A 239,409-nucleotide genomic window follows, 5' to 3' on the forward strand; every position below is an offset into this window, starting at 1 on the left:
GGATGGGCAGTCTAATATCAGATAAAGAATGAATTTCTGTAAATGAAGAGCTTTTACAAAGCATTCAGAAAAAGATCAGCAATACTTATAAGAAAAAAAGTAAGTGAAAAAGATGAACAAGCAGTCCATAGGAAAGCAAATACACGTGGCTTTGTATTTGACATGTGAAAAGAGGCTCAATTTAGTAGTAATAAGATACATATAAGTTAAAACTATACCATATACCATTTTTTTCACCTATAAAATTTTCAAGGCCTGTCTGGCACACTTCATTTACAAAAGTATGGGGAAACAAGCATGTTTATACATTGCCTGTGGAAGTATAAATTTTCTCAATACGAAATTTACAAATACACACACCTATTGGCCTAACAGTTCCAATGCTAGAAATTTATTCTACAGATATACTGATATATGTGTTAAAAGGGTTTATATACGAGGCTATTCATTGCAGCATTTTTTGTAATAGCAAAATATTAGAAACAAAGTGTATATCAGTAGGTGACTGGCTATATAAATGATGGTAAATCCACGCAACCGAATACTATGCAAGCATAAAAAAAAAGAATCAGGAAGTACTGAGGAATGGGGAAAATGGTAGAATTTTCATACATTTTGAATTTACACCATGTGATGTGTGATCTATACAAAAAGTCTGATTTTTAAAATGTGCATTTATTTCTTAATTGTTCCTTGATGGTGGGTACTTGAGTGTTTGTATTGTCATTCCTTATACCTGTGCTGTATATTTATTTTCTATCTATTCAGTACTTAATAAAATTTATTAAAAATAAATGTCTATTTTGAAGGCTAAGGTGGTTAATTAATGGAACACTGTAGGCTACTGGTCATAAATGTGAACATAAAAAAATGTTGACTGAGTATGGCGCTTTGCAAAGAAAACCAAGGTTCTGGAAATATAAACAGATTTCAATTTAGTCACTGGCACTGATGGTAGTGAATATAGGCAAAACCTTCTCACTTATAGTGAATCACTAATTTTGACAATAGAAGTATAAATAGGACCATAAATAGAATTTCTAATTATTCTATGCCAAATACATGAGATAGGGTTTAGTCATGACACATATTTATAACAAGTGATGCATTTCCTTGTTTTCCTACACCCTATTCTGTGCAGCCTAGTGTTGGTCAGGAGGGAATGAAGGGCTCTGCCTTCCCTCACATGGATTTTGGTTTGTCATCTCTTTCCAGACAACCTTTCCCCACAAATGTCAAACAAATGGGGATCATGAATGGCTACTTCATAAGTTAACCAAACTAGAAAAATCTTTTATTCCCTAATGTATTATATTTTAGAGATGAGCTTTGGTTTGAAGCATATATAGAGCAATGTAGAATTCATTGTTGTAATAGTAATTAATTTTACTTAACACTAGCTACTAGGTCTGAATTTCTACAAGGTCCATTGTCAATCTCCACTATCTAAATAATATGCCGCACGATTTTAAAATTCTAGGACACTTTCCAATAATGCTAACAATACTACACTCAATTGTGTTATTGCTTATTTGCTGGTCTGTCTCCTGTGAAAGCTTGTGAGCTTATAAGACCAGGAATGATGTATTTTTCATCTTTTTAGCTTCATCCTCTAGGTTCCCATAACCATTAGCATAGAACAGATACTCAGTATGTCATTGTTGAATGAATGAATGGATGAATAACCTCTTTCTCTCGTTTTTTGTGGTTGTTTTTGACACATTTTTAAAAAGCCTTCTAGTAGCAGGCGGTTTGGGATGTTTTACTGTGTAGTTTTGGGGTAGAAGAAACAGGCAGAGGACAAGCAAGACTCACCCAGCAGTGCTTTACTATCTCTATGAACCACTGATCAACCACGCCTCAATTCATATGGTCTACAACTACTGGTATGCATAATGAATCAAGTACAGAAACTCCAAAGAATAATAAGCACTAAGTTTGAACCACAGCATTCTTAGTCTTCAAACTAATTTGTGGCTTGTTAATTTTGGTTCAGTATTTGCTGCTTGATTGATTTACCAACATGGATAAAACAGATTCAGACAACAGCCAATAGAAAAGCTGATAATTCAGGTGGATTTGTCTATGGCTTAAACCTCTGCCTATTAGTTTAATGTAAAACAAATGCTTAAAATTAATCTGAGTACCTATTCCTAACTAGATTCACTGTTTTCCTTGGTTTTTGTCCCTAAGCGTCTTGCCACTGTATAAACTGCATTGGTAAACTGCAGTCCATGAGCCGACCACCTTTTCTTTCTTTTTTGTAAGCAGGCAGAAAATTTATTAGATACACATATAAGAGTTCATGCAGGCACTCTTGTAAAGACAGAGGTGAGAGAGGTGAGGGGCCTTTCTACCTACTTTTTTTTATTGCGAAAAATAACATATCTACAAAATTGTACTAAATTTCAAAGCACATCTCAGCAATTAGTTATAGAACAGATTTCAGAGTTTGGTATGGGTTATAGTTGCACAATTTTAGGTTTTTTCTCCAATACACTGGAGACTAAAAGAAATATTGATATAATGATTAAGCAGTCATATTCATTTGTTAAATCTTATCTTCTCTGTATAACCCCACCTTCTCCTTTGATCTTTTTCCCACTCGTTAGGGATATTTGGGCTATGACCATTCTAACTTTTTCATGTTGGAAAAAAGTGTTGATAATATGGGATAGTGGGATGGAACTAACTGATGTTCTCAGAGAAGCTGGCCCCTCTGGATTTCAGGATTTATTTGGCCTAGGAGCCCATCTGGAGGTTGTAGGTTTCTGGAAATTAATCATAGTGCATTGTATTAGTTTGTTAAGCTGCTTCCATGCAATATACTAGAAATGGAAACAGCGCTTATAAAGGGAATTTTAAATACTACAAGTTTACAGTTCTAAGGCTATAAAAATGTCCAAACTCAGGGATCCAGGAAAAGATACCTTGGCTCAAGGAAGGGTGATCCGGAAAGGCATGTAGCTGGCATCTGCTGATCCTTGTTCCCAGTTTTGTTGCTTCCAGTTTCTGATGCCAGTGGATTCCTCTCTAAGTGTCTATGGGCCTTCATTTAGCTCCTCTGGAACACAGCTCTGAGTTTCATCTCTTAGCTTGGCATCTGCCCGGGCCAGAGAATTCTTCTCTTCAGGTTCTGGCTATTTCTGTGTATCCTTGCTTAGCACCCAGGCTGCCTTGATCTTCAAATGTCTACATGTGCTCTGCTCTTTCTTCAAAATGTTTCCTCTATTAAAGACTCCAGTAAATTAATCAAGATCCACCTTGAATGGGCAGAGTCACATCTACATGTAATCAAAAGGTCACACCCACAATTGGGCACATCACATCTCTGTGGAGGTAATCTAATCAGAAGTTTCTACCCTACAATGTTGAGTCAGGATTAAAAGAAATGGTTGCCCCCACAAGATAGGATCAGGATTAAAACATGGCTTTTCTGGGGTACATAATAGCTTCAAACTGGCACGTGCCTGGAACTTTTGTAGAATCTCAGAGCCCTAGGTGTTCTTTAGGGTTGGCAGGAATGGTTTTGGTTCCAGTTTGGCAAACTATGGTAAATCGCTGGCCATCTATTTTTGTATATAAAATTTTATCATAAATAAAGTTTGATGGGGACACAGTTACATCCATTTGCTTGTGTATTGTCTATGGCTGCTTTCACAGCAGAATTGAGTCATTGTGACAGTGACCATCTGACACATAGTCTAAAATATTTCCTATTTGGCCCTTTACAGAAAAAGTTGTCTGACTCTTGTACCTCTGCATGATTATACGAGAAAGGATTTAAGGGAGGGTACGTTCACTCAACAAATAACTATTTAACTGAATTCTAATATGTGCCAGCCATTAGAGAGTAAAAGATGACAAAGACCCTGAATAACGTTTCTACAAAATATACCTCCAGCATCATGAAAAAATACAGAGAAAGGAAACAAGGCCACATTGGAAATCTAAATGTGACAGTGCAAATCCAGTAGACACATGATGGAAAACTGAGACAGACTAACTAATATGCTCGGCCTTTCACAGAAGCAATTGTACACTTTCTAGAAACCAGTAAGATGAGATTAGTTCCAGCTAAGAAATACCTAACTCAACCAACCAATGTACTGAGAAGCATCTTGGAGTGAAACTGAAGGAGACTCCACTTCTAGTCCTAATTGCAACTAAGAAAAAAATAATAATAACAGCTAACATATATAGTATTTATTTTATACCAGTCACATATATTAACTTGCTTAATGCTCATGAAATCTTTATGAATTAGTGGCTATTATCATCATGCCCTCTTTACACTTGAGAAATGTGAGGTACAGAGAGGTGAAATAACTTGCCCAAGTCACACAGCTAATAAGTAGGAAAATAGGGATCCGAGAGTGGCTTTGTAGTCTGACTTTGTACAACTCACTCAATGTCGATTTTCTCCTCTATAAAATCAAAATGTTGACCTTGATCTGTCAGGTAATTCCAGCTAAATATTCCAGGATTCTTGGTTTTAATAGACACCTGCATGTACAAAAGACAATGCAAGACACATATAATTCACTCATTCGAGAAATACTTAATGATGAGTCTACTCAGTGCTAGACTGTGCTCCAGGCACTGGGGATATGACAGTGAACAAAACAGACAAAGATCGCTGTCCCCGTAGTTTTTGCATTCCAGTAGAGTGCAGTAATAATGACAAACACTTGCAGAACACTTACTTCATGCCACACGTTTACTATGTAATTTACATCGTTACTTCTTTTAATCTTTACAATTGTAGGAGATTGTACAGATGATAAAACTGAGACTTAGAGAGGTTAGGTGCTTACTCAGAGTCACAGGTAGTAAGTGGCAGAGCCTGGTCCTGTCTACTTGCAAAGCCTAGGTGCTAGCCATATATTTGTACTGCTTCTCTTATAAGGACTTTAGAACCGAGCATCTGGCTAACATACAATTATAGGAAACTGACTGTTCTTTATACAACCTCTCAGTACTTTGAAGTTTTGTCTTCTTTTTAGCGAAGCAAAGGTAGGAACCTTATCTGCAACATTACATCAGAAACTCAGGGCTGGCAGGCCCGGCCACAAGAATTCCTATCCATATAATGGACTCGAGGCCTTTGTAAAAGAATAGGAAAATCAATTTAGAGATTGATAATCTCCCAGGATACTAGGATTAAAATTCTGGAAATGTAGTGGCATGTTCCAGGATGACAAAGGATTCATCAGAAGGCAGAAGAGGACCAAAAAACGTGCTTGTGCCTTGGGTCTTGAATCCAAAGCCATCAAATAATGCATTTGTGACCCAGGGTGATCTCATCTAATGCTCTCCAACCCAGATCTTGGAGGAAATTATTCCTCCACAGATATGGTGGAAAGCAGAAAATTGGGAGTCCTGCAGCTTCAGTAATCAGCTGTGCAAGAATTCAGAACCAAATTCTTTGTGATTATCACCCAAGTTTGTTAATGTCCTAAAGATGGGTAGAACCTTAGGAAACAATGTTTAAAAAACCTGAATGGACTTGACCATACCCCAGTTGGACTTGACCATACCCCAGTCTACTCTCAGTAGACTTTAGTGGACATTTATATTTTTAGGACTTGTGTTTATGTAGCTAAAGTAAAGCCACAGGCTGTATAATTACCCAATGGATTTAGAATACTCCATTATATCAACCACTGTACAAATGTTTTAACAATCAATTTCTGCACAATGAATCCAATTGGCTCGATAGATTGTAAGATTCGGCTCTGTCAATGAAGTGCGCATGAGGAAGGTCATTCAGGTTTGAATCTAAGCTAACATTCAGAGATACCTAAATTCTTTGACCTCGTTGAGACCTCCAATCCACTGACCCCACCAGTTTCTCTCAACACTTTTGCCCCCTCCTGTCCTCACATCCTTCCTTTTCCAGCTTAGATTCAAGGAACCATTATTATAACCACTTCTTTGCAACTCCCTGCATTTTTTTTCTCTCTCTCTCTATAGTATTCATCTGTCAAAAATCCAACTCTAATTGAACCCAGCATCTTGAGTCACTAAATGCTAGTGGATATATCACAGAGCTTGGATGCCTACCTTCACTTTAAACTCATGACCACAAATATCATTTAATACTGCCGGACAAGCCTGGTACATTTCTCTGGTAAGTTCTTTTTCTCAAATTCCAAAAATAGTGATTTTGTACCATCTCCTCTCTCCTCAAACCTCCTGCAATCCTAATTCTCAGTTGATGACCTCATTTCATATTTCATTGAGATAATAGAAGCCACAAAAATGAGATTGCTTCTTTACTGTGGTTATCTGTCATCCTTCCATTCACTCCCAGTCATTCATGGAAGATTTCCATACTTTGCCTATCATCTTCTCAGCCCAAACTCTTAATATTTGTTCGGACTTCAGCATCCAAGTGGATATTCCACCCGACACTCTGGCCACTCAGATCCATGACTTTATCACTTTTAACAATTTTTGCATCTGTCCCACTTCAGCCATTTCCTCCCTAAGTTATACTTTAAACTTCATCATGATCAAAAAATGCACCACCTGCAAAATTTTGACTTCAAGCATCCTACTCTCTGACTACTACCTCCAATCTTTTCATCTCACTTCTTTTAATTCCCCCTCTACAATCATTCTTCAGCTTTCCCCTGGACCTCCAGTCCATTGGCCCTACCATTTTTTCACTGTCTATAGAAACCTTCAGGCCTTCACTTCCTTCCTTACTCAGCTCATACTCCATAATCCAACAGTATGATCACTTCTTTGCATATATCCTCAAATGACTCTCTCCCCTCATGATACTTGCCTGGCAAAGTCTCAGTGGTGGTTAGACCCAATCTCTTCACCAACTATGCACCAGCCCCTGAGCAGCTCAACCTCTCTGAAGGAAAGCACACAACCATGCTGACTGGTCTCAACGTTTTAATCAAAACCTCAAATGGGCCCTCAGCATTAGTTGGCTAGTCTGTTATGTGCATTTTCCTAGTTAAGCTTACACTTTTTCAGTTATTTCAACCTTCTCCTCTCAAACCCCAAACACCCTCCCTGCTTCTCTCTCACAAAAGAGGACTTTTCTTCATATTTCACTGGAAAATAGAAACAATTAAGAGAAAATTCTTGATCTGGTGTTGCTTCCCCCACTAAATATACCAATGCTTTAGTTTCCTAGGCTTTTCAAGCAAATACCATGAAATGGATCAGGTTAAATAATGGGAATTTATTCGCTCACAGCTTGAGGCTGGGAAAAAGTCCAAATCAAGGCGTCGTCAAGGCAATGCTTTCTTTCCAGAGACTGAGGTTCTGGGACTGGCTGCCAGCAATCCTTGGCTCCTCTATCATATGGCAAGACTAATGGCAGCATCTCCTGATCTCTCCCTTCTCTTCTGGATTCCCCTAACATTCAGCTTCTGGCTGCTCCCTCTGTGGCTTTCTCTCTCTCTCTCTTTAAGTTTCACTCCACTTGTAAAGGACTCCAGTAATAGGATTAAATCCCATCCTGATTCAGGTATGCCACACCTTCTTAACTGAAGTAAACTCATTATCACAAGGCCCTACCTACAATAGGTTCACACCCACAGGAATGAATTAAATTTAAGAACATGTTTTTCTGGGTTACATACAGCTTCAAATCACCAACTTACCTGCATTGATCGCTATCCATATGATCTACTTTTCCTATGGTTACACATGGATCCCTTCCTCTATTGTCTCCAATGAATTTGTCCCACTTTCTTCTGCTTCATCAAATTGATTGATTGTTATTATCTGTCCCAGTTGATTATTATTATCAGCATACAAAAACAAGTTATATCACTCATCAAAGAAAATCTCTTCCTTGAAACCAAATATGCTCCACATGCCACCTTTTTTTCTTCTTTTCTCCTTCACATTAAAATTCCTGAAGTTATATAATTTCACTGTCTTCAGTTACCTTTCTCCTGTTCTGCCTTGAACTCACTTGAATCATTCTGTCATCACTACCAGTCCACCAAAATTGTTCTTACTAATGTCACCAATGATCTCTGTGTGCCAAACCCCAAAACTCAGTTTTCAGCTCTCATCTTACTCAACTTCATGGTAGCATTTGACACAGTGGATCTCTCCCTCCTTTCTTGAAATGCTTAATTTGACTTTTGGGAAACCTTAGCCTCCTTCTTTCTTGCTGACCATTCTCTCCTCAGCCTTTCTTGCTAGCTCCTCCACCTTTCCCCAACTTCTAAAATGTGAAGTGTTCTACACCCCAGTTCTTAGACCACTTCTCTTCTCTTCTATCTACAGTCAGATGCCCATTGATGAGGCTCAAATTTATGTCTCCAGTCCTGGCCTTTCCCATGTGCAGCAGACTCGTTTATACAGTTGCTATCTCTCCATCTCCACTTGGTTGTCTAAGAAAGAGCTTACGTTTAAATGTTGAAAACAAAACTCTGGATTTTCCCACAGAAATCAGAACGTCCCCTGGTCATTTCCATCTCAGATAATAGCATCGCCATTTACCAATTTGTTTAGGCCCAAAGCCTCAGCATCATCCTGGGTTACTCTCTTGCTTTCACAACTCTCCACCAATCCATCAGCAAGATTAATCAACTTCCAAAATCAAGGCCAATACATCTTCTCACTCTCCACCGGAGCACCCTAGTCCAGTCCACAATCACCTTTCGCCTGGACCACTGCAATAACCTTCTACATGATCTTCCTGCTTCTATTCTTGCTATTCTAAAATCCATTCTCAATAAAAAGACGAGAATGATAATTTTAAAGAATAAACCACATCATGTCACCCGTCTCCTTAAAATCGCCCAATAACTTCCCATTGCTCTTGAAATGCAATCCAAAGTCTTTGTCATGGGCTACAGGGATGTTCATAAACTTCACATGCCCGCCTCTCCAACCCTGATTGCTACTCATCTTCTTTGCTAGGGTCCAATTGCACTTGCCACCTTCCAAAGGTACTTCAAGCATGTTTCTTCCATGAGTTTTTTTTTTTCCTTCTTCTTCTTCTCACTGTTCCCTCTCCTTGCAACCCTTTCCCTTCATATACTTTTAGGTGTCTGCTCCTCAGAGGGCCCTTCCTTGGCTACTCTTTCTAAACTAAGCACTCCACCACCTGCCCCATCTACAATCACTCACTGATGCCTTAGCTTATTTCATGCTCCTTCATAACAATTTTTTTAATCCCTGAATCTTTATTATATATTATGTGTTTTTGATTTTTCATTATGTGTCTTCTCCCTTAGAATGAAAACTCTCTGGCATGAGAGCAAGGTCTTTGTCTATTTCAGAGCATCCTCAGATAAATCCTAGAATAGTGCCTGCTATGTAGAAGGCACTCAAATATTTGTTAAATAAACGAATCTTTTCACCACCAACTTCACGATGCTACCTTAATATGCACCTGTCTTCTTTTCCCTCTTTTTTTTTTCCAGATTGCTACTAAGTTTACTGTGGTTTCCAAAATATAGTGCTTCCGGACTTTTTAATATAAACAAGCATTCTTGATTTACTAGTTTTCAGAGTAGTAAAAAAACAACATTTTCCTAGGAATGGAAAACTTTCTGTTTAGTTATTTCATTCTTTTTCTATTTTTCAAAAATGCATCTTATGACACAATCTGCTTTTCTCTGAAGGAACGCTTGTTTTTTGACCGGACATTCTGGCTATACCGCATCATCATAAATTTCTTCTGTTTTTTCTTCTCCTTCTTTGTGGAACTGGAAAATGGATTCATTTGGGTTTTCTTCTTAACAAAGTCTTTCTGATCTCTTTCCAGCCATTTCAGTTACTAGTCTTGTCTCCTTGAAATACTTTGGCTTTTTATGAAGGTGCTCGATGCCCCAAAGTGAAAGTAACTTTCCTCTGGACTCCTCATCACTGTCTATTTCAATATATTTCCTCTTTTCTGCTTTCCCAGGAGCAGTATTGAGTTCGTTCCTCATTTGAGCCATGTGGATTTCCTGGAAGTCTTCCTGAGTTAAAACCTGACTAGTGCTGATGGCTGCAGCTTTGGCTTTCCACTCCTCCATGGGCATGCTGCTCAGCTTTTTGGCGATTTCTTGCTGTTCATCATTGAAAGAGTGGTGCACGTCCACCCAGTCGCTGTCAGCATCCTCCTCCTTGCTGGTACTTGCACTTTCCCACCCATCTTCATCATTTTCAGCATTCTCTTCCTCTTTCTCAACTTCTAGAATTTCTGCTTCTGGAATGCATTCTTTTTAAAAAAATATTTTATTGACAAATCTTCACATACATACAGTCCATACATGGTGTACAATCAATGGCTCATGATATCATCACACAGTTGTGTTTTCATCACCATAATCATTTTTTTTGAACATTTACATCTCTCCAGAAAAAGAACCAGAATGTAATTTTAGCATGTAGTTCTCCATATTCTTGCACTCTTGCTTCAACTGAGGCTTCTGAAAATTTTCTTTCAGAAATTTACCTGGAATTTCTTCTGCAACATCTAAGGATTTAGTATTTGGAAGTGCTGAATCAAAAATTCTAGCAGACATCATCACATTCTTATCTTTGTGTGTTTTACACTTGACTGGGTCTTGGAGAAGTTCTTCATTCATGTCTAGAAGACAATAGCACTGATTCCTACTGTCATGACTTCGCCAGAGTTCTTGTCAGTAACAAAATTGTTGGCCAGAGTCATGAGCAATGACTGAATTGATCTCTGGGGTACCAGGTAATGAGATGCTTGTGCAGCAAAGAGAAGGATCTTTGTTATTTCTCTTTGGTAGGACTGCAGAAATCTTTCTACAAAGGGATAGAAGTCAAAGAGGAAAAAGCTCTTGTAAGCGACCCAAGGTGATCACTAAAAATGGTTCGCTAATCACTTTACCCAGAAAACCCTACAAAATCATACAAATCAAGAGGTTCAGACCTTGTGTTCACTTTAAGAACACCCGAGAAACTGCTCAGGCCATCAAGGGTATGCATATTTGAAAAGCCACCAAGTATCTGAAAGATGTCACTTTACAGAAGCAATGTGTTCCATTCTGTTGTTACAATGGTGGTGTTGGCAGGTGTGCCCAGGCCAAAGAGTAGGGCTGGACACAGGGTCGGTGGCCCAAAAAGAGTGCTGAATTTTTATTGCACATGCTTAAAAATGCAGAGAGTAATGCTGAACTTCAGGGTTTAGATGTAGATTCTCTAGTCATTGAGCTCATCCAGATGAACAAAACCCCTAAGATGCACTGCAGGACTTACAGAGCTCATGGTCGGATTAACCCATACATAAGTTCCCCTTGCCACATTGAGCTAATCCTTCCTGAAAAAGAACAAATTGTTCCTAAACCAGAAGAGGAGGTTGACCAGAAGAAAAAGATATTCCAGAAGAAATTAAAGATACAAAAACGTATGGCTCAGAAATAAATTCAGTTTAAAATAAATGCAAATTAAAGTTTAAAAAAGAAAGAGAGAGAGAGAGAGAGAAAGCTCATGAATTCCCACTAATCTACAGATAAGGGTCATGAGCATAACCTTCACTTAAAACCTCTCCTTAAGATGGAAACAGCCAAAATGTCCATCAACAGATGAGTAGCTAAACAAACTGTGGTATATACATACGATGGAATACTATGCAGCTTTAAGACAGAATAAATTTATGAAGTATGTAATAACATGGATGGACCTTGAGAACATTGTGCTGAGTGAGACTAGCCAAAAACTAAAGGACAAATACTGTATGGTCTCATTGATATGAACTGGCATTAGTGAATAAACTTGGAATATTTTGTTCATAACAGAGACCATCAGGAGACAGAAATAGGGTAAGATATTGGGTAATTGGAGCTGAAGGGATACAGACTGTGCAACAGGACTGGATACAAAAACTCAGAAATGGACAGCACAATACTACCTAACTGTAATGTAATTACGTTAAAACACTGAATGAAGCTGCATGTGAGAATGATAGAGGGAGGAGGGCTGGGGGCATAAATGAAATCAGAAAGAAAGATAGATGTTAAAGATCGAGATGGTATAATCTAGGAATGCCTAGAGTGTATAATAATAGTGAAATGTACAATGTACAAATTTTAAAAATGTTTTTGCATGAGGAAGAACAAAGGAATGTCATTATTGCAGGGTGCTGAAAATAGATGATAATTAATACTTTAAAATGTCACCTTCTGTGTGAGACTAAAGCAAAAAATGTTTATTAGTTACAAAATTTATATTTTGACTAGTGCATTTCCTAATATAACTCATGTAGATAGTTTGATTGAATGTCATAAGTACTTGGAATCTCAGGTAGGACATGAGATTTTGCTGGTTTGTCCAGAGTGATGCCCCGATGAATCCCAGAGTGATTCGACCAGTGAGTGGAAAAGTATCTGCAAAGCCCCCTTCGGGGAGTGGTGAGAACGGGGAGAAATTCAACTTCCCCAAGTTGAATTCTTGATATTCTCACAAGCAGCGTGGACAACAAAAGCTATAAGCAGAGCCCCCAGTCTTGGGGTTTGTTCATATGAAACTTAACCCCGCAAAGGGTAGGTCCAGTCTACTTAAAATTTAGGGCTAAGAGTCACCCCTAAGAGAGCTTCTTTTGTTGCTCAGATGTGGCCCCTCTCTCCAGCCAACACAACGAGCAGTCTCACCACCCTCCCCCTCTCTATGTGGGACATGACTCCAAGGGGTGTGGACCTTCTTGGCAACGTGGGACAGAGATCTTGGAATGAATGGAGACTCAGCATCAAGGGATTGAGAAAAACCCTAGAATGAGCTGAGACTTAGCATCAAGGGATTGAGAAAACCTTCTCAACCAAAAGGGGCAAGAGGGAAATGAGACAAAGTGTCAATGGCTGAGAGATTCCAAACAGAGTCGAGAGGTTATCCTGGAGGTTATTCTTATGCATCAAGTAGATATCATCTTGTTATTCAAGATGTAATGGAGAGGCTGGAGGGAACTGCCTGAAAATGTAGAGCTGTGTTCCAGTAGCCATGTTTCTTGAGGATGATTGAATAATGATACAGCTGTCACAATGTGACTGTGTGATTGTAAAAACCTTGTGTCTGATGCTCCTTTTATCTACCTTGTCAACAAAGGAGTAGAACATATGGAATAAAAATAAATAATAAGGGGAACAAATGCTAAAATAAATTTAGTTTGAAATGCTAGTGATCAATGAAAGCAAGGGATAAGGGGTATGGTAGGTACAATCTTTTTTTTTTTTCTTTCCTGTGTTCGTTTTATTTCTTTTTCTATTGTCTTTTTATTTCTTTTTCTGAATTAATGCAAATGTTCTAAGAAATGATGAATATGCAACTAAGTGAAGATATTGTGAATTACTGATTATGTATTTTGTTTTATTTTGTTTCTTTATTTTTAAATAAATAAATAAATTAAAAAAAAAAACCTTTCCTTAGAGCTCTCTAGTTGTATTAGTCATTTTTCTTCAAAATCTTGGGGATTATGAATCAAGTGAATAGCTGAAAAGTTAAACATTCCTGGCTTTTTCTTCTTCTTTTGTTTCTTGAGCACTTTCATCACCTTTTCCAACCTTTTCTCGTGCTTGGAAATTTTCTTTCTTGTGGCATGCTGCACTAACAGGTCTCTTGCTGTTGGTCCTTCATCTTCGGATTCTGAGTCACCATCCTTTTTCTCTTCTTCATCTTTCCCTTAGAAGAATGTCATGGCAGCAACTAAAATCTTGGTGACTTTGCAGAAACATGCAGTTTTGGCATTCCAGATGCTTCTTTTCTAGAGTTCACTCATCACATCCAAAGATATCTTGGCTGCAGTTGCATTGCTGTTTCTTAACATGATGTACATGAAATTTGGCAATACTGTATTCACATTGTTATTCTTGTGTTTTACATTTATATTTGTGATATCAGTCACTATGTGTGTATCAAGTCTTTTGCAGAAGTTTATCATGGCAATGCAGAAGTTCAAAGAAGAGCTCTAACAAAGTTGTTGGATTGATGAGATTCTTATTTCTCAGCAAGATCAATGCTTTGCAAAATGTCATTCAAAGATCTGGATCCAAGATAGTGTGATTGTAGGAGAGCAGATCTTTCATATCTTGAGGAAAGTTACATAGATGTTCTGGGTAGTAGTGACCAATCTGTGTCATAAACATTACTAGCTCTGCCAGTTCCTTGCTGAGTTTATTTGGTTGTAATTTTAAAATCTTCACATTGGATTTGTAGTGATTGTACTGCTGTAGAAACTCCCCAATGTAGGCTGGTGGGTCCCACTTGATCAGAGTCTGCAACTGCGGCAGGCTGTTGGGCAGCTTGTTGTTCCTGCTGGACATGTTGACTGCAGACTGCCTCAGTAGCGAGTAGTTCTCAGAAAACTCACACTACTGACCTTCTTTTCCCTCTTGATAAATGAAGCATATCTCCATCATCTTAACAAAGACCAAGCACCACCACTTATGCCCTGGATCCCAATTCCTCTCACCCACTAGAGGTTTTGGTTTCCTTGTTAATTCCCTTCTTTCCTAAATCTTCAATCACTCCACCTCTATTAGAACATTCCCATCAGCATTTGAACATACTCTATTATCTCCTATCTTAAAAAAAAAATCCTCAACTTACTTGTCCCATTAGCAGTATTAGAGATCACTGACTACCTGTTCTTGAAATTCTCTCCATTCTTGACATCTACGAAGTGACATGCTCTGATTTTCCCCCTACTTCACTGGTCATTCCTTATTAGTGCCCTTTGTAGGCTCCTCCTCTTCTACCTGGTCTCTAAATGCTGCAATTCCTCAAGGATTGGATTTAGACACTTTTTAGCTATCTATGCTCTTACTAGGCATTCTTACCTGGTCCCAGGGCTTTAAGGACCATCTAGACGTAAATGAAATCCTCTGGAAGGCATTGAGGCACAAGAGGCTCTCCTAAAGTTCCTCTCTGATAAGATTGCAACGTAAAAGCCAAAGGGAAGCAAGAACTCTTTTCCCATCGGGAGGCAGAATACTGTATAACTTCAGTGCTCAGATGCAGTGGGAGGTGGCAATGACTATTAGGTACCCAGTAGATGCCCAGAAGGAAATGGAATTATTTGAGTACATGTGAGGAATCCCCTAAGACATCCCAAGGTCCTACGAGAGCTAGGTAAACCCACTTTATTATTGGTAATGTGAGTACATTCATACTGGTAAGACTGGAGAAACATAGGCTGTTGTTCAAGTCATCATTTTATATCTGGTATTTTTCAGGATGCTGACATGAGTCATGTGGAAAAATCTGTGCCTGACTCTGCTGCAAAAGTATCCCTCACACCCTGCCCAATGCTACTAACAAATAGAGGAGAATGCCAATTGCTTTACAGTAAACATTTATCTCAGGAAACATGAAAAGGGTATGGGAAGTTGGTAAAAAAGAAAAAGATTATGGGTCAGTACATTTGGTCCATTAGTTTGAAAGTCTTTCTAAATAATCCAGATATAACTAAATAACCAAGCTAAGTAAGTACAGCCTTCTACTTTGCTCCATTAGCACTGGCTTGGGATTTTGAAAATGGATTTTGGTCAATGTGGGAGGGTACTATAATTTTATCAAAGGACTGATTACCTGGGCCAGACAAATTGTCTTTCCTAGGGCAGCAGAAATCCTGTCTGGCTCAAGTTAGTTCCAGCACTTTTAGATGACAATATACTTGCTAAAGTATTAACTCTTTGGGCAGGAACCCAAGGAAGTAGAGACAGTTCCCTTGAAACTACAAGACCTTAAAAGATTATTTCAGTAACTCTGGCCAATGAAACACCTCAACAACACTTCATGCTGTTGGGGATAGTATCAGAGAAATTAATGGGAACTTTATGATCCATGACTCTTCTCTAAATGGTTTCAGTTACAGCACTGAACTTCTAAGCAGGGGCAACCGTTATACTTCAGCCTGTGAGATTTCTGAAACATTTTGTCCTCAGCCTCCCTAATACTAGTCACGTTGAGGATACTGGAAGGACAGTATTTTAAGAAGGTCATTGGGAATAAAGGTATCAGAAGAGACATGATAATTATGAAGGTAACAAAACCGATAATGAGCACTTATTGAATATTTTAGTATGTATTAAGCATTGTGATGAATGCCTTGTACGTATTATCTTACTCAATCACAGTATTCCAATAAGGTAAGTACTACGTATTATCCCCATTTTATAGAAGAGGAAATTAAGTTTTGGGAAGATTTAGTGACTTGATCAAGATCACATAACTAATTCAAACCCAGATTTGATCTAACTTACCCAAACTCACACTATGGATTTTTCTCCTATGCTAATGTAGAAGAATGGGGGAAAAGTGATGGAAAAAGATAATTGAGTAAAATGTAGCCTATTAAACTAAAATGCCCAAAGATATCACATGATGTGCCCCTAACTTTTCTCTACCTCCCATATACCCAAAAAGCTCAGGAAAAATAATATACCCAAAATGCTCAGGAATAAAGACTCAATCAGCCCATCTTTATTCCCTTAAATCATTCACATTTTCATATTTTCTTTTCCAAGAAGCAACTAATGCCATGCTGTTAGATTATGCCTTATGATTAGAATCTTGAGGATTTGAAACTCAATTTTTAAAATATATCAAATTTGTTCAATTCTTATTCTGTCTCTTGGGTGATCTTCAGTACAAAAGTGTTTTCAGCCTCTCGCTACAGTGAAAAACTGGTAATGGTTCAACAATTCCATGCCACTGGGAGTAATACTGTCTGAACTTATTGCTCCCTGCCCCCTCCTTGGGAGTGCAGGGCAAGTTGGAGATGGAGGCAGAGAATTAGCCAGGATACCAGCAAACAGGAGTTGGAATTGGATCCTGTTCTGGTTTGCTAAAGCTGCTGGAATGCAATACACCAGAAATGAAACAGCTTTTAAAAAGGAAATTTATTAAGTTTCAAGTTTACAATTCTAAAGCCGTAAAAATCCAAACTAAGACTCCAGAGAAAGATACCTTGACTCAGGAAAGGCCGATGGGTCCAGAACACCTCTGTCAGCTAGGAAGGCATGTGGCTGGGGTCCGCTGGGATCTTTGGTTTCTGGTTTAAAACAGCTTCCTTGGGGCATTTTCTTTTTGCATTTCCAAACATCTGGGTCTCGTGTTGGCTTTGTCGCATCTATCAGCTCTAAGCTGTCTCCAAAATGTTTCCTCTTTTAAAGGATTCCAGTAAACTAATCAAGACCCACCTGGAATGGGCAGAATCACATTTCCATCTAACCAAAAGGTCCCACCCACAGCTGGGCCCACCACATCTCCATGGAGATAATCTAATCAAAAGGGTTTCCACTCTACATTATTGAATCAGGATTAAAGGACCTGGCTTTTCTGGGGTACACAACACTTTCAAACCAGCACAGATCCCAAGGGCTGGAGGCTAATATGAGGAATCCTAACCAAGTCAGCCAGGAGCAGAAAGAGCCAGAAGTACAAGTCCTGAATGACTGAATAAGAATTAAGCCAGGGAAACCAGTCCATTTCCCATATTTCATCAGTAGAAGAGGGCTGAAAAATGGCAGACAACAGAACAGAACGGAAAGAAGATTGAGAACAATTGAGAAGGTCCCTGAGTACTGAGTGATCTTTACAAATACCTTAGCTTATCATTATAAGTGTTCTTTGATCTGGTCCCCAATTTCTGTTCCAGCCTTCTCTCCTACATCCACCCACCTCACCTAACCGCATGAACACAGCAAGCACTTCCATGCCTCTGAGACTTGTCTCATGCTCTTCCCTCAAGCCTGGAATACCTTCCTTCCATACCTTGGCCCAGAGAGGTCAACTCATCTTTCAAATATTAGCTTAAAAGCCACCTCCTCTTTGAAGCCTTCCTTATACTTCCCAAATTAGAACAGTCACTAAATCTTCTGTGTTGTCATAAACTTTACTTTTATCTTTCATAATACCTAAACTATACGTTATACTGCAGTTGTTTGTGAGCAAGTTTGTGTCTCTTACTAAGCTCTTTGAGGACTGTTTTGTATTTCCATTATACTCAGCTCCTTGAGGACAAGGACTTTTATCTTTGTTTTATTTATCTTTGTGTCTCCTGGCCTGGCACAAAAGTGAGGCTCTTGATAATATAGAGAGAGAATGAGTGAGTGAGTATATGCTGATGGAGAACACCGTGACATGTAAAACACTACAACAGCAGGCAAGGCCAAAAAAAAAAAAAAAAAAAAAAAAAACTTGTTTTATTTACACACCATTTTTTCCCAAAAAAATGTTTGACATGGCTTTAAAGTAACATATATTTGGATTGGAGAGGTGTTTGAAGAGGAAAGCAAGTGAGTGATTTTGCTGTAGCAACTAATCTTTTGGCTCAGAGCAGAAATAAATAAAATACATCTTCGAGAGCCAATTTTCTGCCTTTTCGCTCTTAGCAGAATCACAGAACCCTCAGCAAAACCATGATGCTCAGAAGGGCTCAAATACAGCGGACACTAACAAACAAGTTGCCCTTTCTCATTAATTTTTTGCTATTCCTTTCTCAGAGCTAACTGGTAAAGTACATAAGCGAGAAAAAAAATATCAAGTAGAAACCATGAAGAGAAGTGTCAAAAAGAAATAAAGATTCAAAGTAAAAGATGAAGTAACTTATGCCCACTGAGATATGCTATTAAGTGAGTCAGCTGTCCTTATATCTTATAGCTCCCAACTTCAAATGAAGATTTGAGGGATGAGAGAGGGAGAGAGAGAGAGAGAGAGAGAGAGAGAGAGAGAGAGAGAGAGAGAGAGAGAGAATAAATGTCCAGATCAGTTGAAGGAAAGATAAGAAAGACAAGTCAACTCCACAAGGGAAGGGAGGAACATGAACGGACTGGAAACTGAAGATAAAGATGTTACTGCAATTGAGGGCTGAATTTCTGGCAATCTAGAAAATAAAGAATTCATGTGGACTACAGACTTCTCCTTGTCTCAGGAAAGCATGGCACTGAGGGCACGTCATCAACTCCAAGGTATTCCTCCCAGAGTGAGCATGGCTCTGTTTGAAAGCCTTCCCACCCTCTTGGCCAGTGCCATTTGTGAGCCACGACACACACTGGCAGGGTTGACTGTGACCATGAGTCGGAGGGAGGCTGAAAGGCCTTCAGGGGACAGAACATACAGCCCAGCCACAGACTTTGGCAAGTGATAGAACAAAACCTCTCCCCAAAGAATCATATTTTTCAAGCAAAAATGAGCACTTAAAATACAAACATTTAGATTATTAGTCTGGGATTCTTTCTCATTAAGAAAACTCTTGAAAATTACAGTGATGGTTTATTTCACTTGTCACATTAGAAAACATTTTCAGAATACAGAGAAGCAATAACTAAAATCTTCTATTTGTTAATTAACTTTCCCCATTGCCAAAAGCTTAAACCTAACCCCTCCTACCCAGAAAGACGAGTTACAGCTGACACTTAAACATGCATCTTCCCTTCTAATTGCTGTGTAGGAGTAATTCTGTGATTTTGGAAGGAAACTTCAGTGAATAAATGAACGACTCTCTCATTTGCTATTTGGAAGTTATAAAATTACAAGACATCATTCCATTATATTCTCTCATTTCCTTGTCATTGGGAAAGGTTCCAACCTTTCATCATATTAAAAAGCAATTATCAAAATGTTTTATTCCATAATAAGTTTGACTGCTAGGAGAGAAAGTATTCAGAAAGCAAAATAAGGGGGTTCTTTTTTAGCGTATAAACAGGTGAGTCAACCACCCAAAACTGGCAAAAAAAAAATTTTTTTCAGTGAAAGAATACCCCTGAAACCATCCATTCGGAATTTGATGTCTTTAGTTAGGTGCCTCTATGTTGCCAACTCCAGTTAAACCATTGTGATTGCTTGAAAGATGCTATTTTCTTGCTGACTATGTAAACTGATGATGGAGCTGGGTTATAGTTCCCACAAAAATTTGGTATGCACTGTTATTCATCGAAATAAGCTGGACTTTGATACAAATAATTCAGAAGGCACCCTCTCCTGTTCAAAGGTCGACCAGTGGTAAGTTCTGAAGCTACCGTGTGCAGGGCACTGCCCTACTGTACAGTGAGGAATCACACAGTGATTTGAAGATATGCCACCTAACCCCTTCATAGTAATTCTTAACATTTGTACAGAATCTTAGAATTTACAAAGGGCTTTCCCCTAGGTTATCACTTTTGATCTTCACAATAACCCACTAAAGTAGGTATTACCAATTCTCATTTCATAAATGAAGAAACCGAGGTTCAGAGGGTTTATATGCTGTGCCTGAAGCCATGATACTTGTGAAAAAGCAGCCAGGGCTAGAACCCAAGTCGTTTGATGTAGAATAGAATGGTTTTTACATCCTGCTGCTTCGCACATATCAACAAATGCAGGGGCATGAATTAAAGTGACTGGGCAAAATCAAATCATATACAGAATCATTAACCCGAGTGGTCACTCAGAAAGGAGTAAACGATAAGTGATAGGGTGCTCTGGATGTCACCTATTACCAAAGCTCCTAGACCGTATGGCACCTTTGTGTAAATTAAAAACCAAAAAGTTACCTCTGTCTGATGGATGCAGTCCGGGGGTGCATGTGGCTTACGGAAACTATGGGAAGTACAGAAAAAAGGGAAGAAGGTGCTCTTTTCTCCAACAGCTGAGGCCAGTTCCTGGGTGCAGGTCTTGGTGAGCATGGTTTAGAATTGAGCCATCACCAAAACTACAGTTGGGTGCCTTGGTACCAGGCATTGCTATGTCACCATACATGGTGGTTCAACTTAAGTGACTAGAAGACCTGAAAATAGGGAACTCTACTCAGAGTCTTCGCTACTCAAAGTGTGGTTCTTGTATCTGCAGCCTTGACATTACCAAACCTCCTGACTCAGAATCTGCATTTAAAAGCCATTCCCAGGTGATTGGTGCTTGGAACTCAGGTTAGCATTAACTTTTACTCCTCTTGAGTAGCTTCATTGAGAGATGTAATTTGAGCCATTTCTAACGCACTAAGCCCTACATGTATAAAGCTCAGTATGTCACAGCCTGTTATTAAGGAAGTCACTGTCTAGGTAATACTCAATGCAACACAACATGCATGTCAATGAAGATGCATGCCAAGCACTAGAGGAGCATAGAGGAACAGCGAACAACTCTTGCCTGTGATTTTGAGTTCGATGTGGAAAATGAGGAATGGGACACACAGACAAGAGAAGAAAGGGTCTGTCTCCCCACGGAATTGTGAACCTTCTTTCCAAGATCTGGTTTATGTTCACATCTCCCTTCCCTTCCCTTGCTGCAGGGCCCAGCAAGATAGCCAGGTCATAGCAGTTGCTCAGTTAATGCTCGTTAACTGACTAATGGGCTGACTGACTGAATAACTGAGTGGATGGCTTTGGAAAGAGGAGTCATATGGGTGGGCCAGACTGACATGGGAGGTGGGGAGACCTCATAAACACCCAGAAATGATGTAGTAAAGATTTGCATTTAGGCTATGACTGTAAAAATGTGGCATAGATCTAAGAAATACTATACTACGGTTTCTCGTCTGAAAAAAAAAGTAGCAATGAGACAGAGACATTTTTGAAAATACACCTTTGTGAAAACTGAATAATCTCTAACAATGAGCTCCATGAACCACAATCAGATCCATTCTCTCCAAATGGGCTGAGTGGAGGAAGGCACTTGGGAAAGGCTGTGACCAGAAATTAGGCCTGCTTTTTCCCACTCACTGTGGGGCTCCATTTTGCTTGAGGCCAGAGAAAGGGCATTTTCCTTTTACAGATCTCTATTGCGCAGAACAAAGCGGGAGTCCCCTGAATGAAATCCAGTCATTAGTTTATCTTTTATAATCTGCATAATACTTCTAGAGAGGGACAGGGGGAGGGGGCCACAGGCCAGCGAGCCAGGGACTCAAAGGGACTCATCTGGGCCCTGTTAGCGCCACAAAGCACAGTGCAGCCAGTCAGAACCAGAGCCTCCTTGCATTGAATACTCAGTATGTAGCATAATTGGCTTGGAGCTTACGTATACTGTAAGTTGAATACAGATGGTATTTTCTACAATGTAAGAGAAACACTTGAGAAATGTGAGTTAGAGTGCTCCTTAGTGTAAACGTTATTGGGCATGCAGAGAAGGCCGAGTGGTTTGGTGTAAGTGAAGTCCGTACACCTGGCAGGCTCTGGGAGGGAAAGGAGAGATATCAGGTAAATGATGCAAAGGCTTGCTGTGGTATGTACATCAGAAAAGAGGAGGAAGGACTTTGGAGACATTTTAGACCTGGGAAATAAATTGAATCTGTGTGGCCTGTGATTGGGGAGAGTTGAAAATGATTCCCAGTTTTCTCGCGTGGGTAATGGTGTCAGTTGGGGTAGAAGGGGATGAAGGTAATGCGTTTGAGTGTGAACATGCCAAGTTTGAGGTGCTTGGGAGTCATTGAGATGTTGATATCGTGTAGGAGTTGGAAATAGGGGGCTGGAGTTCAACAGAGGTTTGGGCTGGAAATACAAGCGTGGAAGTTATTAGCATATGGTTGATAACAGAAGCCCTAGAAGTGAATTATCTCTCTCAGGGAGCACACAGAGCAAGAGAAGACTGAGAAGAAAACTTCCAGAAAAATCTGTAATAGACAGGACAGAATTGTGTCAAGGAAGATGAGGGAGGACAAAGTTTCAGGTTGGAGAGGGTTTTCAAGAATATGGCATGTACAAGAGGTTGAAGAGGATAAGGGCTGAGAGGAAATCATGAGACTGTCAATCGGTCCTTGGTGGTTATTGTCAGAGCAGGCTCAATGGTGCAAAGAGGAAAGAGCTAGGTTGCAGGGGGGTGAGGAATGACTGAGAGATGAGAAAGTGGAGACTATCCCTTCAAGAGGTTTGGTGATGAAAGAAAGAAGAATAGGGTGGTGGCTTGAGGAGGAGACAGCTTCCAGGTACGGAATTTTAGAGGGACAGAGGCGTAAGAGTACTGAGCAGAAAGGGACAGATTTGGGTAATGGGAGAAAGGGTATTGATTGGGGGTAGGTCTGTGAGGAGGTATGGAAGGATGAATCCTAGAAAGAAAGAACACTTTTCCTTTGAAGCAGGAAGGAATTAACAAAGAAACAAACAATAAAATGTGCTGGTTTGGTAAAACATCTTCATTTTTTATAGAGATAGTAACGCCTTGGAGAATTAACAAAGAAGAAAGATACAATTGAGCTTGGCACTATAAAAGAATAACCTGAACCATTCATGCCAACTACTCCCCAGGTACGCCTCATTAACATATGGCACCACAACAATTACGGATACCAATAAATACTTGTCAGGTTAACTTTGTTTTTTTTTTAAATTTTATTTCACAGTTAAACTCTCTTCAGGTTTGTTGAGGCTTTACAACCTGCAGCTTATGTAATGCTGTTTATTCACAATCTTAAAACAATTTTAAAAGGAGCATTGGTTTGGACAGAAGAAACTTCTCAGATGTCAGCTTACTTCTTTGACATTTAACTTGGCAATTAGAGGATGAGAGAGGAAAAAAATATGTACACACAGAAGAAGGGGAGCAACTTAATGGCGTTGTCATATTCAAGAGACATGCTTGCTAATGGAGATGCTTGTCCCATTTTTAGAGAAGATTGTGTTTTTGCAAGAAGCTTTTTTCCCTAGGACTCTGGTAGTTACATATAATTACTACATCCCAGGGAACACAAATGCTATGAAAACTCAGATGTGTTCTCTGGAGGTCATCTTCCGAGATGTGGTTTGATGTGCACTATAGCGAGACTTATTCAGAGATTACTTTGCTCCCCCACGCAATGACTCATCTGCCGGTCTGAGACATTAAAAACTGTATGATATTAAAACATACAAGGATATACTTTTAATTCTAGTGCACACATCAAAAAATAATAACCACTCATTCATTGAGTGCCTACCCTTTACAAATATTAACTCTGCACTCAAAAGCTTAGACCGACTGGCAATACGATCAAAGGGACATTGTTGGGACATATGAAAAAAATGGGATGTACACTGAAAGCTTTATACCAATGGTAAATTTCACGAACTTAATAACTGTACTTAAGGTTTCTTCAGTGACTATCCTTGTTCTTAGGAAATGCAGATAGAAGTATTGTGTGTGCAAGGAGAATTGTGTATATAACCTACACTCAAAAGTTTAGAGAATAGATAGATAGACAGACAGACAGACTGATACAGCAAATGAGGCAAAAAGTTAAAATTGGTGTATCTGGATATCTGTAATGGAGAATACGTTAGAGTACCCTCTGTGGGTTTTAAATTATTATTTTTTAATGTCCTGTAAGTCTGAGATTATTTCAGCATAAAAAGTTGCAAGAAACAAAATAAATGGTAAAGTGAAGGGCAGCTTAGATGATTTGCACACACTCCTGCTGCTCTGATTCTATGTGAGACTGTTATTCTGGGTTGAAAATAAAGGCAACGTTTGAAAAAAGTCCACAAGAGATTAGGAAAGCATTCTAAGTCATTCATTTTTCTCTGTATATTTAGTTAGTGCCTTAGGTGCAGAGGGTTGAGTTCATCAAACTGAGCTCATGGCACATTATCATCATTGCTATCTTGTTTAATTTTATTTATTCTCTGCCATCCCTTTATCGCACTTGCATTCTTCTCCCTCCCTTATTGGCAATCAATGCGTTCTGTTTAATTATTACATTTTTGCTTGTATGTGTTCTTACAAAAATTTTCATTTTGCTTGTCCTCCTAATTTCTGTAAATGGTATTATGTTTTGCATATATATGGATATGTATGTAGGAATACATATATGTGTGTATATGTGTGTGTGTGTGTATAAATCCTGTTTCTTGTTGTTTTTTAACCTAGCACGATGTTTTAAAAATGTATACATGTTGCTCTGTGTACATCTAATCCCTTGCTTCTTACTGCAGCAGACTACTCCGGATTTGTACCCACCACTTTTGTCTCTCCATTCTCTCGGTGATGGATGCCAGATTGCCTCCACCTCTCCATCACTATAAATAATGCTGCAATGAGAAACAGTCCAATTTAGAAAAGAATTGTAGGTGAGGGTGCAAATAGGAAAAGGAGCTGTTTCTGGGCTTTGACTGAAATAATGACGTAGTACTGCTTTTAGGGTCTCCTTTTATCTGACATGCTTTAGCACCTCTGATGATGGAATTAAATCCAAATGCATCCGTTGGGGCAGTAAAAAGGATTTGAGCTCTGGTGGTGGCAAGTAATTGTGTTAGAGGTTTTTCTTCACTGAATTGATTAGCTGTTTGAATCAATTAACATTGACATTATGTAGACCCTCCACGTCTCCTGTCACTCACTATCAAGAGATGACCTCCCACAATCCCCCCAACTGATTCAGATCTTAAAGGAGTACTTTAAAATCTTCTCTTTCCCTCGTAGGCACTTCCTCCCGTTCTCCATAGCAGCTATTTTAAACCTTCACAATCTTACCACTTCGCCCCTCACTCTCAGCAGGTTATCTCACTTCCTACTTCATAGAGAAAATAGAAGCCATCAGATGAGAGTGCCCTTAAATTCCTATTATCAAATCTGTAAATTTACCAGCATCCACACCCACTCTTTCCTCCTTCCTGTTATATGGAGTGTCCAACTTTCTGTCTAAGAGCAATCCTTCCACCTAGACTGTGTATTCCATCCCCTCCCTCCTTGCTCTGTTGCCTAAATCATACCACCCACAATATTTCAATCTCCATAACTCAACTAGCTATTTTTCATCACCATGTAAAGTTGTTAAAACCTTTCTAATCTTAATGCTAAATTTTTTGAAAACTATTTCAACCTCAGCCCCCTCCGGTGACCTGTCTCCACCACTGACCGCTGCAACTTAGCAGCTAAGATTCTTGAAAGAATTACTCTTTTTTAACTTTTTATTTTGAAATACATTCAAAATTAGAGGATAATTGCAAAAACAATACAAATCCCATACAGGGAACTCTAATATACCCCTACCCCCTAACATACCCAGTTCCACCAATTTTAACTTTTTGCCACATTTGCTATATCATGCTATGTCTCCTTTCTGTCCTATCTATCTATCTATCCATCCATCTATCTACGCATTTTCTGAACACCTGAGTTGTATACATCATGCTCCTTGAACACTTAACTTCTGTCATGTACATTTCCTAAAGAACAAGGATATTCACTTATGTAACCACCTTAAGTGCAGTTATTAAGTTTGAGAAATTTAGCATTGATAAAAAGCTTTCAGTCTACTTTCTAACTTTTTCATATGTCCCAATAATGTTCCTTTGAGATTTTTCTGCTCCCTTGGTAGATCTCATTCAGGATCATGTATTGCATTTAATTATCGCTTTAATCATTCCTTTTTTTAAAAATTGTGGGAACATAAACACAATATAAACTTTCCCATCTCGACCGCTTCTAATCTTACCATTCAATGGAATTAATCGCATTCACAATGTTGCAGTACCCTCATCACATTCCATTACTAAAACTGTCCCATCCTTTCAAACAGAAACCCTACAACCATTATGAATTAACTTCCTATTCCCCTTGCCTCCTGCCCCTGGCAACCGGTATTCCAACTTCAGTCTCTAAGAGCTTACATTTTCTGCTCTAATTTAACATCTTAAATCTATAGCAATCTTGTTTGCTTTGAACCAGCTCAACATCAGTAGCATATATAACTATGTTCTTATACCACCATCCCATTACCTTTGAGTAGTTCTTGTCACAGTGACATGTCTATATATTATAAATCCATTTACAGTTGCCTTTTAGAACCTGGGAGCAAAAAAGGTGAAGTTACAAACAAAAATACAATAGGAGTGGCATTTATGTCACGCCTATGTCATCAGCCTCCTCAGAGATCTTCATTTCTTCATTTGGCCTCCATCTATTGTCTATTGTCCTTTTCTTTAAACCTGCAGAACCCTCTTTAGCATCTCTTGCAAAGGCAGGTCTAGTAGGTATTGAATTCCCTCAGTTTTCTTTATCTGGGGATGCCTTTGAACTCTCCCGCATTTTTTAAAGACAGCTTACCAGATATAGAATTCTTGGGTGGCAGATTTTTGCTTTTAGCACTTTAAATATGTCTTCCTACTGCCTCCTTGCCTCCTTGATTTCTGATGAGAAATTGACACTTAAACTTATGGAAGCTCCTTTGTATGTGACACATTGCTTCTCTCTTTATCTTTGATATTTGACAGTCTGATTAAAATATGCCATGGAATGAGTCTATTTGGGTTTATCATGTTTCGAGTTCATTGAACTTCTTAGCTGTGTATATTCATGTCTTTCATCAGATTTGGGAAGTTTTAAGCCATTATTTCTTTGAGTTTTCTTTCTGTCCCTTCCTTCATTCCTCCCTCCCTCCATCCCTTCCTTCCTCCCTCCATCCCTTCCTCCCTCCCTCCATCCCTTCCTTCCTCCCTCCCTCTCTCCCTCCCTTCCTTCCTTCTCTTTCTGGGATTCCCATGATGCATATATTGATGTTGTCTCAGGATCCTCAAGCTCTGTTCACTTTTCTTCATTCTTTCTTCTTTCTGCTCCTCAGACTGGATAATTTTAATTGTCTTATCTTCAAGTTCTCTGATTCTCTCTTCTGCCAGCTCCAATCTGCTCCTGAACCCTTTAGGGAATATTTAATTTCTGTTGCTGTGGACTTCAGCTCTATTTTGCTCCTTTTTGTGATTTCCATCTCTCTATTGATATTCTGTCTGCCTTCATCTATCATTTTCTGATTTCCTGTGTTCTTTGTCCATGTTTTCCTTTAACTCTTTGAATGCATTTAGGACCATTCCTTTAAAGGCTATGTCCCAGGTCTGGTCCTCCTCAATGATGGAATCTAAGTCTTTAATATTCTTCTTTTCCTAGACCATTGCTGCTTATTGTTTGTTTTGTAACTTTTTGTTAAAGTTTGTACATTTTGATATTTTAATGTGCCGTCCCTGAAATTTGGCTGATCTGTTCCTTAAATTTGTATCCAACTAATGGTATGATCAATAGTTATACATTCCTCTATCCTTCTCCAACCCTACATAACCATTAAACCAATTGTCTATAAATGTATTTATATTTATCATTTTGTATAAGTGGGATCATACAGTATGTAGTACTTTTCTGATTTTAGTTAGCATAATGTTTTTCAAATTACTGTGAATTTTTTAAATTAGAGAAATTGTAGGTTTACAGAAAAGTCATGCAAAAAAACACAAAGCTCCCGAATACCCTACAATTGTTCACACTTTGCATCAATATGGTACCTTTGTTATGATTGATTAAAATATGCTAAAATATTATTGTTAACTATAGCCCATGGAATACTTTAGGAGTATTTTTCATATACACTACCCTATTATTAACACTTTGTAATAGTGTTATATATTTATTATAATTCATATTATAGCATAATTATATATAATTTAAGTTATAATCCATATAATTTCCTTCTAGTAATATACATGACCCAAAACTTCCCCTTTCAACCACATTCACAAACATAATTCAGCACTGTTAATTACACTCACAATAAGTGCTACCATCACCACAATATATTTCCAAACATTTAAAATCAACCTAAAGAGAAATTCTGTGCAAATTAAGCATCAGTTCCCCATTCTCTACCTTCATTCTGTCCCCGAGATATCTATATTCTAGATTTGAATTCTGAGTTTGCTTATTAAAATTAGTTCATGTCAGTGAGCTCATACAGCATTTCTCCTTTTATGTTTGTTTTATTCCACTCAGCATATGGTTCTCAAGCTTCATCCACGTTGTGGCAAAGCATCAGGACTTCATTTCTTCTTGCAGTTGAATAATATATATATATTCTATGTTTTGTTTATCCATTCATTGGCGGATGAACACTTGAGTTACTTCCATCTTTTGACAATTGTGAATATTGCTTGTTCATATGTCAGTGTGAAAAATGTCTATTCAAGGCCCTGCTTTCAGTTTTTCTGAGTATATACCGAGTAGTGGGATTGATTGATCTTATGACAATTTTATACTTAGCTTCCTGAGGAATTGCCAAACTGTCTTCCGCAGTGGCTGAACCATTTTACATTCCCACTAGCAATGAATGAATGTTCCTTTTTCTCCACATCCTCTCCAACACTTGCTGTTTTTTTTTTAAATAGTGGTCATCCTAGTAGATGCAAAATTATATCTCATTGTGGTTTTAATTTGCATTTCCTTGATAGTGATGTTGAATGTCTTTTCATGTGTTTTTTAGCCATTTGTATTTCCTCCTTCGAAAAGTGTCTATCCAAGACTTTTGCCCATTTTTAAATTGGATTGTCTGTCTTTTTATTGTTGTATTGTAGGATTTCTTTTATATTTTGGAATTTTTTAATGTTTTTTTAATTGTGAAATATATACAAAAAGGCAATAAATTTCAACGTACATTTTAACAAGTAGTTATGGAACAGATTTCACAGTTTGGTATGGGTTTCGCTTCCACAATTTCAGGTTTTTCCTTCTAGCACCTCCAAGACACTGGAGACTGACAGAAATGTCAAGAAATTGATTCAGCAGTCATACTCATTTGTTAGATCCTACTTTCTCTGTTATATTCCTTCTCTTTAATTAACATATATACCTAAAAGCAATACATTTCAAAGTACATCGCAACAAATAGTTGTAGAACAGTTGTAGAAACTCATAATTTGGTATGAGTTACAATTCCTCAATATTAGGTTTTTATTTCTAGCTGCTCAAAGGTACTGGAAACTAAAAGAAATTTCAGTAAAATGATTCAGCACTCGTTTGTTAAACCCAACTTTCTCTATGTATTTCCACCACACCTCTGATCTTTCTCACACTCTGTAGGGTATTTGGGTTATGACCATTCTAACTTTTTTTATTGTATAGTATAACATATATATAAAGCAAAGAAATAAAAAAGCAATAATTTTCAAAGCACTCTTCAAAAAGTGGTTACAGGATAGATCCCAGAGTTTGTCATGGGCTAGCATACTATCCTTTCATATTTTTCCTTCTAGCTGCTCCAGAATATAGGCGGCTAGAGGGCTTAAGTATTTTTTTATCATCACAATTGACTTTTTTCCCTTCTTTTATTGTGAAAAATAACATATATACAAAAAAGCTATAAATTTCAAAGCACAGCACCACAATTAGTTGTAGAACATATTTCAGACTTTGACATGGGTTCCAATTTCACAATCTTAGGTTTTTCCTTCTAGCTGCTCTAAAATACTGGAGACTAAAAGAGATATCAATTTAATGATTCAGCATTCATATTCATTTGTTAAATCCTATCTCCTCTGTATAACTCCATCATCACCTTTGATATTTCCATCTCTCTCTTTAGGGTTGTTTGGACTGTGGCAATTCTAAATTCTTGATATTGGAAGGGTCTGTCACTAATATGGCATAGGGAGATGAAACTATCTGATGTTCTGGAGAGGCTGGGCTAGGTTTCAGGACTTATCTGGACCAGGGACCCATCTGGAGGTTGTAGGTTTCTGGAAAGTTACTCTAGTGCCTGGAACCCTTGTGGAATCTTTTAAATTGCCCTAGATGTTCTCTAGAATTGACTGGAATGGTCCTGATTGGGGGTTGGCAGGTTATGATAGGTAACAAGTTCTACCTGAAGCTTGCATAAGAGTGACCTCCAGAGTAGCCTCTCGACTCTATTTGAACTCTCTCTGCCACTGATACTTTATTAATTATACTTCTTCTCTCCCTTTTGGTCAGGATGGAATTGTTGATCTCACGGTGCCAAGTCTGGATTCATCCTTGGGAGTCCTCTCCTACATCACCAGGGAGACTTTCACCCTTGGATGTCATGTCCCACGTAGGGGGGAGGGCAATGATTTCACTTGCAGAGTTGAGTTTAGAGAGACTGAGGCCACATCTGAGCAACAACACAGGTCCTCCAGACGTAACTCTTAGGCATGCCTATAGGTAGGTTAAGCTTCTCCATTACTTGCATACGCTTCACAAGAGTAAGCCTCATGATCAAGGGCATGGCCTATTGATTTGGGTATCCCTAAAGTTTGACACAGTATCAGGGGATTCCCTGATGGTAAGGTTTAATAGCTCCATAGTCTTTCTCCCCTCCCTCAGGGGACTTTGCCATTACTTTTTGATTATTTGCTTAATATACTCTAGGATGTTTCCAGGCCTTACAATAATCTATACAGGATTAAAGGACCTTTCTTATTCTGTGCTTCCTGTGTTTCACTTGTTCAAATGAGCTATAGAGATAGGTTGAATTAGATCATGCACCACAGAAAATTTCAGTTCCAGACCAAATAAACCTTTCTACCACTGGTCTCAAAGACTGTGTGTGGTCCTAAAATATAGACATGGTCTTCCTTAGCCGTATGTTTTGAACTACTTTAACCCCAACCTGTTTGGCTTCGTTCTTATCTCTAACTATCAGGTTATATATATAAAACAGCCTTTCAAAATCCAGAAATAATAATCACCACTCCGGACTTCATGTGTCTGCTCTAAAAGCTTACAATCTAAGCCTGTGTTTTCTTATAAGCATTTTCTGAATGTGACCCTACCATTGTTGTTTTTTGGTTTCTGGCTTGTTTTGTCTCACTAAATGTCCCACATGTTCTCATTGCTGCATGCCTCACGACATTGTTCATTTTTGTAGCAGCACAACCTTTGTCTCTTATGATATATTTACACTTAAAAGTCTATTTAGTCTGATATTAGTATAGCGACTCTTGCTTTCTTTTGGTTACAACTTGAGTGGAAGATCTTTTTCTATCCTTTCACTTTCAATCTATTTGTATTCTTGTGTCTAAGATGAGTCTCTTGCAAGCAGCATATAGCTGGATTATGTTTCTTAATCTATTCTGCCAATCTATATCTTTTAATTAGTAAGTTTAATCTGCTAACATTCAAAGTTATTAGTGAAAAGGCATTTCTTGAATCCACCATCTTATCTTTTTTATAATATTTGTCAGATCTGTATATTCCTTTCCTTCTTTCTCCTTGTATTCTTTAAATTACCTTTAGTGCTACTCTTCAATTCTGTGCCCTCCTCCAGACCTCCCTCTCCTGTCTTTTTTTTTTCAGCCAGTGGAACTCCTTTTAGTATTTCTTGTAGGGCCAGTCTTTTGTTGACAAATTTGTTCAGGACTTCTTTGTCTGTGAAAACTTTAATCTCTCCCTAAATTTTGAAGGACAGTTTGGATGGGTACAAAATTCTTGGCTGGAAGTCCTTCTCTTTCAGGGTCTTCAATATATCATACCACTGCCTTCTCACCTCCAGGGTGCTAGTTGAGTAGTCTGAACTCAGTCTTATCTGATTTCCCTTGTATGTAGTAGATTGTTTTTCTCTTGCTGCTTTCAGGATTTTCTGCTTCCCTTTAATATTTGACAGACTGATTAGTATGTGCCTTGGGAAGGCCTATTTGGATTTATTCTGCTTGAAGTTTGTTTAGCTTCTTCAACTTGTATATTTATGTCCTTTATGAGGGTTGGGAAGTTTCCCCCATTATATCCTCAACTACTCTTCCTAGCCCTTTACTCCTCTCTTCTCCTGGGACACCAATTTTTGTGTGCTTTGTTTTGTCTATCATTTCTTTTAGTTCCCAATCATTTTTTTCCATCTTTTTTGCTGTTTGCTGTTTTAAGTCTTCGAAGTCAATTATCCTGTCCTTTATATCACTTATTCTTTCTTCTGTTTCTTCATGTCTGGTGTTGTGTGCCTCTAGTATGATTTTAATTTGGTCAACAGAGTCTTAAATCTCTGTGATTTCTGCTATTTTTCTATTTGTTTTTTCAAATTCCTTTTTGTGCTCTTCTACTGTCTTCTTGATTTCCTTTATGTCATTTGCTATCCCACTTATTTTATTAAGTAGAATTGTATGAACATCTTTGATTAGTTGTTCCAATGTCTGTGTCTCCTCTGGTGTTTTAATTTGGTCATTGGGCAGGGCTATATCTGTCTGCATTGTGATATGCTCACTGGTCTTCTGCTGTCTTCTTTGCTGGAAATATCTTAATTGATTTACCTTGGGAGTTGATTTCTTTCAGTAGTCTAAGGCCTTGTGTTTGTGGGATGGTGGTACAGCAGGGAGCAGGGCACGGGGTGGAGCACTCAGTACAGTGATTTGTTTCAGGCAAGGTATGGGCGCAGGTTGAGCATGTTACACTGATGCTTGTGAATGTGGCACCCAGCAGCCAGGGATGATGTAGCTATGCGGGTACACCGGTCTGGGGGGGTCTAACCCTGGCATGCACTGGTCTAAGGCACGGGGCCCTTTGTGCACATGTGTAGAGATTGGCAGCAGGTTGGCATTTCGCCTTCATGGGTTGGGGACAGATGTGACCAGGCTGCTCGGGTTGGCACTTTCTCAGGGCTGGGAAGTGGAGCTGAGGGCTGTGCACATGCGTGGTTCTAGGACTGCTGTAAAGTGTGGTTCCCACAGCTGAATGATGTGACTTGGGGCCTGTGCACATGTGTGGGCCTGGGAGTGCCATAAATGGATGTGCTGAACTCAGGGAGGGCAGAGTGAAGCTGTGCAACACTATGGGCAGGGGGCGGGTGTAGCCTAGGTATGGAGGTTAGTGCCCGCAACCTTTATGTGCTCGCAACAGCCTGTAGGGAACAGCGGCAGGGAAGTAGTGGTCAGGAGGGGTGCAAGAGAGGTGGGTTGGGCTGCACTTGGGGTGGGGGGGTGGGGCAGGTACGTGCACTGGGGGCTGCCGGAGTGGGGGTGCCTGGAATGCAGGGAATGTGAACAGGTGATGGGGTTCGGGTGCATGGGATTTGGGGTGAGTCGCTGGTCATGGGGTTGTGCTGGTGAGGGTAGAGTGCTCAAGGAATGCAGCCTGGCTTACTTCCTAGTCCCGTATTCCCATCTATGCACTCCCATGGGCTCTGCGGCTCCGTGCCTCCGTGCCAGGCTCCAGCTTTCTGCCTCTCAGTTCCTCGGCCTCTGCAACCAGGGCTGCCATATGTGGTGCAGAAAGCTATCTCAAGTCAGCTGCACTCCCGAATTGCCACCTCTGTCACCCTCCTCTCCCTTCTTCTATTTTGGATTTTAAATCATTATTAGATATTTTCTCCCTTTGCATAGGCTGCTTTTCACTTTCTTGACAAACTCCTTTGAAGCAGAGTAGTTTTTTATTTTGAGGAGGTCCCACTTATCTGAGTTTTCTTCCATTGTTTGTGCTTTGAGTGTAGAGATTAAAACCATTGCCTACCACGAGATCTTGAAGATTCTTCCCTGCATTTCCTTCAAGGAGTTTTATGGTTCTAATTCTTATATTTAGTTTTCTGCTCCATTTGAGTAAATTTTTGTATAAGGTGTGAGATAGTGGTGCTTCTTCATTTTTTTGCAAATGGATATCCAGTTCTTCCAGCACCATTTGAAGAGGCTATTCTTTCCCAGATTTGTGGACCTGGCAGGTTGTCAAATATCAACTGGTTATAGATGTGAGGGTCTGTTTCTGAGCTCTCAATTCTACTCCACTGGTCAATAGATCTATCTTTTTGCTGCTTTGACTGCTGTAGCTTTGTAATAAGCTTTAAGGTCAGGAAGTGTGAATCCTCCAAATTCTTTCTTCTTTTCAAGATATTTTTGGCTATTCATGGCCTCTTATCCTTCATCCCAGAGCTTGATAGTTGGCTTTTCCACTTCTGCAAAGTAGTCTGTTGAGCTTTTTATTGGGATTGCGCTGAATCTGCAAATCAATTTAGGTTGAATTGACATCTTAACAATATTTAGTCTTCCAATCCACAAACACAGAATGTCCTTCCATTTCTTTAGGTTTTCTTTGATTTCTTTTAGCAATGTTTTGTAGTTTTCTCTGTAGAAGCCCTTTACATGCTTGGTTAAGTTTATTCCTAGATATTTGATTGTCTCGTTTGCTATTATAAATTGATTTTTTCTTGATTACCTCCTCAAACTGCTCATTACTAGTATATAGAAACACCACTGACTTTTTTTTCATCTTTATCTTACATCCTGCCACTTTTTTAAAATTTTTTTATTAATCAAAAAAAAAAAAGAAATTAACACAACATTTAGAAATCATTCCATTCTACACATGCACTCAGTAATTCTTAGTATCATCACATAGATGTATGATCATCATTTCTTAGTACATTTGCATCGATTTAGGAAAAGAACTAGCAAAACAGCAGAAAAAGATATAGAATGTTAATATAGAGAAGAGAATTAAAATAATAATACTAATAAAAAAATATATATATAAAAAGGAAAAAGAAAAAAACAAAAACAAAAGATACAAACACACAAACAAACAAACAAAAAACCATATTTCAGGTACAGCTTCATTCAGTGTTCCAACCTAGTTACATTACACTTAGGTATTATTGTGCTGTCCATTTTTGAGTTTTTGTATCTAGTCCTGTTGCACAGTTTGTATCCCTTCAGCTCCAATTACCCATTATCTTACCCTGTTTCTAACTCCTGCTGGTCTCTGTTACCAATGATATATTCCAAGCTGATTCTCGAATGTCGGTTCACATCAGTGGGACCATACAGTATTTGTCCTTTAGTTTTTGGCTAGACTCACTCAGCATAATGTTCTCTAGGTCCATCCATGTTATTACATGCTTCATAAGTTTAGTCTGTCTTAAAGCTGCATAATATTCCATCGTAGGTATACGCCACAGTTTGTTTAGCCACTCGTCTGTTGATGGGCATTTTGGCTGTTTCCATCTCTTTGAAGTTGTAGATAATGCTGCTATAAACACTGGTGTGCAAATGTCCGTCTGTGTCTTTGCCCTTAAGTCCTTTGAGTAGATACCTAGCAGTGGTATTGCTGGGTCGTAATCCATTCTGCCATTCTATGTCTTTTGATTGGGAAATTCAGTCCATTAACTTTTAGTGTTATTACTATTTGGATAATATTTTCCTCTACCATTTTGGCTTTTGTATTATATATATCATATCTGATTTTCCTTCTTTCTACACTTTACTCCATACCTCTCTCTTCTGTCTTTTCGTATCTGACTCTAGTGCTCCCTTTAGTATTTCTTGCAGAGCTGGTCTCTTGGTCACAAATTCTCTCAGTGACTTTTTGTCTATAAATGTTTTAATTTCTCCTTCATTTTTGAAGGACAATTTTGCTGGATATAGGAGTCTTGGTTGGCAGTTTTTCTCTTTTAGTAATTTAAATATATCATCCCACTGTCTTCTAGCTTCCATGGTTTCTGCTGAGAAATCTACACATAGTCTTATTGGGTTTCCCTTGTATGTGACAGATTGTTTTTCTCTTGCTGCTTTCAAGATCCTCTCTTTCTCTTTGACCTCTGACATTCTAACTAGTAAGTGTCTTGGAGAATGCCTATTTGGGTCTAATCTCTTTGGGGTGTGCTGCACTTCTTGGATCTGTAAATTTAGGTCTTTCATAAGAGTTGGGAAATTTTCAGTGATAATTTCTTCCATTAGTTTTTCTCCTCCTTTTCCCTTCTCTTCTCCTTCTGGGACCCCCACAACACGTATATTTGTGCGCTTCATATTGTCATTCATTTCCCTGATCCCCTGCTCAAGTTTTTCCATTCTTTTCCCTATAGTTTCTGTTTTCTTTTTGGAATTCAGATGTTCCATCCTCCAGTTCACTAATTGTAGCTTCTGTCTCTTTAGATCTACCATTGTAGGTATCCATTGTTTTTTCCATTTTTTCTTCTTTGTCCTTCATTCCCACAAGTTCTGTGATTTGTTTTTTCAGATTTTCTATTTCTTCTTTTTGTTCAGCCCATGTCTTCTTCATGTCCTCCCTCAATTTATTGATTTGGTTTTTGAAGAGTTTTTCCATTTCTGTTCGTATATTCAGCATTAGTTGTCTCAGCTCCTGTATCTCATTTGAACTATTGGTTTGTTCCTTTGACTGGGCCATATCTTCAATTTTCTGGGTGTCATCCATTATTTTCTGCTGGTGTCTGGGCATTTGATCAGATTTCCCTGGGTGTGGGACCCAGCTGGTTGAAAGGTTTTTCTGTGAAATCTCTGGGCTCTGTTTTTCTTTTCCTGCCCAGTAGGTGGCGCTCGAGGCGCTCGTCTGTCTGCGGGGCCCACCAGTAAAAGCTGCTGTGGCTCTTTTAACTCGCCAATCCGAATCTCGCAGTCGGCCTGGGAAACTGCGCGTGGGGGGGGTTGCTGGCCGCTGCGGCTTGGGGGAGTGCCGGTCCAAATTGCCCAGCTGGCCCTAGACGCCAAGCGTGACGGGAGGGCCCCACTATCCAACGTTCCCAGTCAGACCGGGGAGCCACGTGTGTGGAGGGGACCCCAGTCGCCAGCCTACCCGGCCGGGAAAACGCACACCCCTCGGGTATCTCACCGCAGCGGATTCTCCCTGCCCGTTCAGCCGTTCCAGAATGGGGTACGCTGTCTTTTTGGTCTCTGTCGTGACTCCGGGAGCTGTTTTGTATTGTTTCTGTTTCTTTAGTTGCTTTTCTGGAGGAGGAACTAAGACCCGCGCGTCTTACTAAGCCGCCATCTTCTCCGGAAGTCCTGCCACTTTTTAAAACTTGTTTATTAGCTCCAGAACCTTTGTGGTAGATTTTTGGGAATATATGTATATATATAGAATCATGTCATCTGCAAATAGTGAAAGTTCTAATTCTTCTTTTCCAATTTGGAGGTCTTTTATTTTTTTTCTTGCCTAACTGCTCTAGCTAGAACTTCCAGCACAGTGTTGAATAACTGGTGACAACAGGTATCCTTGTCATCCCTGATCTAAGAGAGAGAGCTTTCAGTCTTTCACCATTGAGTATGACGTTAGCTGTGGCTTTTTCATACATGCCTTTAATCATGTGGAGGAATCTTCCTTCTATTCCTATTTTTTGAAGTGCTTTTTATCAATAAAAGATGCTGGATTTTATCAAATACCTTTTCTGCATCAATCAAGATGATCATCTGGTTTGCCTCCTTCAATTTGTTAATGTGCTGTATTAATTGATTTTCTTGCGTGGAAACACCCTTGCATACTTTGAATAAAACCCACTTTATCATGGTGTTCAAGTTTTTAAATGTGCTGTTGGATTTGATTTACAAGTATTTTATTGAGAATTTTTGCATCTATGTTCACTAGAGAAATTGATGTGATTTTCTTTTCTTGTAGTATCATTATCTGGCTTTGATATTAGGGTGATGTTAGCTTCATAGAATGAGTTAAGTAGTGCTCCCATCTCTTCAATTTTCTGGAATAATTTGAGCAAGATTGGGGTTAATTCTTCTTTGAATGATTGATAGAATTCACTTGTGAGGCCATCTGGTCCAGGGTTTTTCTTTATTGGCAGGTTTTTGATGACTGATTCAATCTTTTTACCTATGTTTTGTCTTTTGAGGTTTTCTATTTCTTTTAAGAGTCCGTTTAGGTTGTTCGTGTGTTTTGGGGAAACTATCCATTTCATCTATGTTGTCTAATTTGTTGACATACGGTAGTTCATGGTATCCTTTTATGACACTTTTAATTGTTGTGGGGTCAGTATTAATGTCACCCTTCTCATTTATGACTTCATTTATTGGCATCTTCTCTCTTTTTTTCTTTCTTTCTAGGTATAATAAGGGTTTGTCGATTTTACTGATTTCAAAGAAACAACTTTGGGTTTTTAAAATTTTTCCTATTGTTTTTCTATTCAAAATTTCATTTATTTCCATTCTAATCTTCATTACTTCTTTCCTTCTGCTTACTTTTGGATTAGTTTTCTGTCCTATTTCTAGTTCCTCCAGGTGTGCAATTAGGTCTTTAATTTTAGCCCATTTTTCTTTTTTATGTATAATGTAGAGGCTCAGGGCTATAGATTTCCTTCTCATCACTTCCTTCACTACATCCCATGAGTTTTGATATGCTGTGTTCTTGTTTTCATTCATCTCAAGATATTTACTGATTTTTCTGGCATTTTCTTTGTTGACCCACTGATTGTTTAAAAGCATATTATTTAACATCCAGATATTTGTGAATTTTCCAGTTCCCTGACTGTTATTGATTTCCAGGCTCATTCCATTATGGTCAGAGAAAGTGGTTTATATAATTTCAATCTTCTAAAATGTACTGAGACCTGTTTTGTGACCCAGTATGCAGTTTATCTTAGAGAATAATCCATGAGCATTTGAGAAGAATGCATTTCCTGCTGTTTTAGGGTGCAATGTTCTGTATATGTCTAATTTATTTATCAAATTATTCAAGTTCTTGGTTTCCTTATTTATTCCCTGTCTAGATGTTATGTGTATCGATGAAAGTGGTGTATTGAAGTCTCTAACTGTTTCAGTTTGCTAAAGCTGTCAGAATGCAATATACCAGAAATGAGTTAGCTTTTACGATGGGGATTTATTAGCTTACAAATTCACAGTTCTAAGTCCATGAAAATGTCCAAATTAAGGCAACGAGAGGATGATACTTTCTCTGTAGAAAGGCTGTTGGCATCTGGGATTCCTCTCTTACATGAAAAGGCAAATTACCAGTGTCTGCTGGTTTTTGTTGCTTTCAGCTTCTGGCTCAGCTCCTCCAGGGACATTTTCTCTAAACTATCTAGTTTTCATCTCTCTGAACTCTCTGAGCTTTTCTGTCTTTTATCCCCCACCAAGCGCTCTAGTAAAAGGATCAAGACCCACTTTGATTGGGATAGGTCACATCTCAGTTGAAATAAACTAAAGAAAATGTCCCACCTGCAATAGATATGCACCTACAGCAATGGATTAAAATAACATGGCCTTTTCTGGGGTACATAACAGCTTCAGACCACCACACCAAGTATTATTGTAGACATCCATTTCTCCCTTCAGTTTTGCCAATGTTTGCCTCATATATTTTGGCACACCACGGTTAGGTGCATAAATATTTATTGATTGTTATTTCTTCTTGGTAGATTGCCCCTTTTATTAATATACAGTGTTCTTTTTTGTCTCTAATAACAGTTTGTCTTTAAAGTCTCTCTTATCCAATATTAGTATAGCTATTCCAGCTGAAAGTGCTACTCTTGGTTCCCCACTTCTGCACTACTCAACCTCCTGGATTTCATAGAAGTTTCCTTGTTGCTGAATCCACATATGTACTGCTGAGCTCTTTCTCCATTGTCAACCTCTTTTTCCTTGGCTTGCATGAAACCACGTACATCTGGTTTTCTTCCTAACTCTCTAGTCATTTACTCAAGGTGCCCTTTGCAGGCTGATTCACCTCTGCCTGTCCCTTCTCAGTTCTGGAACTACTTCCTACCTTTCTCCTCTACATACTCCCCCTCAGCAATCTCCTTCATTCCTGTGGTGACTTCAGTTGCCAACCAAATACTGATGACTTCCAAAATCTAGACATTTCCACCTGGCTGTCCTAAAGGCATCTCAAACTCAGAATGTCCAAAACTGAATTTATTATCTTTCTGAAAAAAATGCCTTTCATTATTTTCCATTTCTACTATCTCAGTGAGTGAATTGCATTTCTATCCATTCAGTTATCTGTGCCAGAGAAACTCATCACACTGCATATATTCTTAACATTACCAATTTTTTAAATTACAAAAGTTATAAAGTTACAGATTCTTTTTATAAAAATTAAAATCATACATAAGTGTATAAAATAAAAAGTGAAGGCCCCCACCAATCCTCTCCCTAAAGGCAAACCACTGTTAACAATGCTGTTTGCATCCTTGCAGGCTTTTTTCAGCACATGCATATGGATATGTATATGCAAAGAAATTGCTGTTTTCACACAAATATTATCTTACTATATGTAGTGTTTATCAATTTGCTGTTTAGCAGAAAACAGTATTGTGGATATCTTTAGATATAAATCATATTGATACAACTCATTCTTTTTGTTAGCTCCATATTATTCCATATTATGCAGAGCCTACATTTATTTAACCAGACTGATATTGATGAGCCTATAGCTTATTTCTGGTTTTCACTGTTTCGGTGTTTCAGTGAATGGACATGTCTGTAAACCTTTGTATCCCTGTGCTAGGGTACTAACATAGAATTCTAGAAGTGGAATTTCTGGGAAAAGTTCATGCACATTTAAGTTTGGATAGATATTGCTAAAACCCTAACCCTACCCCAATTCCATGGCCTGGTTTCTTAAGTTTACTAAGGACCCAGATCACACAGGCTGGAGAAGTCTGATACACTGTTAGTATGCCCCTATGCCTCTACCCCTTAAAGGGCCACCGTCAGAAAATTTGATGTAACCTGCTACGCTAGGTCTTTAATCTTCTCCTATAACTACCTCTATAGTTTTCTATTCCTCTGAGAATATGTGGGCCGAGGATTAAAGAAAAAAAAAAAGCCTTTCTAGCATGAACTAGGCTTTCATCAAAATTCACTGCAACTCAGATTCATTTCCATTTCTAGTCCCATGCTGCCCACAAACAAATGAGCATGATGGATGAGATGGCTAACATTTTGAAGGTAAAAACCATCTATATATCCGTCTAACTGCTAGTATGTCCCCTGATTTCAGCACTTTCATTCTATCAATGGAGCATATAATCCTTCAGTCTTACCTGGCCTCATGTCTAAGTGATACAGGGTGTAAGCAAAATCCTCAATCTTTTTTTTCCTGTGATGACTACTATGTTAACATAAGTAAATCTTGGAAACTTGGGAATTTGCCAGTTCCAACTTTTTCTTTAATTTACATAATCATTTGCATAGGACTGCCTATGTTACGGAAACATCTGTACTTTTCTTATGCATTTAGATGAGATTTCTCATTATTTCAAGTCACTATTTATTATTGATTTCTTGCGTTTCTTTTTATATGTCCACACCAAAGCCCTCCAACGTAGGGCCCTGAATGCCATATGCCGCGCCCTTTTCTGTGAATCTGAGGCTTTTCTAATCAGAACTGTAGGGTCCTAGAAATTGGAATCAAAATGCATTTTCAGTTATTTAGGGGAACTCTTCTTATGCATCGGGAATGAGAAGCAGGCACCTTTTAAGAACGCCAAAGAAAGCTGTATGGTAAAGCACCTTCGGAAAAAGATGCATAATCAGTTTTGAACTTCTTTGGAGACATGCGGCAGCACTCTAGATAAAAGTGAATTTCATTCTCATATATATATTAGTTTTCCTTAGAATGAGGCCACCTTGTGTACTCAGGAGCTCGAAAGATTACCTTTACTAACCACACATTTCTCTATCATTCTAGGATGCTTATCTTGAGTTCTGTATCCCTCCCAACACATCCTGATAACCTTAGCCTTTAAAAAACAAGAGAATACATGAATGATGCATGGAGGGTGGACGAGTGACCTCCTCTTTTAAGCACTATTGCATCCCCACTGAAAAATTTACTGAATTAGCCATTCATTCAAATGAAATGTATTCAGTCTTATGTTATGTATAGTGAACATATATATATATTTTTTTCCTCACTTGCTCATCCATTTCTAACAGCACCCTGATTTCCTTTACAGAATGATCTCTCCCCCAGTGTGAGTCCTTCTAGTGGGATGGTAAATTCAAGTTTATGTCTTACCACTATCACAACCTAAGGATTCCCTGAAGGTTCCTTCTGCCTCATCTCTCCTCTTGCTGCTCAGTACAACACAAAACCTAATCTCAGCCAATCAGAAGCAGTCTCTTGGGACTTTGAATCTTAAACTAGCATTGTTGGGATGGAAGAAATTGCTGTTTATTTCACCCAGTAGTGGTTCTCCTAGGAGAAGTTTTCCCGCTAGAAGACAATCCCTATGGCTCTTACTTTATAAACCTCTGTCCTTTTTCAAGACCTGTTTTCTTACCTCTCTATAAATTATTTGAATTCCCCAAACTCTTTTTAACACATTCCCTTTTCTAGTTAAATGGAATTTAATGAGAAATCCGTTTATGCTGCTGGCAACCAGAGAAATTTGATTCAAATGTTATGATAGGCACGAAGAGTACAACAGTAAACAGGACAGACAGGGTCCCTGTCCTCATGGAGAACGCAGGTCTCGAATCTAAGAAAAGAAATCCTAGATTAGGAGACATCTGTCATTGGTTTTATATATTCATGTATTTTAGACCATTCATTCATTTATGCATACCACAAATATTTATGGAGGCGGCCTAAGAGGTGCCAGTTATTCTAAGCAGAAATTTAATCCATTTCATTTCTTTTGTCCAATCAACAGAGTTATAACTCTAGGTCCTTCATGCTTTGATCCTAACTCCTTGCGTCCTGTAAGTAAATGTCTAAAGACCAGGACCAGAAACGCACTGATTAACCAGAGGCCTGAGCTTCCACTCCCAACCTTCCCATATCCAGGGGTGCAGGGGAGGTGGGCCATCACACATGTTCACCATCTTTGGGACTTCAGACAAAGCAGTCAGGAAGAAGGTCCTGGGCAGGAGCTTCCTCAGACTTGTCCCAGAGAGAGTTTAGTATTATCAGTGTTTGCCAGCCCAGCTTGTCTGTGGGGTCCCCAGGGCACAACAGAGAGTGGAAAATGAGAGCCTATGCATAAAGTGCTTTCGAAATTTGTTGATCTGTGCTTAATAATCTGTGCTATCCAGAAAAGGAGTTCAGCCTTATCCAAATTGTCCCCACCCCACTTGAGTACTCCACTCTCAGTGTGTCTAAATCTTGTGTCATTTCCTGCTCATGTGACACTTATCTTCCACCCTAGCCTTGTTTTAATCATTGATTATTCCACTGTGTATATCTAGTCCCCCAGGTAAACAATAAGCTGTTGGAGGTGGTGGCCTAAATTTGACATGCCTACTTCTTTACCTCTTCATCAGGGCTCAGTGAAGGCTTGGGGCTTGACTGTTGATTGAAAGTTGTCCAAAGACCTAGGGTCTCTTTTCCATAATCATTGGGCCTGTCTTCACACAAGTGTCAGCCATTTCTTGGGCCCAGAAAAAACAAACCAAAGGATGCCTGAAAGAGGTTTAATCAGTGTTTTCTCTGCAATTTCCAACTGTCGTCTAATTTGAAGAAAACTCATTTTTTTACTAATTAGCAGGAGGAATCATGACAGGAATCATGAACTTTTCTATAAAATAATGCTTCTCTTCTTGACAGCATGTCAGGTCATTAGATATAAGCTGTACATTCATCACTCCAGCAGCAGCTGAACAATCGGGATCTTATTACTTGCTGAAAATAAATACAATCATGGACAGTTTACAGCCAAAATGATCCCCCAAATCAAATAATTTGTAGAATGTATATATTTATAGATTTGCTAATTACACTCAAATCTTGCCCTGAAATCTGTTTTTGACTGAAGGTGACTTAAAACTACTGTCACTTTAAGGACATTTTGTAACCTTCAAGATACTTTGTTCATCATTTGTTTTAGTTCCTTCACAAACTCTCTCACACTCTCTGTCATCTTCATCTGCAGAAAAAAAAAGAAAGAAAGAAAAAAGGATTTATGAAATTGTACTGGGGACAATGGATATGGGATTTCCCCAGGACAAAATTTCATGGAAAAAGGAACTGACCCTGAAGGCATATATCCAGGGGTCTAAGGGCATACTTGCACTTTTTTTCATGATATGTGAGATGAGAGAGGGGACAGAGGGGATCTAAGAGCTTTTTACCAGTGCGTGGCACCAGGGCTCCAGTGTATTTAGCAGCTAGTATTAAAAGTGACTTAAGAAGATCCCTCTTTAATGGGGCAGACATAGTGGGTGAGGCCACATGCGGGTGAGAGGTAAGTGGGTGGGGGTTAGAAAGACAAAGGAGTTAAGAGGTGCTGTGTTTCACTGTGCTAGAAGACTTACAGACCTTTTCTCACTTAAGCCGTACTTCAACAATAAAAGGAGTATACTATTATTATTATATTATTACTGCCTCCCAAGGTCACACATCAAGGAAGTGACAGAGCTGAAATTTGAACCCAGCTCTGCTCTCTCCACAGCCCACTGCGCCATACATATTCACAAGGGTAAGGAGGAACTTGATTTATGGTATTAAAACCCAGGAGTATTATCTTTCATTTTCATTGAAAGGGTCTGGTTGTCTTTATTTATTTATGTATTCATTTATTTATTACTTGAAGAGGTAATATATTCTCTCAGTTCGAGATTCAAAAACACAGAGGTATAGGATGAAAAGTAAAATTCCTTTGCAACTTTGTCCCCGGACACACGGTTCTCTTTCCCAAAGGCAATCCACTCATACAATTGTTTGTGTTCATCTTGCAGAATGTTCATCTCATTAGGTGTTTCTACCCAAGGCCAAATGTGAGCAGTCTGCCTGGCCAGGAAGCCTCAGTGGCAGTGTTTTGGATGGCATTATGATGATCTCCCACCATGCTTAGCTACAGAGTTTAAACGAGAATTCATCTTCAACGTTCACTTTGCAGGCTTTGGGGGACACATCTTGCTTCCATCTCCCCGCTGTTCCCCTCACCCTGACCTGTCCTTTCCTCCATAGGAAGACCCATCAGCTTCAGACGTTTCCTGATTTGTTGCATTCCTTAGGCCCCTGCTTGCTGTTCCCTGAGGGACTGGCTTGGCTGAGAAAATTAATCCCACTAAAGAATTTATGGGTGTCTGTGGATTGATGGGCCACCCTTTTTCACAAAACGTGTTTACATTTTAATAAGGGGCTTCAGTCAAAGGAGTGACTTGAATAATGTGAATTTCAGGTACTTTGTCAAAACAAGTTAACAGGGCAGAGTTTTGTGGGGTTTTTCCCCAAAAGGTATAGATTTGTGGCTCTTCCTATCTATTTCTTCTGTGGGTATGCAGCCCACTGGGTGTTCTGCTACTCTGGCCATGTGAAACTGCTTGGCTCCCAGCACAATAAGGAACCTTGGTCTTCTTTTTTTTTACTCTTAGGATATGAGCACTTCCAGTTTTGGAAAAGCAAAGTCTCCAGTGCTGCAGCTATTTCTCTCCGAATAAACCACAATCTCACTAAAATCTTATCTAAAAAAAGAAAGAAAAAACCTTTAACGACGAATAGGAGGATTATCCTGAGTTTAATATTCACTAAGTATTATCTCATTCTGTCCGTTACAAAACAATACTTAGAATACAAAGTCGGGGCAGGCCGCTTCACAAATTCAAAATTTCCCCCACAGTGGGGAGGGGAGTGTCTCTGCCAGGCTTCATTGAAGAAATCTTTGTTGATGAGTGGGATTCATTTTGATTCCCGCGGGTAACATTCTTCTTACGTAGTCAGGCACAACGTCACAACCCAAGTTAGAGAAGCAGTAGGGATCTTCGTCAAACTCATCTGCATCAAAGAAAAGAAGGGCATCGGGGACTTGGCACGTAGTAGGAGAATAGGACATTTTTTTTTCAAATTAGTAATGAATAAAGGAACTAGAAAGCAAGTGAAAAGGCAAGTGGTGCCTTCCTTAGATAGTTGAATACAAATTCATGGTGAATTAATTCAACCTGACAGCACTGTTGAGGCCGTTACAGGCGCATAGGCTTTTTTTTTTCCCTGCAAAGTGAATAACAGACAGGGAACTGTAAAGATCTGAACTTAAGGGAAGATATTCATGTTCAAACCTTGGAGGCCTTCAGGAAGAGACAACATAAAACGAGAACATATACACACATCTACATCTAAGAATTTGGTATTTGTGCTCTGAAGGTTTGGCTGGTTCTCAAGTTGGAAAGTGCCTAGCAGCACAGGCAGTGATATTTTTTCCCTCTGGGCTAATATAATTGAGCTTCTGACAGCGATAAGTTTGATGGCAGCCAGCAGATTGCAGCTTTAGAACCCACAGAACAAGAGACTTGATTAATTACTGGCTACCCTCACTGGCTAAGTTACTGTCACAATGGACAAGTCCCTTGATGCAGTTCCCAGGTCCCTTGGCTCTCCAGGTCTATTGCTTGCTATAGCATCAAAATCCTGGACGTGGTATTTGCTTCTGCTCTTCCAGAGAACAACATGTACACATTTGAGTTGGATATTTGCTAATGAAACAATATACCCTGAGGGCAGCAGAGGAATCAATACTAACTAATCATTTTTCAAAAATGTTATTTCCCAAACACCCCCAACTGTCACCTACTTAGGAGCTTCCACCACCCATACCCTGGCTCCCCGGTACCTCTACCAGAACGTATCTGTGGGTTAGCTGGCTGGAGTGTAATGGACTCTTGTGGCCAGGGAAAGTTTTCATGTGCAACTCTAAGATTTTCATACAGAGATGGAGACTGAGACTCCGTGCACCAGGCAACCAGCCTAAATTGGAAAAATGTTGCCTCACACAGATCTGAAGCTGGTAGGTACTTTCAAGGTCAGGCATTATAGCTCCTTCATATTGAAAGTGACGAGATATAGCTCTGAGCAGGGGAGTGATGTACCCAAGGTTGCAGAGTTAGTGACAGAGTTGGATTTGTGCCAAAGCCTTCTGACTTTATGTTTGTTGCTTTTCTTGCCTGCCACACTGCTTCCAGGTTGGCTGCAGCTCTTGGAACATAGAGCTGTTTCTTTGAGCCAATGCAGTGAAAAATACAAGTGGATGAGGCAGACCTACCACCACCAATGAGAAGGTGGGAGAATGACTGCAGCCAGGCCACCAAAGGATGTGTGTGTGTGTATGCGTTTGTGTGTGTGTGTGAACTGGAGCCACCTTGGCCTTTAAGAGAGGCAACCAAAAGCCACAGCACCAACAGCCAATGGAAGCACACAACAAAATCATCACAGCATTGACTCAAAGTTTTTGCTCATTTTGCCTCACTCTTTACTTTGGGGCTTTAGAGCAATCCTTTCTCTACACTTTCCCTCCCAACACTCCAACCCGACCTCAAAATCTCTCTCTGTACCTGGAAATATATCTTCCTATGGAAGAAGGTGAACATCTAAGTATGATGTGTACTCCAGACCGTATTCTGGAGAGCCAGGAGACCTGAATTCTGGCACCAATTCTGCTGTTGATGTGCTGAGTGATTGCCCGTAGTCATTTTCCTTTTGCCATCTAAGGTTCCCCATCTGTAAAATTAAGGGACTGGACAAGATAAGGTCTAAATTCTTTCTAGTTTTAACAGCCCATGACAATAATTTTTAATTACTCATGAATATTTTTAACTACTAGTCTCTTCTCCATTGTTACTAATAATCCATCGAGTTTATACATACTATGTTTACTAGTTGCTTCCATACATACCTCAGCTAAGAATGAGCCCAGGTATATGCATGCACAAAGCTGAATTTAGTTTTGAAAGGAAAATATTATTCAAAACCAAGTACACGGCCTCAGGTTAATTCAATATCTCTGGAATAAAAGTGTTGGCAACATAGCCTTTTTCTTACCATTTGGGAAGCTTATGTCTGAAGGAGTGCTTTGTGCTGAGCCTAAAGATTTGAAAGTGGAACTAGTAGCAGTTGACTGGAGGGACGGTGTCAACAATTTGTGTCCAAAGGTTTTATTCAGTCTCTCTTGCTTATACCCAACATTTAGTCCACACCTGCTGCTCCCATCTGGAATGACACCAAAAAAGTTTAAAACTCAAAAACTCATTAAACTGTACTTTAAAATGAATTTTGGGAGGATGTAAATTATATCTCAATAACTCTGTTAAAAATATATAAAGCTCAATGCACAGTGTTCTTTCTGACTCAAGGGGTCAGTTTTTCTATGAATTTATGAGAAGTAAATTTATTCTCTAATGTGTGGTACCGAGACATCCAACTCACCAAGGATGCCCATTTTCCCTAGAGCATGGCACAAAGATCAGCAAGTTACTAGCATGCCTAGTGTAAAGGACAGGGATCTCCATGTTACTTATAGAACCATAGATTTCAGGCACTGCCTTTCCTAGAGGAAATAAACTGGGTTTTGTATTGGGACTGAGAAGCTGATTAAACTGGATGGAAGAGTCTTCTGATATATAGAAAATCAGTTTGTGGGGACTGGACATGCTATCCAGGGAAGCACCAGTTTTAAAAAGCAACATCAGAGGCCACTACAACTCCAACTCTGCAAGAAGGGCCATCAGTGGTTCCCAGCATTCCACCCCACCAGGTATCTTAGGAATGCTAAGTTCTCTTCACTTCCACTGCCACTCCTGGCTTCCCACATCCACTCAACATACTGATGACTATGGGCCAGAAAGACCCGAAACCCAGTGCCTGGCACATGGTAGGCACTCAATCAATGTTGTTTTAATTGAATCGAGCCTCAAGTTACAGCCAGGACAAACAATCCAAGGAACCTGGAATAAAAAGAAGCTTCACTAGGTTGAAATATGGCCCAAGTCACACTCTTCATCTGTCTTCATTCACCTCAGCACAAAAGTACAAATTATTTTCATGACACGGAATCAGCCTTAATGTTGATGTAGGAAATAAGTTAATCTGATCAGTTTTGTAAAAATTGTGAAATTCAAAACATTACCCAAACTGCAGTCTTACCAGAAGAATTATCCAGTTGCAACCACCCACAGCAGAGGTGTACCTGCCACTGCTCCCGCACACTCTCCTTCATCACACAGTGAAACACAAAAATGAAGAATCCTAGGCCAGGAGAAGAAATTCAGTCTTTTTCAGCTTCTGTCACCAGCTGTCAACAATGTAAGACTCAAGCCTGCCATTGCCACCATAGATACTACCCTCCCTCCAGGACTATTACTGACTTTCTGATTTCATAAGAAGCCTCCCTCCCAAAGGCAGTGATGGCAAGGTTTGCATCAAGACTTCATATCAACCACAGTTTTCTTGCTGAGCTTCTGTCCATTGTAGAGCATGAGCGATCAGGCCTGCTATGGTAACCAGCTTCAGAGATGGCTCCCACATATCCCACATTCACACCCTTGTTAGCCCTCTCCCACACTGTACCAATAGAATACGGCAGAAGTGATGGTATGTCACTTCCAAGATTAGGTTGAAAAAGACATTGCAAATTTCATCTTAGTCTCTGCCTCTGTCTCTTTTTGATCATTCACTCTGAGGGAAGCCAAGCCTTCTGCCTTGATGACACATGGTGAGGAACTGAGGTCTCTACTCCACGGGCATGAGAGTGAGAGTGTGCCATCTTGCAAGCAGATCTTCCAGCCCCAGTCAAGCCTTAGATGACTGCAGCCCTGATCAACAGCTTGACTGCAACTTAATGAGAGAACCTGAATCAGGACCACTCAGACAATTTGCTCCTGAATTCCTGACCCTAAGAAACTATATGAGATAATAAATGTTGTTTTAAGATAACATTTCGGGGGTGATTTGTTAAACAGCAACATAATATCAAATACACCTACCCTTTGGCACAATTCCACTGTTGGGAAACTATACAATTGCTGCCCAAAATTTCCACTGCTTGCCCTGATTTGGCTCTATAAGTGGGAGGGAGGTGCTGAGGGTATCTATCAGCAATACTGGCTGTTTCTCATCACCACCTCTAAAATATCTCCTTGGAAGATAAAAGTAGGAGTCAAGATGACACTGATTGCAAATGCCCTGGAGATCCAGTTGGATTTCTTAGGGTTGGGGATAGAAGTAACTCCTGTTAATTTCCTGATTTCTACTTAGGGCTCATGCCAAAAGTCATTTTACCCACAAATTCTTTCCTGATGCCTCAAACTGAAATTCACCTTGCCTGCTTTGAACTCCCATATACTTTGTTTCTTACTATGTTTGCCACATTTAGCAATTATTATTGCTAAACATAAATATACAAATATTTGTCACATATTGTCCATTTCTCCACTTTGCAGTCATGTCTTTGAGGGCTGAGGTATGCTTTCTTTTTATCTTCATATCACGTCTCCCTTTGCCTCCCAGTACTGTTTGGCAGTTCAATAATGTTTGTTGACTTGAACTCCAAGGTACTTGATGCACAGGCTCTCACAGCCTTCTGCAACTTTAGCAATAATTACTTGGGACTCAAAATATTTATTTTGACCCAAGTGCATTTGGTAACCTTTGTTCTCTATACAGAATTCAGCTTGGCCTCTACCTTGGCCAGTTATGTTAAAGGTTAATGATTAGTGATGGATCAGAGTGGTCTTAACTCATTGCAAGCTGAGCACAAGTCAATAGTGGATGCTCTCAAAGCTAATTTTAAATAGGGCATTACTGACAGCAAAGAATCTTGATTGAGGCAAAGAAGATAGTCTCTGCCATTTTGATCTGGTTTGACCATATCTCCACCAGCATTGAGTTCAGTTGAGGAAGCGCCATTTCAAAAGTATGGTGACACCTGAGACTCAGAGTTAGAGCCCTGAAGCTATTAAAGTCAGCACTACCCCATACAGGAACTGTTTAAAAAGTTGAAAAAGGGATCAGACTTCGACTAGAGATATGAATGAAACTGATCTGGATAGGACTAAGGTAAATCAGAATACAGGGTAAAGGATGATATTGTCCGTATTTTAAAAGTTCAACTTCTGTGTGAGACCAAAGGGAGAGATGTATATTTGATGAAAAATTTGTATTTTGGGTAGTGCATTACCTTATTTAACTCATATGGTCAATTTAGTTGAACACCATAAGTACCTGGAATCTTGAACAGGGCATGAGATGTTGTTGGTTTGTCCAGGTTCCTGTGATGCTTCAATATATCCCAGAGTAATTTGGGCAGTGAATAAAAAGTATTTGCAAAGTCCCCTTGGGGGACTAGGGAGAAAGGAAATATTCAACTTCCCCACATTGAGAATTCCTGATATTCTCACAAGCAGTGGGGGCAACCAAATCAGTAGACTGACCTCTCGATCTTGGGGTTTGCCCCTATGAAATTTATTCCTGCAAAGGAGAACCTAAGCCTACTTATAATTATGCCAAAGAGTCACCTCCAGAAAAACCTCTTTTGTTGCTCAGGTGTGTCCTTTCTCTCTAAGCCAATTCAGCAGGTGAACTCGCTGCCCTCTCCCCTAAGAGAGCACATGACTCTCAGGGGTGTAAATCTCCCTGGCAACATGAGACAGAGCTCACAGGATGAGCTGGGACCTGGCATCATGGGATTGAGAAAGCCTTCCTAACCAAAAGGTGGAAGAGAGAAATGAGATAAAGTAATGTTTCAGTGGCTGAGAGATTCAAAACACAGTCGACAGGTTATCCTGGAGATTATTCTTATGCATTATAGAGACATCCTTTTTTAGTTTATGGTGTATTCCAGTAGCTGGACGGAAAAACCTGAAACTCTTGAGCTGTGTTCCAGCAGCCTTGATTCTTGAAGATTATTGTGTAACTACATAGCTTTTACAATGTAACTGTGTGATTGTGAAAGCCTTGTGTCTAATGCTCCTTTTATCCAGGGTATGGACAGATGAGTAAAAAAAGTATGAATAAAAAAATAAAAATAAATACATAATAGGGGGGATAAGGGGTAAAATAAATTGGGTAGATTGAAATACTAGTTATCAATAAGAGGGAGGGGTATATGCAAATATTCTAAAAATGATCATGATGATGAATACACAACGAGCCATTGATTGTACACCATGGACAGACCGTATATGTGTGAAGATTTGTCAATTAAAAAATATTTTTAGAAACAACAACAACAAAAAGTATGGTGACAAACTGAAGTATTCCAGAATAGGGTGAATAAGAATAGTGACAGGCTTGAGGAAAAGCTAAAGGAGCTCGGCTGTTTTACCTGAATAAGAGAAAACTTGGAGAGGGGAATATAGCGTGAGGAGAGATGGTAGTTATAGTCACAGATCTGAAAGGACTGCCATGAAAAGGACAAATTGGGCTTGTTCTGCGTGGTTTCCAGGTTAGAACTAGAGGTAATGGGAAGAAGCTACAGAGCAACCATGTACAAATCCCAGCTAGTGTTCACTAACTATTTAATGGGCATTGCTCCCTTAGTCTCATTTGCACAATTTACAGACCAAGGTTAAGAGTCCACTCAATCTAGTAATCTTGGTCAAGTTCCTACAGCTAACACTGAGCTGGCAGCATCAGGACTGAATGCAGGTCAGTCTGACAGCCGAGCCCAAATCCTAACCCTGAATTATGACCAGTATAAAAATGAGAACTGATTAGAAGTTTAGTGCTCTCTTTTATGGGAAGGTGAATTCTCTGTCCCTGGAAAGTTTCAGGTAGAGATCAGTAACTTCCTAGCACGGATGGGAAGTTAAATTGAAGGTCCTCTCAGGTCCCTGGCCCCAAGCTCTGAGATTCTCTGATTCCAGGTGGGAAGCAGCAAGTCTGGAGGCTAAACGGAATGACGCAGCTCACTAACTCCCCCAAGGGATTTATCTCCATTTGTAACCAAACAACTGTGGTGACGAATTCAGCTGCCATCATTCTTTTTCTGAGCAGCAGTCACCTGCAAGGCAATGTAGTAACCCCATGAGTGCATGAGTGCAAAATCCAATCTCAGAGCAAACAAAACTCCGCCAGCTTCAGCAAAAGTAAGGGGCAACAGTGACATTGAGCACCTATTATTGCTCAGATTTTCTGCATGGAGTTTAGTTAGTTCTTCAACTTAAAGGTTATTCTGTGAATTCCAATAAGCTGCCTGCCAGTTCTCCCTCTCTGCCTGACAGTCCTCCTTTTCTTTCCAATAACAGATTGATCTGCTTACTCACTAGAACACAGGCATGAGGGAAGATGTCAGGTTTTTGTCACCTGCCTCTTATTTGTGCATTCCTCCTTCACAAATGGCTATTATGAGCATATTTTTTTTCCACACCTGGCCACAGGGCAGACCTCTCCCACCAGAATTGTGAGCTTGTCCTTTCTTTTAAATGGCTAATTTTTTCACGTGTTTCATTGTATTCTTGTTTGGAGGTCATTTGGAATGTGTGTGTGTGTGTGTGTGTGTGTGTGTGTGTGTGTGTGTGTGTGTGTAATGAGTCTAAAGCTCAGGGTTCTGAAAAAAAGGTCCCCAGCATGGATGGGAACAAGATGGCACATTCTGTCTGGCAGGTAGGACTATGTGCACTTGGTATTTGATTGACATAAAGCATACCTGACAGACAGATCTGTCTGTCTGGCAATGGGATCTAGGGGCCTTTGGTTTTAGTTCTCAAGAGATCTCCAGCTGGTTTCTGCTTGCTTCTCCCCATGTAGGCTACTTAGGAACTATTTTCCCTTTCCACTGTAGAATTGGAGGACATTTTCTATGTTCTTCTTTAAGCTGTAAACTGCTTTACTTTCTTGTTCTATTGTCAGTTTCTCTTTCAGCCCTCTTTTCACAGGATGAACATGTTTCTCCTCAGAATTAATGAGCCAAAGAGAAGACGAGTAATTGCTGAGGAAAAAATCTGTGCAGGCGCCTAGTTCCTGATCCAAATGCTGGTAGCTTCAAAGAGAAATAAGTGAGAGTGGTATAGAGTGCTCCTGAAAATTCCAGCCCTATTACCAGAGGGATAATAAAAACGGCACATGGAAGAATAGCTAATTTTCTGTCTTTTTATATTCCAATCAGAGTATGATTGTATAAGGTTGGCAGAATCTGATGGGACTGAAGGTTTCAGTTGGTCGACATCATTGGTCTAAAATGAGATGGTTTCTAGAGTCATAAAACATGAGGGCAAAATCTATGCCTCATATTATATTGCACACCCCTTTCCAACACTTTTTCAAGTGCCTGGCATATAATAAATGCACACCAATTCACATTTTCTATGGTTCCTCAGGTGAGCAAGCCTAATGACATACGGTTCTAAGGTTTTAAAAATGCTGGGTTAAAACAAATTTTTAGATTTTTTTCCAGGAGAATTTCACGTGAATTTTTCTATGCTAATGTACACTGTGCCATTCCCAAAATGAGAAATATAGTTTGCAACATTTCCCAAACTTATTTGACCATAAAACTCCTTTATTCCTGGAGTATATCAAGGAGTATAACCAGTGGACTGCAGTTTGGTATAAGAGTTTGTTGGATGAATTAACTGTGGAGAGGAGTAAGGGAGAACCTGACTCCATGGGCTGCCAAGTTAACCCAAGCTGCCCCATAGCCCAAAAGGACTGGGCCAAACTTGGGGATAAGAAGATGGGGTAGAGTATAAAACTCCTTGGAAATCATTCTGCATACCTTTCCCCAAGATTTTTAATAGGCAAAATCAGTTTAAAATGAATATCAACAATTATTCAGTAGTGTATTAACCAGGCTCCTAGCTTTTACAACTCATGCCATCTTTGGCATTTATTCACTTCATTGGTCATTTGCTACTTTAACCAGAAACTAGGAAGGAAATTAAAGAGCTCTAGAGCCCTTAGACAGCTCAAGGTCATCGAATTCAACTAATTGTGGTGACTCCCAAGGTCGGTTTATGGCAAGACAATGACTAGAAGAGCTCATTGCTCTTCGCCTTCATTCCTCTACATTCCTGTCCTGGCTCTTCCTCACAATATCAGGATGTCTGATGGAGTCAGAGTCTGTGGGGTCATAACTTTAATGATTTTATTGTCTTGTAACTGCTGTGTTTAACTGCAAAATGTTGAAATTGTTCAACCAGTTGTGCACGTTAAAATGTCAACACAAACGTTAACCTGTACATTTACAAACACCATGTGTTGATGCAATGAATGTTGTAAGAAGTTTTGCGAATCAGGGTTTGATACAGAAATTCCCAACTGGTTGAAGTTGGGTTATCAATTTAGTTTCTCCCTACAACCCTGGGTAAAAGACAGTGGACTGTGTATTCATTTAACAAAGACCTAACCTCTTGCTAATGTTTCCAATAGCTGTCTGTCAACCCATTGAGAACAGAAGCCTCTTAAAGTATTTCTTTTCCTCTTCTGAGTCTCCAAGAGGTGAGAATTTTCCAAAGCGAAAACAGCTTTGGTGGAGGTCTAGCTAGCCATGGAAAAGTTAAAGAAGCAGAATTTACCTTGCAAAGTATTTGAAATGGCAAAAAGATACAAGAACAGGATCCTCACAGGTCCCCAGGCAAAAAAGGCAAAGCCCCAAGTGAGGCCAAGTAAGAATGTCAAGCTTGTGGTGCTTTTGAGGTCGTGCAGGATCATCTTCCTACGAGTCTTTTGGCTTTGGGATTTCATGGAATTCAGCTGAGCAAGAACAGTGCAGAACATGGAGAAATTAATGAGAAATATGAGGCAAAAATAGGCCACAACTGAGATGTAAAAGATAGAATCGTCTTTAATCCAGCAACTGTAAGACACAAAGAAAAGAAGTCCATCGTGAGGTAGAGAAACATAAATTCCTCTTTTTCGGTGACACTTTGAAGATCATCTACTCAGTTTCATTTCACCTGAGGATACAGAGACCCAGAAAGATGAGTTCGCTTGAGTTCACTCACACCCACTAGGGTACAGAGCTGGGACTACAGCCTGAGTGTCCTGAGCCCGAGTCCAGGGCTGTTTTTCTTGCCAAGTCAGAAATCTTCAAGGATGTTTCTGCCCTACATATGCAGTGACTTCCCAGTCCAGTTCCCTAAGAACCTATTCTCTTCCTCAACAGCAGAAAAACAAATTATGCATTTCCTCCAAAAGTAGTGTCCCCCCCCACCTCACTTTACACCTGAGCTTTTATTTGCAGAATGAATTCTGCTTTGCATGATAAATTTCACAATAGAAGGACATGAGCAATGAATGGCTTTTGTGAATGCTATATCAAACAACGATGAGATTATCAGAATTAATGAAAATGCAGCAGAAAGAGGACAGCTCTAGTTGTACTGCTTTAAATATGATGTATATTTTAAACCTCCCAGCACAGTTACAGATATAGACTACAAAAGGTAACACTGGTCCCTGGATTGAATAATGGCTCTACCGTTTTCTATTAATAAGAAATATGCAGTGGTTCATATGAATAGAATATTTCATTTAACAACATTTCAAATAACTGAAGACACCACCTTTGATTTTTTAACACAGACATAGAAGACTAATTTAACTATGTGTCGACTTAGCTGAGATCTCTTTTCTGTAGCCAAGAAATAAATCCCTTTGGACCATGTTGTTCATGTTGGTGTGGATGCTTTCCTGTATGTATGAGTTTGTGTGTGAGTGTTGGGAGAAAGTGAAAAATAAGCATTTAATTTCCCTAATAGAGTCTAATACTCAGAGTTCCCTGACTCTCATCTTCAGCCCTGAATGAGGATAGAGAATATACAATAGCTCTACAAGTTTGAATAGAGAATCCTCTCCAAGATATATTGTTAAGCGAAAAGAACAAGGTGCCAGTGTAGAGCTACCATTTGGGTAACACAGTGAGCAAAAAAATCCTACAAGAATTTCATTGTATAGTCATAGACCATTGCTGGAAGGATACTCAAGAATTTGGTAACAGGAGTTGCCTCCAGGGATAGAAAGTGGCAGTTAGAGATTGGGGGTGGGGCTCTACCATCCTCTACTCTTTTGTCCTTTTGAGTTTTTTACCATGTGCATGAATTACCTCTTCAAAAAGAATTAATTTTTAAAAACCTCATAGAGCTGTTTGCCTCTTATTAACCCATTCATATATGAAAGTGTTTTTAAAGGGAGGAGGTGATTTTGTTCTGCTTTTGCTTTTTCTTTTTGAAGGGGACTTTTCATTAGACACTGGGGACTCTTTAAATCACAAACCAGGCAACGAAGGAGGACAGAGCGGGAGATGAGAAGGAAGGAAGGGAGAGAAGAGAGAAAGAAAGGATAGCAAGGAATTTTAACAAGAAGACATCTGCTGGAAAGGGCAACATAATTTTTTTTATGGGGGTACATGGTCCGGGAATCGAACCCGGGTCTCCTGCATGGAAGACAACATTCTACCACTGAACCACCCACGTACCCTAGGGGCAATATAATTTTTAACTCTCTGGAATCTTTCATCTCAATATGAAAGAAAAGGGAATCTTGAGAGCAGGACCTCTCACTTTAATTCTAGTTTACCGGGAGAAAACATCTACAGGGGAAGAGAACTTGAAGGGCAATGATAAAGAGAATGGATATGGGTAACGAAAAAAATCAAACGTGTGAAATGATATTGTGCAGCCTAAAGAGCCACAGAGTAACTACCTAAAAGAAGGTTCTGGAGAGGTGGAAGGGAGTAAATTGCTACTGTCGAGAGCACCAAAGAGTTGGGCTTATATATCAACAACAACAACAAAACAACAACAACAACAAAAAAAGAGGGAAATAAAGCTGATACAGTTTAGAAGGGAAAGCTGTGGAGTCTTCTCTGTTCTTTTTTGTTGAAAGTTAGAAAATGTTTCCCAACCTATCTCAGTATTTCCAAATAATGACCCCCCTAATTCCTTCCAAAGTTCCATAAGCTTGTAATCTTAGTAACTGTTAGTTATGTAGCACTTACCATGGACCAGGAACCACGCTAAGCACTTTATACACATAATCTCATTTTAATTTGGACCAAACTTAAAGAGCAAACATCCCCATTTTCAGAGGAGGAAGTGGAAATAAGAAGTAAAATAACTTGCCCAAGGTCATACAGAGCCCAGGCACTTAACCATTGTATGAGTGCAACTGTGATCACGTTTGCACCAGAAATGCTGAGGCAGTGTTCTTCTTGATACCAATGACAACACCAAGTCCCAAGTCCCAGGTCAGGAACACCCCATGACAACCTGACCTGAGAAGCAGAGATGCTGGTACTTACAATGGAGTGGATGGGTTCAGAGTTCCATACAGATCTCTTTTCACACTGAGTAGGATTGCCACCATAATTGCTGGGATTCCTAGAGTGGGAAAGCAAGCCAAAGGCGTACCATTAGGAAGTAGCGCAGGAACCCTGATCAATGACTGGGGATACTGATACATTGAGACACTGTTTAAATGAGCCACAGAAGTACGGGCATCAAAATACCATTGTTTGCAAAATGTTTGTTAATTATTCCAAGTTAAACATTCCTAGGAGTTTTCCAATCTGCTAAACTAAACAGTATGCCCAGGGCTCCAATACAATGCCCACTTCTAATTAAAATTAGTTCAAGTGCTAAAAAAAAAATTCAACTTGGCAATAGAAGTGTATAGTTCATTAGAATGCAAGTTTGGATCAAGCATTTCTTCTTAGATGATGGCCCGCCAATTTTTTCTCCCTTTTGACACTGCCCCCTAATTCTCACTATCTTTTTCTGTCATCTAGGTGGCAGGGCATAGGCAATCAGCTGCAGCCTTCACTGCTTTTTTGAAAGAGATGCTGTTCTGATACTCATTACTAGGTTGACATTTTGACTAGATCGTCCAGTAATCGACCAGTCAACTCAGCCAGACTATAATAAAGCAATCAGTCCAGTCAAAATGGTCAAATGTGGTGTGACTATAGACACAAAGTTTAAAAACCCAATTTCATGTACATATGCAAAATTTAAATTATTTTTTTATTCTAAAACTGAGTTTCTCCTAAACCAGGTTTGTACACCCATGCACATTTTAGAAGTTTTGTAAGATACTTTCCAGAGCTGTTCCAACCCTCAGAGTGCCAAGCTTCTTGAACAACCTCCCACTGTCCTATTCCATGATAAACAGGACAATCCCTTTATATCGGTATAGACTATACCAAGCACAGTGCCTGACATGCTATATTTTTAAAAATATCTATTGATGAAATGGAAATTAAAAAGAAATCACATTTACAATTTCCCCCAAAAGAATACACTATAAAGAAAGTGAAAATAAAACATATAAAATGGGAGAAAATAATTGCAAACAATACATCTGATAAGGGTTTAATAATCAGAATATATAAAGAACTCCTGCAACTTACAACCCAACAACAACAACAAGACAAATAACCCAATTAAATAATGGGCAAAGGACTTGAACAGACATTTCTCCAAAGAAGATATACAAATGGCCAATAAGCATATGAGAAGATGCTTAATATCATTGGCCATCAAAAATCACAATAAGATACACTTCATACCCACTAGGATTGCTATAATTAAAAAAACAACAGGAAATAATAAATTTTGGTGAGGATGTGAAGAAATAGGAATTGCTGATGATGGAGCAGCCACTATTGAAGTCAGTTAAAATAGAATTATCATATGATCCAGCAAGCACATTTTTTGGTATAGACCCAAAAGAATTGAAAGCAGGGACTTAAACAGATATTTGTACACTAATATTTATAGCAGCATTATTCCCAATAACCCAAAGGTGGAAGTAACCCAAGTGTCCATTAACAGATGAATGAATAAACAAAATGTGATATATTCACACAACAGAATATTATTCAGCCATAAAAAAGAATGAAGTTCTGCTGCATGCTGCAAGATGGATGAATCTTCAAGACATCATGTTGAGCAAAATAAGCCAGACACAAAAGGATAAATGTTGTATGACTTCTCTTGTATGAAATATCTAGAAGAACCAAACTTCATAGAGACAGATGGTGGTTTACAGGTTACCAGGGATGTATTGGGGTTAGGCAGGAAGAGGAAATTATAGCTTTATGGATGAGAAGTTTATTTTTGAGGTGATTAAAAAGTAGGGGTAATAGATGTCAGTGATGATAACATAATATTATTACTATAACTAATATGATTGAATTATACACTTGAATGTGGTTAAAACAGGAAATTTTGTGCTCTATATTGGTTATTGCAATACAATTTTAAAGTAAGTTTCTGAAGGTCTGAAAGAAAAATATATATTTTAAGGTAGGAAGGTGGGGATGGAGGGAATCCTCACGTTTAAGATGGGAGTTGTATGAAGGTTCTCAAGCTCTGTTTACACTTTGGATAATTTTAAAAAGTAACCCCTACTGGTTGTTTGTCATAAGGCGGACAAATCTACTCCCTCTATTTAAATAAAGGGGGGAAAACCCTTTTCAACAGGTTACTCTGGCGTTAGGGAGATACCGCTTCAAACATAAACAGATGCTAATATTCATTTTCCTTACAGTTGATTGCATTTGTCTAGTTTTTAAATGTATTGAAGTTGTCTGTGGGGTGCCATTCCTCACGGTGCCCTGGAGAACTTGTGTGCTTCCTTACAAGCAGGCAAAGCTTGAATTGCAGCTTCTCTGAGTTGTTGGCAGAATGCATTGAGATCCTCTATGAACATGAGGACAGGAGCCCTGGAAGAATGTGCTCCAAGGCCATCCCCCATTTGCCTCCTAGTCTCTCTTGGGAAGCCATCATAAGACAGTTTCTCATCACTTTCCAGCTTCTGATGGGGTCCGGGGCTTTTGGCCCTGTCTCCTCAGAATAGTACTGTAGAATATGAAAATCTGCATAACTGCAGTCTAGAACTGACCTCTCAGCAATGGGGCACCCCACAACTCGTGTTACTGTCATTTGGCCCCTTTGGTTTGGATGTCTTCCTTTTTAGTGTTTAGGACAAAGACTTGGGAGCTGGCAGCTGTAACTACTCTTCCTTTTGCTGTCTATGAATCTAAAGTGGCTCATTATATTTTTACAGGTCAAACCAGTCAAGCCTTGGCTGTCTTGGTTGGCCTTCTTTGCCTTGGGTGTCTACTTGACACACCTCAGGTTTTTCCTACCTCTAAGTACTGAGCCATAACTTTCCTGCTTCTCCCTACATCCCAGGAAGTGTGTGTGGAGTGAGACAATGAAAGGGATAAGACATAAGGAGCAAACCCAGTGGAATGCCAGCATTTAAAGAGCAAGAGACGGAGGAAGGGTCTGAAAGGAAGGCTGAGAATGAGTAGTGATGAAGGAAAAGGAAAGCCGGGATCGGGCAATATTTACAGCTCTTTCACAATTAGCCCTTTGTGAGGTGTCCACTTTTTGTATTGTTCATGAAGCCTCTTCCACAACATTTTTCAATCCTCCAGTTCAGTCAAGATGAGGGATGCCAGGTATAAAGGGGGAAGTGTTTTGCTTCTGTGTTTCTGATAGCATTCCAAAGTGTACTAAAACAATGTTTTGGATTATTCGTTATTTAGTAGTTGTCTTCTCTGCCCCTCCCCCCATATTAGTATAAATAATAGCACTAACTGTGTACCCAACAAAAGCAATGCACTATGCTAATAAACTCATTAAAAGGATGAGTAACTAATTGGGAAGCTATTGCCTTTGTAAAGGTAGTAGAAGATAAAATCTATCTTCCTAAGCATCCTATGTACCTCACACATTTTCTGAACCCAGGGTCTGCTTTGAATAGGCAGTGGAGTTAAAAAGGAGCGGAGTTGACCATGTCAGTTAGAAATACAGGGAAGCATACTAATGAAGTGTCATTTACATTGGAAATTTTCATGCTCAGTTTCATTCCTGGTTTCCTCCACAGGACAGAAGCAATAACCACAGTCATAAATGGTGCGACTCAGGTCATGTCTGACCCAGCACCCTTTCACACATTGCAAGTCAGCTCATTATTCCTTAAGCAATATAGTTATATCACAGGTTAAAAGTACACACTATGGAGACAGGATCCCTGGTTTCAAATCTCGGTTCTGTCACTTACAAGCTGTGGGGTTTTTGGCAAATTATCTCATCTCTCTGCGCCTCATCTATTAAATGAGAAAAATGATGGCGCCTATCCTATAGATGTGGTGAGTATTAAATGAGTGTATAAAGCACTTAGAACACAGCCTGGCACATGTAAATGCTATGTAAGTGCTAGCTGTTATAATATCAGTAAATATTTGTTAAGAGTATTACATCTGGGAAGGGAGGGATCAATATGATAGGTTCACTACTGTCAGTTCAACATTTAGCACGGTATACAAGCAGCTGCTCAATAAATATTCATGGTTCTACTCCCCACCAGAAAGTTTAAAAGTTGACTTTACAGAGTAATGTAGGCAGAAAAAATAGATGCACATCCAAACAACAGTAAGCCAATCCTTAATTCCTTACCCATGATAATAATAGAATTTGGTTTTGAGTGATGTGTCTAATTGAGCTAGAATTAGAAAGACACAGATTCAAAAAAGAGACATCAAGGACAATGGCAGAGTTACTTACCCCAACCAAGTAGACAAAATTTAAGGATATAATTTCGAATGTATATATTGAAGACTTTGACTAGAGCAAAATACATATGAACCGCCTCCAGTGCCATCCAAGTGAAAGAAACAAGTAGGAAGTAATGAAGAGCCATTGCTGCTGTGATACAGAGTCCCGCTTTCTGAAATGCTGATGACCAGGAATTGACCAGAAACACGAGATTTAGCATCAGTAGTGCTGTGCACAGGTTGATCAGGATTTTGGAAGGAGAATCTTTTCGAAGTTTGCTAAAAGAAAAGGTAGAAGATTAAGTTAGTAGCGTTTCTGTTTTTAATACATTACCACATCTTATCAGAGTAATAAGTGAAAGAGTGAAAGAACTCCTTATTAAAATTAAATTACTCATATTACTTTATATGTACTGAATTTTAGAATCTCCCACCCTCTCCCCAGATAGAATCAAAGTATCCCAATATAGTGAACTACACTAACAAGAATAATAAAAGCATCTCAGCTTGGCAGCCCTCTTGTTTTCTTTTTCCTTTTCTCTTTTGGTGAGAAGAAGGGAAGAGTTTCCTGGATACTATGATTCTATCATCACTGCTTCAGTAGACCCAAGTACTGATCTACATATTACCAAATAGACAATAGTTATGAAACCATTTCAAGTAATTACCTAGATATTTCTAAAGATCCGGACATTTGGCATCATGCAAATACGACCTTACATCTCAATAACTGAACACTTATTTCATCTTGTAGAATCTGATTTAGTATTTTCTAAATAAAAAAAAATACCCATTTGAGGGGTGCAAGGGTAGTTCAGTGGTAGAATTCTCATCTGCCATGCGGGAGACCTGGGTTCGATTCCCGGCCCATGCACTTCCCAAAACAAACAAAACAAACAAACAAAAAATTCAACAAATGGTGCTGCAATAACAGGATACTTACATAGAAAAAGAATGAAACGTGACTCTGCCACACAGCATACAAAAAGAAATGTCCCTTTGAGTTCCAGCAAATATTTATTGATTTAACTTTTGCAAGTTTTATTTTGTGTATATGTGTTTTCATACATTGAAGTAAATAATAAAGTGCACAAATCTTAAGAATACAGCTGGATGAATCTTTATATATGTACACATCTGTGGAACCTCCATCCAGATCAAGAGACAGAATATTTTCAACATCTCAGAATGCTTTTTCATGCCCTCTCCCACTCAATATCCCCCACCACAGGTAAGTAATATTCTAACTCCTATCCCCATAGATTTAGTTTTACTTGTACTTGGAACTTCATAAAAAACGGAATAATACAATATATTCCCTTATTTTTCTGGCTTCTTTTGCCCAACTCTGTCTATGAGATTTAGCAATGCTGTATTGTGTGGTAGTAGTTCATTCTTTTTCACTGCTATGTGGTATTCCACTTTATGAACATACCACAATTTATTCATGCAAACAACTGTTGATGGACATTTGGGTTGTGTCCAACTTCCTGCTATTATGAGCTACTATGAATACTCTTGTACACGTATTTTGGTGGATATACACACTCATTTAAAATATATATATACCTAATAGTGGAATTGTTGGATCAATAGCTGGATGTACATTTATCTTTAGTAGGTACTGCCAGAGTTTTCCCAAGTGTCTGTGCCATTTTGTTTTTCCACCAGCAATATATAAACGTTCCATTTGTTCCACATCCTTGTTGACACTTTGTATTGTCAGTAATTTTTATTTTAACCATTATAGTGGACATATAGAAGCATAAAATTGTGCTTTTAATTTCCATTTCTATGATGAGAAATGTTGAGAACCTGGTCATATGCTTATTGGCCATTTGGTAAAGGTTAGGTTTAGGCATAGATATCCTCTTTTGTTAAGTGTCTTTTCAACCATTTTGCGCATTTAAAAATTTCATTGTCAGTCTTTTGTTTTTCTATTTGTAGGTTTCTTTATATATTCTGCATACAAGTTCTTTGTCAGATGTATGCAATTGTGAGTATCTTCTCCAAATCTATGGTTTGCCTTTTCACTACCTTAATGGTACGTTTTGATGAAAGAACTTTTTCTTTTTAATAAAGCCTCATTTATCAACCTTTTTCTTTTATGGTTATTGTTTCTGTATTCTATTAGAGGAATAGCTTACTATTCCTCTTGCTTTTTTAAAGTCCAAGCATAATCTTTTCCTTAAAGAGGAGCCTAGGTTTTTGATTTTTGAATTTATCCACTCCATAATCTAATAGATCTGACCTCTTCCTATTCATGAAATTAACAAGCTTACAATGAAAACAACATCCATTCAATCAAATGAAACTTACTTAGGGGAGTTACATCAACTTACTGAAAAGCTATATATGTCACTATGGCAATTCCCAGGAAAATGGAGGAGATTCCACATCCGGAATATGTTATAAGCACTAATACCCGCTCATTCACTGCATCCACTGCAGACCTGGATAAATCCTAAGGAACACAACGAATTGTATTTCAGAGTTTCGCCTGATGCAAATGCATTTCAGACCTTTGCCAGAGCAAGTGTAGGGCAAAATGTTTCCAGTGCTCTTTAACAAGCAGTTCACAAGACATATAGCATCTTTGCTATAGCTCTTTGAAGATCACAGGTTGAGGACGGATATATGACAATACTCTATATTGTGGTTTGCTGAGTATGCTTAGTGCAAATTTCTGTGTACAGGCATGAAGAGCTATCAACAGCATTGGAAGAACATTCAGTCTTTGGTTTTATTGTCATTTTCAATGTCCCACATTTAAAATATGACCAAGTTAATAGATGTGAATTTGGGATGCAAAGTGAATCATTATCTGTACTGAGCATCGCAAAACACTACGGAGAACTTTGAAAAAAAGTTTCTTTCTCTTAGACCTTAAATAAAATAATTTTATAAAGTCAAGAGTAAAAAATGGACCTTAGAAATCACATAGTCTAGTAATTACTTAACTTGGGGCCCATAAAAGACCTGAAAAGGTATGCAGAATTATTTGAGTTCATATATTCATTGATCTGGGAAGAAAGTCCATAACTTTAATCGGATTGTTATGGAAATTCGTGACTCATAAAAGGTTAAAAAATAATGGTCTACTCCAATAGTTCTGATCTGGGAGTGATTCCCCCAGGCAATGTCTAGGGACACTTGTGGTTGTTATAACTGGGGGAGGGTGTTACTGTCACCTACAACATACAGAACAGCACCTACAACAGAATTTTCTGACCCCAAATATCAACAGTGCCAAGGTTGAGAAACACTGGTCTATTAAAAGCTTTCACATGTCCAAAGAAAATTCTAAGGTCCAAACAAGTTAAACAATCTGACTGAGATCACATGGCTAGTTAGTGACAGAGCTGGAACGTGAATCCTGGTCTTTTGACTCCTATTGTAACATTCTAGCCAATTTTAAGGGAGCTAAACAAAATTCTTACAATTCAACAAGTATCGATTGAATACCTCTTAAAATTTCTTGAATAGATATAGTAGGAAAAAAGCATTATATAACAGACTTTCGAGGAGCTTACGATTCGTTGGAGAAACAGCTCACACACATGGCACTTTCAGACAACAGTATATAATAAAATAACTTAAGAGAATAAGAAAGTACTCGGATGTGGTTACAGAATAAGGGCTACTTTTGAGAGTCCACTTTAAAGAAATATTTAGCAAGTCATTCCATAGGGAGTGAAGGAGATAGGAGAGTTAATGATGCCTCTGAGGCCTTAAGCTCAGGTGTATGAATTGATCAGCTAACTCGTTAGGTTAAGTACCACATGTATTAAGAAATACACTTCTCATACACTGCAATTTGACAATAACTCTTAAATTTTTAACCCATCAATTCCACTTGCTTGACTTATCTTACAGAAGTACTTACACCAATGTTCAAAGATAAATGGATAAAAATATGTTCCACAACATTGTTCAAAATGAGAAAAACAGTAACAACTAAAATGTTCATCTACAGGAGATTGGTTAAATTCATTGTGTTAAATCCACACACTGGATTACTGTAAAGCTATTTTTAAAAATTGAAGTAGGTGAATAATATTTGCCTGAATGGTGTCCACTATATATTGTTAGGCTAAAAAAAAATGGTAAAATCAGTATCAATTATTTGATCCTATTTTCATAAAACAAAAATGTATATTGATATACACATAAGAAAAGAATCTGGAAGAATATATATACCAGAAAGTTAAAGGTGGTGATCTCTTGGGCTGGGAGATTTCAGGGATCTTTTCTGTACTGTTTGAATTTTGAGGAGCAGGTGTTAATTTTATAAGGATAAAAAAATATTTGCTTCAATCTGATCTACTTTGGATGAAAAAGGGGGGGCTTGTTTACCCTTGCATACAAACTTTCCATAACTTGGTTCACACATACATTCTGGTCTGTAATCTAATAAAAGTTGTCGAATTCTGTAGAGAAGTGACTAAGGGAAAACTCACCATTAAGACTCCAAAATGGGTGAGGTGGTCACACTGACAGATCGTGTAATTTATGTTGGTTTCCTTTACTTTACAGCCAGATGAATTCCATCCACCTAGCCCATCTGTAGGAGACAGAAGGGAATGTGAAAGCAATTTTGTTTTTCTCAGAAATGTTTAACTTTTCATTATATGTACCAATAGAATGTGTGTTTTAATTAGTTTTGTTTGCTAAGACAGTAAGATAGAGATATAACCGAGTCCTGAAATCAAATTAAGTCTAATAGGCTAAATTGACCTTTTGGGGGACTTTATAAATGTCGCAACTTCTTAGGTTCACTTTTCCTGTTCTTGTATCATACTTCTACAGATTCAGTCAGACTCTAATCATGAACACAGTTTTGTCACAATACTGGAGTGACAGAATGAGGACTGTTTTTGAAGTAGCCAGTAAACGGGAAACAAGCAGATCTAGAACTTTTTGAAGGACATGGAGCTGTGGTGTATAGACCGACACTAGTTTACTCTGTGAGACTAGAATAGACACCTGAAATGAGCAGTTCAATCCAGAAGTCAGATGATGTCAAGGGTTTCGCTCCCAAGGCAGCTTCCAGTCTAGTGGTCCTTGAGGCCATCTAGAGCCTCTGGTCCACTTGACACTTGTTTAGGCCTAGTTTCTCACTCCTGAGCATAATCAGGATTCGAGAAGCAACTCTAATGTCTCCATAACCTGTAGATCTCAAGTTCGAGAATAGATTCAGAATAGAACTTCCAGTGTGGGACTAAACCTGAGGGGTTATCCTAAGGCAGGCAGGTAAGTGTGGTCAAACTGTGTCATTCCAGGATAACTTCATAGATTCAGAGGTTCTGGATTCACGGGGGGTGGGGGTGGGGGGAGGAAAGGAAGCAAATGGTGACCTACGAGGAGCCAGCAATTGGCATTAATGAACACACAGATCAACTTATTGAACCTGTGAGGGACTAAGCTCATTACTTTACGGGTCTCTTATCCTGGGAGACTTGCAGGGGGCTAGGACAGGACAATACTATTTCAGCTGTAGGAAAGGAGTAGTATTCCTATATCCCAGGAGTAAGATAGGAAAAGAATTCCCCTTTCTCCCAAGCTTCCAAGGATATTGAAAAAAGGTCAAGTCCACAGTCAGAGCTTCCACAGGTGGAAAGACTTCTAGCCATCCTGGCATTCCAGGGTAATTGATTCTACGTGAGAATTCTCTGACATTTAGCAATATCTCTAATGATTCCCATGGAGACAGCAAGTCAAAGAGGAATCCATTCAGCAAGCAACCACCCCCTGTCTCTTCTCTTGCCGTCATCAAAGACTCACACATTTATTCAAGCAGGAAGGTCCCTTAGAAACCAATCAGGAAGGCTTATCCCCTCAATGAAGAGATAAAGAGATTGGAACTCACAGAGGGAAAATGACCCATCCAAATTCACATCATTAGTCCCAAAGAGGTGAAGAAAAAAGAAGGAAATACATAGTACAGATTGCAAGTCCCTGTGGGAAAGCACAGATTAAAAGCGAGATGTTCAGTCCTCGATTTTCTTCAAATAACTTGAAGCTACACTGTGCTAGGCCTTTCAATTTTCTCTTTTCTAACGTTGTTTATCCCTGAGTTATGTGAATTTTCTGGTCTCCAAATAAGTACCTCATCAAAAAGGAAGACTTTTTAAAAATTCCTGTGCCCTCATTAGATATAAAGCTCTTATTATGTATCTTGGTCAATCAAGGGCTCTGTAAGATCTAATAAGCAGTAGCTTTGGTACAACTCACTCCCATCTAAGTGTAAAATAGGAAAATGGTCCAACTCTCATCCACAGAAAAGTCACATAGGAAAACGGTCAGGAGCAAAGTCTCATTGAGAGCTAAAGACAAGGCTTACTAAGAAAAACACTTACTGTTCTTTTCAAAGTCCCAAAAGGCACAGTGAACTTGATCATAATTCTGGGAAAAGAGAAATCAGGGGTAAACACCTTTCCTTGCGACAGTTACCACACAGTGACAAACACAGACAAGTGCTTTCCTCACAATGTTTTCCCAAACAGCATGCACAAGTACATGCACACACACACATACACACAAATACATGAACCATTTGTTAGCTGGTTTTAAGACTAACTCAAACTAACTCAGGGTTTATGAGTGAGAAACCAGCACGTTATTGCAGATTGATCTGGTATGTATCCTTTAAAATATCTGGCAACAATGTGCTCAGATATGGCCTCTCTCTCTCTCTAAGCCCAACTTTGCAAGTGAAATAATTGCCCTTCCCCCTACGTGGGACTTGGCGATGGGCTCATGGGATCTCATGGGATAAACACCATGGAATCAACAATGCCATCTGACCAAAAGGGGGGAAAGCAGTGTAACAAATAAGGTATCAGTGGCTGAGAGAGTTCAAATAGAGTCAAGAGGCTACACTGGAGACCACTCTTACACAAGCTTCAGTTAGACATTGCTACCTATCATAGTTTGCCAACCCCCAACCAAGACCATTCTTGCCAATCCTAAAGAACACCTAGGGAAATATATATGATTCTACAAAGGTTCCATGGACTAGGGTAATTTTCCAAAACCTACAACCTCCAGATGGGTCCCTGGACCAGAAAAGTCCTGAAATGCAGAGGTGCCAGCCTTTCCAGAATATGAATTAGCTCTATTCCCCATCTCATAATATCGACAGCCCCTTCCAAAATGAAGAGTTAGAATGGCCATAGCCCAAATATCCCTAAAGGATGGGATAGAAAGATCAAAGGTGATGGTGGAGTTATGAAGAGAAGTTAGGGTGTAACAAATGAGTATGATTGCTTCATCATTATATTGATATTTCTGTTAGTCTCCAGTGTTTTAGAACAGCTAGAAGCAAAAACTTAAAATTGTGCGATTGTAACTCATACCAAACTCTGAAATCTGTTCTACAATTAATTGTTGCAATGTGCTTTGAAATTTATTGCTTTTTTTGTATATGTTATTTTCCACAAAAAAGGAAGAAAAAAGTCGATTGTGGTTATAAATATACAGCTATATGATGATATTGTGAACCATTGATTGTATACTTTGGATGATTACAAGGTGTACAAATATGTATCAGTAAATTTTTTTTTTAATCTGGCAACATTGGAATTTGCCATGTCCTCCTGGTGTACAGCTAGGAGAGGGGTGTGGATGGTCAATGCAGGACTGATGCATGGTACATGTTCCTGGTGGAGGCTTGATATTTGGGCTCACAGCTGAGATCAAACCTTATGGACACTAGGTTGAGCCACCTCCTCATTAGGCCTTATGAAGACTCCCAAGACCTCACCATCTCGTACAATCTCCAGGGAAATGGAGACAAGTAGCAGTTGATTACTGGGTATCACTGGAGAGCTGTGGCCTCAGCCCAGAATGTGAGATCTTAGCCATCCAACACATTTCATTTGATATAAGTTCTTTAATTTCCCTCTCCCACTCTTCCTTCTCTTTTTCCTTTCTATAGTCAAGACCAGTGAAAAATATGCTGTGCTGTATGGTCTTTTAGATTAATAAGAAGCCATTTACTTCATAATGGACATACATTAATGTCAAAGAATGGAATAGCAGTTCATTCTTATACTAAGGATAAATTTGAAAATTTAGTAACATATACCTTATGTTATGACTATGGTTTTTGTCCTTTGGTGATAATTAATAAACATTTTAATGTTCTTATGGAAATTAAAAAAATACAAATGTTCGATTATTTTGAATGAGGTTGCTTGCTTCAGTCAAACCTAAATAGATTTAAATATAGCGTAACATGATGGGATAGTCAAAAGATCCACATGCCCCCCAATCTCTCCCCTGCCAATCTGTCACAGTGTTAGAATGTCCACCATTAGTTGTCCCTTTAGGATAAGGCATTATTTTCAGAAGAACACAGTTACAACACACTTCTGCTACCTGGAATAGGCCAATCTTCATTAAGTTTTAGAATCACATCTGTTAAGTAGCCAATTATTTTTATTTATTTATTTATTTTGCGTGGGCAGGCAGCAAGAATCAAACCCGGGTCTCTGGCACAGCAGGCGAGGATTCACCATCGCACCGCCCAAGCAGCCAATTATTTTTAACAAGAAAATTCTTGAAGATTTTTGAAGCCTTTTTATTCTACATGAAAATGGATATGTTACCTGGTTCCCTTCAATATGCTGCAGAATGATAACCACTGGGTCAACCAAGTTTTGAATTGATATATTTGAAATGCTGGCACTGACAACATATGTGGTTAATGCTTTAGTGACGTTTTGCGTCTGTAAATGAAACACATAAAGAGAGGAGTTCAGGTCCTGTATTTCTAATTTCTTACATGTTACTAACTCAATTTAGAATTTTGAAGTCATACACACAGCATTAGGTACAGGGAAGAAGAAAATAAAATCGCAAGCAAAGAATGAATTATAAGAAGTCATTTAGCCCCTCTTCCACTTTTCACACAAGTTCTCAATTACACTAATCTAGAAAAATTCAATAAATCTTTATATACCTCCAAGTATCTATTCACACAAACATTGATTTTGCACCTGCTGCTCAGTCTTGCACTACAACAAAATGAAACTAAACTCTACTTTGATAACTCTCCAGACCTGGACGTTTCACAATTTATCTCAGTTCTAATCCACAACCATCCTTACCTGCCTTTATGGACCACCTCCTTATAAAGCACCTAAACACATAACATGTTAATTATAAACCACTTCTTGTTCTACTGTTACTGGAGATGGAAACTCATTGATCAGCATCCAGATTGGAACATGTCTCTGAGAGTAGTCATCCCCTCCTAGGGGGCAGTGAGCTCTGAGACCACAGTACAGGTTTTGTGTGTCTTGGGTGGCCCCCACATGGTCAAACACTTGGCAGATATTTTTTAAAAACTGGTGCCTATTGGGAGCCAGGTACTTTGCTTTCCTTATATACACTACAATCAATCCTCACTGAAAACATGCAACCATTTTTCAAATAAACTGAGGCTTGGAGAGGTTCACAAACTTGGACAAAGATTTGTAATGTCAGGGCAAGGATGTTTAACAAATGTTGTTTTAGAGGAAGTGAACTGGAGTGTACTTGTTGAGATGTGGAGCTTGCTAATCATTGGAACCAAAGTGTCATAGATCAAGGCTCCAGGAGGAAAGTCAGTTGGGAGAGTGCCTCATCTGGGGCTCACATGAAGAGAACAGAAATGGGGCAGGTGCCAGACAAGAGGACAGAAGGCAAATCATCTGAGGACTTGTCAAGAAAACTCAGAGGAGGTGAATCTGACTAGTGTCCTGTGCGGAGCCTGCAGGGACATTTCTAGAAGATACCAAGCCCTCACATTTCTGAAGAAACAGAGCCTAGGTCCCCATTGTCTAACCCACCTGAGCCATGCAGCCAGTGAGGACTGGGCAATTGTGAATGCAGCCTGGGGCTCGGCTAGGAAGTGACTCACTTCCTGTTCCTGACCCACTTTTTTCATCTAATGTTAGCCTGATGGTTCAGTCCTCCTTTCCCAGTGGGATTCCTCTGGGATAACTTAATGTAGAGTTGGATCAACAGCAAGAGGTTCTGGAAAAGGGCTCTGGCTAGAAGAGGCCAAGTGTTAGTTCAAGCCCTTTTGTTTGTCGATGGACCCTTTCTCCCTCTGGGCTATTGGTGGCATGAGAAAGGAAAGTGGATCAGATGATATCATGGATTCTTCCAACTTAGTCTAAGAGATACAGTTTTCTGGTGGAAAGTTTAAAGGAGGAGAAACATAGAATGAACCAGGACCTAATCAACCCATTTCATGGCTTTATTTCACTTACCTACCAAATGGTGGCCATGCAAGGAAAGGAACTAAATCATTTCTCACCCTATACCTCTTTCACTCTATGCTCAAGCCATTTCTTATCTATTTCCCCTCTGCATCATTAAACAAGCTGTTACCTCTCCCTGAAACATTCTTCCCTCCTCCCTCCTTCCTACCCCTTTCATCTGCTAACTCCTACTCAACCTTCAGGTATCACCTGAGACCTCTCTTACATTAAGCCTTTCCCAATCTCCCAGATGAGGGCAGAGGCCCTCTCTGTGTTCCCAGGGCATCTGTGCCTCTATTTAACTTGCTTATTGTTTTGTCCCTCTCCCTGAGAACTGAAGCTAGTAGAGGAAGGGGAGGAAGAGGGACATGTTTTCCAAGAGTGATGTCTTACCAACAATTTTTAAGGTAATATGTTAGGATGACATCAAAAGCTGTTAGAGAAAACAGTGTGAAAGCCAGGCTGTGAGACTTGGAGGAAGGGAAGGTAGTTAAAGGGTGGTATCCTTTTTAAGTGCTCACTCCACAACAATCAGGGGCACAGGTCCCAACCTTGTTCCACGACCACCCGCAATTTTAGAACCTTTAGGTTTCTGTTTTCTCCCATCAGACTGTAGGTTCCTCGAGGGCAGGCACTACATTTCTCTAGTTCACTGTTGCATCCCCAGCACCTAGCACCATTGGGACCATACTAGGAATTTGATAAATATTTGCTGAATGAATGAATGAGTGAGTGAATAAATGAACAAATTGTGTCACTTCAGGCAAGCCCCTTCCCCTTTTTGGGTCTCAGTTTCCTTATTGATAAAATCAGGAGACGGACACAATTAGTTCCAGGGGCCCTTCTAGCTCTGAATTTGATGGCAGGCTAGTTCTAATCCTTCTTCATCTAGCACTATGATGTCTGTTGGTTGATTTTGGCAAAGCTCTTTAATCCCTTTCACTGGAAGGTGCTGGTGAATAAAAATTACTTATTAAGTATGAAATTGATGCAAAACGAGTTTAGCTCTTATTCTACAAGACAAACACTGCCCTCCGAAGAAAGGACAGAAATTCAGACCCAAATAATGGTATCTGAGGTCAGAGTGCTATAGGCCACATTTTCAGATTTTACTAAAATTTTATTCACTAACTAGATTGTTCTGTGTCATCTACATTTTTTCTGTTAAAAAAATCCTCTCTCAACATATATTTATTGAAAACATGCTGGGTATCTAAATTTATGCTGGGTTCATGAAGAATAAATATGTCTGAGCCACGAAATATGTCATGACCTACTTGGGGAAACCAACTTAGCAACTAGGCAGAAATGTAAGGCAAGCAGAAGGTGCAGAGTTGGGCAGAGGGCTCACAAACCCCAGGAAGGCCTTCCTGCGAAAGATTTGAGCTGGACCTACAGGAATAAATAGAATTAAGATACACAGGGGTGGACGTGGGGGCGACTAGATAATTCCAAGAGAAGGGAACATCCTACAGACACAGCTGGAGGTGATTACCAATGGGATATATTTGAGTTGGCCCGGTACAACTTTCCCAAAATAACTGTGAATATTTAACTATCAGAAATCCATTCTTCTGAATATTCTCTTTGGAAATGCAAACACACCTGTGCTAGTTAATACACTGACCTCTTAATTACATGAGCTTTGGAGTCTGGCAGCCTGGCTTTGGTTCCTAGCTGTACCACCTCCTAGCTACATGAACTTTGGAAAAATTACTCAACCTCCCTGAGTTTTGTGTTCTTATGAGAAGTAAATGAGATAATAAGTGTAAATATTAACCATTAATACCAATTTGAATCATCACCTTCACCCAAACTCTGATCACTCTCTTCCCAACAGCTAGAAGAGATAGGGTAGGAGTAGGAATGGGTCTTTGTTGGGCAGAGGCCAAGACAGGGTAATAATAATAGCAATGCAAACCCTTACATGTTACTTATTATGTGCCACACAATATTCTACACACTTCATATGTATTAACTACTTTAATCCTCCAACAGCCCTGTGAGGTTCTATTATTACTTTACTTTACAGAGATGTACACTAAGGCACATAGAGGTTAACTTGCCAAGGTCACACAGGTAGAAAATGGTGAGATAAATTTAAACTCAGCTAGCCTGGCCAAGTGACCATGTTCTTACCACCACGCCATATTACCTCTTTGGTTTAATAGTGGATGAGGACTGGAGCCCTCAAAGAAGGTTCTGTGGAGGCAGTAAGAAGGAGCAAACAAAAGCCATCCAGCTTCTAGTAAGGGTGGCCAGAGAGTGGGCACATTGGCTTTGAGGGGCCAGGGGAGATTTGGAAAGAAAGCACTGACAAGCTGAAACAGCATTTCATCAGAACTTGCTGCTCATTTCCAGCTTTGAAACAACTTGAGGCCTCAACTTGGTCATCAGATGATCTTTAAGGTCCCTCCCAAGGCAGAAAAGCTGTGAAAATTAAGAACTGTGGAACATCATTAAAGCAGACATTGATTCACTTTGAGGGTCAGGGGTTCAGCTGAGAGATTTGTGGAATAAATCAGAGAGCATATTCTAAAATAAATAGAACATCATGAAAACAGCAAGAGTTCATAATTACAATGAGTCATCGTATGCCAGTCCATGAGTTACCAGAGACAAGAACTTACCTTAAAGAGTGAAGTCTGGCCAAAGAAATTAAATAAGATGGTCTGTAAGTTGTTAAGAGGAATTCTCTCCTTCAGTGATTTAGGCAAATATATGGAAGCCAAAACTTTTTCCAAAGGGACATCACCTAGATAAATCTGCCAGGGAAAGGCAGGGAATAAAAATTGGGGAATTCACTGATCAGAATGAAGTTGTCCCCATTTCCCACTTTCACTGTAGCCCCAGTCCCACCATAAGCTATGCTACACATTCCTTCCTCTCTCTCAGAATCACAGGACAAAACATGACCCTGAAGCATACAGGCATAAATACGCAACTCAACTTTTCCTTTCCAAGTCTATCCCTGAAGTTCTCTCCCTTTAACTAGCTTCTCCCTGGGTAATGATAGAGGTGGGGAGGGGAATGAAAAGCTAGGCTGATTTGCCCTGATTCTCAGACATGAAGGCCAGTTGCCAAAATTGGGCTACCTTCCCTGACATGGATCTTGGAGGAAATAAACAAACAAACAACAACAACAAAAATAAAACAGGAAAAAAAAAACAATGGCGTTAGGCCCCTGCCCCATAGTTTATAGAGAAATGCATATATTAAAAAGTGGGGTGTGCTGGCGGCATGGGAGATGACTCCCAGGGATGAGCCTGGCCCTGAACCATGGGATCAACCATGCCTTCCTAACAAAAAGGGGGAAAAGAAGTTTAACAAATAAGGTATCAGTGGCCAAGAGAATTCAAACAGAGTCAAGAGGCTACTCTGGAGACTTCTCTTACACAAGCTTCAGTAATTGCTACCTATCATAGCTTGCCAAACCCCAACCAAAACCATTTCTGCCAATCTTAAAGAACACCTAGGGCCCTATATAAGATTCTACAAAAGTTCCATGTACTAAGGTAACTTTCCAGAAACCTACAACCTCCAGATGTTGGATGGGTCCCTGGGCCCAGATGGGTCCCTGGACTAGATAAGTTCTGAATTGCAGAAGGCCCAGCCTCTCCAGAACATCAGACAGTTCCATCTCCTCACCCCTTATTAGTGACAGCCCTTCCAACATGAAAAATTTAAAATGGGCATAGCCCAAATACTCCTAAAGAGTGGGTTAGAAAGATCAAAGGCGATGGTAGAGCTATACAGAGAAGGTAGGGTTTAACAAATGAGTATGATTGCTGAATCAGTATATTGATATCTCTTTTAGTCTCCAGTATCTTAGAGCAGCTAGAAGTAAAAACCTAAAATTGTGGAATTGTAACCCATGCCAAACTTTGTAATCTGTTCTACAACTAATTGTTGCGATGTGCTTTGAAATGTATTGCTTTCTTGTATATATGTTATTTTTCACAAAGAAGGAACAAAAAGTGGGGTGTGAAAGTAAGACACCCTTTTTACTTCGTATTTGTGTAAAAAAAAAAAAGAAATAATATGTTCACAATACTAAGAATTATATACCAAGAATGGAATGATCATATGGTAAGAATGTTCGTGTTTGTAGGTTATGTTGAAAGAAATAATATTTTCACAATACTAGGAATTAAACCAAGTATTAAAATGGGAAGGGGCAGAATTTATTTAAAAAAAGAAGAAATGCTGAGTGAAGTTCCTGAGGTAACAGGGATGATATCAGGTGGAACTCTGATCTTCAGGAAGGAATGATGAGAATCAAAAATTATAAATACCTAGGTAAACATAAAACACTATTTTTTCTTGCAGTTTTTAAGATACATAGGACTTACTAAAGTACTAGCTGACAACTTTGTCTTGTGGAGTTATGGTACACTTAGATACAATATATATGACGATATAGCCTAAATGATGGGAGTGTATATGGCCATTTAAGGTTTGAAGTTTCTATGTCTTAGATGAAATGGTACAGTATTAACTCTAAGCAGACTGTGAAAAAATAAGGATGTATATTGTAATCGCTAGAGCAAACACTAAGAAAAGAATACAGAGATAAACTGAAAAGACAGCAAGAATTACAATCCAATTCTGAGAAATATTAAATAAATCAAAAGATAACTGGAAAGGAGGAACAGATGAACGAAAAATAGAGGGGACATACAGAAAAGCAAACAATAAAACGATATTTGTAAATCCAACAATAGTAATAATTACTTTAAATGTTAAAGAACTACATAAGCCAATTAAAAGGCAAAGATTTTCAGGATGGAGCGAAAAAGCAAGACCCAAAGTTTATGCTATCTACAAGAAGTGCAGTTTAAATATGAAGTCAGAGATATCTAGAAAGTAAATGGTTGTAAGCTATTGCTTAATGGGTGCAGAGCTTCTTTTTGAGGTGATGAAAAAGTTACAGTAATGGATGGCGGTGAGGGGAGCACAACATTGTGAATAGAATTAATATCACTGAATTATACACTTGAAAGCGGTTAAAATCTGAAAGCAAATGTATACATGCTACCAGGCACAAAAAATCTTTTAACTGTACAACAGATGTTCTTCCAAAGTGTTTTGCTCAGAAATTGGCAGCCTACCGTTAGCCAAAGGCTGAGGTAATGTGGTATGGTAGAAAGGTTCTGGACTTTAAAGCCAGCCAGAGATAGACTTAAACCCTGGCTCAGCTATTGGGCTGTGTGACCTTGGGCAAATTACCTAACCTCTCTGTTTCTTGTACAAGGGAGACAGCAGAATAATGCTTGGCAAATAATAGGTGCTCCATAATGTAGCTAAGAATCAAGTGACACTTGAGATGATGCGGGGTCCCAGGGCCAGAGGTTTTGCACATCTCACAGACACCATTCCAACCATAATAACAGCATATTAGGGGTTATATGTGACTCTGCCCAAGGATATTTTTGTTTTCATAAGAACCCTTGAAAATTAAAAACTTTCAAAAGAAAAAAAGACGTGTCCCCTCTCTCCCCCAAGGAGTAAATGAATGATGACATGGAATGGTGCTCGTGGAAGTGAATCTTGATGGGCACTCAGTTTCCTGTACCCCACTCACCTCAGGGGCTGAGCCTAGTTCATAGGAGCCAATGCTGAAGGCCATGCCTTCAAACTTGTGGTCAATCCGTAGCACAGCCAAGGCCAGCTTGGCCACCGTCATATTCGCTGTCCTCCCAACAAATTCCATCTTGTGACCAGCACGCTTGATTATCCTCAGAATTCTGCAAGGAACCACATTCAGGGAAGAGCATCACTACCTTTTTAAGGCAGAACCTATTCTCCTTACAAAATTTCCTCAGTGTAAGACTTTTCTCCAAATACTAAATCCCTCTCTTTGACATTGTTCATGAATCATTAGATAAGAGCACTGGGTTTCAAGTCAGACAGGCCTAAGTCTCACTCATAGCTCCTCTAACTTCTAGCTATGTGTGCAAATAATATATTCTCACAGGCATTCTATTTCCTTACCTAAAACACTGGAGGTAAAACTAGCACTGATCTCAAAAGATTGCTTTGGTGAGCAAATGAAATTGCTGTATGTAAAGCTACATCCTGCAGGACTTCGTAGGCCCTGGTGAGAAGTTTGGATTTTATTCTAGCTGTAATGGAAATCCACTACGTGGGTTTAAAATCAAGACCATGACAGGATCTGATATATGCTTTAAAAGACCACTCTGGTTGATATGTAGAAGATGGACCATTGAGGGGAAAGAGTGGAGGCAGGGAGATCAGTTAGGAGGTTATTCTAAAAGACTAGGTGAGGGATATGGGGCTAAGACTAGGGTGATGATGGTGGTGGCAATGGAGAGAAGTAGATGGATTCCAGTAATATTTAAGGGATTTTTTAAAATGTATGCATAGCACATCATATGAGATTTTGTTATTGATTGACTATGATAGAGAGGGAGGTATTAGCTTCAAGTTTGGTGCTCGAGCATTGCGTGGAGGCATTCTACAGAAATGGGGAATACTGGGGAAGCAACAGGGCTGGAGAAATAAATAGATTTTGGTCATCGTGGGGTGACCACCGATTTGGAAAATCACTATCATTAAGATTCATTTAGAATTTGCAAGCATTCTTTCACAATTGGGATTTGACTAAAATGACCCCATTTCATTGTACTAATAGCTTTCAATGCATAACTACCTGATATTTAAAATGGGTGATGATTGTACACTAAGGAATTAATATTTACTTTAAATTTTATGAAATAATTTATTTTATCAAAGTACCAGTACTTACTCATTGCTCACTTCATGCAGGTCAGATGCTGAATCATTTTGCTTTTCCAAAATAGCACTGATAATTTGTAATATAGTCTGGGTTAAGTTCATACTTATCTCATCACATTGTGAAATATCAGACACTTTAGAAACAAGAATCTTTGTTTCTTCTTTATCCAGAGGTGGGGATTCATTGATCAAATTTAAAATGTGTTCTGCAACATCATCTGCATTCTCTGGGGCAGGGGGAGATTGAAACATAAAATTTCATTACTTGATTTTGGGCCATGCTGGTCTGCTTCTTTCCTTTTAAAAACTAAAGGCAGTGAAAGGCACACCAAGGGAACCAACTATAGGAGGAAAATGGGAGACCTCAATTGCTACAAGAGGTGTAGCGCCAGTAAGTAAAACACCTAGGTCAAGTTTTTATTCATTATATCTGTTCTAAATGCACCAGGGAAGACTTCTTGTCACTGAATAATCACTTTGCAATTACATTTTAATTAACTTAAGACTTCTGAGTATTAGATTACTGTTAAGTAGATCCCATCTGTACTCAAAGCACGGCAAACATCTGATCTATGTTTTCATGATCAAGGGCAGAGAATGTTTGCCTATGAAGAACAAGCCACCCACAGGGAAAATAAAAAGTAAATATGGACCACATAACAAGAAAAAGAAAGTCAATTTAGATTTCCTACAGAGTGAGAACAGTGGATATTAACTTGGCCACTTTTTTCCTTCACTTTTTATTACGGACTATTCAAACACACAAAAGCAAAAAGAAGAGTATAATGAATCCCCATGTAATCACCACCAGCTTCAACAAATGTTAATGCACGGCTAATCTTATTTTATATACACCTCTACCCACGTTCCTCCCACTTACAGATTATTTTAAAGCAAATCCCAGACATCATATCATTTCATCCACAAATACTTCAGTATATATCTCTAAAATATAAGGAATATCATTTATCATAATCACATTGGTATCATATTTTTAAAAAAAAGAGCTATAATACTCAAAATCATCAAATATCCAGTCAATGCTCAAATTTCCCTAATTGGCTCACAAATACTTTTTTTGTTTTGTTTTGTTTCTCACTGCCTCTTTGATCTGAATCTGGTCTTTATTCAAATAATGTGCCCAAGAAGAGTAAAAAATATGGATTAAAAATAAATAGACTTCCAGGAAGATGGCCAAATAGAGTAGCTCAAGATTACTCCTGCTCCACAGAAAAGTTAGAGAATGGACAGGAGGGTGACTGAGGCAGTGATTCAGGAGTGCAGCTGACCTGGGAGAGCCTACTGCATCACAAGGGGCAGCCCTGGTTGCAGAGGCCGAGGAAATGAGAGCCAGAAAGCTGGAGCCTGGCACGGAAGCATGGAGCCCAAGGGAGTGCACGGATGGGAGCGTAGGACTAGGAAGTAAGCCAGGCCACATTCCTTGGGCATACTACCCTCACCAGTACAGTCCCATGGTTGGTGACTCACCCCACACACCATGGACCTAAACCCCATTAACCGCTCCCATTCTCCGTGCTCCAGGCGCCCCTACCCTACCAGCCCTCAGTGCACATACCTACCCCATACCCCCACCCCAAGTGCAGCCCAACCCACCTCTCCTGAACCCCTCCTGAGCACTACCGCCCCCTCCCTGTTCCCTCAAGGCTGTTGCCAGCACATAAAGGCTGCGTGCACTAACCTCCATACATAGGATACCCCTGCCCCTGCCCACAGTGTCACACAACCTTACTCTGCCCCCTCTGAACTCTGCACATCCATATTCATTTACAGCACTCCCAGGCCCACACATGCGCACAGGCCCCCAGTCACGTCATTCAGCTCTGGGAACTGTACTTTACAGCAGTCCTAGAACCACACATGTGCACAGCCCTCAGCTCCACTTCTCAGCCCTGAGAAAGTGCCAACCGGCGCAGCCGGGTCACATCTGTCCCCCAACCCACTAAGACGAAATGCCGAACTGCTGCCAAACTCTACGCATGTCCACAAAGGGCCCCATGCCTTAGACCAGTGCATGCCAGGGTTAGCCCCCCAGACGGTGCACCCACATAGCTACATCATCCCTGGCTGCTGGGTGCCCACATTCACAAGCATCAGTGTAACATGCCCAACCTGCCCCCATACCTGCCCTGAAACAAGTCACTGTACTGAGTGCTCCACCCCGTGCCCTGCTCCCTGCTGTACAATCATCCTGCAAACACAAGGCCTTAGACTACTGAAAGAAATCAACTCCTAAGGTAAATCAATCGAGATATTTACATGCGAAGAAGACAGCAGAAGATCACTAAGCATATCACAATGCAGACAGATATGGCCCTGCCTAGTGACCAAATTAAAACACCAGAGGAGACACAGACGTTGGAAGCACTAATCAAAGATGTTCATACAACTCTACTTAATAAAATAAGTGGGATAGCAAATGACATAAAGGAAATCAAGAAGACAGTAGAAGAGAACAAAAGGAATTTGAAAGAATAAATAGAAAATAGTGGAAATCACAGAAATTAAAGACTCTGTTGACCAAATTAAAATCATACTAGAGGCACACAACACCAGACTTGAAGAGACAGAAGAAAGAATAAATGATACAGAGGACAGGATAATTGACTTTGAAAACTCAAAGCAGCAAACGGCAAAATAGATGGAAAAAATTGAATTGGATCTCAGGGAAATATGATAGACAAAACAAAGTGCACAAATATAAGAATCACTGGTGTCCCAGAAGGAGAAGAGGGGAGTAAAGGTCTAGGAAGAGTAGTTGAGGATATAATGGGGGAAAACTTCCCAATCCTTATAAAGGACATAAATATACAAGTCAAAAAACCACAATGAACAAAAAAACAGAATAAATTCAAATAGGCCTTCCCCAAGGCACATACCAATCAGTCTGTCAAATATTGAAGAGAAGAAGAAAATCCAAAGCGGCTAGAGTAAAACAGTCTACTACATACAAGGGAAACCAAATAAGACTGAGTTCAGACTACTCAACTAGCACCCTGGAGGCAAGAAGGCAGCGGTATGATATATTGAAGATCCTGAAGGACAAAAAGTTCCAGTCAAGAATTCTGTACCCAGCAAAATTTTCCTTCAAGATTGAGGGAGAGATTAAAGTTTTCACAGACAAAGAAGTCCTGAAAAAATTTCTCAGCAAGAGACCAGCTCTGCAAGAAATACTAAAAGGTGTTCTGACGGCTGAAAAAAAAACACAGACAAGGGTGGTCTGGAGGAGTGCACAGAATTGAAGACTACCACTAAGGGTAATTTAAAGAATACAAAGAGAAAGAGGGAAAAGAATATATAGACCTGACAAATAAAATTAAAAAGATAAGATGATGGAATCAAGAAACATCTTTCTAGTAATAACTTTGAATGTTAATGGACTAAACTTACCAATTAAAAGATATATATTGGCACAATGGATTAAGACACATAATCCAGCTATATGCTGTTTACAAGAGACTCATCTTAGACACAAGGATACAAATAGATTGAAAGTGAAAGGATGGAAAAAGATTTTCCACACAAATTACAAAAAAAGTAGGAGTAGCTATACTAATATTGGACAAAATAGACTTTAAATGTAAAGCCATCATAAGAGACAAAGAAGGACAGTATATAGTAATTAATGGGTCAATTCATCAAGAAGATATAACATCATAAATGTTTATGCTTCCAATCAAGGAGCTCTAAAGTACATGAGACAGACATTGGCAAAATTGAAGGGAGTGATAGATGTTTCAACAATAATAGTAGGAGACCTCAATAGACAGAACTCTCCTCTATAGATAGAGCAACCAGAGAAAAGATCAACAAGGAAATAGAGGGGCAGGCCACAGTGGCTCAGCAGGCAAGGACGCTTGCCTGCCATGCCAGAGGACCCGGGTTCGATTTCCGGTGCCTGCCCATGGAAAAAAAAGTTAAAAAAAAAAAACAAGGAAATAGAGAAGTTAAATAACTTGATAAATGAATTAGACCTAACAGACATATATAGGTCATTGAAGCACATTCTTCTCTAGTGCTCATGGAACATTCTCCAGGATAGATCATATGCTGGGGCACAAAACAGGTCTTTATAAACTTAAAAACACAGAAATTATTCAAAGTACTTTCTCTGGTCACAGTGGGATGAAGCTGGATCTCAATAAACACCAAAGAATGAGAACTTCACAAATATATGATGATTAAATAACACACTTTTTAAACAATCAGTGGGTCAAAGAAGAGATTGCCAGAGAAATCAGTAGCTATCTGGAGATGAATGAAAATGAGAATACAACATATCAGAACTTATGGGATGCAGCAAAAGCTGTGCTGAGAGGGACATTTATTGCCCTAAATATCTATATTAAAAAACAAGAAAGAGGAAAAACAGAGGACTTTATAGCACATCTGGAGGAACTTGAGAAAGAACAGCAAACGAACCCCACAGCAAATAGAAGAAGAGAAATAATGATTAAAGCAGAGATAAATGAATGGGAGAACAAAATAACAATAGAAAGAATCAATAAAACCAAAAGTTGGTTCTTTGAGAAAATCAATAAAATTAATGGGCCATTAGCAAGACTGACAAAGAAAAAAAGAGAGAGGATGCAAATAAACAAAACAAAAAATGAGAAAGGTTGCATTACCACAGACCCTGAGGAAATAAAATAAATTCTAAAAGAATACTATAAACAACTATACGCCAACAAACTAGGCAACTTAGATAAAATGGACAAATTCCTGGAGACACACAAACAAGCTGCAGTGACTCAGGAAGAAATAGAAAATCTCAACAAACCAATCACAGGTAAAGAGATTCAATCAGTCATCAAAAATCCTCCTACAAAGAAAAGCCCAGGGTCAGATGGCTTCACAGGGGAATTTTATCAAGCATTTCATAAAGAACTAACACCAACCCTGCCCGAACTTTTCCCAAAAATTAAGGAAAATGGAACTCTACCAACTCATTTTATGAAGCTAAAATAATTTTAATACCCAAATTGGATAAAGGTGCTATAAGAAAGGAAAACTACAGACCAATCTCCCTAATGAACATACATGTAAAAATTCTCGATAAAATATTAGCAAATCGAATCCAACAGCACATTTAAAGAATTATACACCAGGACCAAGTGGGGTTTATACCAGGAATGCAAAGATGGTTCGACGCAAGAAAATAAATTTATGTAATACAGCACATTAACAAAAAACAGGGAAAATCAGATGATTATCTAGATTGATGCTGAAAAAGCATTCAACAAAATTCAGCATCCTTTTCTGAAAACAACACTCCAAAAGATAGGAATCAAAGGTAACTACCTCAATACGATAAAAGGAATATATGAAAAACTGACAGCCAGCATCGTACTCAATGGGGAGAGACTTAAAGCTTTCTCCCTAAGATCAGGTACAAGACAAGGATGACCACTGTCACCACTATTATTCAACATTGTGCTGGAAATTCTAGCTAGAGCAATCAGGCAAGCCAAAGAAATAAAGGGTATCCAAATTGGAAAGGAAGAAGTAAAACTCTCATTATTTGTAGATGATATAAAACTATACTTGGAAGATCCTGAGAAATCTACAGCAAAGTTACTTGAACTAATAAACAAGTTCAGCAAAGTGGCAGGATATAAAATTAATGTGCAAAAGTCAGTAACATTTCTATACACAAGCACTGACCTAGCTGAGGAGTCAGTTAAGGAAAAAATTCCATTCAAAATAGCAGCTAAATGAATCAAGCACTTAGGAATGAACTTAAGTAGGGGTGTAAAGGACTTGTACACGGAAAACTGCATAACACTGCTAAAACAAATCAAAGGAGATCTAAATAGATGGAAAAGCATTCCCTATTCCTGGACAGGAAGGCTAAATATAGTTAAGACATCAATTCTCCCCAAATTGATCTATAGATTGAACACAGTACCAATCAAAATTCCAACAACCTACTTTGAAGATTTGGAAAAGCTAATTACCAAATTCATCTGGAAGGGAAAGATACCCTGAATGGCTAAAAGCATTCTACAAAAGAAGAACGAAGTGGGAAGATTAACACACCCTGACTTTAAAACCTATCATAAAGGCAGAGTGGTCAAAACAGCATAGTACTGGCACAAAGATAGAAGCATTGACCAATGGAATCAAATCGAGAGTGCAGAAATAGACCACCAAATCTATGGCCAACTGATTTTTGACAAGGCCCCCAAATCCTCTGAACTGGGACAAAATAGTCTTTTCAATAATTGGGCATGGAAGAATTGGATATCAATAGCGTAAAGAGTGAAAGAGGACCCCTATCTTACACCCTACACAAAAATAAACTCAAAGTGGATCAAACACCTAAATATAAAAACTAGCACCATAAAGCCTCTAGAAGGAAATGTAGGGAAACACCTTCAAGACCTAGTAATAGGAGGTAGCTTCCTAAACTTTACACCCAAAGCACATGCAACAAAAGAAAAAATAGATAAATGGGAACTTCTCAAAATCAAATGTTTCTGCACTTCTAAAGATTTTGTCAAAAAGTTGAAAAGGCAGCCAACTCAATGGGAGAAAATATTTGGAAATCACATATCAAACAAAGGTTTGATTTCCTGTATATACAAAGAGATGATACAACTCAACAACAAAAGAACAAACAAACCAATTATTAAATGGGCTAAAGATTTGAATAAGCATTTTTCTGAAGAGCAAATACAGAAGGTTCAAAAGCACATGAAGAGATGCTCATTTTCATTAGCTATAAAGGAAATGCAGATCAAGACTACAATGAGATACCACCTCACACCTGTAAGAATGGCTACTATTAAACGAAGAGGAAACTATAAATGTTGGAGAGGATGTGGAGAAACTGGGACACTTACGCACTGCTGGTGGGACTGTATAATGGTGAGCCACTATGGAAGACTGTCTGGCGGTTCCTTAGGAAACTAAATATCGAGTTGCCCTATGAACCAGCAATAGCACTACTTGGTATATAGCCAGAAGAGCTGAAAGCAATGACACAAACAGACATTTGCACACTGATGTTCACAGCAGCATTATTCACAATCGCCAAAAGATAGAAATAAGCCAAATACCCATCAAAAGATGAGTGGATCAACAAAATGTGGTACATATATACGATGGGATATTATGCAGCAGTAAGACAGAATGACGTCCTGAAGCACATGACAAGATGGATGAGCCTTGAGGACATGATGCTGAGTGAAGTTAGCCAGACACAAAAGGATGGATACTTTATGATTCCACTTTTATGCCCAACATAAAGGTATAATCAGAGGCTTATAATACAGAATACAGGGGACTTACAGATACATAGAAGCTAGAGATGGGTGAACCATTAGCTAATGAGGTTGAACTCTAATGTAAGGGAATGGATAGGAGTGAAGGTGATTCTCTATTGGGTCTGTAAGTAATATTACCATATTGAAGATGAACATGATTGAAAGGGGTTGTATAGACCTACGTGTCCCACTGATTAACACTAGAAATATGAATTAGTTCTCGCAAGAATTATTTCAAAAATATGATTCTTGTACAAAGAGTGTTTAAGTCCAGGGCACAGGGGAAAAACTGCTATTGCATGCTATGAGCCATGTTCAAAAGGAAGCCAGCAGCATTACCACAGCAACAGCAGAAGTAAATAATGGGGGGAGGGACAATAGTTAAGAGGAGGTCTAGATTTCCTATTTGGCAAGGGTGTGTTTATTGGTTTTCTTTGTCTTGTGAACAATGAAATTATCTAAAATTGAGAATGTTAATGAACTGTGGACTTTGGGCACTCTACATGATGCTGGATAAATGCAGGTGGCTGAAGGATGCACTGACAAAGAAGTAGATTGGCGAATGATGGTGTATATTTATGAACGAAATTTGTGCTGCTACAAAAAGGAACAAAATTGTGAGGCATGCAACGATGTGAATGAACATGTGGGACATCTGGTGAGATAAAATAAGCCAGAAACAAAAGAAAAAAATGGTATCTTCACCTTTAGAAAATGCTTATAAGAAAACAGGGGCTTAGATTGTTAGCTTTTAGAGCAGACCCATTAAGTCTGAAGTGGTAGATTTTGAGATGCTATTTTATATATATAACCTGATATTTAGAGACAGGAATGAAGCCAAACAGGTTAGGGTTAAAGTAGTTCAAAACATAAGGCGAAGGAAGACCGTGTCTATATTTTAGAACCACACACAGTCTTTGAGGCCAGTGGAGGAAAGGTTTATTTGGTCTGGAACTGAAATTTTCCATAGTGCATAATCTAATTTAAACTATCTGTATAGCTCATTTGAACAATTGAAACACAGGGAGCACAGGATAAGAAAGAAATCCTTTAAACCTTTGTAGATTATTGTAAGGCCTGGAAACATCCTAGAGTATATTAACCAGATAATCAAAAAGTTTGGCAAAGTCCCCTGAGGGAGGGGAGAAAGACTATGGAACTATTAAACCTTACCATCAGGGAATCTCCTGATACTGTGTCAAACTTTATGGATACCCAAATCAATAGGCCATGCCCTCGATCATGAGGCTTACTCTTGTGAAGCTTATGTAAGTAATGGAGAAGCTTAGACTACTTATAGGCATGCCTAAGAGTTACTTCTGGAGGACCTCTGCTGTTGCTCAGATGTGGCCTCAGTCTAAGCCCAACTCTGGAAGTGAAATCATTGCCTTCCCCCCTAAGTGGGACATGATATCCAGGGGTGAAAGTCTCCCTGGTGACGTGGGAGAGGACTTTCAGGGATGAATCCCGACTTGGCACCATGGGATCAACAATTCCATCCTGACCAAAAAGGGGAAAAGAAGTGTAATTAATAAAGTATCAGTGGCAGAGAGAGTTCAAATTGAGTCGAGAGGCTACTCTAGAGGTTGCTTTTACACCAGCTTCAGGTAGAACTTGCTACCTATCATAACCTGCCAACCCCCAATCAGGACCATTCCAGCCAATTCTAGAGAACATCTAGGGCAATTTATAAGATTCCACAAGGGTTCCAGGCACTAGAGTAACTTTCCAGAAACTTACAACCTCTAGTTGGGTCTCTGGTCCAGATAAGTCCTGAAACCTAGCCCAGCCTCTCCAGAACATCAGATAGTTCCATCTCCCTACCCCATATTAGTGACAGACCCTTCCAATATCAAAAATTTTAAATTGCCATAGCCCAAATACCCCTAAAGAGAGGTATAGAAAGATCAAAGGTGATAGTGGAGTTACACAGAGAAGACAGGATTTAACAAATGAATATGAATGCTGAATCATTAAATTGATATCTCTTTTAGTCTCCAGTATTTCAGAGCAGGTAGAAGTAAAAACCTAAGATTGTGAAATTGGAACCCATATCAAAGTCTGAAATATGTTCTACAACTAATTGTGGTGCTGTGCTTTGAAATTTATAGCTTTTTTGTATATATGTTATTTTTCACAAAAAAGGACAAAGTCGATTGTGATGATAAAAAAATATTTAAGCCCTCTAGCCTCCTATATTCTGGAGGAGCTAGAATGAAAATATGAAAGGATCATATGGTAGCCCATGACAAACTCTAGGATGTGTCCTGTAAGTATTTGTTGGGAAGAGTACTTTGAAAACTATTGCTTTTTTATTTCTTTGTTTTGTATATATGTTATACTATACAATAAAAATAAATAAATAAATAAATAAATAATAGGGTGCTGTAGTTTGCTAGCTGATGGAATGCAATATACCAGGAATGGAATAGCTCTTAAAAAGGGGGATTTAATAAGTTGCTAGTTTATAGTTCTAAGGCCGAGAAAATGTCCTAATTAAAGCAAGTCTATAGATATGTCCAATCAAAGGCATCCAGGGAAAGATACCTTGGTTCAAGAAGGCCAGTGAAGTTCAGGGTTTCTCTCTCAAGTAGAAGGGCACATGGTGAACACAATCAGAGTTTCTCTCTCATCTGGAAAGGCACATGGTGAACACGGTCAGCGTTCCTTTCTCATCTGGAAGGGCACATGGCAAACACGACCATGGTTTCTCCCTCAGCTGGAAGGGCACATGGCCAGCACAGCATCATCTGCTAGCTTTTTCTCATAGCTTCCTGTTTCATTAAGGTCCCGAGGAGGTGTCTTCCTTCTTCATCTCTAAAGCGCTGGCTAATGGACTCTCTGCTTAATGGTGCTGCAGCATTCTCTGCTCTCTCCTGAATCTCCTTCATTCGCCAAAATGTTTCCTCTTTTATAGGACTCCAGAAGCTTATCAAGATCCACCCAAATGGGTGGAGACATGTCATCACCTAATCCAGTTTAACAACCACTCTTGATTAAATCGCATCTCCAGGGAGATGATCTGATTACAGTTTCAAACATACAGTATTGAATAGGGATTATTCTGCCTTTATGAAATGGGATTTAGATTAAAATACGGCTTTTCTAGGGGACATACATCCTTTCAAACCTGCACATAGGGGGGATCAAATGTTAAAATAAATTGCATAGATTGAAATATTAGTGATCAATGAAAGGGAGTGGTAAGGGGTATAGGAAAAAAATAGGGGGAACAAAGATTAAAATATGTCGGGTAGATGGAAATGCTAGTGGTCAATGAGAAGGAAAGGTAAGGGGTATGGGATGTATGAGTTTTTTCTTTTTTCTTTTTATTTCTTTTTCTGGAGTGATACAAATATTCTAAGAAATGATCATGGTGATGAATATACTACTATGTGATGATATTGTGAGCCATTGATTGTACACCATGTATGGAATGCTTGTATGTTAACAATGTTCGTGTTTGCAAGTTATTTTTGCTTGTCAATTGAAAATAATAATAATGTGTCCAAAATGATTTTGAGTTTTATGGAATAAGCAATTTAGACAGCAGGCTTCTTTCTTCTGGGGCAGATTCCTTTTCTGCTGGCTACTTGGTAGCTGCAGCCTTTTTTCCCAATAGCTTCCATTTCTTTTTAACAACAACAACCTTCTTTCCTTTCTTCCCCACAACAGGCTTCTTGCCTGGAACCTCCTTCTCTTCTGATTTGGCCTCTAGTGCTGCTGCAGCTTTATCCACCCTGAGTTTGTGATTCCTGGCCTGGTGAAGATGGTGTTTGAGCACATAGTCTTTGCATATGGGTTTAGTTTAAACATGACTCTCAGGTTTTTCAGTGGATTCTTCTTTAGGACACTGCGATGAATCTTCCTACGTGGTGCTCAGAGGGTTCTTTGAATCTCTAGGCCTTTCAAGATTCTGCTAAGGTCTGTATTATCATCTTGAGCATGTGAAGGTTGTAGTCACTCTTGAGGGAAGCAGCTTTACACCAAATGCCACATAGGCCATTTAACTTGCGGAAAGCACTTTCAGTCCAAATGCAGAAATGTCCCACGTGCCCAACAGGAGCAAGTTTCGGCTTGCTTACATTCAGCAGAGTAATTCCAGGGATGTTTCTGAAGGCCTTGATGTTAACACTGTCCTCGTCCTAGATGATGCATTGCCCCCTGTGCTGTATGCCACCACGGTTTCTCAATTAGCTCTTGCCAGCTCTCATTCACTGAGAAGCATACACCTTTTTTATATCATTTCAGGCCTTAAGTTTCTTAAAGAGCAAACTTGGTCTTCCTGTAGCCTTCAACTTTATCTTCAACCACCAAAGGAAGTTCAGGAACTTCTTCAGTACGAGGATCTTTAGACATGACCATTGCTGGTAAGGCTGAAGCAGCCAGGGCAGAGCAGATGGCATATTGTTTCTGTGTTGTGTTTACTCTATGGTGTCATTGATACGATGTTTTGGTTGGTGCAAACATGCAGCCTCCACAACACATATTTCCAAAAGCACCCTGGACAGATGGGTGAGTCCCACCATCTCGAACTCTCTGCCAGCGCCCCAGGACTCAGCACTAGTTTGATGACCTGCTAACTCACTTCCAGCACAGGGTTGTCTGTGATTTTTGAGCAAGATGATGTGAACAAAGTTCACAATATCCGGTCTAATGGGAGCCTTGAATACAGCAGGCAAAGTAACATTTTTGCCTGGCTATTCCCCCTTTTCAGAGCACACTGATATCAATGGACAAACGCATGACATGGCAGGAAAAGGAGAAGCTCCTCGCTCATAAATGCTTTTGTAATAGTTGGTTTGTTTGACTCATTCCTCACTTTCACAGTTATGAGCTTTGTTAAATACAACACATACCAGATGAATTTAGTTCTACAAAACCCATATAAAGCTGAGCTTCCTTGCTGCCTTCCTAGCTTAAAGTATTCATGCCCAAGCCCAGTAACCAAAATACAGTGGGAAGTAATTGAAAATACAATCTGTCGAGAAAATTCCAGAGCAAGAGATTACATTTGTAACAAACTTAATCCAGGATATATAACAACTGTCCAACCCAATTTGGGGAAAACAAAACTATTCAGTATCTGACCTAAAATTCAATCTTACCCTTTCTCCTTCCCTCCTTGCTTCTCTCTCCCACTCCACAATTGGAGGTACCTCTTCAAATCTCTCTGTCCTACTCCAAGCCCCTCCCACCAAACTTAACCCCTAACAGCATGTTTTTTTCTTTCTTCTTTTCCCTCTTCTTTTCCCCCCATAAAAACTGAGCTCATCAATGTAAATTAAGCAATCTTAACTGAGGTCCTTTCAATTTCCTCCCTTAACTATTACCCCAATCTGCCCAACAATGGCTTACATAGGAACTGAGTTTGCAAAGAGAGTTCTCCCTGAGGAGATGGGAGGACAGGAAGAGATTAAACAAGATTGTAATTACTCTTACATGAAATTTTTGTCCCTGTTATATTTACCTTATGGTCAGTTTAAGAAATTGGGATACCCGTAAAAATAGGGATGGAAGAAGATAGCGAGCTCATTCACACATCTTTTTACTACTCTTATGAAATTGCTCAGGCTTGGTTGCAAATGGGATCATCAGAGCTTCCTAGTTGTATCATTATTTTGGGCTTCAGTGGTGTGACTTCATGTAGTCCCATCATGGCAGAATGAAAGTATACACAAGCTAATGGTAGACTAACTATATTGTGGAAAGTAATTACAGGTGTTTCATCTGGAGTTGCATAGTTGCTAAGTACAAGTCAGGATAAATTACACTCATTGTCTAAACGATCTAGGTCCCCCAGCAAAAGCAATAGAAAGAATCCTCCTTTATTAATTGCAGCATAAATAGATCTCCATTACTTGAAATACAGCTACAATTAATCTGCCAGTAATTGCAACAATAAAAATAACCTAATATCTATTATCTATTAATCAATTTTTATAAGCCAGTGTTCTGGTTATCTACTGCTACATAATAAACCACTCAAAAACTTAATGGCTTCAATAAACTTTATTATTAATTCTCATGGTTCTCTGGGTTGACTAGGCTCAGCCCAGCAGTTCTCACTCGGGGTTTCTCATGCAGTTGTAGCCAATGGCAGGTGAGGCTGGGATAATCTGAAGGTTAGATTGGGCTGTACATTCAAGAGGGCTCACTCACATGGCTGGCTGTGGATGCTGACCATGGGCTGGGAGCTCAGTTGGGGCTGTAGACATCAATCCCTACACATGGTGTCTCCCTGTGGATCTGCTGGATTTAGCTTGTGGTGTACTGGAGCTAACTTGTCCCAGGTTGTGAGAACCAATTGTTAAATTTTTAGGAATTTTGTGAGCTGGTTGTTGTTAAACACAGCCATTACTTCAAAATAAATTGTATAAAATTACAATTTAATAAGTTATATTAAAATCAATGGTGAAACCCAAAACCTATCACTTCTTAATTATTCTGCTACATTTTACTAATTTATGCTTTTGTAATTATTTATGCCTATTTTATCTGTCCCTGAACTTTGTATTCAGGAACAACATGTTGTAGTTCATATTCAGCGTTGCTGGAAGTATCTACATCTTTGGAAATCAGTAGATGCTACAAATCAGTGCTTTCATTTGTTGGAGTGGTTAATAAACATTTTCCAACACACCACTGTCTGATACTCTTAGCGCAGTGTCTGGGTTCTGAGTGGAAGCATCCCAAAGGTGAGTGTTCCAAGAAGAAGGAAGCAGAAACTTTCAGTCCTCTTAAAAGTTAGATCCAGAAATGTCACAGTGACTCTTCTACCAATTCAGTTGGTCTAAGTGGTCACAAGCCAGCCTGATTCATGCTCATACAGGGAAGGAAGGACTTAGTAGACGCTCTGGATACAAGATACCACAATGAAACATTGTACATACCTTTTCTCATTTAATCCTCATATTAGCTTTATGGGAGGGTTACTAATATTATCTACTTTTTACAGATTAGGAAACTGAGAGGTTCTAACTCATATTCTAAGCCAGGCCTGCTTTCATTCAGAAGCTTGCATTCTTTAGTATCACTTTCTATTACGCATCTGTGCCTTTGTCTCTTTCCTCCATGTGGTTGGAAGGTTGGAGCAGGTGTACTTTGCAGTCCTTCTTCCTTACATCCTGGAAATTGAATTGTTCTCTCTTAATCACCTATATTTTGTCTGGACAGTGGGATGGACACAGACAGGAGACAGTTTTGGGAAAAGTTACAGCCAACTTCATTGGAGCCTGATACACGTTCATTACCACGGAGGTAACAAAAAATGATCATAGCAGAGAACCCACAGAACATTGAAATAAAGATGCCTTTTCTAACTCTGTAATACTGAAGAGTTATGAAAATGAGCAATTAAGTGGAGAACAGGATATGTAGTGTTTGTCAGCAAGATTGAAAGCTAAAGAAAATCAAATCGTTTCAAAGTGAATAAATTTTTCCTGTCTCTACATTGTACTCATTGCTCATTAAACTCTTGACATAAAGAGAAGAAAAGGATTCCTCCAGAGCTAATAAACTTGATAGCTTAGTTTTCAGTTATACACATTACAATCATCATGCAGCTGTTCGCTTCCTCCGCAGAAGAATATTTTTTGTGTGGTGATTTCTGACAGTTAATTTTCTAAAAATCCCAACCGAATGCAATGCTTTCATTGCTGTTACAGGTATTTGTTAACTTTTTCTTTCACAAGAGAAAATTCTATTAGCCTGTCTAAAGAAAATGTGTTACTCAGAAGGAGGGAGGTCAGCATGAAATATAGATTTTCTATCTTGCTGCCCACTCATTTCAACTGCAACACTCCCTATTGCCCTGAATCATGACTTTGGATCTAGGGACCGTCAGAGCTGCACTTTTTTTATTGATTATTCTAGATCTTCCTCAGCAAGAATCTCAAATTTACATCTTCTGAAGAGAAGGAAAGTTTGAAATGTTCACTGCCTCAAGACCAATTCTCTGTTCCTTTTGCAAGGCACTGGAATGCCTGTGCCTCAATTTCCAACAATTCACTATGGGAGTTACCATACTTTATGCAGTTTAGCCATGCCTAACCAGGTGTGCATAAACTGAAATTTTATGTGGAAAACCTTTATACAGTTACAAGAACTGTATGGGACATCTTTGTAAAAACACTGATAAGGAGGGGCAGTACTTTCAGAATGGTGGAATGAGAAGCAGTTTGAGAAAACTCTCCTTCAGTCATCTATTAAACTGGTCAAAATTTTCCAAGTCTCCGGATGCTAATTAATACAACATATCAAGAAGCATTTATTGAGCATTTATTTATTTATTGGAAGATCCATACTTTGCAGTGGCAGGAGGAGGGTAGCAGCAACCATTCCTTCCCCATCCCCCAACATACACACACCTCCCATTCCATAAGGAGTATCCTGGTGGGGCATCTGATGAAGTGCACATTCCCCACCCCACCCCCAGCTCTTGCCCTGTATGACAGAAGTTCTGCCCAGAGGCAGGTAATAGAAAGCTTCTAACCCTGGCAACATTCAGCCCCTGACAAGGGAATGAAATTTAATTGGATCAGACTATAGGGTAATTTATGCCCAAGGCTTTGTGAAAATAATAGAACAATCACCTATTAATTAGGAGGCTAAAAACTGGGTGTGATGCCAATAAAAGTAGTCCAGCTAGAAGTTTAATGGGGAGATCAGAGAAAGAGACATAAAGATCCCAGCTAAAACTAGAGTCATCCTTGGAGGTAAAGGAAAATGTATGCATGCACACGGCTGTTTCTTCTAAGGAATGACATCAGCAGATGTACACATCAGGGGAAATAGATTTCACTGAACTAAACCAGCCAAGTCGCTACACAAGTAATAAGCAAACAATGACAACAATTAGGAGCTTCATGGGGTTCTCATAATGCAGAGTTGCTATAATATGTTATCTAAAATGTCCACTTTTTAACAACAACAAAAATTAACATGTGAAGAAAACAAGAAAGTGTGACCTATACGCAGTTTAAAAAGCAGGCAACAGAAACTGCCTTTGCAGAGACCTAGGTGTTATATTTTTCGTAAAAAAAGACCTATTATAAATATGTTCAAAGAACTAAAGGAAACTATACTTTAAAAATTTAAGGAAGGTATGATGACGATGTCCTATCAAATATAGAATATCAATAAAGTAATGAAAATTATATTAAAAAATGAAAATTCTGGGTTTGAAAAATACAATAATCAAATTGAAAAATTCATTAACAGGATAAACAAACTTGAGGTGGCAGGAAAAAAGATCAGCAAATTTGAAGATGGATCAGTACAGATTGAGCACTCTGAAGAACAGAGAGCAAAAGAACAATGAAGAAAAATAAATAGAAGCTTAGTGAACTGTGGGATGCCATTAAGCACAGCAAATATGTACCAGAAGGAGATGAGAGAGAGAGAAAGGAGCAGAAAGGTTATTCAAAGCAACAATAGCTGAAAATTTCCCAAATTTGATGAAAAATATTAATCTGCACAACCAAGAAGTTCTAGGAACTTCAAGCTAAAATAAATAGAAATAGAGACACATCATAGTCAAAATGCTAAAAGTCAGACACCTATTCCTCAACTGAAAAGTAAAAGGATGGACTGGGAGTCTGAGAGGGGGGCCAAAATGGCGGCTTAGCGAGGTGTGGGATTTAGTTCATCCTCCAGAGCAGATAATAAATAGCCAGGAACAGCACAGAACAACTTCTGGGGCCACGTCAGTGACTGGACACACAGCGTATACCAGTCTGAACCAGCTGGACTGGCTGCAAGCCCACCCAGAGCCATGAGTTCCCCAAGCCGTGGTGGCCAGTGCCCCTCCCCCACAGGCTGCTTCCCAGAGGGGAAAGAAAAGAGAGTTTACCAGCAGCAGGAGCTGAGCACAATAAAACTCCAATTGAGGAATTAATTTACAAATTTTGACTACTAAAAATAGGCCCCCAACTCAGCTGAACCTCGAGTAAAAGCAGAGGTTGCTGGTTTTGGCACTGGCACAGAGGGGGCAGGGCTGACAGAAAAAGAAAAAAAACAGAGGTTTTTGTGGATTTGGAAAGTTCTGAGACCTGAAGGAAAGGAGGGGGCACATAGGACCTAGACATACACAGAGCAACATACCAACTTAAGCTCTTGATTGGCAAACCTGAGGAATGGGGGTCCTGCTCTGAAAAGGATTTTTCTCTATCGTTTTGGTGGCTGTGTTTCTAAGGCTTGAATGCTCTTTGGATACAGCTGCAAGGCTTCTCGTCTCCACTACCCCAGGCATACGCAGAATTAAACTTGTTTGAGTGTTTGTCTGGATCCTGCACCTTCCTCAGGAGAGGGGTAGGGCCCAGCTCAGGAGGAATCCCTCCTTCAAGGAGTTCAGACCCCAGAGATCTGGAAAAATGAAGCAATTAAAACCAGACTACAACCTCTCCTGTCTCCACCATGCCCCCAGCAGGGAAAGTCGGCTGAAGTTAAAGGTAATGCATCATCTTATGCTGGTGGGTCCTGCAGGCAGACAAGCACCACATACTGGGCAGGATAGGAAAAACGGGACCCCAGAGGATTCATAGGAAATTCTGTTAACTTGCTGGGTCTCACTCTCAGGGAAAACTGATGCAGGTGACTCTTTCTTTCTGAAACTTTCCTTCTGACAGGAGGCCAGTTTGGTCTGGGAAAATCTGGCTGGGGTCTATAATACCTAAGTAGACCCTCCTAAGGAGAGGGAGGAAAGCACCATACAGGCAGGGCACAAAACTAGAAAAAAAGATGGAAAAATTCTGATCTGTTAAACAAAACCTAAGCTAGAGGTCCAGAATTAGCTGAACTGAATGTCAAAGAACAGATAGACAAAAGTCATCCAGCAAGAAAATCCTAGATAAAAAAAGTAAAACAATCTCCAGAATAAACTAATTAAGGTAATTAAATGCCTAGGCACTAGCAAAAAATAATGAATCATACAAGGAAAATCGAAGATATGGCCCAGTCAAAGCAACAAACCAACAATTCAAATGAGATACAGGAGTTGAAACAATTAATTCAGAATGTTCAAATGGGCATGGAAAACCTCATCAAAAATCAAATCAGTGAATTGAGAGAGGATATAAAGAAGGCAAGGAATGAACAGAAAGAAGAAATCAAAAGTCTGAAAAAACAAATCACAGAACTTATGGGAATGAAAGGCTCAGTAGAAGAGATGAGAAAACAATGGAAATCTACAATGTCAAATTTCAAGAGGCAGAAGATAGCATTAGTGAATGGAGGATGGGATATCTGAAATCTGACAAGCAAAAGAAAATATAGGGAAAAGAATGGAAAAAATATGAGCAGGGATTCAGGGAATTGAATAACAACATGAAGTGCGTGAATATATGTATTGTGGGTGTTCCTGAAGGAGAAGAGAAGGGAAAAGGAGGAGAAAAACTAATGGAGGAAATTATCACTGAAAATTTCCCAACTCTTATGAAAGACTTAAAATTACAGATCCAAGAAGTGCAGTGTACCTAAAACAGTACAGATCCAAATAGATATACTTCAAGATGCTTACTAATCAGAATGTCAGATGTCAAAGAAAAGAGAGAATCCTGAAAGCAGCAAGAGACAAGTAATCCATCACATACAAGGGAAGCCAAATAAGATTGTGTGTAGATTTCTCAGCAGAAACCATGAAAGTGAGAAGACAGTGGGATGATATATTTAAATTACTAAAAGAGAAAAACTGGAAACCAAGAATTCTAAATCCAGCAAAACTATCCATCAAAAATGAGGGAGAAATTAAAACATTTTCAGACGAAAAATCACTGAGAGAATTTGTGACCAAGAGACTGGTTCTACAAGAAATACTAAAGGGAGCACTAGAGACAGATATGAAAAAACAGGAGATAGATTGTGGAGAAGAGAGTAGAAATGAAGACTATCAGTAAAGATAAAAAGAAGGAAAATTAGACATGATATATAAAATCCAAAAGTCAAAATGGTAGAAGAAAGTACTGCTCATACAGTAATAACACTAAATGTTAATGGATTAAACTCCCCAATCAAAAGACATAGACTGGCAGAATGGATTAAAGAACAGGACCCATCTATATGCTGTCTATAGGAAACAAATCTTAGACCCAAGGATAAACATAGGATGAAAGTGAAAGTTTGGGAAGATATTTCATGCAAATAACAATCAGAAAAGAGCAGGAAGAGCTATACTAACATCCAACAAATTAGGCTTAAATGTAAAATAGTTAAAAGAGACGAAGAAGGACACTATATATTAATAAAAGGAACAATTCAACAAGAAGACATAACAATGATAAATATTTATGCACTGAGCCAGAATGCTTCAAAATACATGAGTCAAACTCTGGAAACACTGAAAAGAGAAATAGACACATCTACCATACTTATTGGAGACTTCAATTCCCCACTCTCATCAATGGACAGAACATCTAGACAGAAGAAAAATAAAGAAACAGAGAATTTGAATAATACAATAAATGAGCTACACTTAACAGACATTTATAGAACACTACACCCGACAATAGCAGGATATACCTTTTTCACAAGTGCTCATGGATCATTCTCAAGGATAGACATTATACTGGGTCACAAGCAAAATAAATTTGAAAAGATTGAAGTTATACAAAGCACTTTATCAGATCATAGAGGAATGAAGTTAAACATCAATGATAGGCATAGTGCCAGAAAATTCACAAATATATGGAAGCTCAACAAAACACTCTTAAATAATCAGTGGGTCAAGGAAGAAATTATAAGAGAAATCAGTAAATATCTCGAGGCAAATGAAAATGAAAACACAACATATCAAAAATTATGGGACACAGCAAGGGTAGTATTAAGAGAGAAATTTATTGCCCTAAATGAATATATCAAAATAGAAGAAAGAGTAAAAATTGAGGAATTAACTGCCCATTTGGAAGAACTAGAGAAAGAACAGCAAACTAACTCCAAAGCAAGTAAAAGGAAAAAAATAATGAAGATTAGAGCAGAAATAAATGAAATTGAGAACATGAAAACAATTGAGAAAATCAACAAAACCAGAAATTGGTTCCCTGAGAAAATCAATAAGATTGATGGACCCTTAGTGAGATTGACAAAAAAAAACGAAGAGAGAGGATGCAAATAAATAAAATCAGAAATGGAAGAGGAGACATAAACACTGACTCCACAGAAATAAAGGAAGTAATGACAGGATACTATGAACAACTTTATGCTAATAAACTCGACAATGTGGATGCGACGGACAACATCCTAGAAAGGCATGGACAACAAATATTGACACGAGAAGAATAAAACAACCTCAACAAACCAATCAGAAGTAAAGAAATTGAATCAGTCATTAAGAAGCTCCCCCAAAAGAAAAGTCTAGGACCATGTGGCTTCACACGTGAATTCTGCCAAATATTCAAGAAAGAATTAGTACCAATCCTGCTCAAAATCTTCAAATAAATTGAAGAGGAAGGAAAGCTACCTAACTCATTCTACAAAGCCAACATCACCATCATACCAAAGCCAGACATAGATATTACAAGAAAAAGAAAATTACAGGTCAATCTCTCTTATGAATACTGATGCAAAAATCCTCAGTAAATTCTTGCAAATCGAATCCAACAGCACATTACAAGAATTATACATCATGACCAAGATTCATCCCAGGTATGCAAGGATGGTTCAACATAAGAAAATCAATTAATGTAATACACCATATCAACAAATCAAAGTAGAAAAACCACATAATCATCTTGATTGATGCAGAAAAGGCATTTGACAAAATTCAACATCCTTTCCTGTTGAAAACACTTCAGAGGATAGGAATAGAAGGGAACATCGTCAACATGATAAAAGGAAATTATGAAAAACCCACAGCTAGGACTTCCTGGAAGATGGCGGCTTAGTAAGACGCGCGGATCTTAGTTTCTTCTCCAGGACACCTACTAGGGGAGTAGAAACGATACAGAAAGCGCCCAAAGCCACAACAGAGATAAAAAAGACAGCGTACCCCATCCTGGAACGGCTGGCTGGCTGAGAGAAGCAGCTCGGGTGAGATCGCCGAGGCGCGCGGGCCTTACCGGGCGGGGTGGCAAGCGGCCGGAGTTACTCCCTTCCCCCTTCCCGGGCCGGCTGGGAGAATTGGAGAGGTGGTCCCCTGAAACCAAGGCGACTGGCGCCCACACCACGCGCAGCCCCCGGACCAACTGAGAGAATTGGATCGGAAACCCCCAGGCCGCGGAGAACGGTGACGGGTGGGGGAGGCCCCTTCCAAACCCGTGACTCCCGGGGAACGTGCACTCTCTCAGGCGGGCCGCTGCCGCTGGCGCCCTCCCGCCACGCTTGTTGCCCAGGGCCAACTAGGAAATTCGGACGGGCTCTTTCCCTGGCTGCGGCGACCAGCAACCCTCCCTGCGTTCGGACCGAGGGCCGGCTCAAGCCGCTTCGGCTAGCGAATCCCCAGGACGGCGAGAGTTTTCCAAAGTTTAAGGTCCCACAGCACCTTTTACTGGTGGGACCCGCAGACAAACGTGTGCCACGAGCGCCACCTACTGGGCAGGATAAGAAAAACAGAACCCAGAGATTTCACAGAAAAATATTACAACCTTGCTGGGTCCAACACCAAGAGAAATCTGAATAAATGCCCAGACGCCAGCAGCAGAAGATAACTGTCCACGCTCAAAAGATTGAGAATATGGCTCAGTCAAAGGAACAAACCAATAGCTCAAATGAGACACAAGAGCTGAGACAACTAATCCTGAATATACGAACAGAAATGGAAAACCTCTTCAAAAATGAAATCGATAAATTGAGGGAGGACATGAAGAGGACATGGGCTGAACATAAAGAAGAAATAGAAAAACTGAAAAAACAAATCGCAGAACTTATGGAAGTGAAGGATAAAGTAGCAAACATAGAAAAAATAATGGATAGCTACAATGATAGATTTAAAGAGACAGAAGATAGAATTAGTGATTTGGAGGATGGAACATCTGAATCCCAAAAAGAAACAGAAACTATCGGGAAAAGAATGGAAAAATTTGAACAGGGTATCAGGGAACTCAAGGACAATATGAACCGCACAAATATACGTGTTGTGGGTGTCCCAGAAGGAGAAGAGAAGGGAAAAGGAGGAGAAAAAATAATGGAAGAAATTTTCACTGAAAATTTCCCAACTCTTATGAAAGACCTAAAATTACAGATCCAAGAAGTGCAGCGCACCCCAAAGAGATTAGACCCAAATAGGCGTTCTCCAAGACACTTACTAGTTAGAATGTCAGAGGTCAAAGAGAAAGAGAAGATCTTGAAAGCAGCAAGAGAAAAACAATCCATTACATACAAGGGAAACCCAATAAGACTTTGTGTAGATTTCTCAGCAGAAACCATGGAAGCTAGAAGACAGTGGGATGATATATTTAAAATACTAAAAGAGAAAAACTGCCAACCAAGACTCCTATATCCAGCAAAATTATCCTTCAAAAATGAGGGAGAAATTAAAACATTCTCAGACAAAAAGTCACTGAAAGAATTTGTGACCAAGAGACCAGCTCTGCAAGAAATACTAAAGGGAGCACTAGAGTCAGATACAAAAAGACAGAAGAGAGAGATATGGAAAAGAGTGTAGAAAGAAGGAAAATCAGATATGATATATATAATACAAAAGGCAAAATGTTAGAGGAAAATATTATCCAAACAGTAATAACACTAAATGTCAATGGACTGAATTCCCCAATCAAAAGACATAGATTGGCAGAATGGATTAAAAAACAGGATCCTTCTATATGCTGTCTACAGGAAACACATCTTAGACCCAAAGATAAACATAGGTTGAAAGTGAAAGGTTGGGAAAAGATATTTCATGCAAATAACAACCAGAAAAGAGCAGGAGTGGCTATACTAATATCCAACAAATTAGACTTCAAATGTAAAACAGTTAAAAGAGACAAAGAAGGACACTATATACTAATAAAAGGAACAATTAAACAAGAAGACATAACAATCATAAATATTTACGCACCGAATCAGAATGCCCCAAAATACGTGAGGAATATACTGCAAACACTGAAAAGGGAAATAGACTCATATACCATAATAGTTGGAGACTTCAACTCACCACTCTCATCAAGGGACAGAACATCTAGACAGAGGATCAACAAAGAAATAGAGAATCTGAATATTACTATAAATGAACTAGACTTAATAGACATTTATAGGACATTACATCCCACAACAGCAGGATACACCTTTTTCTCAAGTGCTCATGGATCATTCTCAAAGATAGACCATATGCTGGGTCACAAAGCAAGTCTTAACAAATTTAAAAAGATTGAAATCTTACACAACACTTTCTCAGATCATAAAGGAATGATGTTGGAAATCAATAATAGGCAGAGTGCCAGAAAATTCACAAATACGTGGAGGCTCAACAACACACTCCTAAACAACGACTGGGTCAAAGAAGAAATTGCAAGAGAAATTAGCAAATACCTCGAGGCGAATGAAAATGAAAACACAACATATCAAAACTTATGGGACGCAGCAAAGGCAGTGCTAAGAGGGAAATTTATTGCTCTAAATGCCTATATCAGAAAAGAAGAAAAGGCAAAAATTCAGGAATTAACTATCCATTTGGAAGAACTGGAGAAAGAACAGCAAGCTAACCCCAAAGCAAGCAAAAGGAAAGAAATAACAAAGATTAGAGCACAAATAAATGAAATTGAAAACATGAAAACAATAGAGAAAATCAATAAGGCCAGAAGTTGGTTCTATGAGAAAATCAATAAGATTGATGGGCCCTTAGCAAGATTGACAAAAAGAAGAAGAGAGAGGATGCAAATAAATAAGATCAGAAATGGAAGAGGAGACATAACTACTGACCTCACAGAAATAAAGGAGGTAATAACAGGATACTATGAACAACTTTACGCCAATAAATACAACAATTTAGATGAAATGGACGGGTTCCTGGAAAGACATGAACAACCAACTTTGACTCAAGAAGACATAGATGACCTCAACAAACCAATCACAAGTAAAGAAATTGAATTAGTCATTCAAAAGCTTCCTAAAAAGAAAAGTCCAGGACCAGATGGCTTCACATGTGAATTCTACCAAACGTTCCAGAAAGAATTAGTACCAATTCTCTTCAAACTCTTCAAAAAAATCGAAGTGGAGGGAAAACTACCTAATTCATTCTATGAAGCCAACATCACCCTCATACCAAAACCAGGCAAAGATATTACAAAAAAAGAAAACTACAGACCAATCTCTCTAATGAATACAGATGCAAAAATCCTCAATAAAATTCTAGCAAATCGTATCCAACAACACATTAAAAGAATTATACATCATGACCAAGTAGGATTCATCCCAGGTATGCAAGGATGGTTCAACATAAGAAAATCAATTAATGTAATACACCATATCAACAAATCAAAGCAGAAAAATCACATGATCATCTCAATTGATGCAGAGAAGGCATTCGACAAGATTCAACATCCTTTCCTGTTGAAAACACTTCAAAAGATAGGAATACAAGGGAACTTCCTTAAAATGATAGAGGGAATATATGAAAAACCCACAGCTAATATCATCCTCAATGGGGAAAAATTGAAAACTTTCCCCCTAAGATCAGGAACAAGACAAGGATGTCCACTATCACCACTATTATTCAACATTGTGTTGGAGGTTCTAGCCAGAGCAATTAGACAAGAAAAAGAAATACAAGGCATCAAAATTGGAAAGGAAGAAGTAAAACTATCACTGTTTGCAGACGATATGATACTATACGTCGAAAACCCGGAAAAATCCACAACAAAACTACTAGAGCTAATAAATGAGTACAGCAAAGTAGCAGGTTACAAGATCAACATTCAAAAATCTGTAGCATTTCTATACACTAGTAAGGAACAAGCTGAGGGGGAAATCAAGAAGCGAATCCCATTCACAATTGCAACTAAAAGAATAAAATACCTAGGAATAAATTTAACTAAAGAGACAAAAAACCTATATAAAGAAAACTACAAAAAACTGCTAAAAGAAATCACAGAAGACCTAAATAGATGGAAGGGCATACCGTGTTCATGGATTGGAAGACTAAATATAGTTAAGATGTCAATCCTACCTAAATTGATTTACAGATTCAATGCAATACCAATCAAAATCCCAACAATTTATTTTTCAGAAATAGAAAAACCAATAAGCAAATTTATCTGGAAGGGCAGGGTGCCCCGAATTGCTAAAAACATCTTGAGGAAAAAAAACGAAGCTGGAGGTCTCGCGCTGCCTGACTTTAAGGCATATTATGAAGCCACAGTGGTCAAAACAGCATGGTATTGGCATAAAGATAGATATATCGACCAATGGAATCGAATAGAGTGCTCAGATATAGACCCTCTCATCTATGGACATTTGATCTTTGATAAGGCAGTCAAGCCAACTCACCTGGGACAGAGCAGTCTCTTCAATAAATGGTGCCTAGAGAACTGGATATCCATATGCAAAAGAATGAAAGAAGACCCATCTCTCACACCCTATACAAAAGTTAACTCAAAATGGATCAAAGATCTAAACATTAGGTCTAAGACCATAAAACAGTTAGAGGAAAATGTAGGGAGATATCTTATGGATCTTACAACTGGAGGCGGTTTTATGGACCTTAAACCTAAAGCAAGAGCACTGAAGAAGGAAATAAATAAATGGGAACTCCTCAAAATTAAACACTTTTGTGCATCAAAGAACTTCATCAAGAAAGTAGAAAGACAGCCTTCACAATGGGAGACAATATTTGGAAATGATATATCAGATAAAGGTCTAGTATCCAGAATTTATAAAGAGATTGTTCATCTCAACAACAAAAAGACAGCCAACCCAATTACAAAATGGGAAAAAGACTTGAACAGACACCTCTCAGAAGAGGAAATACGGATGGCCAAGAGGCACATGAAGAGATGCTCAATGTCCCTGGCCATTAGAGAAATGCAAATCAAAACCACAATGAGATATCATCTCACACCCACCAGAATGGCCATTATCAACAAAACAGAAAATGACAAGTGCTGGAGAGGATGCGGAGAAAGAGGCACACTTATCCACTGTTGGTGGGAATGTCAAAGGGTGCAACCACTGTGGAAGGCAGTTTGGCGGTTCCTCAAAAAGCTGAATATAGAATTGCCATACGACCCAGCAATACCATTGCTAGGTATCTACTCAAAGGACTTAAGGGCAAAGACACAAACGGACATTTGCACACCAATGTTTATAGCAGCATTATTTACAATTGCAAAGAGATGGAAACAGCCAAAATCTCCATCAACAGAAGAGTGGCTAAACAAACTGTGGTATATACATACGATGGAATATTATGCAGCTTTAAGACAAGATAAACTTATGAACCATGTAATAACATGGATGGACCTAGAGAATATTATGCTGAGTGAATCCAGCCAAAAACTAAAGGACAAATACTGTATGGTCCCACTGATGTGAACGGACATTCGAGAATAAACTTGAAATAGGTCATTGGTAACAGAGTTCAGCAGGAGTTAGAAACAGGGTAAGACAATGGGTAATTGAAGCTGAAGGGATACAGACTGTGCAACAGGACTAGATACAAAAACTCAAAAATGGACAGCACAATAATACCTAATTGTAAAGTAATCATGTTAAAACACTGAATGAAGCTGCATCTGAGCTATAGGTTTTTGTTTTGTTTTGTGTTGTTTTGTTTTGATTTTACTATTATTACTTTTATTTTTTTCTCTATATTAACATTCTATATCTTTTTCGGTTATGTTGCTAGTTCTTCTAAACCAATGCAAATGTACTAAGAAATGATGATCATGCAGCTATGAGATGATGTTAAGAATTAATGATTGCATGTGTAGAATGGTATGATCTCTAAATGTTGGGTTAATTTCTTTTTTTCTGTTAATTAAAAAAAAAAAAAAGAGAAGGGATAATTGGAGATGAAGGGATACAGACTGTACAACGGGACTGGATATAAAAACTCAGAAATGGACAGCACAATACTACCCAATTGTAATGCAATTATGTTAAAACACTGAATGAAGCTGCATGTGAGGTATAGGTTTTTTTGTTTTTGTTTTTTTTGTTTTTTTTTTCTTTCTATTATTGTTTTAATTCTTATTCTGTTGTCTTTTTATTTCTTTTTCTAAATCGATGCAAATGTACTAAGAAATGATGAATATGCAACTATGTGATGTTATTAAGAATTACTGATTGTACATGTAGATTGAAATGATTTCTAATTGTTTTGTTAATTCTTTTTTTAATTAATAAAAAAAAAAAAAGTTAAAAAAAAAAAAAAAAAAAAAAACCCACAGCTAACATCATCCTCAAAGGGGAAAAACTGAAAACTTTTCCCCTAAATCAGGAACAAGACAAGGATGTCCACTATCATCACTGTTATTCAACATTGTGTAGGAAGTTCTAGCCAGAGCAATTAGACAAGAAAAAGAAATACAAGGTATCAAAATTGGAAAAGAAGAAGTAAAACTCACTGTTTGCAGATGATATGATACTGTATGTCAAAAACCCCAAAAAATCCACAGCAAAACTAGTAGAGCTAATAAATGAGCACAGCAAAGTGGCAGGTTACAAGAACAACACTAAAAAATCTGTAGTGTTTCTATACACTAGTAATGAACAATCTGAGGGGGAAATCAGGAAATGAATTCCATTTACAACTGCAACTAAAAGAATAAAATATTTAGGAATAAATTTAACTAAAGAGACAAAATACTTATACAAAGAAAACTACGAGAAATTGTTAAAAGAAATCACAGAAGACCTAAATAGATGGAAGGGCATACTGTGTTCATGGATTGGAAGACTAAATATAGTTAAGGTGTCAATTGTACCTAAATCGATTTACAGATTCAATGCAATACCAATTAAAATCCCAAAAACTTACTTTTCAGAAATAGAAAAACCAGTAACCAAATTATCTGAGAGGTCAAGGTGCCCTGGATACCTAAAAGTATTCTGAGAAAGAAAAATGAAGTCGGATGTCTCATGCTACATGACTTTAAGGTATATTACGAAGCTATAGTGATCAAAACAGCATGGTACTGGCATAAGATAGATATACTGACCAATGGATTCTAATAGAGTGTTCAGACATAGACCTCTCATCTATGGACAATTGATCTTTGATAAGGTAGTCAAGGCAATTCACCTGGGACAGAACACTCTGTTAATAAATGGTGCCTAGTGAACTGGATATCCACATACAAAAGAATGAAAGACCATATCTCACACCCTATGCAAAAATTAACTCAAAATGGATCAAAGACCTAAACACTAGATCTACAACCATAAAACTTTTAGAACAAAATTTAGGGAAATATCTCATAAATCTTATAATAGGAGGTGGCTTTCAAGACCTTACACCAACAGCACGAGCATTAAAGAAAGAAAGAAAGAAATAGGAACTCCTGAAAGTTGAACACTTTTGTGCATCAAAGAACTTTGTCAAGAAAATAAAAAGAATAATTGGAGGCGGTTTTATCGACCTTACACCTAAAGCAAGAGCACTGAAGAAAGAAAGAAATGGGAACTCCTCAAAATTAAACAGCAAAGAACTTCATCAAGAAAGCAAAAAGACATCCTACACAATGGGAGACAATATTTGGAAACGACATATCAGATAAAAGTCTAGTATCCAGAATTTATAAAGAGATTGTTCAACTCAACAACAAAAAGACAGCCAATCCAATTACAAAATGGGAAAAAGACTTGAACAGACACTTCTCAGAGGAGGAAATACAAATGGCCAAAAGGCACATGAAGAGATGCTCAATGTCCTTGGCCATTAGAGAAATGCAAATCAAAACCACAATGAGATACATCTCACACCCACCAGAATGGCCATTATCAACAAAACAGAAAATGACAAGTGCTGGAGAGGATGTGGAGAAAGAGGCACATTTATTCACTGTTGGTGGGAATGTCAAATGGTGCAACCACTGTGGAAGGCAGTTTGGCGGTTCCTCAAAAAGCTGAATATAGAATGGCCTATGACCCAGCCATACCATTGCTAGGTATCTACTCAGAGGACACAAGGGCAAAGACACAAACGGACATTTGCACACCAATGTTTCTGGCAGCATTATTTACAATTGCAAGGAGATGGAAACAGCCAAAATGTCCATCAATAGATGAGTGGCTAAACAAACTGTGGTATATACATACGATGGAATATTATGCAGTTTTAAGACAGAATAAACTTATGAAGCATGTAATAACATGGATGGACCTAGAGAACATTATGCTGAGTGAGACTAGCCAAAAAACAAAAGGACAAATACTGTATGGTCTCATTGATATGAACTGACATTAGTGAATAAACTTGGAATATTTTGTTCATAATAGAGACCATCAGGAGATAGAAATAGGGTAAGATATTTGTAATTGGAGCTGAAGGGATACAGACTGTGTAACAGGACTGGATAAAAAAAAATCAGAAATGGACAGCACAATACTACTTAACTGTCATATAATCATGTTAAAACACTGAATGAAGCTGCATGTGAGAATGATAGAGGGAGGAGGGCTGGGGACATAAATGAAATCAGAAAGAAAGATAGATGGTAAAGATCGAGATGGTATAATCTAGGAATGCCTAGAGTGTATAATAATAGTGAAATGTACAATGTACAAATTTTAAAAATGTTTTTGCATGAGGAAGAACAAAAGAATGTCATTATTGCAGGGTGCTGAAAATAGATGATAATTAATACTTTAAAATGTCACCTTATGTGTGAGACTAAAGCACAAAATGTTTATTTGTTACAAAATTTAGATTTTGACTAGAGCATTTCCTAATATAACTCATGTAGATAGTTTGATTGAATGTCATAAGTACTTGGAATCTCAGGTAGCACATGAGTTTTTGTTGGTTTGTCCAGAGTGATCCCCCGATGAATCCCAGAATGATTTGATCAGTGACTGGAAAAGTATTTGCAAGCCCCCTTCGGGGAATGGTGAGAGTGGGGAGAAATTCAACTTCCCCAAGTTGAATTCTTGATATTCTCACAAGCAGTGTGGACAACCAAAGCTATAGGCTGAGCCCCCAGTCTTGGGGTTTGTTCACATGAAACTTAACCCCACAAAGGATAGGTCAAGTCTACTTAAAATTTAGGCCTAAGAGACACCCCCAAGAGAGCCTCTTTTTTGCTCAGATGTGTCCCCTCTCTCCAACCAACATGACAAGTAGTCTCACCACCCTCCCCCTCTCTGCGTGGGACATGACTCCCAGGGGTGTGGACCGTCCTGGCAACATGGGACAGAGATCCTGGAATGAGCTGAGACTCAGCATCAAGGGACTGAGAAAAACCCTAGAATGAGCTGAGAATTAACATCAAGGGATTGAGAGAACCTTCTCGACCAAAAGGGGGAAAAGTAAAATGAGACAAAGTGTCAATGGCTGAGAGATTCCAAACAGAGTCAAGAGGTTATGCTGGAGGTTGTTCTTATGCATTAAGTAGATATCACCTTGTTGTTCAAGATGTAGTGGAGAGGCTGGAGGGAATTGCCTGAAAATGTAGCGCTGTGTTCCAGTAGCCATGTTTCCTGATAATGATTGAACAATGATATAGCTTTCACAATGAGACTCTGTGAATGTGAAAACCTTATGTCTGATGCTTCTTTTAGCTACTATATCAACAGAAGAGTAGAACATATGGAATAAAAATAAATAATAGGGGGAACAAATGTTAAAATAAATTCAGTTTGAAATGCTAGTGGTAAATGAAAGCGAGGGGTAAGGGGTATGGTATGTATAGTCTATTTTTTCTCTATTATCATTTTATTTCTTTTTCTGTTGTCTTTTTATTTCTTTTTCTAAATCGATGCAAATGTACTAAGAAATGATGAATATGCAACTATGTGAGGATATTAAGAATTACTGATTGTATATATAGAATGGAATGATATCTAAATGTTTTGTTTGTTAATTTTTTTAATTAATAAAAAAAGTTTTAAAAAAAGATTGAGATGGTATAATGTAGGAATGTCTAGAGGGTATAATAATAGTGAAATGTACAATGTACAATTTTAAAAATGCTTTTGCATGAGGACAAACAAAGGAATGTCATTATTGCAGGGTGCTGAAAATAGATGGTAATTAATATTTTAAAATGTCACCTTCTGTGTGAGACTAAAGCAAAAAATTTTTATTTGTTACAAAATTTGTATTTTGACTAGAGCATTTCCTAATATAACTTATGTAGATAGTTTGACTGAATGCCATAAGTACTTGGAATCTCAGGTAGGACATGACATTTTGGTGGTTTGTCCAGAGTGACGACCTGATGAATCCCAGAGTGATTCGACCAGTGAGTGGAAAAGTATCTGCAAAGCTCCCTTCGGGGAGTGGTGAGAACAGGGAGAAATTCAACTTCCCCAAGTTGAATTCTTGATATTCTTACAAGCAGTGTGGACAACCAAAGCTATAGGCAGAGCCCTCAGTCTTGGGGTTTGTTCATATGAAACTTAACCTGCAACGGATAGGTCAAGTCTACTTAAAATTTAGGCCTAAGAGTCACCCCCAAGAGAGCCTCTTTTGTTGCTCAGATGTGGCCTCTCTCTCCAGCCAACACAATGAGCAGTCTCACCACCCTACCCCTCTCTACATGGGACATGACTCCCAGGGGGGTGGACCTTCCTGGCAACGTGGTACAGAGATCTTGGAATGAACAGAGACTCAGCATCAAAGGATTGAGAAAAACCCTAGAATGAACTGAGACTTAGCATCAAGGGATTGAGAAAAACTTCTCGACCAAAAGAAGGAAGAAGGAAATGAGACAAAGTGTCAATGGCTGAGAGATTCCAAACAGAGTCGAGAGGTTATCCTGGAGGTTATTCTTATGCATCAAGTAGATATCATCTTGTTATTCAAGATGTAATGGAGAGGCTGGAGGGAATTGCCTGAAAATGTAGAGCTGTGTTCCAGTAGCCATGTTTCTTGAGGATGATTGAATAATGATACAGCTGTCACAATGTGACTGTGTGATTGTGAAAACCTTGTGTCTGATGCTCCTTTTACCTACCTTGTCAAGAAAGGAGTAGAACATATGGAATAAAAATAAATAATAAGGGGAACAAATGCTAAAATAAATTTAGTTTGAAATGCTAGTGATCAATGAGAGCAAAGGGTAAGGGGCATGGTAGGTACAATCTTTTTTTTTTCTTTCCTGTGTTTTATTTCTTTTTCTATTGTCTTTTTATTTCTTTTCTGAATTAATGCAAATGTTCTAAGAAATGATGAATATGCAACTAAGTGAAGATATTGTGAATTACTGATTATGTATTTTGTTTCTTTATTTTTTTAATAAATAAATAAATAAATAAAATCGTATTATGGCAATGAAAAAAAAAGAAAAGAAAAGAAAAAGACACCAACACAATGGGAGACAATATTGGAAAGGATATATCAGATAAGGGTCTAGTCTTCAGAATATGCAAAGAGATTGCTCAACTCAACAACAAAAAGAAAGCCAACTCAGTTACAAAATGGACAAAAGATGTGAACAGACACTTCTCAGAAGAAGCAATACAAATGGCCAAAAGGCTCATGAAAAGATGCTCAATTTCCCTGGCTTAGGGAAATGCAAATCAGAACCACAACGAGATATCATCTCACACCCACCAGAATGGCCATTATCAATAAAATAGAAAATGACAAGTGCTGGAGAGGATGTGGAGAAAGAGGCATAGTTATCCACTGTTGGGGGGAATGTCAAATGGTACAATCGCTGTCGAAGGCAGTTTGGCGGTTCCTCAGGAAGCTAAGTATTGCCAAATAACCCGGCAATACCATTGCTAAGTATCTACTCAGAGGACACAAGGGCAAAGACACATACGGACATTTGCACACCAATGTTTATAGTAGCATTATTTACAATTGCCAAGAGATGGAAACAGCTTAAATGTCCATCAACAGACGAGTGGCTAAACAAGCTGTGGTATATACCTACAATTGAATATTTTGCAGCTATAAGAGAGAATAAAGTTATGAAATATGTAACAACGTGGATGGACCTTAAGAGAATTGTGCTGAGTGAGATTATCCATAATCAAAAGGACAAATACTGTATGGTCTCACTGATATGAACTAACATTAATGAACGAACTTGGATTATTTCAGTTAAGAACACAGATCATCAGGAGATAGAGATAGGGTAGATATCGGGTAATTGGAACTGAAGGGATACAGATTGTACAATGGGACTGATTGTAAAAATTCAGCAATGGATAGCACAATACAATAATACCTAACTGTAGTACAATAATGTTACAACACTGGATGAAGCCATATGTGAGAATGATAGAAGGAGGAGGCCTGGGGGCAGAAATGAAATCAGAAGGAAAGATATTCGATAAAGACTGAGATGGCATAATCTAGGAATGCATAGCATGTATAATGATAGTGAATAAATGTACAAATTTAAAAATGTTTTGCATCAGGAAGAACAAAGGAATGTCAATAATACAGGGTGTTGAAAATAGATGGTAATTAATATTTTAAAACTTTAACTTATGTGTGAGACTAAAGCAAAAATTGTTTATTTGGTACAAAATTTATATTTTAACTAATGCATTTCCTAATATAACGTATGTGGACAGCTTAATTGAACACCATAGTACATGGAACCTTGAGTAGGGCATGAGATTTTGAAGGTTTGTCCAGACTGATGCCTCAACAAATCCTAGAAGGATTTGAACAGGGAATAAAAATAATATTTGCATAGTCCCCTTGGGGGAATGGTGAGAAACAGAGAAAATTCAACTTCTCCAAGTGGAGAATTCTTGATATTCTCACAAGCAGTGGGAACAACCAAAGCAATAGGCTGAGCCCCCAATCTTGGGGTTTGTTCATATGAAACTTAACCCCCAAAGGATATGCTAAGCCTACTTAAAATTAGGCCAAAGAGTCACCCCCAAGAGAACCTCTTTTATTGCTCAGATGTGGCCTCTCTCTCTCAGCCAACACAACAAGCAAACTCACTGCCCTTCCCCTCCACACTCCCAAGGGTGTGGACCTTCCTGGCAACATGGGACAGAAATCCTAGAATAGCTGGGACTTAGCATCAAGGGATTGAGAAAACCTTCTTGACTGAAAGGGGGAAGAGAGAAGTGAGACAAAATAAAGTGTCAATGGCTGAGAGATTCCAAACAGAGTCGAGATCTTATCCTGGAGGTTATTCGTACACATTAAATAGATATCACCTTTTTAGTTAAGGCATAACAGAGAGGCTGGAGGGAACTGCCTGAAAATATAGAGCTGTGTTCCAGTAGCCATTTTTCTTGAAGATGATTGTATAATGATATAGCTTTCACAATGTAAATGGGTGATTGTGAAAACCTTGTGTCTGATGCTTCTTTTATCTACCTTATGGACAGATGAGTAGAACATAAGGATTAAAAATAAATAAATAATAAGGGGAACAAATGTTAAAATAAATTTAGTAGACTGAAATGCTAGTGATCAATGAAAGGGAGGGGTAAGGGGTATAATATGTATGAATTTTTTTCTGTTTTCTTTTCATTCTTCTGAATTGATGCAAATTTTCTAAGAAATAATCATGATGATGAATATTCAACTACATTATGGGAAAAATGTTCATATTGTATATTGATTGGTTTTATTAATAAAAATTTAAAAAATGAAAGGATGGAAAAAGAAATCCCATGCAAGCATAAGAGAGCTATAGTGACTATACAAATATCAGACAAAATATAGTTTAAGGTAAATTATTACTAGAGGCAAAGAAGAATATTTTATATTGATAAAAGGGTCAATCCAGCGGGGGGGGGGGATATAACAATTATAGACCTATATACACCTAACAACACCTTAATATATAAATAAAAAGCTGACCGATGATTGAAAAGAGAAACAGAAAATTCAACAACAATAGTTAGAGAAATCAATACCCCACACTCAATAATAGAACATTTAGATGGAAACAACAAGGAATTAGAAGACTATAAACCAATTAGACCTAACACTTATCTATCAAACATTCCACCCAAGAACAAGTCAAAACACATTCTTCTCAAGTAGACATTGTACTTGATAGAACACATTGTAGGCCGTGAAACAAGTTTCAATGAATTTAAAAGGACTGAACACATATGAAATATATATTCCAACAAAAATGGAATTAAATTAGAAATCAACAGCAGAAGGAAATTTGGGAAATTCACACATATGTGGAAATTGAATAACACACTACTATAAAACCAATGGATTAAAGAAGAAAGCATAAGGGAACATAGAAAATAACCTGGGATGAAGGAAAATGAAAACACAACACAGCATAACATTAGGGATGTAGATAAAGCAGTCCTTAGGGGGAAATTTATACTTGTAAGCATTTATTTAAAAAAAAGAAGAAAGTTCTTAAACCAAAAACCTAAACTTTCAGTTCAAGAAATTAGAAAAAGAAAAGAAAACTAAACTCAAAGCAAGCAGAAAGAAGGAATTAACAAAGATTACAGTGAAAACAATGAAATACAAAATAAAAGAAAACAATAAAGAAAATAACAAAACCTAAAGTTGGTCCTGTGAAGAGATCAATGAAATTCAAAAACTTTTGCATAAAATGACCAAGATAAACTGAGAGAAGACTCAAATAACTAAAGTCATGAATCAAAGAATGGACAAATAGTAGAAATCTTTTAGCAACAAAAAGGATTATAAGGGAACACTATGAATAATTGCATGTCAATAAAATAGATAACCTAAAGGAAATAAGCAAATTACTAAAAAGATACAAACTACCAAAAGTGACTCAGGGAAGAAATAGAAGCAGGGCACATTAGCAAGATGGTAGAATGGATTTTGAAGTATAACTAATAGTATCAGTGTCAGAGAAAGTTCAAATAGAGTTGAGAGGCTACTCTGGAGTTTGCTGTTACACAAGCTTCAGGTAGACCTTGCCACCTATCACAACCTGCCAACCCCCAACCAGGACCATTCCAGCCAATCCTAAAGAACACCTAGGGCAATATATAAGATTTCACAAGGCACTAGAGTAACTTTCCAGAAACCTACAGCCTCCAGATGTGTTCCTGATCCAGAAAAGTCCTGAAACCTAGAGGGCCCAGCCTCTCCAGAACATCGCATAGTTCCATCTCCCTACCCCATATTAGTGGCAGACCCTTCCAATATCAAAAATTTAGAATTGCCATAGCCCAAACAACCCCAAAGAGAGGTACGGAAAGATCAAAGGTGCTGGTGGAATTATACATAGAAGATAGGACTTAACAAATGACTATGAATGCTGAATCATTAAATTAATATCTTTTTTAGTCTCCAGTGTTTTAGAGTAGCTAGAAGTAAAAACCTAAAATTGTGGAATTGTAACCCATGTCAAAGTCTGAAATATGTTCTGCAACCAACTGCGGTGCTGTGCTTTGAAATTTATAGTTTTTTGTATGGATGTTATTATTCACAAGAAAAACAGGGGAAAAAGTTGATTGTGATGATAAAAAAAGTATTTAAGCCCTCTAGTCTATATTCTGGAGCAGCGAGAAGGAAAAATATGAGAAGATTGCATAGTAGCCCATGACAAACTCTGGGATCTATCCTGTAACCACTTTTTGAAGGATGCTTTGAAAACTATTTATTTGCTTTGTATATATGTTATACTATGCAATAAAAAAGTTAAAAGAATAAAAAGAATGAAAGTGTTTATTCTTAAAAAAAAAAAAAAGTAGGAAAGGTCCTGGTAGTAAGATGGCGCCAATGAAAAATTATGCCAAGAAAAATTACAATGAAGCTTATAACTATTATACAAAAGCCATAGATATGTGTCCTAAAAATGCTAGCTATTACAGTAATCGTGCAGCCACCTTGATGATGCTCGGAAGGTTCCAGGAAGGTCTTGGAGATGCACAACACTCAGTGAGGTTGGATGACAGTTTTGTGCGGGGACACCTGCAAGAGGGCAAGTGTCACCTTTCTCTAGGGAATGCCATGGCAGCATGTCTCAGTTTTCAGAGAGCCCTAGAGCTGTATCACATAAGTGCTTTTAATGAGGTCATAGAATATGAGAAAATAGCAGAAACAGATTTGAGCAGCGGGATTTTCGGAAGGTTGTTTTCTGCATGGATCATGCTCTAGAATTTGTTCCTGCCTGCCATCGCTTCAAATTCCTCAAAGCAGACTAGCTATGCAGAAGCACAGTATGTGGCCAGTGACATTTTATGAATGTATTCCACTAAAGTGGATGCTCTGTATGTATGAGGTCTTAGTCTTTATTATGAAAATTGTATTGAAAAGGTGGTTCAGTTTTTTGTACAGGCTCTCAGAATGGTTCCTGACCATGAGAAGGCTTGTGTTATTTGCAGAAATGCCAGAGCACTTAAAGCAGAGAAAGACGATGGGAATAAAAGTATGAAGCATTTAAAGAAAGAAATTATTAAATAGCATATGAATTGTACACAGAAGCCCTGGGGATAGAACCCAACAACATAAAAACAAATGCTAACCTCTCCTGTATTCGGGGTATGGTTAATTTCAAGCTTAGGAAACTAGATGTTGCAATAGCAGACTGCACAAATGCAGTGAAGCTTGATGAGATTTGTATAAAAGCCTAGTTGAGGAAGAGCTCAGGGTTAGGTGGATACAGAACAGTGTGGAGAAGCCGTGTGGGACTGTGAAAAGTGCATCAGTTGGAGAAAACAAAAGAACACAGATAACTCCTAAAAAATGCACAGCTGGAGATAAAGAAGAGTATGAGAAAAGAGTACTGCAAGATTCTGGGAGTGGACAAGTCCTCATCTCTGAGGATGAGATCTAGAATGCTTATCGGAAACTGGCCTTGGTGCACCATCCGGATAAGTATAGTGGAGCCAGTGCTGAAGTTCAGAAGGAGAAGGAGAAAAAGTTCAAGAAAGTTGGAGAAGCCTTCGCCATCCTCTCTGATCCCAGAAAAAGACTCGCTATGACAGTGGACAAGACCTAGATGAAGAGGGCATGACTGTGGGTGATTTTGATGTAAACAATATATTCTTCAGTGGTCCAGGGAGCCTCAGCTTTGAAGCATCTGGTCCAGGGAATTTCTTTCTTCAGTTTGGCTAATGAACAGGAAACCAAGCACCCACAACCCAGAAAATGCAGACTCACTCAGTTTAACCCTGAATACGGACACAATTCAACTCCTCCCTTCAGCATGTCTCTGTGTACTTAGAGCAGTTCCGTTCTCTAGGTTGGACACCTCAGCGTCTGTGTGACTGGGGTAAAGGAAAGGGAGCCAGCACCAAAGAGCGCGGGTTGGAGAGGAAGGTGGGGAGTGGATGGGGAGGCAGCTTGTGAATTTTTGTTTTACTGTTTAACTTTATTAAAAAAGAAAAAAATGAAGAGAATAAAATGTTTTGACCCTCATAAAAAAAAAAAAACAGTAGAAAAGCTGCAGGATAATTTCACTTGCGCCGGCCCCTCCCCCTCCCCAAGCTTCCTGTGGCAGGTAATGAGAATGAGGCCGTCTCAATGGCCCACACTCCCAGTATGGCAGTCTTATTGCTAGTGTGTGTCCTGGGGGTTTGGTTATTGGCACACTTAATGTGCAGATTCGGTGTATTTGTGTGTCCACTCTGACACACTCCCTGAGGGGATGATTTGGGAATCATTTCATTTGTCTGACCCAGAACTCACCTGGAGTGGAGAAGTGGTGCAGAAAGGTAGAGCTGAGGAAATCACAGCCATGTGGGCAAAGTTCAGAGGTGGAGATATAAAGCTATAAAAGATCAACTATATACAAAAGAAAGCAGCAATGAAGGAAATAAAAGAAGAAAAAAGTATAAGTACAAAAACTAAGTGGCAAAATGGCTGAAGTTAGTCCTACCTTATCAGTAATTATTCTGAGGGTAAATGGATTAAACTGTCCAATAAAAAGGCAGATATTCAGAGAATGGATAAAAAGCCGTGATCTAACTAAATGCCCTTTTCAAGAGACTCACCAAAGATGCAAAGATACAAATAGTTTGAAAGTGAAAAGATGGAAAAAATATTCCATGCAAACAGTAATTAAAAAAAAGCTGGGATGGCTATATTAATAACAGACAAAATTATTTTTATATGGCTATATTAATAACAGACAAAATAGAGTTTAAGTAAAAAATTGTTACAAAAGAAAAATAACAATTAATAAAATTGTCGATATATTAATAGTTATAAAATGGCTAATATATCTAGAAGACATTGCAATTATAAACATATATGCACTTAATAACAAGCCACAAATTACAATCATTTGCAGAACTGAAGGGAATATAGATGGTTCTACAATAATAGTTGGAAAATTCAATAAACCACTTTTAATAATGGATAGAACACCTAGAGAGAAGATCAACAAGGAAACAAAAGGCTTCAACAATACAATAAGCCAATTATATCCGACAGACATATGTAAGACACTCCACCCAACAACAGAAATGTACATGATCATTCTCCAAGTTAGACAATATATTAGGTTATTAAAGAAGTTTCAATAAAATTTTAAAAGATTAAAATTATATAAAGCATCTTCTCCACATACAGTAGGATGAAGTTAGAAGTCAATAACAGAAGGAAAACCGGGAATTTCACATATATGTGGATATTAAACAATACACTCCTAAACGACCAATTGGTCAAGGGAGAAATCACAATGAAAATTCTTAGAGATGAATGCAAATGAAAACACAACATACCAAAATTTATAGAATTAGGCAAAGGCAGTGCATAGAAGGAAAGGTATAGCTATTAATACCTACATTAAGAAAGAACAAAGACCTCAAATCAATAACCTAAATTCACTTTTTGAAGAACTAGAAAAGAAGAAGAAACTAAACCTTGAGTTAGTAGAGAGAAGGAAATAATAAAGATTAAACTGAGATAAATGTAATAGAGAATTGAGAAGCAACTAAGAGAATCAACAAAAGCAAAAGTTGGTTCTTAGGAAAGATAATTAAAATTGACAAACCTTTAGTTAGATTGACAAAGGGAAAAAAGAGAAAAGACACAAATAACCAAAACAAGAAATGAAAGTGGGGACATTACTGCTGATATTTAAGAAATTAAAAGGGTCTAAGGCAATACATGAATAAATGTACATCAACAAATCGGATAATCTAGATGCAATGGACAAATTCTCAGAAACACAAAATTTACCTAGACTGACTGAAAAAGAAATAGAAGGTCTCAAAATAACTATAACAAGTAAAGTGATTGAATCAACAATCAAAAACCTCTCAGCAAAGAAAGGTCCAAGAATTCTACCTAATATTCAAAGAAGAATTAACACCAATCCTTCTAAAACTCTTCCAAGAAATTGAGGATACAAGTCTTCTTAAGTCATTCTATAGGCAAGCATTATTCTTATACCAAAGCCACATAATGATATCACAAACAGAAAACTACAGAACAATTTCCCATAAGAATACAGATGCAAAAACTTCAACAGATCGAATCCAACTGCATGCTGAAATGATTATACACCATGACCTAATGGGATTTATCCCAGGAATTCAAGGGAAGTTCTACACAAGAAAATCAAACAACATATACCACATTCATAGAATGAAGGGAATGAAATCCATGTGATCATTTCAATTGGCACCAAAAAGCACTTGACAAAATCCAATACTCATTTAGATAAAAGCACTCAGAAAACGGGGAGATGCTGAAATAGGACATACTCCTCCAAAAGCAGCTAATAGACAGGCAGAAACGGTCTGAAACAATGATTCTGAGGCTTCAGAGGTCAGGAAAGCACTGTTCAGCATCCAAGAAAGAGCAGGACCGAGAGATGGAGAAGATGTGACAAACAACAACAGCAATAACAACTGTGAATGCATTATGCAGTGGCAGTGGCTGTCACTCATCCCCTACCATCGAGGCAAGCACCCTCAGTACAGTCTGTAGCTGGATGCTGCGGATGGAGAAGAACATGGAGGCCTTCCTCCCCAGGCAATGTGGGGAAGCATGGCCAAGAGCTGAGCACGGCTCTTGATCAGCGAGTTTGGGCTTAAAAATATATGTTCAAGAAATAAAATATATTGCAAACACAATAAATCCTAATAAAATTACTCTCAGAAACATACTAGTCAAAATGTCAAATGCAAAAGATAAAAAGACAATTCTGAAAGCAGCAAAAGAAAAGTGATTGATCAGGTACAGGGATGCTCCAAAAGACTAAATTCTGATTTCTCATCAGGAACCATGAAGGCAAGAAGGCAGTAGTATGATATAATTTAAGGTAATGAAAAAGAAAAACTGGCAGCCAAGAATACTCTATCTGGCAAAACGGTCCTTCAAAAATGAGGGAGATCAGACTTCAATTAGAAATATGAATGAAAAGGACCTGGTTAGGACTAAGGGAAAGCAGAATGCAGGGCAAAGGATGATATTATATGTATTTTAAAATTTCAACTTCTGTGTGAGACCAAAGGAAGACATGTCAATTTGGTCCAAAATTTAAGTTTTCTGAAGCACACTATCTAACCTGTCTTGTCAGTTTATTTAAACAATCAAATTACATGGAACACAGAATAAAGAATGAGATCTTATTATTCTGTACAAGTTAATACAATATCCAGACACAGCCCAGAGTATTATGGGCAGAACATAAGAGTATTTGAAAAATCCCTTTGAGGGACTGGGGGAAAATGCAGAACCATTAAACTTCCCCACTCGGAGAATTTCTGATATTCTCTCAAGCATTGAGAACTCCAAATTTAATAAGCCAAACCCTCAATCTTGAGGCTTGCCCCTATGAAACTCATTTCTGCGTTGGTGAAGACAGGTCTGCTTGTAATTATGCCTAAGAATCACCCCCAGAGAGCCTCTTTTGTTGCTTATATATGGCCTTTCTAAGCCAACTCTGCAGGTGAACTCACTGTCCTCCCCACTACGTGGAGCGTGATGCTCAGGGGTGTAAGTCTCCCTGACAATGTGAGACATGACTCCTAGGTATGAGCCTGGACCAGGAATTGTGGGATTGAGAACACTTTCTTGACCAAAAGGGGGGAAAGAAATGGAGCAAGATAAAGTTTCAGTGGCCAAGAAATTTCAAAAAGAGTTGAGAGGTCATTCTGGAGGTTACTCTTGAGCACGTTTTAGCCAGATAGTTCGAACTTCCACAATATGCCGACCCCCAACCAACAATATTCTGAACATCCTAGGGAGTGCACTGGGCTCTAAGTCTCTAGAACAGCTTTTCATAGTACGTTTGTTTTTTCAGAACCTAAGGCCTCCAGATTGACCCTATGCCAAATAAGCCCTGAAACCCAGAGGTACCAGTCTCTCCAAGAACATCAATCACTTTGATTCCTGTACCCCATACAGTCAATACTCGTTCCCAACACAAAGAAATTAGAATGGCCATTGCCCAATTATCCCTGAAGACTGCATGATCAAATGCAAGGGAGGAGGTATAACTGAGAAATTAGGATTAAACAAATGATTGTGACTACTGACTGACTATGTAGATACATCTTTTTAGTATCTGGTGCTTTAGAATAGCCAGAAAAAAAAATACCTGAACTTGTTGAAATGTAGTCCAGTAGCCCCGATCATTGATAATGACTGTATAATCTTACAGCAAAAAAAAAAAAAAAAGTTGAAGAAATGAGGGAGAGTTAAAATAGTCACAGATAAACAGAAACTGACAGAGTTCATCAACAGCAGGATATACATTCTTCTCAAGTGCTCATGAAACTTCTCCAGGATAGACCATACATTCGGTCACAAATGAGACTCAAAAAACTTAAAAAGATTGAAATTATGCAAAGCACTTTCTCTAACCATAATGGAATGAAACTGGAAATCAATAACAGGCATAGAACTCGAAAATTCACAAACATATGGAATTTAAACAACACACTCTTAAACAATCAGTAAGGCAAAGAAGAAATTGCAAGAGGAATCAGTAAATACTTTGAGATAAATGAAAACAGGAACACAATAGATCAAAAGTTATGGGATGCACCAAAGGCAGTGCTGAGAGGGAAATTAACAGCCCTGTGTGCCTACATTAAAAATAAAAAACAGTGAAAATCAGAGACCTAACGGAATACTGGAGGAACTAGAAAAACAGCAAACTAATCACAAAGCAAACAGAAGGAAAGAAATAACAAAGATTAGAGCAGAAATAAATGAAATTGATAATACAAAACAATAGAATAAAAAAAACCAAAAGTTGGTTCTTTGAGAGGATCAATAAAATTGTTAAGCCCTTAGCTAGACTAAAAAAAGAGAAGAATGCAAACAAATATCAGAAATGAGAAGGGAGACCTCACTACTGACCCCACAGAAACTGAAAGGATCATAAGGGGATACTATGAACAACTTAGATGAAATGGACAATTTACTAAAAACACACAACTTGTACTGACTACAGAAGAAATAGAAGACTTCAACAGACAAATTACAAGTAAAGAGATTGAATCAGTCATTTCCCAATAAAGAAAATTCTAGGACCAGATGTCTTCACAGGTGACTTCTCCCAATCATTCCAAGAATTAATACCAATCCTGTTCAAACTCTTCCCAAAAAATGAAGAAGAGGGTACACTACTTAACTAATTCTATGAAGCAAATAGCACACTAATAGCAAAGCCAAAGAAAGATACAAGGAAGTTGCAGACACATTTCTCAAATGTATATATATGCAAAATCCTCAACGAAATACTTGAAAATAAAATTCAACAACACATTAAAAATAATAATAGACCACAATCACGCAGGTTTTATCCCAGGTATGCAGCAGTGGTTCAATACAAGAAAATCAATAATGTAATACACCACATTAACAAATCAAAGGGGAAAACTACATGATCATTTCAATTGACACAGAAAAGGCATTTGACAAAATCCAGCATCCTTTCTTGATAAAAATACTTTGAAAGATAGTAACAGAAGGAAGCTTCCTCAACAAGTTTAAGGGCATGTACAAAAATCCTTTAGCTAACAACGTACTTAATGATGAAACACTGAAAGCTTTCCTTCTGAGATCTGAAACAAGAGAATGATGCTGGGTGGGCTCTGGTGGCTCAGCAGGCAGAGATCTTGCCTGCCATGCTGGAAACCCGGGTTCGATTACCGATGCCTGTCCATGCCAAAAGAGAGAGAGAATGATGCCCACTGTCACTGCTATTATTCAACATTGTGCTAGAAATTCTAGCTAGATCAGGGAGGCAAAAAAAGGAAATAAAAAGCACTGAAATTGAAAATGTTATAGCTTAACGTAATGCCTGGATATATCGTAGAATACATTAAGCAGATAATCAAAAAGTATTGCCAAAGTTCCTTGATAGATGGGAGAAAAAATATGGGGCTCTTAAACTTTACCAACACAGAATCCGCTGATACTGTGTCAAACATTAGGGACATCCAAATCATAGGCCAAGCCCTTGATCTTGAGGCTTACTCCTGTGAAGCTTATGTAGGTAGTGGAGAAGCTTAGCCTACCTATAAGTATGCCTAAGAGTTACTTCTGGAGGACCACTTTTGTTGCTCAGCTGTGGCCTAACTCTCTCTAAGCCCAACTCTGAAAGTGAAATCATTGCCCTCCCCTCTACATGGGACATGAAATCCAGGGGTAAAAGTTTTCCTGGTGGCGTGGGAGATGACTCCCAGGGATGAGTCTGGCCCTGGCACCATAAGATCAACAATGCCAGCCTGATCAAAAGGGGGAAAAGAAGTTTAACAAATAAAGTATCAGTGGCAGGGAGAGTTCAAATAGACTTGAGAGGCTACTCTGGAGGTCACTCTTTTGCAAGCTTCAGTTGGACATCACTACCCATCATAACTTGCCAATCCACAGCCAAAACCATCCCAGCCAATCCTAAAAAATATCTAGGGCAATATACAAGATTCTACAAAGGTTCCATGTACCAGGGTAACTTTCCAGAAACTTACAACCTCCAAATGGGTCCCTGGACCAGATAAATCCTGAAAACTAGAGGGCCCAGCCTCCTCAGAACATAAGCTAGTTCCATCTCCCAATTCCATATTGTTGACAGCCCATTCCAATATGAAAATGTTAGAATGGCCATAGCCCAAATACCCCTAAAGAGTGGGAGAAAGATCAAGGGTGATGGTGGAGTTATATAGAAGAGGGTTTAATAAACGAATATGATTGCCGAATCATTAAATTGATATTTCTTTTAGTCTCCAGTATCTTAAAGCAGCTAGAAGTAAAAACCTAAATTTGTGGAATTATAAGCCATACCACAAACTTTGAAATCTGTTCTACAACTAACTGTTGTGCTGTTTTTTGAAATTTATTTCTTTTTTCATGTATATATTGTTTTCCACAAAAACAAAAAAAAATCAATTGTAATGATAAAAAAATATTTATTCCTTCTAATCTCCTATATTCTAGAGCAGCTAGAAGGAAAAACCTGAGAGGATGTTATGGTAGTTTATGACAAACTCTGGGATTTGTCCTGTAACTACTTGTTGAAGAGGGCTTTGAAAACTATTGCTTTTTTTTTTCTTTGCTTTATACATATGTTATATTATACAACAAAAAAAGTTTAAAATATTTTAAATAGTGAAATTGCAAATATAAAATCAACATTTTGATTCTCAAAGAGAAAGCATCGAAATTGGTAAGGAGGAAATAAACTTTCATTATTTTTTGCAGATGACATGATCCTATATACCGAAAATCCCCCCAAAATCAACCACAAAGCTATTAGAACTAATAAACAAGTTCAGCAATGTGGCAGCATACAAGATTAACCTGCAAAATCACTAGTGTTCAATGCAATCCCAATCAAATTTCCAACAGCTTGCTTTGCAGAATTGGGAAAGCTAATTATTAAATTTATTTGGAAAGGTAAGGGTCCCAAATAGCCAAAAACATTTTGAAAATGAATGAGGCTAAAGGTTACACTCCCTGAGTTTAAAGCATATTACAAAGCTTCAGTGGTCAAAATAGCATGGTACTGCATAAAGTTATACATACTAACCACAGTAATCCAATTGAGAGTTCAGAAATAGACCCTCACATCTATGGACAATTGATAATTGACAAGGCTGCCATGTCCATTCAACTGGGACAGAACCATCTTTTCAAGAAATGGTGTGGGGAGAACTGGAAATCCATATTTTAAAGAATAAAGAGAATTCCTTTCTCATATCTTATACAAAAATTTACTGAAAATGGATCAGAGACCTAAATATAAGAACCAGGACCATAAAGTTCCTAGAATTAAATGTATGGAAGAATCTTCAATATACTGTGATAGGCAATGGTTTCTTAGACTCTCCACCCAAAGCACAAGCAACAAAGGAAAAGATAGATAAATGGGATCTCCTCAAAATTAAAAACATCTGTGCTTCAGAGGGCTCTGTCAAGAAAGTGTCATAGCAGCCTATGAAATCGGAGAAAACATATGAAAACCACATATCCTATAAGAGTTTAATATACAGAATATAAAAAGAAACCCTACAACTCAACAATAAAAAGACAGACAACCAAATTTTAAAATGCGCAAAAGCCTTGAATAGACATTTTTTCAAAGAGAAAATACAAATGGCCAAAAAGCACATGAAAAGATGCTCAACATCACTCACTATTAGGGAAATGCAAATCAAAAACCACAATGGAATATCATTTCACACCTGCTAGAATGGTCACTATTAAAAAGAAAAAAGTAGAAAGATTCAAGTGTTGGAAAGGATGCAGGGAAATAGAAACACTCATTCTCTGTTGGTGGGAATGTAAAATGGTGTAGCTACTGTGGAAGACATTTGGCAGCTCCTCAGAAAGCTCATATAGTATTGCCATATGATCCAGCAATCCTGCTTCTCAGTATAGACCCAGAAAAACGGAAAGCAGGGACACAAACAGACATTTGCACATTGATGTTCATAGTGACATAACTCACAATTGTCAAAAGATGGAAACAGCCCAAGCATCCATCAACTGATGAATGGATAAGCAAAATGTGGGATATACATATGACAGAATGTTATTCAGTAGGAAGGTATAAAGTCCTAATGCATGCAACAACACGGATGAACCTAGAGAATATTTTGTTGAGTGAAATAATCCAGACACAAAAGGAAAAATAATGTCCAATTTCAATAATATGAACTAAGTATAATAAGCAAACTCATAAAGTTAGAATCTAGAATATAAGTTACCTGGAGAAAGAACAGAGGTAGGGATTGGGGACCTAAGGCTTAATTTGTGCAGAATTTCTATTTAAGTTAATTGTAAATGTATAGACATGATGGTAGTACATTAATGTGGGTATAATTAACAGTACTGAGTTATATGTGTAAATGTGGATGAAAGGGGTAGTTTTAGGTCCTGTATGCTACTAGAAGTAAAGCTAGTAAAACATGGGACTGTATAACATAGTGAACCCTGGTGAATGATGTCTGTGCTGAACATACAAATTTACGAATGTTCTTCCAAGAATTATAACAAATGCACATCACTATTCAAGGTGTTAATAATAGGGTGGTATATGGGAAAAATATACCTAATGCTAACTATGGACTATAGTTAACAGTAATATTTTAGTCTTCTTTAAATACACATAAATCTATAGAGACAGAATTAGATTAATGGTTACACAGGGCTGGGGAAGGGTAGAGGAATTGAGAGGTGACTACTAAGGGGTACAGGGTTTTTCTTTTTGGAGTAATGAAAGTGTTCTATAATTGATTGTGGTGATGAATGCACAACCCTGTGATTATACTAAAAGCCACTGACAGTACACTTTGGATCAATTGTATGATATGTGAATATATCACAGTAAGACTGCTTTAAAAATATCCAGAATTCTAGGAATAAAAGGGAACTTCCTCAATCTGACAAAGAGCATAAATTCAAAACCCATAGCAAACATATTCAATGGAAAAAGACTGATAGATTTCTCCCCTAAGATAAGAAACAAGACAAGGATGTCTACTTTCATGGCTTCTATTTAACACTGTACTGGAAGTCCCAGCCAGAGATATTAGACAAGAAAAAGAAATAAAAGGCATCCAAATTAGAAACAAAGAAATTAAACTCTCTTTATTCACAGATGACATGACACTTTACATAGAAAATCCAACAAACACACAAGAAAACTAATAGAGCTAACAAATGACTAGCTTGTGGACTATCAAATTAACACACACAAAATCAGTTGTGTTTCTATAGACTGGCAATGAAAAATCTAAAAAGAAAATTAAGAAAACAATCCCATTTACAGTAGCATCCAAAAGAATAAAATATCTAGTAATAAATTTAACCAAGAAGGTGAAAGATTTGTACAATGAAAACTAAAAATCATTTCCAAAAAAAGGACCTAAATAAATAGCAAAACATTCCATGTTCATGGATTGGAAGACTTAATATTATTAGGATTGTAATACCCAAAGTGATACACATATTGAAAGAAATCCTTATCACAATTTCAGCAGTTTTTTTTTTTTAAGAATGGAAAACCCAATCCTCAGGTTCATATGGAAATGAAAGGGACCTAGAATAGCCAAATCAATGTTTTAAAAGAAGAACAAAGTTGGAGGTCTCATACTTCCCAATTTCAAAACTTACTACAAGCCACAGTAATCAAAACAGCGTGGTGCTAGCATGAAGATACACCTAAAGACCAATGGAATACAAATGTCTCCATACATCTATTGATTTTTGACAAGGGTGCCAAGTATATTAAATGGGGAAAGAATAGTGTCACAAATAAATGGTGCTGGGACAGCTGTATAGTCATATGCAAAAGAATAAAGTTGGAGCCCTACCTCACCTACCTCAGACCATATACAAACCTATCTCAAAATGGATCAAGAACCTAAACACCAGGGCTAAAACCATAAAACTCATAGAAGAAAACATAGGGGAAAACCTTCATGACCTTGTATTTGGTAATAATTTCTTAGATATGAAAACAAAAGCATGAGCAACAACAAAAAATAGAAAAATTGGCTTCATCAAAATTAAAAATTTCAGTATTTCAAACATTTTCATGAAAGTGAAAAGACAACCTACAGAGTGGGAGAAAGTGTTACAAATCATATATCTGATAATGGTTTAATATTCAGATATATAAATAACTGCTACAACTCAACAATAGAAAACCCAATTTTAAAATGTACAAATAACTTAAATAGACATTTTTCCAAAGAAGATATAAAAATGACCAATAAGTACATGAAAAGATGTTCAAGTTTCTGACCTTGCAAATTTGCAAATGATTTCATATAAGTGAAATCATACAATATCTGAGAATAAAAATTTTAAAACCATGAAACAGTCCAATTCTAAAACCGAACCCTAATTCAAACTGTGGACTATAGTTTAATAGTATAATTATAACGATATTGTCTCATCAATTGTACAAAAGGTACCGCACTAATGCAAAGTACTAATGATGGGGAAAACCATGTGAATGAGGAAGGAGTATATGGGAACTCTGTATTATTGACATGATTTTTCTGTAAACCTACAACTTCTCTAATTAAAAAAGGATGCTCAAAATCATTAGCCATTAGGGAAATGCAGATCAAAACAATAAGAGAAACCACCCACGAGGATAACTATAATGAAAAAAATGGACAATAGCAAGTGTTGAGAAGGATGTGAAGAAACTGAAACCCTCCTGCACTGCTGGTCGGAATGTAAAATAGTGTAGCTGCAGCTGAAAATAATTTTGCAGTAACACAAAAAGTTAAACATAGAGTAACTATATAACTTGGAAATTTTACTCCTAGGTATATATCCAAGAGAACTGAAAACACATGTCCACACAAAAACGTGTAGACACAAGTTCATACCTTGATTATTTATAACAGCCAAAGGTGGGAACAACCAAAGGTCCATCACTGAAGAATGAGTAGATAAACAAAATGTGGCATACCCATACAGAGGGATATCATTTAGTCATGAAAAGGAATGAGGTACTGACACATGCTACAACATGGATGAACTTCAAAAACATCATGAAATAAAATTGGAATGTAGACCGAAAACTTTGTATCAGTGTTAAAGTTCTTAAATGTGATAACTATGACTTAAGGTGGTTATATAAGTGAATATTTTTGCTCTGAGGAAATGTACATGGAAGAATTATGGGTTCAAGGAGCAGGATATAAACAAACGACACTCAAATGTTTAGGAAATAGATGATTGACAGATCGAATAGATAGATTAGATAGACTGATAGACAGATAGATGGGTAGATGAGAAGAAGTTTTTTCCATATTGAGCTATGTGAATCATTACCTAGTAAAGCTTTTTAAAATTAAAGTAAGACGAAAAAGAACACCCCGCTAAAACTTTAAATTAAAAAAAGTTATAAAAGAAAACAAAATAAAAACACCACTGATAGGCCTAATTTCCCATGCCCTGCCCCCTCCTCACCAATATCAACTCTAATTTCTGAAATTGTGTTATTGTAAGGTAGATTTTCCTAACTGAAGTTTGCCTGTATTCTCTCTAGTCTCAGGCCAAGTAGGCAAATAAGCTGAGATGTCATTATTTCTCTAATGTGTTCCCATCAGTCTCACCGTCACTTATGGTAATATTAGTAAGATCCACAATCTTATCAGGAAGTCCTCGAAGCAATTTGCATTGTTTGAACTTAGGTTTCTCCCACTGAGATACGCCAGTGTTGATATTGATTGAACTGAAAAGGAGAAGAGAGAGGAACAAACAGCATTATCCAACTTTCTCATGGGGGGTGAGGCAAGCATAGTTTTAAAGCCAATTTTGAGGGGATAGGTATATTGTTGGCATGCCTCCCCCTCGCTCCACCTCCCAGCCACCTGCTTGATGTAGGAAAGGTAGGATCCCAGTGTTTCTTTGTCAAGTGAAGGAACTTTGTTCTTGGACAATAGGTGAATCGAGTGTCACCATGCAGGGGTGACCGGGGGATGGGAGGGCAATAAACACGAAAGAGATCTTGGGATGGGAAATGGCATTGTTGAGCTATCCAAGAGTCAAAGCAGAGATTTTTGCCCCTCTGTCGTTATCCTTACTGTCACTTTCCCTTCTTGCCCTCCTTTTCTTTCTTACCCCTTTCCCTTCTTACCCCTATTTTTAAGAGGAAATTCTTGTTGGAATATGACCTCTATCTTCATTGTATTAACTTGTTTAAAGCGATTAGTATAGCACTCTCCATAATTCATTGATCTCATCACCACTGTGCCTCATTCAGTTCAACCCAGTTCAATACAATTAAGCTAACACATTTATTGAGCACCCATCATGTTCTAAGATCGGGGTGGGTAGCACAGATACACTGGGCAGGATCTCTTCCCTCAAAGAGCTTATAATGAGGTGATTTGAGATGCTAAATGTAATTATTCCAAAATGAGGTAAAAATACGACTTGAAAAGTTGCATAAGCGAAGCAGTATCTATCAAGCCACCAAGCAAGGAAAACTGATTTTCAACTTTTGAGTTGAGCTGGGCACTGAAAGGATAGAATGGGGCAAGTTCCTCTGAGAGGAACAAACAGCCCAAGCAGGGGTAGAGATGCAAGGAAGTACACACTAAGTCCAGAATGGCAAATGGTCCTTTTTGGATGGGGCCCATGTAAGGAAGGGAGAATACTGAGTGAGATTGCAGGAGAGGAAGCCTGAGTCTTGCATGCTATATTTAGGAGTTATCGTGTAATTCTTGAAGTCGTATGCAATCTGAGCATGAGAGTTGATGAGACAGCAGCCAGACTTTAGGAAATCACTCTGCCAGCAGTATGGAATCTGTTTGGGGAGTAACACAGTTAGAAGGCAGGGAGCCTGTTCTAATAGTAGGCAAGAGATAATAAGGGCTTGAACCGGCATAGTGGCAGTGGGGTTGGAAAGGAAAGGCTACGGGTGAGCTCTGACTGTTAAGGTGATAGCTACATGATTTTCTCCCAGATTAGAGGTAGGGAGAAGGAGGTAGGATGCAGTCCAAAATGTCTCCTTCCAAAAGAGAGCTTTAAGCCCTGTCAAAACCTGCTGCTGCCTCTCTGGTCTTGCCCACTTAAATTAATGGCATAAACCATTAATAACAGAGTAAGAAAAGAGGGAGTGCCCATTTTTAAAAGGAAAATGATAACAACAATAGAAGAGTGATTTAATTAATGATCTATGGCCCATCAACAAGACAGCTTCTGAGGTAGTTTTTTGAAATTGCCATGAAGAAGATGAACGTAAAAACATGGAAAATGTTTGGTAAACCATTGAGTGGAAAAATTATGTGATTGATATAAGAATATTGATTACCACTACACAAAACTGAAAGGCATACAGAAAAAGGCCAGACAAAAAAGCATGCCAACCTAAATATGGCTATGTTCAGGTGGTGGGATTTTGAGTGACTTTCTTCTTGAAAATTTTCTCGAATGTTATTATGCTGCATGTTTACACACTGAAGTAGTTCCAAAAGGTGAAAGAGAGAAAGGTTGGCAGTAGATAAGGAGACAAATGGCATAGAAACATACCCCCAATTAAGTGGATTTTTGTGTATCTGAACTAGCAACTAAAACATGGTTGGTACATACCAGATTCTAATAGCGTTTCCATTCTCATTTTTCACGCATCTTGTTCGGGCTGTCTCCGTAGGGTTGGTTAAGAGCCACTTATATGTCCCTTTGTATTTAGAAGCTGTTTCCTCAGCTTTGCACTTTCCGGGCTCTAAAGAGAAATATATGCACATTTTAAAGGGTAAAAAGCACTTAAAAATATCATGAGCATCCATTATGACCCATCACTATTCTCCTGCATGTAAACATCAGCAAATAAAAGAAACTTTTTTTCCCACCAGGCCCTTTAAACCAGACCTCACTGAAAATAGCATTAAATGGAATCTTTTTTTAAAAGTCACCCAGTATAACAGCACTTTTAGTCCTTTTTATTAAAATCACCAGTTGACAGAACAGATTGTTGCTTTTTTTTTTTTTTAAGGATGCATACCCCTTGAAAAGCCAAGCAAAGAGGTCTAGAGTAAAAAAATCAAAAGTCCCTACCTGCTAATTACCCTCCTTCTGAAGTCCAGTGTTAACCGTTTCAGGTGCAGTGACAGAAGAGTATGGGGTGACTGCTCTTCTAAATGGCTCTGCCCTTCCTGATGGACTTCAGGGTGGTTTTGGTTGTAGTAAACTCTAAGTCTCTGACATCACCAATAGAGAGAGGGATCCCTGTTCTGACATTGGTGCTGAGGGGCATAACAAACCCCTCCACAGAGGGCAAGCGTTTTCTGCCAGGCATCACATCAAGGGAGAGGTGAGCTGAGATAAGTCTATGTGATAAGGGCCCACTTTTTATTGACCACCTGTGCACGTGACTCTGATTCCAGAAGTCTTTTCCTCCAGTGTTGACAGAATGGTCCAAGAAGTGGCCCAGCCATCCCATCTCCTCTCTAGGTGAGGATGAAAGACACCTTCTCACTCTCAGGACACTTTCATTAGTGTCATTTACACAGTGGGTTCTGCCTATGACTTCAACATTTCTTTGCCTCCCATCTTAGTCTCACCTTGTGCAATTACTGCCTGGCCCATGCTACTTAATTAGTTTGTTGCCAAGGATTGTGCGTTCTAATGCCTATGTGTGTTATCTGGGTTAACTCAGTGTTTTCACAGCTGTCTATTGGGAAAAAGGAACAAAGCTGGCAGTGACGGTAAGAAGGTGGAGTGGCCTGACAGTATTCCTCTTTTATCATTAATGCCTTGCTAATCTGACAAGAAAATGCCCAGAAAATAAATCTGGGAGATTCCAACTCATTTTCCCAGATGAATAGGCTGAATGAATCAATCAGTAAAATAGCAAGTATTTATTAGGCATCTTTTGTGGGTAATGAGGAAGCTCTTCATGCCTCTAGGTATTAATGCAAGAGAAACAGCCCTCCCACTCCATCGATGGAATGGCTACTGCTGATATCCAGGGCTGACCAATGGTCTCTAGCAACGCCTCTGGCACTCTGCTTTTTCATAAGTTCTTACAGATAGAAAGGCTGTTAGAGCAACTGGGCACTGAGGCTACAGAAAGGAACATAAAGATGGCTTTTCTCCTCTCTTAGTGTCTGCTTCTATGTATTATGTGCTTTATAATAATTTAAAATAACATTTCATACTGAAATATCTGCCCCCCCAAAATCACCTAGTTTTTTCACTGCAACATCTTCAGACTTTACCAATAACGTCAATTGATCTTGTGTGAAGTTTCCATGGGTGAGATTGCCATGTATTCTACTTTTGATCTTACTAATCAATTCAGTGGATGCTAAAGAAGAGTTGGCTTTTATGATGGCCTGGCAAACACAGCTAAAAAGCAGGGCGAAAAAGAAAGATATTGCAGTTAGGTCAACAGAGTGCAGCTTGGCCTGTGGTACTTAAATTCCGTACAACCAACTTAATTGGTAGTTTATAAATATCAAATATATTACAGCTATTAAGTGGCAAATCTAAAGAAATGATGAAAGACAGCATATTGAAATCTTCTGATAAATGTACTCATATCCAAAACAGACAACTCAAAGCTATTTTCAAAAGAATGACAGTCAACATTTGCATTATGTTGAAATTGACTAGCCAAGCAATATCTCTAGGAATTTTTGGTAATTAATAGAGGAGATGGAGGGCTCAAGATGTATTTACTTTAGAGAAAACCTTTTATCATTCCAGTCTCTAATTTATCCATCATTACTGCAATACGGCAAATAGGCACATGCTCAATTAGTCCAAAATGATGTGTTCTACAGAAGGCCCATTTCTATAATAGAATAATTATAATGTAATTATATTGGTAGCTAACATTTCTGAAGCACATGCTGCAAATGTTTTAACTCATTTTATCTTCACAGCAACCCTATGAAGGAAGTGCTATTATTTTTAGACATATAAAAGATACTGAACCTTAGAAAGATGACATTTTCCAAGGTCACAAAGACCCAGTATTTTGTTTTTGAATATTCTCCTCACTAAAAGCTTTGTTATGGAAGAACAGAATTGTCCTTTATCTCACCTTCTATATTGAGATCCTCAAACAGTTTAATTTCTTCTAATATCCCATTTCTCGGAATACATTTTAAAGTCACAAATTGCCTATAACTTTTTCCTGTAAACATTTGTAGATACACCTTCCTGAAGAACACATTTCATAAATTCCTGCCAGCTATTAAAAGTTAGATGTAACTGTGTTTCCTCAAAACTTTTCTCCATTTGAAGCCTTTCAGCTTTCATCTTTCTAGTCTAAAAAGGACTCCTTCTTTTTAAAATCTCTCCTCTTGCTTGCAATAGACCCTCTAGTACCCTGATAATTTCAGCAATCTTTCCATGAGCCTTCTTTGGCTATTATGTCCTCCTTAAAGTGCATTAAACCAACCAAAACAGCTAGTGATGCAGGAGGAGCTGGACCATGAGTTTGAAGAGGACCGAAGCTACTTTCCATGTTGTTTTTACTATTTCTTTGCTCAGTATTTTGTGGGTGTTTTTGACCAAAACAAACACTTTATTCTCCCATCTCCAAATTATGACCACTTTGGACCCCATTTTCTCTCCACTACAAAGCAGCAGCAGGCAGACTCCTAGGCTGTGCCATAACCAACTGAAACAATTTATTTCATGAAGGCAGAGCCCAATTACAGCATCTGAAAAATGACCACTGGGTACTTTGATCTCCTTCTTACAACTTTGATCAACAGGCTGCACATACAGAATTAAATGGAAGGAAAATCAGAACTAAATGTACTGGCTATGAGTAAACCCGACTCCTACCTGTACGATTCATGAGAAATTGTAGTCATTCCTGGCCCTTCTCTCTGTTCCAAATAATACAAAAGAAAAGCACAGAGTCACTGAAATCTTTAAACAAATGGCACAACCGAGTACAGGGCATGTTCTTAACAACAGCAATCATAATTACACTTCACGTTTATGTAACCCATTGCCACGTGTAAATTACCCTCGCACATCAACCCATCTAGTCCTCACACCTACCCTGTAGGCAATGCAGGGATTGTTGCCCATTTTCTAGAGGAGGAAGCAGAGCCTTAGAGGACTTAAATGATCTGCCCAGTATCACACAGTCTATGAGTCACAGAACTGGGAATGGAATCTAAACCTTCTGGATCTGGGTACTAACATGGTAATAACAAAAGTAAACACTCTGAAACATTTACAATATTCTAAGCCTGTGTTAAACAATTCACATAAATTATCTCATCCCATCCTCCCAACAGCCCTGTGAGGAACAGTACTATTACTATCCCTATTTCACAGATGGGGAAACTGAGGCACAATTGCTCAAAGTTTCACAGACAGGAAGTGGAAGAACAGGGTTTTCAATCCAGAAAGCCTCACACTGGGGGCTACATTATTCACCAACAGGCTTTTTCGTAGAGGGGTTTTAGTTGTGTCATATTATCTATAATGTGTTTAATTGAAAAAATTCTGACAGCTATTTACAGAAAGCATTTCAAAGGATGGCAGATCATTTGGAATGCACCGTAGATGTGACTGCATTTTTTTTTTTTTTTTTTTGGCATGAGCAGGCTCCAGGACTCAAACCCGGGTCTCCGGCATAGCAGGCGAGAATTCTGCCACTGAGCCATTGCTGCACCACCCATGATTATATTTTATATAGTAAAATATTTATCTCATTTTTAAATACCTCAAAAGCTATGTGCTCACTAATCTTTTCAGAATATAACGTTATAAAGTATTGAAGCACTAGAATAAGTACTGAGAACTGGGTTTGGATGGTAGGAGATAGAACTCAAATCTATACTAAGTGAGGGTGGATTTGTTATGTGAACACAAGTCTTGCAAACAATTGTGTCACTCTTGGAATAACCAAGTTTTTTTGCAAGATATGTGCTACCAAGAAATTCCATTTACTATTTACAGTTCTCAAGTCATTTCACAGTCCCATAGTCCACACACAAAAAAACTACCACATGGATAGTTCAGAAAAAGGGGGACAGGCTTTTATGCCCAGCTCAAAGCAAGTAGTGTAATTTAACCCTCACAATTGAGCCTTGCATCTTACATCTAATCAGGGATAGGATGGGTCGCAAATAAATTTGTTTTGAAAAATTACTTACAATAGCTCGATCCATAGCTATTTCTTCCTTAGAAGTGTCTCTGTATCAAAAGCAACACAAAATTATAGAAAAAAAAAAGAAATAAAGCACCAAATACATGAGGGCACAAGATCAAGAGAAACATAACTCTGAGGCAGAACAGTAGAACACTTTCCAGCTTGGAATTCAAAGAGCGATAGGGCTCTAAGGAGACATTTTGAAAGAGCTTGGTAATTAGTTGCCTACCAGAGAAGTAATATGCCTTCGATTCAGCAATCGCACTTCCAGGAGCCTATCCCATAGCAGTACCAGCAAGGGTGCATAGAAATATACATACAGATGTGGAAATAATCTAAATGCCCATCACTAGGTAATTGGACAAATGCATCATGGCATACCATACAAAAGAATCCTATCTGCCATTAAAATGAATAAGCTATATCTGTTTGTATCAACCTGAAACCATGTACATGATATATTCTAAAGCAAGAAAAGAAAGTTGTAAAATGGTATGTAAAGTAGGAACCCATTCTCTTGGTAAACGTATGGGAACAAATCTACAGGAATATACAAAATAAGCCGTTAACAGGAATTCTCAGAAGGGGGAGTGGTTTCCAGAGATTTTCACTATACTTATTTTAAACTTCTGTAAAGTTTTAAGATTTTACAATGGCCACTTATTGAATTTCTAATATGGAAAATTAATAGGAACAAATTTTTAAAGAATGTTGGGTGGCCCAAACATCTCTAATTTTCTTTTAATAACCTACGATAGTAAACCCACAATTTCACCATAAAAATAATAGTAATAACCTACCATGGTTTTACATCCACTAATATATATGAACCTTTTTGAACCTATTCATATTTGAACATGGACTAGAAATCAAAATCCTGGTGTATGAAAAATAGGCAGCCACATTTAATGTTTTAAAAATTAGCTTACCGTGGTACACCACAGCCAAACCACCTTTTCAAAGGACTTCTAGGTATTCCTTTAACGAAAGACTACAACATGCGCAGGGCAAATAGCAGAGGAAAAATTTCTCAAATGACCAATTCCTTTGCCATGACCTCCTTGATATTACTCAGTACCTACCGATTTCACTGCAGTCACCTCTCTAAAAATTTGGGCCCCAAGCACGTCTTCGACTAGTCAACATTCCTCTCTTTAAACATTTCAAGTTCCTTTTGGAATTTCTAATTCCTGAAAGTGCATTATCCAAAAATACAAGGCCTTATAAATCCTCATGCATCAGCCATCCATAGCCTTTTTTAAATCATAGAATAGTAGAACTAAAATGAGCATTAGAGATAACTCAATCCAATCCCACTGCTTCTACATTTATTTTCTTCTCTCATTGACTCCATATCTCATAGTTAACAATACAAATTTCTTCGTCATTTGAAAGAGGACCTATGTTGACTACGTTGAGACAAAAAATGCGGCAGTCTCCAAAACCCAGATATAAAAAAGGAAATCCCTTTGGATATGAATAGACCTGGAACACCCTTAAACTCTCTTCAACCCTCTAGATGACCCTCACATACCTGCTTTTAATCTGGATTGCCAGATTAGCAAGAGAAAATACACTGTCATGAAATATAGACTTCATCTGCAAAGGACAAAAAAAAAATGTCCGTTTTAATATTCTCCACTCCTCTATCTCAGCACAGCAAAGTCACCAGGGACAATTCATTTATTATTTCAGTTGACAAAATATTTCCATCCACTCCCCTCAGTTATTCAATTTACATGTTACCCACCTATTTGCAAGCACTTATCATCATGTCATATACACTTCAAAATAAATGGGGACAGTGGGGAAACAGACACTATCTTTCACTCTTAGTAGGGGTGCAGATTGGTATAATCTATCTGGAAAGCACTTAGCAATAACTACTAAAATGTAAAATGTTTATGCCGTTTGATCCAGGAATTTCAATTCTAGGAATTTATCCTATAGAAAATAGGATACTCATTGAAATGCTTCCAAAATTTATTGCAAGGATATTATTTTTCAGTATTATTTCTAACAGAGAAAAAATAGAAACAGTATAAATGCCAACCAGTAGATGCCTAAATTCAAAAAAATTACATTTCAACTATCAAATGAAATCCTATGCCTCTGTTAAAGTGTTATGAGGAAGATCTATCATTGTCCACATGAACATGCTCAAAGATACAGGATTAAGTGAAGAAAGCAAATATGCAGAATAGCATAATTAATATGATTCCACTTATTTTTTGAAAGGACATATATGCATCAATGTTATTATATGTATAGAAAAAACCTGAAAGATATTCATCAACTTGTTAAGAGGAGTCAATTTAAAGAGTTGTGTTAGAAAGGACATTTACTTTCTGGAATTTGGATTCAATATCTGAATTTTCTAGAGAGAGTATGTACTGCTTTCATTAACAGAAAAAGTAAGGATAAACAAGACACAAACGGACATTTGCACACCAATGTTTATAGCAGCGTTATTTACAATTGCAAAGAGATGGAAACAGCCAAAATCTTCATCAACAGAAGAGTGGCTAAACAAACTGTGGTATATACATACGATGGAATATTATGCAGCTTTAAGACAAGATAAACTTATGAACCATGTAATAACATGGATGGACCTAGAGAATATTATGCTGAGTGAATCCAGCCAAAAACTAAAGGACAAATACTGTATGGTCCCACTGATGTGAACGGACATTCGAGAATAAGCTTGAAATATGTCATTGGAAACAGAGTTCAGCAGGAGTTAGAAACAGGGTAAGACAATGGGTAATTGAAGCTGAAGGGATACAGACTGTGCAACAGGACTAGATACAAAAACTCAAAAATGGACAGCACAATAATACCTAATTGTAAAGTAATCATGTTAAAATACTGAATGAAGCTGCATCTGAGCTATAGGGTTTTTTTTGTTTTTGTTTGCTTGTTGGTTTGTTTGTTGTTGTTGTTTTTTACTATTATTACTACTTTTATTTCTTTTCTTTATATTAACATTTTATCTCTTTCTCTGTTGTGTTGCTAGTTCCTCTAAACCGATGCAAATGTACTAAGAAACAATGATCATGCATCTATGTGATGATGTTAAGAATTGCTGAGTGCATATGTAGAATGGTATGATTTCTAAATGTTGTGTTAATTTCTTTTTTTTTTCTTTCCGTTAATAAAAAAATAAAAAAATAAAAAAATAAAAAATAAACATTTGTTGTGTTGGAGAGAGAAAAAAATAAATGCACAAACCCAAAAATATTTAAATGAAATAGCATAGACTTTGTCATTACTTCTCTCCCACCTCCCTAAATAGGAAAATTTGGCAAAAACTCAAAGAATGTGCGCCAGGTAGGGGAATGTGCAGAACTAAACAAATTAAAATAATAACATCTCATAAAAGCTTTCAACATAGGCACTATGAAAGATACTGCATGGATGCACATTGTGCTGCTTACAGAGTAGATAGCTTTGCAGCAAAAAAAAATTTAAACAAATTATCTGCAAAATGGATTACAGGTAGAAAAAGATAAAGCCTAACTTTCATCTAATAATCCTTTGTCATATATATTAAATTCATATGTATATATATTCACATGTACTTATTGTAACATATTTAAAAGATTAACTCACCCAATTTTCTGCAAATTCATTTACAACACTGGTCATAAGTATCCATGACTCTTCAGTAAAGACTGAGAAGTTCATCGCAATATCATAGAAGGTCACTGTAATTTAAAATAAGGGGATTAATTTTATTCTTTTATTTGGTTCAAGAAATTTTACATTTCCCAAATTTGGTAAAAGGAAAAACAAAGGATCTCCATTTTAAAGCAAACTAAACCATTATGTCTTATCCTTAATACTTGGTCAATTTAACTCCAGGGGTATGCCAGTTTGCAAGAAAAGCCATGTTTTAATCCTAATTCATCTTGTGGATCTTTTAATACCTATTCATCTATAGATTGGAAACTTGATTGGGTTATCCCCATAGAGATGTGTCCCACCCAATTATGGGTGGTAACGTTTGATCAGATGGCTTCCATAGAGTTGTGACTCCACCCATTCCAGGTGGGGTCTTAATTAGTTTACAAGAATGCTTTAAAAGAGGCTCCAGATAAATCAAAGTCCCCTAGGGCCAAGATGGTGGTTTAGCAAGGTGTGGGATTTAGTTCGTCCTCCAGAGCAGATAATAAATAGCCAGGAACAGCACAGAACAACTTCTGGGGCCATGTCAGTGACCAGACACACAGCATAACCCAGCCTGGACAGCTGGACCGGATGTGAACCCAACCACAATCGTGAGTCCCCCAAGCCACAGTGCCAGCACCGCTCCCCCACAGGCTGCTTCCCGGAGGGGAAAGGAAAGGAATGTTACCAGCACCAAGGGCTGAGTGCAACCAAACTCCAATTGTGGAATTAATTAACAAATTCTGACTACTAAAATAGGCCCCCAGCTCAGCTGAACCTCGAACAAAAGGGAAGGTCGCTGGTTTTTGTCCTAGCACAGAGTGGGCTGGGCTGACAGAAAAAGAAAAAAAACGAACACAGGTTTTTTGGATTTGAAAAGGTCTGGGCCCTGAAGGAAGGAGCAGGCACATAGGACCTGGAGATACACAGAGCAAAGTACCAAGTTAAGCTCTTGATTAGCAAACCCGAGGAACAGGGGTCCTGCTCTGAAAAGGATTTGTCTCTTTCATTTTGGTGACCATGTTTCTACAGCTTGACTGCTCTTTGGATACAGCTGCAAGGGTTCTGGGGCCCCACTGCCCCAGGCATACACAGAATTGAGCTTGTTTGAGTGTTTGTCTGGAGCCTGTGCCTTCCCCAGGAGAGATGTGGGCTCAGCTCAGGTGGAATCCCTCCCTCAAGGAGTTCAGACCCCAGTGTCTGGAAAAATAAAGCAATTAAAACCAGACTACAACCTCTCCTCTGTCTCCACCACACCCCCAGGAGGGAGAGTCAGCTGGTTAAAGGTACTGCATCATGTTATGCTGGGGGGACCTGCAGGCAGACAAGCGCCACATACTGGGCAGGATAGGAAAAATGCAGAGTCCAGAGGCTTCAGAGGAAAGCCTTTCAATTTGCTGGGTCTCATCCTCAGGGAAAACCGATGCAGGTGACTCTTTCCTCCTTGACAGGAGGCCAGTCTGGTTCGGGAAAATCTGGCTGGGGTCCTAATACCTAAGTAGACCCTCCTAAGGTGGGGGGGGGGGGGGCAGAGAAAGGCACCATACAGGCAGGGCAAGAATCAAGAAAACAAAAACTGAAAACTTCTGATCTGTTAAACAAAACTTAAGCTAGAAGTCTAGAATAAGCTGCACTGAGTGTCAAAGAAGACATAGAAAACAAAGGCATCCAGTAAGAATATCCTAGGTAAAAAAAGTGAAAAAAATCTCCAGAATAAAACAATTAAGGTAATTAAATGCCTAGATGCTAGAAAAATATAATGAATCATACTAGGAAAATTGAAGATATGACCCAGTGAAAGGAACAAACCAACAATTTAAATGAGATACAGGAGTTCAAACAATTAATTCAGAATGTTTGAACAGACGTGGAAAACCTCATCAAAAATCAAATTGGTGAACTGAGGGAGGATATAAAGAAGGCAAGGAATGAACAAAAAGAAGAAACTGAAAGTCTGAAAAAACAAATCACAGAACTTACAGGAATGAAAGGCACAGTAGAAAAGATGAAGAAAGCAATGGAAATCTACAGTGTCAAATTTCAAGAGGCGGAAGATAGGAGTAGTGAACTGGAGGATGGAACATCTGAAATCCTGCAAGCAAAAGAAAATATAGGGAAAAGAATGGAAAAATATGAGCAGGGATTCAGGGAATTGACTGACAACATGAAGCACATGAATATACGTGTTGTGGGTGCCCCAGAAGGAGAAGACAAGGAAAAAGGAGTAGAAAAACTAATGGAAGAAATTATCACTGAAAATTTCCCAGCTTTTATGAAAGACTTAAAATTACAGATCCAAGAAGTGCAGCATATCCCAAACAGAATAGATCCAAATAGATGTACTCTAAGACACTTATTAATTAGAATGTCAGATGTCAAAGAGAAACAGAGACTCTTGAAAGCAGCAACAGAAAAGCAATCCATCACATACAAGGGAAGCCCAACAAGATTGTGCATAGATTTCTCAGCAAAAACCATGGAAGCAAGAAGACAGTGGGATGATATATTTATATTACTAAAAGAGAAACACTACCAACCAAGAATTCTATATCCAGCAAAATTGTCCTTCAAAAATGAGGGAAAAATTAAACGTTTTCAGCCAAAAAATCACTGAGAGAATTTGTGACGAAGAAACCAGCTCTGCAAGAAATACTAACGGGAGCACTCGAGACTGATGAGAAAAGACGAGAGAGAGGTATGGAGAAGAGTGTAGCAATGAAACCTATCAGTAAAGACAAAAAGAAGGAAAATTATATATGACATATAAAATCCAAAAATCAAAATGGTAGAAGAAAGTCCAGCCCAGACAGTAAATATACTGCATGTTAATGGATTAAACTCCCCAATCAAAAGACATAGACTGGCAGAATGGATTAAAAAACAGGACCCATCTATATACTGTCTACAGGAAACACATCTTAGACCCAAGGCTAAACACGGGTTGAAAGTGAAAGTTTTGGAAAAGATATTTCATGAAAATAACAATCAGAAAAGAGCAGGAGTAGCTATACAAATATTCAACAAGTTAGACTTCAAAAGTAAAACAGTTAAAAGAGACAAAGAAGGAAACTATGCATTCATAAAAGGAAAAATTCAAAAAGAAGACATAACAATCATAAATATTTACGCACTGAGCCTGAATGCTCCAAAATACATGAGGCAAACAGTGAAAAGAGAAACAGACACGTCTACGATAATCGTTGGAGACTTCAATTCCCCACTCTTCTCAATGGACAGACCATCCAGACAGAAGATCAATAAAGAAACAGAGAATTTGAATAATATAATGAGCTAGACTTAACAGACATTTATAGAACATTACACCCTGCAACAGCAGGATACACCTTTTTCTCAAGAACTTATGGATCATTCTCAAGGATAGACCATATGCTGGGTCACAAAGCAAGTCTCAATAAATTTAAAAAGATTGAAATCATACAAAAAACTTCCTCAGATCATAAAGGAATGAAGTTGGAAATCAATAATAGGCAGAGTGACAGAAAATTCACAAATATATGAGGGCACAACAACACAATCTTAAACAACCAGTGGGTCAAGGAAGAAATTACAAGAGAAATCAGTAAATATCTCGAGGCAAATGAAAATGAAAACACAACTTATCAAAATTTATGGGACACAGCAAACGCAGTGCTGAGAGTGAAATTTATTGCCCTAAATGCCTATATCAAACAAGAAGAAAGAGCAAAAATCGAGGAATTAACTGGCCACTTGGAAGAACTAGAGAAAGACCAGCAAACTAACCCCAAAGCAAGCAAAAGGAAAGGAATAATGAAGATTAGAGTAGAAATAAATGAAAAAGAGAACATGAAAATAATCAAGAAAATCAACAAAACCAGAAGTTAGTTCTATGAGAAAATCAATAAGATGGATGGACCCTTAGTGAGGTTGACAAAAAAAAAAGAGGAGGGACAATGCAAATAAATAAAATCAGAAATGGAAGAGGAGACATAACCACTGACCCCACAGAAAAAAAGGAAGTAATGAGGGGATACTATGAACAACTTTATGCTAATAAACTCAACGATATGGATGTAACAGACAACATCCTAGAAAGGCATGAACAACCAACACTGACTCAAGAAGACATAGACAACCTCAACAAACCATTCAGCAGAAAATAAATGGAATCAGCCATTAAGAAGCTCCCCAAAAAGAAAACTCCAGGACCATATGACTTCACATGTGAATTCTACCAAATATTCAAGAAAGCATTAGTACCAATCCTGCTCAAACTCTTCAAAACAATTGAGAGGAGGGAAAGCTACCTAACTCATTCTACAAAGCCAACATCACCCTCATACCAAAGCCAGACAAACATATTACAAAAAAAAAAAAAACTACAGACCAATCTCTCTTATGAATATAGACACAAAAATCTTCAACAAAATTCTTGCAAATCGGATCCAACAACATATTACAAGAATTATACACCATGACCAGGTAGAATTCATCCCAGGTATGCAAGGATGGTTCAACATAAGAAAATCAATGAATGTAATACACCATATCAACAAATCAAAGCAGAAAATCCACATGATCATCTCCATTGATGCAGAAAAGACATTTGACAAAATTCAACATCCTTTCCTGTTGAAAACACTTCAAAGGATAGGAATAGAAGGGAACTTCATCAACATGATAAAGGGAAAATATGAAAAACCCACAGCTAACATCATCTTCAATGGAGAAAAACTGAAAACATTCCCCCTAAGATCAGGAACAAGACAAGAATGTCCACTATCATCATTATTATTCAACATTGTGTTGGAAGTTCTAGCCAGAGCAATTAGACAAGAAAAAGAAATACAAGGCATCAAAATTGGAAAGGAAGAAGTAAAACTCTGTTTGCAAATGATTTGATGCTATATGTTGAAAACCCCAAAAAATCCACAGCAAAACTACTAGAGTTAATAAAAGAGTACAGCAAAGTGGCAGGTTACAAGATCAACACTCAAAAATCTGTAGTGTTTCTATACACTAGTAATGAACAATCTGAGGGGGCAATCAAGAAACGAATTCCATTTACAATTGCAACCAAAAGAATAAAATATTTAGGAATAAATGTAACTAAAGAAACATAAGACTTATACAGAGAAAACTATAAGAAATTGTTTAAAGATATCACAGAAGACCTAATAAAATGGAAGGGCATACCGTGTTCATGGATTGCAAGACTAAATATAGTTAAGATGTCAATTCTACCTAAATTGATTCACAGATTCAATGCAATACCACTTACAATCCCAAAAACTTACTTTTCAGAAATAGAAAAACCAACAGCCAAATTTATCTGAAAGGACAGGGTTCCCTGAATAGCTAAAAGTATCCTGAGAAACAAAAATGAAGTTGGTGGTCTCACACTACCTGACTTAAAGGCATATTACGAAGCTACAGTGGTCAAAACAGCATGGTACTGGCATAAAGATAGATATACTGACCAATGGAGTATAACAGAATGTTCAGATATAGACCCTCTCATCTATGGACAATTGATTGTTGATAAAGGAGTCAAGCCAACTCACCTGGGACAGAACAGTCTCTTCAATAAATGGTGCCTAGAGAACTGGATATCCCCATGCAAAAGAATGAAAGAGGACCCATATCTCACACCCTATACAAAAATTAACTCAAAATGGATCAAAGACCTAAACATTAGATCTAAGACCATAAAACTGTTAGAAGAAAATTTAGGGAAGTATCTTATAAATCTTATAATAGGAAGCAGCTTCCTAGACCTTACAACCAAAGCATGAGCATTGAAGAAATAAATAAATAAATGGGAACTCCTCAAAATTAAACACTTTTGTGCATCAAAGAACTTTGTCAAGAAAGTAAAAAGACAGCCTACACAATGGGAGACAATATTTGGAAACGATATATCAGATAAAGGTCTTGTATCCAGAACATATAAAGAGATTGTTCAACTCAACAACAAAAAGACAGACAACCCAATTACAAAATGGGCAAAAGACTTGAAGATACACTTCTCAGAAAAGGAAATAAAAATGGCCAGAGGACACTTCCCTGGCTGGTAGGGAAATACAAATACAAATCAAAACCACAATGAGAGATCATCTCACACCCACCAGAATGGCCATTATCAATAAAACAGAAAATGACAAAAAGTGCTGGAGAGATGTGGAGAAAGAGGTACACTTATTCACTGTTGGTGGGAATGTCAAGTGGTATAACTGCTATGGAAGGCAGTTTGGGGTTTTTCAGGAAGCTAAGTATAGAATTACCATTCGACCCGGTAATACCATTGCTAGTTATCTACTCAGAGGACATGAGGCCAAATACGCAAATGGACATTAGCACACTGTGGTCGTTAGATTCAGTTGCCAAATTGGCCAGGTGAAGGTGCCTAGTTATATTGTTGTGGACATGAGTCGATGGCATGTGAACCTCATCTGTTGCTGATTACATCTGCAGTTGGCTAGGAGGTGTGCCTACTGCAATGAATGATGTTTGACTTAATTGGCTGGTGCTTAAATGAGAGGCTCAACATAGCACAGCCCAAGCAGCTCAGCATACCTCATCTCAGCACTCGCAGCTCAGCCCAGGCCATTGGAGATACAGAAAGAGATCACCCTGGGAAAGTTGTTGGAACCCAGATGCCTGGAGAGAAGGCCAGCAGAGATCACACTGTGCCGTCCCACGTAAGAAAGAACCTCAATTGAAAGTTAGCTGCCTTTCCTCTGAAGAACTAATGAAATAAATCCCCTTTTATTAAAAACCAATCCATCTCTGGTGTGTTTCATTCTGGCAGCTAGCAAACCAGAACACACACCAATGTTTACGGCAGCATTATTTACAATTGCCAAGAGATGGAAGCACCCAAATGTCCATCCACAGACAAATGGCTAAACAAGCTGTGGTATATACATACGATGGAATATTATGTAGCTGTAAGACAGAATAAAGTTACAAAGTATGTAACAACATGGATGGACCTTAAGGATATTATGCTGAGTGAGATTAGCCATAAACAAAAGGACAAATACTGTATGGTCTCCCTGATATGAACTAACATTAATGAATTAATTTGGAGAATTTCTGTTAAGAACAGAGTTTATCAGGAGATAGAATTAGGTTAGATATTGGGTAATTGGAACTGAAGGGATGCAGATCGTGCAATGAGATGATTGTAAAAATCCAGAAATGGATAACACAATACTACCTAACTGTAATACAATAATGTTAGAACACTGAATGATGCTGAATGTGAGAATGATAGAGGGAGGAAGCCTGGGGGAACAAATGAAATCAGAAGGAAAGATACACGATAAAGACTGAGATGGTATAATCTAGGAATGCCTAGAGTGTATGATGATAGTGAACAAATGTACAAATTTTAAAATGTTTTGCGTGAGGAAGAACAACGGAATGTCAATACTGCAGGGTGTTGAAAACAGATGGTAATTGATTTTTAAAACTTTAACTTATGTGTAAGACTAAAGCAAAAAATGTTGATTTGGTACAAAATTTATATTTTGACTAGTGCATTTCCTAATATAACTTATGTGGGCAGCTTAACTGAACACCATAAGTACATGCAACCTTGAGTAGGGCATGAGATTTTGTAGGTTTGTCCAAAGTGATGCCCTGATGAATCCCAGAGTGATTTGAACAGTGAATTAAAAAGTATTTGCAGGGCCACGGTGACTCAGCAGGTACGAATGCTTGCCTGCCAAGCCTGAGGACCTGGGTTTGATTCCCGGTGCCTGCCCATGTAAAAAAAAAAAAAAAAAAAGTATTTGCAAAGTTCCCTTGGGGGAATGGTGAGACAGGGAGAAAATTCAACTTCCCCAAGTGGAGAATTCTTAATATTCTCACAAGCAGTGGGGACAACCAAAGCAATAGGTTGAGCCCCCAATCTTGGGGTTTCTTCATATGAAACTTAACCCCACCAAGGATAGGCTAAGCCTACTTAAAATTAGACCTAAGAGTCACCCCCAAGAGAACCTCTTTTGTTGCTCAGATGTGGCCTCTCTCTCTCAGCCAACATGACAAGCAAACTCACCCCCACTCCTCTCTATATGGGACATGTCTCCCAGGGGTGTGGACCTTCCTGGCAACGTGGGACAGAAATCCTAGAATGAGCTGGGATGCAGCATCAAGGGATTGAGGAATCCTTCTCAACCGAAAGGGGGAAGAGCAAAATGAGAAGAAATCAAGTGTCAATGGCTGAGAGATTCCAAACAGAGTCAAGAGGTTATCCTGGAGGTTATTCTTATGCATTAAATAGATATCACCTTTTTAAGTTAAGGTGTAGCAGAGAGGCTGGAGGGAACTGCCTAAAAATGTAGAGCTGTGTTCCAGTAGCCATGTTTCTTAAAGATGATGGTATAATGATATAGTTTTCGCGATGTGACTGTGTGATTGTGAAAACCTTGTGTCTGATACTCCTTTTATCTACCTTATCGACAGATGAGTAAAACATATGGATTAAAAATAAATAAATAATAGGGGGAACAAATGTTAAAATAAATTTAGTAGATTGAAATGCTAGTGATCAATGAAACGGAGGGGTAATGGATATGGTATGTATGATTTTTTTCTGTTTTATTTTTATTTCTTTTTCTGAATTGATGCAAATGTTCTAAGAAATGATCATGATGATGAAAATATAACTACGTGATGATATTCTGAGTTACTGATTATATATGTAGAGTGAAATCATGATATGGTAAGAATGTTTCTGTTCATATGTTTAATAAAAAATGTATGTTTAATAAAAAATGTATGTTTAATAAAAAATGTCTGATAATAAAGGAAGAGAAGTTAAAAAAAAAAAAAGAAAAGAAACACCACTGCACACTTCACTATCCCTTTCTGCCTTCAGAAAACTGGCCACCTTGGAGAATACACGGCTAATCATGTATGCATGCTATTAGCGATAAACTGCACACATTATGGAAAGTACCTGTGGACAGAGAAATAGGTGAAGTCAATGTTTCAACAGATATAAAGGAAGATGTGGATTCCAGCCAGGTTGTTTCAAAGAGGAAGAGATTTTTTTTTTTAACATGGGCAGGCACCGGGAATCGAACCCCGCTCCTCTGGCACCGCAAGCAAGCATTCCTGCCTGCTGAGCCACTGTGGCCCGCCCAGGAAGAGATTATTGAAGACACAGTTGGATATGTGACCCCAGTGGACATGAGTGGAAATGAGGCTCCAGTACCTGTGGATGTAGTAATTATATTTGGAAGGGAGTTCATGGTGAGCTAAGGAAGAACTAAAGTAGGGGATGCGGATGCAGCTGGGATTCTGCTCTATGCAGATGTTACTGTAGGGTAAGTCATAGATGTGGAACCAATAGATAAGGTGTAGTCAGTTGTAAGAGGTGATAAATTCATCCTGCTAAACATTGGAGGTTGAGATACAGTGGTTCTGGAGGATGCTCCAGGAAACAGGGAAACGTATATGCCGTTATCTGTGATTTTTATAGTCACAGGTATAGAAGTTTGGAAGCCAGTAATGATATCATCCATTTTAATTGTAGTACTGGTTTTAGAGGGTCTAGTGCTTACAGTAGCAAAGGGTAGGGTTGTGAAGTTAATGAATGGGTGTGTTGGTATCACATCAGAAGTGAGAAATGCAGATTTTGATTCCTCTACTGTAGAGAAAGTTATACGTTGAGGAACTTTGGATATAGTTACTTGAGGGGAACTCAAAGGGAGACTAGAGGATAGCCAAGTCAGCCTAGGTGAAGCAGTAAGTTTTGAGATTATAGATCCTGAAGTGGCACTAGAAGGATTCAATGTGAGTGTGGTCCCAGGAGGTACAGATGTGGTTGTCTTCTCAAATGTGTGTTTAATGTCAGCCAAAGTGGTGGGGATATTTGTCAAAGATGTTGATAATGAAGAACTCTGAGACAGCCCAAAAGTAGGAACAATTCCAGATGTGGGAGTTGATGGCATTGTTATAACATCTCCAGATACAAGACTAGTCTGAGAGGCTGTGAATGTTGGCAAAGACCCAGGAACAAGGTCTAGAGTTGCTGTTTCCATCTTGTTGGGTGTAGATATATGCACAGTGGTGGAAATTAGAAATTGAGAATATTCAGCTGTATGTGTGTTCCAGGAAGTCATAAGTGGGGACCAAATATCATTAGATGTGATTCCTGTTCCCACAACTGGAAGTTCAACCATGTGGGATGTAAGTGGTAAAGAGGTCTTTGGAGTAAAGAACTCAACTTCAGTACTATATGGTGAATAAAGAGATGTCAAAGAGGGTAGAGTTGCTATGGATGGGGTCTTTGGAAGGTATGAAACAGGGGTATTCAGAGAGAAGGCACTTTTCATTGGTTTAGCTGTTAAGGAAGTATTTTCTGATAAGGAAGTCATCTTTCCTGTATTAGAAAAAAGTTGAGTGGTGGCTTTCACACTTTTTGTGGGTCCAGGAGTGCTCTTAAAACTAGTCAAAGAAGGAGAAAACGGAATATTCAGGGAAGTATGGAGATTATCTGAAAGAGTAGGTGAAAGCACACTTTCAGGCACAATCATTCTGGAATAAGTATCTATGAGAGCTGTCTTTCCACCAGTGCTGACAGTAGATAGAGAATCATGACTAATCCCAGGTAATATTCCCCGAGTTGTAGCCTCATCTCCTTGTGATGGTTGTTGAGTTGTTGATAGAATTGGTGAAAATGTGGTCTTTGGAACGGAGAAAAGAGCTTCAGTGGTCTTAGAACCGAGTAAAGAGGAGGCAGTAGTGCCCATGAATGGAGTCATTATTCCTGATATAACAATGGTTTGGATGGTTTTCACAGAAGGAAAAGTTGACTCTGTCAGAGATGAAAAAGATGTAGGTGTGATCCTGGAGGATAGCTCTGAAATTCCTGAAGTAGTGAAAGCAGAGGAAACAAATGTACCTTTTGATGTAGGACCAGCATATGTCATAGGTGTGATACCCAATGCAGATGTTTGTATGGTCACAGCAGTCCTAGGTGTTATTGAAGACAATAAAGTAGGGAATAATCCAATTGTTGTGGAAGTATCAGAAGAAATCACTGCAGGTGAGAAAGCAGAGTCATTAACCAGCACTGAAGACATCTCAGGCATAGGACTGGAAGTGGCTATAGAGGGACTTTTCAAACAACCTGAGGGTGTTGTTATAGACAACTTGGTCATAGTATTGTAGAGGTGTCAGAAATGTTTCTGGAGGTGAAGGCAGTGACATTAACTGGCAGTGAGGACATTTGGGAGGTAAAAATTGATGTTACCATAGAGGTTTTACCAAGAACTGTTGTAGGTATGATGGGAGCATAAGGGTCTATAGTGATCCTGTCTGTAGGGGTAACTGTGAAATTTGCCTTTGATAGTCCTTTTGTAGAAAGAGACAGGGATGCAGGGGAAGCCTGTGTACTTCCAGAAATGGGAGAGGCAATTGAAGTCAACTCAGTTTGAGTCCTAAGTGAAGGCAAGTATGAAAGAACTGTGTTAATGTTCATAGGATTTGATACTCTGGTTGTCTTAGAAGGAGAGGTATCCACAAATGAAATGTTCTGGCTATATGAGACAGGGTGAGTCACAGAGGTGGATCTTACTTTTGTTTCCCTAGATCTGGGAGTATATACTGTAAAGGCATGCATGCTTTCTTTTTCAGGAGACGAAAAGGTAGGATTTGTCAGAGTTTGTGAAGGGAAAGCTGTTTTCCCAAAACTGGTAGACATTTTTGAAACATGAACACCTACTGTGTTATTTGAGGTGCAGAGAGCTGTAGTCTGCATGCTACCAGAAGTGAAAGACGAAGCTAAATTCCCCTGAGGAGGTGTCTCAAGTAGAATCCCTGAAGGTGAATGTGTTTGATGACTGGAATGTTTTGTGATCTCAGAAAATTCTGTATCTGTCATTTCCATAGATGAAGTACCCTGGGAATATGAAATAGAACTCTTTGATGAGGACATTTCTGTCACCTCCATAGTTCTACAGATGTTTTCCATGGAAGTGGTCATCTGCTCTTTCTCAGAAGATAAGGTAGAGGTGCCTGTCACCAATAAAGTTGGCACAGATGATGGATTTACAAGATGTGTGGAAGATTGAGGCATGTGAACATCTACTGAGGTAGTAAGCTCATTGGCAGAGGTGTGTAAGGTCCTGTTCTCATCAAGAGAAGTTTCTGTGGCACCAGTGGACAAGCTAACAATATCTGCCCTACCACTCAAAGAATATGGAAAGCTGAGAGCATGGGTAGAAGTATCCAGCATTGAAGCCTCTACTACTTGAGAGGTTAGGTTGCTACTGATGTAGATGTAGCTGAGGTCATATGAGTGGAAGAAACAAAAGGAATGTTGTCAGGGGGAGATGTAGAGCAAGCAAGAATATATGTGGATAGGGTTACTGTGTCAGATGAAATGAATGGAAGGGTGGTCTCAGCCTTAGTTGTCATAGGAGTGGGGGGTCTCGGCGAGGGGACTGGAGTTTCTGTCAGAGAGGGAACTATCATGGGTGTTATACTGACAGAGGTGGTCTCTGTGGCCTCTGAAGTGGTAAGAATTGAGTCTCTGTGGAGAGACACGGAATAAGTGATTGTGGAAGCAGTCTGACCCATCGTTGTCACTGATGGTGTGGTTTCTGTAGCTGATGACAGAGTTGAGCCATCTGAGAACATAGATTGGAAGAAATCCTTGGCCAGTGTTGAAGGCTCAGGTATGCTCACTGTGGTCTCATCAGAAACCACCATAGAGGTGACAACAGAGGTATTAACTGGTAGTGAGAACACATGGGTAACAGGCACATGGGTTGCTGGAGAATGGGTAGGTTTAGACTGTGGAAGTAAAATGCCAACAGACAATGACATAGTTGTACTGTCTGTAGGGACACTGGTGAAAATGGTACCCAATATTCTTGTGGTGGAAATGCCCAGGGGGGTAGGGAATGTCTGTGCGATCCCAGAAGTGGGAGATGGAGCTGAATTCCCCTCAAGTGGATTCTCTGACGTCAAATGTGCTGTATAGGTGTGGGTGGAATTAATGGTTTCTGTAGTTCCATTATATGAACTCTTAGGAGTGGTTTTTACAGATTTTGTCAAAAGCCAATTTCCTCTATCCTCAGTAGTTGCAGTTCTATCATTTAACATGGTAGAATTCTTTTCTATATCAAGAAAAGGGGAATTGGTTGCAGAGGCTGTCAGCATTTGTGCAGATTCATCCATTCCTTCCAACATTGTTGAAAATGGAGAAATTTCCAATGTAACTGTTGTAGTTGATTTTCCCTTAAGATAACGCGAAGTTATTGCTTTTCTTGTCACAGTAGCACTGAATTTTTGTGTTGTCATAGACCTTGGTACAGAGGCAGTTGACTCTCCAAATTCAATCGTACCATTTGTTTCTGTTTGTGTGATCTCAGAAGGGCTCTCCTCAGTAGAAAAATTTGGTTTAATGTCAGCAAGGGTAGATTTCATATCTGCTGGTGGAACAACTGTCTCCCTTGGTGTTGGAGGAAGTTCGTTTACAGCTATAGTGGACATACTAGTGGTTTTTATCAATGATGTGGTAAATTTAAATTCAGGTGATTTGGGTTGAGATGTAGTTCCAGAAACTGTGGAGAAATTAGCAAACCATGGAGATGTCAATTTGGACAGAGTTATATATCTGGCTGAACTACTAATAATAGCATCAGCAGCAGTTGTAGTCTCACTCTCTATGGATATTTCTGGTGGGGTGATACTATTAACAGTTGTGAATGTATGTTCTGTATTAGAAGTACTCCCATGGAATTCTGATGTGAAATTTTCATTAGGTAAAAATGCATATTTGGTGCTTGTATTTATAGATGTCAAAAGGGTCTGGTCTGGCCTGGAAGTCCACGTGGTCTTATTGGTGGAGAATAGATGGGCAGCTTCATCAGTTAGAGATGTGAAAACTGACTCAGATGCCTTGGATGTGGAAACTAATCTAGTGGAGATCAAAGAAAGCATATTTCCACCAGCTGTGGGCCTATTCTGGGTATATACTGGTTCTGTGATTGTGGAGGTAAATATAGTTTTAGCCAATGTAGGTGCAATTGTGAATCCAGGAGTTAAGGTTGTAAGTGTAGTTTCAGCATCAGTAACTGTCTGTGCACTATGAGCTCCAATGAATGGAGTGGATGTTGTAAAAGAAAGAGCCATAGATGGGGCCTCTTTTGGTGTGGAGGTAGATATGGCATCCTCCACTCTGCATGAAGAGACATCCTGGAAATTTGTAGATGTTAATTCTGTTTCAGCTGTTTTTAGAACAGGAGTGCTCTCAATAGGCCTAGTTGAAAAAGTCACTGAATGAACTGTAAATGCTATTGGGATGTCAGTTGTTGCCAATGTAGATGCTGTCTGATTTTTAGGAAATACAAAGTCCACTGGAACAGTTGATGTGGAAATGTGCACTGACTCAGGTGTGACTGCCAATGCAGTCCCAAAGTGAGTGGCTGTGGCAGAAGCCTGTCCCATTGTGGACCAAGGTACAGTTCCAGCAGCTGTAGATTCAAGAACTACTTGGCCAGCTGTGGAGATAGGGAGTGCCCCAATATCCGTGGATTTCTGGTTGGGCCAAGATGTCATAGATATAGATGTTGATTCAATAGATGAGAATAAGGATGTTGTCTTTATAATGGCAGACTGAGATCCAGTCGCTGAAGTTTTGGATACAACTAAATTCTTGGTAAATCCAGATGTGAAAAGGAAATCAGTAGCTGCAGTTGGATGAAAGGTCTCAGTAGCAAATACTTCAGCCATTTTTGTTGTCCTTGTGCTCTCTGAAAATGGGGTTCTAGTTGTTTCCATGGAATTTGTACTAGTGTCTATGGATATACTCTTGGTACGCAGAGTGATGGCTGCTGAAGTAGATAAAATGTCTGCTGCTAATGTAGCTGTCTCAGTTATGGATGTCTTAAAATTTTTTGGTGCAGTCACTGTTTCCAGAGTTGGAGTTGTTGCATCAGAGTATGATGTGATTGTATAATCACTTGCAAATGCAGGCATACTTTTAGACATCATGGTAGAGGAATACACAGTCTTTTCTGATGTTAGTCCAGTAATTTGGGATGGAGTTGTCCAATCTATTTGCTGTGAAAGAGTTGTACTTGTTCCTTGAATTGTTATATTTTCAGAAACATCTGGGAAAAAATGAGAAAGCATGTGTTATTTGGGTTCAGCTTTAGAAATCTGGGAAAATTCTTTTAAAAGGAGCTCTATGATTTCTTCTCATATTTTTAAGAGAAAATAAGTATTAATACATATATAATCAAATCACTAAATTACCTGGGTGTTCTTAAGATGATTTCCTCCTCTCTAAAATTTCTACACGGTTCTAATAATATTCTGGTTAGGTAGCTAGTAGGAGGACATCCATTCCATAGTGTCTCAATAAAAGACACAGCCACTCTGAAAAGAGTGGGGTACTGCTTTAAAGGATCAGATTTGGAAATGGACCAATTCCTTAAAAGGCACAAGAGATCAGAATTTACCAAGAAAAAATAACTTGAAGACCACTATGTCTATTAAAGAATTTGAATTTCTTGGTTAAAGATAATTCCCTACAAAAGAGGAACAGCTATGAATTCAAACAGATAAAGTTTCAAATTCTGGCTTGATCACTAACTCATTATGTGACCTTGGGCTAGTTATTTAATCTCTCTATGCTTCAATTCCCTCCTCTATAATTGATGATTATAACACCTACCTTATAAAATTGTTTTAAGACTTAAGTGAATAAATACATATAAAGCACTTAGCATAGTGGCTGGCACACAATGATCACTCAAAAAAACAGTGAACTGTTGTTAATAAAAGCTTTCTATTTTAAACTTGGTCAAATGTCTGTCATTCATCTCAACAATATAGACTGAAAACATTTTGACCTGGAGCCCCAAGATCAAAATTTCTTAAACATATACCACTTCGGTGTGTATATTTGTTTACTAATGTATACATGTGTATAAATATGTAAATCTAGTTTATGTACCTTATAAAGATATACAAAAATATAAATGTTCAAAGGATGTGATTAAAGTAAATATAAATAGAAGTATAGTATTTTCTTGCCTCACTTTTATGAATGATCTTGTACACATCCCAGAATATGTGCACCCCACTTTAAAGACCACTGAAGCCTAGCTTCTGCCTTGATTCATATAAACTAAATTAACAAATATTGTGAATACTATTCTAGGTCCTGTGAGAAATCCATATGTAGAGTGTATGGCATAATTCTTTCTTTTAAAGAGTTCATACTCTTTCTTTTTTTTTTTTTTTTAACATGGGCAGGCACCGGGAATCGAACCCGGGTCCTCTGGAATGGCAGGCAAGCATTCTTGCCTGCTGAGCCACCGTGGCCCGCCCAAGAGTTCATACTCTTATTGGAAAAGTCTTATATTAATGAAATAGCTTTAATACAAAATAAAGTAAATGATGGAATATAATCAGATTCCAAATATTTTTAAAGTGCAATAGGAGATTAGGGCATTAAGAAATTAATACTGGCTTCAAGTTAATGGAGAAACTTTCTCTTAGAAGGGTCCGGGCTCACTGTGGAAGGACTGGTGGTTGTGGTAAAGGCACAGGAGGTTGGGGTGTTGGAAGGCAGCCTACATTCTTGACTGCATATCTTTGCTTTCCTTAAAATTAAAAATGGGACTTTCAGGAAGATGGTGGAATAAGAGACTGAGCTTGGCCCTGCTCCATGGAACAACCAGAGAAGTGACAGAAAAATGACTGAAACAGCAGTTTCAGCATGCAAGTGACAAGAGAGGGAGGTCTACACTATATAGGGAGGTCCTGGATGATAAAGCTGAGGAATTGGGACTCAGAGAAAAGGGTGAATGGGCTCCACTGGGACTCCACCTGGGGCAAGTGGTGACACACAAGAAGGAGCAGGTTCTGAAGGAATGGGGTGCTCCTGTACTCCTGTACCTCCACAGCTAGCTTGGGAGATCTTCCTTCTCAGCGCCACAGCTGGGAGCTCCTGTGAGGAACCCGGAAGTCAGCAGACTTGGTTGACCTGCCAACAAACAAAGACTTTCCAGCCAGGGCACAGTGCCTTCCCCCAACCCCTGAGACAGGCCGCTATGGGCACTTGGTTTGGGGCAGAAACTGGGGTCCCTCATTTTGGGAGTAGGGGGAGACACAGAGCGAAGCCAGTCTGACAACTGCCCAGTAAAAGAGACTTGTTGGGTCCCACTTCCACTTACCTTTTCCTCTGGAGGCCCAGACCCCTCAGGTGTGAAAGGGTAGAGAGGGGTAGCTGAGGAAGCGAGCCAAGCTGTGCCACACCACCAGGCACTTCTGGGTTGGCTGAGGGCAGGGAGAAGTTGTAATACCCAGGCCCACAGCCCAAAGTTATTCCAAGTGAGAGCATAGCAATCACCCGACCCAACAGGCCTACAAGCAGATTCTCCACTTAGGTTCACACTGCTCACTGCACAGCCCCAGGGTTGGCAGATTTCAGTACACACTGAGACACGCCACCTTTGCTGGAATTATACCAGGTCTTCATCCTGCTCAGTTGGCTGCCACAGTCAGGGACTGGTGAGCCTGAGGGGAAGAGGTGGCCCAAGATCACCATCTGCTGGGAAGATGCAGAAAGTGCAGTCTGGAAACTGCTTGTCTGCCTAGCTTTCATCAGCTCTTCCAGTAGAACTGCATCACCTACATGAGGTCTGGGCCTTGGTTAGCAGGGAATTACTGGGAAAGCAAGAGCAAAAGGAGACTTTAATGCAAACCCAAGCAAATACAATACCTTAGATGAGCAGGATAAATCAACTTTCAAAACAACTTTATCAAGATAATCAAATGCCTCAAAGCCAACATAAAATCACAAAGCACATGATGATGCAGGCAGATATGGTGTAGCCAAATGACCAAATTAAAACACTGGAGGAAAAACAGAATGAAAGTTTGGAAAAAGATGTTCCATACAAGATGCAGCCCAAAGAAAGCAAAAGTAACTACACTAAGATCAGACAAAATAGATTTTAAATGTAAGGGGACATCTCCAAGATCTAGGGATAGGTGGTAATTTCTTAGGTTTACACCCAAAGAACAAACAATGAGAGAAAAATGGATAAATTGGAACTCCTAAAAATCAAGTACTTCAATGCTTCAAAGGACTTTGTCAAAAGGTTGAAAAGGCAACCGACTCAATGGGAGAAAATATTTGGAAACCATATATCTGATAAGGGTTTGATTTCTAGAATACATAAAGAGATCCTACAATTCAACAATAAAAAGACAACTCAATTTAAAAATAGGCAAAAAACATGAATAGACATTTTTACGAAGAGGAAATACAGATGGCTAAGAGGCACTTTAAAAGATGCTCAGCTTCACTAGCTATTAGGGAAATTCAAATAAAATCCCCAATGAGATATTATCTCACACCTACTAGAATGGCTGGTATTATACAAACAGGAAGCTACAAATGCTGGAGAGGAGGTGGAGAAATAGGAACACTCTTTTCCAGCTGGTGGGAGCGTAAAATGATACTTCTAGCCACTGTGGAGGATGGTGTGCTGGTTCCTCAAGAAGCTAAGTATAGAGTTGCCTTATGACCTAGCGATCCCACTACTTGGGATATACCCAGAAGATCTGAAAGCAGGGATATAAACAGACATTTGCATCCCGATGCTCATAGCAGCATTATTCACAATTGCCAAAATATGGGGAAAAAACAAGTGTCTACAACAGATGAATGGATAAACAAAATGAGGTGAATGCATACAATGGAATATTATTGAGCAGTAAGATGGAATGAAATCCTGAAGCATGAGACAACATGGAAAAACCTTAAATACATTAAGTGAAATAAGTCAGACACAAATGGAAAAAATGTTGTATGATCTCACTGATATGAACTAATTATAAAATGTAAAGTCATAGATGTAAAATATAGAATTTAGGTTACCAGGATATAGAATGAAGCTAAAGAATGGGGAGTAGTTGCTTACTATATGCAGGATGTTGAACTAGGTTGAACTTAAAAGTTTGGAAATGGACAGAGGTGATGATAGCATGTTATTGTGAGACTAATTAACAGTGTTGAATGGTGTGTGACTGTTGTAGAAAGAGGAAGTTCAGAGACATGTACAGCATCAGAAGGAAAGTTGAAGGTTCAAACATGGGAATGTATAACACATTGAATCCTGTGGTGGGCAATGTCCACAATGAACTGTACAAGTATTAAAAAGTTCTTTCACGAACTAGACAGACGTATGGGACTATTATAAGGACTTAATAATAGAGGGTTATATGAGGAAAATGTACCTGTGCTGGTTTAAAAAGGTTTTAAAACCTTTTACCCTAGAAAAGCCAGGTTTTAATCCTAATCAACCTTGCGGTAGCAACGGTTTCTTCTAATCGCTATTCAGTACTGTATGTTGGAAACCTTAATTAGCTTATCTATAAGAAGCTGTGCCTCAATCAAATGTGGGTATTAAACTTGATTAGGTGGAGACATGTCTCCACCCATTCCAGGTGGGTCTTCATTGGTTTTACTGGAATCCTTTAAAAGAAGAAGCACTTTGGAAAAAGCTAGAGAATAACAAGACAGTAAGCCACAAGATTCTGAGAGAGCAGAGAACACCACAGAACCATGAAGCAGAGTCCACCTGCCAGTGACCCTTTGAGAATGAGGAGAATGCCACAGAACCACAAAGCAGAGAGTCCACCAGCCAGTGACTTTTGGAGATGAGGAAGGAAAATGTCTTTCGGGGAGCTTCATGAAGCAGGAAGCCTGGAGAAGAAGCGAGCAGATGCCATGTTCGCCATGTGCCTTTCCAGATGAGAGACAAACCCTAACTGTGTTCACCATGTGCCTTTCCGCTTAGAGACAAACCCTGAACTTCATCAGACTTCTTTAATCAAGGTATCTTTTCCTGGATGCCTTAGATTGGACATTTCTATAGATTTGCTTTAATTGGGACATTTTCATGGCCTTAGAAATGTAAACTTGTAACTTATTAAATTCCCCTTTATAAAAGTCATTCCATTTCTGGTATATTGCATTCCAGCAACTAGCAAACGAGAACAGTACCTATTGCAAACTATGGACTATCATTATCGGTAATATTTTGTTTTTCCATGGGCAAGCACCAGGAACAGAATATCAGTAAATTTTAATACTCTTTCATCAACAGTAAAAAATGTACTATACTAATACTACAGGTCAGTAATATGGGATGACAAGGGGTATGGGAAGATTTGGGTTTCCTTAGTGATTTTTATTTCTCTTATGGGGTTGTATGTGTAACTGCAATGGTACTGTCAGCCAGTGACTGTACACTTAGGATGGTTTTTCTGGTGTGTGAGTATATCTCAGTAAAACTACATTTAAAAAATATACAGCTTCAACAAATGAATACAAAACAAACAGGAAATCAGCTTCCAAAGTAACCCTATCAAGATATTTACCTGTCATGAAGACAACAGAAGATCACTAAGCATATGAAGATGCAAACAGATATAGCCCAGTCTAATGACCAAATTAAAACAATGAAGGAGCTCCCCTTCTCCTTCTCCAGCTGCCAGATATGGAAGAAAAGCACTTTCTGCTCATGCTACCAGTGGTCTCCTCCCCAATCCAAGCCTGAGTCCAGACTGGAGTCAATCTGCAGCCGGGTTCCAGCCCCGCATCCGAATCACGTTACGCTAAGTCCCCAAGCCCAGGCCAGACGCAAGCCTTGGGAAGCAAGATAGTCACTAGAGCAAGGCATGTTTTTGGCCCACAGAAGAGTCTGCTACCTTGACTACAGAGCAAAATTCCTGAAGACAATTTATCCTTCAAAAATTTTCAGCTTCTCTATTTCTGCTATGAAAGAACTAATCTTTTGCAACTGTTTGGAATAAAAAGAATATCTTTTAGGGCTTGATCTTGAGAAAGCAAAATGTTAAAAGTTGCCAGGTTTGGAACAATATTTGGTTTCTTATTTAACAAAAGCTTAGGAAAAGAGCAATTTAAAAGTGAGAAGACTTGTTTTTTCTTAAACAACCAAGGACATGATAAACTCAACATAAAAAGTTATTCTGACAAAAACAGATTTTCTGCCTTTTGCACTGATTATTCAGAAAAAACTTTCATAACTTCTTACTAAAAGCAGACCAACAATTCAAGAAAACTTTGTCACTTTAACAAAAAGAAGACTAAAGTTTAGTTTTGCAGCAGTATATTATCTGATACTAGACCTTTTAAAAAAAATTATAGATGAGTTTCGGAAAGATGGCAGAATAGGATAGGTTGAGTTCATCCCTACTCCAAAGAACAGCTAGAAAAGGGACAGAAAAAGACCAGGAAAGTGATTCCAGGGTGTAAGTGACATGGGAGGGTCTTCTACACCACATAGGGAGGTCCCGTTTGAAACAGAAGAAGACTCGAGACACAGAGAACCAGAGACCATGCAACTAGTGAAAACAGCCTGGCACTTTGATTTCCAGATGGAGGCCCAGAGCTGTCAGGAGTACACAGACAGGGAGACAGGGACAAAGAAGCACCAGCATAGAGTGCCCAACCCGTGCATATACCTACACAGCAAACTGTCCCGGACTGTTGTGTCGCACCCCATACCCTGTATCCTGCCCAAGCTCATTCCGCAAATACAAAGCTTTAGACTATTGAAGGAAATCAACATCCAAAGTAGCCCTGTCAAGATATTTACATACCATAAAGACAACAGATCATGAACCACATGAAGATGTGGGCAGATATAGTCCAGTCTAATGGCCAAATTAAAACATCAGAGGAGACAGACTTTGGAACAATAATCAAAAATGTTCATATGACTTTACTAAATAAAATCAGTGGGATGGCTAATGAAATAAAGATCAAGAACACACCAGAAGAGCACAAAGAGGAATTTGAAAGAATAAACAGAAAAATAGCAGATACCACAGAGATTAAAGATACTGTGACAAATAAAAAATATACTAGAGACACACAACAGCAGATTTGAATAGGTAGAAGAAATATTAAGTGAACTAGAGGACAGGACAACAAATTTTGACCACATAAATGGTCAAATAACAAAAAAAAAAAAAGATGGAAAAATTTGAATTGGATCTCAGGGAAAAGATGGACAAAATAAAGCAAACAAATATAAGAATCATCAGCGTCCCAGAAGGAAAACAGAAGAGTGAAGGGCTAGGAAGATTAGCTGAGGATATAATGGGGGAAACTTCCCAATGCTTATAAAGGACATGAATATACAAGTCAAAGAAGCTCAATGAACTCCAAATAGAATAAATCCAATAGACCTTCCCAAGACACGTACTAATCAGTTGGTCAAATGTTGAACAGAAGCAGAAAATCCTGAAAGTGGCAAAAGAAAAATAGTCTACTATATACAAGGGAAACCATGCAAGACTGAGTTCGACTACTCAATTGGCACTAAGGAGGCGAGAAGACAGTGGTATGATATATTTAAGATCCTGAAAGTGAAAGATTTCGAGCCAAGAATTCTGTACCAAGCCAAAATGTCTTTCAAAACTGAGGGAGATGCAGAAATAAAGGAAGTAATGAGAAAATACTATGAAAAATTTGTGCTAATAAACTCGACAATGTAGATGAAATGGACAACTTCCTAGAAAGGCATGAACAACCAGCATTGACTCGAGAAGAAATAGATGACCTCAACAAACCAATCACAGTAAAGAAATTGAATCAGTCTTTAAGAAACTAGCCAAAAAGGAAAGTCCAGGACCAGATGGCTTCACATGTGAATTCCACCAAACATTCCAGAAAGAATTAGTACCAATCTTGCTCAAACTCTTCAAAAAAATTGAATAGAAGTGAAAGCTGCCTAACCCATTCTATGAAGCCAACATCACTCTCATACCAAAGCCAGACAAAGATATTACAAAAAAAAGAAATCTACAGACCAATCTCTCTTATGAATATAGACGCAAAAATCCTCAACAAAACTATTACAAATAGAATCCAGCCACATATTAAAAGAATTATATACCATGAGCAAGTAGGATTCATCCTAGGTATGCAAGGATAGTTCAAAATAAGAAAATCAATTAATATAATACATCATATCAACAAATCAAAGCAGAAAATCCACATGATCATCTCAATTGACGCAGAAAATGCATTTGACAAAATTCAACACCCTTTCCTATTGAAAACACTTCAAAGGATAGGAATAGAAGGGAACTTCCTCAATATGATAAAGGAAAAATAGGAAAAACCCACCGCTAACATCATCCTCAATGGGGAAAAACTGAAAACTTTCCTCCTAAGATAAGGAACAAGACAAGGATGTCCACTATCACCATTGTTATTCAACATTGTGTTGGAAGTTCTAGTCAGAGCAATTAGACAAGAAAAAGTAATAAAAGGCATCAAAATTGGAAAAGAAGAAGTAAAACTCACTGTTTGCAGATGATTTGATACTATATGTTGAAAACCATGAAAAATCCACAGCAAACCTACTAGAGCTAATAAATGAGTACAGCAAAGTACAGGTTACAAGATCAACATTCAAAAATCTGTAGTGTTTCTATACACTAGTAATGAACAATCTGAGGAGGAAATCAAGAAAAAATTCCATTTACAATTGCAACCAAAAGAATAAAAATATTGAGGAATAAATTTAACTAAAGAGACAAAAGACATATACAAAGGAAACTACACGAAATTCTTAAAAGAAATCACAGAAGACCTAAATAGATGGAAGGGCATAGGGTGTTCATGGATTGGAAGACTAAATATAGTTAAAATGCCAATTCTACCTAAATTGATTAACAGATTCAATGCAATACCAATTAAAATCCCAAAAACTTACTTTTCAGAAATAGAAAAACCAATAACCAAATTTATCTGGAAGGGCAAGGTGCTCCGAATAGCTAAAAGTATCCTGAGAAAGAAAAATGAAGTTGGAGGTCTCATGCTGCCTGACTTTAAGGCATATTATGAAGCTACAGTGGTCAAAACAGCATGGTACTGGCATAAAGATAGATATACTGACCAATGGAGTATAACAGAGTGTTCAGATATAGACCCTCTCATCTATGGACAATTGATCTTGATAAAGTGGTCAAGCAGACTCACCTGGGACAGAACAGTCTCTTCAATAAATAGTGCCTAGAGAAGTGGATATCCACATGCAAAAGAATGAAAGAGGATCTATTCCTCACACTCTATAGAAAAATTAAGTCAAAATGGATCAAAGGCCTAAACACTAGATCTAAGACCATAAAACTGTTGGACGAAAATGTAGGGAAACATCTTATAAATCTTATAATAAGAGGTTTCCTAGACCTTACACCCAAAGCATGAGCCTTGAAGAAATAAATAAATCAATGGGGACTCCTCAAAATTAAACACTTTTGAGCATCAAAGAACTTCGTCAAGAAAGTAAAAAGAACAGCCCACACAATGGGAGACAATATTTGGAAATGATATATCAGATAAAACTCTAGTATCCAGAATATATAAACAGATTGTTCAACTCAATAACAAAAAGACAGACAACCCATTACAAAATGGGCAAAAGACATGAACAGACACTTCTCAGAAGAGGAAATACAAATGGCCATAAGGCACATGAAAAGATGCTCAACTTCCCTGGCTATTAGAGAAATGCAAATCAGAACCACAATGAGATATCTAACACCCACCAGAATGGCCATTATCAATAAAATAGAAAATGACAAGTGCTGGAGAGGATGTGGAGAAAGATGCACACTTATACACTATTGGTGGGAACGTCAAATGGTACAACCACTGTGGAAGGCAGTTTGGTGGTTACTCAGGAAGTACAGAATTGCCATATGATCTGGCAATACCATTGCTAGGTATCTACTCAGAGGACATGAGGACAAAGACACAAATGGACATTTACACTTCAATGTTTATAACAGGATTATTTACAATTGCCAAGAGGTGGAAACAGCCCAACTGTCCATCAGCAGATGAGTGGCTAAACAAGCTGTGGTATATACATACAATGGATTATTATTCAGCTGTAAGACAAAATAAAGCATGAAGTATGCAACAACTTGGATGGACCTTAAGGACATTAGATTAGCCAGAAACAAAAAGATGAATACTATATGGTCTCACTGATATGAACTAACATTAGTGAATGAAGTTGGAGAATTTCAGTTGGTAACAGTGACCATCAGGCGATAGAAATAGGGTAAGATATTGGGTAATTGGAGCTGAAGGGATACAGATTGTGCAACAGGGATGATTGTAAAAATTCAGAAATGGATAGCACAATACTACCTAACTGTAATACAATAATGTTAGAATACTGAATGAAGCTGAATGTGAGAATGATATAGGGAGGAGGCTTGGGGGCACAAATGAAACCAGAAAGAAAGAAAGATGATAAAGACTGAGATGGTGTAAGCTAAGAATGCCTAGAGTGTGTAATGATAGTGACTAAATGTACAAATTTGAAAATGTTTCAACATGAGGAAGAACAATGGAATATCAATACTGCAGGGTGTTATAAATAAATGGTAATTAATATTTTAAAATTTTTACTTATGTATGAGACTAAAGCAAAAAATGTTTATTTGATACAAAATTTATATTTTGACTAGTGCAGTTCCTGATATAACTTATGTGCACAGCTTAATTAAACACCATAAGTGCATGGAACCTTGAATAGGGCATGAGACTTTGTAGGTTTGTCTAGATTGGTGCCTTGATAAATTCCAGAGTTATTTGAGCAGTGAAGAAAAAGGATTTGCAAAGTCCCCTTCAGGAAATGGTGAGAAAGGGGGAAAATTCAACTTCCCCAACTGGAGAATTCTTGATATTCTCACAAGCAGTCAGGACAACCAAAACAATAGGCAGAGCCCCCCAATACTGGGGTGTGTTCATATGAAACTTAACCCCGCAAAGGATGGGCTAGGTCAACTTAGGCCTAAGGGTCGTCCCCAAGAGAATCTCTTCTGTTGCTCAGATGTGGCCTCTCTCTCCAGCCAACACAATAAGCAAACTCACCACCCTCCCCCTGTCTACGTGGGACATGATTCAAAGGGGTGTGGACCTTCCTGGCAATATGGGACAGAAATGCTAGAATGAGCTGAGACTCAGCATCAAGGGATTGAGAAAAACCCTAGAATGAGCTGAGACTCAGCATCAAGGGATTGAGAAAATCTCGACCAAAAGGGGGAAGAGTGAAGTGAGACAAAGTGTCAATGGCTGAGAGATTCCAAACAGAGTCAAGAGGCTATCCTGGGGGTTATTCTTATGCATTAAGGAGATATCACTTTGTTATTCAAGATGTAATGGAGAGGCTGGAGGGAACTGTCTGAAAATGTAGAGCTGTGTTCCAGTAGCCATGTTTCTTGAGGATGATTGAATAATGATATAGCTGTCACAATGTTACTGTGTGATTGTGAAAACCTTGTGTCTGATGCTCCTTTTATCTACCTTGTGAACAAAGGAGTAGAACATATGGAATAAAAATAAATAATATGGGGAACAAATGTTAAAATAAATTTAGTTTGAAATGCTAGTGATCAATGAAAGCGAGGGGTAAGGGGTATGGTATGTATAATCTTTTTTTTCTGTTTTCATTTAATTTTTTTTTCTGTTGTCTTTTTATTTCTTTTTCTGAATTGATGCAAATGTTCTAAGAAATGATGAATATGCAACTAAATGATGATATTGTGAATTACTGATTATATATGTAGAATGAGAAAAAAAAAGGATTTGCAAAGTCCCCTTGGGGGAATGGTGAGAAAGGGGGAAAATTCAACTTCCCCAAGTGGAGAATTCTTGATATTCTCACAAGCAGTGGGGACAACCAAAGCAATAGGCTGAGCCCCCAACCTTGGGTTTGTTCATATGAAACTTAACCCCTCAAAGGATAAGCTAAGCCTACTTAAAATTAGGCCTAAGAGTCACTACCAAGAGACCCTCTTTTGTTGCTCAGATGTGCCCTCTCTCTCTTAATCAACATGACAAGCAAACTCACTGCTCTCTCCCTCTCTACGTGGGACATGACTCCCACTTCCTGGCAACATGGGACAGAAATCCTACAATGAGCTGGGACTCAACATCAAGAGATTGAGAAAACCTTCTCGACAAAAAGGGGGAAGAGAGAAATGAGACAAAATAAAGGATCAATGGCTGAGAAATTCCAAACAGAGTGGAGAGGTTATCCTGGAGGTTATTCTTACGCATTAAATAGATATCACCTGTTTAGTTAAGGTATAATGGAGAGGCTGGAGGGAACTGCCTGAAAATGTAGAGCTGTGCTCCAGTAACCATATTTCTTGAAGATGATTGTATAATGATATGGCTTTCGCAATGTGACCTTGTGGTTCAGAAAACCTTGTGTCTGATGCTCCTTTTATCTACCTTATCAACAGACAAGTAGAACATATGGGTTTAACATAAATAAACAATGGGGGAACAAATGTTAAAATAAATTTGGATTGAAATGCTAGTGATCAATGAAAGGAAGGGGTAAGAGGTATGGTATATATGAGTTTTTTTTTCTGTTTTCCTTTATTTGTTTTCCTGAATTGATGCAAATGTTCTAAGAAATGATCATGATGATGAATATACAACTATGTGATTATTTTGTGAGTTATTGATTATATAACAAGAATGGAATGATCATATGGTAAGATGTTTGTGTTTGTATGTGGTTATGTTCATAAAATAAAATTATTATGGTGAAAAAAAAGATGTAATGGAGAGGCTGGAGGGAACTGCCTGAAAATGTAGAGCTGTGTTCCAGTAGCCATGTTTCTTGAAGATGATTGTATAATGATATAGCTTTCACAATGTGACTGTGTGATTGTGAAAATTTTGCGTCTGATGCTCCTTTTATCTACCTTGTCAACAGACCAGTAGAACATATGGAATAAAAATGAATAATAAGGGGAACAAATGTTAAAATAAATTTAGCTTGAAATGAAATTGATCAATGAAAGAGAGGGGTAAGGGGTATGGTATGTACAAATTTTTTTCTGTTCTCATTTTATTTCTTTGTCTGAATACATGCAAATGTTCCAAGAAACTATCATGATGATGACTATGCAACTATGTGATGATATTGTGAATTACTGATTATATATGTAGAATGGAATGATCAAAATAGGAATGTTTGCATTTGTTTGGTGTTTTTTTTTTTGTATTTAAAAAAATAAAATAAAATAAATGGAAAAAAAAGAAGAAATAGAAGATCTCAACAAACCAAACACAAAGAAAGCAATTCAGTCATCAAAAATTTTCCTACAAAAAAAGCCCAGTGCCAGATGGCTTCACAGGGGAATTTTAGCAAACATTCCATAAAGAACTAACACCAAAAAAGGAACACTACCTAACTCATTTTATGAAGCTAACATCACTTTAATACCAAAACCAGGTAAAAATGCTACAAGCAAAGAAAACTACAGGCCAATTGCCCTAATGAACACAGATGCAAAACTTCTTGACAAAATATTAGGAAACTGAATGCAACAGCACATTAAAAGAATTAGATACCACAACCAAGTTGGGTTTATACCAGGAATGCAAGGAAGGTTCAACAAAAGAAAATCAGTTAATGTAATATAGCACATTAACAAATCGAAAGGAAAAATCATATGATAATCTCCACTGATGATGAAAAAGTTTTCGATAAAACTCAACATCCTTTACTGATAAAGACACTTCAAAAGGTAGAAATCAAAGTAACTTCCTTAATATGATAAAGGGCACATATGGAAAATCCATAGCCAGCATTGTACTCAATGGTGAGAGACTGAAAACTTGCCCCCTAAGATCAGGAATGAGACAAAGATGCTGTGGTAGTTAGATTCAGGTGTGAACTCGGCCAGGTGAAGGTGCCTAGTTCTGTTGTTGTGGCCATGAGTCAATGGTACATGAAGCTCATCTGTTGCTGATTCCATCTGCAGTTGGCTGGGAGGTGTGCCTGCTGCAATGAATAATATTGGACTTAATTGGCTGGTGCTTAAATGAGAGAGCTCAATGTAGCACAGCCCAAGCAGCTCAGCATACCTCATCTCAGTACTCTCAGCTCAGCCCAGGCCTTTGGAGATGCAGAAAGAAATCACACCAGGGAAAGTTGTTGGAACCCAGAGGCCTGGAGAGAAGGCCAGCAGAGATCACCCTGTGCCTTCCCACATAAGCAAGAACCTTAGTTGAAAGTTAACTGTCTTTCCTCTGAAGAACTAATAAAATAAATACCCTTTTATTTAAAGCCAATCCATCTCTGGTGTGTTGCATTCCAGCAGCTAGCAAACTAGAACAGATACCCTCTAACATCTCTATTACTCAACATTGTACTAGAAGTTCTAACTAGAGCAATCAGGCAGGAAAAAGAAATAAAAGGCATCCAAATTGGAAAAGAAGGAGTAAAATTTTCATTATTTGCAAATGACATGATACTATACTTGGAAAATCCTGAGAGGTCTACAACAAAGTTACTTGAGCTAATAAACAAACTCAGGAAGGTGGCAGGATATAAAATGGATGTGCAAAAATCAGTAATGTTTCTATATGCAAACAATGGCCTCCCTGAGGAGTCAGTTAAGGAAAAAATTCCATTCAAAATAGCAACTAAAAAAAATCAAGTATCTAAGAATGAACTCAAGTATCTAAGAATGAACTTAACTAGGGAGGTAAAGAACTTGTACACAGAAAACTATTTAACATTGCTAAAAGAAATGAAAGATGATTTAAATCAGTGGAAAGACATTTCCTGCTCATAGATAGGAAGGTTAAATATAGTTAAGATGGCAGTTCTACCCAAATTGATCTATAGATTCAATGCATAACCAATCAGAATTTCAACAACCTACTTTGAAGACCTGGAAAAACTAGTTACCAAATTTATCTAGAAGGGAAAGAGACCCCAGATAGATAAAAGCAATCTTAAAAGAAGAACAAAGTGGGAGGATTAACTGATTTTAAAACTTATTATAAAGCCATGGTAGTCAAAGCAGCATGGTACTGGCACAAAGGTAGAAGTATTGACCAACAGAATTGTATTGAGAGTGCAGAAATAGACTACGATATCTACGGTAAACTGATTTACGATGAGGTCTCAAAATCCTCTGAACTGGGACAAAATAGTCTTTTCAATAATTGGGAATGAAAGAACTGCATATCAATAGCCAAAAGAATTAAAGAGGACCCTTACCGTATACCCTATACAAAAATTAACTCAACGTGGATCAAACACCTAAATATAAGAACCAGTACCTTAAAGCTCCTAGAATAAAATGTAGGGAAACATATTCAAGACCTAGTAGGAGGAGATAGATTTACACCCCAAGCACAAGCAACAGCCACAATAACAAAAATATATAAATGGGAGCTCCTCAAAATCAAATGCTTTTCTGCCTCAAAAGACTTTGTCAAAAAGGTGAAGAGGCAGCCAACTCAATGAGAGAAAACATTTGGAAATCACACATTGGATAAAGGTGTGATATGCTATATATATAAAGAAATCGTGCAACTCAACAACAAAAGAACAAACAACCCAATTATACAATAGGCTAAAGCTACGAATAGGCATTTTCTGAAGAGTAAATACAGATGACTAAGAAGCACATGAAGTGATGCTCATTTTCACTGGCATAAGGGAAATGTAGATCAAGACTACAATGAGATATCAACTCACACCTATAAGAATGGCTACTATTAAACAAATAGATAACTACAAATGTTGGAGAGGATATAGAGAAATTGGGACATTTATGTACTGCTGATGGGAGCGTATAATGGTACAGCTGCTATGAAAGACAGTCTGGCGGTTCCTTGGAAAACTAAATGCTTGATGACCTGGCAAAACCACTACTCAGTATATACCCAGAAGAGCTTAAAGCAGTAACACAGACATTTTCACACCGATGTTCACAGCAGCATTATTCACAATCACCAAAACATGGAAACAATCCAAGTGCCTATCAACAGACCAAGTGCTATCAACAAATGAGTGGATTAACAAAATGTGGGATATACATGCAATGGAGTATTATGCAACATTAAATCAAAATGATGTCCCAAAGCACATGCCAAGATGGATGAACCTTAAGGATATAATGCTGAGTGAAATCATCCAGATACAGAAAGATAGATATTGTATGATTCCGCTTTTATGACCATGGTAAAGATAAAATCAGAGGCTTATAATACAGAATATTAGGGGGACTTAGAGATACACTAAAGCTAGAGGCTGTTTTATATACTTACAACCTGGTATTTAGAGTTAAGAATGAAGCCAATCAGGGGTAAGGAAGACATTTTTTATGTTTTAGAACTTCATCTACTCTTTGAGACCAAAGGAAAAAAAGTATATTTCATCCAGAACCTAAATTTACTGTAGCACATAATCTAACTCAGCCTGTCTGGATAAATCACTTAAACAATTCAAACACAGGGAGCCTGAATAAAAATGAGGGCCTTTAATCCTGTATAGCTTAATGTCATGCTTGGATACATCCCAGAGTATATTAAGCAAATAATCAAAAAGTTTTGGCAAAGTCCCTTGAAGGGTGGGAGAAAAAATACGAAATTATTAAAGTGCACCACAGGGGAAACCCTTGATACTGTGTCACACATTAGGGACACCCAAATCAATGGGCCAAGGTCTTGACCTTAAGGCTTGCTCTTGTGAGGCTCTCTGCTGATGCAGCAGAGAAGCTTAGCCTACCTATAGGTATGCCTAAGGGTTACTTCTGGAGGACCTCTTTTGGTGCTCAGATGTGGCCTCTCTCCCTCTAAGCCAAACTCTGTAGGTCAAACTTTTGCCCTTCCCTATATATGGGCCATGACAACCAGGGGTGAAGGTCTCCCTGGCAGTGTGGGAGATGACTCCAAGGGATGAGCTTGGCCCTGGCACTATGGAATCAACAATGCCATCCTGACCAAAAAGGGGAAAAGAAGTGTAACAAATAAGATGTCCATGCCTGAAAGAATTCAAATAAAGTCGAAAAGTTACTCTGGAGGTCACTCTTACATAAGCTTCAGTTAGACATTGCTACTACCATCACATGCCAAACCCCAACCAAAACCATTCCAGCCAAACCTTAAGAAACTCTATGGTGTTATATAAGTTTATACATATGTTCCATGCACTAGGGTAACATTCCAGACATATACAACCTCCAGATGGGTTCTGGACCAGATAAGTCTTGAAATGCCAATGGGCCAGCCTCTCCAGAACATCAATTATTTCCATCTGCCTATCCCATATTATCAAAAGTCCCTTTCAATATGGAAAAGTTAGAATGGGGATAGCCCAAATACCCATAAAGAGTGGGAGAAAGATCAAAGGTAACGGTGTAGTTATACAGAGAAGGCAAGGTGTAACGAATGAGTATGATTGTTGATTCAGTATATTGATATTTCTTTTAGTCTCCAGTATCTTAGAGCAGCTAGAAGTAAAACCCTAAAGTGGTGGAACTGCAAGCCATACCAAACTCTGAAATCTGATCTACAGCTAATTGCTGCAATGTGCTTTGAAATTTATTGCTTTTTAATGTATATGTTACTTTTCATAAAAAAGAAAAAATATATTTCTTCTAGCATCCAGGGTTTTGGAGCAGCTGGAAGGAAAAATTTGAAAGAGTGGAATGGTAATCCATAACAAACTCTGAAATCTGTTCTGTATCTACTAATTGAAGTGTACTTTGAAAATCATTGCTTTTTTTTCCTTTTCTTTGTATATATGTTATATTTAACAATAAATAACGTTTAAAACTTATTTTGCAGATGAACAAAAAAAAAGAAAGGACAGAGCTTAGAGAAATGACAGAACTCTCAGAGCCAACATAAACTTCAGAGCAGAGCTGACACAGATGCTGACACTTGGAGAACAAAGACACGGATGCTTGGAGATGTTTGGGGCACAGCAGGCATAGCCATGAGATATTAAGCAAGCCAGAACCTGGAGAGGCCCAAGGGAAGCCAAGAGATGAAAGTCAGCCCTGGAGAAGCAAAGGGAGGAACCCCCACAGGAACACAGGTGGAAAGCAACTGGAGCCCAAGAGCAAGGGACCAGCAGATGCCAGCCACATGGCTTCCCAACTGACAGAGCTGTTCTAGACCTATTGGCCTTCCTTGAATTAAGGTATCTTTCCCTAGATGCCTTAATTTGGACATTTTAATAGGCTTAGACCTGTAAACTTTTAACTTATTAAATTGCCAGTCTTTAAAAGCCATTCCACAGGACTTCCGGAGAAGATGGCGGCTTAGTAAGACGCGCGGGTCTTAGTTCCTTCTCCAGAAAAGCAACTAAAGAAACAGAAACAATACGAAACAGCTCCCGGAGTCACGACAGAGACCAAAAAGACAGCGTACCCCATTCTGGAACAGCTGAACGGGCAGGGAGAATCTGCTGCGGTGAGCTACCCGAGGGGCGCGCGTTTTCCCGGCCGGGGCGGCTGGCGACTGGGGTCCCCTCCACGCACGTGGCTCACTGGCCTGACTGGGAACGTTGGATAGCGGGGCCCTCCCGTCACGCTTGGCGTTTCGGGCCAGCTGGGCAATTAGGACCGGCACTCTCCCAAGCCGCGGCGGCCAGCGACCCCCACATCCACGCGCGGTTTCCCGGGCCGACTGCGGTGCAAACAGACGAGCGCCACGAGCGCCACCTACTGGGCAGGAAAAGAAAAACAGAGCCCAGAGATTTTACAGAAAAAGCTTTCAACCAGCTGTGTAACACACCCAGGGAAATCTGATCAAATGCCCAGACACCAGCAGAAAATAATGGATGACGCTCGGAAAATTGAAGATATGGCCCAGTCAAAGGAACAAACCAATAGTTCAAATGAGATACAGGAGCTGAGACAACTAATGCTGAATATACGAACAGAAATGGAAATATTCTTCAAAAACCAAATCAATAAATTGAGGGAAGACATGAAGAAGACATGGGCTGAACAAAAAGAAGAAATAGAAAATCTGAAAAAACAAATCACAGAACTTATGGGAGTGAAGGACAAAGAAGAAAAAATGGAAAAAACAATGGATACCTACAATGGTAGATCTAAAGAGGCAGAAGCTACAATTAGTGAACTGGAGGATGGAACATCTGAATTCCAAAAAGAAACAGAAACTATAGGGAAAAGAATGGAAAAACTTGAGCAGGGGATCAGGGAACTGAATGACAATATGAAGCGCACAAATATACGTGTTGTGGGTGTCCCAGAAGGAGAAGAGAAGGGAAAAGGAGGAGAAAAACTAATGGAAGAAATTATCACTGAAAATTTCCCAACTCTTATGAAAGACCTAAATTTACAGATCCAAGAAGTGCAGCGCACCCCAAAGAAAATAGACCCAAACAGGCGTTCTCCAAGACACTTACTAGTTAGAATGTCAGAGGTCAAAGAGAAAGAGAGGATCTTGAAAGCAGCAAGAGAAAAACAATCTGTCACATACAAGGGAAACCCAATAAGACTATGTGTAGATTTCTCAGCAGAAACCATGGAAGCTAGAAGACAGTGGGATGATATATTTAAATTACTGAAAGAGAAAAACTGCCAACCAAGACTCCTATATCCAGCAAAATTGTCCTTCAAAAATGAAGGAGAAATTAAAACATTTATAGACAAAAAGTCACTGAGAGAATTTGTGACCAAGAGACCAGCTCTGCAAGAAATACTAAAGGGAGCACTAGAGTCAGATACGAAAAGACAGAAGAGAGAGGTATGGAGTAAAGTGTAGAAAGAAGGAAAATCAGATATGATATATATAACACAAAAGCCAAAATGGTAGAGGAAAATATTATCCAAACAGTAATAATACTAAAAGTTAATGAACTGAATTTCCCAATCAAAAGACATAGAATGGCAGAATGGATTACGACCCAGCAATACCACTGCTAAGTATCTACTCAAGGGACTTAAGGGCAAAGACACAGACGGACATTTGCACACCAGTGTTTATAGCAGCATTATCTACAATTGCAAAGAGATGGAAACAGCCAAAATGTTCATCAACAGACGAGTGGCTAAACAAACTGTGGCGTATACCTACGATGGAATATTATGCAGCTTTAAGACAGACTAAACTTATGAAGCATGTAATAACATGGATGGACCTAGAGAACATTATGCTGAGTGAGTCTAGCCCAAAACTAAAGGACAAATACTGTAAGGTCCCACTGATGTGAACCGACATTTGAGAATCAGCTTGGAGTATATCATTGGTAACAGAGACCAGCAGGAGTTAGAAACAGGGTAAGATAATGGGTAATTGGAGCTGAAGGGATACAGACTGTGCAACAGGACTAGATACAAAAACTCAAAAATGGACAGCACAATAATACCTAAGTGTAATGTAACTATGTTGGAACACTGAATGAAGCTGCACCTGAAATATGGTTTTTTGTTTGTTTGTTTGTGTGTTTGTATCTTTTGTTTTTTTTTTTCTTTTTCCTTTATATATATATATATATTATTAGTATTATTATTTTAATTCTCTTCTCTATATTAACATTCTATATTTTTTTCTGCTGTTTTGCTAGTTCTTTTCCTAAATCGATGCAAATGTACTAAGAAATGATGATCATACATCTATGTGATGATACTAAGAATTACTGAGTGCATTTGTAGAATGGAATAATTTCTAAATGTTGTGTTAATTTCTTTTCTTTTTTTTGATTAATAAAAAAATTAAACAAACAAAAAAAAAAAACATCCTTTAAAGTTTTATGAGCTTAAAAAAAAAAAAAAAAAAAAAAAAAAAAAAAAGCCATTCCAGTTCTGATATATAGCATTCTGGCAGCTTTTACAAACTAGAACATGTGGTGAGGTTTTCTTTCCCCCAAATGTTATACTTAAACCCACTGACTCTAATGCCTCTCCCACTTAGAAAAAAAATTTGTAAATGAGTGTGGTGACTACAATATCAGCTATATCATCTCTATCATTTTGCTGCACCCTATTTGTCTACTTCTACTACCCAAGAACTGACCTTAAATCAAATGCAGACTTCCCAGAAGAATGAGATGACATAGATACATTTTAACCTATTCCTCCCCACTATGTTCAACTATAAACCCTGGAAATGGTGCAAAAGATAACCAAAAGATGTAAGAAGAAAGAAAATTAGTTTGGGATCCCAGGACTGGAGGAACAGCATAGTAGCAAAATGGTTTGTATCCCTGGCCTAACATTAACATGTGTCCCAAGCCCTGTTTTCTGACCCCAACCTAGCAACAGACGGTATCCCAAGTAGTTATTCCTCCCATGGATCAAACAGAAGTCTCTCTGATAACATCAGGCAAGTCAGATACCACCACCAAAGTAGATTTGTTGAAGCCCTGATAACAACAAGTGGCCAGGAAAACTGTTCTCTTTCTCTGCTAGGCCTGAGATTCTCTCTCCCCATCAAAAGTCATTGGTGACTGGGAAGATCCTGTCTCTGGGCAGACTATTTGTTCCCACAGGGCTAAGACTCTCCTCCCCTACCCAGAGACATCGGGGGGGGGGGGGCAGGAAAAGGTGCTGCACTCACAGCAAGTCTGGGAAGCCTACCCTCAAATTTTCCTTCCTTGTTCATAGACACCAAGAAGCAGGACACCACACCTTCCCCCACAGAGAGACACTTGATGGACTGGCCTAAGGAAACCCCTTCTGCTCTCCCAGAGAGTATCAGCAGGATCAGTTAGGAGTGCCAGAGGCACTAACTAAACAAAGCAGATCAATATGTAACCACAAACATTGAAAATTTGGAAGCACATCCCACAAAGGTAGGCCCAGAACCAGGTGCTAAATCTAAAGAGGGTAACTGCTTGCTAAAACAAAATATTTAATATGACTCAAAGTCTGACATAATAAACAAGATGCCCAAGATACAATTGGCTAAAACACCCATCATAATATAAACCAAGAAAATTACAACCTGAATGAAAAAAAGAGAATCAGCTGACGCCAACAATGAGATGAAAGTGATGTTGGAATTATCTGACAAGGATTTTAAAGCAGCCATCATAAAAATAATTCAGTGAGCAATTACAAATTATCTTTAAATGAACGAAAAACTAGAAAATCTAAGAAAAGAAGGAGACGGTATTTAAAAAAGAACAAATAGAAATTATAGAACCCAAAAAAACACAATAATAGAAATTCTTAAATTCTGCTGGATGGGCTCAATAATAGAATGGAGATGACAGAAGATAAAGTCAGGGAACTTGAGGATGGATTAACAATTCACCCACTTCAAACAACAGAGAGAAAATAGGCGGAAAACAAAAATGAATAGAGCCTGAGGAATCTGTAGAACCACAACAAAATATCTAACATTCATATCACTGTAATCCCAATAGGAAAGGAGAAAGACCCCGGAGCTGAAAAAGTGTTTGCAGAAATAATGGCTGTAAACATCCAAAATTTAGTGAAAGACACAAACCCATAGACTCAAGAAGCTGAGTGAACCTCAAACAGGGGATAAACCCAAAGAAATCCATGCCAAGTACAACATAACTAACTTTTTGAAAACTAAAGACAAAGTCTTGAAATCAGCCAGAGAGAAGGTACACATTAATTATAGGGGAACAATCATTTGAATGACAGCAGCTTTCCCACCTGGAATCAGGGAGGCCAGAAGGAAATATATCAACATTTCCCAAGTACTGAAAATAAGGAACTGTTAACTATGAATCCTCTATCTGGCAAACCTTTTCTTCAGGAATAAAGTGGAAATACAAACATTCTCAAATGTAGAAAAAACAAAGAATTTGTCACTAGAAGACCTATACTTAAAGACTAGCTAAAAAAAAAGTTTCTTAAAACAGAAAAGAAATGATCAAAGAATGAATCTTGGAGTACCAGGAAAAAAGAAGAAGCAATGGAAGGACCAGAAAGAAGGGTACATACAGTAGATTATCTTTTTCCTCATGAATTTTGTAAATCACATTTAATACTTAATAATTGAGACAACACCTATAACTCCATCTGATACACAAGGCAGTGAAATTAAAAAGTGGAGAAGGAAAAAAGTACCTAAATGGAAGTTAGGCTCCCACACTTTGCTCAAAGTGGTAAAATGTTGAGAACAATAGATGGGATAAGTCATATGTGTATATTGTAGTACTCAGAGTAACCACTAAGAAAACCATACAAAAAAATATACAGTAAATAAATCAAGATGGAATTCTAAACAATGCTTAAATAACCCACAAGAAAGCAAGAAAAGAGAAACAAGAATGAATCCCCAAGGAAACAAATAGAATAAAAATAATAAAATGGAAAACTTAAGCCCTAACATATCAATAGCTCCATTAAATATAAATAGTCTAAATACACCAACTGACAGAAATCAACAGCATGGATTTTTTTTAAATGACCCAATTATATGCTGCTTACAAGAAGTGTACTTCAAAAATAAGGATGTATGTAGGATGAAACTTAAAGGGTAGAAAAAGATATAGGATGAAAATATTGTTTTTAAAGAACAGAAGTGGCTATATTAATATCTGATAAATTTGGCTGCAGAGCAAAGAAAATTTCTTGAGACAAGAAGGGACACTACATAATGATAAAATGATGAGTCCACCAGGGAAACATAATGATCCTAAATGTGCATGCATCAAACAATAGAGCCTCAAAATACATGAAACAAAAACTGACAGTGCTGAAAGGAGAAATAGATAAATACATTATTATACTTGGGGACTTCAACATTCCTGTCTCTCAGAATGGATAAAACTACTAGACAGATAATTAGTAGGGATACAGAAAGTCTGATCAACACAATAAACTAAGAGGAAGTAATTCACATTTATAGAACATTCCATCCAATATCAGAATATATATTTTTTGAAGCACCTAGGGAACATTCACCCAGATAGACCATATATGGGGCTATAAACCAACCCGATAACTTGGAAACAATTTAAATCATAGGACTGGTTTCTCTGAACATAATGGAATCAAACTAGAAATAAGTATAGAAAGACAACAGGAAAATATCTAAACATGGGGAAATTAAACAACACACTTTTAAGCAATTCATGGATCAAAGAGAATGTCTTAAGGAAAATTAAAAAAAAATCATTGAACCTAATGAAAATGAAAATACAACACATCAAAATCTGTGAGATGACCCTCTCATCTATGGACATTTGATCTTTGATAAGGCAGTCAAGCCAACTCACCTGGGACAGAACAGTCTCTTCAATAAATGGTGCCTAGAGAACTGGATATCCATATGCAAAAGAATGAAAGAGGACCCATATCTCACACCCTATACAAAAGTTAACTCAAAATGGATTAAAGATATAAACATTAGGTCTAAGACCATAAAACAGTTAGAGGAAAATGTTGGGAGATATTTTATGAAACCTAACAATTGGAGGCGGTTTTATGGACCTTAAACCTAAAGCAAGAGCACTGAAGAAGGAAATAAATAAATGAGAGCTCCTCAAAATTAAACACTTTTGTGCATCAAAGAACTTCATCAAGAAAGTAGAAAGACAGCCTACACAATGGGAGACAATATTTGGAACCGCATATCAGATAAAGGTCTAGTACCCAGAATTTATAAAGAGATTGTTCAACTCAACAACAAAAAGACAGCCAACCCAATTACAAAATGGGAAAAAGACTTGAACAGACACCTATCAGAAGAGGAAATGCAAATGGCCAAAAGGCACATGAAGAGATGCTCAATGTCCCTGGCCATTAGAGAAATGCAAATCAAAACCACAATGAGATATCATCTCACACCCACCAGAATGGCCATTATCAACAAAACAGAAAATGACAAGTGCTGGAGAGGATGCGGAGAAAGAGGCACACTTATCCACTGTTGGTGGGAATGTCAAATGGTGCAACCACTGTGGAAGACAGTTTGGCGGTTCCTCAAAAAACTGAATATAGAATTGCCATACGACCCAGCAATACCATTGCTGGGAATCTACTCAAAGGACTTAAGGGCAAAGACACAAACGGACATTTGCACACCAATGTTTATAGCAGCATTATTTACAATTGCAAAGAGATGGAAACAGCCAAAATCTCCATCAACAGAAGAGTGGCTAAACAAACTGTGGTATATACATATGATGGAATATTATGCAGCTTTAAGACAGGATAAACTTATGAAGCATGTAATAACATGGATGGACCTAGAGAACATTATGCTGAGTGAGTCTAGCCAAAAACTAAAAGACAAATACTGTATGGTCCCACTGATGTGAACCGACATTCGAGAATAAACTTGGAATATGTCATTGGTAACAGAGTTCAGCAGGAGTTAGAAACAGGGTAAGATAATGGGTAATTGGAGCTGAAGGGATACAGACTGTGCAGCAGGACTAGATACAAAAACTCTAAAATGGACAACACAATAATACCTAATTGTAAAGTAATCATGTTAAAACACTGAATGAAGCTGCATCTGAGCTATAGGTTTTTTTGTTGTTGTTGTTGTTTTGTTTTTTGTTTGTTTTTGTCTGTCTGGTTGTTTTTTTTTGTTTGTTTGTTTTTACTATTATTATTACTTTTATTTTTTTCTCTATATTAACATTCTATATCTTTTTCTGTTGTGTTGCTAGTTCTTCTAAACCGATGCAAATGTACTAAGAAACGATGATCATGCATCTATGTGATGATGTTAAGAATTACTGATTGCATATGTAGAATAGTATGATTTCTAAATGTTGGGTTAATCTCTTTTTTTCTTTTTTCCATTAATTAATAAAAATAAATAAATATATATATATATATATACAAAAAAAATCTGTGAGATGCAGCTAAAGCAATGCTGAGAGGGAAATTGATAAGACCTAATGCAATTTTAAAAAAGATGAAAAGTCTTATATCCATAATCTCAGAATCCATTTCAAGAACTTAAAAACAAGAAAAGCAAGATAAACTCAGAGCAAGCAGAAAGAAGGAAATAATAAAGATCACAAATGAAGGAATGAAATTGAAAATAGGAAAACAATAGGGAAAAATCAATCAAGAAAAAAGCTGGTTCTTAATAAATAAAATTGATAAACCTCTAGCAAGACTGACAAGAATAAAAAATGAAAAGAGACAAATCATCAACAGTAGAAATGCAGTGAGATACCCATGCACAATCTTCCGCCATTAAAAAGACAATAAGGTCAACCTCTTTTGTTGCTCAGATGTGGCCTCTCTCTCTCCAAGCCAACTCAGCAGGTGAAGTCACTGCCCTCCTCCCTATGTGGGACATGACTCCCAGGGGTGTAAATCTCCCTGGCAACATGGGACAGAAATCCTGGGATGAGCCAGAACCCAGCATCATGTGATTGAGAAAGCTTTCTTGACCAAAAGGGGGGGGAAGAGAAATGAGACCAAATAAAGTTTCAGTGGCTGAGAGATTTCAAACAGAGTCCAGAGGTTACCCTGGAGGTTATTTTTATGCATTATATAGATATCCCTTTTCAGTTTATGAGTTTGTGGTGTATTAGAGTGGTTGGAGGGAAGTACCTGAAATGGTTGAGCTGTGTTCCTGTAGTCTTGATTTTTTAAGACAATTGTATAAATTATAACTTTTACAATGTGACTGTGTGATTTTGAAAATCTTGTGTCTGATGCTCCTTTTATCCAGGGTATGGACAGATGAGTAAAAAATATATAGATGAAAAATAAATAAATAATAGGGGGGATAAAGGGTAAAATAAATTCAGTAGATGGAAATACTCGCAGTTAATGAGAGGGAGAGGTAAGGGGTATTATATGTATGGGTTTCTTCTTTTTTCTTTTTATTTCTTTTTCTGGAGTGATGTAAGTGCTCTAAAACATGATTATGGTAATGAATACACAATTATGTGATGATATTGTGAGCCACTAACTGTACACCACATATGGAATGTATGTGCGTGAAGATTTGTCAACAAAAATATTTTTTTTAAATACTATGAACTTTAGGCTCATAAATTTAACAAGTAAGGAAAAATGGAGAGCTCCTTTAAAGTCATAAACTAGCAAAACTCTCAACTGAGATGAAATAGACTAACTTATTTTTATGCCAATATTATACTGATACCAAAACCAGACAAACAGTACAAGAAAAGAAAACTGCAGACCAATATCCCTCAAGAACCTAAGTACAAAACTCCTCAAAAAATAATAGAAAAGTGAATGCAGCAATGTATAAAAATAATTATACACAATGACCACATGAGATTTTTTCTGGGTATGCAAGGTGGGTATAACTTCAGAAAATCAATTAAGGGTAATCCACCATATCAGCAATTTAAGAAGAAATAAAAGGCAGACTGTTGGGAAAAGAAGAATCAAAACTTTCTCTATTTGTAGAAGACATGGTTTTTTTACTTAGAAAACCCCAAGGAATCTCCTAAAAACAATTCTCCTAAACTAATAAACAAGTTCAATAAGGCAGGATACAAAATTAACATACAACAATTAATTGTATTTCTGTATCCTAACAATAAACATGCAGAAACCAAATTTAAAATAGAATACTAAAAACAAACAAACAAACAAAAAACCCACAATACTAGCTGATTAACCCAAAAAGGTGGCATAGGAATTTCTAGGATTCAGTCCGTCCTTCAGGTCAGCTAGTAATTAGCCAGGAACTGTCTGAAACAATTGTTTGGGGGTTTCCAGAGACCAGAACTACATCATATACCAGCCAGGAACGAATTGAAGAAAAAGACTGATGAACTGCAGTAAATAGCTGGGAGTACATCTTAACCACACTGTGTAGGTTCATGCCCACCCCCCCACGGGCATGGCAGTCTGACTTGGGAGTCACTCCCTGGCTAGAAATTGAAGCCCTCTCTCCTAAATTCAGGGGGAGGGAGATTCAGCCAGGCACTAATTGCAACTTTTAATTAGCAAATTCCGACTGCTGGATACCAGCTGGGAGCACAGATAAACTTGCAACTCACCCAAGAAAGAAAAAACCTGGCAGGTTCTGGTTCAACAACACTTCAAGCAGGGGAGGAAACAGAGCAGATAAACTCAGGCTTCTCGAGGTGGCAGAGCTCAGTTTGTTGAAGGACAGCTCTGCCCCAAGAAAAGGTGGAGACAGGGCCAGGCACTGAATCCAGGTCTTGATTGGCAAACTTGGAATACTGGACATTGAGAACAGCTACATTTTTTAAGCAGCCCAATAAAGAAAGCAGCTAGTAACCTCCATTTCAATCCTGCCCCAGGCAGGGGCAGAATCAGGGTTGACTGAGAGCCACAGTAACCCATCAGGTGGTGCCACGACAGGTCACTGAAGGTTGGCTCTTCCCCAAGAAAAAGGTGAGAGCCCAGGTGGTGGCTGTTGTTTAGAGAATTCAGACCCAGAACTGGGATACCAGCAACAGTTTCAGTCAGTAAAAAGCAGTAGGCATCATTTGTAACAACAATGCCCCTGGCAGGGGTGGAGTCAGACAAGACAGGAAAAGGACAGAATCAGAAGACTTCATAGAAAACGTTGGCATCCTGTTGGGTCTCCTCCCCAGGGAAACCGCGCTGATCTACATCCTCTTTGTGAGTCCTGGACCTGTTTTGACTGAGAAAAAACAACTGATGCAGATCTTTCCTATGGAGAACCTCTTCCCAGAATCAGCCCTCCAAGTAAACGAAGCTAGAGATATTGAAATGAGTGTTAAAAACATATAGAGGCAGAGACTTCAGGGAAGAGAGCGAGTAGGGTAGGCTGGTTTCAACCCTGCTCAGAGAAGCTATAAGGGAGGGGACAGAAAAAATGACCGGGACTGCAGTTCCGGGGAATGAGTGATCAAAGAGGGTCTTTGGCATTTCGTGGGGAGGTCCCGATAGAGAGAGGCAGGGATATCGAGATGGGGAGAGCAGGGTGAGTCTGTTCAGCTGTGACCCTGCCGGGGGCGGGAGACAGAACTTTGGGAAATGCAAATCCGAGGGAACGGACCATCCCTCCAATGCAACCTGCACCAGTAGCTGCCTGGGGAGAACTCCCTACATGGCTCTGTAGCTGGCAGCACCCATGGGGAGCCCAGAGGTGTATGTAGCCACCCACCGTGAAAAGCCACACCCACTAGGTGCTGGGATCCAATGCTCCACCACGAATAGCCATCCCGTCTGGTGCTATTAGCATAGAATCCACCAGGCACCAGGTGCTGCAATGAGTGGCCCCACCAGGCACTGTAATCACTTGCACCACCCGCATGCTGGGACTGGATGTCCCACCATCACACGCCAGGAGCAGACCCTTGCTGCACATGCCACCTTGCCCAGCTGTCCATGTGGTCTGGGAGAGGTGAACCTGAGTGGGGGGTGGGGGGGTGGGGGGAGTGGCTTACGAGCGCCATCTGCTGGAAAGAAGCAGTAAGTGCAGTCTGGCAAACTTCCTATCTGCCTAGGTTTTATTTCTTTGGTTTTCTTTGTTTTTCTTTCCTTAATTTATTTTTACTTCTATTTTTTTCTCTTCCTCCTCAGCGGGAACCAGTATGAGTTCATTCCCAATATATTTTGGGGTGTGTCCTTCTGCCTTCGGGACCTACTATTGCTGAGGTGTTCGTTTTTTGGGGGTGGTGGTTCATGGGCCAGGAGTTGAGCCCAAGTTTCCCATGTGGTGGGGCAGGTGTTCTGCCACTAAACTACCCATGCACCCCTGCCTAACTTTTTTATTATTTAAATATTTTCTATTTAAGAAAATAAACAATACACTTAGAACCACCAAAAATGGATATCTTAGTTAGCTTTTCCATAGGCATATTTAAATAAAGTATGCAAATGATCCATGTAAAGCCTGTTTTTGCACAGTAAGTTTCATAAATCAATTCAAAATTAAGGCAAACAAGGAAAAAATTTACAAATGCAAATATCGGAGTTTTTAAAATTCTAAATATTAAACACTAACTTAAATACCATTTGATTAGCTGTCAAAATTGCGAACATTCTCAAAATATCAAGTGGAAACCTATTACAAATATCAAACTTACCATAATAATAATAATAATCAATGTTACTAAACATTTTCAAGTTTTTGATTTTGTGAAAACATAAAGATACAAGTGATATTACTATTAACATATGAAAATCTTAACCACCAAAAATGGATATCTTAGTTTATCCATAGGCATTGTGCTGGCTTGAAACTTTTATATACCCCCCAAAAGCCCATGTTTTAATCCTGATCCAATCTTGTGAGGCCAGACCTATTGTTAAGAGTGGGAAATATTGATTAGATTGTTTCCACGGAGATGTGATATGCCCACTTGGGGGTGTGGCCTTTTGGTCACATGGAGATGTGGCTACACCCATTCAAGGTGGGACTTGATTAGTTTACTGGAGTCCTTTAAGAGAGGAAACATTTCGGAGAAACCTCAGATGCAGATGCTTGGAGAACAGTTGCTTCAGAGGACAAAGTCGTGGATGTTTGGAGTTGCTTAGAGTGCCAACAAAGAGAGTAGATGCCTAGTCATGGGCAGAGTCCAGCAGACATTGTCATGTGACTTCCCATGAGCTACTAAGCAAGCCAGAATCTGGAGAGAGCCAAGGGAAGCCAAGACATGAAACCCAGCCCTGGAGAAGCCAAGTGAGGACCCTCTAGGCGAAACAGAGGCTGAAAGCACTGGAGTCCAGAAGGGACCAGCAGATGCAGCCATGTGCCTTGCCCCTGACAGAGGTGTTCCAGACAGCATCAGCCTTTCTTGAGTGAAGGTAATCTCTTGTTCATGCCTTAATTTGGACATTTTTACCACCTTAGAACTGTAAACTTGCAATTTAATAAATTCCCTTTTAAAAGCCATTCCATTTCTGGCATATTGCATTCCAGCAGCTTTAACGAACTAAAATAGGCATATTTAAATAAAATATCAAAATAATCACTGTAAAGCCTGTGTTTGGAAAATATGCTTCATAAACTTATTTAAAACTAAAGCAAGCAATGAAAAAGTCTACAGATACAGCTATCAGAGTTTCTTAAATTCTAAATATTAAACACTAGCTTAAATACTATTCTATTAGCTATCAAAACTGTATATGTTCTCAAAATAAAAAGTAGAAAGTTATTACAAATATCAAGTTCATGATAGTAATGACCTATGTTACAAAACATTTTCGAGTTTTTTTTAAATTTCAGGAATCTATTTTATCTAATATTACCATAGCTGCTTATAGTTTTTATTTGTCAGAGCTATATATTCTTTTCCATCTATCACTTTTTATCCTTTAGGTCACCTTCGCTAACACCCTTCAATTCTGTACTCTCCTTCGGGTCTGGGGGGTGAGGCCCTGGTGTGCGCGGGTCTAGGAAGTGGAGCCCTGGTGTGCACATACACACAGCTCAAGGGAAGCTGGCTGCAGTTGCACCTGCATGGGCTGGGGGCTGGTGTGGCCTGGATGCACAGGTCAGCGCTTGCCCAGAGTTGGGGGTGGTGGTGGCAGGTGTGCACGCATGCGCATGCGTGAATCTGGGAGTCTGGACATTGATGTATGCATGCACAGAACTCAGGGGCGGCATGGAAATGTTGCGCGACTGTATGGGCTGGGGGCGGGTGTGGCCTAAGTTTGAAGTTGAGTCCCTTCAGCCCAGATGCCCGGGTGACCACCTGCAGGGGGCAGGGAGGGGGAGGTGGGGGTCAAGGGGATGCACAGGTGACCACCTGCAGGGGGCAGGGAGGGGGAGGTAGGGGTCAAGGGGCTGGGCGCGGGTGCACAGGTCTCGAGAAGGGCAAGGTGAGACTGTGCGCTTGCATTTGGGAGATGTGGGTCGTACTGGGGCAGGTGTGTGTGTGCGTGGAGCAGGGTGTGGGACACTTGGAGCTCAGTGGGGGGGTCGGGTGACAGGGTTCAAGTGCATGGGGTGTGGGAGGAATCTTGGGTCGCGGGGTAGGGGCAGCATGCATGAGGGTAGTGCATTCAAGATCATGGCTTGGCTATTTTCCTTGTCCCCTGCTCTCTGTCTGTGCATTCCTAAAGGCTCCAGGTTTCCCTTTCAAAAGGGGCATGTTAGACTGGTTGCACTAGCTGGATAGTGTCTGTTGCTCTGCATCTCAATTCTTCAACTTTTGAAACCAAGCCTTCCCTATGTGTTGCAAAAGATCCTCCCACGTACTTACACCCTGGAATTGAGATTCCAGTTGCCTTCCCATCACTTCTCTAACTGTTCCTTGGAGCAGAGGTGAACTCGACCTATCCTATTCTGCCATCTTCCTGGAACTCTCTCCCTCAGTTGGAAAGGCACATGGGGACATCTGCTAGCTTTCTCTCCCAGCTTCTTGTTTCATGAAGCTCCCCTGGGGGCATTTTCCTTCTTCATCTCCAAAGGTCTCTTGGTGTGTGGGCTCTCAAGCTTTGTCCAAAATGGTTCCCTCTTAAAGGGCTCCAACAGGCAACCCCACCTTGAATAAGTAGAGATGCATCTCCATGGAAACCATCTAATCAGTTACCACCCACAACTGGGTGGGTCATTTCTCCATGAATAATCAAAAAGTCCCCACCCAGTTATTGAACGAGGATTAAAGGACACAGCATTTCTGGGGCACATAATAGTTTCAAATCAGTATATATATGAATATTGTACAGTTACAAAAAGGAATAACGTTGCAAGGCAAGGAATGAACTGAATAAACCTTGAGGAAAATGTGTCCTGCAAAATAAGCCAGAAACAGGAGGTGCAAGCATAGTTCAGTGGTAGAATTCTCGCCTGCCATGTGGGAGACCAGGGTTTGACTCCAGGTCCAAGTACTTCTCCCAAAACAAAGCAAACAAATAAGAAACAAACAAAAAATTCAACAAATGGTCCTGCAATAATGGGATACTCACATGGAAAAATAATGAAATGTGACCCCACCATACAGCATACAAAAGAAAAAAAAAGCCAGAAAAAAAGAATAAATATGCCATATTCTCTTTAAGAAAATACTTATAAGAAAATTAGAACCTAGATTGTAAGCTCATATAAGCAGCCATACTTAGTCCGACACTGACACTGTAAGTGTATTTCTAGATTCTGAGACACAGAGCTATATGTGTATAAGCTGGTGTTTCCCTGGAATTTTGAGTCCCTCTGTGGGACTAGAGCTCTGCAGCTCTGAAACTCATCATTGCTACATGCAATAACAGTTAAAGTAATCAAAAAAGAGATCAGGCTTCCCTTAGAGATAAAAATAAAACAGATCTGCTTGGAACTAGGGTGAATCATAACAAAAGACAAAAGATGATAGTGTATGTACTCTAGAGCTTCACCCATTGTATGAGACCAAAGGCAGAGAGGCTTACTGTGTTTGGAACCTTAATTTTCCCTATAACACACAACCTAAATCAACCTGTCTGGATAGCTCATTTAAACAGCCCAAACACATGGAGACCAGAATGGAAACGAGGACTTGTAATTCTGTATAACATAATGTAATACCAGGAGACTTTCCAGACAATGGTGGGCTGATAATTAAAAGTATTGGTAGAGTTCCTTGAGGGAATGGAGGAAAAAATATGGCAATGTTAAACTTTCCCATCTGGGAGACCCCTGGTGCTCTCTCAAACATTAGGAACTCCCAAGAAAATAAGTCAAGCCCTTGATTGTGAGGCTTGCTCTTGTGAAACTGATTTCTGTAGCAGAGAAGACAAGGCTACCTATAATTATGCTTAAGAATTGCTTCCAGGAAACCTCTTTATATGCTCACATGTGACCTCTCTCTCCTAAGCCCAACTCTGAAAGTGAAATCATTACCCTCCCTCCTACAGGGGACGTGATTTTCAGGGCGGTAAATCTCCCTGACAATATGGACATATTACCATGGCACCGTGGGATCAATAATGCCTTCTGGACCAAAAGGGTGAAAAGAAAGGTAACAAAACAAGCTATCCATGGCTAAGAGAGTTCATTTGAGAGGCTATTCTGGAGGTTACTCTTATGCAAGCTTCAGCTACATATTGCTAATTGCCATGGTCTGCCAAATCCTGACCAACATTATGTCTATTAACCCTAAAGAACACCTAGGGCTCTAACTGAGATTCTATAAAAGTTCATGCATTAAGTTTACTTTCCTGAAACTCATTACCTCCAGAGGGTTCCTAGGCCAGATAAGCCCTAAAACCCGGGGTGGGGGGCAGCCTCTTCAAGACTATCAGCTAATTCCATCCTTCTATCTTATATTATCAACACCCATTTTCTACATGAAAAGGTTAGAAAGGGCATAACCCAAAGATGCTTATAGACTGGAAGAAGGATCAAAGGAGAAAGGAGTTAAAATAAAGAAGACAGGACTTAGCAAATGAGTATGACTACTGAATATTGTTTATGCTGATATTTCTCTTAGCCTCCAGTGTTTTGGAGCAACTAAAAAGAAAAGCCTGAAACCATGGAATGGTTACCCACACCAAACTTTAAATCTGTTCTATAGTTGTTTGTTGCAGTGTACTTTGAAAACTATCGATTTTTCTTTTCTTTTCTTGTTGGTATATATATTTCACAATAAAAAACGTTAACAAAAAAAAAATAGAGAGAGTTCCAGTAAGATGATGGACTAGGATAGGTCGAGTTCAGCCCTCCTCCAAAGATCAGCTAGAGAAGAGACAGGAAGGTGACTGGGATGGCGATTCCAGGGTGTAAGTGACCTGGGAGGGTCTTCTACACCACGTAGGGAAGCCCTGGTTGCAAAAGCTGAAGAATTGAGATGCAGAGAACCGGAGACATCCAGCTAATGAAAACAGTCTACTATGCCCCTTTCCAAACAGAAGCTCAGAGCCCTCAGGAGTGCACAGACAGGGAGACGGGGACTAGGAAGTAAGCCAAGCCATGTCCCTTGAAGGCATTACTCTCAAGAATGCCACCCCCACCTGGAGACCTGCAACTCCCCCCACACCCTACTCATTTTAACCCACCTCCCCACTGTGCTCCAAGCGCTCCGCCATGAACCCTGCCCCTTGCATCCCCGCCCTTCCCACACACACACGTGTGCACATACAGGCCCCAGCCCAACCCACCTCTCCCATTCAAGCTCACAGTCTAGCCCCACCCCTCTTGAGACCCGGGCACCCACGCCCAGCCCCTTAACACCCACCTCGCCTTCCCTGTCCCCTGCAAACAGTCACCTGTGCATCCGGGCTGCAGGTGCTCACTTTCATGTCCAAGCCACACCTGCTCCCAGCCCATACCCATCGCCTGCCCCGCCACCCCGACCCGAACTCTGCCAACGCATACATCAGAGTCCAGCAACCCCACATCTGCACACACACATGTGTGCACCCCTGCCACAACCCCACCCCCACCTCCAGCTCTGGGCAAGCACTGACCTGTGCATCCAGGCCACACCTGCCTCCAGCCCATGCAGGCCCAACAACAGCCTGCTGCCCCTGAGCTCTGTGCACATGCACATCAGGGCCTGGCCCCCCCAGACCCAGGCACACGAAAAGCCACATCCTCCCTGTCAGGTGCCCACACATCTGTGTACCAACCTCTTGACTGCTGCACCCCACGTCCCCTGCCCTGCACACGTGTATACCCTTGCCCCACCCCAGGCATAAGCCCCCTGCTCCCACACTTGTTAGGAACTTATTGTGCATCTTTGCTACATAGCCCCCGCCCTGCAAAAGCGTACACCCCTGCTCCAAACCCCCCTGCACCTGTGCAGCCACACCAGGTCCATGCCCATCCGACATCACCCACCCATGACCCACGTCCCAGAACCCCTGCGACCTGTGCCCCACACCTATATACATGCACATCTGTATCCCAGCCTCCCCTGACACCACATCCTGTGCAAAGTCACACTCACGCCCTGCCCTACCTATGCCCCAACCTCTGTGCCCTGTATCCCAAACCTTGATGCTCATGACCCCCATGCTCCATGCACCCACCCACATCCAGCCTGCGCACCAGCCCCCATGCATACACACAGTCCTCCCTATCTGCCTCCCGCCACAACCTACCTCTGTGTCCCCCATGCTTCACCCTGCTCCTGCACTCCAAAGCCTGCCTGAGCTGCACCCCACCCCACGACTCCTGAACCAAACCTCCACAAACCTGTGCCCTGCAGCCCATGCTCACAGGCACCAGCATAGTGTCCCCGGCCCATGCCTATACCTGCAACACAACCTCTCACTGCACTGTTGTATGCCGCCCCACATCTTACTTTACATCTATCCCTCAAATACAAAGCTTTAAATTTCTGAAGGAAATCAACTTCCAAAGTTACCCTATATAAATATTTGCATGTCTCAAAGGCAAGAGAAGATTATTAAGCATATTGAGAGGCAGAGGAGATAAAGTCAAGCCTAAGAACCAAATTAAAACACTGGAGGAGACACAGATTGGAACAATTAATCAAAGATGTCCATATACTTCCATTAAATGAAATCATTGGGATTGCTAATGACATGAAGGAGATCAAGAAGACACTAGAAGAGCACAAACAGGAATTTGAAAGAATAAATAGAAATATAACAGATATCCCAGAGATTAAAGATGCTATAGACCAAATAAAAAATGTACTAGAGAGACACACAGCAGATTTGAAGAGGTAGAAGAAAGAATAAGCAAATAGAGGACAGGGCAACTGATTTCAAACACACAAAAGAGCAAATGGCAAAAAAGATTTAAAACTTTGAATTGGATCTCTGGGAAATGATGGACAAAACAAAGTAAAGAAATATAAGAATCATTAGTGTACCAGAAGGAAAAGAGAAAAGGGCTAGTAAGATTAGTTGAAGATACAATGGGGGGAAACTTCCCAACCCTTATAAAAGACATAAATATGCAAATAAAAGAAGGCCAACCGAACTCCAAATAGGCCTACACCAAAAGAAATACTAATCAGTCTGTCCAATGTGGAAGAGAAGGAGAAAATCCTGAAAGCAACAAGAGAAAAACAATCTACTACATACAAGGGAAACCACATAACACTGAGTTCAGACTACTCAACTGGCATTAGGGAGGGGAGAAGGCAGTGGTATGATACATTTAAGATCCTGAAAGAGAAAGACTTCCAGCCAAGAATTCTGTATCCAGCCAAACTGTACTTCAAAACTGAGGGAGAGAGTAAATGCTCACAGACAAATGCTGAGAGAATCTGTCAACAAGACACCAGCACTACAAGAAACACTAAAGGGAGTTTTGCCAGCTGAAAAAAAAAAAAAAAGACAGGGGAGGGAGGTCTGGAGGAGGACACAGAACTGAAGACCACCAGTAAGGGTGACTTAAAGGAGAATAAGGGAAAGAAGGAAAAGAGTATATAGATCTGACAAATAAAATCCAAAGGATAGGGTAGTGCAACGGTGGCTCAGTGGCAGAATTCTCACTTGCCATGCCAGAAACCCAGGTTCAATTCCCAGAGCCTGCCCATGCAAAAAAAAAAAAAAAAAAAAAAAAATCCAAAGGATAACATGGTGGATTCAAGAAATGCCTTTACAGTATAACTTTGAATGTTAATGGAATAAACATACCAATTAAAAGATGCTGATTAGCAGAATGGATTAAGAAATATAGTCCATCTATACACTGCTTAATAGAGACTCATCTTAGACCCAAGGATACAAAAGTGAAAAAGATGGAAAGTGAAAAGATGGAAAAAAGATGTTCCATGCAAGCTGTAACCAAAAGAAAGCCAGAATAACTATACTAATATCATACAAAATAGACTTTAAATGTAAAGACATCATAAGAGACAAAGAAGGACATATATGTTAATAAAATGAAAAATTCACCAAGAAGAACAATCATAAATGTTTACGCTCCCAATCAAGGAGCTCCAAAGTACATAAGAGAAACATTGGTAAAACTGAGGGGAGCAACAGACGTTTCAACAATAGCAGTAGACGACTTCAATACACCACTCTCCTCTTTAGTTATAACAACTAGACACGGGATGAACAAAGAAATAGAGAGCTTAAACAATTTGATAAATGAATTAGACCTGACAGACATATATAGGTTATTACACCTCAAAACACCAGGCTATATATTCTTTTCTAGTGCTCGTGGAATATTCTCCAGGACAGATCATTTGCTGGGGCAAAAAGCATGTCTTTATAAATTTAAAAACATTGAAATTATCCAAAGCACTTTCTCTGATCATAAGTGAATGGACATGGAAATCAATAACAAAAGAGTGAGAACTTTCACAAATATATGGAGATTACATAATACAGTATTAAACAACCAGTGGGTCAAAGAGGAAATTACTAGAGAAATCAGTAGCTATCTACAGATGAATGCAAATGAAAATACAACATATTGGAACTTATGGGATGTGAGAAAGGCTATGTTGAGAGAGAAATTTACTGCCCTAAAAGCCTATATTAAAAAGAAGAAAGAGCAAAAATTGAGGACTTAACTGCTCACCTGGAGAAACTTGAGAAAGAACAGCGAACGGACCCCAAAGCAAATAGAAGAAGGGAAATAACAAGGATTAAAGCAGAATTAAATGAATGGGGAGAAAAAGAACAATAGAAAGAATCAATAAAACCAAAAGTTGGTTCTTTGAGAAAATCAATAAAATTGATGGACCATTAGCAAAGCTGACAAAGAAAAAAAGAGTGAGGATGCAAATAAACAAAATCAGAAATGAGAGGGGTGTCGTTACCACAGATTCTGAAGAAATAAAAAAATCATAAGAGGATACTACGAACAACTATACACCAAGGAACTAAAAGACTTAGATGAAATGGACAAATACCTATAAACACACAAACAAGCTATACTGACTCAAGAAGAAATAGAAAATCTCAACAAACCAATCACAAGTAAAGAGGTTCAATCAATCATTAAAAATTTTCCTTCAAAGAAAAGCCCAGGTCAGATGGCTTCACAGGGGATATCAAACATTCCAAAAAGAACTAACACCAATCCTGCTCAAACTTTTCCAAAAAAAATGAGGAAAAAGGAACACTACCTAACTCACTTTATGAAACTAACATCACTTTAATACCAAAACCTGGTAAAGATGCAATAAGAAAGGAAAACCAAAGACCAATCTCCCTAATAAATATGGACACAAAAATTCTCAACAACATACTAGCAAATCAAATTCAAGAGCACATTAAAAGAATTGGACACCATGACAAAATGGTGTTTATACCAGAAATGCAAGGATGGTTCAATACAAGAAAATCAGTTAATGTAATACAGCACATTAACAAATCAAAAGGGGAAAAAAAAACATGATCATCTCGATTGATGCTGAAAAAGCATTCAACAAAATTCAGCATCCTTTTCTGATAAAAATATGTCAAAAGGCAGTAATCAAAGGTAACTTCCTCAATATGATAAAGGGCATATATGAAAAACCCACAGCCAACATCACACTCAATGATGAGAGACTGAAAACTTGCCCCCTAAGATCAGGAATGAGATAAGGCTCCCCTCTATTACCACTATTATTCAATATTGTACTAGAAGTTTTAGCTAGAACAATCAGGCAGGAAAAAGAAATAAAAGGCATCCAAATTGGAAAGGAAGAAGTAAAACTTACATTATTTACAGATGACAAGATACTATACCTGGAAAATCCTAAGAAATCCACAGAAAAGTTACTTGAGCTAATAATCAAATTCAGCAAGATGGCAGGATATAAAATTAATGTGCATATATTTCTTTTAGTCTCCAGTACCTTACAGCAACTAGAAATAAAAACCTAAATGGTAGAACTGTAACCCATAACAAATTCTGAAATCTGTTCTACAATTCTTGCAATGTACTTTGAAATTTATTGCTTTTTTGTACATATGTTATTTTTAACAAAAAAGAAAAAGTCGATTGTGATTGTAAAAAAAAATTGTAATTTAAAAATGACCCAAAAAAGCATATAGAGGCAAATCAAAGCAAACAGAACAGACCAACATTCACAGGAGAGGTAGTGGGAAGAGAAAGCTTATTCCTGGGCATGAAATAAGTGCACAAATATGGCAATCTCAAAAACTATACCATATATGCAGAGGGAAGAATCAGACAAATAAGCGCTGAAAAAATTCTATTTGGTTAAACACAAGCTACTCTAATCTGCTGTTGTATGTCTCTAGTATATTTTTAATTTGATCTGCAGTATTTTTCATTTCTTTAATATCTTCTATTTTTCTATTTATTCCTTCAAATTCTTCTTTATGCTCTTCTAGTGTCTTCTTCATATCCTTCATGTCTTTAGCCAAACCATTGGACTTATTTCAGAGATTTGTATGAGCATCTTTGATTAGTTGTTCCTCTGGTGTTTCAATTTGGTCATTTGGCTGGGCCATATTTTCTTGCATTTTCATGTGCTTTGTGAGTTTCTGCTGATGCAAAGGCATTTGATTATCTTGATATGGTTATTTGAAATTTGATTTCCTTTGTCCATCTAAGATTTTGTTGCTGTTTGTGTTTGTGTTGAAGATCTCATTTTGCACTTGCTTTGTTAGCAATTCCCTGCCAAACCAAGGCCAGGACCTCATGCAGGAGGTGCAACTCTAGTTGAAGATCTTATCAAAGCTAGACAGAATGGGAGTTTGCCAGACTGCATTTTCCACATCATCCCAGTAGATGGTGCTCGTGGGTCACCTCTTCCCCTCAGGACTGACTTTTCCCTGACTAAGCAGCTGGCTGGGCCAGGACCCAACCAGGTGCAAATCCAGTCAAGGCTATAGGGTCTGGGGTTTGGGCAGTATGCACCTCAGTAGAGAATCTGCTTGCGGACACAATAGGTCTGGTGGTCCCCAAGCTCCCATGTGGAATGTCTTGGGCTGTGGGACTGAGTATTTCCAGTACCCCTGCCAACACCCAGTGTGGAAGTGTCTTGTGGTGCAGCTCAACTCACTCTCTTGTCTCCACCTCTAAGCCCGTGCACACCACGATCACTCCAGGTGTCCATGGAGAAAGGATAGAAGCAGCAGGACACAGTGAGTCTCTTTTGCTATCCAACTGTCAGATCAGCCCAGCTCTTTGTCCCCCTCTACTACCTAGGGGAGGGTCCCCCAGTCTTAGCCAAAACCAGGCCTGCCTCAGGGGTGAGGAGGTATGCACCATGTCCCAGCAGTAAGGTCTCTGTGCATAGGCATACTGAGTATGTTGGCTTCCAATTTCCCCATGTGAGCTCCACGCTGTGGAGTTGAGAGGGAAGATCTCTCAAGTTGGTACAGAAGTGGGAAGGTGGATACATATTGCTCCTTCAGCACCCACTCTGGCTTGTACATTGCAGCCTGCCCCAGGTGCGGTCATAACTGAGTAAACTTACCCCGACTTTTTAATTGTAATTTCTTCACTTTTTCATCCAGGTCCTCCCTGTATAATGTTGAACTCCCTCTCTGGTCACTCGTACCCTGGAACTGCCATCATGGATATTTATTTGTCACTTCCTTAGTTGTTCCACAAAGCAGGGATAGAACTCAGGCTATCCTATTCTGCAATCTTCCCAGAAGTCTCCACAAGCTACTCTAGAGTTTCTAGAATAAGTTGAACCAAGTGTCAAAGAAGAGTTATAGTCGAGAATAAACTTGGAATATGTCATTGGTAACAGAGTTCAGCAGGAGTTAGAAACAGGGTAAGATAATGGGTAATTGGAGCTGATGGAATACAGACTGTGCAATAGGACTAGATACAAAAACTCAAAAATGGACAGCACAATAATACCTAATTGTAAAGTAATCATGTTAAAATACTGAACGAAGCTGCATCCGAGCGATAGGTTCTTGTTTTGTTTTGTCTGTTTTGTTCTTATTATTATTACTTTTATTTTTTTCTCTATATTAACATTCTATATTTTTTTCTGTTATACTGCTAGTTCTTCTAAACCGATGCAAATGTACTAAGAAACGATGATCATGCATCTATGTGATGATGTTAAGAATTACTGATTGCATATGTAGAATGGTATGATGTCAAAAAAAAAAAAAAAAATGGTCAGCACAATACTGCCTAACTGTAATGTAATTATGTTGGAACGCTGAATGAAGCTGCATCTGATCTATAGTTTTTTTTTGTTTTTTTTTTCTTTCTCTTATATATTTTTGTACTTTTTATTTTTATTTGTGTTTTCTCTGTGTTATCACTTTATTTCTTTTTCTGTTGTTGTGCTATTTCTTTCTCTAAATCGATGCATATGTACTGAGAAATGATGACCATACACCTATGTGATGATATTAAGAATTACTGATTGCATATGTAGAATGGATTGATTTCTAATGTTGTGTTAGTTAATTTTTTTAATTAATAAAAAAAAAAAAGAAGAGTTATAGCACAAACCAATCAACATGAAAACCCCAGGCTAGAGAGGAAAACAACCTCCTGAATAAACTAATCAAGAAAATTACATGCCTAGACACCAGCAAAAAATCATAAGACACACTAAGAAACACAAAGACATGGGTAAGTCAAAGGAGCAAACTAAAATCTCAGATGAAATACAGGAGGCGAAACAAATAAAGATGTTCAATCTTCTAAAGCAATTCAGTGAGATGAAGGGAAATGTGGCAAAAGAGATGAAGGATACAAATAAAACACTAAGTGAGGATAAAAAATAATACAAAAGTATGCCAAAAAACAGATCTTATGAGAATGAAGGCACAATAGAAGAGATAAAAATACACAATGGAGACATAACAGCAAATTTAAAGAAGCAAAAGAAAAAGTCAGTGAACTAGAGGATAAGACATCTTAAATCTCACACAAAATGACCAGATAGGGAAAAGAATCAACAGTTGGAACAGGCACTCAAGGAACTGAATGACAGCATTGAGTGCACAAATATACACATCATGGATGTTTTGCTGATTTGAAGATCTTATGTACCCCAGAAAAGCCACATCCTTTTATCCTCATTCAATATTGCAGGGTGAGATCTTTTTATTGTTTCCATGGAGATATGACCCACTGAATTGTGGGTGGTAACTTTTGACAAGATGGTTTCTATCGAGATGTGTCTCTATCCATTCAAGGTGGGGTTGCTTACTTCATCCCTTTAAGAGGGAACCATTTGGAAGAAGCTTTAGAGCCACCAGAACCAACAGAACCCACACAGCCAGAGATCTTTGGAGATGCATAAAGAAAATGCCCCTGGAGAGAGAGAGAAAGCTAGCAGAGGTCATCATATCCCTTTCCAGCTGAGAGAGAAATCCTGAGTGTCATCGGCCTTCTTGAACCAAGGTATCTTTCCCTGGATGCCTCAAGTTGGACATTTTTATAGGCTTACCTTAATTTTGACATTTTTATGGCCTTAGAACTGAAAACTTGCAACTTAATAAATTCCTTTTAAAAAGCCATTCAGGGAGGTCAGGAATAAGATTGTGGCTTAGCAAGGTGTGGGATTTAGTTTGTCCTCCAGAACAGCTACTAAATAACCAGGAACAATACAGAACAACTGCTGGGGCCACGTCAGTGACCAGACACACAGCATACCCCAGTCTGGACCAGCTGGACTGGCTGTGAGTCCCCCCAGAACCGTGAGTTCCTCAAGCCTTGGAGGCCAGTGCCCCTCCCTTGCAGGCTGTTTACCAGAGGGGAAAGGAAAGAGACTTCACCAGCAGCAGGGGCTGAATGCAACTAAGCTTCAAGTGTGGAATTAATTCACAAATTCTGACTACTAAAAATAGGCCCCCAGCTCAGGTGAACCTGATCAAAGCAGAGGCTGCTGATTTTTGCCCCAGTGCCGAGGTGGCAGGGCTGACAGAAAAAGAAGAAAAAAGAAACAGAGGTTTTTGTGGCTGTGTTTCTACAAAGCCTTGACTTAGCCTTTGGATACAGTGGCAGGGCTTCTCAGTCTGCAACTGCCCCAGGCATAGGCAGAAACAAGCTTGTTTGAGAGCTTGTCTGGAGCTTGTGCCTTCCCCAGGAGAGGGGTGAGGCCCAACTCAGGTGGAATCCCTCCCTCAAGGAACTCAAACCCCTGGGTTTGGAAATTTGAAGCCATTAAAGCCAGCCTACAACCTCTCCTCTGTCTCCACCATGCCCCCAGCAGGGAGAGTCTGACAAAGTTAAACGTACCACATCATCTTATGCTGGTGGGACCTGCAGGTAGACAAGCGCCACTTACTGGGCAGGATAACAAAAACAGAGTCCAGCGACTTCACAGGAAAGTCTTTCAACCTGCTGGGTCTCACTCTCAGGGAAAACCAACGCAGGTGACTCCTCCTGACAGGAGGCCAGTTTGGTCTGGGAAAACTTGGCTGGTGTCTATAATACCTAAGTAGACCCTCCTAAGGGGTGGGGGGAGGAGAAAGTCACCATATAAGCAGGGCAAGAAACAAGAACTGAGAAATTCTGCTCTGTTAAACAAAACCTAAGCTAGTGGTCCAGAATAAGCTGAACTGAATGTCAAAGAACAGACAACAAATTCATCCAGCAAGAAAACCCTAGGTAAAAGAAGTGAAAACAATCTCTAGAATAAACTAATTAAGGTCTCACTGATATGAACTGACATTAGTGAATAAACTTGGAGAATGTCATTGGTAACAGAGACCATCAGGAGATAGAAATAGGGTAAGAGATTGGGTAATGAGAGCTGAAGGGATACAAATTGTGCAACAGAACTGATTGTAAAAATTCAGAAATGGACAGCACAATACTACCTAACTGTAATACAATTATGTTAAAACACTAAATGAAGCTGAATGTGAGAAAGATAGAGGGAGGAGGGCTGGGGGCAAAAATGAAATCAGAAAGAAAGATAGACAATAAAGACTGAGATGGTATCATCTAGGAATGCCTAGAGTGTATAATGATAGTGACTAAATGTCCAAATTTTAAAAATGTTTTTGCCTCAGGAAGAACCAAAGAATGTCATTACTGCAGGGTGTTGAAATAGATGGTAATTAATATTTTAAAATTTTAACTTCTGTGTGAGACTAAAGCAAAAAATGTTTATTTGGTACAAAATTTATATTTTGACTAGTGCATTTCCTAATATAACTTATGTAGACAGCTTAATTGGACACCATAAAAGTACATGGAACCTTGAGTAGGACATGAGATTTTGTTGGTTTGTCCAAAGTGATGCCCCGATAAATCCCAGAGTGATTTGAACAGTGAATAAAAAAAGTATTTGCAAAGTCCCCTTGGGGGAATTGTGAGAAAGGGGGAAAATTCAACTTCCCCAAGTTAAATTCTTGATATTCTCACAAGCAGGGGAGACAACCAAAGCTATAGGCTGAGCCCCCAACCTTGGGGATTGTTCATATGAAACTTAACCCAACAAAGGATAGGTCAATCCTACTTCAAATTAGGCCTAAGAGCCACCCCCAGAGAAACTCTTTTGTTGCTCAGATGTGGCCTCTCTCTCCAGCCAATATGATGAGCAGTCTCACCACCCTCCCCCTCTCTGCGTGGGACATGACTCCCAGGGGTGTGGACCTTCCTGGCAACGTGAGACAGAAATCCTAGAATGAGCTGAAACTCAGCATCAAGGGATTGAGAAAACCTTCTCGACCAAAAAGGGAAAGAGTGAAATGAGACAAAGTGTCAATGGCTGAGAGATTCCAAACAGAGTCAAGAGGTTATCCTGGAGGTTATTCCTAAGCATTAAATAGATATCACCTTTTTAGTTAAGGTGTAACAGAGAGGCTGGCAGGAACTGCCTGAAAATGTAGAGCTGTGTTCCAGTAGCCAAGTTTCTTGAAGATGATTGTATAATGATATAACTTTCACAATGTGACTGTGTGATTGTGAAAACCTTGTATCTGATGCTCCTTTTATCTACCTTGTCAACAGATGAGTAAAACATATGGAATAAAAATAAATAATAAGGGAACAAATGTTAAAATAAATTTAGATTGAAATGCTAGTGATCAATGAAAGGGAGGGGTAATGGGTATGGTATGTATGAATTTTTTTCTGTTGTCTTTTTATTTTTTTTTCTGAATTGATGCAAATATTCTAAGAAATGTTGATGATGATGAATATGCAGCTATGTGATGATACTGTGACTTACTGATTATATATGTAGAATGGAATGATCAAAAATTAAGAATGTTTGCGTTTGTTGTTTATATTTTTTTTAATTTTTTAAAATTAATTTTTAAAAAATAAATAAATAAAAGCCATTCAGGGTGGACCACGGTGGCTCAGCAGGCAGAGTACTCGCCTGCCATGCCAGAGACCCAGGTTCAGTTCCAGGTGCCTGCCCATGTAGAAAAAAAAAAAGACATTCAGTTTCTGGTATATTGCATTCTGGCAGCTTTTCCTAACTAAAACAGGTGTCCAGAAGGAGAAGAGAGGGGAAAGGGGGGCAGAAAAAATATTTGAGGAAATAATGGTCTAAAATTTCCCAAACCTTATGAAAGACATCAATATTAACATCCAAAAAATGCAGCATACCCCAAACAGAATAAATCCAAATAGACTATTCCAAGACACCTACTAAACAGGCTGTCAAATGACAAAGACAAAGAGAGATTTCTGAAAGCAGCAAGAGAAAAGTGATTCATCACATACAAGGGAAGCTTGATAAGACTAAGTGCAGATTTCTCACCAGAAAGTATGGTGATGAGAAGACAGAGGTATGATATATTTACAATACTGAAAGAGAAAAACTGCCAACCAAGAACTCTATCCCTGGCAAAATTGACCATGAGAAATGAGAGAGAGTTTAAAATATTCACAGATAAATGGAAACTGAGAGAGTTCATTCATAAGAGACCTGCCCCAAAAGAAATGCTAAAAGGAGTACCACGGGCTAAAAGGGAAAGACAGGAGAGAGAGTCTTGGAAGAAAGTGTAGAAATGAAGATTATCAGTAAGGATAACTAAAAGGGTAAAAAGAGAGATAAAAATAAGTTCTGACATATAAGCCTGAAGATAAAATGGTTGAAGTTAGTACTACCTTTAAAATGTTAATGGATTAAAATCCCCAATCAAAAGACACAGATTGGGGTGGGCCACAGTGGCTCAGAAGGCAGATTTCTCACCTGCCATGCCAGAGACCCAGGTTCAATTCCCGATGCCTGCCCATGCAAAAAAAAAAAAAAAAAAAAAAAGACATTGGTAGATTGGAATAAAAAATACAATCTATCAATATGCTGTCTAAAAGAGATTCGCCTTAGACACAAGGACACAAATAGGTTGAAAGTGAAAGATTGGAAAAAGATATTCCATGCAAACAATAATGAGAAAAGAGCAGGGATAGCTGTACTAATGTCAGGCAAAACAGACTTTAAATGCAAAACTGTTAAAAGAGACAAAGAAAGACACTATAAATTAATGAAAGGGGCAATCCACCAAGAAGAAATAACAATCTTAAGTATTTATGCACCTAGCCAAATGCCCCAAAATACATGAGCAAACACTGGCAACAGTGAGGGAAAAATAGACATCTCTAGGTAGGGTTTAACAAACAAGTATGATTGCTGAATCATTATATTGATATTTCTTTTGGTCTCCAGTATCTTAGATACTTCTAGAGTATCGCTAGAAGTAAAAACTTAAAATTGTGAAATTGCAACCCATAGCAAACTCTGAAATCTGTTCTACAACTAATTGTTGTGCTGTGCTTTGAAATTTATTGCTTTTTTGTGTATATGTTATTTTTCACAAAAAGAAAAAAGTGATGATGAAAATATCTATATTCCTTCTAGTTGCCAATGTTCTGGAGCAGCTAGAAGGAAAAATCTGAGATGATGGTATGGTAGCCCATGACAAACTCTGGGATCTGTCCTGTAACTTACTTGTTGAAGAGCACTTTGTAAACTATTGCTTTTTCCTTTCTTTGCTTTGTATATATGTTGTATTATACAATTTAAAAAGTTAAAAATATATAAAAAACATTTCCTTTAGAAAAAGACATAGGAAAAAATCTTCATGATCATGGTATAGACAAAGGGTTCTTAGACTTGACACCAAAAGCATCATCCCTAAACGGAAAAAAATTTATAAATTGGTAATTCATCAAAATTATAATTGTTGCCTCCATGAAAAGGATGAAAATGCAATCTACAGACTGGGAAGAAACATTTTCAAATCACATATTCAATAAAGGACTAATGTCTAGAATATATAAAGAACTCTCAAAACTCAACAGAAAGGGGTACAAGTGTAGCTCAGTAGTAGAATTCACACCTGCCATGCGGGAGACCTGGGTTCAATTCCCAGCCCATGCACTCCCCCCCCCCACAAAAAAAGCAACAAATGGTGCTGCAATAATGGGATATTCACTTGGATGAAGAAGGAAATGTGATCCCCACAACACAGCATACCAAAAAAAGAACTCAACAGAAAACATTCAAACAATACAATAAAGAAATAGGCAAAAGACATGAACAGGTACTTCATTAAAGAGGATATACAGATGGCAAATTGACACATGAAAAGATGTTCAAAATACCCCCATTAGCCATCAGGGAGATTCGAATGAAAACCACAGTGAGATCTCACTACACATTTATCAGAATAGCTAAAATAAAAAAATAGTGACAACATCAAATGCTGGTGAGGATGCAGAGAAACTTGCTGGTGGGAATGCAAAATCATCCAACCACTCTGGAAAACCGTTTGGCAGTTTGTTATAAAACTAAACTGTCAATTACTGTATAATCCAGCACTGGAACTCCTAGGTATATACACCACAAAAATGAAAACTTATGTTCACACAAAAACCTGTACACAAATGTTTACAGCACTTTTATTTGTGGATAGCCAAAAACAAGAATCAGCCCAAATGTCTTACAGTAGGTGAATGACTAAACAAATTAAGACCCACCCATACCATGGACCACTACTCCTCATCAGAAAGAACAAATTATTGGTACATGCAACATCCTAGATGAATCTCCAGAGAGTTATGCTGACTGGAAAAGCCAATTCTAAAAGTAACATAGCGTATGATTCCATTTATATAACTTTTTTTAAATAACAAAACTTTAGAAATGATGGGTAGACTAGTGGTTGCCAGGGCTTAAGTATGTAGGAAGTGGAGGTTTGGGGGGAGAGGGTTGGAAGAGCTGGTGTGGTTATAATAGGAGAACAGGAAGGATCCTTGTGGTGTTGCAACTGTTCAGTATCTTTACTGTGGTAGTGGATACATGAACCCACCCAGATGATAAAATTGTATAGAACTTAATACACATAGAAATGAATACTAGTAAAATTGGGGAAATCTGAATAAGTCTGGCAAATTGTGTCAATCTCAATAGTATAGTTGACACGCTATAGTTTTACAAAATATTGCCTTCAAGGGAAACTTGGAAAAGTGTCTGAGGGATCGCCAATTGCATGTGAATCTACAATTATCTCAATAAAAGCTTCAATGAAAAAAGAAGCAAATGCAAAAGCCCACACTCTGCAGTTAGTTGAGTGGCTGCTGAATGTCTGTTCACACCAAATGGACCGCAGAAGTTATGGAGTTCACCCTCTATTTTTGGAGCGCTTGCAAACATGTTTTGTCACTTTCACTCTGTTCTTGTTTGTGAACAAGTGATCACTTGTACAAATGATTTGCATGAATCTTGCTGTCTCTGTATTTGAACGTGTGGGTAATCCATGTTAATTCACAGGGGCCTGTGGGCTTAATTGTCATTTGCTCCTTCACTCTAGACAAAAATGTATTATTGTAATCATTGGCAGCTGTAAAACAGAGGTATAGAGTAGCTGAATATTTATGAGGCATTTTGTTGCAGATGTACCTGCCAACAGAATATTAAGTAGAACATTTGCTAAGGTACCAAATTCTGGTTGTGATTTGGGTATATCACCTCATATTAAATCTGTGTGTTTTTTTAGCCTACATATCACATCTGTTTTTTCTTTCAATCACAACCTCTGCAAATATAATTTACAGTATGTTTATTAAATTTGTGAGAGATAATCGTGACCAGAAACTGCCACAGACAGATCTGCCTATAGAGGAGAAAAATATGAAATGAGCATCTTTAAGATGGTGGGAAAATTTTGAAATAGTGTCTGCATTTTATTTTCAGGTAAGGACATGAAAAATGAATCCCATGATGGAGAGAGAGAGAAAGGCTAAAGCTTCCATCTCAGGGTCTATAAGAGAATGTCATCCTCTGTGAAGGAATATTAATAAGGAGGTTTTGCACAAACTACAAACAGCTTGTGCTTATCTTTCATGATACAAAATGAGGGAAGTATAGAGAATTGATGTACAAGGGCAAAATCAAATTGCCTTTTGGCTAGTAAAGCCCATCACTGTGGAATTTTTCCTATCAGTGCTGATAATTGCATAGAGGGTTTAATAGCAGGTCAAACAAAGACCTTATAAAGTACATAAACTATCTAATCATCCCCTGCATATTTTAAGAATAGTCAGCTTGAATGTGAGAATGATAGAGGGAGGAGGGCTGGGGGCACAAATGAAATCAGAAGGAAAGATAAACGATAAAGACTGAGATGGTATAATCTAAGAATACCTAGAGTGTACAAGGATAGTGACTAACTGTACAAATTAAAAAATGTTTTTGCATGAGGAAAAAGAAAGGAATGTCAATATTGAGGGTGTTAAAAATAGAAGGTAATTCACATTTTAAAACTTTAAGTTATGTGTAAGACTAAAGCAAAAAATGTTTACTTGGTACAAAATTTATAATTTGACTAGTGCATTTCCTAATATAACTTATGTGGACAGTTTAATTGAACACACCGATAAATCCCAGATGATTTGAACAGTGAATAAATAAGTATTTGCAAAGTCCCCTTGGGGGAATGGTGAGAAAGGGAGAAAATTCAGCTTCCCCGTATGGAGAATTCCTGATATTCTCCCAAGAAGTGGAGACAACCAAAGCAATAGGCTGAACCCTCAATCTTAGGGTCTGTTCATAGGAAACTTATCCCCGCAAAGGATAGGCTAAGCCTACTTAGAATTGGGCCAAAAATCACCCCCAGAGAACCTCTTTTGTTGCTCAGATGTGGCCTCTCCTTCTCAGCCAACACGACAAGCAAACTCACTGCCCTCCCCCTCTCTATGTGCGATATGACTCCCATGGGTGTAAACCTTCCTGACAACATGGGACAGAAATCTTAGTATGAGCTGGGACTCAGCATCGAGGGATTGAGAAAAACTTCTCGACCAAAAGAGAGAAGAGAGAAGAGAGAAATAAGACAAAGTAAAGTGTTAATGACTGAGAGATTTCAAGCAGAGTTGAGAGGTTATCTTGGAGGTTATTCTTATGCATTATATAGATATCACCTTTTTACTTCGGGTATAATGGAGAGGCCAGAGGGAAGTGCCTGAAAATGCAGAGCTGTGTTCCAGTAGTCAAGTTTCTTGAAGATGATTGTATAATGATACAACTTTCACAATGTGACCGTGTGATTGTGAAAACCTTGTGTCTGATGCTCCTTTTATCTACCTTATGGACATATAAGTAAAACATATGGATTAAAAATAAATAAATAAAAGGGGGAACAAATGTTAAAATAAATTTAGTAAATTGAAATGCTAGTGATCAATGAAAGGGAGTGGTAAGGGGTATAGAAAAAAAAAAAAATAGGGGAAACAGGCGGGCCGCGGTGGCTCAGCGGGCAAAGTGCTTGCCTGCTATGCCGGAGGACCTTGGTTCGATTCCCGGCCCCAGCCCATGTAACAAAAACAAAAAAAAAAACAAAATACAATAAAACAAGAAAATGTTTAAAGATGTTTCCCTTTCTTCCTTCCTTCCTTCCTTCTATCCTTCCTTCCTTCTCTCTGTCTTTCCTTTAAAAAAAAAAAAAAAAAAAAAAAAAAATAGGGGAAACAAAGGCTAAAATATATTGAGTAGATGGAAATACCAGGAGCCAATGACAGGGAGGGGTAAGGGGTATGGTATGCATGAATTTTTTTCTTTTTGTTTCTTTTTCTGAATTGATGCAAATGTTCTAAGAAATGATCATGGTGATGAATATACAACTATGTGATGATATTGTGAGTTATTGATTATATAGCAAGAATGGAATGATCATATGGTAAGAATGTTCGTGTCTGTATGTTGTCATGTTTAAAAAAGATTAAAAAATTAATAAAAAGAATAGTCAGCTCATAAAATAATTCAAAGCATCTAGAACAATAGATCAATAGATAAGCCTCAGCAAAACAGTGGTCCAGGATGGACTCAATTCATGTTATTTCATTCCTTTTTAATAAAAGGAGATTTCTCAAATGTATAAACTAAGAGTAACTTAGTCTGTCTGCCTCTGGAAAACTTTTTTTTTTTCATGGGCAGGCACCAGGAATCGAACCCGGGTCCTCTGGCATGGCAGGCAAGAACTCTTGCCTGCTGAACCACCGTGACCCACCCTGCTGAGCCACTGTGGCCCGCCCTGCCTTTGGAAAACTCTTAACCATCATATGTTTGCAAGTCAGAACAAATCTTATGTGGGATCATGTGTTTGAGCAGAGACTGGGAAATTATGCTCACCATACCCAGAGAGGAACTTCAACTTGTTACCAGTCCCTAATGGTTGCTTCAAGAAGTTTCTTATCTAATTCTCTCACCACCCATTAATTTTTTTAATCCTGTAGATTTTGTCACAGCTAAAAACTGGAAATAACTTCAAAGTCTTTCAAAGAGAACTCTTTCAATGATTATAGCATATCCCCATTCAGCACACACCCCCCACAAAATAATGAGATTCCTCTGTATTTCCTAATACAAAAAGATCTCCAAAATATAGCATTAAATGAAAAAAATATATACGGAAGACTATGCATGCAATAATGATTCTAACTTGGGGAAGGAAACAAAACCAGAACACTTACATATAAACCCAAGTTTTAAATTTTTTCTACATGAATACATAAAAAATTGTTAAAATCCTCATTTTCAAAGAGAGACACTTGGAGTAAGGGAAAGAAGAGAAAAGAAATTTTGACTTTTGGCTTACACCTTTACATATTTTTTTTTAAATTTTGCCCTATGTATCTATACTTTTACTTAAAAATAACTAATTGTGAATATAATTAAATTAATGAAATAACCAGTAAAAACTGATAAATCAATTTAAATTGTAAAAGCTTATAGCCCTTTACTGAGAAATTCTACTTTCAGGAATGTGTCCTATCAAATTAAAAGCCCAAGTATACCAAGATGTAGGTACAAGGAAATTTATTCCAGCATTATTTGGAACTGCAAAAATTAGAAGCAACTTAAATGTAGATCAATAATGGGTTAGTTAAATAAATTATAGTACCGCTATACAATGGAATACATGCAGCCCTAAAAACAGATAGGCTGGGTCTAAATGTATTCATGTGTCTATGATAATATTAAGTTAAAATAAATCAAGGTGTGGAATAGTATGAATGCATATTTTATTTCTATTTTTTTAAAAACTGCACACTTATGAACAAACATACACACACACACACACACTTATATTGATAAATCCACAGGGAAAAAATCTAAAACAACAGATGTGTCTGTAGAAAGGAGGGAGGTTAAGTTTTTTTTTATACTTTTTATATTTCTGTACTGTTTGAGTCAATCTTATTCACAACCATAATGTCTTACATTTATAATTTTTAAAAATAAAGATGCTTCAAAGCAACTCCTTAACTAAATTACTAATGTCTAGCAACTAACAACTGTTGCTGTTTAGATATTCCTGACACACCTCCAGCTATAGTGAAGACTTGTTTATTAAACCAGGTAAGGTTCATGTTTTTCAGCAAATGTTCCCCAAAAGCCTTGTTCTCATGAATATATATGTATATGGAAAATTTATGTGTAAATAGATTTATTGAGATTTGTAACCTAGCAATGTACTCATTAAATTCTATTTTTTAAAGGTCATAATCCTTCTATGGGCCATAAATACCAATTTATTAGGCAAAAACTGAAGATAGATATGTTGTAATCAATCATGTTTACTCATATGGTGGCCCCGCTTTCCCAGATGCCGCACAGCTAAGAGAAATTCTATGGTGAGGCTCCTTAGGTGTGAGGGAGGCAGTAACTGGAGCTGGAAGCCTAATTTCTCCAGGTGGGTTATCAACACCAGCAATCTCCTTCACAGGAAACTTCTAAGACAGTGGTTCATAACCCTGGGAGGGCCAAAGACTCCCTTGAAATAGTCCTGCATGGTGTGGGGGTGGAAAGAAATAGGCCTTGCAGCCAAACAAATCTTTGTTCAATTCCAAGCTCCAATATTTATTTGATGGGTGACCTTGGGCAGTTTACTTACCCTCTCTGAGTCTCTTTCCTCATCTATAAAATACGTAGCACATGCTAAGAACTTAGCAAAGGGCATTATTATTTATTTTAATAAGAAGAAATGTTATTTTAATAATCATAAATATTATCATTTTAAAATGTGATGGAAACTATGGACTCTGTCCTCAAAAAAAAATTAACCTTGCATTTTTAGTGTTGCATACCATTTCAAGGGCTTCGCCAATTCCTTCAAGGTTCTTCTGGACCCCAGGTTAGGAACCCCTGGTCTAGAGTTTGGAAAAACACCTGAAGAAACCTGAATAGTAGAGATAGCATTTTCTACACTTTTTGCTTGAGTGTCAGTTTTAGGTTGTGTTTCCTTTTGTTGTGTTGGATTATTTGTGCATTATGCCCACGAGGTCTCAATCAGACCAAAAAGCTGGAATTGTACTTTTAAAAGGGTACAAAAAAGCAAATAAATGGGGGCTGTCTAGCACTTTACTATATCAGTTAAACTCAGCAAAGTAGTAAGAAAGGCTATGACCATTAGCTGACCAGATTAGACTTTCAAAGACCACTGTTAAGCATATGGATTTAATAGGGCCATACTTCAGATTCCTTAGATCAAAGCTAAAGTTATTTTAAACTGCTTTGGGTGAGCTGTTCAAGCTTAATTTACTAGTCCCTAGGTCAGTTTTGTAATCAGAGCCAGCTAGAACTATTCTCTTTTACTTTCAAGGTAGTAGCACAAAAGAATAACTTTCTTGTTCCTTTGCATTGATCTGATCTCAAAAAAAAACAAACAGAAAACAACCAGAAATCTCCTGGAATGTGCCCCTGCCATTAACTCAAACAGCATCCAGACCATTCGATGAAAACACATCACCATAGTCTATGAGAGCACTATTAGGAAAGGATCTAACCTCCCAAACCCACAAGGATCTACTCCCCACCCACACACACACAAAAAAACCACATCAGAACAGTAAATTAATACCCCTCTAACATTTCAGAAAATGAGTAAAAACTCCTGTCTTGATGCTTTTATCACTGACCTTCCCCACACTTCAGGACTGCTGCTGGTGATGGTGGAAAAATTTGGAGTGGAAGGGAGAGCGGGATTATATAGAGAAAAACAATCCTATATCTTCTCAAAATTGGAGAGAAAGGGAAAAATATGTACGTAATCCCAAGAAGTCACTTTTCTTACAAGAACTCCATTCCAAACAGTTCTCCAACATCATCATTGCTCTAAATATGAATTGGTTTATAAGTATCATTCCCCACTAAAAGGAACCAGGGCACTTGGTAAAATGACTGATTCCGAGGCTGAGCAGGAAAAGTGCAAGATGAGCCTGGAACATCTTATGCTAAAAGTAAGGAAATGCTCAAAACATGATGAGAATGTGTCAAAGGGACACAGGAGCCAGCTTGAAGGGCTCCCACTGGCCAAACACAAGCCGATTTCAGCATTAAAATAAATGATAGTAACAAATTGTAACCCACTGAATAAGATAAGAATCCATGAGTTCATACTAATATAAACACGCAATCAATCAATCAGTAAGCAAGGAAATGTGAAAAAAGAGAAAGCTCTTCCTTAAAATAGGATGCCAGTTAACAGATGTAGAAAGAATGGTGGGGTTTTTTAAATCATCATTTTGCATCTAACATAACTATTGATTTAGGCAAAAAAAATCAATAGATGCAAAACTATTGGATCAAAGTTCTAGGAAGAATAAGGTATTTACATAGCTTTCAAATATCTCTCCCCCAAATTACATACTAATTTCAAAGGAAAAAAATAGTAACTATAGAGTAGAAAAATTTGGTAGACATTACCAGAATCAAGTGATCAAAGTATCATCAGTGATGGGACAAATTGCCATCACATGACTGCTAATGTGATGCACTGAGATGAACACAAACCTCACTTCTTGCCAAAAATTCATAACCTGAATCTAATCATGAGGAAATATTAGACAAACTCAAATTGATGGATGTTCTACAAGATAACTTGACTGTATGCTCAACATGTCTAAGTCATGAAACACAAGAAAGACTGAGGATCTGTTCCAGATTCGAATCTAAAGTGATAATTAACTATAATGCATGATCCTGCATTGGATCTTGGGCCAAAAACAAAAACAAATAAGACAATTGACTCCATTTGAATAGAGACTGTGGGTTAAATATTAGTACTATATCAATGTTAAATTTCTTTGATAATTGTACTGTGTTGTATAAGAGAGTATCTTTATTCTTAGGAAATACACACTGAGATATTTAGAGGAAACAAGGCACCGCATCTGTCACTTACTCTGAAATGATTAAAAAACAAGTGTGCGTGCGTGTGTGTGTGTGTCTTTTGAAGGAGGGAGAGACAGAGAGAGAAGATGATAAAGCATATGAGCAGAATGCTAACAGTTGGTGAATGCGGTAAAAGAATGCATGGGGGTTGTCCTATTCTCGCAATTTTTCTATAACTTTGAAATTACATCAAAATTAAAGATACAAGAAAACAGGATTTGCTCTACATTAAACAGTAGAGGATAAAACTGTGGCACCTTGCACCCCTCGGAGGAAGACAGAACCTTGTTCTAGTAGTAGGTTATATGGACTAGCAAGCAGAGTACTGTCTCAACACTACCCTTGCTAAGGAAGAAAATTCATAAGTTACTCACAGCAGCGCAGTCTCCAGTCAATCGTTGGGATGATCTTGTTGATGAGCCAAACATCTTCTTCCCAGCTAACCACATTTCCATGCAAACACTTCATAAACTCATCTTTTTCCAGGATGTGGTCCCAGAGTTGAAAGTAGTACAAGCTGCCTGTGAAGCTAGGCACCATGCTTCTAACCTGGCTGTCCCCATTGTTGAGAAAGTGCCCTAAAACCAGAGTCCCATTAGGTGTCAGGTTTTGTGGTTCATCCATCATTACCATTATCCTTTCTTCATTCAGGAAGACCTCTAACTTGCCCTTCACACCATCCCATATCAAGCATATTGTATGCCACTGAAATGGTGTCAGATGGGAAGGGATATAAAGAATTTTGCCCAAGTTATATAGTATTAGCTGCTGGTGGTTTCCTGCAAGTCCAAGGTTTATGTTTTCTCTTACCAGAAAGGCGTTATTAATAAAATAAGAGAAGCCTATCCAATCACTTGAGTTGTCATCCGTGAACACCAGATCAATGCATGCTGTAAATCGGCTGAGTTCAGGAATGGTTTTGGTCAGGCTTGCATATGTGTCACCTCTTCCATAAAAATCCAGCTTTTTCCCTTTTAGCGAAAGTGCATCTGTACAAATTTGAGAAAAGGAAAAGAGAAATTAGATGAAATTTTAGTCTGCAAAACCCAATTTTATCATCCTCTTTTGCTACATTGTCAAACCTGATTATACAATCATATTATGAGTCAATACTGGTGCAAATAAGCCGAAATAGTAGGTATACAGAAAGGCATTTCTATCTGACATTAGCATTTGATTTCTTTTTTGGCAGAAGAGTTTCTTCCTAATTGTATTTTGCTTGGGCCAATATGAAAAGTTAGATTAGTATTCCCAGAGTACATACCAGCTAGACAGTTTGGAGGGACAGTTAGAAGTGCATGGTTGTTTAGAGGGAGGGCAAGGAAAAGTCAGCTTGGATTTAAAATTTGCTGCACATAATCCTCACTCATATAATCAACAGATAACTATTTCCATCCACTTAAATGCCTTATTATATTCATGGTGCAATAGCCATTTATTTCTCCAATGCCTTTTCCTGTGCCAAATTACCTGATTTATTCTGTCTCTGGAGACTGCTTCTCATTCAAAGGCACTGACAGAGACCTGAAGGGTGACCAGTGGGACAATAGTGAAGCTCTAGAGCTTCTGTCTGGTCTCAGGAAGAAGAGAGATGGCCCTGCCCTGAGAATGTTCTGACTTCCTCCTTCCATCTTCTCATTGCAGGGAGAGACGTGGCAACTTTAAAGGGGTGTACATGGCCATAGACACAATCAACATTGGCTCTGGAGGCGTATAGCCTGGGTGGTACTCATCTCTGGGTGAGTACCCCAGCTCTGACACTCATCAGCTGTGTGACTCTGCAAGTAACTTAACCTCCTGATATCTCAATGTTTGCCTCAGTAAAATGGAAATTCAGGGTCATGGTGTTGTATGTACCATTGTGAAGACTGAGCACTGCACAACTCTAGGGGGCATCATTTACTTTATATCTATGCCAGATAGTACCTACCAACCCCTCAACATTGTTTGAAGGTTAAATGAGATGATGTACATCAAGTCCTCTCAAACATCACTTATGGGCTTGTCCATTGGTATGGCCTTGCGGCAGGCAACTGGCGATATCAATGAAATTTTTAATGGAATATGTCCTTTGTCTCACAGTAAGCCACTGCTTAATGGTAATACTGTCACCACTACAAGCCTCACACCCCCAGGTTACTGGGCAAATATCTGAGTGCATCACATCAACCAGAACAGTCCATGCCAAACCAAAATGGACTTTATGGCAGAGTGGAATTCTAACGTCTCCCTGAATTAGGGATTTAGTGTTGGAACCCCCACCCTAAAACACTGACAGCCACAGCCATACACTGGAGAGTAAGCAAGCATTTCCCTGCTTCTGGGAGCTGTCCCTAAATGAAAGCTTCTGGAGGTTAACTGGCCCTACAGCATTCCTCCTCTCCATTCTTCCACCGAATACCTTCCCAAAACAAACAAGAACATACCTTCCCACACACACACCCTCACACATACTCTCTCTTATGTGTGCAGGCGTACACTCATACACACACATGTGCAGGAACTCATGCGATCCATCTGCCAGGGAGATATCTGTGAACTGTCCATGGTGGATGAGAAAATGCTCATCTCTGTCCCTGACATGTGATTATATTATCTTATCCTATTTCATGGGGCTAATAAATCAAGAGTTAATCCCATGAGATAATTGGCATGAAAACCAAGCCTTGATTATTGTTGGTTAGTGTTGTTTTTCTGTTCAGCCCTTCAAATTGACGTCAAATACAACATTTAAGAACTGGTTTATGGTGAGCATAAATCTCCAGGGCTTACTGGTCTTTTAAAGGAGCATGCACCATAATCCCATATGGTCTACAAGGGCCTCTCCTCTCTCCAATATACTAATGTAAAATCAGCTGCCAAGAGACACAAATGAGCAATTAACAAAATCAGAAATAGAAAGGCCAATAATATAAAATGATGACCTCTCACTATTTTTAAAGTTGAATTTAAAACAACAATGAGATATCATTGTTGTCTATTAGACTGATGAATTTTTGAAAGAGTGGAGAATACCCAATACTGGCAAGCCTGTGGGGAAATCAGTCCTGTGTACTGCTGGTGACAGTGCCACTTGGTACAGCCATTTTCTGTAGTGGGCAATTTGTCAATATCTATGAATATTTTAACTGTGTATAATTGTATATACACTTTTGACCCAGAAATTCCATTTCAATCTATGTATACAGAAATACACAAAGATGTGAATACAAGAATATTTATCATAGTATTGTTGGTAATTGAGAAAACTTGCAGAACCTGTATGGCTAGTTAAACAAATTGTTACCTTTATACAAAAAAAAAGCCATCCAAGGCTTAATATTACAAGAAACAGGAGGTACATAGTGTAGGTATAGTATTATCCTATTTAAAAATAAGAGAAAATATGTGTGCATTAGCATATTCATAGGAAAAATCTAGAAGAACATGCATCAAACAATTAAGAATGATTAATTTTAGGTGTAAGATATAGGGGAAATTTTACTTTCCATATTACCTATTTCGGTAATAGTAGAATTCGTTTTAAAACAAACATGTGTTACATTTAAAATCAGAAAAAATAAAGATAGATGTATACAAGGATGGATAGATAGATAGAGAGACAGATAGAGATAGAGATAGATAGCAGGTAGATAGAAAGAATCACTTGTTGCCTTACTTGAAATTCTTTAGACAGAAGCAAATTCTGCTTACAAATGAGCAGAAGTGGGGGTGTGGGGGAGTCTGAAAAGCCAGATTTGAATACCAGCTCTACCCCTGGCCAGCCATGTGAACATGCACAATTAATGCATGAGAAAGTTCTTAGAACAGTTTCTGGCATATAGCGAGCACTATAAAAGTATAAAAAAACTCATGTCACTTATCTGTACCCTGCTCCTCAATGGTAAAATGGGAATAATAATTACCTACATCACAGGGCCATTATAAAAGATGATGCAATAATAACTAACGTTTAGATTCCATATGTGAATACGTTTATAGATTGCAAAGTACCATGTAAATGTCAGCTGCGATGTTTGCCAGTGTCATTATTAGAAACCTTTGTCCTCTCCCATAACCTCTTTTGCAGCCTCACACATGAAGCACATCTGCTTTGAGCCCTACTGCAGCCTCCAGGCCCCCAGCGGGGCTCCAAAGAGGTCGGGTTGTGATGAAGCAGGAGAGGGGCTTTGCACTTCTATTTGGCCAGGAAAGCAGCATTTTCTGCTGCGCCTCTCAAGGGCCTGTTTCAAAGGCCACTTGTGTCTTTGCATATGATTTCGCTATCCATTGCAGATGTCTGCCTGGACACTGCCATCTGTTCCCTGGCAATTTTCAAGTCCAAATTGCATGATTGCTCCCCTGAAGCGTGTTCTCTCTCGATTTGGCTCCTCTGTGTCTCTTCAATTCTATCTGCAATTTCCTTTTATTTTAAATTACATTTATTGTTTTCTCCGCTTTAAAAAAAAGAGAGAGCTGTTTTGTCCATTATAAAAGTAATACTATACATGCTTTTCAAAGAAAAAGTGGAAAGTATTAGAAAGTAAAAACATGAGAACAAAGTTAACCTGAGTATCCCACCACCCAAAGTCAATCAATTATTAACGTTTTGATATATTCCCTCTGGCTTTCTTTGCCTGTGCACATGTTTTGCTTGTTTCAATGTGGCTGAAAGCAAATTATATGTAAAATATAGACCTTGCTCTTCTCACTTAACAATATAGCATAAGCATTTTCCACATTAGGAAAAACTCATCATAAACCTCATTTAAATGGCTATGTTATTGCACCAAGAGTGCCAGCAATCATTTTATTTTTATTATGGTAAAATACACATAACATAAAATTCACCACTTTAACCACTTTAAAGTAGCATTTAGTATATTTGTAGTGGTGTGCCACCGTCAACACTATCCAGTTCCAGAATATTTTCATCACTCCAAAAGGAAGCCCTGTACCCTATAGCTGTGATTTCCGATTCCCTCTCCCAAAGCCTCTGGCAACCACTAATCTGATTTCTGTCTCTATGGCCTTGCTTTTCCTGGACATTTCACACACATGGAATCACACAATATGTGGTCTTTGGTGTCTGGCTTCTTTCACGTAGCATGGCAAAACGTTTTCCAGGTTTATCCATGTTGTAGGAGTGTATCAGTGTATTACTCCTTCCTATGGCTGATAATATACAATTGAATGGATATACTACATTTTGTTTATCCACTCATTTATTAATGGGTATTTGCTGTTTCTACTTTTTGGCTATTGTGAACAGTGACACTATGACCATTCATTCTGTTTGAACACCTGTTTTCAATTCTTTGGGGTAAATACCTAGGAATGGAATCACTGGTTCACACAATAATTCGACGTTTATCTTATTGAGTGTGGTGACTTGGAGTTATGTTCCCTAGAAAACATGTTTTAATCTTAATCCATTTCTGTGGTGTGAATCCATAGTAAGTAGGACATTTTCATGAGGTTCCTTCAATTGAGATGTTGCCTAAAGGAATGAGATTGGGCCTTAATCCAGACTACTAGAGTCCTTTATGAGCAGAAGAACTTCAGGAATAAAGAGAGAAGCCATGGGGAGCAGCCAGAAGCTGGAAGTCAGTGGAACCCAGAAGAGAAAGGAGAAGGCATTGCCATATGCACTGCCATGTAACAGTAAAGCCAAGGACCAAGGATGGCTGGCAGGCAGCTCCCGAATACTAGTCTTTGGGGAGAAAACATCACCTTGACAATGCCTCAGTTTTGGAATTCTCATAGCCTCAAAACTATGAGACAATAAATTCCCATTGTTTAAACCAGCCCACTGTACAGTATTTGTTTTAGCAGCTGGTAATTAAAATATTGAGGAACCACCAACCTGTTTAACATAGTGGTTGCACCATTTTACATTCTTACCAGCAATCTTTGTAGGTTCTGGTTTCTTCACACTTTCACTAAAACTTGTTTTACTACTACTACTACTATAATTATTATCATTACCGCTATCCTAGTGGGTGTGAAGTGGTAGCACACGGTGGTTTTGATTTACATTAGGCAAACAGTGTGGGCATTTTTTCATGTGCTTGCTTACCATTTGTATATCTTCTTCATAAAAATTTCTACTCAAGTCCTTTGCTCATTGTAAAAATTGGGTTGTTTGTCTTTTTATTGTTGAATTGCAAGAGTTCTTTATATATTCTGGATGTAATACCCTTATCAGATTTATGATCTTTAAATATTTTCTCCAATTCCGTAGGTCTTCTTTTCACTTTCTTAATAGTATCCTTCAATGAATAATAGCTTTCAATTTAATGAAATACAATTTATCCATGTTTTCTTTTGTTGCTATGCTTTTGGTGTCATTTCTAAGAATCCACTGCCAAATTCAAGGTCATAAAGATTTATCCCTATGTTTTCTTCTAAGAGTTATAGTTTTTGCTCTTACATTTAAGTGTTCCCTCTGTTTTGAGTTAATTTTTGTACATAGTGTGAGGCAGGAGTACAACTTCATTCATTCTTTTACATGTGGATATCCCGTTTCTCCAGCACCATTTATTGAACAGACCATTCTTTCCCCACTGAGTGGACTTGGCCCCCTTCTCAAAAATCAATTGGCCATAGATGTGTGGGTTTTATTTCTGAACTCTCAACTATATTCTATTGGTCTGTTTGTCTGTTGTAATGCTGGTACCACAGTGTTCTAATTACTGTAGCGTTCTAGTAAGTTTGAAACAGGATGTGTGAATCCTTCAACTTTGTTCCTCTTTTTTGAGATTGTTTTGGCTATTCAATGCCCCTTGTAATTCCATATGAATTTTAGGACCAGCTTTTTCATTTCTGCAAAAATAATTGTTGATATTTGATAAGGATTCTATATAAATCCGAACATCACTTTGAAAGTACTGCCATCTGAATAAATTAACTTTTCTGATCATGAACATGAGATATGTTTCCATTTATTCTCTTTAATTTCTTTCGACAATGTTTTGTAGTTTTCGGCGGGCAAGTCTTGCACCTCCATGGTTAAATTTATTGCTAAGTATTGTGTTTTTTGATACTGTTGCATATACAATTGTTTCTTAATTTCTTTTTAGTATTGTCCATTGCTAATATATAAAAAGATATATAAGCATTATTTACAATTGCAAGGAGATGGAAACAGCCAAATTGTCCATCAACAGACGAGTGGCTAAACAAACTGTGGTATATACATACGATGGAATATTATGCAGCTCTAAGACAGAATAAACTTATGAAGTATGTAACAACATGGATGGACCTTGAGAACATTATGCTGAGTGAGACTAGCCAAAAACTAAAGGACAAATACTGTATGGTCTCACTGATATGAACCGACATTAGTGAATAAACTTGGAATATGTCGTTGGTAACAGAGACCATCAGGAGATAGAAATAGGGTAAGATAGTGGGTAATTGGAGCTCAAGGGATACAGACTGTGCAACAGGACTGGATACAAAAACTCAGAAATGGACAGCACAATACTACCTAACTGTAATGTAATTATGTTAAAACACTGAATGAAGCTGCATGTGAGAATGATAGAGGGAGGAGGGCTAGGGACATAAATGAAATCAGAAAGAAAGATAGATGTTAAAGATCGAGATGGTATAATCTAGGAATGGCTAGAGTGTATAATAATAGTAAAATGTACAATGTACAAATTTAAAAAATGTTTTTGCATGAAGAAGAACAAAGGAATGTCATTACTGCAGGGTGCTGAAAATAGATGATAATTAATACTTTAAAATGTCACCTTATGTGTGAGACTAAAGCAAAAAATGTTTATTTGTTACAAAATTTAGATTTTGACTAGAGCATTTCCTAATATAACTCATGTAGATAGTTTGATTGAATGTCATAAGTGTTAGGAATCTCAGGTAGCACATGAGATTTTGTTGGTTTGTCCAGAGTGATCCCCTGATGAATCCCAGAATGATTTGATCAGTGACTAGAAAAGTATTTTCAAGCCCCCTTCGGGGAATGGTGAGAGTGGGGAGAAATTCAACTTCCCCAAGTTGAATTCTTGATATTCTCACAAGCAGTGGAGACAACCAAAGCTATAGGCTGAGCCCCTAGTCTTGGGGGTTGTTCACATGAAACTTAACCCCACAAAGGATAGGTCAAGTCTACTTAAAATTTAGGCCTAAGAGTCGCCCCCAAGAGAGCCTCTTTTGTTGCTCAGATGTGGCCCCTCTCTCCAGTCAACACGAGGAGCAGTCTCACCACCCTCCCCCTCTCTGCGTGGGACATGACTCCCAGGGGTGTGGACCTTCCTGCCAATGTGGGACAGAGATCCTGGAATGAGCTGAGACTCAGCATCAAGGGACTGAGAAAAACCCTAGAATGAGCTGAGAATTAACATCAAGGGATTGAGAGAAACTTCTCGACCAAAAGGGGGAAAAGTAAAATGAGACAAAGTGTCAATGGCTGAGAGATTCCAAACAGAGTCGAGAGGTTATCCCGGAGGTTATTCTTACGCATTAAGTAGATATCACCTTGTTGTTCAAGATGTAGTGGAGAGGCTGGAGGGAATTGCCTGAAAATGTAGTGCTGTGTTCCAGTAGCCATGTTTCTCGATGATGATTGAACAATGATATAGCTTTCACAATGAGACTCTGTGAATGTGAAAACCTTATGTCTGATGCTCCTTTTAGCTACTGTATCAACAGAAGAGTAGAACATATGGAATAAAAATAAATAATAAGGGAAACAAATGTTAAAATAAATTCAGTTTGAAATGCTAGTGGTAAATGAAAGCGAGGGGTAAGGGGTATGGTATGTACAGTCTTTTTTTTCTCTATTATCATTTTATTTCTTTTTCTGTTGTCTTTTTATTTCTTTTTCTAAATCGATGCAAATGTGCTAAGAAATGATGAATATGCAACTATGTGATGATATTAAGAATTACTGATTGTATATGCAGAGTGGAATGATATCTAAATGTTTTGTTTGTTAATTTTTTAATTAATAAAAAAAGATATATACTATTTTGTGTGTTGACCGTGTATCCTCCAACTTAAGCTCAAATAGTTTTTTATAGACTTTTTTAGGATGTTCTCTATGTAAGATCATATCACCGGCCAATGGGATAGTTTCAACTCTTCCTTTCCAATCTGGATGTCTTTAATTTCTTTTTCTTGCCTACTCTGGCTAGGACTTCCAGTACAAGGTTGAATAGAAGTGGTGACAGCGGGCATCTTCACTGTGTTCATCATCTTAGCAGGAAAGTACCCAGTCTTTCACTAATGACTATGATGTTAACTGTGGGTTTTATGTGGAAGCTCTTTGTCAGGTAGAGAAAATTCCCTGCTGTTTCCAGTGTGTTGAATGTCTTTTATCATGAAAAAGTGTTGATTTTGTCACATGCTTTTTCTGTGTCAATTGAGATTATCAGGTAGTGTTTTCCCCCCTCAATCTATGAATGTCCTGTATTTATATTAATTGATTTTCATGTTGAACCACTCTTGCATTCCTGAGGTAAGTCCTACTTGGTCACGGTGCAAAATCCTTCTAATATGCTGCTGGACTCAGTTTTTTTTAGTACTTTTTTGAGGATTTTCGTATCTGTATTCACAAAGGACGTTGGTCTGTAATTTTCTTTTCTTTTGATGCCTTTGTCTGTCAGCCATCATTTTCTGCATCTAGCAGATGGACACAGTAAGAGAAAGTGCTGCCGATCTTTCTCTGGAAGTGTGTGGAGTAAATAAGTAATTTTATTGTGTCTTTTTCTAAATTCCAAAGCTGCTTATTCCAGCCTATGTCTTTTCCTGGTGATGCCATGTTCAAGCAATTTTCAAGCCAAATTGAGCATTAAACAATACCACTTTCTTCCCAAAATGCTCCACAGCTTATGTTATCTGATTTTTTCAGAACAGTAACATAACCAGACTCTTGCCTCTACTGTCAGTTTCCAGGGCTTAGCATAGTGGTTGGCACATAGTACATCCTTTATAGCTGTTTACTGAACAAGTTGTTGTGCCCTGTATTAGGGCACTCAGTTGGAGACCGGTGGGACTCCAACAAGGGCTATCCTTGTGCAAAAGTATCAAGGATGTGGGTGAAATACCTGGCATAGAATGAGAAGTTCTAAACTGAAAACACAACCATTACCCTGCTCTCTTAGAGGACTTTTGCCAAAAGATTAGAGGCGAATTCCTCTCTCTACTATATCCCATTTCTTAAGTCGGTGAGTAAAACCTTGTGAATATACTAAAAACCATTGAATTACACACCTTAAAATGGTGAATTGTATGGTATTTGACTTGTATCTCAATAAAGCTGTCCCTTTATTTTCTACTGAAGACAGCATTAAGTAATCATAAGATAGTTTCTGTACTTATTTCCCTGCCCTCTCTTGGCAGAATTTCTCCTTGAAATGTTAAACCATTTCATAGGTTCCAGATTCAATGCCCTGCACCGTCTTGGGAGGACTGGACAAATGGGGTTTGTCTGTGGTCAGGCACATTGGGCATGACCTGGTCATTGCTTCTCCCTCATGAGGTGACCATCTTCCTCTTTTTTTTTACACCATATTTCTGACTCAGACAGCCTGACAGAGCATCAGTGTTGGTGTAAGGCTCAAAGGCCCAGCTAACCACCTGGCAATATTTCCTATCAAAAGAGGGAGAGGAGGCATAACAGATTTGAGGGAAGGGGACCATCAAAAGCACTAACTACATTTCTACTGAGAAAAGTCTGGCAACTCTGAGGGTGAGTATTCTGCCCAGAGTGCACTATGCTTGGCTCAGCTGGAAAATGTCAGCAACCACTCATAAGAGGGAGGTGGGCAGACACTCATTCCCATATTATATGGAGCCTTTACCTAAGCAAGGTATCTCATATCCTTGCAAATGAATGTCCGCAGCATTAGTAAACTTTACAGACTGGTCCTTCTATAGCAGACTCAAGGTTGTCTTAGTAGATACAATAGATATCTCCTGGTACTGGACATCACCATGGTCATAATATAGACAATCACAGAGATCAAAATTACTACCTACCACCCACTACCCACACTTTCCACTGGTCCTTTGATTAACCAGGCTGATCCTCAGATTTACCCAGTCTGCCATATATATAGAAGTACCCCACTGTGAGCCACATATCTGTCACCAGTCATCAGTCATAGAATTTTCTGTCCAACACACATGCTTTCCAAGTACCGAGGCTGCTGACAACATGTGTGACCTACGAAGAGTGCTTCCTGGAACAGGATACACAGAAGTTACCGTCATGTAGGTAATGTTCTTGGGTTTTCAAATCTTTGGCTCAAAGCCCATGTGTTACCCAACAAAATGGATACCCTTACTCATAAAGCCAGAAATCCCTTGGATAATTCTTCATTCGACAATGATGGTCATTGAGTACCAACTATGTGTCAGTGCTAGAATACAACAACAGAGTGGTGAACAGGACACACGAGGTCTGTCCTTACTCTATATTCCAGAGAGGGAGGCAGTCAATAAGCAAGCAAAGAAAATAATGATAGTTTATGAAAAGTGCTCTGAAGGAAGCTAAGCTGATAAGTTATATAAAGGGGGTGAGTGGGGATGAGGGGACGGGGAAATCTACATTACATAGGATGGTTAAGAAAGAACTCTCCAAGTCATTTAGCTTAGTCCTGAAGGATGAAAAAAGCTAGCATTACAAAGATATGGGGTAAGAATAACCCACACATGGAAAAAAGCATGTGCAAAGGCCTTGAGGTAAGAATGTACTTGACATATTCAAGGAACAGCAAGGAATGTAGGGTGGCTGGAGTGGAGTGAGAGAGGAGGAGTGTGGTAAGAAATAAGTCTCAAGAGGTAGTTGAAGACCAGATAGTGTAGTGTCTTTTAGGCTTTATAAAAGAGTTGGGATAGTATTCTCATTGTGATGGGAAGTTATTGGCTAGTTTTGAATAAAGGAACAACTTAACTTATTCAAGCATCATTCTGACTGCTGTTTAGCAGAGCAAGTATAGAAGCAGGGAGACAAGTTAGGAGACTATTGAAGTGATCTGGTAGAAGATGGTGTTGGCTCAGGCTATGGCAGAGGCAACGGAGATGGTAAAAAGAAAAGTTTTCAGATTTGGGATATATTTTAGAGGTGGCATGAACAGGACTCGATGATGAATGAGATGTGGAAGGTGAGAGAAAGGGAAGGATGCAGGATGACTCCCAGGCCTGGGTAATGGGGTATACAGAGGAATGATTTCCTGAAGAAAAAAGACTGCAGATTATTACCTGAGTGGAATTATTAGGTCCTCTGCCTCCCCTAACTCTGTTGTGATGCTAACCGCTCCCATAATCCTTGACATGTAGACCAACTCAAAAGAGACTAGGTAATAAAGAAAAAAAATCAAGTAGCATAGAACTCCACCCATATCTTGGAAGCTAACAACAGGGGGAAAACAGCATTCCAGAACTATTCTTCAATCTATGCAGTCCCCCAACAATATTTTCACCATTGGTGAATGAAATCTCTACAAACTACTGGCCCTGAGACAGAGTATAGCAGATAATCACAGACTCAATCACTCAGAAAACATTCTATCATGTGTGCTTTTCTGATCAGTCCTAAGCTGGGTACAGAAGTACCATGACTGCACCAATCAAGGAAATATGTGTCTGTAAAAATAAAAACAAATAAGGGTGCACAGGTGGTTCAGTGGTAGAATGCTCGCCTTCTATGTGGGAGACCCGGGTTCTCCCGGGCCATGCACCACCACCCCCAAAAAAGAAAGAAATATATGCTTCAGAGTCTAGCAGGTATAATATTCCAGACCAAGAGCTCTGAGCATCACCAAACAAAATACCTATTCTTACACAGGAAAAGATGCCCAGTGTCATTAGTCATCAAGAAAATGCAAACCCAAACAACAGTGAGGTATCACTTCACACCAATCAAGATGGCTATATTCAAAAATACAGATAATGACAAGTGTTAGCAAGGATGTGGAAAAATTGGAATTCTCATACACTGCTGGTGAGCATGTAAAATAGTACAGCTTCTTTGGAAAATGATCTGTCAGTTCCTCAAAAGGACGAACAGAGTTACCATAATAACTTTATAATTCCGCTCCTAGGTATATAACCAAAAGCAATGAAAGAACATATCCACGCAAAAACTTGTATAAAAATGTCCATAGCAGTATTGTTCATAGGAGCCAAAAGTGGAAACAACTCAATTGACCATCAACTGATGAATGGGAAAATACAGGCATTGTGGTGGTTTGAAGCAGTACATACCCCAGAAAAACATGTTCTTAAATTTAATCCATTCCTGTGGATGTGAACTCCTTATAAGTAGGACCTTTTGATGAGGTTACTTCAGCTAAGGTGTGGCTTACCTCAAACAGAATGAAGGTTAATCCTATTACTGGAGTCCCTATAAGCAGAATGAAATTCAGACCAAAAGAAAGCAAGCCACAAGGAAGCAGCCAGAAGCTGAAAATCAATGGAACCCGAAAGAAAAGGGAGCGACCAGGAGAGGCCATCAAGTGCCTTGCCATGTGACAAACTGAGAACCAAGGATTGCCAGCAGCCAGCCCCAGAAAGCCAGTCTTCAGTAAGAAAGCATTGCCTTGATGACACTTTGATTTGGACTTATTCTCAGCCTCAAATCATGACAGAATAAATTTCCATTGTTTAACCCAACCCGTTTCATGGCATTTACTTAAGCAGCCTGGAAAACTGAAATTTTTCCACATTCACACAATTGAATATTATTCAGCAATAGAAAGGAATGAAAACTGATACATGCTACAACATTGATAAAGTTTGAAAACATTATACTAAGTGTAAGAAGCCAGTCACATTAAAGCCCATATATTGTATGATCCCATTTACATAGGCAATATATAGAGAACGGGCAAATACAGAGAGACAGAGAGTAGATTAGTGGTTGCCGGGCGCTGAGGGCAGGAGTAGGAATGAGAAGTGACTGCCAGTGGAGTGAAGAAAGTGTTCTTGAATTAGATTGATGGTTTTACATCTCTGTAAATATACTAAAACCATTGAATTGTACACTTCAAATGGGTGAACTTTATGGCATATAAACTATACTTCAATAAAGCTGTTTAAAAAAATGTCTGTTCTCAAAGGGCCAGTCCCCACAAACTTCTAGACCAGCACTGTCCAATAGAACTTTCTGGGATGATGGAAATGTCCTATGTCTGCACCACCCTGTAAAGTAGCAACCAGCCTCCTGTTGTTATTGAGCACTTGAAATGTGGCTTGTGTAATTAAGAACTGAATTTTTTATTTTATTTAATTTTATTAGTTTAACCTTATACAGACACGTGTTACAAATAATTACTATATAGGATAGCTCAGCTCTAAAATTTAGAGGTTTTTCTAAAAGTTCATCCTGCCACTTCTTCTCCACCAAATGAATTCCTTAATAAAAGATGGAACTTTTTCTGCACCCTGGCTATACAAATGCCTTTAGATCAAGACCGCTCCACTCCCACCACCTCCTGACTGACCCTGATCTGGCCGTCCTCTATAGCCTAATGACATATATTCTGAAATCACTTTAGAAACCTCCTGTCTCAAAGGATTCCTGGTCAGGTTGTCTGCATATATGAGAACTTCTCGAGAAGATTGACTCCAACCTAGATTGACGATCTAATATAGGAGTAAAAGGTATTCACCATAGAGGCTGCCTTCGGCACCCTATGTTCGAGTGCCACAAAACTCCAGACTCCCACCTCAAGAATGCTCCAAAACACGTGTCCCACTCTTGCACCCAGCAAAACCTGTTCTACTCCACTTAGCAGGGGAGTTGGTATGTGTGTATGTGTGTGTGTGTGTTAGGGGATAGGCTTTGGGACAACTGCTCTTCCACCGAGACTCACCCACCTGCCCATCATGCACCCAATTGCCAGCACCGGTCAAAAAGAAGTACCAGGAAACTAAGTCCTACTTACGGCCTAAAACCTTGATCTTCCCCTTTCATTCTGCTTTATCTTTTACTTCCTGCTCTGTTCCTACAACTACTCAGCTCCTGGTATCAATCTTCATTCTTCTTTTCTGATCCTGCTCTCACCCTTTGGACCTTATGAGAGGTTTGATTTCTCCTCGACCCGTGGTTGCTTCTTCCATGGACATGGTTTTGCTAGATCCTCTGCCTCCATCAGTTAAGGCATCTCTCCATGTCTCCATCTGCTCCATCCAAGTTAGAGCATCTCTGAATCACTCTCTGCATGAAATGGACTTGGCCCTATTACTCTCCCTCACACGGACCCTCACAGTCGGGAGACTGGTGAATCGTCTGGAGCCTGAAGGGCACTGAACCTTGGTTATACCACTGTTTTAAGGATGGAGTATTTTTTTTCCAGGAATAAAATAATGAATTTCTCACCTAGTGCAAGACAATTATATAGTAAATTGTTTGATAACCTAAAAGAATCACTGGCATGACTCATGAATTTGAGACTTGAACAGTCTCAAAACCCTTGTAATTGCTTTAAAATGACTTCTGCAGATTTAAAATCTGCACCCCTATCATTATTTTAACTGACAAAGGCATTCTCCAAACTCCCATCCAAACTTTCCAGGATAACATATTCTTGCCCTTTTATTCCATGGCTACTCTAAAGACTCTTAGATCCCTCTATTCCACACCCATGACCCGTCACAAAAAGCCACTAGAATTTGTGTTGCACACACCACCACCATACATGTATACGAAGTTTTGTTATTTCAAATCACATTATTCTATTAAATCCATCAAATATGTACTGTGTACCTAAACTGTGGGTGAAAATCTGTGCTGGGTATTTTGGATAGAGAATGGAGAAAGTTTCTTGCTTTTTGAGGAAACAGGTGGGGAAAGGATAAATCAACATCTTAGCAGGTATGCAAGGCCAGGTGACAGAGCTGCCACTGTGCCCCGTGGGCCCCGTTTCGACCTTTATTATAAGAAACAAGGTTTCCCACCAGGCCCTGTAAACAGCAGGAAGCCAGGCAGTGTTTGTTATAGATGGTGATGATGATTTGGTATTTTTCCAGAAGATTGGCTCTCAATCTGAACGGCTGTTCAAATTAAACCTGAGGTCTATTTCATCAAGAATTGTCACTCACTGGCATTTATGACCTTTTCACAAAAGACTAGTGTGCCAAATGAGCAAACTGCATTTACTTAATATGGATGAGATTGCAGTTTTCTAAGATAACCTTCTCTTTAGGTCTCCAAATTACCAGCTACTTCAGTTGAAGTAGTTCTATTCACTGCAAAGCAGAAACAAAGACAGAATCTATCTCTTTTCCTGTCACAGAGTCTAAGGCAAGGTCTCGGCCTTCTCAGACCACATTCCTGTTTGTCATTGTGAGTCAGTTACCAGTATTTGTCACACCTCAGTTTCCCCATCTGTAACCTATGATCTTCACCATATATGTATAATGGAAGCAGAAAGATGATGCTATAATGCTCCAGGGAGTTTCAAATAAAGCACTGTGCGTGAGCGGAAGCAGCTCAAATGAAAACCCAAGGCTTCTGTTAGGTGTGCATTAGCCGCCAAATGGCATATCGGAGCTGCATTAAGAAATGTCAAAGGCAGTAGTCCAAGCCACTGGCTACATGGGGCCAATTCTCTACCAATCATACACAATACTGAGTGAATGAATTCATTTACTGAAGCTCCAGCTTGACCTATAGCCGTATTGACCAAAAGGAAGCCACTGAGAGGCAGCCCTGCAAATCTCCAATGGCATTCTTTTTTCAAATGGCTTGTTTCTATAACCTATGTCTATGAGACATTGGAAGAGATAATAAGAATAAATTTCTTACCTGAGAAAAAGATAAAACTTGACATGAGTATCATTCTGTAAAGCTTCTGATATATGATGTGTTCTTTCATTGTCTAAACCTGTGTTCAAAAAGTGAGAAATATGCCCATCTCAGATTCAGAACAATTTCCAAATGCATGTGACCACACTTTCCTTCACATCCCATGCACGGCTTTTCCCATTGCCTAACATCATGTCAGCCGTGCACAAAACTCAGATACTTGCCTGAGTTATCCAGACTTGCTGAAACCTCACCAATTGATTTATCTGTCTACACACTCCACAAATAATTTTGAACACTTACTATGTGCCAAACACTGAGTTACACGTTGGGAATAAAGTGCTGAGAAGACAGGCAGAGGTAGCTGGGGCAGTTAATTCAGTAGGGAAGATAGTATTAAATGCATAATTACCCAATATGATGCATTCAGTCTTATTGCACACAACTTCAACCCACTACTTGCAGTTTTAATGCTCCTAAAGTTTTTGAAGGAATCCCTCCATAAGAAGACCTCACTGCCCAAATTGATTCATCAAGTCACTCTATTTTTAAAGCAGATCTTGTTTCTGATTAGAGAAACCTGACCATTTCATCACATTCACCCAGCTTCTCTTCCTAATTGTAACTAAAACTGCTTCTCTGGGAAATGCACCAAACACACATTTCTCCAATGAAAATGGCATCAAAAATACAAATCCTACCAAAATATTAGGTGATTGTTTACCTAACTGCAGTTTTTAAAAGATATTAAAGAAGTTTGGCAGTGAGGTGTCAAGATGGGCATTTTCTGATGTGAAATAAAGCACATTTCTGAATGACTGACTACTGATTTAAACGTCTCTTTTCCTATAGGATAACACAATATATTACATTTTCTTCCCACTTCCAAGTGCGATTTGGTAACAGAAACCAATTTGGAAACCAAATGAATCTTGGGCTTGCTATGAGCACCAGCCATTAATAAGGCTCTTCATATTTACCAAGTGTTCCACTGCCATTCTTATTAGAATAATAAGAGAATTTGTATGACTTAGACAGATTTTCTAAACTACAAGCTTAGAAGAGAGTGTCTAAATCTTTTATGACTTGCTGCATGAAATGCAGCTTGAACTTACAGTGTGATAAGAGGATTTGGCTAAGAATCAGTAATTTGCTGTAAGACTGTAAGTACTTCTGTCCCTTAATTTCCCCGGGCCTCAGTTTCCTTATCTGTAAAAATGGGGATAATAATCTGCCTATTTCCCAGAGTTGCTACAGAAGAAGATCAAATGAGAAGATATTTTGAAGGCAATTTTCAACATATAAAGTGCTACAGAAATGAATACGATTACTATCAATAAAATGGAATTTTCAACAGCAAACAACCCAATTTCTATCTTTCTTACATTGCCTCTAAACTTCTATAACTATTCCAAACTATGTGGCAGAAACTTATTTGACACCCAATAAATAAATCATGGAACATTCACACAAGAGAATACTATGCAACCATTGAAAGGAATAAAGTTAAATCTGTATGTTAGGTGTGGAAAGGTGGGTTGGGAAACGAGGAAGGGATTGAGGAATTTTCTTTTACATGCCATACAATTCTGTACTGTATGACTCTTTTCAAAATGATCATTCATTATTTATATAGTTTTAAAAATTGAATGAAAGGGGGAAGGAAGGAAGAAAGGGAGGGAGAGGAAGGGAAGGGCAAAGAAAGAGAGGTTGGAGAAAGAGAAAGGAAGGGTGGAAATTAAAGGGGCTTACTTTATACAGCCTATGATTCTGTACCGTTTGATTATTTTACAACAGCATGTATTACTTTTATAATTTAAAACACTGAAAGAAAGAATCAAAGGGAGAAAGGATGAGAAAGAGAAAGAAGGGTAGAGATTAAGGATTTTTATCTTATATTGCAATCAATTATTGCCATTTAGTTCTCTTTTTTTTTTTTTTTGCTTGGGCAGGCACCAGGAAACAAACCCCATTTAGTTCTCTTATGATGAATACTTACTATTTTTATAATTGAAAATGATTTAAAGAAAGAAAAGAGGGGGCAAAGGAAGGGAGGGAGAGAGGGAGGGAGAAGAAGAAGAAAGGAAGGGAAGTAGGGAGGGAGGGAGGGACAAATGGAAGAAGAGAGGAAGGAAGAAACAGAGTGAGGAAGAAGGAAGAGAGACACTTACCTGAGAACTGAACTCTTTTCAACTTCCCACCCCCGTGTCACTGTGGGGCCCAAAAGAAGAGTTTGGTTTACAAATGACCCCTACGATTGATGTGAAATGGTACAAGCAGAAATCAGGGGGCTCATTATCTGCTGGCCATGCCTCCGTCACCTTCTTTTCTGGATCAGACCAGCTTCTCTGCTCTTGCTTTATGGGGCTTATTGACCCAGGCAGATCCTTTTTTTGTGGCTGCAAGCACGTCATGGGTCTGCTCTCCCAAGCATGAAATCAGCATGAGCAAAGTTCTCAGGTTATTACATACCTGCAATAACCCATTCATTTGAGGGCTCATTCCCAGGTTCCACTAAGGTTTATCTTTAGTGCCTAGTTGATTATTGCTTTAATTAAATTGGATTTATTAAATGGGTACTTGCAGAGAATGGGGAGGGGCTCCTGTTCAGAACTTTGAACAGAAAGAGAAGTCTAAGAAGGCATTAGCATGTTCACATTTCACACTGTCAATAAGACACAGCCAGCTGTTCATCCTCACCAGAGATCCATTCTTCAAACTGCCTTGAAGAGAAATAGATTCACTGAACTGATTTGGTGTCATTTTTAGGAGGGGAATAAAATTTTGCCCCAGAAGGTGTCATCGCAGCCCCTTTGTAGGGGTGGGGTGGGGGGTGGGATATCACCAAATACCATCAAGAAAATAGCTATGGAGGATCCAGAGATGATCCCCTACTCCCCACCTCAGCCTCCACACTTCACAGACGAGGACACTGAAATCCAGAGGGGAGAATGACTGGATCAAGGTCAAAGAGCTTGTGGCTGACAGACTAGGAGCTAGAACTGAGGTCTCCTACCTCCCAGATTGCTTGTTTTTTCCTCTCCATCTCACACCTTAAATGGAAAAACTCAGTCTTATAAAAGACTGAATCAAACACTCTGGAGGCCAGTGATTCTCCATGGCAGGGAGTGGCACGTATAACAGACTCACTGATGAGTCATCCCCCAAGCCCAGAAGTTGTGATCAATATAGGGGACAAGCACTTAGGCATTGCGGAATGATAAACTTAGTTTGAATCTCAGTTGTGTGACTTAGGGCCAGTTCCCTAATCTCTCAGGAGCCCCCATTGTCCTCATTTGTGAAGCGTGGATAATGGAGCTCACCTCATATTGCTGTGAAGAGGGCATGAGAAAATGTGTGTAAAGTGCTTCGCCCAGTGTCTGGCACAGGGTCCCAGAGCCACAGCTCCTATCTAGGGCTCCACTGCTTCTCTTGGCCACTAGGCACTAACCTTAGGTTTAATGGCCTGTTCCCAACATGGGACCGCACATCTTACACCTTACAATGGACAACTGCCAAGAAACATATTGGCTCTCCCCTGGCATTTTGTGTGTATTTTACATTTTCCTGCTTTTTGACCTGTCTTCCCCCACAACACTATGAGCTCTGCAGGGGGAGAAACCTCATCTTATTCAGTGGTTCATATACTTCAATCAATATTTGATAAATAAATTCAATCAATATTTGATAAACAAAGGGGCTTTCTCCACTACTAGAGTTCAGGCTTCCTGAGGGCAGGGAAACATATCTCTCTCATGCCCCAAGAGTTAGCACAGTGCCTGGAATTACTTCCACTTATTTCCAAAGTATTCCAAAATAATTTAAAGGAGTATATACTTCTTGAATGTTCCAAGAAAATTCTCTGGAAGGAGACCATGGTGAGGATAGTTACTTCTAGAGAGGGAGACTGAAGGATTTGGTGACGGAGATGGCCTTTTCACTGCATAAGCTTTCGTACTGTTAGCATTTTAATCATCTGCATGTGTCACTTCTTCAAAGAAAAGCACTGCTTATTTTGTAAAAGATCTAATGTGATGCAAATGAAACAACTGAATGGAAAATAAAACTTGTGCAGAATAACGAAGAAGTTGAAGATCCCTGATCAGGAAAAAAAATGTCACCTGAGAAGGGAGAGCTTCAATGGGTATCTTCCATTCTCTGGAAGGTTGTAAGGAGAAGGTTGACCATCTGTTCTCCATATCTACCAAGTAATAGGAAATGGACTGAAATTGCAGTGGGAGATGTAGATTGGGTGTAAATAAGTCATTATTGACGGCATGAGCTGATAAACACCAGACAAGGCTATCATGGGATGTTATGAGCCATCTATCCCTGGAAACTCAAAGGCCTAGAGGGCCATATGGCTCTGCTGATTTACGTGACCTCTCATAGAAAGAGGGGGTTGAGAAGCTCTGTTCCTGTTTCTGACAGTGGAAGAGACCCTTAATCTGTTTAAGATCCAGGCTGTCATGGTTCCTTCTTTCTTTCCTGGGTTGAGCATCCCACTAGGCCAACTGAGATTCTGGTAATTGGTGTATAACATGATCCCCAACCTCAAGCCAACTACTGAATCCAGGGTTCAACCAAAGAAACAGCAAAAAGGTCCAATGCTGGAGGGGAAAAAAAAATCTAAGTTGACAACTTCCTAAGAGGTTTTCAAGGACAGTTCTTATTTGATTGCACCTGAAAACTACCATTCAACTGATTCCCTGCTGGTTGTCATTCCCATACGTATCATCATATTTTTACCACATTTATGGGCATCCCTTATCATTTTGTTTAGTAATACCACAGGTTTTAAAACATTACATAAATTTACATGTTTTAAACATTATATTAAAGTTTTCATAAGAAGAGAAGCAGCACAGCACAGTAGTTAAGAAAATATTCTGAAGCCAGAGTGTTTGCATTTCTCAGCATCTCACTGCCTCAGTTTTCTCATCTGAAAAATGGGGATGGTGATGAAGAAGATGATGATGATGATGGTACCTACCATTAGTGTTTTTATGAAATAAATAAGGTAAGATATGTAAAGGACTTGGAACACTGATACATAATAAGTGCTTTGCAGGTATTAGCTCAAGAGTATTCATTTAACCCACAAATATCTGAGTGCTCACTATGTAATAAAAGTCATAACTCTCAGATGCCAGAGATTCAGCAGTGAACAAAGCAGTTAACTCTTTACTGCTTCACAGAGTTTATGTGGGGGTAAATAGACAATAAACAATATAAACAAGTAAAACATATATTACAAGATGAAAAATGCCATAGGAAAAATGAAGGGACACAGAATTTCTGGAAGGAAGGTGGAGAATATGACCCTCAGTGATAAAGTGATAGCTGAACAAAGACCTGAAGGAAATAAGGGAGTGAGCCATGGGGATTCCTAAGGGAAGAACATCCCAGGTGAAGGGAACTACCCTGAGCACCGCAGAGGGGCTGGAAGCCTTTCTAAGAGCAGTACTGAGGTAAGTGTGTCAGGAGCAGAGTGAGTTAGGAGGAAAACAGTGAGAGAAGAGGTGAGAGAAGTAATGGAGGGCCAAGTCATACAGGGTCTTGCGGGCCATTTGAAGAACACTGTCTTTACTCTGGAGAAATTGGGAGCCACTGCAGGGTATTAAAAATGTTTATTTTAGAAAAAGAACTCATATACCCTTCACCCAGCTTCTCCAATTGTTAACATTTTGCCACATTTGCCTTGTCTCGTTCTACATATATAGTTTTTTAAGCATTTTAGACTAAGTCGGAGACACCATGCCCCTTTACCCCAAATAGTTCAGTGGGTACTTTCCTAAGAACAAGGATAGTCTCTTATATAACCATAATACAATGCTCAAAAATAGGAAATTTGACATTGATATTTATCTCATATTCAGTCCATATTCAAATGTAGCCAATTGTCTCATCAATGTCCTTTATGGCAGTTTCCCCCACTGATCCAAGATTCAAGCTACTTCAATCTAGGATCACTCATTTTTTTAACTGTTATGATTATTTTTAGGTTTTAATCGTAAAGGGCTCCTGAGCCATTTGTCAACTTTCACGATATTGGCATTTTTAAAGTGTACAGGCTAGCTATTTTTTTTTAGAATGTCCCTAATTTGGGGGGAGGGGTTGTCTTATGTTCCCTCATGGTTCAGGTCGTGCATTTTGGGCAGAAATAGCACAAGGGATATTGTATCCTTCTCTGTGTACCACAGCAAGGCCCACAGGAGATCAGTTTGTCCCATTATTGAGAACACTAACTTTGATCACTTGACTAAGGTGATGTCTGACAGATTTGTTCACTGCAAAGCTTATCATTTTCCTATTTGTAACATGTAAGTGATCTCTGGGAAACACTTCAAGTCTGTGTAAATATTTCTTTCCTTCTCAAACCTTCAACCAACTCAACTTGTTCAACTACTGGTGTGTTCTAGTGGTCTTTGGCTAGGGAGCATTGACACTAGAGAACTCTGCTGGGACCCAAGAGCTGGTAATGAGATTCATCTCCAAGATGCTGAAGGAAATGTTTCAGAAAGCTAGACCTTCTCAGGAGGACTAACTCAGGGTGCCTTACACAGATTTCCAGCTGGCTTAAAGCATGTAGCCTACCTGGATGATCTTATCGCACTGTTGGATGATAAGAAGAATGCCGTTGCTGGCATCTGGTAGGCTTTTGAGGGCAGTAAGGGAAGGGGAGTGTTCTTATTATAGCCTCAGAACTCATTTAAATCATTTCTTCTAGTTAGCCAATCTTGTCTCTCTTTTCACTGTGCCCCAGTGCTCTCAAAGTCAGGTCTAACCATATCCCCAGGAATATCTGACTAGGCTTCTACCTTCCTGGAAGTCCTGCTAATCCCGCTTAATTTCAAGGACTCCAGAATTCCATCCTTGGGCTTTACCTATGTTGTGGAACCAGGGCTAGTGAATCTGAGCTTCCATGGGCCTCATGTCAAAAAGACCAATCCTTATCTTTGGTACATCAGGGCCAATGGGACCCAAAAAATGTGATTTAGGGCCTCTTCTAGGAGTTCAGAAAAGTGATTGAAGGAGAGACTGTCTGTTCTCATGATGAGATATGTGGTGACACAATGGCCTGACTGATTATTTATACCTGGGAGGGGGTGGGGGATAGAAGTGGAGGGAATTGCTCAGAGAAGACTTCATAAAGGAAAATAATATCTGTGTTGAGTCCCAAAGAATGAGTAGAAAATTGTCAGAAGTTCAAGGGGAGGGAGGCAGACTGTGGAAAGACTATTCCAGGCAAGAGGAACAGCATGTGCAAAGTCACAGAAGAATGAAACCTAGTGATGCACTTCCCTAGCCAAAGACCACTAGGAACACACCATAGTTGAACAAGTTGAGTTTATTACTTGCTGTGAGGGAGAACACAAGGCAGAACCATGGGGTATCTCAGTAAAAGAGTATTAAGGAAACACTTGGCCTTTGGTTGTGTGATTTGGGGAGAATTTAAGAAAGCAAGGGTTTGCTCTAGATTAGGGGCTGTCAGAAAGCTGGGTTAGTTCCATCATTGGGTATTTTAATAAATCTCATCTACAGGGAAGGCAGACTAGAGCAAGGATAAAACTATAATTAGAAAAGAAACAGCAGTCATTCATATTGGCCAAGAGAGGGGATGGCATTTTGTGAGTTGCACAGTGGCCTTGTTTTTCTCCGTGCTTAGACAAAATTATGAAGTGGCCTTGTTTTGTCTCACTTTATCACAGTCTCAGAGTAACTTGGTCTGGCATTGGTGTTCTGTAAGATTATTTATGTCCAAAAGGAGAATATTATGGTCTAGCTGTGAGTGCCAGCCCAGTTTACACCAACAGCAAGACCTAGCTGTGAACAAAAGACCAGTTCCTGGATGTCAGGAGCTGCTGCTTTTCTTTCTTTATTTTCTAGGTACCCCTTTTGGCCAAGGACTGACAAAGCCAGACTGCACAATGTTAATCCATGATATCCATATCTTCCCCATGGCCAATCAGGAGGTTGTTTAGAGAGCATTATCTGTATTTGGACTACAGTTAGTCTCTCTTTGTTTTGGTGTTGGATAAGTTGTTGTATTCTCTGATGTGAAAACGGTTGTGAGGTAACATTAAGATTCTGGGCAGGAAGGGGTGGAAACAGCCAAAATGTCCATCAACAGATGAGTGGCTAAACAAGCTGTGGTGTGTGTGTATACACACACACGATGGAATATTATGCAGCTGTAAGACAGAATAAAGTCATGAAGCCTGTAACAACGTGGATGGACCCTGAGGACATTATCCTGAGTGAAATTAGCCAGAAACAAAAGGACAGATACTGTATAGTCTCACTAATATGAACTAACATTAATGAGTGAACTTGGAAAATTTATTCTTACACATTATATGGATATCCCCTTTTTAGCTTATGGTGTATTAGAGTGGCTAGAGGGAAGTACCTGAAGTTGCAGAGCTGTGTTCCAGTAGCCATGTTTCTTGAAGATGATTGTATAAGGATATAGCTTCCGCAGTGTGACTGTGATTGTGAAATCCTTGTATCTGATGCTCCTTTTATCTACAGTATGGACACATGAGTAAAAGATATGGATAAGAAATAAACAAATAATAGGGGGGAAAGGTTAAAATAAATTGAATGGATTGAAATACTAGTGGTCAATGAAAGGGAGTGGTAAGGGGTACCACATGTGTGGTAGTTGGCTTCAGGTGCCAACCTGGCTGGATGAAGGTGCCTAGTTCTGTTGCTGTGGACCTGAGCCAATGGCATGTGAAGTTCATCTGTCGCTGATTACATCCGCAGTGGGCTAAGGGGCGTGCCTGCTGCAATGAATGATGTTTGATTTAATTGGCCGGAAGCTTAAATGAGAGACCTCAACACAGCACAGCCCAAGCAGCTCAGCATATCTCGTCGCAGCATTTACAGCTCAGCCCAGGCCTTTGGAGATGCAGAAAGGAATCACCCTGGGGAAAGCTGTTGGAACCCAGAAGCCTGGAGAGAAGGCCAGCAGAGACTATCCTGTGTTTTCCCATGTAAGAAAGAACCTCAGTTGAAAGTTAGCTGCCTTTCCTCTGAAGAATTATACATTTTTAACTAAATAAATCCCCTTTTATTAAAAGCCAATCTATCTCTGGCGTGTTGCATTCTGGCAGCTTTGGCAGACTAAAACAGCATGTACAAGTTTTTTGTTTTTCTTTCTTTTGCTGGAGAGATACAAATGTTCAAAAAAATGATCATGGTGATGAATTAACAACTATGTGATGATATTGTGAGCCACTGATTGTAACCATGACAAGAATGTTTGTCTGTCAAGAATGTTTGTATGTTTGTTTGTTGTTTGTAATAAAAATATATAAAAAGAAAAAGATTCTGGGCAGGATGTATCAGTCAACTGTGACACAAGTATTTATCATAAACAAACAAGTAGTCTTTGTTACAGGTCTCAAATCCAGAGGCCTAGATTATGAAACCCACACAATGAAAACATGTGCCAGAATCCAACTGGGTCAGTTTTAGACAACCAGGCGGCTTTTTCTTTTATCCTAATCATAAACCGTTCTGCTTGCCCTGTAGTGTTTACGTAGGTGTAACAGCAGTATTTGCTGCAGCCACAAACTCTTCTTTGGCTGGCTAAGAGGAAATCAAGCGCTCTGTGATTGTCCATGACAACCCCAGCTAACGAGTTTAGCTAAATCAACTAGTTTGTTGATTTCCAGAGCAGAAGTTTCATAATTTAATACTTCTGCTAGAGTCAGAGACAATTTTCGGACCACCTTCCTAGTTGTATTATCCCTACTATGGGAATTGCAGCTCTTGGAATACACATAAAGAGGGAATCAATTATCCTTCCTGGAAGTTCTCTTGAACAATCTCTGTTTGCTTCATTTTGAAGGCTTATGGGTATTCTTTGGAAGGAGACATGATCCACTGGAGGAATGGTAGTTTTAAATCTCTAACAAATACCATGAATACGTAGGATAAATATAGTGTACAGCGTAGTATAAGGGTGATGTCCATATAAGAAGTCATACCCTAGTGGTGCACAGATAATATTAGGAGTATAAACATCATTTATATTTATATAGTATAATACTATATAATAATACAGTACTATATTAATATATACTATAATAATGATGATGAGCCAATTGTGTGTCTTTCATGCTGGACATATCCTTTGAGTAGAGTTACACAGTTCCTGCAGAGCGGGTTGAAGAAACAAACTGGCCATTGCAACCAAGATAGTCCCAATATTAGGGTCCACTCCTGATTGGCCAGGACTTGCTGATAGGAGTATAACTCCATCAAAAGCATTTTGTCGATGTGAGGTCAAGGCCTAAGTTTTACAGGACTAAAGTTTGAGATTAATAAAGTGAGGGAAACTCAAGTACCAGAAGTGACCTGTAAAAGGGACTCTACCTCCTGAAGTGTTTAAAGGAACAGCTATTAAGTTTTTGTCAGCAGGATTAGGTAAAGAATGACAGAAACAACAATCTGTTAAATTCAGAGTTGCAGTTATTGTCTGGGAAATACATCTAAGACAGCTTTGTTTTTCCTTAACTGGTAGAAGGAAACCACAGGGAGGCAAAAATAATAGGATGAAGATAAGGGAAGTTGCTTTAGTGTTCTAGAGGACATCAATGAGGAATAATAAACAAGATTAGTAAAAAAGTAAAGGAACAGAAAAGGGTGTTGAAGAATCAGAATTACTGTCATTCTGTCATCTTGGGCAGATGCTATTCACTTTTAAGTTCCATGGTTTGTTCTGTCATCTTGGTTGGAAGCTGTCCACCTCTGAAGCCTGCAGATTCTGGGAGGATTTTTAAGAATCCAAAATTTAAGCTCTTCAAATGGAATGAATGTTTAGTAATCAGGATTAAGTGATGCATATCTTTTGAGTTGAAAAACGTGAATCCAAGGATCAGTACCTTGGAGTTTTACTGCTGTGTCACTTGTTAGAACAGCACCTGATAAGATTC

General features: G+C 38.7%; 1 protein-coding gene and 2 pseudogenes across 1 annotated transcript; 1 reads left to right on the plus strand and 2 right to left on the minus strand.

The window, feature by feature from the left end:
- Positions 1–9,550: 9,550 nt before the first annotated feature.
- Positions 9,551–14,258, minus strand: LOC143671627 (protein SDA1 homolog; annotated as a pseudogene).
- Positions 14,259–45,768: 31,510 nt separating this feature from the next.
- ADGRG4 (adhesion G protein-coupled receptor G4) lies at positions 45,769–228,531 on the minus strand. Its single transcript, XM_077146785.1, is given in 26 exon segments — positions 45,769–46,026; positions 48,064–48,231; positions 49,165–49,266; positions 55,533–55,813; positions 58,259–58,337; positions 62,535–62,803; positions 64,867–64,988; positions 66,985–67,088; positions 68,884–68,929; positions 71,137–71,256; positions 75,408–75,542; positions 78,362–78,524; positions 79,547–79,763; positions 130,335–130,453; positions 132,316–132,448; positions 133,910–134,073; positions 135,526–135,569; positions 136,854–136,893; positions 138,384–138,448; positions 140,465–140,559; positions 149,469–149,549; positions 149,655–151,679; positions 151,682–152,759; positions 152,762–155,637; positions 212,073–212,687; positions 228,461–228,531. Coding segments are annotated over 26 exon segments (9,339 nt in total). The 5' UTR covers position 228,531; the 3' UTR covers positions 45,769–45,898.
- On the plus strand, positions 116,632–117,906 carry LOC143671194 (dnaJ homolog subfamily C member 7 pseudogene; annotated as a pseudogene).
- Positions 228,532–239,409: the final 10,878 nt, after the last annotated feature.

The sequence above is a fragment of the Tamandua tetradactyla genome, chromosome X, assembly GCF_023851605.1.
Source record: "Tamandua tetradactyla isolate mTamTet1 chromosome X, mTamTet1.pri, whole genome shotgun sequence".
Taxonomy (NCBI): Eukaryota; Metazoa; Chordata; class Mammalia; order Pilosa; family Myrmecophagidae; genus Tamandua; species Tamandua tetradactyla.